The sequence below is a fragment of the Pantherophis guttatus genome, chromosome 1, assembly GCF_059756535.1.
Source record: "Pantherophis guttatus breed Tessera chromosome 1, ASM5975653v1, whole genome shotgun sequence".
NCBI classification, from domain to species: Eukaryota; Metazoa; Chordata; class Lepidosauria; order Squamata; family Colubridae; genus Pantherophis; species Pantherophis guttatus.
Window position 1 is genome coordinate 212174282 of NC_142063.1, and position 226648 is coordinate 212400929.

At 39.3% G+C, this 226648-nt stretch overlaps 2 protein-coding genes, 1 long non-coding RNA gene and 1 pseudogene across 19 annotated transcripts; 1 reads left to right on the forward strand and 3 right to left on the reverse strand.

Moving 5' to 3' along the window:
• Positions 1-9221: 9221 nt before the first annotated feature.
• On the reverse strand, positions 9222-115125 carry LPIN1 (lipin 1). Of its 13 annotated transcripts, none has more exons than XM_034432117.3 (22): positions 114983-115125; positions 72537-72593; positions 45026-45226; positions 43792-43887; positions 42737-43068; positions 41164-41268; positions 40232-40339; positions 35125-35254; positions 32573-32888; positions 31526-31619; positions 30527-30717; positions 25677-25770; positions 25402-25471; positions 21812-21904; positions 20431-20486; positions 19667-19787; positions 17939-18087; positions 15058-15144; positions 13604-13756; positions 12316-12430; positions 10657-10760; positions 9222-9510 (listed from the first exon to the last, which is right to left on the reverse strand). In XM_034432117.3, the coding sequence occupies exons 1-22, from the start codon at positions 115040-115042 to the stop codon at positions 9342-9344; spliced, it is 2901 nt and encodes a 966-aa protein (XP_034288008.2). In that variant the 5' UTR covers positions 115043-115125; the 3' UTR covers positions 9222-9341. The 13 variants fall into 13 exon arrangements, with proteins under 13 accessions (XP_034288008.2, XP_034288010.1, XP_034288009.1 ...); XM_034432119.2 differs by lacking the exons at positions 72537-72593; positions 114983-115125 and adding exons at positions 22066-22125; positions 55894-56017; XM_034432118.3 differs by lacking the exons at positions 72537-72593; positions 114983-115125 and adding exons at positions 22066-22125; positions 54069-55991.
• On the forward strand, positions 56040-66029 carry LOC117674237 (uncharacterized). The gene is made up of 3 exons (XR_009621853.1): positions 56040-56103; positions 62853-62942; positions 65859-66029. It is a non-coding gene; the product is annotated as an uncharacterized LOC117674237 (long non-coding RNA).
• On the reverse strand, positions 72047-72159 carry LOC117674520 (U2 spliceosomal RNA; annotated as a pseudogene).
• A 1036-nt stretch (positions 115126-116161) lies between the features above and the next one.
• Positions 116162-214778, reverse strand: GREB1 (growth regulating estrogen receptor binding 1). Of its 5 annotated transcripts, none has more exons than XM_034432114.3 (33): positions 214694-214778; positions 178270-178471; positions 173520-173651; positions 169979-170155; positions 158440-158622; positions 157758-157901; positions 152079-152192; positions 148986-149108; positions 148310-148450; positions 147983-148168; positions 146038-146388; positions 143521-143649; positions 142549-142674; positions 142178-142375; positions 141916-142096; positions 140723-140915; positions 138962-139098; positions 137763-138102; positions 136846-136961; positions 135271-135473; positions 133523-133612; positions 131134-131687; positions 130166-130268; positions 129553-129711; positions 128677-128819; positions 127749-127910; positions 126071-126275; positions 125000-125174; positions 124692-124910; positions 123708-123843; positions 121534-121734; positions 119858-119996; positions 116162-118348 (listed from the first exon to the last, which is right to left on the reverse strand). In XM_034432114.3, the coding sequence occupies exons 2-33, from the start codon at positions 178424-178426 to the stop codon at positions 118185-118187; spliced, it is 5781 nt and encodes a 1926-aa protein (XP_034288005.2). In that variant the 5' UTR covers positions 178427-178471; positions 214694-214778; the 3' UTR covers positions 116162-118184. The 5 variants fall into 5 exon arrangements, with proteins under 5 accessions (XP_034288005.2, XP_034288003.2, XP_087738500.1 ...); XM_034432112.3 differs by having other exon boundaries at positions 142540-142674; XM_087882374.1 differs by having other exon boundaries at positions 173520-173648; positions 214694-214777.
• Positions 214779-226648: the final 11870 nt, after the last annotated feature.

A 226648-nucleotide genomic window follows, 5' to 3' on the forward strand; every position in this document is an offset into this window, starting at 1 on the left:
TTAGAAATGATTCAGAATAAGGGTTCTGGATGCTTGTGTAGGTGCTAGTTTTATACCTCTCCACTAGTTAATAAAAAACAGCTTAAGAGCTTTCAGGTTCTGTGTAAGTGAGAAATGCTGGTACTTCAAGGAGTCTGCAGATTAAGGGCAGTGTGACTCTTAAAGAGGGGCTTTTATTTTTCATTTTTTTCAAGAGGCAACTGGACTTTCTGACACCAGAAAGTCCAGTTGCCTCTTGAAAAAAGTGTCAGGGTTCTAAGTAACACCCCCAACGAAAGAAAACTCCGAGGCCTGAAATTCATCAAAGCTACATTTTATTAGAGATGTCATATTGGCACATCTGGGAAAACCAGAATCTGAAAGTTTCCAGGTTTTCCCCACCCAAAGAAAAGTTCAAGTTCCTGCCCAATACCCACATGTCCAATCAAAGACCATCCCAACTGGAGATGCCCCCCAGTTCCAGCCTTCCAGGTGCAGGGCAAGTTGGCCTTGACTTCTTGAGAAAAGAATGTTATTATGACTATGTATCACCCATACTCCACACAATCCCTCCTCCCAGTTTCACACAGTAGTCAATGTGGCAGGTCTGAAGGCCTAATACAAAAGATGGTTTCCAGGCCTGACAAAAAGCACTTTTGGGACAACCATGACCTGGATGACTGAGAATCTCCACAGACATCTAAAAACAATGGGGTTTCTCTCTGGAATGATGGTAGGCTGTGGTCTCCTTAAAACATGAGCCTAGGAAAAAGCAACTTCTTTAAGGTGTAGCTAAGAGATGGAAAGTATACACCTAGACCTCAATTCTCCTATTATCTTTTGAATAGGGATTGTTGCCCAGACTTACTCAATAGCAGAGAGGTCTTTATCCATATTCCTCTGAGACAGGTCTGGAATAGCCAGTCTTACAAATGTTCTTACATAAAATATTTTCTTCCTCAGTTGAAGACTCTGTTCCATGATATAGAAATGCTTTCACAGATTGGGAAGTAACCAGTGGTGAAATTCAATTTTTTTTTACTACCCGTTCTGAGGGCGTGGCTTGGTGGGTGTGGTGTGGTTTGGTGGGCGTGGCAGGGGAAGGATGCTGCAAAATCCCCATTTCCTTCCCACTCCAGGGGAAGGATATTGCAAAATCTCTATTCCCATCCCACTCTGGGGCCAGCCACAGGTGGTATTTGCCGGTTCTCTGAACTATTCAAAATTTCCGCTACCAGTTCTCCAGAACCTGTCAGAACCTGCTGGATTTCACCCCTGGAAGTAACTGCAGTGTTGAAGGAACATGCCAATTCCAGGGTTATTTTTTTTAAAATCCTGATATGGCAAAATGTTGTTTATTCTGTCTTCTTTAACAATTTTAGCTCTTTGTATATTTTTTCTAGTTTTGTACACCCAGAATCCATTGAAATTGGGCGAACCAAGAAGACTTCCACTAACATTGACAGAGCAAGTCACCATTATTAAAAAAAATAAAAGCAAATCTCCCCTCCCTTCTAGCACTGATGAAGTTACTTAGTTGGGTGATGAAACATCTGCAAGAAAACAACCAAGCTCAGAGAGCACCAAGGACCCCACAGCTCAACCTGGAGCTACAAATATTCTATCTCTTGGTAGCATCAACTTAGTATTGTGAACTATCAGCTTTAGCGAACTTCCCATTTGCTGCCTGGAACCCAAATCCTCAAGCTAGATCTCTTTACTTGCATCTATTCATATTAACAAGGAATTGTGACTTTCTATAGTTTAACACACTGAAAAAGAACAGGTCTTACATTCCCCCATAGGTATGGACACCCAACAGCTAATGGTATCTCCCACTCCGCATTGCTTTGCCTGCCACATACTTGTTGCTTTGAGCCAGTGTTGTAACACAAGAAGTCTGTCTTTGCACTGCTAACACCTGGTGTTGTTGCAAAGAAGCCAGGTGGTTTTAATTCCAGGCTCATGTGATTGATGATCCCCTCTTTTGTCTCGTATAGTAACCATCTCTCACACTTTGGATGCAGATGTTGTTGTAGTTGTTTAAAACGCCCCTTTTTATTCTTCCTACTTGGTTAGAGAAACCAATACAGCAGTCCTGAAGGATTGAGGCATTGAAAATACTTTCCTCTCGCCTAGATACAATTGGGATGAACGAAGCACGATATCTGTTTTTAGAAATGACAGGCTTTGGGATTTCTAAAACCTTGGGAGCCAAGTCACAGGAACAGCTGGCAAATGTTCCATGGAGCAAATATCATGGCCAAACAAGTAATGAAGCCTGGCTGATTCAAATCTCTTTTCAGATTTTTACTTACTTGGCAACGGAAAATCTTGGATTAGGATGACGTAAAGTTCATCAGCAGTCAAATTAAGTCATCCTATTGGCTAGAGCTTATTTGACTCGATGGCTATTCTATTTTACACTTTGTTTTTTTTTTCCTGGCAAGTTAACTGTGCATAGGTAATGAAGAGCACCCAGTTTTCCTGAGCTACTATGAAGCCTATCCGTCTGCATTGTTTTGAAAAAATATGAAGCTTGACAATGCAGATGATTACGGTACATCTTTTGTAATATATTTTTTCAAAGCACATTGAAAACAAGCATTTCCCAATCTGGTCTGGGAATTCTGGAAGCTGTAATCATAGTAGTATCCTATTATGATTTATGTTGATTGCTTTAGTATCCTATGACTATCACTGAGTATTGTATCTATGATTTATGACGATTGTATTTTATGATTATGATTATCACTTGTTGCTTGTATGTACACTGAGAGCTTTTGCCCGAGACAAATTCCTTGTGTGTGTCCAATTACACTTGCCCAATAAAGAATTCTATAATCGGGGACACAAAAGACGTTGGGAAGGTCACTAATGATGATCATGTGAACCCAGGATGCTGAACCATTATAAATACATGTTGGTTGTCAAGCCCCTAAATTGGATCATGTGAGTACAGAGGTGGCAAAGGTTGATTGACACAGCATTTTGATTTTGTTTTCTTTACCTAAAAGATAAGCTTTACTGTAGAAGAATAGAGGTTGTTGATATAACAAGGAGGAAGTTACTTTTTCTTTCCCATTTTATTTTCTTTCCTTTTTCACTCCTCTTTCCTTTTCCTGTTTTCTTTAGCTTGTATTGACTTTTATCCTTAGCAAGGTTTTTCAGAAGTGATTTGCTGTTGGCTCCTTCCTAGGGCTAAGAGAAAGCGACTAGATGAAGGTCACCCAGCTGGTTTCACATCTAAGGCAAAACTAGAGCTCACGGTTTCCTAGTTTCCAGCCTCGATGCCTTATCGACAACATTAAATTGGCTCTCAGAATTGGAATATAGAGCTAACCCAATCCGATACTATCTCAGCTTTCAAAGTTCTTTTTAAAAGCCTGGAAAGGGAAACTGTTATAATCCATTTACTTTCTTTTTTGATCACCAAAGAAAATAATACTCCCCTTTTGAAGGTTCTGGCAGACAAAAGGCAAAAGACAGGCTGCATTTAGAAAATACGACTTAACTGAAAAGTCTTGCTTGCAAGCCTTGATCATAGCCAGAGGAAATGGATTTCCTGAATTAATAAATAGGCTCTTGTCAACAACATGGAGCTGACTTTTAAAACACCTTGACCTCAGTTCTTGGAGAACTTCAGACAGCTCCTGCCTCTCCTATTCCTCCATCCTTCTCCGTTATGCCCAGGCAAAAGCTGTCAGTGAATTAAGAGGAATTCCCCTCCCTGCTTTTATTGTTGTTGCTGTTGCCTGTGTTAATTTAACCGATCAATTGTTCTGCTAAAAGCTGCTTGGATAAAGGGGCACCGAGGATGTAGTCAAAGCATCCCATTAATATTGTACATGTTTCTGGAATAGAAAAAGCCAAAGAGCGGGGGAACGGGGGAAGGTTGATATAAAGGAGAAGCACCAAAAAAATCAAAGTTTCAGCATTCCTCTAACAGAGAAGTGAACCAATGGTACAGTGGGATCAACCCCCAAAAGGAGTTGTTTCATGCCCATCTTGCTGGACCCCTCTACATTAGGTGGGCAATAAAATCAACACTGTGTTCCTTCTTCTGATATTTATTTCCAATTTTTTCTTTCTCAATGCTCAAAATAGGAAACTTAAGCTGGGGACCCAGCTAGAGCTACGAGGCAACCCTAAAGGCGGTTACTGAGGATTATCCGTGGTCAAATGTTGTGATTGAACGCAAATAGACTTTCACTCTGTGCTTTAACTTTCCTCCCAACCTCCAGAAACTTTCTTAAGAGCTTAGCTTTGGCTGAAATTTGTTCAGTGTGCATCTTTTGAAATCATGCGCCACACATGGCATTTTCCAATGGATTGAATTTATTACAATATATTTATTTGCATTTTGTTGACCATCAAAACGAAGTTATCTTATAGAGGCACAGCACTACTGCATATATATGTACAGAGAAAATACTTTCCCCAAATATATCCGTTAATAATTCTCCCACTTGCCCTCAAATTCCCATCACCATTATTTGAATTTCAACATATGGAACTAAGTAGCCATAAAATGTATCAAAATAAACAGGGATCCACCTTGCATATTCTACTTTAAGATACGGGAGACAATATAAACAGAGCATATATTGGCTTTCTATTTAGAAAAGGGTATCTTTTCTGTAACAGAAAACCATTAATACACCAGTAATAAAGAGGGTCTTTTTTTTTCTTTCACAGAAAGAATTAATTCATCCATTCTATGTTTATTGTGCAAATTCAACCATGCCATTTAAATGTATGCAGAACTACCTGGCCAAATTAAAAACTATTTAAAAACCGTATCTGCAACTAATTGTAAGTTTTAACAATAAAGCTTGAAAATGCTTTATAAAATATTCCTCCCCAACCAATGCCATAAATATCAGCTGCAATCCTCCCAGGAACTACATTCAACACTACAATAGCATTTGTAATAAAGCTTAGGCAAGTTTTTTAAAGAATTAATTTGATGCCAGGCACATTAAAATCAGCAAACAAGAACAAAACAAATCTGCCAAGGTTTCTCAAGTGGATTCACATTTTCTTATGGAAATCCAGAGTTTGCCTCAAGTATTAATGCAGTAGAGTTACATGTGGGGTGATCATGACAGACCCACCCAAGAATTCTCAGTTTAGCTTTGGTAACACAGTCCAATTCCTGAAAAATATTTACTGTTGGTTTATGAACAATTCCTTAAAATGAAGCCCGTTTATAAGGCAGCATTTTCATCCTTTAAAAACTACAATAAGAAAACAATCTGCACGTACCAAGTAGTGAATCCCACTGATTCTTAGCTATCTTCTTGTAATTTAAGTAAATGGGAATGAAACCTGTTTAGTAGGACTGGGCAGAGTTTTAGATTCAATACCCCCAAATGTGTTCAGAGCAAAACAGGAGGCAGAACATCTGTCCGCGACTGTAAAGCAGCGGCACCAAAACAAGATTTGAAGCGTTATACAACACTACTGCTTAACCTTAGCTGGATCGTGCACGTTTTGTTCTGAGAAATCAAATACAAATTCAAAATGGCAATACACATGTCCTGGCTGCAATGTGCATAAGAAAGAAGAACAAGCAAGGGAAGCATTCTGCAATAAAAGATACATGCCCCAAAAGTGATAATATCGAAACAGGTTTTTCCATGCTGTTAGACTTTTGGGTTATCAAATGTTGCTAAATCCATAATCGTGTTCTTGGACCTGAGAAGTAGATTACATGTTGTTCAACTAGTAATTTAAAGACCTTAAAATGATGCTGGCTTTGGATCAGTACCTGTATTTCTTTATGTACCCGTGATATTGCCCATATATAGGAATCAATGTACATTCAGAAATAATTGGGGGGACACTTTACTAATCCCAGCAAGGTATGGTGTCCAATTGTACTACGTAAAACATATAGGATTGACGAAGACAAGGAAAATGACAAAATCCCGTTCAAGGGAATTAAATGGAATGTGTGATCTAGCCCAGGGGTCCCCAATCCCCAATCTCCAATTCATAGACCTGCTCTGGTCCACGGCATGCCAGTAACCGGGCCGCACGAACAAGTAAAGCCCCATCCGCAGGATGCAGGAAGCACATGAATCCACGCCCCCTCCAGTTCACGGAAAAACCTCTCTCCACGGAACCGGTCCCTGGTGCCCAAAAGGTTGGGGGCCACTGGTCTAGTCCTATGCATCTAACTCCATCTGCAGATAAGAATTGCCACTGCAAATTACTTCCATTTGATTTACTGGATCTTCATCATAAATTTAGATTGGAGACATAATATTTAGTCCTATTTGTTGTTGTTGTTGTTGTTGTTTTGCAATTGCAAGCAACAGGCATTAGAGATGTTTTATCTCCTTACAGATATCAATACCCTAATTCAGGGGTCCCCAACACCCCCAGTCCATGGACCAGCATCGGGTCACAGCATGCCAGAAACCGGGCAAAGCCCCATTCACAGGATGTGGGCAGCATGCGAAACCACACCCCTTCCGGTCCGCAGAAATATCTCTCTCCACACAACCGGTCCCTGATGGCCAAAAGTTGGGGGGCCACTGCCCTAATTCATCTATTGGAATACAAAAGAGCATCCTTGTATGCCTGTTGAAGCAAAACAACATGTAGAAATTTGGCTGTGCACACATAATTCCCCTTTAATTTTAATCGCTTGGGCTTTAGAGACAGGAGGGGTTTTTTTCCAAAAAGCTGAACCACAGAGTTTGAAGGAGAGAAATGGATTCAAATCTCAACCCCATTTCTCCTTCCCTATCAAGCAAAGTGACTTTTGGGCTTGAGCAGTTTTGGTTTTACATGCTCCATTGGCCTTTGTATTTATTTTGAATTATTTTACATATGCTGCTTTGGACTGCCGAGAACAGTAATCAGAGGAAGCAGTGATACTGCTTCAGAAAGGGTTGTGTATTCACAAAAAAGTTAACAGCATAGAAGGAATTAAATGGGAACCTAAAATCAATTTCTAGCTCTGGAATGGGCCCTGGCTATAGTCACCAACAATCCTGATTTGAATCGATCTTCATTCCAAAGATTGTAAATTGAGAACAGAATCTACAACCTACAATTTAATCATGTGGGCTGTTTTACAGGATTAAAATTGCAAATTTTAGACACAATTAATGTACGATGAAATCCAACTGTACTGATGTAGCTTATTTCTGAGTAGGTGTATCATTTGCAGATAAAGCTAATGGGATAATTATTTGGCAGAATGTGCACTATTAAGACGCAGTGTGAAATTAATTCATTAAATGTAAAGAGTGACAAGCTATGATACTGAATGTAATTGTCACTCTCAGTGGAAAAAGTCCCACTGATTTAATGGCAAACAAAATTCCTTACTTAAAATTGACCTGCAGCTTTAGATCCTAAATCCAGTTAAAGGCAAAGGTTACTAACACAGCAATCCATTATATTTTTCTAGAAGTTAGCCCAATGACTTCATTGGGACTTCAAAGTAATTATTTATGGGAAAAAACATCTAAGTCAAGTAAGTGAAAGTAATTTAACTTTATTATAATTAACTTTAGCTGGATTTAGCCACAGTATTTGGGAGTTGCTAGAATGCAATTATGAAAACGCAAATAGAAAGAATTCTAAGTTCCCTTTTAAAAGAAGCAGAATGTATATAATGGCAAGTGAGGTATATCTAAAATTCATGTAAGAAGGATTTCAAACAATTTCTTCTAAGGGATATTATTTACTCAGAGATCAGCAAGAGAAAAATACTGGAGTTAAATTTCAACACAGTGAGAAATATATTTTAATATAAGTTCTAACCATCTCAAACAGCATTAATTTTGCCCAGTCTCTAACTTTAAAAAAGACTTACAGGCCTCAGGCCTGTTGTCTTTATATAAACGGATTACCTAGCAACCTTCCAATAAATATTAAAAGGAAATAGTTTAATAAAAGCAAGGATTTTCTTTTTTAAAAAGATTATTTGATATATAGTATAAACAATGGAAATCTGCATTTTAAAGAAGGCCAGCAACTTGTAAAAAGCAGCTTCTCTCAAAAACAATCTAAAATATTCATTATGATATTGAATCTCAAGACACTCAAACGTAACAAAAAAAAAGGAAGATAATGATTTCTCCTAATTGTATCAAGAAAAAAAATGAAATGTAAAGGAAAAACTCTCGATAAAGGCTGTCTATAATGTAGGACACCCCAAATTATATTAATCTCAAAATTGTGTGATAAAAGAAAAAGAGAAATACCAAAAGAGAACTCTTCAGAGGATTTAAAATCATCCAACTCCTTCACACCTCACATCTAATTCACGTAGTGCAAATAAAATATGCTGAACCAGCAACGAAGCAATTCAAGAAAGTTCACTAAAAATATTTCCAGACATGTTTCCCTTGCAATTGGAAGCAGAAACTTTTACATATTATCATGTTAGATGGGAAGAGCACACTTCTACTTAAATGGCATCGCTCTTCATGGAAAAGAAACCAGGAAAGGCAGAGGACTCCGCTGCCAAGTATCCTTCTAAGACACACTATTTGAAAAGCATATATGTCATAGTAGTAAACTCTTAGCTATGATCATATAAATATTGCACTGTGGGACCTCTGGCGGGCCCAAACCTTCCAGCAAAAATAAGATGAAGCACAGTGTACAGTAATCGTAGCAGGCTCAAGGTTTCGTTTGGTAAAATATGGCCTAAACTTAGTAGAGCCGACTAGTCGCCTGCAAATGATAATCAAAATATGCATTCAATTCCTTTTTAAAAAAAAAAAGATTTTCATCATAACAATGAAATTGAAAGAACGATTTGGCAATATTGACAGAATTGGAGGTTAGAATCATACCCCTATCAATACAAACTAGTACAGTGCTAGTGATCACAGCAATGCTGTGTTAAGCTTATCGATCGACTGAATTTTGTTCACTTGATCTCAACGTATTTTGTTGATGACTGGGTTTTTTTTGGGAGGGGGAGTATAGAAAATGTACGTGTTACACCTCGGAGGCTTAGAGTTGTTTCCTCTTCCTCTACCTGAGAAGTAGGGGATGGAAGTAGTGCTTCAAGAGGCAAGCACATCCCTGTGCTTTCAAAGCTCACATGGAAACACTGAAGACCATAGAGGACTTTGAGATAACCACTACCACGGCACCCGGAATTGTCCCTTTCAAAAGAATACATGGCATTGGGTACCACTTAAGCATTATGCTGGTGAAGAGCTGGATGGACAACCTTCAGAAATGCTTTTAAAGAACAAAGGTAATTTCTGAACTGGGTTTTTTTTTTTAAAACCACTGCATCCCAAATTTTGTTTGAGGCGCAAAATCCAGTTGAACAACTGAAGCACAGAAGAGCTGAGATGTTGAGATGCCGCCAAGATGTTTCAAAAGAGTTGTGGCAAACTAGAATGAATATCTGGATTTTCAAAAGGTGGCAGTGGCTCCCTCCAGTATGTGAACTGACTATAGGTGTCAGAACAGGGGAAATCTGAAGAATGCCGTCTTTTCAGCAAGGGAAATACATGATCCACCACTTCGCAAAGTCTCACATACCTGTGAGGGAAGAGAGAATGGGTGGGGGGGGGGAGAGAGAAACATCTGAGATATTATCTGAATGATTTTATTTATTTATTTAATTTCTATGCTGCCCTTCTCACCAATAAGGCAACTTTGGACAGTTTATAAAACAGTAAAAAGGTAAAAACCAAAACATTATTCACTATATTACTCATGTTGGGAATTGCATGAACACAACTCAGGCAAAATAATTAAAAAAAACATAACATCCCTTCAGCCTTTTAACTTATTTCTGAATGTTAGGCGTAGAACTGTGATTTTCTAAAGCACTGCTAGGAAGAGTAGAGTTGGGATGCTGCTTGAAGATTTGTAAACCGCAGTTAGTCAGTCTTACAGCAAAAGACTTGTAAGAAAATAAGTCACAATGGATTTACAAAACCCACTGAAGTAAAAACAGCTACAAAAGCATCTCCTGCAGCTTTTAGAAATGAACAGGTGAACCTGTGAGGTGTTTTTAAAAGTAAGGCTTTCAATGGCCAAACGGAAATTATCCTGAACTTCAGATTTCGAAGATTGGAAACAGCAGGATAGAGATCCAGGTGAAAACAACAAGATCTCATTTTTCCTAATCAAATTTATTAACCCCTAGAAAACTCCATTTGTAGCAAAGTGTTACATTTCCCTCTATAATCACTTCCAAATATTTTTCCCACCTGAATTTCAACTTCAGAAAACCTATCAAACATAACCACTTAGTAGACAAACAGACAGTTTATGAGACAGCCGAAAACAAAAGTTTGGAAAGGAGGAAAGTTGTTAATGGATTGTACCTACAATGGGACTTGGTCATTCTTTCTTAGAAATGATTACTTGATTATTCTGTTGTATGCCCAAATACCCGCCCCTTATTGAAATCTTAAGAGGACATTTTTAAATTACTGCAAATGCATTTTCAAACCAAAAGTGTAGGTCCTTTAACAAGGAGATTGTTTAAATAAAGAAAACGCTGAATCCTACTCTTTGATGTTAATCTCTACACAACCAAAATAAATGTTTAGGAATACACATCATATCACAGATTTTTTTATTTCCAGTCAATTCACTTAATTCCTGTTATAACTTTCAGCATCAAGGACTTAAGGAGAAAAATCAGAACTACATAAGCAGCAGAAAGATACTCACGATGAAATGTTGGTCTTAGCATGTTCTTGAATTAGTTCTCCTTTTGGATTAACGGTGAATATTCTGTTTAGTGAAACTCCAACTTGCTTGTATGAGTATACATCCTGGATAAAATAACAAAAATATATGACTCACATTAAAATAACCCACAAATAGTTTTAGGTGTATATATTGGAGGCACTTCATACATTTTAAGTTATAAAACATATATTCCAAGAACTGATTCCTTAAACTTGAACTTCTGAGACAGTAGTTTTCACAGTAATAACACAGAAATGATTTGCCACCGTTGTTTTCCAACATTTTAAAAAAAAATCCTGGTCATTATCACCATTTTAAAAAAGGCAGTAGAGTTTCACAAACATTCTGTCAACCCGGGAGGCCATCTTTTTCTTTGGATCGTCAGGGCTGCCACACTTGGTGCTGTGGGTAATTGGGAGGGGGGATAGCATGGAGCGGTAAAGATATATAGTCATAACAACATTCTTTTCTCTGAGAGTTAAGGACATTCTCCCCTGCACCTGGAGTAGCATGACTTGGAGGCATCTCCCGTTAATGGTGAATTGATTGGACCATGTGATGGAAATGTGGGTGCAGGGGAAGGGACTTTGACTTTCTTTTGGGTGAGGAAAATCCGGAAGCTTTCAGATTCGGGTTTTCCCAGATGTGCCAATATGACATCTCTAATAAAATGGAACTCTGAGGAACTTCGAGCCTCGAGGTTCGTTGTGGGTTTTACTTGGAACCTTGACACATTCAGTGAATGCTTGATCTGGCTGCCTAGGGAATGGAAGCAATATAGAAGAGTGTATCTGAGCACAGATAAGATGCCTTTGCTAAGGATTATCTTGAGAAGATAAGAGCAGTGTATGCATTTCTCTGCTGTTATTTTATCTACTGATTTCCCATCTGCAGATTTAAGATGATTCAATTATACCTAGGCAGGGAGGAACCAGTGGGGACCAGTGGAATACCTACAAGGTCATTGAGGGCTATTCTCATTATCTGTTGGGTCTGATCCACTTTGAGCTGGAGGTCAGCCATGTAAGTCCTTTGCAGGTGATTGAGGCACAGTCTAGTTACATTATCTGGGAAGGGTTTGAACCTGTTAGTCCTGAGATAAGGGGCAGGGGTTTTTTGAGGGGGGTGGTGTAAATATGACCACCTGTGTTTCAGATCTATGTCCATTCTGGTTGGACAAGGTCTCCCAGGAGGTGGTATGGTTGGATCTATGTAATGGTGAATTCATCCTTGAGAGAGGGGATGGTTCTATTGACTCTGGAGGAGATGGATTGATCCTTCCTCAAAAAAACATTGCAGGAGCCAGCAACACTGGAAGACTGCAGTTTCAACGGGCATTCCTGGGGGAAACAGGTTTCCTGGACTCCTTTTAGTCTTGTTTCAAACCAATATCTAGCACTGGTATCTCTTAGCAGCTTTTGATACCACCAATGATGGCATCCTTCTGAATCAGATCAGGGGTCTGGGGTGGTCAAGAACAGATCCAAATGACCCAAGCCAGCATGGCCAACTGGAGCTGTGGGAGTTGTAGTTTAGCAGAATCTGGAGAATACTTTTCTAAACTGAAAAATGAATGCTGCAGTGCCAATGCTTCTATGGAAGAAATCTCTGGGAATTATCATCACAATTGGTACTTACAGCAGGCCTGTTGCCAAAGGCAGCATAAAAAGGTTCTGTGTTAGGATGAAATAAGTTTTTTATGTCTGTTAAACATTGAACTTTAAATTTCTCTGGCTTCTTCTCTATCACTTCCCTGAAATAGAAGAAGAAAAGAAAATTAGGTAAAAATAAATAAAATAAAGTGAACTATTAGATGACAATGCTTTATGTGTAAATGATACACAGTATATTTCTTTCAGCTATGTGAACAGTTTCAATTGATGAAGACTTCTAATAATCTCTCAAGGTTTTCAGAAATTTTTATGGTCCATAGGGCTGTTTAAACTTAAACACAAAAACGCATTCTATGTACATGAAAAAGGCCAATTGCATTGCTATGAACCTACTGATTTTGGCAATGTGAGAGCTGTGGTTCATTTGGATAAACTTTCAGTCTTCAAGAAAAATGTATAATTTACTGATGAATCTATTGGCCTTATAATTATTTTATGATTATCTGATTTCCTTCTTCCTCAATGGACAACAACATCAAATCAGAAAGGGAAAGTTTTCCAATCTGCTATATTTTAGAAATATAAAGATCAAACATTTTTCTTTTAGCTCATTTTTATTCAATACAAACAAGAAGCAAGTGGATTAAGAATATATTTAGTGGGGAAAATTCTCTGCTTTTATATATTTCCCATTAAAACGCAATTTTGTGCATAAGGTGAATTCTGATTACAGGTCCCAAACCCATACATGTATATTTCTGCCAGAAATAGCTTAAATCTCACTGCTTTTTCATTGGGATCTCATAATTACCTTTTACTAGAGTTGACTCATAAATACTGAATGCAACAACATGCATTACTGGACAACAATATATTTTGCTACTACATTTTGTGGAGTCACTACACAAGTATATGATTCCTTTCAACAGTATGTAACTGTTGACATCTTAATCTTATTATGTAATAGGTCTAATCGAGGGCTGTAAAACTCCCAGCCCATGGGCCAGATGCGTCACGTGCTGGCCACACCCACACTCGGGTTAGTGAAGGGGGAAAAAGTCCGGAAATGTCACATGATGCCGCCCTGACGAAGTGAGTTGACACCCCTGTCATGGTTTTCCATCATTTCAGGGATGGAAAAAAATTACACCCTGTTCACAGCAGTTTTTCTCAGCCGTAGCCCTTTTAAGAGGTGTGAGTTTCAACTATCAGAATTCCTCAACTGGAATTCTGGGAGTTGATATCCACACCTCTTAAAAGGCCAGGATTGAGATACACTGATCTAAGGTTACAAGAACCAAGAGCTGTGATACCTGTGAAAAGCTGAGAACAAACTGCTGGGACTCAATAGCACAGGTCCTTGCGGTAACACCGTTCCCCGCTCGTTCACCCAATGCAAGTAACCTCGAGTCATATCTGCCATCCCAATAGCACGGGCTGAACAGTACAGGAACTTGTATCCATTTCTGTGGTTTTAAAGAGAAAAAAAAAACAGACCGTCATCATCACACATTTATTGAAATTGTTTTTGCAGCCTACAGGGATTATTACTGTTATGTATGCAACAATATAAAATCACAGCTGCCAGTTCTTTAGCTGGTGTTGGCCTTCATACACATTAAGTTCTTCCCAAGAACCTTGGATAGATATAGATATATACTGATAGTCCTTGTCTTGCAACTATTCATTTAGCAATCATTCAAACATGTAGGAAAAAAGCAGAAGGGAGGTGGGCTGGAAGGTGAGATTAAACGTGTCATCATTTGGAGTCATTGAATTTCCACAAGAGAGCCAACTCCAGCCCCCTCCCCCCCATGAATTCCATTGACTCTTATCTAATGCCACTTAAGCTTTGGCCAATAGTTGACTAGATTCTTATGTTAGACCTAGCAATAATGAATTCTTCTGTGCTTTGAACTCAATTAATGCTCTTGGATATTTATGCTTGACATTACAACACTGATTCGTCCTCGCATTTATGATCGCCACAGTCACATGATCAAAATTTGGGCACATGACAACCACTATGCATTTACAATGGTTGCAATCTCCTAGGATCATGTAACCATCTGTAACCATCTGTAACCTTCCCAGCCAGATTCCAACAAGGAAAATCAATGGGGGAAACCAGATTTGCTTAACCACATGTGATTCATTTAACAACTGCAGTAATTCGCTGAAAAAACCCCTATGCAAAAAGGTCATTAAAATGAGTGTGACTCATTTAACAACCCCTTCATTTAGCAATGGAAATTCAGGTTACAATTATGGTTGTAAATTGAGGACTACCTGTAGACACCAAAAGGTATACATGTCCAAATACACATACAGAAGAAAATTTAGCACAGTTCACGTCCATGAGTTCTGCATATGCATTAAAGGAGAAAAAAATGGGCTCTTAGGCAAATTGGGTGGGCCACTGAAACATATTTCTTTTTATGCTAACTTAATAACTTCAAGACTTGTTGACATCAACTCCCAGAATTTCCTAGTCAGCATGGCTGGCTGAAGAATTCTGGGAATTGAAGTCCACAAGTCTTAAAGTTGCCAAGTCTGGAGACCCTCTATGCTACACAATGACTTCTGGAAGCTGCCTATCTGTCCTATCTGAAGGATGGGTACTCAATTCTCAATGTTTGAAATATTTCTAGCTCAAGAATTGGCATTTATTTTTATATGCCAACTCATATGCAATGGAAACTGACATATGCAGTGGAAACTGACAAAGGAAGAAGAGGTGATTTTGCAGAATAATTAATATACTTACTGGCTCACTTTGTGATACAATTTAGCAATGCCTTGATGTGTCCAGTCCTTGCCAAGGGTAGGCAAAATATGACCTAAAGTATCTGATCTGAAAAAACAGAAGATATTTGAAACCAAGATGAAATATACAATAACAAGCTGTATTTGTGGAATACAGAGAACATGTTTGGCAGTTAACATTAATATATTTGTTGGTCAGCATAATTACTTAAATGACCTCTAGCAATGCAGGAATATATATTTAGAAATATCATTTATTTGTTTTCCTTTCCAAAGAATTATTTTCACTTTACAATGGAGGTGTTGGAAATATTCTAATTTTGACCCTATTGACTTGGTAATAGTATTATTTCCAAAATCCTTTCATGACTAAATTATATATTAGGAGCAGCAGTTATTTTCAGCCACTTTATCTTACATTCTTTCACTTCAAAATTTCAATAGATGTTTATACATTTTAGCAATTACATGTTACTATTTGTACAATTATATTTCAAATTCAGCCCTACAATGTTCAGAACCATGGATTCTTTTGTCTAGTTTAAACTTTATAATAATTGTAAATAAATATATCCCTTTATCACTAGCTCTTCTGTTGATTTTATTTTACATTGCCTTTGACAGAATTCTAATAATCACAATAAGTTAGCCATTTGTGTTGGCTTACTATTACACATCCATCAAATGCTTCTTTTGTTCTAATAGCAACAAAGGTGTTTAGGGCACAATCTGGATTTGTATCTATTCCTTATTCTCAGTATGGCAAGTCTAACAGAATTTGATGCATTAGTAGGATTTAACATTAATATACAGAAGCTAAAGATAGCAATGAAAAATATGAAAATACAAGGTAAAGCAGAATTTATGAATAAAAGGCTTTAAAATTGAGAAGATAAAATATTTGTCATCATGTGACAAGTATGGATTATGTATTTGTTGTTGTTAGTTGCGAAGTCGTGTCTGACCCATCGTGACCCCATGGACAACATTCCTCCAGGCCTTCCTGTCCTCTACCATCCTCTGGAGTCCATTTAAGCTCACGCCTATTGCTTCAGTGATTCCATCCAGCCACCTCGTTCTCTGTCGTCCCCTTCTTCTTTTGCCCTCAATCTTTCCCAGAATTAGGCTCTTCTCCAGTGAGTCCTTCCTTCTCATTAGGTGGCCAAAGTATTTGAGTTTCATCTTCAGGATCTGCCCTTCTAAAGAACAGTCAGGGTTGATCTGCTCTAGGACTGACTGGTTTGATCGCCTTGCAGTCCAAGGGACTCACAGGAGTCTTCTCCAACACCATAGTTCAAAGGCCTCAATTCTTTGGCGCTCAGCCTTTCTTATGGTCCAACTTTCACAGCCATACATTGCAACTGGGAAAACCATAGCCTTGACTATACACACTTTTGTTGGCAGGGTGCTTTTTAGTAAGCCATCTAGATTTGCCATAGCTTTCCTCCCCAGGAGCAAGCATCTTTTAATTTTTTGGCTGCAGTTCCCATCTGTAGTGATCTTGGAGCCCAGGAAAATAAAATCTGTCACTACCTCCATTTCTTCCCCATCTATTTGCCAGGAATTGAGAGGGCCGGATTATATATTACTTCAAAATAACTGTGTTAAAACATAGAATGAAATTAGAAAGGATATGTTAATGTGAGGTGAACTAGAATTGTTATTGCTGGGAAGAATTTTTGTGATTAAGATGGATGTTTTGCCTAGCATGTTGTTTTTGTGTCAGGCAAAGCAAAACATCAGTTTTGACAACTGATACACCATTTAAACAATCCAGAAGGATATATTTAAATTTGTGTGACGGGGGGGAAAATACAAGTTAAATATAAGGTGTTGCAATGTACAAAAAAGAAGAAGAAACTATATTTTGCAACTTGTTGTTTGGTTTGGATGAAAGAGTGGGTGCTGCTGAGAAACAGAAGATTTTTGGAGTTACAATTACACAACCTGAGATTTGGGTGGCATGGATAATTGCAGTACGATAAAGTTAAGGTTAATGTAGATTTTAAAAATCATTGTTAGACACTTCCCACATATGTCATTCTAAATTTTGGCATGGGAGGGGGGGGGATTTCTTTTTGCATATTGTATAAACCTATCCACTGCCATTTAAAAACCATGATGTGTCAATTCAGCCAGTTGTGCTTAATTCAATGAGCCACATTTAAACAAACTATGGCTAAGCATGACAGGGAAAAAAAATCAGATCTTTGACTTCAGCAATAAAAGAATGCATAGGAATGATTAAAGAATACTTTAAAATGAATACTAAAAATAAACAGACCAAATGAAGAGGATGTAGAAGAACTGCAACCACTGATTTCCTGGGCTATGAAAGACCAAGAAACACCTACCTGCCCCTCCTGCAACATTTCACCCATACTGTGGTCAGGATAAGTATCTCCTGCAGCTGGCCACTGTCTGGCACATAAAAGAACAGGAAAAGACGTTCTCCTATCTCTTCAGCCAGATTGGCAGAAAGCCACTATTACTTTTTTGTGTCACTCTTGTATCACATAATAGAAGCAAATAGCTGGCATCCCCACTTTGTCTGATGTTTGACAATGGCCCAATGCTTTTGTATGCTGTAAGGCACAGACTGAGCCATCAATGTGTTGCTTGGAGTAGTTTGATCCTTAAGTGAAATGTATATACATGACACCACCACACTAAACAGAAAGGACACTTCAAAGGAAATATTTAATGTTTGTTTCTGTAGGGCTCGGGTTTGCTCTTTCACAAATCATGAACTAGCCAACCTTTTAATATTTGCTGTTCAGTTTAAAGTAAAAACATCACTATTGGTTTGTCTTATCAGAGAGAGCAGAACATAGTATTCCCTGAACAGAAATGTGCCATTCTGTGTCTGGCTAAAAACTCACCTTGTGATGGTGCCATCAATGTCAGAAATAATGACTTTGTCATCCCAGTTCCATAAATAAATGGTGCCTTCACAGCGACATGTTCCTTGATATTGTGTTGTGACACTAAAAGTGACATCATTGGGACCATTTTTAAGGTTGAGATTTTTCTGTCAAAAAAACAAAACAAAACAAGTCTACAATTCAGACTTACTTTGAAGGAAATATACGTGGAATTGTAGATCAAATGAAGCTGCAATTATACTTACAGCTTCCAAGCTAACAACTTATGGTGATAAACTTAATGTTAGGAAAATATTTCATTCTACACCAACTAATGAATTATTTTGATTATGCCTTAAAATAACCTACAAGGTGAAAGTCCACTAATGTACAAAGCCATGATAGATAAAATCCCTCAGGAAAACCTCATTAATGCTATAGGTAATTTTGGCATATGCAGACAGTAATCATGTTAAGCTTTTCCAAAATCATTTTATAGACACTTAAACACCAACTTTGGTTAAAGCAAAATGCTTCCTTCACCTGTATTCAATGCTGAGCTTACAGAATGAAATGCTGTGTTATCAAAGAAGCCTCCTTAGCCAAAAAGATGTGAAGACTCAAACTGGACTCCTTCTTTCTGAAAATTACGCCCCTGTCCACCACCAATCAAGAATCATTTCCTGTCAGTCAGTATTACAGTGCAAATACTCGGCTTCTCTTTCCTCCTTTTACAAAAATTATTCAGAGAGGCCTAAATTATTTATGATTATGATCATGATTTATCACTTGTTGCTTGCATGTATACTGAGAGTTAATGCACTGGCGACAAATTCCTTTTGTGTCCAATCACATTTGGCCAATAAAGAATTCTATTTTAAATTCCAGATTTTGCTTCACAAGGTGGCAAAAGATTCCACAAATGGTCCCTCAAAGGTTTGCTCAGGTGCCAAATTTTTGGCATAGTGACTACACAAAATCTTCCAATAACTTGGTAAAAGCAGAAGGGTCCATGGCTCAGTAACAGACCATGTTCTTGGCAAGATCAAAGTGGCATCTTTGAAACTGGCACCTCAGCCATTAGAAACCAGAATGCTTTCTTTCAAGAAAGGAAGCAGACTCTACACCATAGGAAAGATATGTCACCATAGTAAAGATATGTTGAAGCATATCTCAAAGAAAAAGAAAACAAATTCCCAGTACCCGGAGAAAAAAACCCTAAAAATGCTGTTCAAAAGGCAGCTGGAATTTGATTTTTTTCCTTGAAAACATTTCGCTTCTCATCCAAGAAACTTCCAGAACTGAAGAAGTTTCTTGAATGAGAAGCGAAAGGTTTTCAAAGAAAAAACCAAGAAAGTCCAGTTGCCTTTTGAACGCTATCTTTGGGACAACCATGACCTGGATGACTGAGAATCTCCATAGACAGAAAAAGAAATGTATGTATTCACGGTCCCATACATTTTACTGATTTTTCTCAACCTGTCAATTTGTTCCTTTTTACTCCATTCTTAATGGATATCATCTGACTGTTTTGTTCTGCTACAGTTCAGTTAACAGGTTTCCTTTCCCACTACCATGGACATAACTGGGCCAGCTGGACTACCAATCAATGACCTCTTCTTCTCTTGTAAGTAAGTGATGCCACAGGATATCCTTTACTACTCGATACTGGGAACTCTCTTATTATCACAGGTGGATTCTCCGTGATAATAATGGGGAGAAATCCTGATGACAGATGTTACTTACCAGCTGTTCTGAACTGAGTCGAAGGCTCTTTTTATAACCTATTCCAGACAACAGTGGAAGGTGGGTGGTTTCACTTTTAGTTCGGTGGTCTTCATCACTTGAAGAAGAATCATCTTTGATTCTGAAACATCAGACACAGAATGTTCATATTTCTTTTCTGTATCAACTCAATGGGGAGACAGATTTGTAAATATTATTCCTCAGCCACTATTGATTATTTTATTTATGACAACTGAACTCTCTTTGAGATGCTAGGTCAAAAAAGAATGACTGGCTCAAGATCACCCAGTGAGTTTCTTGCCTGCCTGATATGGACAGCAATCTCAGCAAACCCTAATCTGTTACTTCCCTCATTAAACTATACAGGCTGAAATCATACTGATATAATTCACAGTCATTTATCTTTTTCTCTGATTATTCATAATTTGATATTGGTTGAAGCTCCCAGAACTGTCATCTTTCTATAAAAGTAATAAAATAATAAAGTAGCAGCAGAGACAAATAGTCAATCGTCACAACTATGCTACCAGAACTAACAAAGGATTTTCATCTTGCAAAACTCCCAAATAAATTTGTCAGTGAAATAAGTTTGAAGCAATTTGGAAAGAGACACCATAACACTTAAACACCAACTAACATCTAACAGATTTGGATTCAAATCTTATTCAGTTATGAAACTCAGAAGGTGTTGTCTTACCATTTTGAATATATAAATAAGATAATTTTTAAAAATTAAAAAAAATCAGGATAGCAATGTCCAATACCTGTCTGCAATACTCTTCTCTTCTTTTCCACTGAGACCTTGTGCTGGCTTTGCTTCCTGTGGGTAAAATGTAAATGGGTGAGGAATAGTGTGTGAACATTTTGCACAGTCCATTGTCTTCCTATTTTGAAGAAAACCAAACTACAGCAAAAAATTAACACAGTTATGGCACTATTCTATTGCAAAATCCATTCTTACTGGCCTGTTTTATCCAGCTATGAGGGAAACATTTGTTTAGGTGATTCACATAAGGAGCTTTATTATGATTAATCATTTCTTCTTGGACCTACTTCTAACGTTTAATGGGGAATATTAATGATAAGTAAAAAGTAAAGGTAAGACTGAATGTAACTCGACTTATTGATGACTTCATGGATACATCCATGGGGTTTCCTTGGCAGCAATACAGAAGGGAATTGCAATTGCAGTATTCTGTGAAATCATTGCATACCATTAGCTAAATGGACCATTCTACAACTACTGTCTTTCTACTAGAGAATAATAAAAGGGCCTGGCCATCATAATCATAGGCCTTTCTTCAAAATCTCCCATAACCATTTTGGCAATCCCTGCAGGAGCTAAAATGCTTAATCAGATGGCTCATGGGCCAAACCAGCAAATGAGTTTTTAAATTATTCACGCCGACCTTGAATACTATTCAGGAAAATATTATTGATCAGCTTTGAGATGCTGAAGAAAGAACGTGAGATATTGTACCAAGAGTTACAATAATCAGCTTCCTGGAAATCTTTGTTGTGGCAGCTTATGTGTCTTAAGAATCTGCAAATACAGGTAGTCCTCCATTGAGCCCAAAATTTCTGTGGCTAAGTGAGACATTTGGTAAGTGAATTTTACCCCGTTTTACCACCTGTCTTGCCACAGTTGTCAAGTGAATCACTACAGTTGTTAAATTAGTAACACGATTGTTAAGTGCCTCTGGCTTCCCCGTTGACTTTGCTTGTCAGAATTTCACAAAAGGTGAATACGTGTCCCATGGGGACACTGCAACCATCATAAATATGAGTCGGTTGCCAAGTATTTGAATTTTAATCACATGATTGTGGGGATGCTGTAATGGTCGTAAATGTGAAAAACCATCGTAAGTCGCTTTTTCAGTGCCGTTGTAACTTTGAATAGTCACTAAAGGAACTGTTGTAAGTCGAGGACTACCTGTAATTCCCTTATGACCTAAATAGGATCCCAAACAAACAAACAAAACAATGCCAGTGTTTAGCATTCAGCAGTTCATTTTTTTAAATCTGGATTTTTAAGGAGAGTCAACAGGTCACAGGTTTCATGCAAGGGGCTTATGAAGTGTGTGTGTGTGTGTCTTGGTGTGTGTAGAAGCCTAGAAGAAAAATTCAGGGTAGTTCCAGATTTACCTCTTTGATAGTGTTATTCCTCCCTCTCCATGAAAACCACCATCTTCCACCTTTTTTGGGCATCTTATCCCTCATTATAGAATCCACAGTGGCCTGTGATAAATGGATGGTAACATAAATAATGGAACTAAAGAAAAAGTAATTGAATTCATGCAAACAAAAGGTTTTCTTAAGGAACAAAAACAAAAAAAAAAACCAAAAAACCTCAGAGACAATTTAAACTGAGGCAAAGCAAGTCAAAGGAAACATACTACCTTGTTAAAGCAAAACCTAATGGTATCCACAAGTGCACGGAAATAACTTAAACAAGAACACTTCAAAAATTCAACAAAGAAAAATAGGAAAGAAAAATGGAAACAAAAAGGGCATAATAAGTTTAGTGTAATGCACAAAAGGTGGGGAGAAAGAAACACTAATTTTGTTTAGTATAAATTATAAAAGACATTTTATTGGCAAGGAATTCAGCATGGCTGCCTTTCATAAAAATAATAAATAGCTGGATGGTTTTACTATCTTCTAATAATTATTAGAAAAGGGTTAAATGATAATAGTTGAATGAAACATTAATACGGCAACCCGATAGCTAAAACTGCTGAAGAGAAAGTTACGATCTTAACACAACATGTTTAACAGTGATTTTATATATACAGGTGATAGCTTATTCTAACCAAAACAAATATTTTCTCCTTAGATCAAGATAAAATTAACATCCAATATATTCAAATGCACAAGGATCAATCCTAAAATGCATTAAAACACTTTGGATAATTCACTGGATTTTAATTACCTCATGAAAGTTACAATCTACGCAGGTGAATGAGCCATCAAAAAAAAAAAAGGCAACAATTCATATCTCTCCTTTACCTCAATCAGCTCAGATTCACATTCTGTATGGAGGCCGCAGCCGTGGGGGAACCAGAAGCTGGACTGCAAATCCCATCATCTCTAAGGACTGGCTATAGCAGATGGGGCTTGAAGACCAGCAACTGGGTCTCGCTCTCAGGCTTACAGCAGGGATATGGAGATCCAGTCCTCTATGAGCAATGGGGTGGGGGAAATACTTACAGGTAGTCCTCGAGTTACAATGGCAACTGGGACCAGAATTATCGTCCCTAAGCGATGTGGGCATAAGGTATGTGAAGTGACCACATCTCTTAGCAACAACAATCCCGGTAGTCCCGGATGCCATAGTAACCTCAAGAAATGTGGGTCATTAAGCAGGAAGCAGCGGAAATCCCAGATGAGGATGTCTGCAAGTGCAGGGAGGCTGGGAGAAAGAGGATGGGATGCTATTCTAAGCACAGGAAGCTGGGCAAAGCAGTCCAGGTAGTCCTCGAGTTACAACAGTTCATTTAGTGACGGTTCAAAGTTACGAAGGCACTGAAAAATGTGGCTTATGATCATTTTTCACAGTTAAACCTTTGTAGCATCCCCACGATCATGTGATCAAAATTCAGATGCTTGGCAACTGGTTCATACTTACGACCGTTGCTGCGCCCCAAGGTCATGGAGATCCCCTCTGGCGACCTTCTCACATGCAAAGTCAATGGGGAAGCCAGGTTCACTTAACAACCACGTTACGAACTTGGCTTAACAACTTTGGCAACAACGGTTGTTAAAACGGGGCAAAGCTCCCTTGACAAACGTCTCGGCAGAACAACAGACATTTTGGCCTCAATTGTGGTCATAAGTCAAGGACTACTTGTATGCTGCAGGAGTGAAGGGAGGCAAGGGAAGCAGGGTACCGTGCCATGAAAGCGTAGGAAGGCTGGGGAAGACTTAACAGAGCCATCTGCAACCTTCCCTGTTGGCTTCCCATTGACTTTGTTTGTAAGAAGCTGGCAGGTAAGGTTGCAATGAGGACCATGTGACTACCAGACACTGCAAAATAGAAGCTGGTTGCCAAGTGGCCGAGTCGCAATCCCATGACACGGGGACTGTGTGATGGCTGGAACCTCTACAAACAGTTGTAAGTTTCCCTTGTTCAGCACCATCACAATTTCAAATGATTGCTGGACAAATAGTCAGTAAGCAAGGACTACCTGTATGGTATTCTTGGTCTGGAAGAGGACTAAGCATGAATTTCTGGTGAATTTGAATCCAGTAATGGAAATAGCATGAAACTGTTATAGCCGGTTTGACCTGTCAATGATCTTTGCTCTTTTCATGCCGTTTGATGTTGTAAGGAAAAAGTGAAAGCAGGTAGCAAATCCTGGCTTGAATTTATCTGTTGCAACTTTACTGACTGGGCAGATCAATCAATCAATACGCAGTGAGACAAAAGGATGCTGCTGAGTCCATTATTTCATCAAACATTAAACAAATTAAGGGTTATCTTGGGATAGATTTTTTTTTTATGTCACTGTCAGTCTACAGGGAGAGACCTCAATAGACCTCTAACTGGACATAAGTGTGTCTAATGAAATCAATTAGTTCAGAAGCGGGTAAGGTATTTTATATGCAAGAGCTAGGCCTAATGGAATGTGTAGATGACCTTGGGGGATGAAAGAAATAGACACTGCCTAGGAAACAATCAGACAAGAGGAGGAGGAGCAGCCCCCAAGAGTTTAATGATCAGAGAAAGGAATGTAGGAAGAATCTGTCTGTCCTCATTGATCGGATGGGTCAAAGTGGTGATCTGGGCTTTCAGACTTACAAGTTTCTATTAATATAACCTTATAATAAAGTAGATTTAAGTCATCTACTTGTGTTTCCTGTCAGGAAGGCTGACACTAAACTCAGGAAGGCTGACATACTAAACTCTTTTCCCCTGATAGCATATATCCAGACATGGGGATAACATACAACAAAAAATTATGCAGCTCCAAGCTTAATTTTATTCAGGTCAGGGATAGATAGGTAGGTAGATAGGTAGAGACATAGAAAGATAGGGATAGGGATAGGGATAGGGATAGGGATAGGGATAGGGATAGGGATAGGGATAGGGATAGGGATAGGGACAGGGACAGGGACAGGGACAGGGACAGGGACAGGGACAGGGACAGGGACAGGGACAGGGATAGGGACAGGGACAGGGACAGGGACAGGTCAATCCAGTTTGTCTTTCTCTTTTCAAACAAATGATTCTGAAGGCAAATCATCTAATCCATCAACAAACAATGGCTTTGAAAACAAAACTGCAAATTCATGCAAAAATCTAGAAAATCTACAAAGCGTCTATGAAGTTCATAGCCCAAAATTCATATAATTATTGAGCTACCTAAATACTTCTTATGTACTTTGAACTAGGCAAGCTGGAAGAAATGTCACACAGAGACATAATTTTACTTTCCAATATGACTGAACTAAGAAGGAAATGGCTAAATGTTATCTTGGAAACTGCTATATATATTCTGAACCTCTAACTCTGTCATCATTCTTAAACCAAGAATAAAAAGACTGCTAGAAAAAAGAAAGCAAAAAGGTTACATCGCCCCATAATGAGCCACAATTGTGTATTAGTCAGGGATAGAAGAAACCAGACGCCCAGGATGAGATGGGGTGGGAGGGGTAACACTACAACATACAGAGTCTGGCTAGACAAAGAGAGCAAGGACTTTTGCCCACAAAGCCGGCATGGTCAATCTCACCTTTGGCAAAGGTTTCTGGAATGCCTGCATTGCCAGCAGGAGTGGAGCTGCTGTTGTCCAGTTGTAGTATCTAAGAGAACAAAACAATATATTTCTTAGCCAGGTGCAGAACCTTTAATTTCTCACTTTTCAGTTCCATCTTGTTAATTTCAACCGATTGCTCAAGGCACTCTAGAACTTTTCGAATCTGTTCACGCTCAAGAATTCCTGTTTTGTGGGGTTATTTATTTTTTTTAACAAAATGCACACATTTCATTCTGCTAAGATGTACTCACTTGTTTCCAATCTTCACCACGAGGTTAGGGTCGTCGATAATAGCTGGGTTGTCCACAAACTGCTGATAAGAGACTTCTTGTTCTAAAAAGTTTTCTGTTTGGAAGGGGGAAAAAACCACGAATGAACCTCAAGTAACAGGTTAAAATAGTGCTTGGAATATATTGTAGCATTAGCTTCTTTAGGAAACCACGGAAGCATAAAAGCAGTTTCAGAGCCTGCAATCTCAGATAGTCAGCACAGCATAGTTTTAGGAGAAAAAGAATATAAAGGCTGTTACTTGAAGATTCCCATCAAAACCAAAGCAGAGAATATTGCTTGAAGCAGATTCTACCTGCCTTGCTTCTATTTGTAGGAATTCCAGCAGATAAACTCACACGTTCAGTGTTAAGAATAGTCTGTCCCGACTAGTCTTGAGAAAACCTCAGTCTGAATGTGGGGTTAGGCTGAATCACAGATCTGAATAAATTTGTGTACGGGCAATTATAAAACTGAAATAGGAATCTTTTTTGAAAAGAAAAATACATATATACAGGCTATATGGTCAGTCATATAGCTTTGGCGATAAAGACTCCTTGCAATGTGTAATTAATTTCCTAATCTGAAACCAACTCCTGGATGGTGGTTGCAACCCAACCTGCCTTCCCCCTAGGTTGTGCTTTTCTGGATTAATAAAAATAAATAAATAAAGTCATCTTGCACATACTAATCTGAATCAACATGAATGGTACCCTTTAAAATAGCACTGAAAACAACATTAACAGCATGACTTAAGATTAGGGGCAAGAACCAAGATAAACATCTTAAGAGTAGCACGTAAATTGCTAACTGATTAGTCACATGCTCCTGGTAATTGCATGGACAAATCACCTGTAACTCAACCTGCAATAAACAACAGCTTTTCTACAAACTGTTCTGCAATCTCTCCTTGAACCCGTTTAACCAACTTCCCATATTTTATTCAGCTGTGCCAAACATATACCCATTTTTTTTTTCTTATACCACAAGCTCAAACTCTGTGACCAGCTGACCAGCACTTCAGGAGAGCTGCCAGCCTTTATTTGATCTAAATTTGATTAATTAGTTCTCCTCCGGTTTATTTTTCTCTTAGTAATGATTTCTCAATCTATAATTTGCTGTTTCTCAACAGACAAGTTTCACAACTGATCTTATCATATGGAAGATCATTACTTTAGCTCAGGAGTCTTTACTTTAGCAAAGTTGGCTGAGGAATTCTGGGAGTTGGAAGTCCACAAGTCTTAAAGTTGCCAAGTTTGGAGACCCCTGCTTTGGCTGTTCTAATGGTTGCTGTCATTGAAATGTCTTATGCGTCACCATTTTCTCCAAGTCTGCCTTTCCATTCCTATTTTATTCTGTTCCTCCAAACTCAGCTCTTCTCATATACGATGGATTCTTCAGAAAAATAAAACATGTTTCCAGCAGATTTACCAAACTGCCGTAAGTCCGTTTTTGCTGTTGAGAAACCAAAAGGTAAACTTTCTTCTTGGATTCTCTTGCTCCTTTCCTCTTATTTGGCTTATTTCTCTTTTACAAAAATCTCATCAAGCATATCTCTTTCCACGTGTGGGTCTATTCTTCCCTGTAAGATCTTAAGTAAAAAAACTTCCATTTAAGAAATCACTGAAATTGTTTCGTCATTTAAACATGTGCTTGTATCCCCCTTTGATTTAGTTACGGTATTATACTGGTATGTTCCAGTATTATTTTGAGCCAAGTGAATATTGTTTCATATTTAAGTGCGCTTTAGCACTTATAATGCCACTTCTGCAATTTTAAACTGGTCACTGGCAATTTCATCTGCACTTACTTTCCTACTACCTGCCATGGATCACTTTTCCATGGAGTAGCTTCCTGAGTGTATTCTTTTTTTAAAAAAAATATTTCTGTCATTCTGAAATCTTAGCTATAAAAGCTATTAGTGTAGTCCTTCCATTTTCTTATAACTTCTTTTGCTTCTATTAGATTTCTTCTGTGCTTACTCTGACATTAGCCATATGTTTCCTGCTTTTTTTCCCTGAACTTCTTATTTTCTTTTTGATTTTTTTTTAGCTGTTGACAAGGGATTGGATTTTTCTCTTGTTTTTTCTTGCTTCGTGCCAAAAATGGTTACTATGTATCCTTCCAAGACTTTCATCCTTCACCTTTTCCTGTCTATTTAAATAGCTTGCTCTAAAAGCCATTTAGAACTTTTTTTCTTTTAAATTTTAGGAATATTTTTTGCAATTCCTTATATAGCTCTTTTAGTTCTCTTTCACATATTGAATTTGCTCTTTAAGTTGATTTTACATTCTAATTAACTGAATCAAATCTTGTTCTCTCCCATGGTCTAGATTTAATTTATGCAAACATGGCCCCAATAGTTTATGGTCTGTTTCACAATCTGCACACAGAAATTTCTGGCTTACCGCATTGTATTTCTCCTTCTTTATTTCCTATTATCTAGTTAACATGATTCTATTGTTTTGTATCTGATGATGTCCATGTGTAGAGGCTATTTTTATCCTCGAAGCAGATGCTGGAAATAGAGATTCTCTTCACTAAGTTTTGTAAAAGTATAATTTCAAATTCCCTCATTTCTCCATACTTTGCACTTCTCAGCCTATTAGTAGAACTAATATAAGAATGTTCTTATATTAGCTCCTCTTATAATTTGTCAAATACTCAAGCTGTCCACCACCGCATCTTTAGTAAGTATAAAACTTGTAAAACTTTAGTGTTCACAGGATCATAAAACTAATACCGTGTTTCCCCCAAAATAAGACCCTGTCTTATATTTGTTTGAACCCTGAAATAAGTGCTTGGCCTTATTTTCGGGGAGGTCTTATTATTTTGGGGCATGTGGAACAAGATGGGGCTCCTCTTGCTGTCTTACCTGATTTCCAGCTCTGAGTTTAAATATTTTCGGGGAGAGACTTATTTTAGCGCATGCGCTCAAAAGCCCGATTGGGCTTATTATTAGGGGATGTCTTATTTTGGGGGAAACAGGGTAGAGATGGTCTTACAACAATATAGACCCTGTTTCTCATTGCTTTCTTCCAGTTTGATTTTCAAGTTCTTACTCCCTGCTGTGCTAATTGAGTTTTTATTCAATTTGCATTGCCATAGGGCTCAACCATACATCCCTGGCTCAGTAGCAGAACCAGATCTTTAGGGCCTTATGGAAAGCTAGTAAGGTCAGGGCAAGATTAATCTCTGGGAGAATGATGTTCCTAATGGGGGGGCATCATGACAGAAAAGGCTCTCTTCCTGGATTGTGTTAGCTTCCTTCAAACTGACACAGCCCCACCTGTCCTCACCCCCACTGAGAATTACTGTTACCTTCACTGCTACCATCACCACCCTTTTGACCTATCTGGCAGGGAGACCATACTAAAAGGTCCTATCATCACTCTCGGCATCACTGGAGCTACTAAGACCCTTTGTCACACTTAGATAGTCTCATCAGTACATCTTCATGGTACAATTTAAAATTCAGAAGGGCAAGGCCACATTGACTGACAGCGTCTTGCCATCCTTGTAAAGTTTTTTCACAAATTTCAATTGGTGCTATTTGAAATAGATAATTTATCTTGGGTAACATCCATTTTAATAAGCAATTTATTAGAAGAAGATGTGGCCTGCCTGCTTCCTGCCTTCCTGTCCCCAGGTTGCTGGCAGCGGTGCCTCTTGCATAACCTTAGAGCAAGGCTGGGCTGGGATTTCCCAGACATTTGGCCCTTTGTGGGGAGGGGTAGCAGCTTCACACTGGCTTTTGGAGCTTCCCTGGAGTTTACAGACATAGATGGGGGAGATAGGAGGTGGGAGGAGCTGAAGCGCCCCTGCAGTTAGTCATAAGGGAAGGTGGACTGCCAAGCATCCACATTTTCATTATCTGATTCATTATCTGATTCATTATCTTTATTATTCTGATTTCAGGGATGCTGCAACACCCGTAACTTCAGGAATGGGTCGTAAGTAAATCCCTCCATTCAGCATTGACACAATTTTTAACAGTTGCTGAATTAACGGTCATAAGCCGTGGAATACTTGTAATGAAGAACACCATGTTATGTACAAATTCTTTAAAGGAAGGGTGTTTGTATACTTTCTGTCACACATGCCTTACCACGCAATATCCACAAGAGGTCACTATACACTTTTTCAAAGAGGGTAGGAGCATTCAAACCAGGCATTACAGTATTTTACAATAGGAGTAGTAGAGGTAGTGACAGATTTTATTTTCCTGGGCTCCAATATCACCTCAGAAGGGGACTGCAGCCAAGAAATTAAAAGACGCTTGCTCCCGGGGAGGAAAGCTATGGCAAATCTAGACAGCATATTAAAAAGCAGAGACATCACCCTGCCAACAAAAGTGTGTATAGTCAAGGCTATGGTTTTCCCAGTTGCAATGTATGGCTGTGAAAGTTGGACCGTAAGGAAGGCTGAGCGCCAAAGAATTGAGGCCTTTGAACTATGGTGCTGGAGAAGATTCCTGCGAGTCTCTTGGACTGCAAGGCGATTTAAACCAGTCAGTCCTAGAGGAGATCAACCCTGACTGCTCTTTAGAAGGGCAGATCCTGAAGATGAAACTCCAATACTTTGGCCACCTAATGAGAAGGAAGGACTCACTGGAGAAGAGCCTAATGCTGGGAAAGATTGAAGGCAAAAGAAGAAGGGGATGGCAGAGAATGAGGTGGCTGGATGGAGTCACTGAAGCAGTAGGCATGAGCTTAAATGGACTCCAGGGGATGGTAGAGGACAGGAAGGCCTGGAGGAACGTTGTCCATGGGTTCGCAATGGGTCGGACACGACTTCGCAACTAACAACAACAAAGTGGAGGTGTTGAGCGTACCTTTGGATATTTCTTTATTGTCGCTCAGTCCGCCACAAAGTGAAATGGCAATGGAGGGCAAGTCTCGGATTCCATCCGAAGTGCTCTCGACACCGCTGTCCACCCCTGAGCTTCCGACTGATTGAGGGGATTGATTGGCTGAGCGGGGACTGTTTTCACTCGTGTTCTTCGAGAGGGGAATATGATCACCGCTGAAAAGAGAAGAAGAATTTAATGATCTCCACTCCTTCCCAAAGCCAGAGGACTCATGAATTTCATCATCTGACTCTTCTAGCCTACTTCTCAGCCTTGGTAGGTTAAGCAATCGCTACAGGGAATCTCTCTAGTTGAATGATTTAAAAGCCTTCAAAGACTTATTAAAGTCTTCAAACAAAAGCGCTTCCAGGTTTTGGACAGGTAGAAGTAGAGTGATTTGGACAGGTAGACGGGGGAAATCACTCCCAATGCATGCTTCTAGTCTTACTCCGGTGCCTTAGACATATTTTTTTAACAGCCAATGTACAGTTCAAAGTTTCCCTGTGCTTCTTTTGGATGGGCACTAATTTTTATAATAAACAACAGCACTGGGAGTTTGATGTTTGATGTTTGTTCAAAAAAGATGCCCTTTTAGCACCAGAGCCGAAGAGGTACGATACCGTATTTCCCTGAAAATAAGACCCTGTCTTATATTTTTTTGAACCCTGAAATAAGCGCTTGGCCTTATTGCCATGCGCTCAAAAGCCCGATTGGGCTTATTATCAGGGGATGTCTTATTTGGGGGTAAACAGGGTAATGTTCCAGCAACATTATCCTTTCATTTTATTTCTTCAATTTGTCACTTTTTTAAAAAATGAATTTGTCTTAATAAGAGAAAAAACAAGTTTTGGCTTGGTAATTTCAGACACACTTCATCGAAGTACAGATTTCCTTCAAAAAGCAGAAAGGACAGAATTTTGTACATGAGGACACAAGAAAGCTATTTCCATAAATGGTAATAGTGTCAGTTTATAGCATGCATACTTTTTAGGAAAATAGAGTGCAGCAACCTCTGGCTCCATGTCAGTCAGATCATCTAAATATACACCATCAGCACCAAGATGTCGGCTCCGTTTATCTGCAAAATGCAAAATCTTATTATTGCACAGTGCTTTAAGCAGATACATTTTTCTCCTTTGAAGGAACAAAAATGCGTAAGAACTTCTTTTGATCCATTTAAAAGTACATAGGAAAATAAAATTTGTAGCACAGAATCACAGTGGTATAACAGACTCAGGTTGGAATAAGTTTTTGTGGGTGCAGAAATGGATAGGCAGATGAGATTAAGTAGCTGAAGTTGTATCTCAAGCATGGAATTTTGTGGCTGCTTTCTTATTTATGCTTTTCTCCATTACAGCAAACCTATGGTTCATAGTACAGTTTACAGGTGGTCCTCAACTTACAACAGTTCACCTAGTGACCATTCAAAGTTTCAATGGCACTGAAAAAAAGTGACTTATGACTGTTTTTCATACTTACGACCGCTGCAGTATCCTCCCAGTCATGTGATCCAAATTTGGATGCTTGGCAAACAGACTCATATTCATGACAATTGCAGTGTCCCAGGGTCATGCTACCCACTTTGGTAACCTCCTGACAAGCGAAGTCAACACGGTTCACTTAACAACCGTGTTACTAACTTAACATCTGTAGTGATTGACTTAACAGCTGCAGCACAAAAGGTTGCAAAATGGGGCGAAAGTCACTTAAACCAGTTAGCAACAAAAACCTGGGGCTCAATTGTGGTCGTAAATCGAGGACTACCTGTATCCTTTTTTTCCATTTGAAGGATTAGAAAACTGCACTATTAACTGAGCGCTCGTCTTTTGCTCTTGCTCCCCGTGTTTTAAGGAATCTGCTGCCCCCATTTGAAGAAGGGAAAACATGAAAAGCCTCTTTTGTTGACTCAGGAGGCGGATTGCTTTCTCTTTCCCCCCCTTAGCTCATTTCTTGGAAAGGCCAGTTAATTTCACTGGGAACAAGTTGTTGACAATAATGCTTGGTTGCAAAAGTTGCTATATATATATATACCCTTTCTTTTCGAGGGAGAATCTGTTTTGCCGGCTGGCTGCATCAAGCACGTTGTGGCTGGCTTTAATTCTTCACCGGCCGGAAGTGGAAGGGTTGCTGCCCCTAAAGTCTCTATATCCGTTTGGGATGTTTCAGGTGCCAGGAGGTCCGCTTCTTCCACAGCCAGCACAGTCTCCTCCTGTCCGAGGTCAGCCAGGGAAGAGAAGTGCTGAACCTCTTCCATATCAGTACTCTGGATGACTCGAAAGTGAGTGCTTCCAGAAGGATTCACAGTCACTGAGGTGCTGGATTCTTTTGGCTTGTGTGAGATGGCAGTCTAGAAAGAAGAAAGAAAAGGGCATCATTCAAAAAAGGTTCCCGAAAAAAAGAACAAAGAGTGACACAAAGCGTGAGAAACAAAAGCAACCTTGTTGCACTCATACATCGTAGGGCAAATCCCTCTTAACGGTTAGGATTATTTCATAAAGTGCACTGAAACAAATCTGGATTTGCCCGCAAGTATATTCTTCAAAGAGACAGAGGCAGCCTTGCTTTCTGGTGTGATGCTTTCAGACTTTTGTTGGCCACTATATCCTGGGGTCCCAGTCCAGGGATGAAATCCAGCAGGTTCTGGAGAACCGGTAGCAGAAACTTTGAGCAGTTCGGAGAACTGGCAAATACCACCTCTGGCTGGCCTCAGAGTGGGGTGGGAATGGAGATTTTGCAATATCCTTCCCCCAGGAGTGGGAAGGAATGGGAATTTTGCAGTATCCTTCCTCTGGAGTGGGGTGGGAATGGAGATTTTGCAGTAGCCTTCCCCTACCACGCCCACCAAGCCACACCCGCAGAACCAGTAGTAAAAAAAATTGGATTTCACCACTGGTACAGTCTCATGATGACATGATCTTGACAGAACTACATAACGTTAGTCTGGGCGGCAGCAGGATGGAAGGCCACTAGGGGATCACCTTTATACTGAATTCTATGAAGGAACAATACTGAGAAAACCCAGTTCTTATTGAGAAGATGACAGCATCATTGTCAGGATCCGAAACCCAACGTAACTTCAGCGCCTTCCTCTGGACTGTGTATGAAATAATTAAAAAGTAGAGTAAGGGATTATATTTCTTTATTACAGAGACCCAATCCTCTGCTTGTAATTCAATCCACATTTGTAACACCAGAAGTGTAGGAACAATTCTGGAAACCCAGGTTTTACAGTTATTTAGTCATAATCAGGAATCCTGGTCAAAGGAACGCTCCTAAATAAGTGTAGAATTGTTTAAAGTTAATTCAGTATCTCAAATTCTGCTCAGTATTGAGATGTTGGAAATCAGTCAAAAACCCACTGGTAAGTTAAAGGCCACAGACCAGGCAACAATTTTGCTTCCTTCCACATATTCAATTATTGTGTTTTCCAGAAAGTGAGAGGACAAATGACAATGATGCAAATACAGTACCATGCATTAGTTTTGCAAGCATATATTTGATTCCCACCTGTATCATCTCCCTAGGTGCTAAGAAAACAGAAGGAAGCATCACCATCAGCTTCTGAGCTACGCTTCATCCTTTTTGCATCAACCAGAAATTGTTCTTGGTTTTAACTCTAGTTTAACTGAACAAGCAAGTATCTAAACCATGATATGTATTTTAATCTGGCTGTGCACCGCCCTGAGTCCTTCGGGAGAAGGGCGGTATACAAATTTAAATATAATAATAATAATAATAATAATAATAATAATAATAATAATAATAATAATAATAATGATCAATACCGTATTTTTCAGAGTATAAGACGCACCTTTCCCCCCCCCCCCCCCGAAAAGGGGATGAAAATTTAGGTGCATCTTATACACCAAATGTAGCGCCGCCCACCTACTGGCCCCCACCCTTTGGCCTCTGCCTCCCAGCAGTTTACCTCCTTGCAGCAAGCAGCAAGAAGAAACAGTTCCTTTCAGCTTCAGCACAACCTAATTAGCACAAGTTGATTGGATCGGCCTCCCAACTCGCAGCTGTTTTCCTCTCAGCTGTTTTGGTGGGCCTCTGCTGCTTGCTGCAAGGAGGTAACTTGCTGGAGCAGATTTTTTTTTTCCTTGTGCTAATCAAGCTATGCTGAAAACGAAAACGAAAGTAAAGCAGGCTGTTTGCTGTTTGTTGCAACAAGGCAAAATTTCTGGGAGGCAGAGGCAGATTTCTTTTTCTTGTTTTCCTCACCAAAAAAGGTAGGTGCATCTTATAGCCCGGTGCATCTTATACTTTGAAAAATACAGTATTTGGTTGTTTGGACAAACCACAATTAAAGCTAACTACTGTATAAGGTGTCTAAAAGAGAAATAGATTCTTGCTCTCTCTACAAAGCCATGGCTAAACACCAGGTAGAAGACTGGGCTAAGAGTCCAATATTCCTAACATTACAGTAATGATAAACTATGGTTATCAGGTAATAGCTACATCTTCCCTCAGTATCTATTAGTCACTTCAGAGTTCTATATCCCATTCAGGCAGATGAGAAACCTCAAGTGTTCTATTAAAAAAAAATATGTAATGTCTGATTCTTGTTTCTTTTCACATACCTTTGTGGCTTGAGGTAGTTCACCCCAGTCCCAATGCATCTGAGGATTATTGTTCGCAACACTTCTTTCCAGAGGCTTACTGACTAATTCAGAATCACTTTTAGGAGTGAGAGGTCGCGAATCTGAAGGGCTGCAGGAAGAACAGGGAAGAATCAGGAAGAGCATGAGATCAAGCAGGCTGCTCAATTTTCTATTCTGAGTATGGACACTGTATGGACTTAAGGCTACTAAATCAATTTGGATATAAGCCTTGATCAAGAGACAACCCAAACTGCTGGCCAGAGGAGGAGATTAAGATGATGTTAAACTAAAGTGAGATTCAACATTCTGAAGCTAAACAAAGAGGTAATAATCCCGTTCTTCTGTTTGACAAAGAAAAGAGACTTCCAAATATTTCCTTTGGGAAGTCAACCGCACATATGACCGCACCATAGCCACTGAAACATGTATAAGTGAACAAACAGTAAACTCACTGTGCTTTTCCCTTTTTAACAGATGATTTGCCAAATGGTGTACACGACATGTTTTCAAGTAATCAGTGTTATACAAAGGTAAATTGTATTCGTTTCAACAGGATGCACCCTTTAAAGGAAGTTGCCAGAGATCACAGCAAAATAAAAGCTTTAGGACCTGCTCTACCCTCCAGAAAAAAACAGAAAGGTTTCTTCTCATTCTTTGTTTGACAGAACAAGGTCAACAAAAGATAATTCTGACTATTATTGTATATGCCCACGCAAAGGAAGACACATATGGGAAGTGCAATGTGCACAAACAATGACAGTGGCACCTGAAACAGGAAAAACAGCACACAGGTCGGCATATCTTGAATTTTATCCTCTTAAGCTCAGAACTGCACAGGACTTTGGATAACTGTGCAAAAGGTTTCAAGCTCAAAATGCCCATTTTAAATTCCAGACAGGTGATTCAAATTTAAAACACGCTGTCGGAATCTTACTGGAACATTCAGAACACCAAACAGCTTTATCTCAAGTTTGAAACAGGTTTCTGAGATCAAAAGAAACTTGTTTCAAGTTCAGAATACCACTGGTTTTGTTTAAAAAACACATTTCAACACCATACAATCGGTCTGAACCAGGGGTGAAATCTACTCACCTTCCCTACTGGTTCGGAAGTGCATGTGCCACGCGCACACACTTCACTCGAGCGCATGCACACGCATCATGTGCACGCACAGACCCTCTGTGCATGCGCAAACCCTTCTGCATATGCACAGATGGTAAAAAAACAGGTTAAAACCAGGAAGTAATGACAACCGGCCGGGTGGGCAGAGCCTCACACTGCCGTCGCTACCGGTTCTCCGAACCACCTGCCGCCATCTTTACCGGTTCAACCAAACCGGTCCGAACCAGTAGCATTTCACCCCTGGTCTGAACTTGAAATGGGGTGTTTTAAGCACAAACTGTTTTCAAAATCAAAACATGTTGTCCTCCCTGTTGAAATCCATGCAGAACCCTTCACTCAGTAGGGGTAGTTTTCCCCCTTAGGAATAAAATTGCTGACACAAAATGATCCGTTTGAATCACTAATGTGACTGGCACCATAGCAGAGGTCTTGCAGTACAAAGAGCAAGTTGAGTAAATAAATTACACGTTTAAAGTATATATAATTTTGGCACTGCTCAGTTATGGCACCATTAATCAATTATTGAGGAGGAAAGAAGACATTGGTGCCTACATTTAATTCTTAGAGTGTGCACACAAAGATAACATGGCACAACAGGAAGGAAGGAAGGAAGGAAGGAAGGAAGGAAGGAAGGAAGGAAGGAAGGAAGGAAGGAAGGAAGGAAGGAGGAAGGAAGGCAGGCAGGCAGGCAGGCAGGCTAGTAGAAATGTAGTCAAAATTATATCATCCATACATAAGAAACAAGGGCTTTACAAACATTGATCTCTATTTCCAAATAAAGTATGATGGTGATTCAATGGCACGGATAAGTTAAGGTGGGAGAAATCTGATATCCAGAGGTATATAATCGTCAACAAGAAAGAAAAACAGAAAAAATAACTTCATTAGCTAGATATCCTGGAAAATCACTATAAAATGACCCAGGGGGAAGAATGGAAACTGCTCATTGAAATCAATGGCATGACTAAAATAAAAAAAATCTTAATGTAACTGGGAGTAGGCTAAGCAATTATCCCATTATCCCAATTCAGAAAAAAACCATACAAAAACAAAAAATAAAATCTGGAAAGTGTAGACCCCTAACTGAAAGCATGCTGTAAATATTTATTTACAGGCTCCATTCATTTCTGTTGCAATAATAATCCCCAGGAAGAAAGCTATCCCTTTCACGCAGGCTACTTTAGAACAAATGCTGAAGGGCCCTTGATGCTCTCTGAGCTTGGTTGTTTTCTTGCAGACAATTCATTACCCAAACTAGGTAACATCATCAGTGCTAGATTTTTAAAAGCTGCTTTCAAAGAAATCAGAATTTGAACAGTGGCGAAATTTTAAAAAAAATATTACTGGTTCTGTGGGTGTGGCTTGGTGGGCGTGGCTTGGTGGGCATGGCAGGGGAAGGATACTGCAAAATCTCCATTCCCTCCCCACTCCTGGGGAAGGATATTGCAAAATCTCCATTCCCACCCCACTCCTGGGGAAGGATATTGCAAAGTCTCCATTCCCATCCCACTCTGGGACCAGCCAGAGGTGGTATCTGCAGGTTCTCCAAACTACTCAAAATTTCCGCTACCAGTTCTCCAGAACGTGTCAGAACCTGCTGGATTTCACCCCTGAATTTGAATTGCAAGCAAAAAAAATTTTTAAATGACTAGAATGTTTTCCTCCTTCTCTAGCTAGAGAAGGAGAAAAACAGACTTTTATTATAACTTAGGTTTTACTTTTACAAACACTAGATACAATCAGAAAATTACAGAAACTTTCCTGGTTGTGAAATGCACTGATCTTTCGGAATATAGAATTATATCATTAAAATAAGCATTTAAATTATAACAGCCTTGGTGAAAATATGGATTAAAGCACAGTCTTTTCGAATCTTCTTTATTTCTTTTTATATTTAAGGATGGATATAACTTGTTTCATAATGTGGAAAACATATGGATGAACAGCTTGTGCACATATATGAACCTGATGCAATAACAAAGGATAAAGAAACCTATTCAGTAAGCTGATGACTGGTTGCTCTCAAATGTCACTCCTGATAAGAAACTCAACAACTACAGAAATGGGAAGTGTAATTTTTTTCCTCATCAGACACAGGCAAAAAAAAAAAAAAAAAAGCACAAGCAAATGGTCTCCAAAGGAAGTTATGAATCTATAAAAGCACACCAGCCAGTAAGTGTTAAAGGAAACCCAAAGCCGCAAAACCTCCTTGTGACAGAGGCTGTCAGCCAGTCTACAGATTTCCCACGCCCTAAAAGGGATGTAAACCATTAACAAGGGGGCTGACAATCCCCCCCCCCGTGGATTTCTCTTGCTTCAGAACAATTTCGGTTTCTGATTGCTGATCACCACTTTATACCCTTTTTTTTTCATGCAAACCTATATAACTTACTTTTGGCTTCCTTAAAACGTATTTGGGACAGTAAGCTTCAGGAGATGGGAAAACATCCAACCAGGACCTGCAAGAGCAAGCTAAACTGTTCTTCGTTGAAAGTGATAGCTATAGCTATAGTTTGCATTTGAGGGAAGTCTCAGGGGGCTGTGGTACAGTCTTGTCTTGCACAACTGTGAATCACTTTTCAATTAACTTTCCTTTGAAATGGATTCTTATCCTAGAATTACATCACCTATTTCATTTGTCTTGGTTTTTTTTTTTTTTTATAAATAACTCAAGGCGGCAAAGATATTCAATATTCCTATTTTCCACACACACACACAAACAGACTTATGAGATGAGCTGGGAATGAGAATGGCCGGTTCAAAGTCACCCAGCTGTTTTGGAGGTTTAGAATAATCTATTACTAGATATATTCATAAACTTATAAACTGGATGCATACATTTTTTTAAGAACTGTTAAACTGTCAGAACCTGTTACTGTAAGAAAGATATTCTGAATTAGATTGGTTTTAATACAAATATAGGGAGTAGATCCAGGCATTTTCCTAGCGAAGAGCAATCTACTGTACTTCCTTATCAATAGTTCTTCTGGCATGAAAATCGTATGTGCAAAATTGGTTCTTTTCACTGAAGGAATAAAAAAGCCCTCAGAACCAGAAAAGTTCCATTTCTGCACCCAAATCCCTGTGTTGGCAAGTATGATTGGAGACATATACTATAATAAAATATAGTACGATTAGAAAAATACAATATCAAATTGGTTGTGCAACACTGAGGAAATCTTATGACTTGCTATTAAAAACTACCTTCTTCTCTGTTAGGACAGAGGGCTGGACTAGCAATCAGGAACCCGGAGTTTAAAAACCCAACTTTGGAAAGGCAGAAAAACCAAGAATGTAAGGCAGTAATCAATGAATTCTAAGGCCAGCAGGGTGAAAGGAAGGATATTAAAAAAAAATCTGAAGAAAGAAAAAGGAGTCATACGAGTGCCATGTAATCTATGTGATCTAGATCAGAGGTGGGTTTCAGCAGGTTCTGACCAGTTCTGGAGAACCGGTAGCAGACGTTTTGAGTAGTTTGGAGACTGGTAGTAAAAATTCTAACTGGCCCCGCCCTTATCTATTCTCTGCCGCCCAAGTCCCAGCTGATTGGGAGGAAATGGGGATTTTGCAGTATCCTTCCCCTGGAGTGGGGTGTGAATGGAGATTTTACAGTATTCTTCCCTTGCCATGCCCACCAAGCCATGCCACGCCCACCAAGCCACACCCACAGAACCGGAAGTACAAAAATTTGAAACCGACCACTGTGATAGTTGATAGAGAGAGAGAGAGAGAGAGAGACAGGCAGGCAGGCAGATAGACAGACACTGTTTGATGGGAGATTTATACTTTTGTACAATTAATATTATGACTTAAAAATCCCAGACAAAAACTTTATGAATGACTTCCCAGTTTCCTGCCATGAGTTAGTAAACAATATCAATTTGAAAAGATCCACCAATCTTGTATACCATTAACAGTATTAAAAGGTTAATCACCAATCCAAAAATGCAATTGGCTGTTCTACCTGTCTGCAGCAGGACAGTGAGAGGTCCGGTCAGGACAAGAACTAGATAAGTTTCCCTCTGCTGGAACATTGAGATGGGAGGACCTCCCTATGCAAGTTCTAGGTTTACTGGATAGTATAATATAGCAGGAGGGGAGAAAAAAAAGAGAAAGATTAGGCCACATTATCCTGCAATATGTTTCAAATCAACCCCTGTTGCTGAGGCTGTCATCTGCCTCTTGGAAAACAGCCAAATTGGATTAAACAAAAGGGTGTTTCTAAATGACAAGATCTAGAACTGCTCTAAGCAAGACACAGGAAGGCAGAATAGAGTTCAAGAAACCACTAAATCACTCTACACAAATGCTTAACAAGAAGCTGCAAACAGAATAGGCACCATTACACTTTGTGGCAACATAATCACCTCAAAACAAGCAGCACTCAATCCTAAGGAGACATAAAGGCTTTGCATATGTTTATACCAACAAAAAGAACATGATAACTAAAAATGGATACTTAAGGCCAACAGCTTTCTGAGTTTAAGCCTAACAAGGTAAGAGATCAAACCATTTCTTTTATATATGAAATGTATAGAAAATCTGTATTCTATTAGAAGGACAAAGCTTGAACTAATCCTTCTCAGCTCCCAACTTAAAAACTGTTCCAAACAATTCATCTTCCCACAGCTTTGAAGTGAAAGACATTTGCTTACACACATTCACATGTAACATATAGCTGAGCCTTGAATGCATGACTGAAACTGGAAGTGTTGAAATGGAGTTTAAATGGCCAAAATGGAGTTGAAACCAGAGAGAGATACTCATAGCATTAAGGCCAGAAGCATGAAAAGTCTTGTCCTTCCTTTAATTGCTGAATAAGTCTGAAAAGGAAGAATGCATGAAAAGGGTTCATCACGGAGATTATTTGATTTATCCTGGTAACATGCATTGTACCTCTGTCTGGGTGTCCATTCTCCATCTGAGTGGGGATGAGCAAGCACATTTATAGAAGAAACTGTCTCGATGTCTTCATCTCTGGACAAATCAGGGACAGATGTCCTGAACATAAACAATACACAGAAAAAGAAGGGATTTGTTTTAAATGCCCATATCTAGCACTGCATGCAATATTAGTGGTACAACAAAAACATATAAAAATTAACACATTTTAAACCCATGGATGCTATTGTTAAAGATTCTAGATACTTTTACAACACGTGCAAATTTTTAAAAAATTGGGATTCTATTTTCTGGCAAAAATATGTTTTCTAAATTTTTCATAACCACCTGAGTTAGGAATTTTTGGTAAAACCTATTATTACATTACAACATATCATATCATACCATTTATCATATCTGAAGTTCTTTCCAGATGGACTCTTTAAAATGTTCTAGTAATTGTTCATTACAAATTCAATGGAGCAAACAGATGGTGTTATTATCTTATTTGCTGGGGGTGGGTTTTCTTGTTTTCAGTTAATGAGGATACAATAATTTATTTTGAAAGAATACAGCAGTATAATGCTTCACAATTACAGATATACCACAACACAATCAGCTGGGGAGGGGTTTAAAGAATAGACATTTTGATCATACGTGCATGCAATTTTTTTTCTTTTTAAATAGACTTTTGAAATATTATAAATTCATCTGTGCCTTTGCCTTTCTTTTCTCGGCAGTGTAAAATAAATGCTTTACCTATTGACATCTGTGTGTGTGTGTGTGTGTGTGTGTGTGTGTGTGTGTGTGTGTGTGTGTAGAGAAAGAGAGAGATCAATTCTGAAGAAACATGTATCAAGCAACTATGTTCTGCCTATTTACATCTATATGCAAATATGTATTTTATATACATATAGTGATCCACTGTTCTCTAGGCACAATATTTTTACACATTCATCAGCTTTATCTGATCTCATGAATCTCTTTACTCAAGACCTTTTTGCAAATATTAGTTCCCTTCACTGTTACAAAACACAAATGTCAGAAAATAGAGCCACAGAAGATGAATGAGTGTTTTCACAGGACAGGAAAAATAATTCCCTTTATTTTTTTCATAATTGCTTTATTTTTTTTTCTTTTCTTGGTTCTATTTTATGAAATAAAGGACAGTAGTAAACAGAGGAAGGCTAGGAATCTGCACTAGTAAGGACAACTACAAGGCAGTCTATAGGCATAACATATCTATGAGGAAAGTTGATTTAATTACAAAAATCACAGCAATAAATTGTTTGGATGCTCTGCTGCAAATTCATGTACACCCCATTTTAAAAAAACAATACAACATAAATGACAGTTCGCATTTAAACATAACCTTTCACTTTTAAACTAAACTTCACAAGGTAACCGTAACACTGTAATCCTGTAACTTTAATCAAATTAAAAACTACCATGGATGAATATTCTATAGCTCTTGTAGTACAAAAAAAGCAGAAAAAACCCATCTATTTAAAACATTTAACTGTTAAACTATTGTTTGAGTTGGAATTAAAAAGTAACACTGAATAAATTAGACCCTCTGGATTAATACCTGGAAGTAGTATCTAGCAGCTCATTTTCTTCATCGGAACTCATTTCTATCGGGAACATGTTTTCTTCTTCAGTAGTATCGGCATTTTCGTCTCTTTTTGAAGTGTCTATTTTATGGGCAGATTTCCGTCTCCTCTTCCTCCTTTTCTTGACAGAACAAATTGCAGTAATGGATTCAGTGGCAGAAGGAGAAGTAGGGATTGGTAACTGTGAAGGACCAGCAGTGTCCATGCTCCTTAACCTATCCACAGAATTTCTCTTCAGCTGTATTTCCATGAGAGAAGATCCCTCGGACAAAATGGGGGATGTAGCCAAGTGGTACGGAATTGCCTCCTTAAAGAAAGGAAACACAAGCCTATTGATATCTGGTATCTGTCAACTCAAATGTAACAATAGTGAATCTGCATGCTCCAAATCTGTTCTACACCAATGAATCTTTCAAGGCCAGCAGAATATGTGTATGTGAATATAATATTTACACACCTAAATATTACAAATACACACATACGCACACGTATCCATCCTTTCCAAAGGCCGTCTTGACAGACTCTTCTGGAAAAAGCAAACTCAGTAAAATGTGCAAGTGAAGAAAACATCTCAAATTTAAGAGCTGTGGCTTGCCAGGAAGTGAGCCCTAATAATCCTTGATTATAAATGCTAACCACTTTGCAAACTAATGATTTAATGTATTCATTGTATGTATGCATACATTATATTCTATGCTAGTTTCTCTCTCCTCATAGCTTATCCGTACCTAGACAAAATGGTAAAAAGCCCTCATTTTCTTCCATAATGTCTAGCTAGTATTTGACATAGTTCTTTGAAATAATTTGAATTCACAAAATTCACAAAAAATTCACAACTAGCGGCTATTTTAGACATAAATCTAGTCCTACATGACAAATAAAATGTGATGAGGAAAAAAAGCTTAATATAGTAGACAATCCTACTACAACTGATTTCTTAAAACAAACGTCAATCCCTTGTTTTGTTATTGATTTCTATGTCCCCTTGCACACTATGACAAACAAAATACATATCGCGGGCTGGTCTCACCTCTTTGTCATCTGTTTCCTCTACAAAAAATGCTTCTCCATTGTCTCCTAATTTCATGTGCAAATCCACAGATTCTCCATTAATTTCTATGTCAACCTTGAGAGAAACAGAATAAAAAAAGATATAGATTAAAAAAAAAAACCTCAAGAAAATATGACATGTTCATTCCTTAAGTGAAAGAACTTTTTTCCCATTTTACAGCAACAGGGTCCGAGTGGTTAAAGTACTTCATATTACATCAGCAATTTCTATTAAGACTGATTATGCGTTTAAAAATGAAAAAAGCTGCCTCAAGTTCTGTAAAAGACTCATAGATAATAATGTTTGAATCCAGAACTTCCCAGATGTTATTAGTCATTCTACTACACCAAGTAACATTAGGAGTGAAGGCCATAATCTAGCAAAAATTAAGAACTATTTACTTACCCCAGGTGACATCTGATTTAAGGTCTTTTAAATCTCAATACAATTCCAATACAAGTTCTGGAGTATGTGGTTAAAACCACATTATATAAAGTTCATAAAAGAGCTTAAAGCAGTCATTAATCGAGGGATAGGCTGAGGTGAGTAACTAAATAAGCTTTCATTGCTAGATAGGTGATGAAAGCCCTTATGCGCAACAAATGATTCCTGAGTATACAATCAGTCTGACTCACAGCAGTTATAACTCACATAGTTTTGTCACTTACTGAAAATGTTGATGACTTTTTTTTTAAAGAAATACCCAGGCAGTGTCTCTTTATTTGGACTCATTGTCATTTGATTTTCTACAAGTGTTATAGGTGTAGGATCAACTGCATTTTTTAAAAAGATTAAATGGCTGTCAGACACGCACCTGAGCTCTCCTCCAGACTGCCATAGGCTGGGATGAGAAGTTGCTATTTATGGCTGCAGCTACCATTCCCTTTGGGAAGAATAGGAAAGTGGGAGCTTTTCAGGGAAATGGTAGAAAGTCTACTGAGAGTCCCAGTCATCCAGGTCATGGTTGTCCCAAAGGCACTTTTTTAAAAGGCAACTGGGTTTTGTTTTTTTTCCCTTGAAGATGGTTCAAAGTTTGCCTTTTCCAGAAGCAAAACATCTTCAAGGAACAAGTCCAGTTGCCTTTTAAAAAAGTGCCTTTGGGTAGAAAGAAAAGATTTCAACTTTTCCAATCCTTGTGCCCATATGTGGGCTGACATTCAACATCTTACCAATTTAACAAATGCAAATCAAGCTGAAGTTTTTTGTTCCTTACCACTTTTTCCTTAGAACGTAGAACTCCCATCTTTCCAAAGCGTACGTGAAAAGGTGAACATTGGAGGTTTCCATTAGGCTGGCGGATAACAATGATATCAATGCATCCAGATAATGTGGCCGGATTTAATCCTTTATAGAGCTCCTTCACTGTCACAAAGACTTGCCCTGCTAACTGTCCAACGTAATTCATGGTTTGTGCCTGGAGATGAAAAACCGAAGAAAATTATCATTAGGTGATTGCTGATTTGCATCCCTACAACAGCTGCAGAAAACACCTGCCAAGCCAGAGCAGAAGAGCAAATAATTCTTTGCATTTAAAAAAAATCAGTCTTCAGTAGAATTTACCACATTTCTTCAGGCCAGATTTAACCAAATAAAGGATATGACCTGGCCTTAAAGAAGAAAATGAGGGGGAAAGAAGAAGGATACTACAATAATAAAACTTAACCCCTCACTCTCTCACTTGAGAGTGGGATAATATATTTATCAATGCTGCTTTTGATTCCTTTATGGAGGAACAATGACACACAAATACAGTATAATGATCCCTTGGCCTTTCCTCTGACATAACAACTGAGATAATTGCTACAGTTTATAAAAGTGCTTGAAAGTCTTATCTTTAAATCAGTGTGGCAACTTTAAGATATATAGACTTCAATTCCCAGAATTCCCCAGCCTGCATGTACTGTACTGTAAGTAAATCTCCATGCTGAAAACAACTAACGGGACTGTCTCATCTGGCAAAGCAAAATTCCACCAAGAATATATTTTGCGGGACATGAAGGCTCAGATAGGATGGCTTGTGGTAGCCAAACTACGAAGCCATTTATGAAAGAATTCCAGTGACTGCAAGCTCTGTTTATACAACAGCCAATGTTCAGTTTCTTGTACTGCTTGCTTCTGCCTGCTCTACACACAAGTCTAAAAGCAATTATCTTTTTTGTTGGCAGAAGATGTACTTTGGTAGCGGCCTGTTCTTTTGCGTTTATGTACGACTGTGTGAAAACTAATTCTCACAACAACCAAAATCAGTGATGATGGGGATTACAGTAAAGGAGCAGAAAGAGTTGTGACTATCTTATAAAAAGGATTAGAAGAAGGAAGGGCAGGGGGGTAAATCAGGACCTATTGACTGATGCCTGAGTAATCTACAGTAGATCAGAAGCAGCATTAGTTGTTTAAACTGAATAATAATGGCAATAATTCAAAATTTGTCTGTTAACTTCCTCATCAGATTGTTAATCAAGAATGCCTGGGAGAAAACCAAGAGTAGATTTTGATTGAAATGATGTGTAAGTTTGGTTCTCCTGTGTTTCACAAATTCTTGGACTGAAAGCTGCTTTTTCTTCCATTTGTACCATATATCTGCATGTGAGTGGGGATACAGCTGCTGCAAACAAAAAACAAGTATAAACTGGATTCAAAAACTGCAGAGCATCGGCACAACGGGTAACAATAACAGAGGTCAACTGGAAAAAGCCCTCCTGGACAAGAAAGGAGATTTCTTTCATATCATTCAAAACAGACAGGGAGGGCCAGAGGGGAAAAAGACAAACAGTGGAAAGGCTATCTTCAGCCACAAAGCTATCTTTAGTTATTTCCACTTTTCCTCTTCGGCGTGACCTCTTCTGCCACCACCACCACCTCCAGCCAGGATGCAGCAGAAAACATCCTGCCAAGCCAGTGTCAAGCGTCTCACAGCCAGGCCTTCTACAATACTAAGAACCAGGAAATAGGCTGAAAGAACATAGAAGCCTTCTAAAATCTACTGAAGAGCTCCTATGTTTCTATCATAGACTTCTTGAGTACAAAAGTATCCTGAAGCAGCACTAAAAGTAGACTTCCAATTCCAAAATACTGTATGTTGCTACCTGAGGGGACTAACAAGATGGCACTTTCCCTTCCTCAGATTCAAGAACAAAAGTTGACTAGAATGATTAGGGAACCCTTTCCGATAACTCTTAAGATACCTTCATGTCCACCTAGTATAAGACACTACCTGAGAGTGGAGAAGGGAAAAGAAAGCTAATTATATGTAAGTAGCCCTTGTCTTATAACTACAATTGAGACCAGAATTTCTGTTGCTAAATAAAGTGGTTATCTGACAACCTTTTTGCCATGGTTGTTAAGCAAATCACTGCAGTTTTTAAGTGAATCATGTGCTCATTACATGAATCCTCCGTTGACTTTGTCGGAAGCCAGCTGGGAAGGTTGTAAAATGATCATCACATGACCCCGAGACAGTATCAATACTGGTTGCATGCCAACCAGATTTTGACCATGTGACTGTGGGGATGCTGCAATGATTGTAAGGCAAGGACCGACAATCGTAAATCATTTTTTTTCAGTGTCATTGTAATTTCGAAGAGTTGCCAAACAAATAGTTGTAAATTGAGGACTACCAATATCCCTCTCTCACTGGCAACAGATTAAACTAAAAGAGATTACAGCATTTTCAACATGACCAATCCCACATAACATATGATGCAAACACAAGAACTAGAAAGGAGGAGAGGATTGAGGTACTCTACAATAGATTAATTATCAAATGAGCAGCGTTAGACACTGAAATTATAAATAGATAAACATCTTGGAATATCATCTCCTGTACTCCACTTTTCATGGTATGGCTAGGATGTTCTAAGAAGTCCACCTTATGAAACTGGGCACAGATTTAGCCTCGTGGGAAGAAGCAAGAGTGGTCATCTGTGCCCGCCTTTGATTTCCTTTCTCAGTTTTCTTTCCACAAAATCAATACTGCTTGCATTATTGATTAGGAAGTGCTATACAAGCCTATGAAATGGCATTTTCCCATAGGCTTTTCTTTGCCAACGGATGATAAACCATAAAGCTATCAAGCAGAGAAAGATATGCAGAAGAGAGGAGAACATTTCATTTTGGTCACAACCTGGATAATTATTTTCAAAACAATGATTTAAAGATTTCTGAAAAGAATCCTCAACTGAATAATTCAATGTACAGAGTTGAAAACAGGTTATTGGAAAAGTTTTATTACTGAAATGCAACCCACATCTCTAGTGGGTATCGTTATTAAAACAAATCAAAAAGACCACAAGCATGACTTAGTCTTCAATATTTGAGTACAATACGAAAAGTGAGAGCCTTTTTAACTTGATACTATATTGAACTCCTCCAGTTCCTCTAATTTAATAAAATGAAAACCAGCTGAATACAATTTCAGTTTCATTTTCAGGATTCTCTTTTATGGCTTCCCACTTTCTCACATTTTAGAAGAAACATCACAGGGTAATCAGAAAAAGTTTACAAAACTTATCTACAAAGATAAGTTCCTGAATCTAACCACCGCCTTCAAACTAGCTTATATCTTTATTTAAAAACCTAACATAATCTAAATAATACAATGCACTAAAAGCTAAACAAACTAAACTTCTTAAACGAAATTGCACAACAGAGACTGAACGACATCAAAAGAAAAGGCCTTGCTGTCAAAAATTAAGATTGCAACCAAGCATTTGAGAAATCGATTTCCACAGTATACAACTAAATAAAATTTGCTACTCGTTTCAAAGAATTGCAGTGGGATAAAAAGTAAAGCTACTTTTGAAAAGTGCAAGAGGAAGTCAGGCAGATACTATATTGGAAAATGCACGGATCTACTTTGCAAAACTGCTAATTCTCATTTAGTAAAGAAATCAATAACTCTTTTCTAACTACTGTATTGTATTATTCACAGAAATGGCAGCAGATATAAGTCTCATACAGAAGCCTATTGTTTAATATCCAGCTTAGCAAATCATTTAACTAAAACAGCACAGATTTGAATTTACTGAAGATCTGCATGCACTTTACTACAGATGTATTTAGGTAGTCCTAGATTTATGACTGGTTGCTTAATGACTGTTTGTTTTAACACCTGTTTCAAATTACAATTGACATCTCCAGAGCTACCTAAACATGTTTTCAGAATTATGACAGCAGCATACTCCGGGAATCATGTGATCACATTTTGGGCACATGGCAACTGGCTCATTTTGCAGACCTTTGCAGCATCCTACAGTCATGGCCACAATTTGCTACAGTTTTTCCCAGTTTCCGGTGTTTACTTCTGGTTTCTGGCAAAAAGATATCCATTTGGAAAAATGGATTCACTTAATGACTGCTGTGTTTGCTTACCAGGCTCAAGGTTGACTCAGCCTTCCATCCTTCTGAGGTGGGTAAAATGAGGAGCCAGATTGTTAGGGGCAATATGCTGACTCTGTAAACCACTTAGAGAGGGCTGTAAAGCACTGTAAAGCGGTATATAAGTCTAAGTGCTATTGCTATTGCTAATAACCATCATAAGAACAATTGTAACTTTGAATCAGGTCACATAATGCCTCGACTTACAACCACAATGACTTACAATCCTAATTCCATACTCAGTTATGGGTGTACGTTGTAGGTCATTTCCCCCTCAAATTTTTTTCCCCCTATTTTTCATACGTTATGTGGCAGCAACCTGCAGTTTATAAAGGCCCAAAATCAATTCCTCTCTATGTTTGTTTATCTATTTATACAGATAATTGTTCTTTCTCATACCTAGTCTTGCAAACCATGTTTATAATTCTGGTTCTAAGACACTAATAGATACCATGTAATGGAAAGCAATGAGTGGGTATGAAAAAGTTCATGTATTCTTTCTTTCTTTCTTTTGCCTTTATCCTATAAATATATTTATTTAATATGATTTATATCTTACTTTTATTTTGCGCAATTCAAACCATCATGCATAATGCTGCCCCTTATTTTCCTCTCAACAACAACTGGGTACGTGAAGTAAATTGAAAGAGAGTAATAGACTCCAAATAGTCCGTGTCTAAAGGGTAACTAGAACTTGCAGCCTCCCAGTTTCTACTCTAGTATATTAACTGCCAAACTAGGTAGAAAAAAAAAGAAAAGAAAAATTAGGAGACACAAAAGTATTATCCCAAACTTTTTACTACTGAAAAGTAATCTAGATTCTTTCATTTTACAAGAGGGGGAGGGAGGAACCTTTAACCACATTTTTTTAAAATTTTAGAGAATGAACGGAGAAACTGCTTAATGGAGAAATGCTTCTTCCTTAAGGGAATAACAGCAATGTTTATTGACCTTCTCACCCACAATCACAAATTAGGATTATCAAATCAGCACTGAGCCTATTAGAATCAGAACCTTGATTCCAAAAAGTAATCCAGTTCAATAATCCAAAATAAAATAGTTTGGTGCAAACTATTAGATCCTCTGTTCAATCCTGTTTTCTCAAAATCAAATGAGAAAAACCCCATTTCTGCACACGTACAGAACCATAAAAATCATACGGATTAGAGATCAAATCAAATCAAATTGTTTTCAACTTGAATGCCCAAACTGAAGCTTCACATAGCTATAAAAACAACCCTGCCTCTTTCAGGTCCAAAAACTTAGCCTTAGTTATGCAAAAGTAAACCATTAATTTTCTCAAAGCCAAGGATGCAAGGCACATGCCTACCAAGAATTAGAAGAACAGATTGTCTTCAATTTACAACAGTTCGTTTAGTGACCATTCAAAATTACAATGGCACAGAAAAATGTGACTTATGGCTGTTTTTCAAAGTTACAACTTTTGCAGCATCCCCATGATCATGTGGTCAAGATTCAGATGCCTGGCAACTGGTTCATATTTATGACCATTGCTGTGTCCCAAGGTCATGTGATCCCCTTTTGCAAAGTCAATGGGGAAGCCAGATTCAATTAACAACTGGGTTAATAACTTATCAGCTACAATGTTTCACTTAACAACTGTGGCAAGAAAGGTCGTAAAATGGGGCAAAATTCACTTAACAAATATCTCACTTAACAAGAAATTTTGGGCTCAATTGTGGTCGTTAAGTCAAGGACTGCCTGTATTATTATAAGTAGAAAGGCCATTCATTTCGATCTTTTGTGGCGCAGGAAAGAGCCGAGGTGGCGCAGTGGTTAGAGTGCAGTACTGCAGGCTAGTTCAGCTGACTGCTAGCTGCAGTTCAGCAGTTCAAATCTCACCGACTCAAGGTTGACTCAGCCTTCCATCCTTCCGAGGTGGGTAAAATGAGGACCCAGATTGTTGGGGGCAATATGCTGTCTCTGTAAACCCCTTAGAGAGGGCTGTAAAAGCACTATGAAGCGGTATATAAGTCTAAATGCTATTGCTATTGTACCCTTGGGGGAGGGGGACCCAAATCTAATTCTTATATAGAATAAGTACTATTTGGGGTGTGGGGAACAAGAGCATGAGTTGTCTTCAGTCTAATTTCTAGCTTTGACCATCTAGGAATTCATCCCTTTTTATTGCTGAGTCAATATCCTTTTAACTACCATGACCACCAAGCTCTGGACAAGGAGATAAGCCTTGTCTTAAAAAAGCATAACTCGTGGAATAACCACCAAGAAGAAACTCTTCATGCCCTTGTCCTTTGCTCTGTCTTTTACCACATCCACTTTTCTAACATCTTTGATCAGTATAAATAAGCATGCATAAGTTTCTATATTCATTCATGGGAAGAAGGGCCATTTCACTATTATACAGCTTTAAAAGTTCAGCACCAAGGAAGTCAAGTTTTTCCAGCATGGTCTAAAGATAACACTCTGCAGAAAATTGGAGGATCCCCAGAGTTTATGGCATAGAATAGCTTTGAGTATAACTGAATATTTCAGCTACACCAATGTAGTGTTGCAAAAAGTCTTGATCACTTCTGTATTGACCCACTTTTTAAACTAACATAACTTACCAAACCAGAACAGCCTTGTTAAATACTTAATCTTTGTTTATGGAAGAAAAGCAAATGCTAATGTGTACAGGCATGCTTGGGACCGCTATCATTATAAATTCTCCTAACTGCTTCTAATGGGTTTGGGAAAATATTTTGTCCTGTTTAATTGCACAAAGAAGGCTTGAAAACCAAGGGTTCCAAAACCAGAAGAGTTGCAAATGCACTGAAAGTGGAAATTCAATACACAGTCCATAAACGTGTCTGCAGGAATGCTTTAAAAGTCCACCCAGTGAACTAGCTATGAGAATCTCCATTTAGAATATAAATTTTCCTTCTGGGTCTGAAAGCACTTTGCAAAAATGATGGCTAGGTTTCAGGCTTGACCTGAATCATTCCACTGATGCTGATGAAATCAAATGTAAACCATTACTGAATCATAGCTATTGAGAGAGTGAATTACTGCATCTCATCACATCTCATCTAGAATTATGTTGTTCACACAATCAGTCAGACTATATTTGACATTTTTATTCACTTATGAACTCCTTCGCAAGAACGTGGGATAGGGAGATGTAATTTTTATTATTAGTAGTAGTATTTTAGATACATACATGTTTGTAACTATCTCCAATCAGATGCCCTCCAATTACATATCTGGAGAATATAGTTCCTAAAATTCCCCATCCAGCAAGCCATTTTGAAGTCCAAAAACCGCTTAGGGGATTTGACTTGTGTTTGACTTCCCGCTTTGAGGAAAGACTTGTATGGCCCAACTGTACAGAATTTTAAAAGCTATGAATTCTAGCTTCAAAATGTGCTTTCATAATAAGTTTGTAATTGAATGCACACTTTTTTTAACCTTAAATTTAATTGAATTATTGGGCATCACAAAAGAAACATGATCTGTGTGAATGCCATATAGTTTTGAGTACAAAATTCTTTATACTTAAATCTAATAACTACATTTTTGGATTATGCTATATCCTGTATTTCATTCAAGGGCAACATATATAATACTTCCCCTTTAGTCCTTACAACAAAACTATTACAAAAGTTATAGACCAATATTCTCCAGTGTGCTTTGTGACTGAGCAGAGATATGAAACTCAGTAAAATCAAGCACACCACATGAGGGCTTTAAAATGCAAAAAACACACATAAATATCATAATGCAGAGGCTTCAATTCAAATAACATTGCATGACTTTTTCTACCACAGGCGTATGTATAATCAAGATGAATTCAGAGAAATGCATACTATGTTGATACAATTTCAATCATCCTGAGAGTTTACACTGATTTCCCTAAGCAAAGGGATTATTCCAATGAAAGAAAATACACCTTTTGAAAAACCATATACATTTTACAGGCAGAATTCTACTACATTTAATATTTGCCTGTTGAAATTTCTGGAACAGTTTTAGCTCACACCCATTCTATCTGGCTGTATACCAGAAATGAGAACAACAATACCTTAGGTAGAAGCTAAAATGGTTTTAATTGTGCTTTCTCTTCCATGCCAATAAAGCCTGGTTCCCCCACAGGAGAGTATTAGGCAATAGAAACATTATTTAAAATGTTAATTGATGTAAATATGTCATCGGGAGATACAGAACTCACTAACACCATTTGAGCTATTGACACAATCTACATATATCTAGCAGTATCAAAGGACCATTTCTCATCACACATTAGGCAACTGTGCAATCAAACAGAAAATACTACATGGACAGATGCAGAAGATCCAAGAAAAGTTCAACTCTCTCCAAAACATCTAAATAAAGCATCTAAAACGGCTATCATTTCTTGTAACCTTGAGAACCCAATAAAGTGCTTTCTTCTTATCTCAAAACATCTCTTACAGACAAAAATGAGTACATGTAACTCTACCACAGGCCCACAAACCTTTTCCTTTTGTTACCACCTAGGCCCAGCTATCACAACCTTTGCTGCCTATCTTCCCCACAATATGCTTCTAAAATCAACTAGAGAAATCCAGGAAAAAGACATGATTCTCCACCCTCAGCAGTGTCACCAGCTATCATTAAAACACAGCTTATCTTTGGATCCGTATGGTGGCAGCCAGGGACACTGAGGTTCAGTGTTCTTCTAGAAAGTATATGAAATGCTTATCCAGGTTAAAAACAAAAAAAGCCCTAACTTAGACCCAAAGCAAAGCTATACTCTTACCTTAAGATAAACACTGTAAGCATTTTAAGCTGAGAGGGAAAAATTCAGCAATCTCTGACTTCTTTGACATTCCATCTCTGCTATGACCTGCTGCCCAATCAGTCTTCCAGCTATTTCGTACCTTGCGTGATTTCTCTTCTCCACTGTAGAACACATCGGCAATTTCTCCCAGGGAAGCAAAAAGCAGCTGTCTCTCCCGCGGCTATCTTACTCCAGAGCAATGAATGACTGCAGAGCGGGCTATAGCAAAGGAGGCACAGTAGCTCAGGGCCAGCGCTGCGCTGTGTTCGCTTCTGTGTCTACAGAGGCTACTGCAGGGATGTCAATACATCCCACATCACTGCTTGGGACCCGCCCTGGAGGAGGGAGCTAAGCAAAAACAGACAGGAGGCCAAACGGGGGAATTAAGGGGAATGACTCAAACGGAGGTTACAAAGGGAGGTACAGGATTAATGGTGGGGCTCTCCTTTAGCTATTCCTGCCTCTCTGATTGCTCTGTTCTACAGATGTAGGTCAGAGCTGCGAATCACTAAAGATGGAATCACTAAAGATGGATCGAGGGAAGGTACAAACGTCATTGGCTGCTGAGACAAGGGGGTGCATTGCATGTCATCAGAGTCCTGTAAAACCTGGAAAGTGGTCCTCTTATTCAAAATTAAGAGGGGCCAAAATCTCAGAGGTAAATTAATAAGATGGGGATCCATTGATATGGTAAAGTTTATTTCAAGTAAAGCTCAATTCCAAGCAACTCAAGAATCAGTAGTAGCTAAAGTGCTGGGATAGAAACAAGGAGACTTTAATTCCAGTCTTCCCTTAGGGATGAATGGTGGCTGGATGCTTTTGGCAATGTCACTTTCACTCAGTCCAGCCCATCTCCCAGGATTGTTCTTATGGGGAAAATAAGAAGTGGGAGCGTTAGGTATGCATCACACTTGGAACTGACAAAAAAATAGAGGAGGGATAAACCATTAATAAAACAAATGTCAAGAATACATCCAATGACAGCCTCCCATTCAAGTATCAACCAGATCTAACCCCTCCTTAGCTTCCAGGCCCTGTGGTGTTATTTTCTGGAATACATAAATTGATTTTTCTGTATCTGGATGGAAATCTTCAAGGTAACTTGATGAAATATGCATCCAAATGATGAAAAAGAATGTCTCCATGAATAGAATTTTTGCCACTGGTTGAACTGAATTAAGTTACACAAAGTGGTACGATACACCATTGCGAATGATTCGAACAATCTGGTCTGTCTCAAATAGTCCCAAAATCAGCCCTGCACATTCAAACGCAATGGAGTAGAAATACCTGTTTCAGCATACACACACAAATTAGCCCCTTCTGTACAATTCATACATACAGTACAATGTACATAACAAGTGTGATCAGGACAAAAATGCTTCGGGTTTTCCAAGATGCCAGGCAATTTTGTGCCTGGGAAGAAAAGAACACTCATTATTTCCAAACTACTGGGTGGTAATCTTGAATACTAGGCTCAGATTTTATATACCTACAGACATGTCCGTGTAATATTTCAGAATTTCGTTCAATTAGAATGAAAATATAATCTTATTTGGTCCTTCTTCTTTTTTTTCTCCATACCTAGCAGCAGCAAAAGAGATTGTTCGTTTTAAATGCTGCTGGAAGAATACATTTCCCCAAAACAAGGCTTCCTGGGACAACATCCCATGTCTATTTAAAAAAAAAAATAATATCCTTTTTACCTCTCTTTCTTTGCACAACCCTTCTGAATACTGGAAACGGACCTGGCTAATCAATGGCGAAGCACAAATCCTGTTGCCTATATAAGCTGCACCCACCTAGGTCTGAGTTTATGCCAGTTTCGCTAAACCCGCACCCACCTAATTTTGCAGAGGACCCTCTGCAAAGGGCGAAGGGCTGCTAAAGAGGAATGGTAAGGCGAAAGGAAGGAGAGGAGCTACCTGATTTTAATTCGGCGGGTCCCGTTCGGCCGTCGGGATCCCCCCCTCGGCAGGGCCCTTTGCTTTTGAAGTTGCTCTGCGCTTGGCCGTTGCATTGTGACACGGCGCCAGGAGGAGGAGAACTGAGGTGATCCCTCCGGCCAATCAGAGAGCTCGCCTGGCCTCAGCCGAACACTCAGCTTGGCAGGAAAGAGGCGGGGTCGGCGAAACGTGAGTATTTGGGTGGCGCTTTTGGAATGTTGTTTGCCGGAGCCTTTCGGGCACGTGTCGTGTAAACATCATTATTCGGAGGCCGGCGTGAAAAAACATCGCTGGGATCGTCGGAGGCGCTGGCTTAATGAGCAGGCGCGGAACCCAGAGGATTTTATATATTTACATACATACATACATACATACATACATACATACATACATACATACATACATATATATATATATATATATATATATATATATATATATATATATATATATATATATGCACGCGTTAGAAAACGAGGTGATTTATTAGCCCTTCTAATTAAAATTATTAAAATTATTACATAATTAATTAAATTATTTGCGCTGCCCGGGAAAAAAAAGAAAAGAAAACCGCCATACCTTTAAAAAAATAGCAAATGAATTCCTCCATCCTGCCCGGGGGGCAGGCTTCTCTGCATTTTCAATTTAATAAAGGGTGAGAGTCTGGAGATCTGCCTTGTTGAACCCGATCTTTTATTCTCTTAGCCTCTCATAAAACGTGTCTACATACTCTGCAGTTTTGTATCCGGATTTTTCAAATCTGTTGAGTCGTTTTTGTAGAAGTGCACCAAATTTGGGCAGAAGAAATGTTGTGGATCTGCTTTTAAGAAGAGACTGGATGGTCACTTGTCTGAAATGGTATAGGATCTCCTGCTTGAATAGTGGGCTGGACTAGAAGACCTCCAAGGTCCCTTCCAGCTCTATTCTGATTGTAATTGATTGGTAATTTTAACAAGGCTTCTCTTCCCCACCCCCCAAGTGTTAAAAATCCTGCTATTGTTTGCTTGAGCAATCTCTCTCTTTAGTCTGATGTAAAAAAGGAAGCAAACCAAAGGCCCTTTTTCGGTTGTCTGGCATCAGATACTCCTAGAAAACTAACCTTGGTCGAAAAAGCAATTTTAGATAAACTGGTTTATCACCTCAGTGATAAAAACAAACGCGGAAGAATCGAACATCTCTAGGTCGAAAGCAAGATGGGAAAAAAAAGTTGCCCTTAATATATTAGACAACAACTGGATGGATTATAAGAGAAAGCAATTCTCTCTTATAAATTTATGTATTGCCTGTTTTCACAAAGTTTTTGCTTATGATATGTTCAGGTGTGTCTCAGAAAAGTTCTGTGTTTCACAACAGGAAAAAATAGCTGCCTTTTAGGACACTCCTATGTATATAATCCACTCTTGAAATTGTGTTCAATAATTGGCAGGAGGAACTCTAGGCCATGAACTCTAGGTCTCTGGCACAATCTCATTTGTTCTCTATGCCATCCGTCTGGCAAACTCGCCAGATTCGTTTCTCACCATGTACGTGTATAGATCCGAATTAGCCTGTGTTGTTTCTCTGTATCATATAACATATGTGGGGGTGTATGCATAATTTTGTATTTATTTATTTATTTTGTCATGTTTATGTAGTGTATATTAGAGGTGGAGACCTGATTAGTGTACATTCAAAGTGACAGTAAAGTTATTCTAAGTCTAAGTCATTCTCAGTCTGTGGGACACGCCCACACCAGAGCCTCTGTGCCCCAGTGCCTAAGGGAAGTTTCTTTCTCTGCACGTACAATCAATAATTACTGATTTTTCCTGCTGCAAAAGTCATGGCCTTTCAAGAGTGATTCACTAGTTTTATATGTCCTTACTACATGAGACCATTCTTGTCTATCTTGATAGGATCTCTAGAAGCTTCATAAGATAGCGAATGTCTGTCTCAGACCTTCTACAAGAATCTGATTCAAGTTCATAATGACTAATTCCCAGTGAGTAGTCATACTGGCCAAGCAGATGGAAACTGAAGTCCATCAAAACCTGCAGAACCACTATTTTTAGAGGCAACTGGACTTGCCTGTTTTTCTTTGAAGACGTTTCGCTTCTCATTCAAGAAGCTTCTTCAGCTCTGAAGCTTCTTGGATGAGAAGTGAAACGTCTTCAAAGAAAAACAGGCAAGTCCAGTTGCCTCCTGAAAAAGCACTTTTGGGACAACCATGACCTGGAGGATTGAGAATCTCCAAAGACGCTAATTTTGGCCTCCTCCACATTTGAGGTTTCATAAAATATTTCAGCCTTCACAGTAGAGATAGTAAGTTTTCACTTACTATCAACCACAATCCTTACACTTCCTGTATCATAATTCCAGCCTACAGTTTAAAAATTTGAATATCCTGAAAACATGATACTGAGACAACGTACTATGCCTGCTTATTCAGTTTAAGGTCTATACACGTACTTTAATTTAAGCATCACTCTGACCATCCAGAATTCATGTTTACTTAATTGCCAAAAATACCCATTAAGCCTTGAATACATTAATACACTTTAGTAAGCATAACTCCAATTTAAAATTTTACTTTTCAAGGTGAGTTAGGATTGGTAAATATACTTCTCGCCCCAAGTTACAGTTTAGCAGTTCTAGCTCTATAGATTTGGTGTAGCTCTGATCACATGTTTTGTATGGTTCCTGCTGTTAACTCAGGAAAGTGGTTTCTTAATCTGATTCTTCCTGTTATTGATGGATTGCAGCAGCAGAAGAAGAAACAAGTAAAAAGCAACAAAACCTATTGCTAGCATGTTATCCATTTAAAAAAAAATCAGGATCTTAAGTAACATCCTCCTATGGTTCTGGGAATATTCTCAAACATTAGACCCTTTAACAATTCAGGATTTATAGCATGCATGATAACATTTTGTACAGGCAGCCCTCGACTTACAAACATTCATTTAGTGACCATTTGAAGTTACAGCAGCACTGAAAAAAAAAGTGACTTATGATAGGTTTTCACACTTGCGACCATTGCAGCATCCCCATGGTCACGTAAGAAAAATTCAGGCACTTGGCAACTGGCATTATGATATCCTGAGGTCATGCGATCACCATTTATAACCTTCCCAGCCAGCTTCCCACAAGCAAAGTCAATGGGAGAAGCCAAATTCACTTAATGACTGCATAGTTCACTTAACAACTGCAATATTTGCTTAACAATTGTAACGAAAAAAAAATAGTGAAATAGGGCAAAACTCTCTTAACAATGGAAAATTTGGGCTCGGTTGTGGTCGTAAGTCAAGGACTACCTGTATCACCATTTTCACATAATAGGGTTTTAAAAAGCAAGCTTTTCAATACATTGATATACATGGTCAGCCTTAGCTAAACAGGATGCAAATGCACTTAGTTCTTCACCGTTTCGTAATTGGCCTATCCAGTTTCACTTGCAAATCATTTAAATCCAGAAAACAAATTCGGTCTCCCACATATTTCCCAAAGCTATCTTGATTTGCTTATTATAAAAATAAAAGAGGACGTATAAACATATTTAAATACAATAGTGCTCTCGCCTGATTCCTTAGGTGGGAATCTTACGAAATAGTAGGTATTCCTTAGTCCATATTTCGTTGAAGTATTAATTTCTTCCTGGAATTCCTACTGCAGACTGGTTAATTGGTTGGGCTTGTCTTTATTTAAAATCATGGCGTGTCTATGTGCAGGGTGGATTTGATTTAAATCTAGTTGATTTAAATCACAATTTAAATCATGATTTAAATCACTAGTAAAAAGGCTTGATTTAAATCAACTCGATTTAAATCATAATTTTTAAAGAGCAACTGTCATCTCTGCTACTCTTTGACCCACTGTTGACTCACCGATAGTCCCAGTGTTGCAGAATATACAGCTTCATGCTACATAACTAAGCTCCATTTCATGCTGAATAAACTAAATTATTTATGTATCTTAAATAGAAAACTATCTTACGATAAATTTTTACCCCCAAAGTTTTTTATTAAAATAAATTCAATAAAAATCAAAAAAATCAATTTAAATCAAAAAAATCTGATTTTTTTGATTTTTTTAAAAAAATCATTGATTTTTATCCACCTGTCTGTGTGTATTACTGACTCGCTGAGTTATCTACTGAAGTTTTTCCCATTTGTGGGATGATCCTGTTTTCTTTTCAGATAGTTAATGTTCTTCATAAGTTACATAAGTTTATTTTGTCAAGCATATATAAGATAACAGGTAAAAGTATAAACCTAATTTGAATACATGAAAAGAGTAAGTAAAAAGGAATATTAGGACAGGGACGGTAGGCACGCTGGTGCACTTATGCATGCCCCTTACAGACCTCTTAGGAATGGGGTGAGGTCAACAGTAGACAGTTTAAGGTTAAAGTTTTGGGGGTTTGGGGAAGAAACTACAGAGTCAGGTAATGGATTCCAGGCATTGACCACTCTGTTACTGAAGTCATATTTTCTGCAATCGAGTTTGGAACGGTTTACCTTGAGTTTGTATCTATTATTTGCTCGGGTATCGTTGTGGTTGAAGCTGAAGTAGTCATTGACAGGAAGTACATTCTTCCCTTGGTTCCCACATATTTCTCCTTAAATCGCAAGAACTGGATTTCCTTCCACCAGTCCTGACTTCCTATGTTTTGGGGAAAGGCTGTCATTCCCAGGTGGACTCTGATAATATCAAAAGTATTGAATTACAAGAGGACAAGAAAAGAAGAAAGAAAAAAACAACGGTTTGGTTGGATGGACTCCATTTTAACTCCTGCTCCAGTTAAAGGGTAGAGAAATTATCAAGTAAGAATAGCTAAAGGATTGAGAGTAAGAGATTGCATTTCGGTAGTTGGCTCTTTGCTTCCTCAAAAGGTGACAAATTCCCAGGGTAATGTTACAGGGTTTAGTTTCCTTCAAATGAGTCAGCACTGATGATTTACAGTAACCTTTTCATATGAGTTTTATTTATAGATGCAGAGGTCAGTGAAAAGAAGCAAACAACAGGCAGCAGAGTTGCTTTTCTCACCACAGACTTTTGAAAACCACCTGTGTCAGTCGTGTACAACCTAAGCCACAGCTCGGTTGGGGTTTTCACCCACACCTTGACAAATTAAAATGACCAAATTGGTCCAAACTATTCCACTCCTTCACCCTGATCAGTGGCTGTCACTGTCTGAAGACAGAATGTTCCGAAGTTATCAGGGATTCAGGCTGTCCTTTTGGCAAGCTTTTCCTCACTCGGTTGCTCCATTAGAGGCATTTTACCAGTTTGGTCAAGTGGCAAAAGCACCAGGCTAGAAACCAGGAGACTGCAAGTTCCAGTCCCATCTTAAGTATGAAAGCTGATTGGGTGACCCCGGACCAACCCTTCTCTCTTAGCCCACCCACCTCACGAGGCTGCTGTTTTTGGGGAAAATAGGAGGAGGAAGAAATATTAGATATGTTTGTATGTTGAGTTATTTATAAAAACAAGAAAGGCAAGATATAAAGAAATAAATAAATTAGGAATAGAATAGGAATAGGAATAGGGTAGAGTAGAGTAGAGTAGAGTAGAGTAGAGTAGAACAGAACAGAACAGAACAGAACAACAGAACAGAACAGAACAGAACAGAACAGAATAGAATAGAATAGAATAGAATAGAATAGAATAGAACAGAACAGAACAAGAATAAGAATGTCCTCGATTTACAACACTTCATTAGTGACCGTTTGAAGTTACAGCGGCACTCAAAAAAGTGACTTATGACCACTTTTAACACTTACAACCATTGCAGCATCCTGATGGTCACGTGTTCCAAATTCAGGTGCTTGGCATCTGACTCATGACGGTTGCAGTGTCGTGAGTCATAGGATCACCCTTTGCGCCCTTCTGACAAGCGAAGTCGATGGGGAAGCTGGATTCACTCAACAGTTGTGTTACTAATTTAATACCTGCAGTGATTCACTTAACAACCATGATAAGAAAGATTATATAAAATGGAGCAAAGCTCACAGAAAGTTTGGGCTCAATTGCGGTCATAAGTCGAGGACTACCTGTAGAATGGAACAGAACAACAGAACAGAACAGAACAGAACAGAACAGAACAGAACAGAACAGAACAGAACAGAATAGAATAGAATAGAATAGAATAGAATAATAGAGTTGGAAGGGACCTTGGAGGTCTTCTAGTCCAACCCCCTGCTCAAGCACGAGACCCTATATCATTTCAGACAAATGGTTGTCCAGTCTGTTTTTGAAAGCTGCTTTCAAATGGGCTGGGGATAATGGACAGGCAAACCTATTAGGGTGGTGATGAGGATGGACCACTTTCAGGGAAGGTGGCCTCAATCTTTAATATCACTGTTGCTTTCCAATCCTTTGGACTCTGTCCCAAAGGCTGGTAACCAGGGCTCCACAGAACTTGATTTCTAGCAGCTGCTGCGTACTGTCCACTCAGCCTTAACAAAGCTGCCCTTGTCCACGACTTAATAGGGAATAAGATGGCGGGCCTTGTTTGCATTACTGAAATTGGACTGGGCCTGGGGGGACTTTCCCTCTTTGAGGTTTCCCAAGCTAGTTTTCGAGTGTGGCATTAACATGATGGTCCAGGCAGGTGTTATTCAATAAATTCAAAGGGGAGATTCCAGAGGTACTGGATATGAGGCCTTGTTTCTGAATTTGAGCTGATGGAATCAGAACAAACTGTTATTTACTGTATTTTAAAAGTTTCCTGGCTGCATAGCAACCTCTCTACCTAAGCTGCTTGAATCTGTGCCAAGATTGGTAGTGGGGTTAATTCCCCAGCTTCTGGGGACTTCAATCAGCTATTCATGGGTCACTTTGGGTAGTGAGGTAGGTGGCATAAATAAAACTGAAAGGCATCTGGTGAGTTCATGATAACCATGATCCAAGTTATCTCTGGTCCAAACCATGGCCACACATTAGACTTTGTTTTTATCCAACAGCCAAGCCAATGTGATATAGAGTTGGAAGAGGAGTGGCATGGAGTTACCATCAATCCCTTATAAACGGATCACCCCTTGCTGGTTTTGGAGGTAGGACTTCTGCAACTGCTCCGGAATGCGGAGGCATGGGTAGATTTTGACATATCTCACTATACCCTTATAACGCTTTTGCTTCATAAAATAGAATAGAATTCTTTTATTAGCCAAGTGTGATTGGACACATAAGGAATTTGTCTCCGGTGCGTAAGCTTTCAGTGTACATTCAAGCACAAGTGATAAATCATCATAAAATGCAATCATAAATCATAAGATAAAACACTCAATGATAGCTATAGGATACTAAATAATTAACATAAATCATAATGGGATACTAAATAAAAGCAACATAAATCATGAGATACAAACAACGTTATAGTCATAAGAAGCTAGGAAATAGATAATAGGAAAGATGAAAAGGGTAATAGTAATACAGCCCTACTGGTTTGACATCTCGGGGCATAAGATAGTGTTGTGGTAATTAGTTGTTAAGCAGAGTGATAGTATGGGGGGGGGCACTGTCTTTGTGTCTGGTTGTTTGGTGTGCAGTGCCAAAATAGGCCAACTTGGAGCAATTAAAAGTTCCTGTTGTCACCTATAAAGCTCTGCTGGCAGGGGGGCACACTTCTAGTGGACTGATTTTTCTCCCATAGTTTTTGCTCACCCCATCAAATCTAGTAGAGTTGGCATGTCCTTCATCCTCTCTTATTAAACAGTGAGATCTTGTTGGACCAAGGAGTTGGGTCTTCTCTGTAGCAATGCCTTGGGGAACAGCATCCTCCCAGAGATCCACCCTGTTGACTCCAGGGTGGATGACTCCACCCTGTTAAGCTCTGAAGATTTAGCTGTTTTTCTTGGGCTCATAGATTAGCCTCTTGTTGTTGATGTGGTTTTATGATTGGTTTGTATTATCTATCTCGGGCATTATTAGTTATTGTTTGTTAATATTGAATTTTTAATGTCTGTAGGCTGCTCAAAGGATGGTGAGAAATGGGCAGCCTTATAAACCAAAAAAAGTAGCATTATACAAGCAATATGATTTACAACCATTTGTTTAATAATGGTTTAAAGTTATGATGGTGAGTGACTAATGACCTGTATTCGCACTTCCTACCCTCACACTCCTCCCACAGTAATCGTAATTGGGGCGCTTGGCTGGCTCACATTTATGACCAGTTGCAGAATTCTGACGTCACATTACCACAATTAGTGATCTTTTTTACCAATTTCTGACAAAAAAAAATGTAACAAAAATGCAATTGCGGGAGCTGGGTTTCACTACTGCTGTAAAAATTGTCATAAAATCAGATCCAATTCGACCTACAACCGCAGCAGCTTACAACAGAAATTCTGGTCTCAGTTGTGATCATAAATCAAGGACTACCTGTACAATGGCAACAGATTATAGGGTTTGTTAAAACCACTATTGCATTTAGGTGCATATGGTTTTAATGTCAGTGTATCAAATAAAAATGGTAGAAATAGAAATAAAAAAATAGAAAAGGTGGTCATACAACAGTGGTACTAGCTACATGAGTCATAGTTTACATCCTGATTCAGCATTGGTACATAATTCGCCTCCAACATTTCCTAAGATTGAAAATGCACACAATGCCTTCAGTCAAGTAAGAGCAAAAATCAGTAATGTTCCCATATGTTTAGGGACAATTTGTATGTGTGTGCCTTCAAGTCAGTTATTGACTCCTGACTAGTTCCTGCAGTTTTCTTGACAAAGTAGAATTAGGAGAGTATATTATTAGGTAGGCAAGTACTGGTCTCCAGCTATTCTGTTCTTCCTTTTTGTGTCAGGCCCTCATCAAGATTGACTCTGGGGTTTGGCAGGCATGCAATGAGTAACCCAAATATTCCCTTGTTCGGTTTATAGAAATATTTTACAGGTAGTTCTCGGTTAATGACAATTGGGATTGGAATTTCCATACCTAACCTACACAGCAGTAAAACACAATGATGTGCATCACTTAGCAACAGCTGATCTGAGACATCAGACTTCCATTGCTAAGCAAATCATCATGGGTTGTTAAGCAAGGATGTCACCTGATTTCCACTTGAGACCTCCTGCTGGCTTCCCCACTGACTTTGCTTGTAAGAAGCCAGCAAAGAAGGCTACAAATGGCGACCATGTGACTGTGGAGCACTGCAGTGGTTGGAATTTTGAGGACCAATCATACCACTCCTTCAACACTGTCACAAGTTCAGATGGTCACTCAATAAGTGATTGTTAAGCAAGGGCCACTGTATTTTATGAGTGATGAAGCAATGGAGATTCATTATAATCCCACTTTCCAATAAAAAAAATATATTGAGAGCTGCTCAATGTTCATGCTTAAAAAAACAAAACAAAACCAAGGCCCTATATCTGATTGCTTAATAAGTAAGGCTTGGTTTAATATATTATACTTTTTTTAATGACTTGGCCAAGCTATATCCATCAAAAGAGAGGTCCATAATGTTCATATGGTTAATAAAATGCTGCGATATACTCAGTGGTGGGTTTCAAAAAATTTTACTACCGGTTCTGTGGACGTGGCTTGGTGGGCGTGGTTTGGCTTGGTGGGTGTGGCTTGGCTTGGTGGGCATGCAGGGGAAGGATACTGTAAAATCTCCATTCCCACCCCACTCCGGGGGAAGGATACTGTAAAATCTCCATTTCCTCCCAATCAGCTGGGACTTGGGAGGGGGAGAATAAATGGGGGCGTGGCCAGTCAGAATTTTTACTACCAGTTCTCCGAACTAAAAATTTCCGCTACCAGTTCTCCAGAACTGGTCAGAACCAGCTGAAACCCACCTCTGGATATACTTCTAACTCTGGTTAAAACTGAAATATTACCATGAAATATTTTAACATTGGGAATTTATGGCAGTTCTGTCCAATAAGATTTTTCATCAGTCAAATCACATCATTCTATCATCTGCATATAGATTTGGATTTCGATTTGTTTGTTTTCTTAGGTAAAAGGCATACCACAACAGCAAAGAGAGGAAAGGAAATGAAGGATTTCCAGAATATCTGCCAAGCAAAACTTTTTCCATCCTTTTTAAAGCCTTGAAGTTGACTTTGAGCTTCTAATAAGCCTTCACCAAACATCAAAGTTATCACTTATAAACGAAACATGATCAGAAGCATCAGTGCAATATCTTTGCTCTAACCTTGTCAGGCTTCTGTTCTGCTATATTCAGCATACAATAATTAAAACAAATGTTTTAAATCTATCCATATACAGTCAGGTCCAGAAATATTGGGACATCGACACAATTCTAACATCTTTGGCTCTATACACCACCACAATGGAGTTGGAATGAAACAAACACAATGTGTGTTAACTGCAGACTGTCAGCTTTAATTTGAGGGTATGTACATCCAACTCAGGTGAACGGTGTAGGACTTACAGCAGTTTGTATATGTGCCTCCCACTTGTTAAGGGACCAAAAGTAATGGGACAATTGGCTTCTCAGCTGTTCCATGGCCAGGTGTGTGATATTCCCTCATTACCCCAATTACAATGTGCACATAAAAGGCCCAGAGTTCATTTCAAGTGTGCTATTTGCATTTGGAATCTGTTGCTGTCAACTCTCAAGATAAGATCCAAAGAGCTGTCACTATCAGTGAAGCAAGCCATCATTAGGCTGAAGAAACAAAACAAACCCATCAGAGAGATAGCAAGAACATTAGGCGTGGCCAAAACAACTGTTTGAAACATTCTCAAAAAGAAGGAATGCACCAGTGAGCTCAGCAACACCAAAAGACCCGGGAGACCACGGAAAACAAGTGTGGTGGATGACCGAAGAATTCTTTCCCTGGTGAAGAAAACACCCTTCACAACAGTTGGCCAGATCAAGAACACTCTCTAGGAGGTAGGTGTATGTGTGTCAAAGTCAACAATCAAGAGAAGACTTCACCAGAGTGAATACAGAGGGTTCACCACAAGATGTAAACCATTGGTGAGCCTCAAAAACAGGAAGGCCAGATTAGAGTTTGCCAAACAACATCTAACAAAGCCTTCACAGTTCTGGAACAAGATCCTATGGACAGATGAGACCAAGATCAACTTGTACCAGAGTGATGGGAAGAGAAGAATATGGAGAAGGAAAGGAATTACTCATGATCCTAAGCATACCACCTCATCAGTGAAGCATGGTGGTGGTAGTGTCATGGCGTGGGCATATATGGCTGCCAATGGAACTGGTTCTCTTGTATTTATTGATGATGTGGCTGCTGACAAAAGCAGCAGGATGAATTCTGAAGTGTTTCGGCAATATTATCTGCTCACATTCAGCCAAATGCTGCAGAACTCATTGGACGGCGCTTCACAGTGCAGATGGACAGTGACCCAAAGCATACTGCAAAAGCAACCAAAGAGTTTTTGAAGGGACAGAAGTGGAATGTTATGCAATGGCCAAGTCTATCACCTGACTTGAATCCCATTGAGCATGCATTTCATTTGCTGAAGACAAAACTGAAGGGAAAATTCCCCAAGAACAAGCAGGAACTGAAGACAGTTGCAGTAGAGGCCTGGCAGAGCATCACCAGGGATGAAACCCAGCGTCTGGTGATGTCCATGCGTTCCAGACTTCAGGCTGTGATTGACTGCAAAGGATTTGCAACCAAGTATTAAGAAGGGAAAGTTTGATTTATGATTATTATTCTGTCCCATTACTTTTGGTCCCTTAACAAGTGGGAGGCACATATGCAAACTGCTGTAAGTCCTACACCGTTCACCTGAGTTGGATGTACATACCCTCAAATTAAAGCTGACAGTCTGCAGTTAAAGCACATTGTGTTTGTTTCATTCCAACTCCATTGTGGTGGTGTATAGAGCCAAAGATGTTAGAATTGTGTCGATGTCCCAATATTTCTGGACCTGACTGTATACTACAGTACTAAAACTCTTCTTTCTGTAACTTTAACTGGGCAAAAAGTACATCACAGGGCAAAACTTTTTCAAACAAGGTACTTCAAATGGGTTAACTTAACAAATGTGCTCAAAATTCCAACTCCCATGGAATTGAAATTTGGCAAATTTTGTAAAACATTTTATGACATAAAATTATCATAAAGAGCATTTTTATGACATAATACAAAATATTTTAAAATATTTGCTGTGATCAATTCCTGATGTTTGATTGTGTTATATCTTCCTGAATTTTTAAGAACTATTCAAGTATATCAGAAGTGCTGCCATTGTTGAAAGTATTGAAGTATCTGGGAACGAAATTGTCTAGTAAATAAATAAAATCCAGAATAGGAGAAAATATTTTAAAGCCATTGAAATGTCTCAGAAACATTATTGAAAATTCATTTTCTTTTAATGTCCTCCATTTCAACCAATTATTACATTCCTGAATATAATAGTTGTTAATTCCTGAATATATCTCCTAGTGGTGCAGTTTATTCATAGGAATACCATTTAATTTACTTGGATACCCCAGTTTTACTTACTTAAAGATACATTTACTTATATATTTAACACCAATTCAAGAACAGTTGAAGTGTTTTTTGGAAAAGAGAGAGGTTGTCAGTTCCTATATTATAGTAGTTTGGAAGCAGGGCTTACTTAGTTTAGTAGGATTCACTTCCAAGGAAGTATGGATTGGATACTGGTGCTTATTCAGATCATTCATAACAACTTGGTTGTCACTTATCTTTTGTTATTTATGTTACTTGGGATACAGTGAAAATAAAATGTACGAAGATTTTGACACTCCCTATACTGTGTTTTCCCCAACCATACTTACCGCAAGAAAATCTATATATGTGCTCAAAACCACCCATCAATTATCTTTTGCATTCTTGTTGCAATGATAATAGCACAATCATATTTTCAAAGTATCTAAACCACAAAGATTAGAAACACAATTTCAAGCCTAGTACTTCTGAGAGTGCAAAGGATTTATTCCAGCTTTGTGATATAATCATATGTACATCAATCAATAATTCAGTTCAATTTATTGAGGTAAAAGACAAGTACAAATACTAAATAAAATTTAAGTCAAGAGTTAAAATATATCTGTAAAATAATCTAACTAGCTTTAATATGTGAAACCCAGGATGCAGTCTATGTTAAATTAAATTTTAATGTAAATGCTAAAATTATATTGTGTGATATATTTAAAATTACAACAAATAAAAGTTATCTATTAATATAATCGAAGTGGTAATAGCTAACATTTAAATGAATTATAGTTACAGGGGTCCTATGTACACATTTCCCTGAAAATATCCCATAAAATTCAGTGAGAATTCAGAATCCTAAATAAGAGAGAATGTTCAGAATTCATTAAGAGATCGATAGGATACAAACAAAAACTGGTTTAACATGCTTTTTGCTACTTCATAAGGCTGCACAAAATTATGTTCGTATAATTTGTTCTCTCCAGATATTTTACCTCTGCCTCAGAAATGTGTTTCTAGATCTATGGACTTCATTCGTGTTCTTCTTGTTCTCGGGCATCTCTTCGATATACTGTGTGCAAATGTAGTTGATTCAGGGAAGCTCTGCATTTCAGAGAGCACCCCACTTCCATGCAAGGTGTTTGTCAGTTGCATCATTTGTTTATACCTGTCTAGAGATCTTGCGCAAGACCACTAGGCCTGTGTAGGTAAAGAGCTTTGCAAATAAGAATTTGGGCTTTCTTTTTCACTTTCTATAGTGTTTTTTTCTATTCTTTTTTTCTTCAATTCAAAGTCTGTGTTGTTTGTATTCTATTCACAGCTTCCTTAATAAAGTTATATATATATATATATATTTAAAACTCTGTAGAATGTTACCTTAAGATTTTAAAAGCCTATCCTAAAGTGGTAAGCAGGCATTTCCAGTATACTGTACCCATAGTAACAAATTGGCAAGCAACAGATACCTTCGCTACCTCTCACTTCCAAAGAATTAAAGACTATCTACAAGGTTCTTCCTTTCTTCTACCATTTTATCATCACAGCAATCCTCAGGCATAGATTATACTGGCAGAAGATCAGTAGCCAAGGTCACTCAGTGAGCTTCATTCTGAGTGGGAGTTTTACATAAGTCTCTCTGATCCAAATCCAACCTTTTAAATAGCCTTGCAAGTTTAAGATCAATAGAAACTTCACACAACTCCACCCCAGCTTGCTACTACCCATTCACATTCTCAAGAGTAAACCCGTTTAGCAAAAGAATATACAAGTCCTACCCAGAAATCTGCGGAAATATCTGTATACATATTGGCTCCTTGGATGACCTCTTCATTCTGCCTCCATTACCTCCACATTCTCTAATCTAAGTATGGCCAAGCAAACATTTCAAGAGGTTGTCATGCGGGTGTCACATTGCCACACCCACTGCTCATCTGGGGGAAGAAAGAAAGCTTCCTTTAGCATTGTCCAGGATTACGCTGCATGAGCATCCTCACACAATATTACTAACTAGATTGCTAGCCCTCTGGATGTTTGATTATCCTGGTTTATCAAGAGCTGTTAGCAGATTTTAAACTACCAGCCTTTACTTCAGAAAAAGAAAAAGCCCGCAGAAAGGTGACTTCTGGCCTCCTGGTTTGGTTGCACATTAAAATGGCTACTTTGCATATTTTCAATTTGAGACACTGAAGACCTGCTACCACTTAAAGGACATGGCACTAAATTAGGATTAATTTCCTGTTTGAGTTCAAGAACTCAAAGCCATCAGCCACTTCTTCTATTGCAAGTTTTGTGCTAGTTGACATTATTCTTATCTTAATATTTAACATTCACCTGAATTGTTTAATGTCCATTTTTATTTTCACAATCTCTCATTTTTTCCCCACTTTAAGCACTTTCTATATATCTGAAACTTAGCATTTTGGTCTGTTTGACTCTTGAGTCTTCACTCCTGCCTTTCTTATAATGTATTCTCTGTGTAAATTAAACATAGAGACAAAATTCCTACTTGTTTCATTCCCCTTCTTATTCCAAACTGCTCTGTTTTTCCAAATTCAACCCTTATGTCTCATTCATTGTAAAGTTTCCTCAGAAAAATAAACACAATATGATATTAGAGTTCTGTCTTTTCAAATCCAATTCCGCATAAATGAATCCGGATTGCAGTTAGTCTCCTATTTTGACAGCCTGTTCTAATCTCTTACTATTTTAAGCAAGAGCATTCAATTTCAATTACTATTCAGTTACTGTTGCTATTAAAGGAATGGGCCTTTTGTTTGATTCTCCACTCCCCCAAATCCCTATTCAGAAAGAAGACTGCTAAATCCTGTGAGATTTCAGTAATGTTGGTGTGCGTGAGGGCATCTTTTAGAAGTCCAGCAAAGATTTGGCAGCCATAGGGTGAAATATTGGGTGAAGTCAATATTGAAGATGAAGAATTATTACTGGTACTAAACAATGATGGTCAAAAATTACCCATGAGATGCAGTGTGGTACTGCTATTAAGATACTAGGCCCACATTTAACTCCACTTTTAAGCATGGAGATTTACTGGGTGACTTTCGGGTAGTTATTTTGTCTTAGCTCAACCTACCTCAAGGGTTGCTGTTGTGGAGATAAAACAAGCCAGTTTTATTCCAACCCTTTTGAGTTTTTAAGAAAAAGCCAGAGTAAATCTAATCTAATTTTGCTTGCTGATAATTCTCTTTCACTACCTTGTAATATAAATCTTCACATATAAGTTAAAGCCTGATCCAGCAGATTCTTTCAAAATATTATTGTTGACTTCTAATCTTTTAAGACAGGCACAAATTTACTGACATATAAACTTTTTCCTTTCTGATGTACACATCAGTATTTCTCCACTTCAACAATGTTACAATGTGTGGACCTCAACATCAGCTATGGACTTATTGACATAAATCTTTATGGCTGTACTTCAGGATAAAGTGTGTAACGTAAGAACAGATGTTGCTACTACCTCTTCGAAAGCCTTCATTTCTGAGCCGTGACAAAACAATTGTGGTTGTGCTGATGAACTAATCAACCTGTACAGGAATCAAATCAGGTGATTCAGATTAATCATTTAGATAACTTTGACCTGTTGAAGGAGAAGGAGACTATGAGACTCATGGTTTTCTCAACGTGATTTTCAGATTTTGATCTCCCTTGTTTATGAATGTGACAGGATGACATTGCAGGACAAGTTGTGAGAAGTTTTGTGGAAATCAGGACACTCCAGGCATGATGAGTATGGTAAAATCCTTCCACCATGACTTTTTGAATATCTACATTTGAAGTCAGATATTAAACTGATAAGAACAGATACTACGCATAATCTTAGCTAAAAGGCCAAGAAACGAGAAGAGGCAATGCAGTGGCTCAACAGTTAAGATTCCAGGCTTGTCATATGGAAAGCTGGCAGCCCAGATTCAAGATCCGAGTGCCACGTGACTTGGTGAGCTCCTGTCCTCTCCCCAGCTCCTGCCAACCTAGCAGTTTGAAAACATGTAAATGCAAATAGATAAATAGGTACCATTTCATGGGAAGGTTAACAGTGTTCCATGATGTCATGCTGGAGACATGACCATGGAAATGTCTTCAGACAGTGCTGGCTTTGAAGCAATGGCTTTGAAATGGAGATGAACCTCACCTCCTATAGTCGGCAACAATTAGCGGACTAAAATCCACAGGGACTTTTTTTCTTTTTTTACGTTTGAAGTAAATACAAATATACTTACATTGACATTACGAGTCCAGACATCTCTGATCCAGCCAGGATCTTTCATCAATGGAATCTACAATTCAAGATAAATATTTAATTAACACCATGTTGAAAGTCGGTGTCCCCCCCCGACAAATGAAGATTTTTGAGGAATATTAAAAAGACAGAATATTATATTTCCCTATATAAGAAATGGAGAAACATTGTTTTAAAGGCAGAAAGCAGCCCCCACTTTCCTTAATAGCCCATAGCAGATGTCAGCATTTAAGAGATAAAGAGCTTATTGAAAGATAAGTATCTAGATAGCTCTGTTCATAGGCAAAATAAACACTGCAGGCAGAAATCCATTCAAGACAGGATATTTTGAAATTCCCTGCAGCAAAGTCTGAACAAAGGCAGAATGGTAGGATTAGAAGCAAGCCCATTCACTCAAGATCCAAAACAGGACAAAAGCCATTAAGACACAATAGGAACTGCTCAATACCATTTCAGAACACAAACCCCTTCATTGCACCATCCCAGAGCAGTTCAAACTTCACCTGGGAGCTCAGATAAACAATAAACCAGAGGTAAACCAGATTAGCTCAGACAAGCACCTAAGATTTGCATTTCCTCTTTTTGCCTATAGAGCCAGCTATGACCCCTACATAACCCCCACATGACCCCATAGGAATCTGACAACAGCCAATAGAATACAAGTTCTTGCACAGGAATAGGAAGCTCAAATACAAAGCCCAGAAAACGTATAAAAAAAACTCCACTCTCAACTCCATTTTGTCAGATGCCCAGAACCACAACCCATGTGGTTCTGCTTCATCAATAAACCATCTTTCCAATCAGCCTCCATGTTTCCAGTGTCTTTCCCCCGGCTTGGAACTGAACTAGATGGATATTTCTTCCCACAACCATAGTGACATAGTAATTATTTAAAAGGGACAGCACTCTTATCTGTGGTAGTGTGAAGTTTTACATCTCTACCACAGCTACATGTGCACCTCTTCATTGGTTTCCTTGTGAAAATCTATTGAAGTAGATTTCCTGTCATACCTTTCAGTTCGTCCCTACCTAGTGGCGATAAAGACGGCAAAGTGTAATTACTTTTCCGCCTCTATTGCGTCATCAGGGAATCGTCCGGCAGCCCTGTTCAGGGTAACCCGCTCCCTGCTCCATCTGGGAGCGCGGGAGGATCCCTTGGAAGGCAGGGCGGAGGATTTCGGACAATACCTGTATGACAAAATCGCTCAGATCCGGGGGGACTTGGACTCTGACTGGGTAGATCAGGGCAGGGTGACGAGGAATAGTCTTGAGAATGTTATCTGGGAGGAGTTTGACGCTGTGACTCCCGATGATGTGGACAGGATTTTGGGGAGACTTAGTGCGGCCACATGTTTACTGGACCCGTGTCCCTCCTGGTTGGTACTGGCCTCCCGGGAGGTTACACGAGGCTGGCTCCAGGGTGTTATCAACGCTTCATTGAGTGAGGGTCACTTCCCCGCGGCCTTGAAAGAGGCGGTGGTGAGGCCTCTCCTCAAGAAGCCGTCCCTGGATCCGGCAATATTGGCTAACTATTGTCCTGTCTCCAACCTTCGCTTTCTGGCGAAGGTTGTTGAGAGTGTGGTCGCGCGACAGTTTCCGCAATTCCTGGAGGAAACATCCTATCTGGATCCGTTCCAGTCTGGTTTCAGGCCTGGGCACAGCACGGAAACGGCATTGGTCGCGTTGGTTGATGATCTCTGGAGGGCTCGGGACAGGGGTTGCTCCTCTGTTCTGGTCCTGTTAGACCTCTCAGCGGCTTTTGATACCATCGACCATGGTATCATGCTGCACCGGTTGGAAGAGTTGGGGATGGGGGGCACCGTGTTACGGTGGTTCTCCTCCTTTCTCTCCGACCGGTCGCAGTTCGTGTTGGCAGGGGGGCAGAGGTCGACCTCGAGGCCTCTTATATGTGGAGTGCCTCAGGGGTCGGTCCTCTCGCCCCTCCTGTTCAACATTTATGTGAAGCCGCTGGGCGAGATCATCCGTGGCTTTGGGGTAAGATACCATCAGTACGCTGATGATACTCAGCTGTACATCTCCACCCCAGGCCACCCCAATGATGCCCTTGAAGTGATGTCCCAGTGCCTGGAGGCTGTACGGATCTGGATGGGGAGGAACAGGCTCAAGCTCAACCCTTCCAAGACTGAGTGGCTGTGGTTCCCGGCATCCCGATATAGTCAGTTGACTCCATCACTGACTATTGGGGGCGAGTCTTTGGCCCCCACAGAGAGGGCTCGCAATCTGGGAGTCCTCCTGGATACGCAGCTGTCCTTGGAGGAACATCTGACGGCTGTAACCAGGGGGACCTTTTATCAGGTTCGCCTGATCCGCCAGTTGCGGCCCTTTCTTGATCGGGATTCCCTGTGCACAGTCACTCATGCCCTCGTGACCTCTCGCCTTGATTACTGTAACGCTCTTTACATGGGGCTCCCCTTGAAGGGCACCCGGAGGCTCCAACTGGTCCAGAACGCAGCAGCGCAGGTAGTGACGGGAGCAGCATGGCGCTCCTATGTAACACCGCTCCTGCGCGAGCTGCACTGGCTCCCAGTGGTCTTCCGGGTGCGCTTCAAGGTGTTGGTTATCACCTTTAAAGCGCTCCATGGCATAGGGCCTAGCTATCTCCGAGACCGCCTGCTGCCACCGACGACCTCCCATCGACCCGTGCGCTCCCACAGAGAGGGCCTCCTCGGGGTGCCATCAGCCAAACAATGCAGGCTGGTGACCCCCAGGGGGAGGGCCTTCTCTGTGGGGGCTCCCACCCTCTGGAATCAGTTGCCCCCTGAGATAAGGAGAATCCATGACCTCAGTGCCTTCCGCCGTGCCCTTAAAACCTTCCTTTTCCAACAAGCCGGGCTGGCCTAATTCTTTTTAAGTGTTTTTAATTGTTTTGTTTATTGTTTTAATTAATGGGGCCAAATTTATATATATTTTTTAACTGTATTTTAATATTTGTATTTGATGTTTTTATTTGGCTGTTCACCGCCCTGAGTCCTCAGGGAGAAGGGCGGTATACAAATTCAAAAATAAATAAATAAATAAATAAATATGAGACCATTGAGTTGGTTGCAATTTTTTTCCAGTGAATTATTTAATGGCTTTCTTCTATTTGGAACTCCAAAGTCACTTTCAACATTGATTTGAAGGATCTTGCTATTCAAAATATAGGGGGGCGGGCAGCAGAATTGTCTCCTTTCTCTACTTGGCCAATAGAGGTGTCCCACTGGATTAAAAAAAAAAGTAGTTTTGCTGATTTAAGATGGAGCACCCCTATTTTGGCAATCTTCCATGTCTCTTGCAATCTCCTGTGCTTTTGAGAGTGATTTCTGAGAATTGGCAAATCAGTTGGGAGATGGCACAGAGAGATGCTTTAGAAAGAAAAAAAGAAATGGAAGCAATGCAACATCTGAAGTTTATATACACATAATAATCCAGTACCATGACATATCTGCATAAGCATGGACCTGGGGTTTTATTTTTCCCTTGTGATAGTTCTATATTGACTGAGTCAGCACAGCTGACTATTTGTAACCTTCCAAGGTGGTTTTCTGCAGAGTTAATACTACAAATGTTTTTATATCACATGGATTGCCCTTCCATTTTACAGTGACCCCACCACCATCCCGTGTAGCCAATGAGCCCTCAATATATGATTTTTAGATTCATATATTTTTATTCTACATTCATGACATTTCTATCCATATGCTGGACATTGTTATCCATACTGTGTCAGCTACATCGTTTGCATAAAGAATAAAGTGTTGTCTTACATCTTGTATTAAATAGAGATTGAATTTGTCAGACCCAAGAACCAAGTTACTTCAAGACGTTTTTATTGTTGTTCACCTACAAACAGAATCTTGCCAAACTAAAGCACTTATCTACATAACTATTAAATATACTCAATAAACAACTAGGGGGTGTCGGCCTACACCAGGGGTGGGCAATTGTGGCTCTTTTACAGCCAAGCTGTCTCAGGAATTCTGGGAGTTGAAGTCCACAGGTTGTAAAATAGCCACAATTGTCCACCTCTGGCCTACACCATCTTCCTACATACCAAGGATTCTGAGCTATGTTGTGTCTTTGGTCCCTGAGAAAGAGCCCCTCCCTCCTGCAACTCTGGACTACACCCCATCATAACGTTTATGATAAAGTTCTGTTGATATCCAGAAGCTGAGTGTACATCATGTGTATGTTATTCTATACTATAAAATACAAGAAAGAAAATGAGCCCTTCTAAATTATCATAGAATAGAATGAATTCTGGTTAAAGGTGCCATTATCAATAACTTTTTGCAGAGGCTTCCAGGGCTGATTTATTTATTTATTATATGTTTATCCCACCTATATTATTTTATAAGTAACTCAGGGTAGGTAATCCTTTCTCCCCTTATTTTCCCCACAATAAGAACCCTGTGAGTTGAGCTGAGCTGAGAGAGTAACCAGTTCAAAGTCACTCAGCCAACTTTCATGTCTAAGGCAGAACTAGAACACACAATTTCCTAATTTCTAGGCCAGCACCTTAGCAATTACATATACAGTACATTTTAATATTGGTGTAACAGTTTCACAATCTTCGAAGCATTTGCTAATCTATATTTATAATTAAGAGCCTTAAGTAAGCACAATGTGAGATTACTTCCTTAATAGTGTACAGTACACTCAGGAAGTAATTTGATCTGAACATCCTTTAATTAACCATCCTACAGCAATACAAGGACAGTATGAGAGACTACTGGGAGCCATTCTGCAGGACTATCAAGGCTGTACTAAAATATACAAGCTAAAATACTGAATTAGTATCAACAATCTGTAGAGACAGAAGTATCAATGGGTCACCATAATAGGCCAGGGGCTTCCAGTCCTCCACTTACTATTATTTGTTTAGTGACAGTTTGAAGTTACAACAGCATTGGAAAAAGTGATTTATGACCAGTGGTGAAATGCAGCTGGTTCTATCCGGTTCAGGCGAACCGGTAGTGCCGGCAGCAGGAGGCTCCTCCCATCCACCCGGACATCATCATGTCCTGTTTTTGACACTCTGCGCATGCACAGAAGGTCCTGTGCATGCGCAGAGGTGTCGTGCTCCCATTTGCGAACCGGTAGCGAAGGTAAGTGGATTTCACTCCTGCTTATGACCAGGTTTTCCCACTTATGACTGTTGCAGTATTCCCATGGTCATGTGATCAAAATTCGGTTGCCTGGCAACTGGCATGTATTTATGACCATTACAGTGTCCTGGGGTCATGTTGTCGCCATTTGTAACCTTCCCAGCCAGCTTCTGACAAGCAAAACCAATGGGGTAAGCCAAATTCACTTAATGGCTGCATGATTTACTTAACAACTGCTGTGATTCACTTAACCGTGGTGGCAAAAAGGTCATAAAATGGGGCAAAACTCACTTAACAATGGCCTTGCTTAGCAGCGGACACTTTGGGCTCAATTGTGGTTGTAAGTCAAGGACTATCTGTAATTGATAAAATAGGTCATCTTCTGGCTAGCTGGGGACTTTTAAATATTCTGCAAAGATAGCCATTGCCTCCTTTCCAGGGGAAGACAAATGAGGGGAAAGGAAGTGAGAAGGTTCTCAGGGAGCCTTGGCTGGGAAATATATATTTGTCTAACTAGGCCTAGAAATTTAAGCCCAATACCTAGAAATCCTGAAGGGATTGAAACCAGTAAGATAAATTTGGCAGGGAAAGTATAGACCGATGTGTAAAGGATTTCTTATTTCTTCTGGGTGCTGCTTGTGTTCTCTGGCGTAGCATTAATCTGTACTCTTCCTTCCTCTGTCCTCCTTTATTTTGCTTGCTCAAATTAATGATAATTAGTTTTAATAGGCAGTTCTCAGCCTCATGTATCTTAAAACAGATGACATATATTTCTAAAACAAATCCTTGCTTGCCTTCTTAAAATAAAGATCCTTTCTTTTTGGGTTAATCCGAAAAGACCATTAATTGGTCTTTTCCTAGTATCATACATTCCAAAACCCTTTGGGTTTGGCTATTCTGATTAAAAGAAAAAAAAATGGGCCATTTATTTGAAAACTTATTCCTGAGGAAAGCAGATTTCCAGTTCTCTCTGTTCAAAATCAGATCATCAGGTACTGTAACTCCCTTTCAGATTGCAATACTTTCACTCGGGAATACTGCAGTGGTGAAATCCAATTTTTTTTATTACAGGTTCTATGGGCGTGGCTTGGTGGGCATGGTGTGGCTTGGTGGGCATGGCAGGGAAAGGATACTGGAAAATCCCCATTACCTCCCCACTCCTGGGGGAAGGATATTGCAAAATCTCCATTCCCACCCCACTCTGAGGCCAGCCAGAGTTGGTATTTGCCGGTTCTCCAAACTGCTCAAAATTTCCGCTACCGGTTCTCCAGAACCTGTCAGAACCTGATGAATTTCACCCCTGGAATACTGTACTTCTGAACTCAGTTGGGAGAGTGTAAGGATAGTGATTCAGGCATAGGTTTGACAAGCTTGTGTTTGTGACAGATACCTGCTGCACCTCTCCCATACTATTTATTTATTTATTTTATTAGTCATATTTCTATGCCGCCCACTCTCCGAGGACTCTGGGCGGCTTACACCAAAGACAATATACTAAATAGCATATTGCCCCCTAACAATCTGGGTCCTCATTTTACCCACCTCGGAAGGATGGAAGGCTGAGTCAACCTTGAGCCGGTGAGATTTGATCCGCTGATCTGCTGAACTAGCAGTCAGCTGAAGTAGCTGCAGTACTGCACCCTAACTACTGGATTGTTTGACAAATGAATCATTTTTCAGTCCTATTGATTTCATGCCCAGACATTAAACAGTCCCTTAAATTGAACTAGACTCCAGATATCCATTTTATTTTCATAACAATAAATCAAAATTGATTTATCATTGCCATACCAAGCAATGGTATTTTCTTCTTCCTCCCTCACTCTTTTTCTTCCCTTCCTTGTTTAGTATACAGCTCTGCATTATTATTATTTTGATGATTTCCCAAATAATAATCACATCCAACACTTCTTTTCAGAATCAGCTAAGGTCAAGTAAGAACAACCATTTAGCATCTGCTTGGCCGATGAGTATATATTATTTAAATAAAACCAGTGACATGAGAGGCAGTTTGGTATAGTGATTAAGACACCAGGCAAGAGTCCAGGAGATTGTGAGTTCTAGTAGGCATAAAAAAAAAAACCAGCTGGGTGACTTTGGACCAGTCACTCTCTCTCAGCCCAACCCTTACTGGGTTGTTGTTGTTGTTGTGGGGATATTACGAGGAGGAAGGAATATTGATATGTTTGCCACCTTGAGTTGTATATAAAAAAGGCAGGATAAAAATCTAAAGAAAAAGTAACTGACCTAAGTCAAATTGTTACCTTAAAGTTAGCAGAGATGTCTGCATTATGATTTTACAGGGCAAACTCTGCCTCCCTTGTACATGTCCATAGACAACTCTGAATGTGATACAGCCCATCTAGACTGAAAGGTGTAACATATATTCAAATCAGCACTAATGCCCCAATGGGTTGACATTCACTTTTTCTTCCAATATTTTCTTACAACTTAGTACCAAATTTATATACCCTGTTTCTCCCAAAATAAGACATCCCCTGATAAAAAACCCAATCGGACTTTTGAGCACATGGCTATAAGGCCAAGCACTCATTTCAGGGCTCAAAAAAATATAAGACAGGGCCTTATTATCGGGGAAACATGGTGCTACTTGATTCATTGATTCTTTGCTTATGTGCCTTCAAGTCAGTATTGATGCTTAGCAAGATAGACCTTCTCCAGGATGATCTGCCCACAATCTGTCCTTTCAGGCTCCCAAAAGCCCACCAATCAATTGACTCCATCAATCTTGTTGCAGGTCTTTCTCTTCTTCTATTTTTTTCCATTTTTCCCAGCTTTATGGATCTCTCAAGGCAGCTAAGTCTTTGTTTAATGTGTACAAAATAAACATTTAACCTAGTCATTTGGGATTTTACTAAAGATTCTGGATTGATTTGTTTTATAATCCATTTGCTTGTGTTCTTGGCTATCCATGGTATTCTCAGGAATCTTCTGTAATACCAACTTCAAAATAAATTTAAATAACAGTGATTATAACAATAATAATAGCTTACATACTTTTTCTATCCAATTTCTTCACTATTGCTTTCAAGAGTTGGCCCATACCAATTTAAGGATTAATCCCAAAGCAGATTAAGAAAACGACATGAGACAACAATTTGTAAAGAGTAATGTAGTTTTGGTGTATATTCCTGAGCATTTTTTGCTCATCTCTCCCAACATTAGGAATTAAGCTCATTCAAAGCTGGGTTATAATTAAAAAAAACTTGTGGGGGGATGAGAAAATTATTTATTATCATAGAGCCCAAATCAGAAAGTAGGCAGAGATGGGCAGTGGCCAATCCGGACATTCCTCACCACCTCTCTCACTAATTGAAAAGTTTAAGCCAATAATAAACAATGAGGGTATACGGCATTAGCCAATTCTCTGTTTATACTTCCTGAACATGGAGCCTCATGTGCATTTCCTCTCCCTTCTTATCTACAGTTAGCCAAAATGACTATAGATGTTCTGCCCCAGCTACAGACCCCAAAGAACACAGCACACACAAAGTCTGTATAAACCTTAGTTTACTAAATTAAATCAGGTTTTTTTCAAACAAAGGCTGTTAATTAACTTTCTTAACAGCCTACAAGAATCCAAAGAATAAATAATCTTAATCTTACTATTGTTGGCAGAAAGCCCAGAAGCAATTTGCAGAGAACTAAGATCAAGGCACGAAGGAGAGTGAACGAACTTGTTCCCTGCAAATTGCTTCAGTCGGCGTTCCTCCTTAAGTAGGCTAAGGGAGTGGCCAATTAGCCCCAAGCCTTACTCTCGAGGAGACCTCCTCCTGAGGAACCACTCCTGCCTTTTGGCAGCTCTGCGCGCCCGTGCATCGAGAAGAGGCTCCTCCTCTTCGTCCTCTTCACTTAAGGGAGCTTCTGGAGGTTCTGAAGGCCCTGGCTGAATCCCCGCCTCTGGCACCACATCTTCTCCAGCCTCCTCATTGTCCAACTCGAATGCCAGCTGCACAGGCTGCTGGCTGAATCAGCCACCAGCCGCACAGGCCGCATACGGGCCACAACAATAGAGTGTCTGCAGTAAACAACAACAACACCTAAGTCCTTAATCTTCCTTGAACACAACTTTTGTGACATGCTCACTTATCCAAGACAGAGCTAGCCTTCCCCTAAAATGGCATCACTGTTGCTCATTACAACCTTTTAAGCAACAGTAATAGCATTTAGACTTATACACCCTTATATAGTGCTTTGCAGCCCTCTCTAAGCAGTTTACAGAGTCAGCCTATTGCCCCCAATAATCTGGGTCCTCATTTTACCGACCTCAGAAGAGTGGGAGGTTGAGTCAACCTTGAGCCTGGTGAGACTCAAACTGCAGAACTGCAGGCAACTGGCAGTCAGCAGAAGTAGCCTGCAGTACTGCATTCTAACCACTACATCACCATGGCTCTTTTAGCTTCTCATCAACAGTTATACTACTTTAGATATTATTATAAGAAAAAAAATCCAACACTAAACACACCAACCGCCACCACTACCACAAAGAATTAGCCCAGCAAAGCTGGTGGAGGGGAACTATATTAAAATCCCTTCTCCACAGAGGCGGCGTGGTGGCTCAATGATGCTGGAGACAATCTTTGCTCCGGCAGTTCAAGTCCTGGCACTGCATGGACGGATGAGCTCCTATCATTCGCCTTAGCTTCTACCCACCTAGCAGTTTGAAAGCATGTTATATGCAGGTAGATAAATAGGTACCACTTTGGTGGGAGGACAAACCAGTGCTTAGTGTCAGAATCCTGACACTAAGAGAATCCTACCGGTGTTGGACCTTCCTGGATGTCATGCTCTTTTGTGACGTGATTTTGGTGGAGGGAGAAAGCCCAGGATGATGCTGCAGGATACCGTTCATCTTTCTTTCTGTGCCGAACTAGCTCACCTCATGTGGTGCACCATGGATAGCACGCGAGCATGAACTGAATGGGCTAGCAGTGTTAGGTAGCCCAATAACTACTCTGTATTAGCTTTGTAGTCTCCTGGCTAATTTAACATAATCATACAATCAACAAATAAATCTTTTAAACAAAATCTATGTAAACATGGTGATTCTCTTCTTCCTTTATCTCTTAATCAGATGAAGATTTGTATTGTAAAAAGATTGCTTTAAATATACATATGCTGTATGTTACAGAGAGACGGGCGTGGCTCTCTTTAGCAAGAATGAATAATCATGGCGTATTCATTATATTTTTCTCTCCTTTTTTGGATAGCCTGTCATATTGCACTATCCATAAAATAAAAGACAGTGATATAAGAAACATAAGGCCCTGCTTTATGTACCTAATGGCCCAAAAATGTCTTTAGTCAAACTAGCCACTCACATTTTCTTCCAACCTCATTATGTTCACTTTATAAAGCATGTAACAATAAAAACTTCATAAAACAAACAAAGCAAATAAAATAACAGACAGGACAGTTCTTTAAAATAGCATAGAACATGGATTGGATTGAATTGATTGATTGACTGATTGATTGATTGATTGATCTAAAAGATTTATACGCCTGTCCATCTGGTAAAACACAACCCTGGGCAGCTCACAACAACTGTAAAATCACAAACAGTAAAAACAAAGAAACAAAAAAACATAAGGAAAACCAGGCATCTAACCCATCGTCTCCATCCATACCATTATTACTTAAACGTCTGCTTCAAGGACCCTTTGGGATCTCCTAAGACCCACTCAGGGGTCCACAAAATCAAAATTATATATCACCTCATGTTGAAAAATAATATACAATATTAAAATCCCATCAAACCATTGTGAGAAGCAGTAGGAGCAGCAAATGCATGATCTTTAATTTTAAATATGGTAAATATTGATAAATATACTCCATGCAAACAGAAGTTCTTTGATGCTATCCATAGGTTTTAAAAGTAGGAAGAGCTCTGAGAGAAAAAGTTTAAGAAACACTGACCCAAACAGTTCCAAGATTCAAACCTTACTGTCCCAGAGCCTGGAGGGGGGGGGAGACCTCCTTTATAGCTTTCGGGAAAGTGTTGTGGTCTGCCATCAGCCTGTGGAGCTGGCAGCAGAGTCAGACAGTGAGGAGGCTGGGGAGGACCATGGGCCAGGCCTGGAGTCTGGGGAAGGCTCGGACGAGGGCTCTGCATCAGAGGCAGAGAAAGGGCCATCTGGGAGGTACGTGCTACCTCCGGAGCCTCCAGAGTCAGACCTCAGCGAGGCAGAGGAACAGGGGGAGCCTGTTCGCAGTGTGCACATGTGCAGAGCTGCCAGAAGGCAAGAACAGCTAAAACAAAAGGGATGACTTGGGAGTAGGGCTGGGAGATGATTGGCCCCTCCCATAAGACTTAAAAGAGAAGCAAAGGCACTTGGGCCTTTGCAGGAAGCAATGTTTGTTCATTTGGTTCAGCTTAAAGCCTGAAGCTCTCTTTGATTCTGGACTCCGTGTGGCTTTGCCAATTAGGTCTTTGGCAGCATGTCAAGGGAGATAAAGGTAGGAGATTCTCCCGAAGAACTTCTCCCGAAGGACTCTTTATAACTAATTGCGACTCATCAGTGAATGAACAGAATTCACAGCTGTTGTAATAAAAGAGGGTTTTGGGACTACTCGTGTGTTTTAATGACTCAGGAAGCCTAGATCAGAACAGAAAGTTTAAAAGGGCAGGAACCTGCAGGACTCCAGGGAGAAATGATGATAGCTGCCATCAAAAACCCCAAAGGGACATGCTTCTTCTCAAATCTAGAATGCAATCACAGTACGAAATAAATGTATCTAGGTTATGGAAAGAGACTTATTTATTTATTTAGCGTATGGCAAATACATGGACTTATAGTGGTTCAAATGTTACTGTCCAGTCCGCCCAACCATTCAAGGACAGGGTGGTCTATGTTGAAAAAAATCAGACATTGGGCCGGTGTAAGCTCTTGATGGACATACAGACACAATGTGGTGGATATTTTGTCGAGGAGCACCACAGTCACACTGATGGGTAGAGACAAGACCCCACTTAAACAATGGTGTCCTGGCAGACACCATATTGGGTACGGATCCAGTTCAGAGGTGACCAATCCTGGCGAGGAAGGTCAAAACCTGGCACCTTTTGTGTAGGATCATCTATGATTGCCAGGGCGTTCAGCAGCCCATTTGGCTTTTCACTGTGAGTTGACCCTGTTGTTCCGCCAGGCCGGGCTATCAACATGATAGTTTTAAATTGGGGTATTTAAATTTCTGGGGTTTTAAATTTGAGCCAAATCTATTTAATTATTTTAAATCTTAATCGCTGTTTTGTCTTGTGTTTTTAAATAGGCTATACACCACCCTGAGTCCTTCGGGAGAAGGGCGGTATACAAATATAATAATAATAATAATAATAATAATAATAATAATAATAATAATAATAATAATAATAATAATAATAATAATAATTATTATTATTATTATTATTATTATTATTATTATTATTATTATTATTATTATTATTATGTCAAAGTTGTTGGACAGCTGTTCAGCGAGTGCCAGAGAGGGCTTCCTGGATTTAAGCCTGCCAACTGATAGATTGGAGAGAGATTTTGCACTACCTCATCCACCTCCTAAAAGCATCTGTCTGATAACTTCCAAATGTGACTTGGAATACTCAGAAAATAGCCCAATAGGTTAAGATGGAAAGAACAAATGTAAGCAAGAAAATAATTAAAGCAGGAAGTGGAAGCACTGTTACCATGCCACCCGGGTTTCAAAATGTGCCATTGGTAATAACTAAGTATTATTAGCTCCTTACAAAACACAAACATATATTTAACGTATAGCCACAACACAATTAGCATCATGATAATGACTTGCAAAATCTGTTCTCCTTTACTGTTTTAAATACAGGCAATCCTCATTCAGTGACATTCAAAGTCATGACAGCACTGAACCAGAGGACTGATGACCACTCCTTTTAGTTGCTGCTGTCACAGAATTGCAGCGATCCTCATTTGCAGCCCTCACTGCTGGCTTCCAACAAACAAATTCAATGGGAAAATTGTCAGGATGCCATAAATGGTGATCATATGACCACGGGATGCTGTGACCACACAGAATTCATCTAACAGATGCCTGTCAAACACAACTGCTGTCATAAGTCAGCATGGTGATGTGACATTACGTTTTATGATTGCATCACTTTGCAACAGAGTCGCCGGTCCCAATTGCCATCATTAAGCAAGGATTACCTTTGGTGCCATTTTCTTACATGAGGCTTTATTTGAAAGTATATGCATACTTCCAAATAAGTATGCAAAGGAATTATGCCCTAATCTGCATTGCTGTCTTCAGATTTAGGGCATATCCAAACTGTACTTGTCAGCTGATCCTGTCCTAAAATCATGATAGCTTAGATCTAAACTGTATTTAGAAAAATCTGTTTGGATTAAGATGGTTTGGCTACACCTTGAAAAGGAGCTGGCTACCATATCCACCCACTGGGCAATTCTCTTCTGCTGGACCTTCCCATCTTTCTACCCAATGGCTAATCACTTTCCTTTCTGTGTTGGTGGTATGCATAGATACCTGTCTATAAAGTACAATTGAGTCCAAAATTTATGTTGCTAAATAAGAGTTTTGCTCAGTGGTGAAATCCAATTTTTTTTACTACCGGTTCTGTGGGTGTGGCTTGGTGGGCATGGCAGGGGGAGGATACTGCAAAATCTCCATTCCCACCCCACTCTGGGGCCAGCCAGAAGTGGTATTTGCAGGTTCTCCAAACTGCTCAAAATTTCCTCTACCGGTTCTCCAGAACCTGTCAGAACCTGCTGGATTTCACCCCTGGTTTTGCCCCATTTTACAGCCTTTCTTGCTATAGTTGTTAAGTGAATCACTGCAGTTGTTAAGTTAGTAACACGGTCGTTAAGTGGATCTGGCTTCCCCATTGACTTCGCTTGTCAGAAAATCGCAAAAAGGTGATCGTATAACCCCAGGACACCGCAACCATCATAAATGGGAGTCAGTCACCAGATGTCTGAATTTTGATCACATGACCATGGGGATGCTGCAGCAGTCATAGGTGTGAAAAACGGCCATAAGTCACTTTTTTCAGTGCGGTTGTAACTTTGAACCGTCACTAAATGAACAGTTTGTAAACTGAGGATTACCTGTATGCAGTATGTAACTATTCAAAGTTATGTTTAAATACACAAATATAAAACATCAAAATGCCCATACCCAGAAGCACAATAACCAGATTAAAATAGAATTTTTTACATTTCCAAAGTATTTCTTCATGAAAATCTCTTGATGCCCAGACTGACATGTTGTTTTTGGTGAATCAGTAATTAAAATACCTGTTTTGCATTCAAAATAATTGCCATTCAAAAACAAGCAGAAAACTTTTTTTAAAAAAATTACTATTTTTTTCCCCTGGCCTCTCTATTTTTCAGTCACCTGAGTCTGCAGTCACTTTTACCTAGGGGTGAAATGCTGCCGGTTCGGACCAGATCGCCCAATCCGGTAGCGATGATGGCGGGTAGTTCGGGGAACTGGTAGCAAAAATCCCTGCCCACCCCCATGCCCAGCTGAGGTGCGCGATCATCAGAGGCTTTTTTTTTAACTTTTAAAAGCATTTTTTCTACAACCTCTTCGGCCGAAAAGAGGAAAAAATGCTTTTAAAAGGCTCTGACGATCCCAGCTGAGTTGCCTGATCGTCAGAGCCTTTTAAAAGCATTTTTTCCTCTTTTTGGCCGAAGAGGTTGTAGAAAAAATGCTTTTAAAAGTTTTTTTTTAAAAAGTTGACCACGCCCACCCAGTCACATTATCCCCCATCAAGCCACGCCCACAGAACCAGTAGTAATAAATTTTACATTTCACCACTGCCAATCACCTCAGGTGATTGGCAAATTAAATCACTGGGAAATGGTAAAAGAAATGCCTGGAGTTTAAAAAAAAAAAAAACCTAGGAGAAAATAAGAGTCAAGAAATGAAAAAGAGCAATTAACTTCTTTTGGTTTTGAGACCAGAGATGTTCTCTATGTGAAACAAGCATCCTAACCTCTGTGCCACAGAGATCATTTTATATGTATGTTATTTTAACTGGTCACCGCCCTGAGTCCTTCGGGAGAAGGGCGGTATAGAAATTGAATGAATGAATGAATCAATCAATCAATCAATCAATCAGAGAGGTAACAAAAGTCCTCTTAGAAGAAAGACATGGAAAATGAAGACTATTCTATCCTCTGCTTGGGTTAACCTGTAAAGATGGAAAATTCTGCCTGCCAAAGCAAGAAAAACAACATAAGAAGAAAACAATCCTTGCAGCAGGAAAATGGGCCTGAAGCTCCCTTCTGCAATGGGAGAGGAGTGTGAAAAGTGATGTTATCTGCTCCTGCCCTCAAATAATAGTTGGCTCCCTAACTAGAGATAGTTCTTTCGTCATCCAATATTCATTCACCAAAGCTAAATATGGCAATAGCTAACCCTAACTATCAACTGAATCTCTACAATATGTTTCAGCAAGAACATATTCATTTATTTATTTTATTTATAACATTTATATAAACAGCCATCATAACCAACTCTTGGCAGCTCCCAATCAAAAGTAAGAACAATAAAAAACGGTAATAAAACTGTAAAACTACGACACTGAACGAAAAAAAATACCTGGCTCCAGGTCTAGCTTATGTTGTGCATTCACTTAATCGTACCTTAGCACTTGGGGGAAATAAAACCAGATTTTCAAAGCTTTATGGAAAGGTCTGGGAGGATAGAAGGCTGCCTAACTTCATGGTGCAGGGTGTTCCAGGGGTGAAATCTACTTACCTTCCCTACCAGTTAGGAAGTGTGCGCATGAATGTGTCACATGCGATTTTGGACCCTCTGTGCATGTGCAAAGCCTTCTGTGCATGCGCAGAGGGTCAAAAACAGGTTACCTCCTGGTTAAAACCAGGAAGTAATGACGTCCGGGTGGGTGGGCAGAGCCTCGCGCTGCTGCCGCTACCGGTTCACCAAACCACCCGTCACCGCCGCTACCAGTTCACCCAAACCAGTGCGAACCGGTAGCATTTCATCCCTGGGGTGTTCCATAGGGTAGGGGCTGCCAAAAGGCATTTTTGCTCCCATTGGATGGCAGTTTTTAAGGGAAGGAATCAGGAGAATGCCCATCCTATCTGACCAATTAGGACAGGTAAATGTCCTGTAGATGCCTGCAGATAACCTGGCCCCGTGCCATACAGGGCTTTAATGGTGAATTGAATTGCACCCAGAAAAAAGCTGGAAGTCAACGCAATCATACAACAGGGGTGTTTCATGGGCAAATCTAGGGGCAGTGGTGGGTTTCAATTTTTTTTTACTGTGTTCTGTGGGTGTGGCTTGGTGGGCATGGCATGGCTTGGTGGGCGTGGCAGGGAAAGCAGGGGTGGGTTCTAAAACCTTTTACTACCGGTTCTGTAGGTGTGGCTTATTTTGTGGGCATGGCTTGATGGTCATGTGACAATTCTTTAGGATTTAGCAGAGGTACTGGTCTACCAGGTAACCAGAGTGCTTGCAGAGCTGTACCGGTCTACCCATTTATTTTTGCAGGCACTGGTCTACTCATGTATTTTTGCAGGCACCAGTCTACTCATGTATTTTTGCAGGCACTGGTCTACCCATTTATTTTTGCAGGCACTGGTCTACTCATGTATTTTTGCAGGCACCGGTCTATTCATGTATTTTTGCAGGCACCCATCTACCACCAAACTGCCTTTTACCACTGATCAGCTGTAAGGCGGCCCTTTGAAGCCCCGCGGCAAGAGTTTAAACAGTTTTTTTCCTTATAGCCCATCAACTGGGACTCAGGAGGCAGCAATAGATTGGGGATGGGGCCAAATAAAAGTTAAGAATAACGTGGTGGGGCTGGGGGAGCAGAACCAGTTCGGTGACATCATATCGTCACCGCTACCGGCTCAGCGGAACCGGGAGGAACCGGGAAGAACCCACCACTGAGGGGAAGGATACTGTAAAATCTCCATTCTGACCCCACTCCTGGGGGAAGGATACTGCAAAAATCCACATTTCCTCCCAATGAGCTAGGACTTGGGAGACAGAGAATAGATAGGGGCATGGCCAGTCAGAATTTTTACTACCGGTTCTCTGAACTACTCAAAATTTCCACTACCGGTTCTCCAGAACTGGTCAGAACCTGCTGAAACCCACCTCTGTCTAGGGGGCCTTTTTTTACTGTGTATGCTGCTGCATTCTAGACCAGTTGACGTTTTGGGGTGGTCTTCAAAGACAGCCCCATGTAGAGTGCATTGCAGTAATCCAAACGGGAAATGACCAAGGCATGAGTGACTGTGAGCAAGGCCTCCCGGTCCAGGAAAAGGCACAATTGGTGCACACTAGATGAAACTTCAAAGGGCCTCCTAGCTACCTGCTCCTCTAGTAGGAGCCATGAATTCGGGAGGGCCCAATACTGTGTTTCCATCACATCAGGTGGGGGGGGGTCTGCCCAGCCAGAGTCCAACTCTGACAGATGCTGAGAATATTCCCCATAGCGATCCTCCTTGTTTACCCAGCTCCATCTTACCCAAGAAGGACATGGTTACCTGAACCTGGGCTGCTGATCGACTATTTGGAGATGCAGTAAGGGTGGAGAAATAATTATACTTCTATTGTCACAATATATATTAGAGCCTAATATAGGCTCTTACCTGTGCTCAGTCAGCATCATTCTTTGCCTTATGTAAGAAGTACTAAAAGGCCTCATTCTTACGCAAGGAATATTAAAAAGCAAACATACAGTAGTACTCTATAATAGCAATAGCACTTAGACTTATATACCACTTCACAATGCTTGACAGCCCTCTCTAAGCGGTTTACAGAATCAGCATATTGCCCCCCAACAATCTAGGTCCTCATTTTACAGAACTCCGAAGGATGGAAGGATGAGTCAACCTTGAACCTGGTGAGATTTGAACTGCCAAATTGCAGGCAGCCGGTAATGAACAAAAGTAGCCGGCAGTACTGCATTCTAACCACTGCGCCACCGTGGCTCATAATTCTTCTTTTAAGGCAAGGATCTCCAACCTTTTTGATTCTGTGGACTGGCAGAAGCTTTGGTGGTCTTGGTGATGGGAAAGAAATGGTTTCCTTCCCTACCTAAATTCCATGCATGCGCAAATGAAGCTTGGCACATCCGCACGCCACTTTGGCAGCCTGGTACCCAACAGGCACCAGCCTGGGAGTTGAGGACCCCTGTTTTAAGGGTCTTCAAAGCAAAGTGTCATCTAGTGGTCTCCTTGTTTATGGGAAATCACAGCAATTCGGCAGCAAGGATCCAATTGCTGGGAACTACCATTTTCATTTTCCACAGTGTTCAGCATGGATGCTGCAGGAAACAAGTGATGAAAAGAGTGGCTTTGAATTCCAAAGCACTTTTTCCTCTGTGTCAACTCCATCTTGATTTAGCTCCAACCTATTCTTTTTTCAGTCCATCTCTTAACTATTTGGAGTCATTCTTGTCTCTAAAGGAGAGGTTGTTAAGTCTAGCTCTCAAGAATCCTGAAAACCACTAGATGAGACTAAAGAGATACAAAGAACCTCTTAAGATTTTTGCCTCCTTCTAGTGATTTTCCAGATTTTTACAGCTCAGATACCAATAATCCTGTCCTACAACATTTCTAGTTGTTCCTGGAGTCTATTTCTTAAAGAGGCCTTATCTTCAGAGAGGCAACCAAGATCATCAGGAGTGACAGTATTTAGAAGAAGTCTCAAGGAGGCCTCACAACTGCTTCTGCTGAGACTGTAGAGTCTTAGGTCTTGTTTAAAGACATTACATCCTGAAGCAGGGCCTGCATTCCTCACTTGCAGTACATATTTCTAAAGGCCACAATCAGGAACTGTGATTGCACACAACACCTTCTGTCTGAGGATGACAACAATACTGGTGTTTCACAATAAATGAGGCAATCGTGCAGATGTTTCAAATAACATAAGACATAAAGATATTGATTCTGGGAAAACAAAACCGTACACTCAGTCTCAAAAACAACTTTCTTCATGCAGTGATATAATCAGCCTGTGACAGGCTGGGCCCCTTGCCAAGAATTCGAGGGCAGAGTTGAATGCAAGCACTTTTTTACCCTGCAAAGTTAAAAATAACAGCCCAATAGTCTTTCTTTCAGAGATAGATCCACAGAGCCACATATGAACCTGGAATATTGAACGTTTTAATAGAGTAGTAGATCATTTTTATAAAGGAAATCAGAAGCTTCCTCACAGATGTTCAGTAGACTTATATAATCAAGAATCGAAGAGAATACAAAGGTTTATTTATGGGCAACATGGAATAATGGACTGAAATTATTAGGATAAACTGTGCCATCCACTCTAAAAAACTGATTTAAAAAAAAAAGTGAATAAATTTTGAAAAAATGGAGAAGGAGGAATAAGCATCTCTGAGAGAAAGATGGTATGTTCAAATAGAGTGTATGGCCATATTCATATTTGCCGACTGCTTCCTTCAGCTCCACCCACCAGGGATATGGATCCCTGGTGGGTGGATCCCTTTTAGGCAAATTATCCCTAAAAGAATGTGGCCATCGATAAAAGCTGTTCATTCTACCCTGAAATTGTCTATCCCTGTTCTATTTGGCCTTAACAAATAGAGTAGCCTGCAATGTTCTACTTCAGATATAATTTTATATTTATTTATGTTTCCCCCAAAATAAGACATTCCCTGATAATAAGCCCAATCGGGCTTTTTGAGCACATGGCAATAAGGCCAAGCGCTTATTTCAGGGTTCAAAAAAATATAAGACAGGGTCTTATTTTCAGGGAAACACGATAGTCCTCGACTGATGACCACAATGGAGCCCAAAATTTCTGTTGCTAAGCAAGACAGTTGCTAAATGAGTTTTGATAGCAAGCCACACTCATTACTAGCCCCCATGATGTTACCTAGTTTGGATAATGAAACTTCTGCAATAAAACAAGCAAGAGAGCACCAAGGACCCTGCAGTTCAAACTTGAGCTACAAATATTCTCCTTCATTGGTCAATGAATTTTGCCCCATTTGATGACCTTTCTTGCCATAGTTGTTAAGTGAATCATTGCAGTTGTTAAGTTAGTAACATGGTTGTCAAGTGAATCTGGCTTTCCCATTTTACTTTGCTTGTCAGAAGGTTGCAAAAGATGATCACATAACTCTAGGCCACTGCAACTGTTAGAAATCAGTCACTTGCCAACCGTCTGAATTTTGATCACGTGACCATCGGGATGTTACAACAGTCGTAAGTATGAAAAACAGTCATAAGTCATTTTTTTCAGTACCATTGTAACTTCGAATGGTCACTAAATGAATTGTAAGTCAAGGACTACCCATATATCAGATTTAGAAATCTTCCATCTCTGTCATAGAGAAACTTTGGATAGTCCTGCCATAGAAAGCTAGGTGATGGGAAATATGACTCACTCAGATTTCTATCTAAAGAAGAGTCAATAGACCTTCTCTATAAGAAGAAAAAAAGGGAATGTTTCAACTATAGGAAGAAACAGAAAGGAACTTTGGGTCCAATAGCATTTTGGAGGCAAACCTAATATGAGAAAAGTGGGCTTTTGCTGTCTTGTAGAAGTATATTTAAGCACCTTTATATGTCTGAACATCTTATAAAACAGTATTTTATAACACCAATGAGATTCTTGAGGGGAAAGAGAGGGAGGGAGGGAGACTAGAATAAATGTGATATTTTAGCTCGCTTCATCACAAGATAGAGAATGAATAAAATCTTCCACGCCCATTTGGAATAGCTTGCCCTTACATAAGGGTGCTGTAATAATAGAAGCTGCAGAATTAGCAACCTGGAATGTCCACATGCCAAATGAGATTAAGTTTAAAATTCATGAACAATGGACTCCAGGTAATAGACTTTTCCCTTAGCAACAGGAGTGATATCATTGCATAATAACGTTCTTTCAATGAAAGATTCACGATGCACTTGATTTAATTTAGAATGATGTAAGGACTGCATGGTGACATATGTCTACAGAGTAAACCACTTCATTTGTCATTGCCGATATAGTAAACTGTATTTAGCAAGCATTCGAAGTAAAATAGATCAACACCTAATCACTGCCCATACTATGGCCCTCCCAGTCCATTCACATTCTTTTTCACAAATTCACATTCACAAATTCTATTATCAGTCTGGGCCAGTTCATACCCATTTATTTACCTATATGGCTAGAAGTATTCAAGGCCACTGAATACCTGGGAAATGTCTATAAAAAGTTTCTGAATGGCTATAAAATTATAATTTTAATATGATGGAAAGATAAATTATTACATATATCAGAAAAAAATCATATTTGTTGAAGTTCTGATTCTTGACCAAAACTCACTGTGCGTATTCAGTTTATACATCTGACACAGTAAACAGACACAAACAGATTAGGTTGTCTGAAATAAGTAATGTACAGAATCATACTCAACTAAGACAAACTTTTTGGACAATTATTTTCTACAGTTGCTGTGACAGCTTGGGACCAGACACAGTTCTTTAGCATCCAGTCATCTATACACCCTGCTAGATTTGTTCTTTTTAGCTGACAAAGATCCTGAGCAGAGAAGAAATAACGTAAGTTTTCACAAATTTCCCATAGAAAAGGAGGAAGCTGTTACCTAGCCAACAAAAGAAGGAGGGGAGTGTGTTGGATTTAAAAGGATTTTTAAAAGGAGGAGGAGGAGGAGGGGATTTCATGGCCGATAGACCAATAGAAACTCTATGCAGAATTGGTTGTTGTCCATGATTTCCTGGAAATAGTCATAAGTGGGGAAGGGTTTGAAGATCCATTGTAGGAAAAAAAGACCACCTTAGGATAAATCTACCCAATGCATATGTCTTTTACAGAAAGCTTAAGAAGACAAGACAGGGATGAACATGTTCAATTAGTCTGCCAATAAAGTGACAATCTGGGAAAGAAAAGACCATTACAATTTGTAAAGAAAACAGGGGGAAGATATAGAGTCAGCAATGCTCATATTTAATCAATACTCTGAAACACAAACATAACCATCACCAGGTAATAGGCATTGCCAGAAATGAGGGACTTCATTTTACTAAAAAGTGCTTCACAAACATTGTGTAAAATAGTCTATTTTCTGCTGATTTTATCTTGAATTATGGATTTATTACCACTTCTGGGCAAGAAAGCAGAAGAAAGGAATTTGATTTGACTGGCTAGCCTGCTGTAATTAACCATTGACTAAAACTGAAACTGAAATTGAAACTTGCACTGATAGTTTTTCCCTTCTATTTAAAAAAATACATATCTCAAGAGGTAGGTTGGACTGTTCTATACCTTGGATCAAATCATGTGAACTCCTAAGTTATCAGGTTGGCAACTGCCCAAAAGGAAACCAGGCAGTTTGACAATTGTATTCTCATTTTGCTTTTTACTGTATTTTGTTTACTACGTGCATGCTGTACTTAAGGAAGATAAAAGGGAGCATATGTACTCCCTGAACCACATTGCCACCCATAATTTACATATTGCATTGGAATGCAAGTGAAGAAGACTGCAGTATGTGTTGTGATGTTGCAACATGTCACTTCCTCATTATGGTTTGAAATAGATGCATATGAGTACGTATATCTAACGAAAGCAAGTAAAACCAACAAAGCCAATGTGGCTTGGTGTTTTGTTTTTGTTTTTTAAGGAATAGAGTGAATGTTGTATAGAAGACTATTGAAGACTTCCTTTTACAGGGAGAGGAAGAGAATTAAATCCTAAAGCCTTTAGACCAGCATTTCTCAACCTTGGAAGCTTGAAGATGTGTGGTCTTCAACTCCCAGAATTTCCCAGTCAGCTATGCTGGCTGGGGAATTCTGGGAGTTAAAATCCAAACAACTTCAAATTGCCAAGGTTGAAAAACTCTGCTTTAAACTTAGACAAAAACAGAAAGTTCCTCCTCAATTTGAAGTTACAATACATCTGATTCAGTGGTGGGTTTCAAAATTTTTTACTACCGGTTCTACGGGTGTGGCTTGGTGGGCATGGCAGGGGAAGGATACTGTAAAATCTCCATTCCCTCCCCACTCCAGGGGAAGGTTACTGCAAAATCCCCATTTTCTCCAGATCAGCTGGGACTCAGGAGGCAGAGAATAGATGGGGGCGGGGCCAGTCAGACGTGGTATTTACCGGTTCTCTGAACTACTCAAAATTTCTGCTATCGGTTCTCCAGAATTGGTCAGAACCTGCTGAAACCCACTTCTGATCTGATTGAAGAAAAATATTTATTCCTTCTTGTTTTTGTCTTCAATTCCTGAAGCTTCACAAGCATACAAGCAAACACATGCATACGTGTATTGATCAGTGAAAGCTCTGAGAATCTTCTGCTTATTCTTGATCAAGAACTCCACAAAAGTAATGTGGATTATGAATTTATGGGAATGACTGCCTCCACCATTACATGCTTCTACACAGATGCATGCAGTATGCTGCACTGTACAGTTTTCCTTCTTTATATGCTACCCTTCTTTTGCTGCTTATTAATACCACAAATTTATATGAACCAATGTTTAGACTAAATCGGTTCTTACACCATGGATGAGTTTGCACTAAATAACATTTGTACCCAGGCACATACATACCGGGCAAATAAACCCAACAGCTGAACTCGCCGCAGGTTAGTTTTCATGTTTACAAGCTTTGGGAAATGGATTTAAGATGTGAAACTAGACATATAACAGCTCCAGGCATCAGAACAAATGCATATATCATGTCAATATCAGTGCTCTATTTGTCTTGTTCTAGGACAGGGGTGTCAAATTCAAGGTCCATGGGCTGAATCCAGCCTGCAGGATGCTTAGATCTGGCCCGTGGGGCTGCCCTGGAAACAGTGAAGGACCGGCCCTCAGTGCCTCTGCCAGCAAAAACAGAACTTGGGAGGGCCACAGACAGCCATCCCAGGCTTCATTTTTTGGCCGTGTTGGCCTCCTGCAGCCCTCTGTCAGCAGAAATGGAGCTTGGGGGGGTGCCTGTGCCCCCCCCGACTTCCGTTTTTGCTGACAGAGAGCTGCAGGAGGCCATCATGGCCGAAAACGAGGCCTTAGAACCCGTTTTTGCCGACAGAGCACTTGGGCCATCACAGGCGCACCCCACCACAAGTGATGTCATGCTGGCCATGACCACCCTGGCCCCCGGAGGTCAAACACAACCCTGTTGCGGCCCTCAATGAAATTGAGTTTGACACCCCTGTTCTAGGAACATACACAGTAAGGTGTTTCCGTCCATATATGTTTGGCAGTAGACCTGACACCAAGCAAATTAATAAGATCTTGCAGATTTAATGGCAGGGAAAAGTAGTTATCTGGGTCTGATTTCTTCTTCAAAGTCACTTTGAATGGCTTTGAAATTCTGTCCACCTAAGAATGTATAGTAGTGATGACAAAGATAATTATCGTTTACATTTTTAATTTGCCCAATCATCAAATTTCTCTGAATGACTTGCACTGTTATTTTAAAATTCAGTATATCTAGAACCATTTTCAAAGAACAATAATAAAACAAGTTGTGAAATGCAGCTAGTAAACAACATAGTATAAATTCATTTTTCCAATGTAGGATGGACACTGGGGAAAAAACCAAACAGAATTACAGCAGTGCCTGAGAGAAGAGGAATGTCCTTGCCTGAGGCCAAAAAAACATGAAAAGAGCTTAATGTCCCTAGAGAATGTGTTTGAGAACTGCCTTAGCAGGGATGTCACTGAAGGGACTGGGAATGGGCCATAAAAGAGTAGCAACTGCTAGAAATAGCCAGCCCAGACTCCAAACCATTCAACCCCAAGTAGGCACAAGTAGGTGAGGAAGTAAAGAAAGGAAAAATAAAGAGAAGCGGCACTCTGAGACTTCAGATTCAGAACTGAAACCGACGTATTCTATGGTATTTGAACTTTTGGAAAGGCTGTTTGTAGAATTCATTTCATGAGCGTAACTGCATAGTTGTTAGCACCACAGAGACAATAATCCATCCATGAAATTCTGAACATCTAAAATCATCCATAAGGCAAATGATTTACACACAACATAGATCTGACAGCAAAAAGTAAAAACATTGTAAAAGATGGCAGGTATGCTGAAGCAAGGGATCTCACTCTCCCAAGGCAAAGACCACAGTAGAAGTCTCTTCTAAACAACAGCAGAGGGAGGCCCATTTAAATCTTGAGAGGGTCTATGTTCCAGAAGTTAGGACTAGACTGATTTAATAAATATAGGGATATCTTTCAAAATAATCAGGTTATAATGATCTATACTTTTAGTAGATCCTACACAGCTTAAAATGTAATTGATATGTGGCAAAAATGTGACTAGCTATTTTAGGAGTGCACAACTGCCACCAGTTGGCATTCAGAAGCAGAATTTACTTTGGGAGGAGTTTTCAAGAAAAGAAAAGAATCCTTAAACACCTGCAAGTTTTAAGGTACACCTTTTGCTCCTTAAGCTCCGCTCAGTCATAAAAAACTACAAAAACCCCCATACATTGCCTCGACCCCCTCTGAAGAAGGTCTCAGAAGGGATACTGGGGAACACTTCTGGCTCCAAGCCATACATTTTGAAGCCCTGCTCTCAATAATTAAGTGTCAGTAAAGGTCATAAAAATGCAACTAGAAAAATAGGGACCACCTTTGGTGGGAAGGTAACAGCGTTCCGCGTGCCTTTGACATTTAGTCATGCCGGCCACATGATCATGGAGATGTCTTCTGAGAGCGCTGGCTCTTCAGCTTTGAAACAGAGATAAACACTGCCCCCTAGAGTCGGGAACAACTAGCACATATGTGCGAGGAGAACTTTACCTTTACCTTAAAGTTCATTATGGAAATTACTTCTCCAATAGCTTGTTCAGTCTGAAATTATCAATTTTGCTGTCCTTCCATATTTTTTGAGGTAACTTCATAACTTAAAACCTAGTTACAGCTCCAGGGTAAATAGGTAAAATGAAGTTCAGAGTTTTTCTGGCTAATATAGTTTAATATACTGTTTCTCCTTGCAGCTTCTGACTCTGCCGTCTCCTGTTCAGTAGTAGTTCGTTCCAAAATGATCACCTGACCATTTCTAGGGTCATCTTCTAAAGGAACAAAGTTCAAATTAATAATTCTTTTTTAACATGTGATTATCTGCTTTGAATTTGAAGTTCCTCTTACAGTTCTAAACCAGTTTGGTGGGCATTGTCTTGCAACATCTCTAGCAACCTTTGCTCCATAAATGACAAGTGAAGCCTGTTTTTTTACAGACTACCAATAGCTGTCTTTCCTGGTCCTTTTGAGGGTTGATGCCTCTTTCCATTGCATCCTTCCCAGGGCTGAGAGACTGGTTCAGGTTCACCCAGCTAGCTTTGTCTCACAATCTCCTGGTTTCTAACCTCGTGCCTTAACCATTAAATCCAACTGGCTCTCTTCTTTCTATATTGCTCATAGCAAAATCACATAAAAGAACCTGAACAAAATTATTCCTACTATGGCAAACCTACTGATTGCGCAGAGTTTTCAAGTAGGAGAGTGTTCCTTATGTGACCAACCTTCCATAATTTGAAATCTGAATACAGTTTTACAACCACCGTGAGAAACTAATCACCGCAGTTTAGATTTACTGTAGAGCTCCTTCCTGTCAGCCTTATGGGGTGAATGAAACAGACAGGAAACACAACTAGATGAGTGAAATCTTCTTTACTATAAGGCTACATTAACAGATTCTTGCAAATCTGAGAGCATAAACTTCCTTCCCACCACTTTTAGATGCTAGGCGCATTAGGCTGGGTCCTTTCTAAATTTCTTCCTGAGTATAAGGAAGTATACTTTATTATATAAATTAGTATACATTTAGTATATAAATTAGTATATTGTTCTCTTCGCCGATCATGTTAAACTATTTAACACTACCAACAATGCTGCTACCTTTCAAAAAGACCTTGACTTTGTGTCGGAATGGTCAAATAATTGGCAACTCCAAATCCCAACCAACAAATGCTCTGTCTTTCACATTGGCAAAAAGAATCAGAACACTAAATACAAGCTAAGTGGACATGACCTTGTAGATGACCCTCACTCTGTCAAGGACCTTGGAGTACTCATATCAAATGATCTAAGTGCCAAAAGCCCACTGTAGCAACATCGCCAAAAAGGCACTCAGGATTGTAAACCTAATCTTGCGTAGTTTCTTCTCCGGTAATATTACACTACTAACCAGAGCATACAAAACATTTGCTAGACCAATTCTCGAATACAGCTCATCTGTCTGGAACCCGCACTGCATATCGGACATTAATACAATTGAGTACGTCCAGAAATATTTCACAAGAAGAGTCCTCCACTCCTCTGCTCGTAACAAAATACCCTATGCCACCAGACTTGAAATTCTGGGTTTAGAAAATTTAGAACTACGCCGCCTTCGGTATGACCTAAGCATAGCTCACAAAATCATCTGCTACAATGTCCTACCTGTCAATGACTACTTCAGCTTCAACCACAACAATACACGAGCACACAATAGATACAAACTTAAAGTGAACTGCTCCAGACACAATTGCAGAAAATATGACTTCAGTAACAGAATTGTTAATGCCTGGAATGCACTACCAGACTATGTGGTCTTATCCCAAAACCCCCAAAACTTTAACCTAAAACTGTCTACTGTTGATCTCACCCCTCCCCCCATGACAGGAAATCAGAAGCTGTAAGGAGAAACAGCATATTAAAGCTATACTAGCCCAGAAAAATTCATTTTGCCTTTTTACTTTAATATATACATACATACAAATATAAAAACATAAAATATTTATCTATGTAAAATCTTTATAATTTAATTTATTTTTCCATTCTCCTTGGAAGCAGAAGTTACAGTGAATAGTGTGTGTGTATATATACTCTATTTTATTCTATCCAGCCCCATGATTCTATTCTATTCTATTCTATTCTATTCTATTCTATTCTATTCTATTCTACTCTACTCTACTCTACTCTACTCTACTCTACTCTACTCTACTCTACTCTACTCTACTCTACTCTACTCTACTCTACTCTACTCTACTCCATTCTATTCTCTGACCTGAAGAGGAAAAGAATTCTTGCTGCATCAATAGACTATGCTATCATAAGGTACACCTCAAACCATGCCACTTGATTAGAACAAATTCTGACCTCAATGACCTTGTTGCAATTTTATTTTCCTTTAACCCACCAGAAATGCTTACTCACAAATGAATACTACAAAGGAAATGTAGTAGAAAAAGTTTTGCAAATATTGCAAAATTGTATGTTGTCACGAGAAGTGGAAAGAAGAGACAATGTAATTACTCAGATTTGAAGCTAAGCAAGATATCAAGAATCAGGTGACATTTGTTGAGTCACTAGCAACAAAAACAATATCATTGCTGGCTTTATGTCTGATAGGAGAGGTGGCACTTGAGAACCATCACTGCGATAATCACCAGTTAGAAGATCCTAGATCAGTGATGGCTAACCTTTTTGCCATCGTGTGCCAAAAGTGGGGGAAGAGGGGGAGGTTTGCGCGTGTGCATGCCCACAGCCATAATTCAATACGCCTCACCCCCCCGCGCATACATGTGTGACCCCCCACCACGCTCCCCCTCCCCGCTTTTGGCACATGATGGCACAGTGGGCCCGGTAGGCCCATTTTTTGCCCTCCCCAGACTCCAGAGGCTTTCTTGGAGTCTGGGGAGGGCGAAAATGGCCTTCCCCACCCCCACAGAGGCCCTCTGGAGGCCAGGAATGGCCCATTCTCCGACTTCCAGTGGGCCCGGAAGGGCCGAAAATCAGGTGGCCAGCGCGCACATGCATGCTGGAGCTGAGCTAGGGCAACGCTCACATGCCCACAGATATGGCTCCGCGGGCCACTGTGGCACGCGGGCCATAGGTTTGCCATCACGGTCCTAGATGATGACTAGCATTTGCTAGTCTGTTCTTTATGAATTAAAGAACAGACTAATCTGTTGCCTGGGCAGATAGGAGTTGGAGTTGGAGCCTAACAACATTCAAATCGTACTTTCCTGTTGCACTTCCTTAGAGCTAGTTTGCTGCAGTGGTTAAGACACCAGGCTAGAAACTGGGAGACTGGGAGTTCTAGTCCTACCTTAGGAACGAAACAGCTAACAAAAACAAACCACTTCTGATAAACCTTGCCAAGAAAACTACAGAGACTTACCCAGGCAGTCACTAAGAGTCAAGACTGACTCAAAGGTACCCCACAAAAAAACTGGAAGAACAGGGATGAAAGAGGAGAATGGGGCTTAGCAGTGAGCCACCTTTCAGTAACTACCGGTACATTATTTTTCTCCCCACCTTCCCTTTGTACTCTAAAAATCTTCTTGGTAAGAATGCCAGTGTAATGCCCTCTGTGTGGGTGACGTTTTTCTCTCCTTCAAATCTCATTTCAGAATCTTCTAAATTCTGGGTCTTCAGCCTTCCTGAAACAAAATCACACGTTCATTTTTCCCATTCAAAAGGGACTGTTCTTTTCTCCTCTTCATATATTCCTCCTCTACAACAATAACATTCTTGCCATCCTTTTCCCCGGCAAGTTCAACCATAGACTGAAAGTAATAGGTGATAGAAAGGGTCTATTTAATAGGGTGGTGTTGAGGATAGTTGGATGAATGGGCCCCCATGCAGATTTCTCCTTCAGGAATATATTGCTTATGTTACTCTGTAAGTGACAAATACACCGTTTCCATAATCATTAGTAAGGTAAAGGTAAAGGTTCCCCTCGCACGTATGTGCTGGTTGTTCCTGACTCTAGGGGGCGGTGCTCATCTCCGTTTCAAAGCCAAAGAGCCAGCGCTGTCCGAAGACGTCTCTGTGGTCATGTGGCCAGCATGACTAAACGCCAAAGGCGCACAGAACGCTGTTACCTTCCCACCAAAGGTGGTCCCTATTTTTCTACTTGCATTTTTTACGTGCTTTCGAACTGCTAAGTTGGCAGAAGGTGGGACAAGTAATGGGAGCTCACCCCGTTACACGGCACTAGGGATTTGAACCGCTGAACTGCTGACCTTTCGATCGACAAACTCAGCATCTTAGCTACTGAGCCACCACATCCCTGTCTTTTTACAATGATTGTATTACAAGACTGTAATAATACAATAATTACAATTGTATTAATAAAGTGGTTTCAGCCTAAATTGTCCCTTTAGCATTCCCTTCACTACCCAGCTTTATATACGCTTGCCATTTGCTAAGAGACGTCCCTGAAATACCATGAGAGCTTAAAAAACCAAAACCAAAGTACTATTAGGCAAAATATTGTGGTCCACTTTGTCAATTCATTACATGGGTGGCATGAGGAAGCAACTAATTGTTCCTTAATTTATTTAATTTGCAAAGGGAGAAGTGTTTGCAGGCATTCTGCTTCAAGCCCTAAAATAATTTGGCTGCTCTTGATCACACCATGAGCACGGTCGGTTACTACAGTTCAAGCATCGAAATGTCTGGTATTACCTCTGATTTTATTTAATAGTTTTTTTTAAAAAAAAACTTTTTGTTTTTTAATTTGATTTATATGCCGCCCTTCTCTGGAGACTCAGGGTGGCTTACAATGCGTTAAGCAATAGCCTTCATACTTTTGTATATTTATACAAAGTCAGCTTATTGCTCCCACAAACTGGGTCCTCAATTTACCTACCTTAGAAAGGATGGAAGGCTGAGTCAACCTTGTGCCTGGTGAGATTCGAACTTACAGTAATTGCAGACAGCTGGTGTTAATCACAATGCTTTTAGTCTGCTGAGCTACCAGGCCCCTTTTCCTTTTCCTAATCTTGATGGTTGTAGTTCTGTTCTTGCTCAAGTCGAGTTTTTAAAAGTTTGTTTTTAACAATGCAGGAAAGAGAGGAGAAAACAAACTTGCCTACTTTCCAAGAATCTGTGAATAACAAGAGCATGGTTTTGAAACAGTGCTTGTTTTTCCTGCCATTTAAATAAGTAGATGTTTTTACGGAGGGCTGTTATTGGGTGTTGGCACTCTGCCCTTTCACGCCCAGTTCCTGGTGGAAACAAAAGCTCTCCACTTGATATCTTCCAGGCACATTTTGTATATCCTTTCCACGTATCTGCAGACTACAAGGATCGGCTTCTGAGAAGTGGGAGGTGGCCCACACCAACCAATCAAAACACACCACAGCTTTGCTAAGCTATTTGAAATAGAGCAGGGAAGCCTGCCTGTCCCTCTGCACTGTGTATTTTTTTTTTGCTCTGTCTGCTTACACGCCCACCTTGAGGCTGCCTTTTTCGAAAACACTTTGGAAGAAAGTTCACACACGCAAAGCTGCAAATGCAGAAAGGTGGATGTTTGGGGTTGAAATTCCACTGATCTCCGGGATGGGATAGGAGGGCTGAAGTAAACATGGCTGAGACGACATCCTACGTCATTCAATTTGCAGTGGTTCCATAGCAAATATTTTCGGGTTTTTTATCTGATGATCACTTTGTCCTGAAATTATTCCAACAATGCTTCATTTTTTGCTTACCTTTGATTTATAAGAACATTCACAGAACTGGTTTGCAAGGGGTCCCTTTCTCTATGTTGGTTCTGGGAGTCTTAATTGCTGAGTTGAAGAGTTTACTGAGAATCTTTGAGTTGGCAGAAGCTATTACTAGGACTAGGATAACATTGATTTGCTGATAGATCATTGCTGGTCTTTCTCCTTCCCTCTCTCTCTTTCCTCTGTTCTTTGCAATCACTTCCTAACAAATTCCCAGAAACAAAATCTAACAAATTCCTAGAAACATTTTGAAATGGCCCTTGCATGGCATTGGAGTAAGGCGAAAATACTATAACAGTCATACTGATGTGGGTAACTTAAGGATGTTTCACCCTGGAAGGGGAGATGAGATAAAAGCAATTTCCAGGGGACCCAACAGAAAAAAAGGTTGCCAGGCTATATTTGTGCAATAATTAGACGCAGATGGGAAAATACAGTGAGAGTAAATACTTGCGACTTAGATATGATCAATTTGATCAAAATTCAGACGCTTGGCAACTGGGTCCCCATTGCTCTGTCCCAAGATCATGTGATCCCTTTCTGCAACCTTTTGACAGGCAAAGTCAACGGGGAAACCAGATTCACTTAACAACCAGGTTACTAACTTATCAACTACAGTAACAAATGTGACAAGGAAGGTCGTAATATGGGGCAAAACTCACTTAGCAAATGTCTCACTTAACAATTGAAATTTTGAGCTCAACTGTGGTCATAAGTCGAGGACTACCTGTACAAGTATACTTGTAGTGTTTTGGTTTATCCTACCAAAGGTACTCCCCCACTCCAGATTTTGAATTGAAAAATAATACTAAAGCTACGGACGAACAAAACTGGTAGATTGAAAAAGCATCGGAATAGTTACAGGCGAACCTATAATATATTGATAATACAAAGTAAAATTAAAAGAAGTTCCTCTGAATCAAGTATAACTTTTAATAGCTTTCTGGACAAGTCTTTAATTGTCCTGTCAACAATAGCAATATTGTATATGGCTTGTGTTGCGTGGTGTCATATTGTATGGAGTTTGGTGTATGATATGTGGTATAGTATGGCCATTGCCTTCTTTCCAATTTAGATTGTAACTCCGGCATATCCTGATTATCTCCCAGTTAAATGATCTCCTTAAAAAAAGGAAACCTAGAAATAAATCATTTGTTCCTCTTTCATCTCTAGAAAACACTGCATTTGACTGCATTTGACAGAAACACAATAGCTTCCATAGATGATTTTATATTGGCCTGGGGGGAGGGGGGAGGGGAGAAAAGGAAAGGAGTTAGAAGGAATTGCTGTGGGGATGAGTTTACGGTTTAAGTCTCTATCTAGAACAGGCCTGTCAAACTCCCAGCCTGGCCACGTCCACGCCCAGTTTAGCGAAGGGGAAAAAAGTCCCAATACGTCGCATGATGCTGCCGTGCAGGGGTGAAATCCAGCAGGTTCTGACAGATTCTGGAGAACCAGTAGCGGACATTTTGAGTAGTTCGCAAAACTGCAAATACCACCTTTGGCTGGCCCCAGAGTGCGGTGGGAATGGAGATTTTGTAGTATCCTTCCCCTGGAGTGGGGTGGAAATGAAAAGCCTTGGTGGCGCAGCAGACTAAAGTGCTGTTAAGTAGCACCAGCTGCCTGCAATTACTGCAAGTTCAAATCTCACCAGGCTCAAGGTTAACTCAGCCTTCCATCCTTTCGAGGTAGGTAAAATGAGGACCCAGATTGTGGGGGCAATAAGCTGACTTTGTATAAAAAAAACACCGCTGGGGCGGGGGGAAGTCCTACTAAGCAGGTATATATAAAAGTATGAAGGCTATTGCTTAATGCATTGTAAGCCACCCTGAGTCTCCGGAGAAGGATGGCATATAAATCGAATCAATCAATCAATCAATCAATCAATCAATCAATGGAAATTTTGCAGTATCCTTCCCCTGGAGTGAGGTGGGAATGGAGATTTTGCATTATCCTTTCCCTGCCACATCTACCAAGCCATACCATGCCCACCAAGCCACCCCAACAGAACCGGTAGTAAAAAAAATTGGATTTCACTACTGCCGCCGTGACGACATGAGTTTTACACCCCTGATCTAGAAGATGCACTTTTACAAATGCTTCCCTTGTAATAAGAAATAAAAGGTTAAGTGAGATTCACTTTTGAGGATTTACACATACTGTGAGGAGAACTTCAATTGAAGCTTTTGTTTACTTGTGAGCACATACACAGAAGAAAGATGCATGTGTGGTGGCCTCTGCAGAGGAGACAAGAAGGGCAAATGATGTAAGCTGATTTATAAGACCCATGACAGGTTCCCGAAAACAGCTGCCTTTAACTGGGTCAGTCATGAGTTTATACTAGAGTCTCTTGGGTGAGTTTCAGATCAGTAGCCTTTGCAGAGTAGTCTATTATCTGAGCTGGAAAAATAAAATTGGTTTTTCCCCATGGTAAATATTGAGATCCAGATACAAACACAATTTTGGCAGGAATATGAACAATGTGGCACTTAGATAAACCATAGCCTTCACTTTTGCCCAATCAAACAACCAGAGTTTAAAATCAGCATAAAAAGCATCATAGTTTTAATGGTGCACAGGCAGTCTTAGAAACAAATGCCCAATGTATTATAGGGAACTGCATATCCCAAACACTGCTTAAGTGAGTGGGAAGGAGAGATGGACAGCACAGCTGTTGTTTGCATTGCCTTAGGTACTCTTTGTATCATCACAGCTTCTTTTCTTATAATATCATTTGCTTTGTGTAGATCTAATTAAACACAACTCGATAATATTTTTGCAAGACACACGTGCTGTTCCTATGGTAATCTTTCTTCTAGATTTTGTTTTGGTGCAAAACTATAAACAATACACATTAAATAGTAAGGATGTACTCTTGTGCACCCTTCCTTAGGAATAGAACCACTGAACCCGCTGCAATTTACTTCTGAGTAGAAACACAAAGATGCATTGAAAGTTACAGCCTTAAAAAGCCGAAATGGCAAGATTCTTTTGGTTTAAATATTGCATTCTGAAATTTAGATTTATCAATGTATCAATTTAGATTTATCGCTGACTGCCCCTTGTTTTTCCTTTCGACTTAATTGGGTTTAAGGTTTGGAACTGCGCTCTAAGATTATTCCCTTACAAAGAGTGACTCTGTAGGACAAATTGTTCCCTTCCCTCCCTTCTGACCTATTACCCCTTGAGCATGTGCCACTGGAACTGAATCAGAAACTTGATCTGGCATTGCTTCTGAGCCTCATGAACTACTGGTACAGCAAAATCTGCCTTCTATTATTAAGCAACCCTTTGCCTCCTTCCACACCTTAAATGCTATAATTGTTCTCAGTTCTAGTCATTCCGCCTTTTGATCCTCTGCACACTATTATGAACCTTAAACTAGGATCGGTCAGCCACCTAGTGACTAAGGAAATGTATGACAACCAGGCAGCAATTGTTTCAAATCTTGGCTCGACTCTCTCGTTGGTTTTAACCTGCATGCTCATGGAACTCAACACATTTCCATCCGTTGAAGGGGTCCCTAGCATGCTAAGGCTGAAGTCTATGGTTCTAGATATATACTGGGTCTTCATCAACCATAGAGCTGGGCTTTTTTTTCGGTGTCCTGTTAGGATTGGTGTTATTCAGAACTGAAGGCCTTGAAATATAAAGGTAGTCCTCATTTAGCAACTGCTTTGTTTAGTGGTATCTACGAGACCGCTTTCTGCCACCAGTAGCCTCTCACCGACCAGTACGCTCCCATAGAGAGGGGCTTCTCAGGGTGCCATCGGTCAAACAATGTCGACTGGCGGCCCCCAGGGGGAGAGCCTTCTCTGTGGGGACACCTGCCATCTGGAACGAGCTCCCCCCGGAGATACAGAGGATCCCGGATCAGCGCACTTTCCGCCGTGCCCTCAAAACATTTTTATTCCAGCAGGCTGGCCTGGCCTAACTTCCCTTTTAAATTGCTTTTTAAATTTGTCTTATAAATTGGGGTGGTTTAAATTTGTTTTGGGCCAAAGTATTTAATGTATTTTAAGTGGTTTTTTAACATTTGTACTATGTGTATTTTATCTTTTGGCTGTTTACTGCCCTGAGTCCTTCAGGAGTAGGACGGTATATAAATTAAATAAATAAATAAATAAATAAATAAATAAATAAATAAATAAATAAATAAATAAATAAATAAATAAATAAATAAATAAATAAATAAATAAATAGTGACCATTCACAGTTATAGCAGTTATAACATTGATGAGAAAGTAACTTTGCAACCAGTCCTCCCATTTACAACTTTCACAGATCTGTAAAGCAAAGCAAAGCTGAAGCAAAAGCATAAGCATAAACACAGTCACAGTTTCACTTGTCACCATTTCATTTAATGACTGAGTTGCTGGTCCCAAATATGGCTGCTAAATGAGGACTACCTGTACAAAGTGAGAATTATGCTCCCTAGTACCTATGCTTAAGGAGCTTGGATACAGCCTTTGGGTATTATAGTTAGTGAACATCAAGTCAGAGTCACCCACCTAACTTTCAGGCCTAAAGTGGGATTAGAATTCACTGTCTCCTGGTGATTGGCCAGAGTCACCCAGCTGGTTTTTATGCCTTAAATGGGACTAGAATTCACTGTCTCCTGGTGGTAGGCAAAAGTTCCCAGTGAAGCAGTTCCCAGGCCACAACTTGATCCAATAAGAGAAAGTCCCACTTCTCTGTGTCTTGTGGTGAGCTTCTCTTCAATTTCCCAGAATCCTCTGACATTATGCAAGTACTCCAATGAAGCTACCTAATTGGGTAATGGCATGTCTACAAGCAAATAACCAAGCATTTCCACACTGGGACATCCTATGAGAGACTTTCATCCTTTGCCAGCACAATTCAGAAGCAATATCCTTTGGGAAGAGAGGGAGGTCATGTCCATCCACAATAGTGGATTAAAAACTGATGATTCCCTGGCTCCTTTCTGGTATTAATGTCTATGTCTTCTGCTGTTGTGAACTTTATTAACCATACGAGAGTTATTTATTACAAATATTTATGTGATTACGCAAAAGGGAAATATAGTGTATGTCTCTTTGAGAGAATTGTGTTAAGTAACCTTGACTCAGCAAAGTATCAATTAAATTACTTGGCTGACTGTCAAGCACTGAGTGTTTTTGTTCAGTTGCACCTTCTTCATAATAAATCTTTCCTCTTTATAAGTTTTAAATGCTCTCAGATTAGACAATGAATGTCTAGTCACAAAACTACTAAAATGGCATTGTTTCGTGTCCACAATTCACAATTAAATGCAACAGAAGTATTCCAAGATGGCTGAGAAACCTTTGAAAGAGTTTGAGATAGATAGATAAATAGATAGATAGATAGATAGATAGATAGATAGATAGATAGATATAGATATAGATATAGATATAGATATAGATATAGATATAGATATAGATATAGATATAGATAGATACACACACTTTCTTTACTGCATGGCTGATAGTAGCTAAGGGAGTAAACCATTGATTGGAATATTGATCAGAAGGCAAAAAAATTGTCATGAAAAAATGTTTGCTGCCTATTGAGGTTGGCAGAAAGAAAGATGAATTTCAAACTGCTTTTTGAAGGGCTGTAGATGGTACTTTTACACTATGCAATAGATAAAATATTTATTAATAATTAATAAACTGCTTCTTTTTGTTTGTTTGATGACCTCTAGAACAGGATCTTAAGTGTTGCTGTGAAACTAGACCCCAACCCAAACAATTTTTTCTTAGACCTGCTAAATTGTGAAATGACACCTGTTTACCATTGTTCCATCCAGCAACTCAGAGATTTGTGTGCATGCATAGATATAGAAGGAATTAGAGGTTCGTTCACTTTGTCCAATATTGCGCTGCCTTTAAGGCAGTTGTGAAATCCAGCAGGTTCTGACAGGTTCTAGAGAACCGGTAGCAGAAATTTTGAGTAGTTCGGAGAACCAGCAAATACCACCTTTGGCTGGCCCCAGAGTGGGTTGGGAATGGAGATTTTGCAATATCCTTCCCCCAGGAGTGAGGAGGGAATGGGGATTTTGCAGTACTCCTTCCCCTGAAGTGGGGTGGGAATGGAGATATTGCAGTATCTTTCCCCTGCCATGCGCACCAAGCCACGCCTACCGAACCAGTAGTAAAAAAAACTTGGATTTCACCACTGCTTTAAGGATATTTGTCCTGTCTAACAGGGTTTCAATAGAGTAGAAGAAAATCTGCTTCCAAAAATTATTCCAGGGAATTTACTGATCCATATCAAGTTTGCAGAGTCCAGGCAGCCAAATCCACACTCCATCATGTGCCCTTGAATCACCTGATGAAGCCCAAGTCTGAAGGAATAATTTAATTCCGCTGTCACAGTAATTCAAGACCGGCAGACTTCTGAAAGATGTTACTTAAGCTTTCCACTGGAAGGATTTACTGTCCTTCCCAAGGAAAATATCTTTTCTTACTCGTATTTTTTTTTTTAAGAAAATGTTTTGCAAATTGCATTTTAGTGTACTAATACATTGTATATTGTCTATTAATAATTTTTATGTTTTGGAATTATTCTAAGGTTTGTTTTTCAAAAAGGTGTCAAAAGGAAAGGAAAGCTCAAAGCAATATCTAACAATGTGGCATTCCCATTCTTAAAAGTCACTGAAATAAAACATACAGCAACAGATGCTACTGTGATCACCCCTGTTGACGTTTGAGATAAAACACGAAGGGGAGACAGTAGATTAAATGCAGGCTTTCAGTGAAAAGCAAGTGAATGGGCTAAATATATTATGACACAGCTGTCAGTCTGAGATACCAAAGATAGCAAGTCACCGGTTATTGAGGTTATGATTATAACGTTCAATGTCATAACAGTATCATTGGAATTTTCCTTCTGTTTGCCATTCTGAGTCACATACACTAAAATGACACAGGCCATCTACAGTCATGATGGTCAGGGTTATCTATTCCATATGATTATTGAAAGTATCAATTTCCTGCCATAAATTAGGATTCACCTGACCCATCAACTCCATTTTGGCAAACCCCAGTATTATTTGCATTTCTGTCTTATATTTACCTTTATAGTGCCCAATCCAAAGAACATCTGAAGTGCTGTCCTTCGTGTGTGTGTGTGTGTGTGTGTGTGTGTGTGTGTGTGTGTGTGTGTTGCTCTCTGAGCTTGGTTGTTTGCATACATTTCCTTGCCTAACTAGATAACATCAAGGTTATTGAGTGTATGTGTATGGGTGAGTGGGTGGATGGGTGGGGAATGAATGTAACTTACTACAACACAAGTTCTGAAAAGGATATCACAACCCTGTATCAAAATACACCCGGGGTGGGCTTCAAAAATTTTAGCAAGGGGTTCTCTGCCCAGTTGCTGGATGGGCATGGCCATTGTGGGCGTGGCCTAGTTGGCCTCCTGCACTACAGCAAGGGGGTGTTTTTGTCCTCCCTGGGCTCTGGAGGCTTTGCTTGAACCTCCGGGAGAGTGAAAACGGCCTCTTCAGGCTCTGGAAACCAGAAACAGGCCCGTTTCCTGCCTTCTCGAACTTCTGGTAGGCCCGTTTTTCATCCTCCCCGAGCCTCCGTGCGCGCCCTGCACTTACCTGCATCCAAAACGGGCTGCATGTGGACTCCTGGGACGGGTGGGGTGGGGTGGGCGGGGCCAGCCAGGAATGGGATTTGAGGGTTCTCCAAACTGCACAGAATCTTAGCTAGAGGTTCTCCCGAACCCCTGCGAACCCTCAGCAGCCTACCTCTGAATACACCCCAGTAACAACCAAGGAATACAAATGAACAAAAGCCCTCAAAACCATGTTAAATAAATCAAAAGATGCAATAACCCCAAACCAACACACATAATGAGTAACACTAAGTTCCTCTTTAGTTTCCCAGAATGTTCTGACATTACACAAATCTCCTCATTGGAACTGTTTATACTTTCCTAGTTTGAGCCAATGAGGGAAAGCTCCACTTCTCTATTAATCATGGTGAGCTCCTCCTCAGCCTCCCAGAATCCTCTGGTGGTATGCGAAACAATTTCTAGCCACTAGCTTGATCCAATGAGATGGAGCGTAAGTTCTCAGCAGCCTGTGGTAAACTGCTCTTCAATCTCCCAGAATCCTCTGACACTATGCAAGCACACTCCTAAGGCTACCTAATTGGGTAATGAAAGGTCTGCCAGCTCAGAGAGCAACACCATATTTCAACCCTGTTTTTGTGGCCCATCAGCTGCCAGCAGAGCTAGGTGCAGAGTCAAGTGAGGAGTAGGTAGAGGGAGAGTCTGGCCCAGTTTCGGAGCCTTTCTGATAAGGAAACAGCATCAGAGGCAGAGGCAGAGGCAGAGCCGGGGCCTTCTGTCCTCCCCCAGATGGAGAGGCAGCTGTCTTCAGGGCCTGAGCTGAGTGAGGGGGAGGAACAGATGGGGCCCATCCCAGATGTGTGTATGCATAGAGAGGAGAGGAGAGCAAAGAAAAGCAGTAAGCCAGCTCACAGGGAGAGGCAGACAGATTTCTTGGATAAGAAGGCTGGGTCAGAACACCCTGAGCTTCAGATAAATGTAGACCTTGACTTACAACAGTTCACTTAGTGACCATTTGAAGTTACAACAGCACTGAAAAAAGGAACTTATGACCATTTGTCACACTTATGACCATTGCAGCATCCCCATAGTCACGTGATTTACATTCAGATGTTTGACCGCTGACTCACATTTATGACGCTTGCAGTGTTCCTGGGGCATGTGATCACCTTTTGCGAGCTTCTGGCAAGCAAAGTCAACGGATTTGCTTAACAACCGTGTTACTAACTTAGCAACTGCAGGGATTCACTTCACAAATGTGGTAAGAAAGGTCATAAAAAGGGGGGAAACTCACTTAACAACATACATTTTGGGTTCAATCGTGGTTGTAAATTGAGGACTACCTGTATTCTCTGTTGAAAGTTCTTTTTTGCTGTCAAATTGAGAGCTGGCCTTCCTGAAAGGAATGAAAATATGACACTGCAGCCTTGCTTGGGAAGTGCAGAGGATAATGCAGTCATCAGACTGATGGGGGGCCCTGAAAGGCCCCCCCCCCCGCTTGTCTTTTAATTAATTTTTAACATTGTTTTTAATCATCCTTGCTTCTATTTAAATTTTAACTTTTCTTTCCTGTTCTAATATTTTACTGTACACCACCCAGAATGCCTCTATGAGGTAGATGGGTGGTTCCAAAAATAAGAGAGGGAGGGAGGGAGGGAGGGAGAGAGAGAGAGAGAGAATAAGGTATTTCTTTCATTCATTCATATCTATCATATTCCTGTATCTTTACCTTTAAAGTTATTGTGTATTTAGTGTTTTCACCTATTGAACCACACAAAAGTAAAATGTTAATCTTATATCTTCACCATACCCTTATTGTTCTTCTTTAGGTATAACTTCCATTATTAAGACATTTAGCAAGACTAACTCCAACAGAAGACTCAAAACTATTTTTGTTCTGAATCACTTATTTACCACCTGAAAATGAGCATTACAGAACTTTGCCATCCTTTTATTCATATTCCACATACACTGAGAGTGTCAAATTCACGCTCTTTCCGCGGTGACCTGAAGACATGGCTTTTCCAACAAATTGCCTGATCTGCTAGGAGTCTTAGTTTTAACTCTTGGGGATTTTAATTGGATTATTTTAGTATTAATTTTATTGTTCCGTTGTTTTATCTTTGTGAGCCGCCCCGAGTCCTTCGGAAGAAGGGCGGCATATAAGTATGAATAAACTAAACTAAACTAAACATCACTATCTGCAGAAAAGTCTTCTTTGTCTATCATGGATTGTACTGCTCAGTCAGACCCATCAAGAAATTCTGAAAAAGCATTTCCTAATGAGAGAAATATCCCTACATGTATCTACCTCCCCTTTATAAAACTTAATAGAAGCAGAGAACTGAGACCCACTTGCAAAGTCTATTTCATTTATCAGAGGCTTAATCATCTGAGTTAAATGGAAAGCTGTGACTCAGACAGACAAAAGCACAGGAAGAATTAAGGTTCAGTGTGCTTTTTAACCATCCGAGAAATTTGTGATGGATCCAAAAATCAAATTTGCAAGTTCTTCTCATGCAAAAATCCAATCCTTGCTATACTGCCCTCTCCAACAATTGCATTTAGGAGTGAGGCTAGGCTTTTTAAGAGTTGCTATTATTAGACCACCGGGAGTCAGGAAACCTTGCTGATTGCAAGGTTTTGCAAATGTTTCAAATGTGGTCCCAACCTTCCTGCCTCTCCCCTAATATGAAAGTTTGCAGAAATGATACAGAATAAAGCTTGCAACATCCAATCTCCCTACTGCTGTTTTTCAAAAACAGTAGTAGTTCACATTTTTCAGAAAGCAAGATCCATCTCAGAGCAGTCTTTAAATTTTTTTGCTCTTTTAGGTATACAAAAATTGCAAAACTCAGAATGAAATTAAATTTTAGCTAGCCAAATATGCCCAAAAAGCAATGTTTCTCTATAGTCCAACAATGTTAAAATGGGGGAAATAGTTTTTCAAGAGACATTAGAATGTCCATTAGAATGGCACCCAATAACAATTTGAAAGAAAACAAAACAAAACAATATATACTATTTAAACTGCATGCAATATAAAAGATGCATCTTTCCTCCCTTCTCTGCCCTATTTCTATTCTTTTTGCCAAGCTGAAAACTAAAGGAACCAAAGAAACCTCTCTACCCATTTGCACCAATTCAACACAGCTTTGCAATTTGAATCAATATGACCAGGACTGTGCCCTGAGCCTGTAATCTGCAAAAGCCAAGGTGTCCTCTAATTCCGACATCTAATTTCTGCTCTAGATCAGGAGGCCTTACCCAAGACCAAGGCGACTCAGTATCTTCAGATGGCATCTTGAGATGATTCTTTTCCTCCATTGCCAGAGGGCTAATGCTGCCAAGGACGTTAACACTGATTTAAATTTCAACCTGAAACAAACACCCTGCCTTAAAGCAATGGGTCGTTGACAACAAAGATGCAGACAGAATAATTTCCCAGCGATTCAGTTTGCTTGCTAGTTTAGCCTGCTCATGTTTTTGGAACCTTAGCCTGGAAGAGAAACATGAGCTCTGTAATCTGGTACCCGCTGGCTTGGCAGCTGACTCCTCAAGTAGCCCTGTTAAATCATAAGCCTCCTGTAAAAAGGTGTTTACGTGTCTAGAGAAAAATAACTACCAACCTTTTGCATGGGGATGAACAATTCAGAGATTTATTCTTCCATTAAGAGTGAGGAAGGGGATGTAGGGCAAGATGGAAGTTGATAACTGTTAGTGTTGTTCAAAGAAAAAAACCTCACTGGGGTTCTGCTAGACTATGATAAAACTCCTAGTATTTAAAAATATGATTATTCATTCAAGATGAACCTTATAGACTAGAGGGCAGCAGAAGCCATTTGGAGGTCATGTGAATCTGGTTATGGAAGTTGGCAAAAATACCCTGTTTAGCACGGGATATCCAGATGTATTTCTTACAGCCCTGACCCACTAAAAATGACAGCAGCAAACCAACTTTCTTGTGTGACAAGTTGTTTCAGACACGATGCTATTAGCTATTTTATGGTTGCACAATTGTAGCTTACGGTCATCGATTTATTCTTTAACACTGTTCGAAGCTCTCATGATTTTGTTCCCCAAAGAAATAATTGGATTCTCCAAATGATCAAATATGGGAAATTGCATCTGGATTTTATTTTATTTCACTACAGGGGCGGGGGGAGAAAATCCACCATCTTCTTCTGAGCAAGTGTATCTTAAGTGTATCTTGAGGTCATGGTGAACTATCAGTGTGGGCTCTGATAAAAACAAACAAACACCAATGACCAGACTCCTTAATTTCAATAGTGCAGGCATAGATTTGTTTTTTGTTTTTTTTTAAATAGTGGAATTTAAAAGTGCTTAGCTCTGAATAGATCACAGCCCATATAGATGAAGTGCTTAACACTTTTTGCCACTGGAGAAATTGAATTACAAGCAGTGTCATGTCCCTTTACAAGAATGTTCCTGAAAATTAGACATTTTAATTTTAATTAAAATTAAAGAAATGAAGAACTGGTTGCCCATCAAGGAGTTAGAAAGGACAATCAATTTGTCCTTTTCCTGTGGTGATTTATTGCCAAGTCCTTTGACAGATGAAGTTTTCCAGCATTTAACCATCTGATGATTCCTTATCCCCATTCCAGTGCTGATAGCTGTAAATTCTGTTATAAGCAGAAAATGAATTGCACTGAAGCAGGCCTCTGGTCTGTGGTCGGAGTTCTCTTCTTCTGGTTTAGCCCTAGGAAAAAATGTCTTTTTTTTTCTGACATAATACAAAATGTCAGAGAACATTCCCTGTGGCCAACCGCTGATGTTTGTGCTGCACAGTTCAAAAATGGGCTACTTTCAAGGCAGATACATCTCTGAATATATCACTGAATTTTAAAAAACTTTTCCATTACATTAGAAGTTCTACTATGGTTGAAGGTTTTAGGGAATCTGGAAAGGAAATGTCTTTGAAACAATGACCCAACAGGTCATGGGTTGTCTAACATACTATTAAAACTCTGTTCGTCTGTGTATAATCTTTAGCTGGATGAAACAGTGTATTGTAGGCAACAGTTATTGAATGAAGGTACTTCAAAAAGGGCTAATTTACAAAATATATTCAAAATCCAGAACCCGTGACTCCTGTGGGCTTGAAATTTTATAAAACACTTTATACATAAAAGTTATCATAAAACATTAGTGACATAATACAAAATGTCATAGAACATGTCCTGTGGTCAACTCTCAATATTTGTGATAAACAGTTCAATATGGGCTACTTTCAAGGCGATACATCTCTGAATATCTCCCTCAATATTTCCCACTCTCTCTTTTCCAATGAGATTAGATCAGGGGCAAAATTCAAAATTTTTCCCTACCGGTTCTGTGGGCATGGCAGGAGAAGGATATTGCAAAATCCCCATTCCCTCCCCACTCCTGGGGGAAGGATATTGCAAAATCTCCATTCCCACCCCACTCTGGGGCCAGCCAGAGGTGGTATTTGCCGGTTCTCTGAACTACTCAAAATTTCCGCTACCGGTTCTCCAGAACCTGTCAGAATCTGCTGGATTTCACCCCTCGATTAGATATTAAAAGCTCTGTTATTGTTGAAGGCATTGAGGAAACTGGACAGGAACTATCTTCTTATCAGGGTCCTATAAATGCTTCCACTTTAAAAATTATCTAGAACAAACAATGGTTCTGAGATTAGGACGAGGGAAATCATTACAGTAGCATCTTCTAGAATCATCTGCCCAGTGTTGTGGCCTATCCAATGTAATGAGGACGGGCTTTGAATCACCCCAGCAATGGAAAGGGGTGATTGTGGAAGATGCTCAAAATTACTAGTAGGGTAAAGGCCTAAGTGTCCATTTTCATTAAAATGGAAATATAAGGCTCAATCCCTTGGACAGTTGTTTTCTGCAATTCCCACTAAGTCTGATACACACTGCCAAGCTCTTCATGAATGGGACAACTGTCCAGTTCCTTTTTGCCTCTAGTGCTCTACCCAAATCTTTTTCACAATAGCTGTTCACTTACCAGCTGCACTATATACTAAGAATGGAGCATTTTCTGCCTACTGACTTCTAATTCAAGAAAAGGTTAAGAAGGGAATCTACGTCTAAATGTTGAACCATACCACCCCAAATATTGCCTGACAAAATAATATCTATAATTTATACAACCAAAACAAAGACAAAGAGAGCCTATAAACAATTCAACTACAACAAGCAGTAATTCCACCCTGCTCCTAACACAAAAGGAACAGTTTAAACATCTTAAATTATAAAAGGTACTGACACAGTCTGAAATTATAAACACAAATGTGTCAAATAAAATAGAATTATAATACAGATATTTCAAATTTGCCTACATTTTTGTCTACATTATGTTTTTTTTAAAAAAAAGTTCAGCTGAACATTTAAGTTCCCCAACTATTTTCACAACTTATTTTTGGTTGAAAGAGACCTCCTTGAAGTTGTCAGATAATTTCTTATTAAATATGCCGTCCTGTCAAAAAAAAGAGGGGCTTGTCTTCTTTGGCATTGGCAGTTTGAAACTCATCTCTTAGCCGGAATTGCCACTCATCTTCCAGTTCCAGCCGGACAACAGTTTGGCGAAGGGAGTTTCTATCTTGGCAAATGACACATAAGGTGGCACCTGTGGAAATTATTATTATTAGCATTTGTATTACATATACATAACTAGTAGAAAAGAATATTGTAGCTCAGGGTTGAACGGTGGGGTCCTTAGTAATCTCTGACCTTAGTTGTTTTCTTGCAGACGTTTCATTACCCAACTAGGTAATATCATCAGTGCCAGAAGGAAGTGGGGTTTGTTCTCTTTTTATATACTAGAGGCTTGCCCAGTCAGTATTGGTGAGGATGTTTTTAATTATGGAACGAAATCAAGGAACCACTAAGAACACTCCCACGATCACAGATAGGGCCAGCCATAAACCACGTAAACAGAGAGCAAATCCCACTCCTTGTATCACTGATATTACCTAGCTGGGTAGTGAAACATTTTCAAGAAAACAACCCAAGTTCGGAGAGCACCAAGGACCCCTCAGATACATAACTCTCTGAACTAAAAACAAAAATCATACACAACAGCCGGCACCCAAATCCCAGCTCTCAATTGTGGAATAGCTTAAAAGACATTATTTGTCAAAAGGAGAAACACTGAAAGGACAACCGTTTTAACAATCAAGAACACCAAGCAATCTCTTAGAAATATGCTTGTCTCCTGCCTTCTTTCCCTCCCTGTGTCATAGGATACCTTTCATAGGTGGCAAAATAATTCATATCTCCTTCCACTTGCTGAATATAGTATTTAGAATAAGTGGGCATTAGAGCAGTCAATCAAACATGATGGTGCAGGGCACCTCCTGCAGTTTATATTCCAGGGAAGTGGGGAGATGTACGAAACTAAGGGGAGAGAGATTTGGGAGATGTAAGTGAAAAGAGAGATCTGAGGAAAAGTCATAGTCTTAGCTCTAAAATAACCTCTGCTTGTCAGGAAAAGGTCACATATTTGGCACCAAGGAAGCAGGGATTGACAATCATAGATATGTGGTAATAATAAAGGAATCTGGTTCCAACCAATTTTAAATTATTATTAAATATTTATTCGGCTTCTTATTGAAACAAAGAAAAGAGGAGAAAACCAAAACAATTTCCAATACAAGAAAGATTTTTTTGGGTGGTAGCAAACAATGGATCTTTTAAAGTTATCCATGGAGTAATAGGGTAAACCTTAGGGAGGGAGGGAGGGAGGGAGGGAGGGAAGGAGGGAAGGAAGGAAGGAAGGAAGGAAGGAAGGAAGGAAGGAAGGAAGGAAGGAAGGAAGGAAGGAAGGAAGGAAGGAAGGAAGGATCCATCAGAACAATTAGGGTATATGACATTATTCCTTATAAAACATTTAGCTTCCTTCTTGGCAATTAGATTCATCAAAATGCTATTTTAGAAGCAGATCAGGTTCCTTATTCCCAGGCAGCTAATCTGTTTCTGCACTGAATAGATGTTTTTTCCTGGAAGGTTCTTTTTTTTTTCCCCTGAGTAGTTTTTCAAGTAGGAAAGTTCAAGTATCAGAGACTCAGATGCTTTTGTCCTGCCTGCCTGCTTCAAAGATGTCAAGTCACTCTATGTGTCAGCAGCAACCTCTTACCTTTCAAAAAGTGGAATTTCTTCAAGAAGCTGGCTACAACAAAGGAATCACAGAGATACAGCAAGAGTCCACTGAATATCATCTCAGAGCAGCTGACATTCAGAGAATGAGGCCGGGAACTAACATAACAAACTGCAATCTGTTTGCAAGAGGAACAAAACGGCAAAAATGGTTTACTCTCCATCCAGAGACAATTCAGGTTAGTAGCATTATTGAACAGTTATGGCCACAGAAACATTGACATCAGATTCAGATTGTGCTGGGTATCATGGAATCCATTTATAGCAGATAAAATGAATAAATATATTTTTCCAGATGTACCAAATGTGTACCAAATGCTTGTTCTCAGCAGAGTTCTCTTACAGCTAGTACATATCTTTTTATTTTATAAATAATTTGGCATGCTACAGTTAGTGATAAGTTATTTTTTCTTACATTTATGTAGTCATTTCATCACTGAATGGCCTTTAAAGAGAGGTTATATAAATCGTCTCTCATTTAATAACACATTAACTAAACTGCAGATGCTGGCTCTCCTAGGAGCTTGGCCTCATCCCTAATCATGTGTAACTGAAACAATAGCATCTCCTTTTCCTTTTTGCCACTTCCTTTCTCTTATTTTATTGTTTCCTCTGCAGCAAACATTTGTCTCTGGCAAGGAATCTGTCCCAGTGCACCCATAGTTAAGTTACTCGATAACACTTGTAGAGACATTCAGTTGCTGTCTCATTCTGACAAAGCTGGAAAAATCCACCACAGCAGGTAGCTGCACTGGTACCGCCACTCAGCTATTCATCTTGGCATGGCACACTTGCTTTTTCTGAAAAAAAGGGGCAAAGCCCAACCATTTCAATCATGTCAGGAAAAACAATTGGTTCCTCTCCATTTCTGAGAGGTGAAGAAGTCCAAAACCCAGGAGCATTTGGACCAACCTTTTGGAATGGCCTCCTCTTGAAGATTTGTTTGTCTCCAATATTATCTATCTTCTGGAACATGTTGAAAACAGGACATTTGTAGAAGGTTTTGGGGGCCCATAGAATGTATTGAAGGAAGTGGGGAGGGAGAAATTGTATTTATAAGGTGTTCTTGTCTTGTTACAATATTTGCTTATCTTTGTGAGCTGCCAAGATACTTTTGTGACTATGGCAGAATATACATTTGATAAATAAATAAATTCAGAGAGTGATAGCCTCAGATAATAAGAAGTTTCTCTGGAACAGGTAATAAAAAAATGCTTTAAAAGTAAAAAAAAAAAATCCCCCCAAAAATGGCCTGAACCGGTAGCATTTCACCCCTGCCTCCAGGTACTGTTAAATAACAATCCTAGAAGCAGGATGAGCAATAATGAATGCTGGGAGTTGAGGTTCAGCTACATTTGAAGGGCATGTGCACATGTGGTGGTGATGATGATGATGATGTTTCCATTCAGTCATGTCTGATTCCTGGTGATTTTATGGGCCAGATCTCTCCACATCTTTCAATCTTGCACTACTTCTTTGAGTTTTTCTATGCTCTGGCAGGTGTCAGCTTTGATGGTATCCAGCCACTGTGTTCTTTGACAGCCTGGTTTCCTTTTACTTCTAACTCTTCCAAACATAATTGCTTTCTCCAGTACATGCATATATTTTATTTTTATATTTATATACAGTATTTTAATTAATACAGAAGTTGATTACCTGTGGTCCTAAATTAAGGTAACAATCCACAGATAGCACTGGCTGGTTATAATTCTTCAGTGAAAGAGGGAAGAAGCGATGGCTGTGATACTGGAGATATTTTTCAAGCAATAACTGAGCAGGAGCTGCCAAGAATGTATGCTTGCTGTCAGGGGCACATATATATTGAGCTGGACCAATACTCATTAAATTATCTGACACCTGAAAAGAAAACAATGACGGTGATAGTGATTTCTTTTTAAGCAGTGACTTTTTGGAATAAGGTTAAAAAATACATGTAGCTGAACAAAATCACATAACTGAGGGAGAAAAATTTTCAGATGTCTCACTTATTTGAAAGTATGTATTTAAACACGCACATAGATACAAATATGAAGACACACAAACACATATATTTCAGAAGCGTGTTGAGAGCTTAGATATCACTTTGACATATGGACATGATTGTGATTGGGCCTTTTGATCACTTGCTTCCAAAAGAAAAAAAAAATCTTTTTAACGATTTATTTATTTATTTATTGGCCACTTATCTCGCGAATGTGACTTACACATCCAGTTAGAACAATAAAAAATAATATTAACAAAGAAATAAAACCTACAATGGTCACCAAGGATAACCCAAACCAAAATAATAACGAAAACCTCTAAAGAGACCTTCAGTGTTTTACAAAAGCTCTGCAGGATTGGGGCCAACCTAATCTTGAAGATATGGTGTTCCAAAGCACGGGTACCCTTTAATTGATTTATCGGACTCCCCAGCTCAATCAATGTGGCTTTGGGTGCTGTGCACAAAAAAACAAATAACAAATTTAAAAAATCCTTGTAATATTAAAAAAATGTATCCAAAATATAAAATGATGGCCAAACAGGATAATTAGATAACCAAAAGGGACTGAATTTAACTGAATCCCCCCCCAAAAAGACAAGTCTTAACAGTTTTTCTAAAGACAAATAGAGTTGAAGTTTGGTGTAGATCTGGGAGCGGGGGAGGGGGGGAGATGAGATCAGAGCAGAGGGACAGCAACCAAAAAGACACATACTTCTAGGTTGCATGAGATGGCAAATTTCAAAAGAGGGAACCTAAGCATTGTGAGAGTGTGTGAGGTGGGCAGATGTTCTTGAAATAAGGCAGTTCTGCAAGTTCCCAGTCTTTTGCCGTGGAGGGCTTTAAAAGTGGTAATCAGCACCTTGAATCTCTCCTGGAAATCTATTGGGAGCAGAATTCAGTGCGCCCGCCTCCCCCAGTGCGTATGCGTATGCAACCCCTCCCATGTTCCCCCTGTTTTTAGCATGTGATGGCACAGAGGGCCCCGTAGGCCTGTTTTTCCCTCTCCCCAGGCTCCTAGAAAGCCTCTGGAGCCTGGGGAGAGTGAAAAACAGGCCTTCCAGGCCCATCAGAAGTTGGGAAGCGGGCCGTTTCCAGTCTCCAGAGGGCCTCTGGTGGGATGGGGAAGGCCGTTTTTGCCCTTCCCCCCCCCGCCCGGAGGCCCTCCAGAGGCCGGAAACAGTCCATTTCCCAACTTCCGGTGGGCCCAAAAGGCCCGAAAATCAGCTGGCCAGTGTGCTGGAGCTGAGCTAGGGCAACGTTCGTGTGCCCAGAGATATGGCTCCGCATGCTACCTGTGACACGTTTGCCATAGGTTCGCCATCACGGACCTATAACTACCCACACTGCTGCATTCAGAACCAAATTTCACATGGCTGTACAATAGAGCAGAGTTGTCAAACTCCCAGCCCACAGGCCAAATGCGTCATGCGCTGGCCATGCCCACGCCCGATTTAATGAAGGGGGGGAAATATGTCACGTGATGCCGCCATGGTGATGTGAGTTTGATACCCCACGATAGAGGGTTGCAATAGTCCCATTAGAAGGCAGCTAAACCATAAATGTCCATAGCCAAAGCCTCCCAAACCAGGAATAGGTGGAACTGGTAGACAAGCTGCAGTTGTGCAAAGGCTAGCCTAGCTACAGCTGCCACCTGCTCTTTGAGCAAGAGCTGACAGGAAACTCCCTTCACCAAACAGCTGTTCACCTGGATCATGTTGTAGATTTGGAGGCAAGACCTGATCCTAAAATTGGAACTCAGTTTAGATCACCCCATTTGCTTAACCTCAGAATCTAGTATCTATGTGTAACTTGGGAGTTAGTAGGTACTCTGTTCCTGAAGTCTCACCTTTGATTTGATATGAAAGGACCTTTGCCCTCCTACTGCTATTTGTTTCTTCATGACACTAAATCGATTGAATCGGCAGATTCTCAAGCCTGCACTGTGGACGCGTAGATTGAAATCCACATCATCACAAACAAATCTGTTGGGAAGAACAGAAGATTTGACTTTTAAAGAACAGTGTGGATTCCTGTAATTTTGATAGAAAGTCCTTATGAATACAATAGAAATACTGTACTGTATGGGCCAAGATTGGCACCGACGGTAACAGGACCTGTTTAAAAAGGCATGACATTGATATTTGTCCAAGGGAACTGATGGTCTGACATCATAGGGATAAGTCTAAAAAAATTTTTTTCATGATATTAAATGGTTCATAGTGTTTCTTACAGATCCGAACTACCATTTCATTGGAGCTATTTTTAGCAGGAAAATAATGTGCTAATTCCACGTTTTTCTTGACTTATTTTTATTTCTTTTTTAAAAATGCATATTTGCAGATACAAATATGTCCTTAGTACGTTGTAAGATTTGACCCTAAAATAAAGAAGAATCATAAAATGAAAAATATTCAACATCCTTTTGAATCAGTAAGCATAATGGAATGAGCTATCACAATATAACTTGGTTTCTTCCAAGCTGTTGTCCTCTGGATCAGGGGTGGGTTCTACTTACCTTTACTACCTTTACTACCAGTTTGCAACAGGAGCACGTGTGCGCATGCACAGAAGCTTCTGCGCACGCGCGGATCACCAAATATGACGTCAGGGCGGGTGGGTTAGGGTTAGGGTTTTACTACTGGTTCTCAAGAACCAGACAGAACCGGGGGCAACCCACCACTGCTCTGGATGTATTAAAGCTGCCCTTAAAGTTACCCAACCATTGGGTTCATCAGTTATGCTGGCTGCAAATGCTAGAAACTGTAATCTCAATAAATCTATACGGCACCTGGTTAGGAAGAGCTGGCTCCCTTAATCAGACTTGGCTCACCTGTTCTGGTTATACTGGACATTCTGGGTCAGGTCCACATTCAGCATGATGAAGTCATGCACATGGCAACATGAGAATGGCTCCTTGATATCTCCACTCCTAGTTTTACTGGACCATTTCCTCATGCTAACCAAGGCATAGTGGGTGACATTGGGAGTTGATTCAATGTGCTGAAGAATTTGCTTTAGGGAAATATTCTTTTCTCTCCAGGTATATTCACTGCAAGAGATCAGGAAATAATTTCAAATCAAATTAGGTTTTTTTAAAAATAAAAAAAGTTTTCATCACCACAGAAAATAGCCATTTACCTTTTTCTGTCACCAGAACAATCAATTTCAACAGCATTCCACATCACACAGGAATCATCAGAGATGACAATGAAAGGCCAAACATCTTGAGGCTTAATGCCAAGCTCTTCCTGCCGATTTCGTTCCAGCTCCAAATTATGGTAAGACAGTTCTTTTATTAGGAAGTGAGCAGCTCCTACAACCAAGCCAGAGAAGCAGAGTGAGCTGCCAATAAGGGAAAGTGGAAGTTTCATTTTAGCTCAATGCCTTTAGCTATACAATCAAAATTTTCTTGGGCTGCTCAAAATATTTAGATGGTTGTGAATTGTAACAGATACATCAATGAGATCTACTATACATGACTTCATTTGTACAATAACAAAATCAAAATAATCTTTTGTGTGTTGTGCATTGAATTGAAGTCATAAAATCATTCACAATCATAATTTTCAAATACATTTTTATAACATCTTTTTCATTCAGCCTGTTATAATATCATGGCCACCAAGCCTACAAATAAAAACTGTTTGGCTTCATTTGTTATTGGTCATTCTATACTGAATGGAATGGAAGACGCTTTACAGTAGATTGAAAGCAGCAAAATGGATGGACTCATTTACAATGGTAATGGCACCAGGCATCACTATAGGTGATGACCTAATAGGTAAGGTTGAAGATAGATCATCTTGGAGAAAATTATTCATGAAGTCATTAAGAGTCAACACTGACTTGATGGTACATAATCAGATTAAGGTTGATCCTCACCAATTAATCAACTGTTTATACAAGGAGCAGTTCAATCCTTTTGTAGGCAAGAACTGTATCTTATTGATTTATTGATGGCAGTGACCTAGGGCTGCAGTGGAGAATAAGCTGAAATTACATCACTGGAAAGAGTGAATTATTTGGCTGCTTTATACAAATCAGCAGCACAATCGTGGGATGTTTTTGGAGGCCATAAAAATGAGGCTTAAGCAAGATTACATATTCCCCAGAGTTGCCCTTCCTGCTTTAATTATTCTATCAGTGTTGCCAACTAAAGTTGGTAGCCTTGTTTTAGTCACACAAATAACTAATAAAATATGTACCTACCCACTCCTGCACTATTGAAAATACTTGGCAGAACAAGCATGATGTGATTGGGCCAATATTTTTTATATATTGCCATTTCATACTCTTTGACAACCAAAACATGCAAATGGTTGGCTCCATCCATTGCATGATAAAGATTAAAAAGTCCATGTTCATGGCGTCCTGTCGTAGGAGTAAAAGTAGGGCTCTTTATGTAGTCCTGGCTCTGTAAAAATTAGGAATTTGTATGATATAATACAATATAATCAAACATAATATTTACAAAAGCCTATAAATAGCACAGGAAGATGACTAGAAAGAAGAGGAGGAAAAGGAAAAAGTACCACTGCTATTCTACTCGAAGACAAAGAACCATGTGAAACTGTAAAGGAAGAAAGAGACAGGGCCCCATACTTCCACCAATCTCTATCAAGCTAAATGTCTACGATGTCTAAAGTTTACAGTGAAACCATTAGAAATGTTTTAGGTAAGGGAGAAAAAGCCTGGTTCAATTAATTATTCAGTTAAAAAGTGGTAATTGCAACTAATTCTCCTTTGTGAGAATGAGAACTGAAACAAAAGAAGATAATTAAAACTACCTACTGAATTGTATTTGCTACTAGTCACTATAAAACAAACATACAAGATATAAGACAAACATACAAGATATGGGGATGGGAACCCATAAGTGAACATACAAGCATCTTTGTTAATTCGGCATTAAAACAATGAATAACCACACAATTATCTTCACATTCATATCTTAGCCAATTAACTACAGACACAGATAGAAGCTGTCCCCTAGCTTTCTGGCAATAACAGTAAACTCTGCAAGTTGTTCTAAGAGCAACAATAATTTTAATTAATAATAATGTTTCCGAAAGACCTTTCCATTGCTGAATAGAATTGAGCTCCTTCTATAATTGGCCTGTATTTGACAAATGTGTGTGTATACATACTGTATACACACACAGAGAGACACATATATGAATATATATATACATACACACACATATACACATGCACACACATACATACATACACAAATATAGACAGACAGACAGACAGACAGACACACACACACACACACACACACACTGTTTTATAGTTCGACTATAAAAGTGTATAATGGTAAATTTAAGGGTGGGAAAGGACTCAGCGACAGAGCACATGCTTTTCAGGTTGAGGGCATAGGCTCTCCAGATACAGGAAAAGCAGAAAAAATCTGCCTAAAACCTTGGAGAGCCACAGGCAATCAACAGTACTGAGTTCAATAAACCAAGAGTGCATCTTGGTAAAACGTAGGTCAGCTGTGTGTTTCTATGTTTAACCTAAACAAAATCAGATCTGATTTCTCTGTCAAAGTATATAAATTCATTCTGTTTGATAAAAGAGAATTTGCTGTAAGAATTATTTGAAATGAAAAGTGAGCTTCAAAGACATTTTAATGGATGCAATGTAGGGTTCTTGCACTATTTAAGAGAAACCCAGAGTGTATGTCTTTCCAAACATGGTGAAAAATGTGGAAATGCCATTTTAAATCTCTGTTTAACTCTGTTTCCTTACTGGATAGCTTGGGGGCTATCTTCTGTAATATGGAAATCAATCAATCCATCTATACTATCACCTGGAAGCAGAGTCCAATGGTTGAAATCCTAATCCTCTAGAACAAGAGTTTTGCAAATTGCTCTTTATCTACCTGATCTGTGACAAGAGGCAATCTCATACTTTCCAGCTGCCTTCCTGGATGGCTAAAGACAAAATGGTGCTCCTTCGATTTAGGGATAATGAAGTGTAGCTGAATTTCTTCTCCAAGCATTGAATAGGAAAAGGCAAAAGCATGCAAGGTGGATTCATAAAGCTGTGAAAAGAAAAGGATACAAATGTAATGTATCACATTTGCTCTTTTTCACAGCTCTGACATTGATACACACTGTTCACTATTAAAACGGTGGCAAAAAAGCAAACCACATCTTAATACAGTAAACAGGTTGCATTAATTAATAGATTTTTATGTTCCAACCCCCACAATCTTTAATAGATACAGACAAGATACGCTTAATTAAAGTGGTGATATTTAAGATATAAAATGGAGTATCGACAAACTTCAGCTAGTGTCATAGTAGATACATTAAATCTGCTGCATTTTAAAATTTATGCAATGAGTTGAGCAATGAGCTCTTTAAAAAAAACTAGCTACCGGTATATATATATAGGGATTTATTTAGAAATACTTTCTGTTTCATGAGTCCAGTTGATGGCAGGACCAAGTTGGTAGATACAGTATTTTAAAAAGTTAGGGAGGGCTGAACTGAATTAGTAATTTAAGATGATACCAGCAGGAAATCTGATGTTTCACTCTAGACTTACATTGTAAAGTTGAAAAAAACTTCAATTTCCATATTACTGCTAAGTAATTTGGTTTAGTGAGGCTGACGCCTACATTTTTGGCAAAGTGGATATAATATTGTATCCTAAAAAAAGGACATGGACCAGCCTATTCAATATAATGTTGCATAGGACCATGCTTTGTCCTTTCCCAGTTTTTTAATCTGATAAATACTTCAATCATTTCTGCTGTCCTTGAAATGTAATGAATTTTCTATTACAGATTCTATAAATCTTACCTGATACCTGGGATTAAAACCCATATATTGATGACACTGTTCACAATGATGGTAAGTGTTGTAAGCAGCATATTTGGATAATCTCATCCGAGTTGTCTGACGGCGCATGTAGAGATCCTCTGGTTTTCTCTTTATTGATCTATCTGCACAAATGCATTTTGACTGTATCAGCTAAAAGACGTGTCCACATCTACCAAGTAGATGGGTAGATGAGTACATCTTTACATCATTACATGAGTACATCATTAGCCCCTGAAAAATATACTAGCTTACAACCAAAACAAGGATTTTCCTTATGGGAGTAGAGGGATTCTGTCAAAATATTGCCTTCTGTTAATGCTATTACTAAGCCCTTTTTAGAATATAGTTCTGAATAGTTATCCAACCTGGTATTTTTCAGGGGTGTTCAAAATATTATTTCAACATGTCCAAATACTGGATACATTTGCCAAGACTGAGCTAAAATAATGCAGTTTTATTTAGATGGGTGTCAGGTTCAGCTAATACTTGCTAGTTGCAAGTAATTATGGATGGTTTAGTAGTTCAGTAGTAACTATGAACAAAAATTTCAGGCTATTTTTCTTCTTTCTTGGTCCCAGTCTTTCACACACAGCATCTATTACAATGCTCAAAGTACAATTGAGTACAATGCTCAAAGTCAGATTGGGAAAGGAACTATCAAGAGATGAATTATGTCAATAAAGCTAACCATGATTTAATCCAGAATACAAATAACTGTATTTGTATATACCCAAATTTCTTCCCAAGACTGGAATCTAAAACAAGGTTCTGAGCAACAATTTCTCCTGCAATTCTTTATTCTATAAAAATTGTAACAAAATAAGTTGTTCAAATAAAGGAAACAGGTATTCTGACCGTCACTCTTTGTCTTCTGCACTGTTGAACAAATGAGACTTGCATCTTCATATTTTGGATCGTGGATTGTATAATCAAAAGGCATCTGTTTAAATGTTTCTAAATCAGGCCACAGGTCTCCTGGCTGATGATAATATTGTTCTGAATTTTCTTTCAGATCTGTGGTATTATCAACGAAAAGGAAATCCAAAAATATAAACACAGACAGGTGGTAAGCTAGATTTCAGAAGAAATTCATGCTATGCAACTAATGTACCTCTTTTTCACGTTTAATGAATGTGGGCATTTATGATGAATTATTCAATGTAGAAGGAAGAATGGGACCAACCCCCCTTTTTGCATGAACAACTCCAAGCAAAAGAATATTCCCACAGGTAATATTTTATTGAGCTATTTCCAACTCTACCATTTAATCAGAAAAGAAGGCAAAGGGAAACCAATAGTTATTAAAGATGGAAAAACAAAATATGGTAAATTTGAAAAACTTAGAAAAAATAAAAAGAGGGGTTTGTAAAATACTGAAAAAAAAGAACATAAGGCTTAAGAATATGAGAAAAAGAAAATCAAATAATATTAAATATTGTTTCCCAAAGAATAAATATGGGAGACATACCAACATTGATCTCCTCTTCATCATAAACATCCACTTCTGTCAGCCGAATCAACATTCGAGATAAAATGCTAAGAAACTGCAGATAAGCACCAGTCTTTCCTATCTGGAAACACATATATCAGAATAGTAAACAATGTTTGATTCAAATAGTGTATTTTATAATCCACCAATAAAAATGATGACTGCCACTTAATCTGAAGTGAATCTGAAACCTCTCTAATTGAGAGTTATAATTTGGAAACATGAGAAGAAGCATATACTTAGTTTCTGTTTTTCATAGCTCGCATATTACTGCACTCAGAATATTAACCTGCAAATATCTAAGGCAGGGTTGAAGGAGAATTATTTCAATTATTTACATGTCCAGGGGCTGAAGGAGAAAAATTATTTCAAAGGACTGCAGAGATTGGAGTGCATTTTAAGGCCATCTTGAGAGCCTTTGAGTTGAAGTTGGAGCTATATGTTAAATTTGTGACTAATGATGCTAATCATATTATAGGGTTATGACCACAATTGAGCCCAAAATTTTGCTCATAAGTCATCATATCACTGAACTCGATTTTATGACAATCATTAAGTAGGTCAGAGTGCTCATTACATGAATCACAGGATTGTAAGTCCGAATCCATCTTATCCAGTGGGTATGTTTTGCTGGAAAATGATGAAAACCATCTCAAAACACAGTCACATAACCATGAAATGCAGCAATTTGTCATCAGTGAGAGCCAGCAACTGAAATGCAATCACTTGACCATGGGGATGGTGCATAATTTTGAGGACAGATCATAAAGTAACTTTTTTGAAGTCATAATCATCATTCAGAAGGTCATTAAACAACCAGTACTGTACTAAGTCAAGAACTATTTGGTAGTTTTGTCCTACAAGGCAATTGTTTTCTTAAAATGAGAAGGTGATGGAAATGATCAATAGAAGATATTAGAAGTAATTACTTCGGTCCTGTTACATACCTGGGGTGGCCCATTCAGTAACAGTCTCCTCGGATGAAAAGTGTCCATCCTCCCTTCATTTCTATTGTTGTAGTCCATGTGGATTGGCTTGGGAATTGTCCACTGGCGATAATAGAGGGACTGCTCTGTGGAGGTCATCATTTTATTCATGAGAGGGCGAAAAGAGCTTGCCCACATTACTGAATGGTAAGGCAGGAGGGAGGAGGATTTGGGAAGACCTGTGCTGTCTGCAGAGGTCACAATATCATACATCAGTTTGGGAAGGTAAACGATGGGAGGTTGCTGGGATGTTTTGGTCATGGAACACTGAGAGCCCTGCAGAGGCAAGGAACTATGGGTGGGGAGAGAAGAAGCCAAGGAAGATGAGAAAGGAGAGGGTGACGACGAAGAGATGGAAGCCTGAGCAGCTTTCATGGTCTGTTTAGGCTCTTTCTCCACTTTGGGTCTTGGCTTTTCAGTGCTGTTCACACTCTCTTCATTACTGATGTTTAACATCTGCTGAGGTGACTTTTTTCCTACCTCCCCTGTAGATGCGTCACTGCAAAACGGCACGCCTGTGAATAAAATCTATAGTTTAGTAATGAAACAGTGATGGTTAGTGGCAGCTCCATACTCTCATATTACTCCCTTCCCCACACACATATAAGAACATCACCATAAATCATTCCTGGGGTACAATAAATTAGGTAGAAATAGACAAGCAAGGCCGAGACCTTGACATTGGCACTGTTAAATGGGGGTGGAATCGTGATGTCTTGGTGAGAGATGAGCTGGAATTTAAATGGATCATTTGATTGAAATATGTCTAAATTTCAGTTTATCATATTGCCAAAAGCATCCTAAAATCTTGACTGAATGTGCAGTGATGAATAACAGTTTTTCATGTAAGCAGAAAAAAGGAGTTGCCTCAGCACAAATTCAATATGCAAATCTAGTTCTACAATACACAAACTCTCACCATGAAATATATATACAGTAGAATCTCTGGTCACGAATGCTTCTGACCACGACCAAATCGGGTTCTGACCAAAAAATTCACATTTTTTTTTTCACAGCCAATTTCCCCTTCTGTGCCTTTTTTTTTTTTTTTTTTTGGTAAGTGCCAAATTTCCAAAATTAGGTTCGGGTCACGACCAAATTGGTTTGCGACCAAAGTTATAGAAAAATTATGGTCATGACCAGAGGTTCTACTATATACATAAAAGGGTCATGGTTTAGTTTAAACTCCTTCTGAAGTCCTTGAGGAACAAAGATTAAGAGTCACCTCCAGATCTTTCTTATAAGAAAGAGTATTTGTATATTAGGATAATTAATCTGTGTGCCATCACTTGTGAAATGTGATACAAATGTTTATTTTCCCCATGAGTGCATGGGCTGGGAAATTGAGGAAGTATTCTGACCGAATTTGTATTCCTTTCCACTTTCCAAATGATGAATAGGTGTTTGTCTCTGTGTTGTTCATTTTAATTCTACAAAAGGTGATTATACTTATTATGGCAATGAATACTACTGCAACACATTTAAAAATAAGTCAAAATTTAAATTCCTTCATGATATATAATTATCAGACAAGAATTCTATTTATATACTGTAGTAGATTGAAATGCTGCTATGTAATAAGATGTTAAAAATTTATATGGTTTATGGTAATTTAAGTTATTACATTTTCTCGCTTCTAACAGCATGTAATATTTTCTAACAATAACTGACTGGTAGTAGGTAAAGAAGGGAAGTCTGGGATAAAAAGATAATCTAATTCAGCATAAGATTTTTGCCTAGGTTCATGCTTAGATCTCCATGCCCAAATATCTTTCTACATTACAAATGATTAATTCCAACAAACTGAATTATAGAAACTCTTAACAGCACTGGTTGAAAGTATTTTCCTATCAGAAATTGTAAAACCATACCTAATTCTATAAAGATAGGTTTTAAAAGTTTACATGGACTTTTTGTTCTTTTTTTCCTAAGAACAACAGCAGCATGGATTAAACCATGGGCTAAAATGCTAGAGCAATGTTTGACAACCCAAGAACTTTTGAGATATGTAGACTTCATTTCCCAGAATTCTTCAGCTCCTCATTCCTCTCAATACTCTTCCAGTTCCCCACATCCTTCTTCCTAATGTTGCTGTCACTTGGCACCACTACATCTATCACCACTGCTGTCTGCTACCATGGTTGATTGGCTAGTACCTGTCTGAATCTGGAAGTCCCACAGGAAATTCCCCACAGTTGGCTGGGGAATTCTGGGATTTGAAGTCTACTCATCATAAAGTTGCTGAGGCTGAGGAACACTGCTATGGAAGACAAGGGAGATATAAAGGATAAATAAAATAACATTCCAACATTCAAAGAAAACAAAGAAACGCTGAACTGGGAAGTCTTACTTGATGCTTTTGAAGAGACAGAAGAATCGGCAGAATCACGAGAGCCAGATCTCTCCCTATTCACAGGGCTTCTTCTTTCGGAAGCTGAGCCTGCTCCATAATTGAAGGGAAATCTTATTTAATATTTTTATAGGCATCATATGATCTAACTTAAAATACAGAGGAGGTGAAGAAATAGACTCTTACATTGATATCAGTGTTCCTCTCAGCAATTCGTACAAAAATACATAATAAAATGATAGGTATTATATTTTTGTCGTTCTGATCAAGGGGATAAGCCATAAACCATTTATTTCCATATATACATATGTATGTATACACTTATATACATTTATACATATACTGTACATATACACAAACACAAAATTCATAGGATAAAGCAAATATTACCTGAGAAACTGTCTCACCCCAATGGGATTGGCTTGCCCCACCCATACCAGCAAAAGGGACATTGTGCATACTCCGTTAGTCGAGGAATTCTAGTTGGTGGGTTCCTGGAGAAAGGCCTTTTGTGCCATAGCTCCCACCCTCTGGAACATTGTGCCCCTTGAAATCTGCACACACACCCTTTTGTCCTTCCATAACAGCTTCAAAACCAATGGGCCAGAGGCCCCAGTGGGGGTGTTCTATATTGGAAGGGACTAGTGCAGGAGTGCTATTCAGCAGGTTGTGACAGGTTCTGGAGAACTGGTAGCGGAAATTTTGAGTAGTTTGGAGAACCGGCAAATACCTCCTCTGGCTGGCCCAAGAGTGGGGAGGAAATGGGGATTTTGCAGTATCCTTCCCCTGCCATGCCCACCAAGCCACACCACACCACGCCAACCAAGCCACGCCCACAGAACCGGTAGTGAAAAAATTTGAATTCCATCACTGGGCTAGTGGAAGAAGATCCAACACCTCCACCCCATAATATTCTGGTTTTTTACTTGTTTTTGCTTGTATTTTATTCCAATTTTATTTTAAATTGTTTTTATCAGATTTTAGTAGTAATTTGTGTCTGGAACTCTGCACTTTGATATGGCCCAAGGGCTAATCAATAAAGTAAACTGAGAAACGTGTTTTTTTTCCCCATTTATTTAATATTTCATCTTCTAATATTTGTACCTCTGGTTATATGTTTGCAAGCCTCCCAGAGTCACTTGTTAGTGAGATGTTGGCAGCATATAAATTTAATAAATAAATAATGAACCTCAACCCCTGTATTCCTGAATTGATTCCTTCCCCCAAAAAGGACCTGCTTGTCTTTCTCTTTGGGTTACCGACTTCTTCACACACTCCATCCCATGACACCATGAAGTTCTAATATGAAGCAGAACGGTTCCATTGCTTTAATTTGGAACAGTGCCCATCACAGATTGTAATGCTTCCTGACCAAAGAAAAGGGGGGAAGAGGAGAAGAAGGTATGTGCATTTAATATGTCATAAAGGGGAAATCTGGGTGAGGAGACCAGATTTGTGGCAAGGGGAGGTGTTGGAAACATGTATTTATTTAGGTCCCATTCTTCCTCCCAAATTCAGGAGTATATTCAACTATAAAAAATGTTTAAAAGAAAACAATGACCGAAATTTATCAATATTACACTGATTTGAAGGAACTTCTGCCCTTGTCTGCTCTTGATCCTACTCAAGATAGGATTAATCCTACAGGAAGCAGGATTACCAATTAAAATGGATTGTATTCAATACATTGGAAGGCCATGGGTGGGGAAAGCTGGTTTAATGCTGTGGTCCAAAGGATGTTCCTTTACCTTCTGTTACTATTTCTTCATCCTCATTATCAGTACTGCTCAGTTTTTCTGGGTCACTCTCCAAGACATCATTTGTGGTTCCTCCTTTCTCTACTGTACTTTCAGAATTGACAAAATAGGCTGCCAAGCCAAGCTCTTGTTCCAAAGCTGTTCTCACCAGGCATGAGGAGTTTATCAACCGTAGATCACAGTATCTCAAGGATCTTGGATAGGGAGATAGGAAACAAATGAACAAATTAAAGATGCCAGTAATATTAAGTAAAAAAAAATTCCATTCACCACCCTACTCCTACCCTTTCTATTTTTGGCCTACAACATACATTAATGGAGAATTGCATTTCAAATAACTGCATTTCAACTACTTTGTGGGTGTTGCAATTCTGGGACTTAAAGTCCACACATCTCAAAGTTGCTAAGGTTGTGAAAAGTTAGTTATGCATTGCTTTTCCTTGATATTTGGCATACAAGTGGGGCTTAATTTGTGCCAACATTCAGCCTGAGATATATTATCAAGACCGATCTCAAATGTGAAAGTTATCAAACCGGTAGGTATTCCTGACCCAATCTTTAGTGCAACTCTTTTGCTGGTAGATAATAATAGGAAATTCTCATATTTGTTTCTAGATAATATCAGGTTCCAGAAAGAAAGGTACTGTTCCCAACATATTTTTTCCTAATAGGGATGTGCAAATATTTGGCCCAAAACAGGAAAGATGGTTCAGATTCAGCATGAGGCTACTTGCTGCACCCGTTAGAGACTGCATAGAGCAAGCACACATACATCAGATCCAAAGCACCAACCTAGTTCAGATCCCTATTTTCTAGCTATTTAACGTTTGCCAAGGGTTGAGGTACATCCTTCCTTCCAATGATCCTTCAGAGGGCTCCTGGTGATTTTTGATGCCATCAAGTACGATATTTTGTTGAATTATTTGACTGAACAGAGGCACTGTGCTTCAGTCCTTCTGCTCAGGGGTGAAATCCAGCAGGTTCTGACAGGTTCTGGAGAACCGGTAGCAGAAATTTTGAGCAGTTTGGAGAACTGGCAAATACCACCTCTGGCTGGCCTCAGAGTGGGGTGGAAATGGAGATTTTGCAATATCCTTCCCCCACGAGTGGGGAGGGAATGGAGATTTTGCAGTATCCTTCCCCTGCCATGCCCACCAAGCCACGCCCACCAAGCCACACCATACCATGCCCACCAAGCCATGCCCACAGAACCGGTAGTAAAAAAATTTGGATTTCACCACTGCTTCTGCTCCTATGGGTACAGTGAGCTATTTTGTGCCAGTGAGCATGGTGAACACAACTGACAAAGCAAGTAAGGTTTTGGGTCTTGACTTCCCAAGAATTAAATATAAAACATTGCAATGGTTTAGTGACGTTCTAAAATTTATACCCAGCCCTTAGAATACAAGCACACAAATTGTTGAAAAGGGACTGTAAGATGCAGTAATTTTCATATTACTATTGCAAAAATGAGAAAAGATTGTAAATACAAGCTTCTAGGCTTTATTTTATGGTTGGGTTGTTTTTGGGGGTGGGGGGATGGTTGTTTTTAATAACACTCATTACCTTGGCAGGGATTCTCCTTGAGGATCCATTCCACTGAAAATCAAAATGCAAGGTAGACCCTCCAGTTCCAAATATGTCTGGGGTTTCCAATCAGCATCTTCAATTTTCTGCCAGTTCTGTCAGTCATATTTAAGGCAATTAATTAGAATATATCCAGCCAATCAAGGAGGGGGGGGAGTTAAGTGTTGGGCCAGTCACTCCCTCTCAGCCCAACCTATCTCATACTGTTATTGTTGTGGGGAAAATAGGAGGAGGAGGAGTTATATTTGCTGCCTTAAGTTGGGTATAAGTATAAAAATAAAAAAGGTGGGATATAAGTAAGTAAATAAGTAAATAAATAAATGTTAGCATACTTTACGCAGTGATTGTGTACATGCACACACGTACATCTATAACAAGGCCACAAACATACAGGTAGTCCTCCACTGAGCCCTAAATTTATGTTGCTAAGTGAGAAATTTGTCAAGTGAGTTTTGCCCAGGGGTGAAATGCTACCAGTTCAGGCTGGTTCTCCCGGACCGGTAGTAAAAAATGCTTTAAAAAAGTAAAAAAAAATAGGTTCCGATGATCAGGTGTGACAATCACCTGTGTTGCGCGATAGTTGGAAACTTTTTCTTCCTTTTTTAAAGCATTTTTTTACTACCAGTTCGGGCGAATAAGTAGTAAAAAAAATCTTTAAAAAGTAAAAAAAAAAAAAAGTTGGCCACACCCACCCAGTCACATGATACCGCCACCAAGCCACGCCCACCAAGCCACACCTACAGAACTGGTAGGGAAAATTTTTGGATTTCACCACTGGTTTTGCCCCATTTGACAGACCCAGATTGGATCCTGTAAATATTCTTTGTTCCTACAGACTGCATTAACCAGATGTCAGCCGCCCAGGCTACGGCAGCCGAGATTTCATCACAAAGTACCTTGAGTTGTTCCACAAAGTGCTTCCCTACATTGATTCCGGAGTTGGGATTCCCCAGGATGATTTCAAAACGGCCTTCCAAAGCAAGCCTTTCCCTCACGTGGTTGAGGCGTTCATAAGCCACCGTAGCCAACGGCATGCAAGGGATCCTTAAGACTACCATCAGCCCATGTCCACTGGGACACTGCTGGGAAGAGTTGATGAGGTTCTGTGTGATCTCTAAAGTTTCCACAGTGGTGTAATTTTTCATCTGAGATAAGCCGCAGACTGCCATCATGGCTGCGGAGTAGTGCTGGACAAGAACAAATGTCCTTATCACTGCACTATGCAGCCGAGGAAACCTGAAAGGACACAAAAAGCAAGATGATCTTATGAGGATACTTTAGATACCTAAATCCTGGGTTTGCCAATGCCTTCTTCCAAGATATTTTTCAATTCCCAGTCTAGAGAAACAAATGACTATACCAGTCACCCAGCTGGCTAAGAGAGAACTAGGTCTCCTCAGGTCCTTAATACTACAGCAAACTGGCTCTCTTAAGTCCAACAAAAAATACAGTAAAACATGTGAAACATGATTGATTAGTGTGTGTGTGTGTGTGAGAGAGAGAGAGAGAGAGAGGGAGAGGGAGAGAATAAGAATTGTCAATATATACAGATATTCAAAATTGCTCAGAATGGCCAGGAATAACAGGCATTTGAAATGGCATTCTGTGTTTACAGAATGCCATTTCAAATGTATATCAACACACACACACACACACACACACACACTACAAAACATATAATTCAGGGTTCATCTATGTTTTTAGCCAAATTATGGAAATCTTTCTTTACATAGATTTCTTTTTTAAAAAACACACACAAAATCTTCAGGTACCACTCCTTCCTCAAAAGTCAAATTACTTCTCCCACCATCTATGGATGTTGCTGAATTCTGTCAACTTCCGTGGGAAACAAAGATCTGACTCCAATGGAGGATGGAATTTTTCTGCAGTTATCATCATGATCCAGAGAGAAAATAACAGTTTTTGTGTATTTGAGGAGGGCTTCAGGTATATGGAAATATGTAAGTCTAAAAGAATATTATTCTTTAAAAAAAAAAAAAAAGCCAATAATAAAAACCCAATCTTCAGTTTGCAGGAACACTGCAGTTCCAAATTCTGCTCAATGCTAAACATTATTCAACTGCATTCACTCTACCTTTTCCCCAAAGCCATGACCATTGCTTCAAAAGAGCTGTCATAACGAAGCAGTGGAAGACTGTGTCCAGAAAGGGTGGACTCAATGAATTCATGCAATCCATAGTACTTCTTGTTTTCATGATATAAGTCCATGCCCTAGAATAAATGAGTTGGATTACAGTATTGAGTCATTTATGATCATTACTATCATAACTATTCAAGTATTCAGTTAATTGTTCAATAGCTTTAGAAACAAATGACCACATGAACACAAATGTATTTGTGCATGCAGAAACACAAGTGTCGCCCCTCCCCCCCCAGTTCAAATGGGGACACTTTGTTCTTCCTGTCAACAGATGGAGGTCATTAGGGCTGTACAGTCTCTTGAAAGAGGTTTTTTGAAAATCACAGGAAGGTGCATAGAGTAGCTCTTTTCAAAGTTAAAGCACCCACTTCTTTTTCTAAGCTCACCCAGCTGCTTCAAAATTGCCATCTCTGCATACATGGGTGGGATTCTACCGGTTCAGACCAGTTTGGGCGAACCAGTAGCTTCGACGATCAGCTGGAAGCGAACCGGTTCGCTCTGATGGTCAGCTGGGCCTGCCCACCCGCCCTCATGCTTTACTTGCTTTTATGTTTGCAGCTGATTAGCGCGGCAGAGGGATTGCCATGTTTCAGTTGTTTTAATTCCCTAGCACTAACGCAGAAGGTGATTTTTTTGTTGAACTGCGCATACACATGCAGCGAAGCGCGCAATCACCGAACACGTTGTTAAACCGGAAGGATCCCACCACTGTCTGCATATATACAGACTCTACAACAACTCTGCTTTCCACTTTTTCCATCTGGTGCAAAGTATATCTTCAGAAGACTTTGCACAATCTAGTATTCTTAGATAGCTTTCAAAAACTTTTTAAGTTTGACCTTCACTATTTACTTCTTTGGTAGGAAGAAAAGTCAAGAGAAAAAGAATCGAGATCAAAGGATCTCTCAAGTAAATGTGTACCGCTTCCATGTACCCTGAAACCATGTGGGGCTCATCTTCTTTAGGTTTTCCCAAAGTTGCAACTGAATTGTAAATGCTAACGTAATAAATGGAAAATTGCATTAGTATGTATTAGTAGTGCCGTATTACTGGTGTTCAATGAAATAAATTAATTGAATTTTATCAAATGCATAGACTATGTCTTTACCCCATCCATTTCACTTCTCCTGAAATAAAGGCACCAATAAACAACGGAATGGTAAGGTGTGGATTTTTGCCTGAAAATATGGTTGTTTGTTAGGTTTCTGCACAAGTATATGAAACAGAAATTGGCAAATCATGTTGTTACAAATAAAGAATGCCTCCTCAAGGTCTTAAAGCAGCCACAGCCTCTGGAAGGCTCAATGTGGTCCCTTCAAGAGCTTTCCCGAATGGTTTGCATATGGATATGTATGCATAGACAACCTTGTCACTGTGACTACTGGCAAACGGAAGCTTGCATACATGTGCAATGTGCAGTGACAACCTGGAAAATTTTTTGAAGCAGAACCTTTTGCCTCAACAGTTGGGGTTTGCTCACATCCACCCACTTTGAGCAGATTTATTCTAGCACAGCCGTATTGCGTACCCCGCATGCAAACAAGTAAGCAAAATCGGATAGGAGAATCTAAGAATGGATGAACCAAGAAGAAAATACGTTTTGTTAAACTGTCATGCGATCATTGTCATGTCATACATACTAAATGTAAAAAAAAAAAAAGAAGCTTATGTTGATCCTAAAAGTTATTTTCTTACATTGTTGTATAGCGAAGGCCAGTGAATTTCATTATAAGGACTAATGCGGGTGTATTGGGTCTGCAATGCATAAGGAAAGGAAGTCACATGAAGAGTGACGATGTTGGGAGCTTCCTTCACCTCTCTACAATTCAGCAGTCTGTCCACGAGTCCCACAGCTGGATCTGAGTGAGGGTACAGGTTATGAACTGCACTGTAAAAGAGAGAATGTGTGCAGTCAAGGGTTGACATTCTATGTGTTAAGTACAAAGTAAATATAAACACTGTATGAACAGGGAGTAAAATAGATGCATGTCCATCTGTTATTTACACATTTAAATATGATATATATGACATATTTATATATGAGATATATCTATTTATGAGATTGTAAATAGTGATCACATGATCCCAGGATGCTGCAACTGTTGAAAATACATACAGATTGCCAAGTGCCTGAATTTTGATCAAGTGACCATGGGAACGCTGTGATGGTTGTAAGTGCGAGGACCAGAGGTGAGTTTCATCAGGTTCATCAGAGAACCGGTAGCGGAAATTTTGAGTAGTTCAGAGAACCGGTAAATACCACCTCTGACTGGCCCCACCCCCATCTATTCTGTGCCTCCCAAGTCCCAGCTGATCAGGAGGAAATGGGGATTTTGCAGTAACCTTCCCCTGGAGTGGGGACGGAATGGAAATTTTGCCATATCCTTCCCCTGCCATGCCCACCAAGCCATTCCCAGCAAGCCATGCCATGCCACGCCCAGCAAGCCACACCCACAGAACTAGGAGTAAAAAAAATTGAAACCCATCACTGGCGAGGACTGATTGTAAGTCACTTTTTTCAGGGCCTTTGTAACTTTAAACGATCACCAAATGAATATGAGTTGAGGATTACCTGTAGTCGAATGCCAACTGCATCCAAAAAGCTATCAAATTGTACAAGAGATGATAGCTCTATTCTCTAGCAATTGATTCTTAAACCTGCTGCCTCTCTTAAGGCCATTATGCAGGTAGGAAGGCTTGGCTACCTCCTTATTTTTTAAAATATTATTTACCCATATGCTTCTACCCAGCTGCTTCTAGCTGAGCTAATACAAACAGTGCAGAAGGAGTGTTTATTGATATATTTAAGAAGCTTGCATAGCATAGCAGTTCTCTACTGCTCAGCCACAACAGCACTGTCGTTCACTAAGAAGTGCAAGTTTTCTTACCTTACAAGGTCCCGGTGAGCATGGTCATGGATGAGTACAAACAGAGTGTGCGGATTCTGCATAGAGTTCTGCAAAAAAGCTTTAAACTTTAACTGGGCATCGGCATCAAGCTTTACAACATATTGTTCCACCCGCTCTTTTGTCAGATGTTCCTTCTCCAAGCCAAGCTCCAATAAAACACCTAAAGAAAGATACTGGGTGTCAGCTAACTGAAATGAATTTGCGTTGCGGTTCTTTTCTATCTATTGACACCAATCAGCACCTGAATGCCAGAGGTGGAAGAGGGTTTGCTGATATGTCACTTCTGAAGGAGGCACACATATCAGGAAATCTATTTTCTCAAAGGAACCCAGGTCAAGGTTTTGGGTGCTGGAATCTGCAATGGAGCAAACATGAGAGAGCAATTTCTGGGCCACAGTGAGCTGGAAAGGGCGGATCTGATGCCTCTCAAGGTTATAACCTAGTGAGAAAAAAGCAGAAAGATGGTGAGAAAAAAAACGTAATTCTTTATTTACTTAGATTCCAAAAATTGTGAGGAGAACATTCAATGACAAGACTCTAGGGAAAAAGAGCAGAAAGGATACAAATATATGAAAAAGATATCTCTGTTTGTCACATACACACCACACATACTTGTACACACAGCTGCTCCTGTTACATCCAGGGTTGCCGGTTTATTTGCAGAAGCAGAAAGAGATGATGATATGTGGGTTCTATTTTCTTGATAATATTTATCCAACAAAACATCGAGGTCACCATCTAACAAAATAAAAATGATCTTACTCTTTTGTGTTAAAGCTATGAGGATCCGTAATAGAGCTTTGGGAATAGTAAAGTTGCATTAAAGCTGTGGGATATTCAGGAATATTCCAACTCTTGAGGAAGAAAGATGCTATAGTTTACAATTACAAAATGGTGCTTCTGGGTATAATATTTGAAATTCAGATACCAGTATTTATCTTAGGATGTTGTATGAAGAAAATCATTTTATTTTTAATTTTATGCTTTCAAATTGGTTCCAACAATTGTAGGAAGGGAGGGAGGGAGGGAGGGAGGGAGGGAAGGAAGGAAGGAAGGAAGGGAGGGAGGGAGGGAGGGAGGGAGGGAGGGAGGAATTTTAAAAGAAAATACACCCATTTAAGACAGACATTTCATCTGACAGACAACTTGGCATTTAATATAAAGGGCTATTTGGCATTTAATCTAATGCCCTGTAAATGGCAATTAAAAATAAAGTGCTTTCAGATTTTACTATCGAAATACTACTATTTACTGTCGAATATTATCTGACAGTAAGCAGAATATTAATGTGAACTGGGGGGGGGGGAACCTCCACCAAAGAACTGAAGATGAATCTGCATAGGCCATTTCCCACTGCTGGCCTTAAACTTGCAATTCTTGGCAAGTTTAAACTTGTATGTGCCACAATCCAGTGCTATACTTTGTCTTGGCCAGTGTCCCCTGCAACCAGCTAATGGGAAACGTGAAAAAATGCCAGCCAATTAGTGCCCCAGATCTACTTTTGTTCTTTCTTAACACACTTGCTTTTTACCATGAAAAAAAAAAACCCACCTCCAAACACACTGTAAAGGTCCTATGGCCTACCTGGGCAGAGAGAACTGAAAAATGCTCCAAGAACTTCTCCTTTCCCAGTAACTAGCTCATAGCTAACTTCTTTCTGATATTCTGCTGGAGTGAGCATGCTTTCAGAGAGTATTCTTGCTTGATATTTCCCTAAAAGATGAAGAGAAATCTCTGAATCACAATTCCATTAAATCAAAGTCAGGATTATTTTTCTCAGATCCAAGAGCGTGAAATATCCTTCTGCAATCAGAAAACCTCCAGATCAGTGGTGAAATCCAAATTTTTTTTACTACCGGTTCTGTGGGCGTGGCTTGGTGGGCATGGCATGGGAAGGATATTGCAAAATCCCCATTCCCACCCCACTCTGGGGACAGCCAGAAGTGGTTGCCGGTTCTCCGAACTGCTCAAAATTTCCGCTACCGGTTCTCCAGAACCTGTCAGAACCTGCTGGATTTCACACCTGCTCTAGATCTGAGAATAAGCTCCATATTATCATATGTAAGAATCAAAATTGTCATCAAAAGCAGTGGAGGGATACTAGTTTGGGGAATAAAAAAACTAATGAAATTTGAAAAAATGCAGATGATAGATAGATTGGATATGGTTGATATCGGAATGGAAACCAGAAATATGAAAGTTCCAAGAAAGAAAGGCAGATTATATTGCAGATAATAATCTAGCTCTTTTTCTCAATAACTTTTGACTCAGCAGTATTTATGCTAGTCAAGGCCCAAGAATATTCAAAGCAAAAAAGAATCTTTAGATCTGCAGTTTAATTTTGGAACAGTACATTTACAAAAATATTTTACTTCATGGTGTTACTCAGTTTGCTCCGTTCCTGAACCAATTTTTATGCTTCTAAAAATGAGCCTAGGATCTAATTTGTTTGGTGAATATTAAAAAAATGCCATTTATTTAGTCCTTAACAATTTATTGTTAAGTTTAAATCAAGGGTGAAATCCAGCAGGTTCTGACAGGTTCTGGAGAACCGGTCGCAGAAATTTTGAATAGTTCGGAGAACCAGCAAATACCACCTCTGGCTGGCCCCAGAGTGGGGTGGGAATGGAGATTTTGCAATATCCTTCCCCTGGAGTGGGGTGGGAATGAAGATTTTGCAGTATCCTTCCCCTGCCACGCCCATCAAGCCATGCCCACCAAGCCTCACCATGCCCACCACAGAACTGGTAGTAAAAAAAATTGGATTTCACCACTGGTTTAAATAACTTGCTTTTGCCCTAATTATATAATAATCACCTAACCATATAATTAAAAACCTCCACCCCAGAATATTCTGGTTTTAACTTATTTAATTTCTGTATTTAATATTTAATGTTTTAATGTTTGAACCTTTTCATGAGGTTTTAAGCCACCCAGAGTCGCTTGACGGTGAGATGGGTGGCATATTTATTTAATAAATAAATAAATGCAACTAGATGGAGCAATATTAGTATGCAGCATCTGGCAAGAATGATTCATTTACACATTTATTATATTTACAGTGTTCTTTGGAAAAATCATGTTTTTAAAAAATCTATAAAATACTAAAAATAATGTCATGAAAGCCAAACATATTCAAATCACCAAGCAGTAAATCATCTAAGCACCAATACCCTCTCATAAAAAGGGGTGGGGGGGATAAGCTAAGATAGGGGGAACTCTGATGCAAGCCCTGTCCATTTTCTGTGTATATTGTGACACTGCATATGCATCTAATGATAAGAGACACAGCTTGAACCACAACGCTGTACAACATCATTTGTGGAAAGTAGCAAGAGCCTCCAGATGCAGCTATAGGAGAACGTGGGGCAATTGTAAGAGATAAACAGGATATTCTTGCAGGATTGCGTTTATCTAAAATAGAAAAAAATTGATATTGTGTATAGATCGGCCTGTGTCTCCATAACCAATGTAATAAGGATGGAATCCCTCCACAACTACTGTTCAAAGGTCATAGCTATTTTTATCGAGACAGAGGACAAACACTGAAATTCAAGGCAAGAAGACAGAGTGCACTTGAAGCAGGTTGCTCTGCATAGCTTGATGGAAATGTAGCTGAAGTTCTCTGATTGGAGAAGTTATATGTAAAGTAAAAAAAAAGAAGGGATGATAAAGTAAAGGTAAAGGTTCCCCTCGCACATATGTGCCAGTCATTCCTGACTCTAGGAGGCGGTGCTCATCTCCGTTTCAAAGCCAAAAAGCCAGCGCTGTCCGGAGATGTCTCCGTGGTCATGTGGCCGGCATGACTAAACGCCAAAGGCGCACAGAACGCTGTTACCTTCCCAACGAAGGTGGTCCCTATTTTTCTACTTGCATTTTTTTACATCTTTTGAACTGCTCGGTTGGCAGAAGCTGGGATACGTAACGAGAGCTCACCCCGTTATGTGGCACTAGGGCTGCTGAACTGCTGACCTTTCAATCGACAAACTCAGCGTGTGTGCCTTATTCATTGCCAAGTAGGAAATAGGACAAAGTAAGCATTTCACTGGTCTCAGAAGGGAGAAAAAAACAACAACGCTTGCATGTTTCATACTTGCTCACCTGTAACCACAATGCAAGAGTCTATGGTTCTGTTTCTACAAGCACAGATGATCACCACATAATTGGTCTTTGCCAGCTTTCCTTCAAGGAGCATCTTGAACATTTCTGAAAGCCCTTCAGCCAACGAATAGCTGCACTCAATGATGTGGACGCTGTCGTTGCACGAGCTGGCTGCCAAGCCTGCTAGCCAGGGGAGCTGAGCTGATGTGACTGGGGCAATGGGGCCAGGAATGTGAGGAAAAGCTTGGGGAATGGCCTGCTGATACTGACGGATTTCAGAGAGGTACATCTCCCGCCATGAACGCATGAAGATCTGTTCCAAATCCTCAATCAAAGGTACCTGGTCTGAAGCTAGGGAAAAATCAGAAAAGCAAAAAATGATGATGAATAGAAGAGATTCATCTGCTATCCGAGTATAATACTCACTTCTTCTCCGGTTACATTAAACTCATTCCAAACAGCAGATTGTTGTAGTTTTTATATATGGTCAAAACACTGACAGTCTTAAAATTACATCCAAGAAAGACGAATTAAAGACACACACAAATATTGCAAAATAAAAAAGGAGAAACTGCTCATGCAAAAGGCTAGTGTCATAAAAAATAAATTTGTGTTCAATATAAATGCATTACTGCATTTTTAATTTGAACATTTACCATTGGAGAAAACACTTCTTGTTTATCTCCAGAAGTTATAGCAGCAGGTATTTCAAGTCTCACATTAGACACTATTGTTATAAAAAGATTATTTTAGTCTTACCATGAAATGATATTTATTATATAATACACAATAAATGAAGCACATTTGTGTGCAAATTTGTTCTCCACTGACATTTGAACTGTGTAAATGGTCCTTCAAACTGATTAAATAACTTTTTCCTATATTTTCCCAGACTGAAGAAACATATTGGACGAGAAGTTAAATGTTTTCAAAGGGAAAAAACCAAGAAAGTCCAGTTGCCTTTTGGAAAAAAAACACCTATGGGACAACAATGACCTGGATGATTGAGAATCTCCATGGTCACATTTTCCCAGAATGTTTTTTTCCTTAAGTAAGGAAACCCCACTAAATTTTTAAAATATGAGATTACAGTCCATAAATTACATCTTTTCACAACACTTTAAGGCAAAATATTATGCATGCAGAAGACAGGAAATCAAAGGAAATGATAAGGGTGTCAGCCCCGGACCACCAGACGGCCCAGGGCCACCATTTGGGCGAGGGAGGAGTGGACGCACGAGCATGGGCATCAACGGCCGTGCCGCTATGGCGTCTTGGCAAGGAGGAGCCACCGCCCGAGACACATGCCTACGGCCTGCATCATCTCACTCCTGCGTCCATGGGGCTGCCACATGGCTAGAGGGGCCCAGACTTACCTGGCTGATCGCTCCGGCATCCACAGGGCTGCTGCCTGCCCAGCAGGGCCTTGACTGTAACTAGCTACTTGCAAAACAGCTGATTTTCAGCTCGTGGAAACAGCTGATCGTCAGAGCATGGGAGGAAGCAGGAAACCAAGCGGGATGGGCCGGGATGGGTGGCTAGGGGCGTGGCCGGACTGTGGTGGCTGTATTAGCAGCAAGCAGTTGGTGGGAGAGGTGGGGTGGACACACAAGGGAGGTGGAGCACATATAAGGGGTGGGTGAACTAACCACGGTAGCACAAACTTTGATTCCTTTTGGATGGTCGCTTCGTGCCAGGTCCGCGTTTCCAGATAAAAAATCCAATATCAACTTGTGTTGCTGGCTTTTCATACACGGGACACCGGAATGTGACAAAGGGATTCAATCAGTGTACATGCACAGGGAGGCTGCTCATTATATGTGCACCCAACTCAAATAATTTTTTAAAAAAGGTTTCTATTCGAGTTTATGAAATCACCTTTTCAATAACAATTTGAACGGACAATTCTAAGATCTGAAATAGGATGTTGATTGAATAAACTCACCAAGCTGAACAAGGTAGTACACTGTTAACAAGAGCTGCATTTCCTCTGAAATTGGCTGTACAGTGGAGGCTCCATATTGTTCATAAGACCTAGACAGAGACTGTGCATTCTTATAACATGTATACAAAAGAGGGCTCACTATGACATCATTAAGGTTCCCACAAAGGTAAGGGAAGTTCCCATGCCCTGTTGAAGCAAAACATAACAAAGTGGATCCCAAGTGCACAATATAAAGAGGCATAAATGTGTTACAAGGTTGTTGTTGTTTTTAAAATAACCAGATATACTTGCATTAAAGATGTTGGTCTTTTCATATAATTGTTTTACCTTTAAATATGACTGGTTTTGCTTTATATATTTTAAGCAAATTTTCAGGAACCGAAACTGGCTCCCCAGAAGCCACTATTGGAGAAGATGCTGGTCCTACCAAAGTAGCATGAGGTAAACTGGAGAGCCCTCCTCCGCCATCTGAAAATCAGTTTAAATTTTGATTTTAAAAAAATAAGCAAAATAATAATAATAATAATAAACCAGCAAGGAGAGGAAAGATAAAGTATTTTAACTTTTCTAGAATTCATGCACTAGAATCGTTTGGGAAGATGCAGTTCCCACACATATTAAGGCCTTTGTCACTAGCTTTGATCCCAGTGATCTATTTTCTTCCTCCTTCCCTCCTGTCTCTACTACATTCCTCCTGTTCTTAAATATCAGTCAAGCAATTCCATATTGCTTCTATTAAGCCACGCTGGCGCAGTGGTTAGAGTGCAGTCCTGCAGGCTACTTCTGCTGACTGCCGGCTGCCTGCAATTTGGCAGTTCAAATCTCACCAGGCTCAAGGTTGACTAAGCCTTCCATCCTCCCAAGGTTGTAGTAGTAGAAACAGCCTATTATATTAGAAAGGGTTTGTAAAGAAGCTATACAGAACAATTTGCTAACTTTCAAACAGGCATCCAATAAAAATCTATGTGGTAGAATCTTAACCCTAAAATATATCTTTGATTACCATTTTTATTTCTAGTTGGGATTTGTGAGCTGGACTGCATATTCCAGGCTTCATTGGAGGAGGGAGACTCTGGTGACCATCCTTTGTGGCGTTTTTTGGGAGGTCCTGGGTTTGTTAAAGTGCCTAGATAACAATAAGAATACCAAAACTACTTCTTTGTTTCCTTGGTGAAAGCACATACCTGAAAATTTGCATGTCATACTTGCACTTGGCTCTTTTGCAACAAGCACAAGAGAATGTATTAAAAAAAAACAATCGTACATTAAAGACAAAATCAGTATCAATTCAACAGACTACTAAGCAATTTTAAACAGTTTAAATACTAGAAAGAAAAGATCATTTACAAACATATATTAGAACTAGATGTAAAAATTCTGCACAGTGACTGTATCGTACTATTTTTAATAGAAGGTTTTTTGTTATCAAAATGGTATGGAATTTATGTCGGTTCAGCAGTAAAGAAGAGCCATAATAAATAACTGAATAACAGAGGCTGTAATACTTCTTAAATATATCATGCTTCATACATAGGAGTCCATTTTTACCTCATTCTGAGTATAAGGTTGCTTCCAGTGAGGTTTAATTGTCCAAAGGTATTCCTGTAATGTTAATTGGAGTCCAAAAAACATCACTTTCAATCTCTAATCATCCTTTATTTTTCACTGTTTCTTCTATCTTTTCTCAATAGAAAAACAATGCCTTTGGACTGATAATAGGGGCAATATTGTTTCAGAACTATGTTACAACAGTGACAATGCCTTATTGAGCATCAGGTGGGCAGTCTAGCTTTTTCTCTTTTGATGTCTGCTTTGCAAGCACAAATCTCAAGGAAAGAGAGTTGAGAAGATTTTGTGTAACCATGCTTTTAAATGTTGCAAATAATTTCACCTTGGCTACTTGCCGTTTAAATTTACAGCCTTTCCAGAACTATTTTGTAAAATGCTCAAGCACATCCTGTTCAACCTGGAACTTCTGAAGTAATCACTTTTTGATATGGAAGTATCATTTTGGGTTGTCTCCTGCCTGGAACCCACAAGGGACACAGACAGTCAGGTCATGGCATCATGAGGCTGAAACTTTCAGCCCAAAGTTTGCAGTGGCAGCAGGTTTCCAAAACTTTTGACCACATCCATTCAAGGAACTTTCAGGCCACAAATAGGCTGCTGGGTGGATCATTTAATTTGCCAGTCTCTGATTTAAATGGGAAGAAAGCATGAGATTACACCTTCCATCACAAGCATAGGTTTTTCCCTGTTGTTTTGCTCCCTGCATTTCACAACTGTTCCTCAGGAGGGCAGCATACACTATTTATATTGTAATTCATCTGGTCATTTGCCTTTCTCTGGCAAACTCACAGAGAAAAGCCAGAAAAAGTTCACATATTTTAGAAGCAACAAGTTTCCATAAAATCTTTTGCTCAAGAGTAAATGCTCCGAGAGGAGTTTTCAAGTAAACCAAAGTTTTGTTTGCATCTACGGCTGAGCAGGCAAGGAAATGAAATAGAGCTTTCTGGTAAAAAAATGGCCCTGCAGTGTATTGCCCTAATCTGCCTAGAACTTTTTTTTTTAGTTGGATCTGTTGGATTTGGAAGACAGGAAATCCCAGGAGAGTAGGCTAGAATTAGAAGTGAACAGAGTCCCTCCCTCCCACCTCCAAAAAGAAAACAAAATCAAAGGCAGCGAGAACTGTTTTAATGTTGAGTAGCAAGTTTTTAGAAACTTCTGAGTTAGTTACATGAGATTAACTGCCAACATGAATATAAGATGAGCAGTTTTGATATTTGCGTTTAACATTTGAATATACGGACCTTACACTGTCTATTGTTTCTTTTTTTTTACAGTGTACATCGTTTTTTTCATTAATTCATTCATTTATTTGCAGGAGCTATATGGTTGCCTATCTCATACAATGACTCTAGGCAGCTCACAATAATACTTAAAACATACCATGTTTCCCTGAAAATAAGACCCTTTCTTATATTATTTTGAACCCCAAAGTAAGTGCTTGGCCTTATTTTCGGGAAGGTCTTATTATTTTGGGGCACGTGGAGCAAGATGGGGCTCCTCTTGCCATCTTACCTGATTTCCAGCTCTGTCTTCCTAACGCTAACCAGAAGAAATGGCGGCGACTGGCTGCGCATGCAGTTAAATATGTTCGGGGAGGGCTTATTTTCAGGGAGGGTTTATTTTCAGGGGGGGCTTATTTTAGCTCATGCGCTCAAAAGCCCGATTGGGCTTATTATCTGAGGAGGTCTTATTTTCGGGAAAACTAGGTAGTTAAAGCATTGGAATTCATCAATTCTCTTCAGCATTGGACCAAACTTTCTTGCAGCTCAATTCTCCGGCCTAGCCCAATGCTTGGGAAAAGAGCCACGTCTTCACAACCATAAAAAAAGCTAAAAGGTAGGAATTCCTCAGTGGGAAGACTATTTCAAAGGCCTAAGGCAGCCACCAAGAAGGTGCGCCTCCAAAGTCTCATCAGGTGGCAACATTTAAGGGAGGGGACCTGAAACACACCTACCCTATCTAAACTAGCAGGAAGGGCAGACATCTTCAAGGAGAGGCAGTCCTACAAATACTCATGTAAATAGACCTATGCATATGTGGAGGGAGAGACAAAGTACAGTAAGAAAAAGCTTTTGCTTTGATGCCAAAGGTCATGAAAGCAAGTGCGAAATAAACTTTTTGAAAGCCATAGTATCCAATAGATGAGCTATTTTTACCAGGAAGCTCCTAACTCACATCAATACTTGCCTCTCTTCAGGCAGACCCAGAGGAGAAGTTTTCCATACACTGGCAGGTTTATACTGCAAATACTTCAAGTCCCATGGCCTCAATTTACATAGGGCCTTAAAAGCAAGCTCCCGTTGAACTGTGCTTGAAAACAGATGGCTAGCAGAATCATTTTTATATACAGTACTTATATACTAAGTCCAATGATATTTGTCTCCTGGTGAAAAAAAAAAAAACCTGGTGAAGAAATAGCTTTTCCTCTTCTTCCAACAGCAAGGCTAAATTCCACTGTGTGAATGCACAGCGTCCACACTTGGACTGGAATACACAAGCATGTTATTGCACAAACAAAATAACATACCTAATGCTGATGGTTTTGTCACGGAAGGTAAATTGCTTTTAAGTGAGTGTTGATAGGAAGCGTCTTTCCCATTGTAGGCTGGATGGCAAGCAGCTGATGGGAGGTGGTCAGGAGCTGGGTCAATGTGAAGGAAAGAAAACAGTCAGCAGGGTGGTGCTTTTTCCTATATCAAGTCAGAATTGGAGAACTCACATGGCCAACTCGCCGTGGCCAATTTGCTGTGGTCAACTCACCACAAGATTCACTTAGCTCCTTTTATTTTTGTTGACCACATTTTCATCAAAATTATTTTATCTCTTGTATCAAAGGAAATCCTTCCTATAACTACCAGCTTTTGTAATGCTTTCATGAATAATAATATGCAAAGGTGCATTTGTACTAAATTCACTAAAGTTGTATATGTTAAACAGATATTCAGAATTCCAGATGATAAAATAGGGGTGTCTGAGTTGGCTGAGGGAACCACTATTATATGCCCATATAGCTAATGAACATGAGTACATAACTAAGACTTCAACATAATGTATGGCACTTTCACCTTCACGTTTTAGAGCTTTTAGAAATGTTCATTGCTCCTGCGAACTCAGAAAAGTAGCAGAAGATAAGATCTTCCTTATTAGCAATAACAATCTGCTAGTTAATAATAATATTTTATTAAACCTATATGCCAACTGACTCCCAACAACTCTAGGAGGCTCACAACAATCAAAGAAACTACAATAAAACTGATAAAAAAAATTTTTTAAATGGCCACAACCACAGATGGGGAGTTATTTTATTTTGTAAGAGTAAGCGTTAGTTAGTTTGGTTAATTTTAGCCATCTTTAATATCTAACTTCAGGGTTTTTTTTCATTATAATTACTTGCCACATTCCCTGTTAGGGTAAAAATATTATACAAATCACAGATGTGATAAACAGTAAGCCACAGAATTAAAAATGTGAAATAAGAGAAAGGGAAGAGAAATGTAGCTAAATCTATACTGCACCATTCACCGTACCTGACTATATTTCTATATTTCCCTAGCTTCAAAAAGTATTCTAGTTTACATCAGTTTGGTACATGATTCAAATATTGTCTCTTGTTCTTTAATTTTCTCATATCTCTCTTTTATGAGGGATGATTCAGTTATTTTTTCCAGATTTTCTTTTCTTCCCAGCCCTTTCATTCTTCCTCCATATTTATTTTCTTTTTCCATTCTATCACTAATGTATTTCTTCCATGTTAATGATTCACTTTTGAATTCAATCCAAGGTTCACTCCTTAGCCCTCATTTTTGTTTTAAAACGCATCTTAATAATCCATTCATGCTGCATTTAACTTATTTTTTATGTTTACTCAGATTCATACTCCTTCCAGCATTACACAATTTTATTTCACTGAAAATCATTAGGTTTCTCAGACAACGTATGCAGCATTTGCCTGCAAAGGTACATAAACATTCATGTACCCAGTCAATAAATTTTTAACAATGCCACTTTTTATTAGTAAATCCATTAAAAAACCAAGAGCACATCCTACATTCTTGTTCATTCTCTGTCCAATGTTAATCATTCACTAAGCAACCAATTTATTCTCACAGATGTTTCCACTTCTGTTATATGCTGTTTTTATTGCATTTAGTACAGAACATTAATTCCACAGTGATGCAGACTATTTTGTATTTTAATATCATACACTTTTTATAAATAAACAAGTGTACCATGCACTTTCTCACATTTGCAAATTTCTCAAAAAAATTTAATTTAATTTAATTTAATTAATTAAATTTATATGCCGCCCCTCTCCGAAGACTCAGGGCGGCTCACAATACATTTAAAAAATCATTATAAAAAGACGTTGAAAAATTAAAAAACATTAAAAACATTAAAAACTCATTCACACCATTCATGGCCAGATCTCGCCAGATCACAACAGCGAGATCAACGGCCCCAGGCCTGCCGGAAAAGCCAGGTCTTCACTGCGTTTCGGAAGGCCAATAGGGTGGGGATGGTCCGGACCTCAGGAGGTAACTGGTTCCAGAGAGCTGGGGCAGCCACAGAGAAGGCCCTCCCCCGCAGGCCCGCCAGCCAACATTGTTTAGCTGACGGGACCTGGAGGAGACCAACTCTGTGGGATCTTACCGGTCGCTGGGAGCTATGCGGCAGAAGGCGGTCTCGAAGATAACCTGGCCCTGAGCCATGTAGGGCTTTAAAGGTAATAACCAACACCTTGAATTGTGACCGGAGACCAATAGGGAGCCAGTGCAGCTCGCGGAGAATTGGTGTAATGTGGGTGTACCTAGGTGCACCCATGACAGCTCGCGCGGCTGCGTTCTGGATCAATTGTAGTCTCCGAACACTTTTCAAGGGTAGCCCCATGTAGAGCACATTGCAATAATCTAACCGTGAGGTGACAAGGGCATGAGTGACTGTGAGGAGAGCCTCCCGATCCAAGTAGGATCGCAATTGGTGCACCAGGCGAACCTGTGCAAAGGTCCCCCTAGCCACAGCAGTCAAATGTTGCTCTAATCTTAGCTGTGAATCTAGGAGGACACCCAAATTGCGAGCCCGTACTGAGGGGGACAATTTCTCTCCCCCCCAGAACCAAGGATGGACAATCGACATAGTCTTTAGGAGGCAATACCTATAGCCACTCGGTCTTGTCTAGGTTAAGTCTGAGCCTGTTGACTCCCATCCAGACCCTCACAGCCTCCAGACACCAACATATCACATCCACCGCATCACTGAATTGACGCGGGGTAGAGATATACAGCTGGGTATCATCTGCGTATTGCTGATATCTCACCCCGTGTCATCGGATGATCTCACCCAGCGGCTTCATGTAGATGTTAAATAGGAGGGGAGAGAGGACCGAGCCCTGAGGCACCCCAAAAACGAGGGGCCTAGGGGTCGACCTCTGTCCTCCTACCAACACCAACTGTGACCGACCAGAGAGATAGGAGGAGAACCACCGTAACACAGTGCCTCCCACTCCCAGCTCCCTTAGTCGTCCCAGAAGGATACCATGGCCAATGGTATCGAAAGCTGCTGAGAGGTCAAGTAGCACCAAGATGGAGGAATGACCCCCATTTCGGACTCGCCAGAGATCATCCATCAGCGTGACCAAAGCAGTTTCCATGCTGTAGCCAGGCCTGAAGCCAGATTGAAAAGGGTCTAGATAATCCGTTTCCTTTAATGACCGCAGGAGCTGAAATGCCACCACTTTCTCTACAACCTTTCCCACAAAGGGTAGGTTGGGTACTGGACAAAAGTTCTTCAATTCTGCTGGATCCAGGGAAGGCTTCTTGAGGAGGGGCCTTACAACCACTTCCTTTAATGATTGCGGGAAGGCCCCTTCCCTCAAGGACATGTTAACTAAAGCCTGGAGCCAGCCTCGTGTCACCTCCCTGCTGGCCAAAACCAGCCAGGAGGGGCACGGATCCAACAAAAAAGTGGAGGAACTCATCGCTCCTACAGCCTTGTCCACTTCCTCAGGAGTCACAGGCTCAAACTCATCCCACACAATGGGACTAAGACCTGCCCCCGTCATCTCAGTCGGAATTGCCCAATCAGAGTCCAGGTCCATCCGAATCTCAGCGACTTTATCTGACAGAAACTGCACAAACTCCTCAGTTCTACCCTGCAAGGGCTCCTCCACTTCCCCTACATTAAGGAGGGAGCGAATCACCCTAAATAGGGTGGCTGGGCACGAATCAATGGATGCAATAAGTGCAGAAAAATGCGAGCATTTTGCCGCCCGTATTGCCACTAAATAAGTCCTAATAAAGGCTCTTAAGAGTGTTCGGTCAGATTTGGAGTTACTGGTCCTCCAGCATCGCTCCAGACGTCTCTTCTGGCGCTTTATCTCCCGGAGCTCCTCGGTAAACCAGGGAGCTTTCCTGGATCCACTGTCATGGAGAGGTCGCAAAGGCACAATCCGGTCCAGTGCCCCAGATGCCGCCCTATTCCAGGCAGCCACCAGGGACTCAGCTGGACTGTGGACAAGGGAGTCAGGTATCTCCCCAAGCTCCTGAATACTACTAAACTACTAAATAGGAAAAGTGTTATTTTATTTAATCCACTCTCTAAACTTTAACACAATTGGTATAATGAAGTCTAAATATCATATTTTAGTGAATGAATTAAGTAAAAGCACAATCAAGGTTTGGCTTGCACTTCTATTCAATAATTTTGTGAGAGGGTCTCATTGAATTTTATGAGGCTTACTTCTGAATGAACAAAGATTATTTTAGTTCCCTAAGAAAGCACCTCCTCCTAGGGCAGGAGACTTTTCTGAGAACTGAATGAAGACTTAAAATGTTATTTTAAGAATTGAAGTAGCTATCTAGAAAAGGCCCCATCAACCAAAATGAATGCAGTGGAAAGTCTTATAGTGTTTGCACCATAATTATTCCCATTGTTAGGCAGTAACCAAGTGGCCTTTATCAACCAGTGCCATATAAATTTGATAACACCTTTTCTAACCTGGCAACCTGGAATTGTCGTTTCCAGAATTCTTAGCTGGCGGTCCTGCGATTGGCAATTCACCATGCAGATACAGAGAGACTTACTGTAGCATTGGTGGAAGCTTTTTTATTTTAATAAAATTTAAAAATTGATTTCTTTATTTCTCACCTTTATTATTTTTACAAATAATTCAAGGTGGCAAAAACACCCAAAACTCCTTCCCCCTCCTATTTCCCCCCCCCCCACAACAACTACCCTGTGAAGTGGGTTGGGCTGAGAGAGAACGACTGGCTCAAAATCACCCAACCGGCTTTTATGGCTATGAAATTATAGAGCTGATACTCAACCACCATTATCATTCTTCAAATCAAAGAATCCACTAGCCAAGATTTTGTCAAGGTGATCCGGATTTTAAAAATGAACAAAATTCTTTTCCATTTAGATATAATTAATCCCCATCTCTTCAATATAGGACCAGCCCTACAACGCCTTAGCTTAGCTTGGCTTTTACTTCCTGTCAGATGAAGCTGTGATGTGATTTAAAGTCTAAGTCACAGCATTTCCTTACTTATACGCATGTTAAAAGCCCTGGCTTTATAGCAGTTTCAAATATAGCATGCTTGACCTAGAAATAAGTTAACTCAACTCTCTAACTTTGTTCATATTGTAAGACCAAAGAGATCAACAACTGCTTTCCAACTGTCAAAGAATATGTGGAACTATATTTCACATTTCAAAGAAATCATTGCATATCAGGCTATTCTTGGCAGTAAGTACCATCTGAAGCAGAAATCTGAATTATGCATCCATGCTGCATCACAGGTGTTTGACCCTCTTAACACTTCTAGTTTGTGTTCAGATAACATGCTAAATTAGGTTAAGTTAAAGAACCATCAGCTGCATATGGCATAGCACACTAGCCTCAGTTAATCGTGTTTAGTTTTATTTATTCATTTCTGCCCTTGCCTAAAGTGCAAATCTAGCCAGTTTGATTATTTTACGATTTAATATGTTTTGCAAAGCTGCCAAAATGGATTACCGGTAACTCGGTGTCAGATTTATTCAATCAGCAGTGATAAATAATAGGCAAGGTGCATGTATTACCCCAAGTGATTTAGTTCCTACGAAATGCTAAAGCCGTGCTATTCTTTCAATCCATCCAAGTTGATTTGACATACCAAGCAAATGGAAAATCCAGATTGGAACATTTGAGAAAAAACTTAATACTTACTTGTTTGATGAATTACAGCTTGACCTACTGGATGTGCTGGTAGAAATGGTTCGTTCATAACAGTTGCTGAAGAAACTGTATTCTCTGGAGGCTGAAACAACGTATGGGAAGAAGAGTTGGAGGAGGATTGCCGGTTTCTGAATTCTAAAAAAATCCAAGATGTTTGTTATCCAATGAGAACAGCTCACGTTGTTTTTGCAAACCTTTTCTACAAAAATTGAATTTTACATGTCAACACAAGCAGACATGCCTACATTATTGCTTCAAAGAAGAAACTCATAAATTATTATTCATTTCTGAAAAATGTCATTTGAATCATTTATTTCATATAATTTGTCTTCATATCAATAAAATATTTTGCCCAATCTTGTCTCCTCTAGGAATGGGAGAAGACTGAATGGGAGAAGACCATCTTCTCATACATTGTGGTTCAGTCTTATATTGAAGGCATACTGGGAGTCTATAGGTGTTTATGACTTCCCAACTATCTATTAAGACCCTTTTAAAAAGGAGACTTTATAGTAGATAATTTATACTTTTTAGAAGTGTTTTATTGGGCTTTTAACAAAATGCCAATGAACTTTGGCATCTTAGATTTATTTCTAAGGAGTTCTGTGTCAGTAACTTCTAAACTTTCCAGAAATATTCCAGACCTTTTAAAAGGACCGCTACATTAGCTCACCTGCCCCCTTCCAGCAGATTGCAGAGCCTTTGGTAAGTGTGCCTTGTGCATTCCGGACCAGATAATACTTTAAGTGTTTCTGTTTCTTGGGCTGAGAGGTCAGCTTTAGATTGATATGATTAGAAAACTCAGTAAAGTAGCAGAATCCTTTCTTGCCACAGCCAACGCAGTTTCCAGAGAAACCTGATGAAATAAACAGAAACAAAGATGTAGTAAAATAAATCAAATCATCCATACAATGTGCTTCAGTCGGCTTGGTGTGGCTTTAACAAAAGGAACACATGAAGAGACATACACAGACACCAGATTTTTCAAAAATTTTTTTAAAAAACCTCTCTTTAATACCTATCTTATTTCTTTCATTTAGATTTTAATGAAAACTCAGGTGTTTCTCTCAGATGATTAGAATAAGGGAAAAAGGAAAGAAATTAGTATCACAGAAAAGCTACAAGTGTGATTACACTTTTTAGATGTTTATGACCTAGATAATTTGAGAATTATCTTTTATAAGACTTTGGCACACAGCCACAGCAATGCAGCCAGTGGTGGGTTTCAAAATTTTTTACTACGGTTCTGTGGGTGTGGCTTGGTGGGTGTGGCATGGCTTGGTGGGTGTGGCTTGGTGGGCGTGGCAGGGGAAGGATACTGTAAAATCTCCATTCCCTCCCCAATCCAGGGGAAGGTTACTGCTGGCTTGAGTTAATTTTAAATTGATTTTAAATTGGGTTATTTTAATTTACGGCCAATAATATTTAATTATTTTAAATTGTTTTTAAATTTTGTATGTATTGTTTTTTATTCTGGCTGTTCACCGCCCTGAGTCCTATTCTGGAGAAGGGCGGTATAGAAATTTTAATAATAATAATAATAATAATAAAATCCCCATTTCCTCCCTATCAGCTGGGACTTGGGAGGCAGAGAATAGATGGGGTGGGGGCAGTCAGAATTTTTACTACCAGTTCTCCGAACTACTCAAACTTTCTGCTACCGGTTCTCCAGAACTGGTCAGAACCTGCTGAAACCCACCTCTAAATACAGCTGCTCCACAACGCAGAAAAATAGCAATGTATCTTCTTCCATACTAAGAACAGACTCTAATGCCACCAGTTTACAAAAAATAAAAAATAACGTGCGTTGAGCATTAGACTTGCTATAAGACAAACTACTAAATAAAACAACTGAAGGAGTCTTTTAATCCTTGGATTTGAAATTAATTTATTTGAATTTTTTTTACACTCTAAGACATCCAATTGCAGCCAAAACCTAAAAATAATTTTCTTGCCTGCTATACTCTATATGCATCTACTAAACAGAGTTCAGGAGCAATTTAAAATAATTTCCATGATAAATAGATTCTATGCTTAACTACAGGTATTTTATCTGTTTACCACCTACAGTACAAGCTCAGAGATTTTGAAAGCAAGTTTGTACAAGAGGACCGATTATGAATAAAGCTGACTGGCTGGCGGTCAGGAAATGTCACAAAGAATCTAGTTTGTTTGCTTTTTTAATTAATGAGAACAAATGTAAAAGCCTATAAAATGTTCACCTAAAACAGGGATGGCTAACCTATGGCACCCGTGCCACCTGCAGGCATGCAAGCCGTTGCCTAGCTCAGGTCCACTGCGCATGCGCATCCCGCCGGCCAGCTGATTTTCGGGGCTGACTTGAAAGAGGCATGCTTGGGGAGTCCTACCTTTCAGCTCACTTTCTGCTGCCTGCACCTTCCCAGATCTCCGGAGATTCTCCCCCCAGCTGTTTTGGGAGGCAAAGGCTTTTTTTCCCTCCCCCCCCAGCCGTTTTGAGAGGCAAAGGCTTTTACCACCCACTCCCAGCTGTTTAAGAAGCTTTCTCCTCCGCCCATCTGTTTTCGGAGGCAAAGGCTCCCACCCTCCCAGCCGTTTTGGAAGCTTCCCCCCAGCTGTTTTGGGAGGCAAAGGCTTCCCCCCCCACTCCCAGCCATTTTGGAAGCTTCCCCCCCCCCCACTCCCAGCCGTTTTGGAAGCTTTCCCCCCCCCACTCCCAGCCTTTTAAGAAGCTTTCTCCTCCGCCCATCCGTTTTGGGATGCAAAGGCTTCCCCCCACACACACCTCCCAGCCGTTTTGGAAGCTTCCCCCCCAGCTGTTTTGGGAGACAAAGGCTTTTTTTCCCTCCCCCCCCAGCCATTTTGGGAGGCAAAGGCTTTCCCCCCCCCACTCCCAGCTGTTTTGGAAGCTTCCCCCCCCCACTCCCAACCTTTTAAGAAGCTTCCCCCCCCCAGCTGTTTTGGGAGGCAAAGACTTTTTTCCCTTCCCCCCCCCAGCAGTTTTGGAAGCTTTCCGTCCCAGCTGTTTTGGGAGGCAAAGGCTTTTTTTCCCTCCCCCCCATCCGTTTTGGGAGGCAAAGGCTTTCCCCCCTCCCCAGTACTGTTTTAGGATGTGAGGCCAAAAGGGGATGTGTGTACGCTCATGTAGGGATTGTGTGCGCATGCTGGGGGTCGTGCGCATGTGCAGAGGGGTGGGGGCATGCGGGGGGGCATTGCATTATGGGTGTGGGCACGTGTGTGCACGATAGCATGCACACGCATACTTTTGGCACCCGAAGGAAAAAAGGTTAGCCATCACTGACCTAAAAGAACCCTTAAAAGGCAGAACTAAGTGGAATTATGCTGTACATTTCCAAAATTCCTATAAGGGGACAATATTTTTTCCCCACAGTTGGATTGTTATTTTGCAAACTTGCATGCAGAATAAAAATACTTCTGAATTTTCCATATTTAGGAGAGGCTTTCTAAAATGATCATACGGTCAAATTGTTCTGGCATGACATTTTCAAGCAATTCAGTAAGTGAATGTGAATCGCAAGTCACGCCCAGTTATACAAGCAACTGGACCTAGCACAGGGCAGGGCAAATAGCCTCATCTTGTAAACAAATTAAATAAAAAGATTTTCCATGTGCATTGTAGTTAAATCAGAGGTCACTGAAGCCAAACCAACCAGAAGGTGCTCCAATTTATCTCTGTCATATGGCTGAGACCTCAAGATGGCTAGAAATCAATATTTGTAGTCCAATTGATAAAGGCCTTTCACCTCAAGGTCATCGGTTCAAAACCAGCCCATATCAACCCTGACCAAAGGTTGAGTAGTCTGTTAATTTTATTTGGCCAATTCTGGCAGACCACATCTGAGGTGCTATGATTCCTCTTAGTGCTGTGACCTTTCAAGGCAGGGCCAAAGACCCAAATAAGTGTTTTAGTTTTAGATGTACTCCACCTGTGCCCAGACTCCTTTATTATTTCACTACCCTGCTGAATTTTGCAACAAAATATTGGGTTCCTATGATACTGCCAGGCACTATAAGAGACTCTTCCTTTTGGTACTTATGCTCTTCTGAAATGAACAGGAAAACAATTGTCAGTCTTGCCATCATCACTCTCCTTCAAGCTTGCTGCCAGCTGCCATGGAAAAGGGAAGCGAGGGAGCAATGGGCATTTGGGAGGGGAAACGTGCAGATGGTGTGAGAGCTGAATTGTTGGGAACTGATGGGGAGGTTTGGACTCACGAGAGGCCAGCTTGGGTTGTTTAACATCTTCAAGGCCAACCGTCCTGGGAATGGCATGCACAAGGAGGCGTGGAGCACCTGGACCAGAGACATTCTCAAAACATCATCCTGGCTAATGATTGGACTCTGTCTGCCCGAGTACTAGGGAGTGGGCTCTGGGATAATTTTCAATTTGTCTTTTCCATGTGCATTTGCTTCAGACCTTGCCTGACTTTTGCTGCTTTCAGTTCATTCTTAGGAAAAGTACATTTTCTCTGAATCTATGGAGTCAAGGGTTTTCTTTCCTAGGAATTGATTGGAGGCAGCCCTGACAACAATAGAAGACATTAAAACTAGGATCTTATGTTCTAAAAACCAAATAGTTCAACACTGGAGAAGCAGTTGTACAACAGTGTGAAGGATTCTCTGCATATGTGAACAAACTTAAGTGTCGTTTGGAGAACTATTTCAAAATCTGGCTTTATCAGGGTTTTTTTAATGACTCTGCAACCTCTTGCTTCAGGGTGATGTTGGGGTAACTGATTGGAATTGAGTTTACTGGCAGGATTCCCTTCCCTACGCCTATGAGGAGTTCGCAGCAGACAACTACTCATTGAACCCAGAAAGAAGGAAATTCTTCTTAAGAATGGAGATTAACTGTCAAAATGAAGCTTTTTGGATTGGGGTGGGGGGGAATCTAACTGTGGAAGGAAAAAAAAAACAAAGGGAAAAAAACACAAGAGAAATTGGAAGACTTCCACAGGTCAAGAAAAACTCTTCTATTAATGGGGCATCATCACTGATGGTAGGCATAGGTGAGAAAACTATTAATATAAGCTTTATTCAGGCAGCTGTTTAAGACCATTATTTCCAGTCATGTTTCTTCTAATGCTTCAGCTGGTTTTTATAGCAAATTTCATATACTATTGTTTTGACATGTTATCTTGCTTCTTTTGTTGCTATTTTTATTATATTAAAAAGTTTTAAATGCCTATGTTTGAGTCCCAGCAGCAAAATGAATGAGTTAAGTAAACTGTAAGATGACACATAAAGAAAACAAGTGATGCTGACATCTTAAATGCTACAGGCAGAACTCCAAAACTTTATTTCTGTTAATTGTTCTGATTTTAAGAGGTGTGTACAAAGGCCATTTGACAGATTCCAATTTCATGTACTGCAGTGCTTTTCCTACTTCATTGCATTAATTCAGAGACAAAATAGTACAGGATGTGGTTTGCCTAACAAAAGAGCCGACTCCAGAATAGTTATTTGAACATACATACACAGAAAGAGAGAGATAGAGAGAGAGAAGTATGACCAGTGCAAGTCATAGAGGCAGTGAACTGGAACCAAAAGCAATCTTTTTAAACAAAAGCAATAAATGAACCTTATTTATGCCCTCCAGACACATCACTGCTTATCATGAATAGGTACCGGAAGACAAAAAAATTGCTCAAGAAATTACTTAATGCACAATCATTTTGCTTGTGAGCTCCTGGATGCCTCCAGGCACACCCACCATCAAAAGTGCAATCAATTAACAAATGCTCCAAAGATCTTTTTCGGCTAACCCAGTAGTTTCCTACTGCAAATATCATCCCTCAAAGCTTTCAACCAGAGAAAATAAGCAGAATGCCCTCAGGAAACATGCATGTTGATATTGAAAATAAGAGTCCGAAGGAGATAGAAAAATGTGACCCCCATCTCAACACCACTTAAAGTAATTTACTTATGAAACGTTTGAGCAAAATCACTTTTAAGTTGGCTCTAAAGCTGCCCTAGCCATGTCCTTAGGATTACGCAGAACTAAATTCTGTTCGGGGATGTGGGTACTGTTTTCAGCGAGTAAAAAAAAAAAAACCTTCACTGATGGAGCTGGAAAAGATTATGTGACAATTCTACACAAGTTCTATACAAATGACTGTTAAACAGAAGTGACCATTCAGTTCTATTACTAAAACAAGTCATTTTCCAAGTCTAGCTCCAGGGAGTGAAGCAAACAAAAAGACACCTTAGACCGGTGATAGCTAACCTTTTTGCCATTGCATGCCAAAAGCGGGGGAGCATGAAGGGGGTTGTGCACGTGCGTGCCCACACCCATAATTCAATGCACATACAACCCGCGCATCCGCGTGTGACCTCCCCCCAATGCTTCCCCCGCTTTTGGCATGTGATGGCAAGGGGGCATGGTAGCCCTGTTTTTCATCCTCCCCAGCTGCAGAGGCTTTCTTGGAGCCTGGGGAGGGTGAAAACAGCCTTCTCCACCCCGCCGGAGGCCCTCTGGAGGCTGGAAACGGCTCGTTTCCCAACTTCCAGTGGGCCTGGAAGGCCCGTTTTTCGGCCTCCCTAGGTTCCTAGAAAGCCTCTGGAGCCTGGGGAAAGCAAAAAACAGGCCATCCAGGCCCACAGGAGGTTGGGAAATGGGCCATTTCTGGCCTCCGGAGGGTCTCTGGGGGTGTGGGGAAGGCCGTTTTCAACCTTCCCCCCCTGAAGGCCCTCCGGAGGCCGGAAACAGCCCGTTTCCCGATTTCCGGTGTGCCTGAAAGGCCCGAAAATCAGCTGGCCAGAGCACGGATGCATGCTGGAGCTGAGCTAGGGCAACGTTCGCATGCCCAGATATGGCATGATATGGCTCCGTGTGCCACCTATGGCACGCATGCCATAAGTTTGCCATCATGGCATTAGACTTTTGTTGCTGGCATGAGATGAGGAGAAACTCTAAGATACTATTGCGGCGCCTGGTTTCTTGTCTTCTTCCTGACAAGGTGCACAAATAAATTTCTTGGTACATGTATTGACTTTTTATTTCTTGCACTGAATCTGTATAACCTGTCCACTTCTGTATTCATGTGATATTCCTCCTAATCTAATTTTTAAAGGTTTCAGCAACCTTCTCCTTATTGTCTTTGTCAGGTTGTTCTGTAGCTAATCTCAAGCAAAGTTGTTTCTCTTTTAAATCCAGCAATATCACATTGTCTAAATTTTTTTTTTTACTGTTGGTGTAATGTTTCTGTCACATCTAACCAATCCTCTTTCCTATGGAGATTTATATTATTTACTTAATTATTTCAAAAACACTTTAATTTCCAAATTCAATTGTCTCTCTAGTTAGTTTTAAACTTTCTTAATTTCCTAATTTCTTAGCCAGTCTTTTGGTTTTAATTATTTTTAAATCCTTGTATTTCTTTCTTTGATTTTACCTTTAAATTTTAATCCTGGTACAAGGATCACTCATCAACTGGTATAATTCTATTATTCAGAAGACCTCTATAGTTTTTGAAGTTGTGATATTTCAAATGTGCTTTAAAAATTTGGGAAACCTAGTATCCTTAAATAGGCTCTGCTCAGGCTGAGCATGATTTTTTTCCCCCATGGCTCCCAGCATTCTTACTCCCAAGTTGCTTGCACTTGCTTACTCCCAAGTCCTTCAGAGCCCATGTGGATAATCTGGCTTCTCATGTAGAGACTCCACTGTCCTCCTCTGACACCCTGTCACTAGTCTCTGCCTCAGACAGGTCTCCACTGTTCAGAAATGTATCCGTTCTCCATTCCACCCCTCCCTTCCGGAAGTCTAAGTCAGCCAACATTATATCTCAACCCCTGGCTCAGTATGAGATGCTGTGAAAGTGCTGTCTAAGTACCCAAAAATTGTCTGACACTGGGTAGGGAGGAACAAGCTAAAACTCAATCTTAGTAAGATAAAGAAACATAGTTTTAAAGGCCTACTAATGCTAGTCAGATTCTACTGGATTCTAGGTTTAGTACTGGAAGGGACTGTATTCCCCTGAACTAAATGGTTCTCAATTTAGGGGTCCTCTCGGATTCACAGCTCTTGGAGCTGTGGCCAAGAGAGCTTTTGCACAACTTCATCTTGTGTGGTATTTGCAACCCTGCTGGGAATGGGAAGTGCTACTGATGTTGATCATCCAATCAATCAATCAATCAATCAATCAATCAATCAATCAAAATAGAGCTGGAAAGGGACCTTGGAGGTCTTCTAGTCCAATCCCCTGCTCCAGGAGGAGATCCTATACCATTTCAGATAGGTGGCTGTACAGTCTCTTCTTTAAAACCTCCAGTGATGGAGCACCTTCAACTTCTGAAGGCAAGCTGTTCCACTGGGTAATTGTTCTCACTGTTAGGAAGTTAATTCCAGGTTGGTTGGTTTGTTTATTTGTTTGTTTATTTGTCAAACATCTTCAAGATGACAAGTATAGGTATGAACATAAACATAAACAAAGGAAGTAAATACAAAGTAAGACAGGGACGGTAGGCATGCTGGTGCGCTTATGCATGCCTCCTTTACAGACCTCTTAAAAAGGGAGTGAAGTCCACGGTAAACAGTTTGAAATTGAAATTGACACTGTGAGGGTTTGAGGCTGTAACAATGGAGTTGAGTAGAGCATTCCAGGCATTGACCTCTCTGTTGCTGAAATCGTATTTCCTGCAATCGAGCTTGAAGTGGTTTACCTTGAGTTTGTATCGATTGTTTGCCCATGTACTATTGGTTAAAACTGAAGAAGTCGTTGACAGACAAGACATTGTAGCAGACAATTTTGTGTACTATGCTTAAATCGAACCGCAAACTGCGCAATTCCAGATTGTCCAAGCCCAAAATTTTAAGCCTGGTGGCATAGGGAATTCTATTGTGAGTAGAGGAGTGGAGTACCCTTCTCGTGAAATACCTCTGAACCCGCTCAATCATGTTAATGTCCGAAATAAAGTGTGTGGGTTCCAGACGGAAGGGCTGTATTCAAGAACTGGTCTGGCAAAGGTTTTGTATGCTTTAGTTAGCAATACAATATAACAGGAGAAGAATCCTCCGGAGATACGGAGGATCCAAGACTTACGCACTTTCCGCCGTGCCCTAAAAACGTTTTTATTCCAACAGGCTGCTCTGGCCTAACTCTCCCTTTTAAATTGGGTTTTAAATGTTTTACATAAATTGGATGTTTTTAAATTTGTTTTTGAGCCCAAATTATTTAATCTATTTTTAATAGCTTTTAACTTTTGTATGTTATTTGTATTTTTATCTTGGCTGTTCACCACCCTGAGTCCTCTGGGAGTAGGGTGGTATATAAATATGATAAAATAAATAAATAAATAAATAAATAAATAAATAAATAAATAAATAAATAAATAAATAAATAAATAAATAAATAAAATTAGGTTAACAACTCTTAGTGCCCTTTTGGCAATGCTGTTACAGTGAGCTCTGGGGCTTAGATCGTTTGAGATGAGTACTCCTAAGTCCTTGACAGAGTGAGTGTCATCTATGAGATCATTTCCACCCAACTTGTATTTGATGTTCTGATTTTTATTGCCAATGTGTAGGACAGAACATTTATTACTAGAAATTGCTTCTCTCCTTGATTAGTTTCCATCCATTGTTTCTTGTCTTGCCTTCTGGTGCTTTGGAAAACACCAGAAACTAAGACTTTTTTTTTCGTTGGCTACCTCTCAACTGGACTACTCCAAAGCATTCAGAAGTTACAAGTGATCCAGAATGTGGCAGCTTGAATTGTTTTGGGTGCACCTCACAGCACCCATGTATCACGTCTACTCTGAGAGTTGCACTGGTTGCCAGTTGGTTTTGGGGTACCGTTCAAGGCTGACATCTTTAAAGTGCTACATGGTCAGACTTAAGCATCTGCAAAACCAATGTTTCCCAATAACAACTGTCCACCCAATAAAGGGGAGGAACTCTTTATATGTCTCCTCATTCAGAGACTGCCATCCTCATAGACCACAGAAGCAGTTACCAATCCCCTGCATGGAACAGTATTAACCCCAACATTTGCACAGTCCCCTGCCTCCTGGCTTTCAACAAATCAGTAAAAATTTGTTCCATCAAGCCATGGGGACCAATTTGCTACACCTATCAAGAAGGAACTGAGTAGGTCTTCCAGTTTTATGATATTATTTATTATAAGATATTTATTTTTAAACTGGATTTTGTAGTGTTTTAATTCCTGTTATGGATTGGAGAATTGAATGTGTCTCAGAGACATCTAATTGGAATGCCCCCCCCACCAAGTCTTGTAAGTAAATAAATAAACTTCTGCTTCAAATTCTTTAAATCATGGGCATTGACAGAGCTAGCAGGAAATGATGAAAAACATGGGACTGCTTCATCATGCAAGTAATACAACTTTCATCAGACATCAGATGCAGGGCAACACTAATAAAACATCACTGCGTAAGTGTTGTTGTTTTGGTTTGCTGCAGATGTCACAGATTCAAAAGCTTAGAAAGAGACTGAATTGAAGGGAACTCAAAATGGTCACTGGGTAAACAATGTAAAGAATATGTACATAATGTAAAGAAGAATGTTGATATGTATAATTACTGGAACACAGTGTTCAATTTAACATACTCAGAAATGTACGTACAAATGTAGCATTAGTTATTATTACCAAATGTTTCTTACTATCCTTTTCTCCTGTAGTTTAGCATGCAATTAACACATATACTACTTCCTCTGATTTAACAACCCTAGGAACTTTAAACTGTTAATAGCAGGAGCAATGAATGGGCTGAGTGGTTCAACACTACTCCCTGTATCTTTAAAATGACAACACATTGCTAATTTATAGCCCCTTTAATTCCTTTACTATTACAGCCCAATTGTATTGTAACCCATCAAAGACAGCAAGATCTTACAGCAAAACATATTATTGCTTGACAAAGTTATCTACTCTGCCCCTTCCCACAGAGCTGGCTATAAACTGAAATCTTAAATTTATTTGTATGGGTTCACGTGGTTTTCCTTTGATTTTTATTGGCAGGCCTCTGTAGATCTTTGTTGCCTAGTAATACAACTAACAGCCACTCAAACATCAAACACTTTTCCTGTCCAGTAAAAGGATGAAATATATACAGTATGGAAAATAGCTTTCTAAGAAAAGTTTCAAAATATACTTGAGAAGTAATTGTGTTTTCTTTGAAGTTATACACTAAATCTGAGCTGTAGCTGTTAAAAGTCTTATTAATGGATTTGTTTAGCACCAACCTAGTTTCTTTCAGAGCTTACTCTGGATTGACATCTTCTTCCACTCACAAAATTAATTTCACTAACATCTATCTGTACATCCCATCTTTATTTTGCATTCTTTTGAGACTGATTTATCCCATTTTTTCCCCCTGCCAGTCAGCAGTTCTGTAACTAAAACAAGCTAGAAGAGCAAACGAGACAGATTAGACCTAGGTCAGCCTTCTTTTTCCTGTCCAAGTCCAAGTCCAAGTCTAAGATCTACAACCACTGCCTCCTATCAGATTGACTAAACTTCCAAGGTCAGATACACAAATGGCAACTTGCAAGGTAGATTTATGTAACAAGGACAAGGTTTATGAATACATCTTAAAATGATCGTAAATAAGTTTGATTTGGAAATATTAATCTAAGGAGAAATTTCCTGACAATTAGAACAATTAATCAGTGGAACAACTTGCCTCAAGAAGTTGTGAATGCTTCAACACTGGAAGTTTTTAAGAAGAGATTGAACAACCATTTGTCTGAAAGGGTTTCCTGCCTAAGCAGGGGGTTGGGCTAGAAGACTTCCAAGGTCCCTTTTAACTCTGTTATTCTATTCTATTCTATTCTATTCTATTCTATTCTATTCTATTCTATTCTATTCTATTCTATTCTATTCTATTCTATTCTATTCTATTCCATTCCATTCCATTCCATTCCATTCCATTCCATTCCATTCCATTCTAGTTTACAGACCTCATATCTTAAAATAAAAGCATTCCAAGGCAAAAGAAAGGAAACTTTTAAAAACTTTAAAACTTTTTTAAACTTTAAAAAAAATGGCAGTGGAAATGTGCAAAAATAATCCACGCATCAGTAAGCCAAAATGACCTTACTATGTTTTTAAGTGTAGACTAGAGTCAAAACCTTTGTACTGGTATTCATGTTCATATTGTACTTTTTCGAGGAGAAGACAGCAAACTGCAGACGATGAGATTGTTCAGCTAATGTTGCTGAATGACAACAAATTACCAATCCCACTCACCTAGTAAAGCATTATGGCCATAGTCATCAGGCAAGAATCGCTTATCCACAGCACACACCAAAAGGTGATCAGGTAAGGTTGGTGACTTTGCACCAACCAGTAAAAATCCTGAAGGCACTTCAATTGGTTCATTCAAAATGGATGCTAGCCTGAGGTCTTTACCCGTCTGACAGAAACCTGGAGAGGAAGAGAAAGATTCTTCATCAAGCTTGTCAGAAAAACAAAGTTAAAGTTGGGGAGTATGAATAGCTCATCATCTATAAGACGCACCTAATTAGATTGATGTAAGATTCTACAATGAAAGATGCAGCAGCGTATATTAAGAAGACGCATGAACATAAAGGGGCAAAAGAAACCAGCAGTTTGGAAAACGTTTGCACAGAAAGTTTACCCAAAAAATGTAAACAGAAGAATAAGTAATAACAAAGAAAAGATAACAAATAGCTAGTTATGATGAAATCTGCTTTAAAGTGGGAAGATAAAAGGGAAGGGAAATTCAGCTTGGAATTTTTTCCCCTCATTTCATTATCAAGAGTTCTCTTACCATTTTTAAAACTGCACAAACAAAAAAGTAACATTTAAAAAAGAGGAAGAGAGGGGAAGACTCAGAATTTATATTTTAATCAACCTTTGCATTTCGTCCCCCACCCCACCCCCAACTGAGCAAGTTCACTTACTTGCTCAAAACTATTTATTTTTCTTTAACCTTCAGGCAAAACTCCTTAATTCAAATACTGATAATCAGGATGTATTGGCAAAGCCCTGATAAACTTTTTTTTTTAAAAACTGGCAGTGGAAATGTGTAAAAATAACCCAGTAATTCAAGGTATAGTTCAGGCACTGGTAAGCCAAAATGACCTAGCTATCATTTTAACCTTGGATTGGAGTCAAAACATTTTTAGTGGATAAGAGGGTATTTCTGTTCGTATGTTCATAAGAGTGTAGATTTGCTCTTCAAATATTGCATTGTCATTGTTTTATTATATCCCACGTGCAAAGAGTGCAATGTGCAATTTTCTGAGAAAATTATCCCCTACATGTTTTATATATTCTTTTCAGCAATTGGCAACATTAGCAAATAGGTGGGACAAATAGGTTCCAATTCACAGAATTTTGGTCCTCGACCTACGATCACAATTGAACCCAAAATTTCTGTTGCTAAGCAAGGCAGTTGTTAAATGAGTTTTAACTCATTTTACGACCTTTCTTGCCATTGTTGTTAAGTGAATCACTGCAGTTGTTAAGTTAGTAAAACGGTTGATAAACGAATCTGGCTTCCCCATTGACTTTGCTTGTCAGAAGGCTGCAAAAGAGGTCGCTGGGACACCACAGCCAACATAAATATAAACCAGTTGCCAAGTGTCCGAAATCTGATCACGTGACTACGGGGATGCTGCAATGGTCGTAAGTGTGGAAAACGGTCATAAATCACTTTTTTCAGTGCTGTCGTAACTTCGAATGGTCACTAAGTGAATGGTTGTAAGTCAAGCACTTACCTATTATTTGAAACACATTTATTTATTTATTTATTCATTTATTGGTTCGGTTTATATGCCACTCTACTACAGAGACTCAGGGTGTCTTACAATGTGTTAAGCAATAGCCTTCATACTTTTATATATACCTGTTTAGTAGGGCTTTCGGGGGCCCCCCAAGCGGTATTCTTTTTTATACAAAGTCAGCTTATTGCCCCCACAAACCAGGTCCTCATTTTACCTACCTCGAAAGGATGGAAGGCTGAGTCAACCTTGAGCCTGGTGAGATTTGAACTTGCAACAATTGCAGGCAGCTGGTGCTACCTAACAGCACTTTAGTCTGCTGCGCCACCAAGGCTCTTTTTACATAAGCATGATATTTTCTTTTTTGAAACAACTTTTTCATTTATTGGGCAGACGATACAAATTTGACAACAAACTTCTGTTCCTCAGTAAGGAATGATTGCTTGATTCTGTCATGGTCACATTCAGCATACATAAAAACCTTCAAAAGCTCTTTGTTTTATATAGTCTTATATGAAATTTAGGGCAAATTGCAGGAACACCACTAAGTCTTCCTGAGTATATAGCAATAGCATTTAAACTTATATACCGCTTCACAGTGCTTTACAGTCCTCTCTAGGCGCTTTACAGAGTCAGCCTGTTGCCCCCAATAACAATCTCAGTCCTCATTTTACCAACTTCGGAAGGATGGAAGGCTAAGTCATATACCACATTCAGACTCCGATGCCTTGCCAACTTTCTTAGTATAAAGCTATATATTACTGTCTTCTAGTGTCCTGGACAGCCTGGGCTTGTTAGAAGATGTACTATACAATAGACTGTGACAGAATGTGACAAATAGGATTATTTTTAATGCCTAAAGCTAATGCTGGCACCAGAAGAGCCAATATGTCATTTCCAAACAGAAAACAATGCTTTACATTAAAAAAAATGCAGTGTAGCAGCATATAATAAATCTCAAGAATTACCTATTTCAAATAATGTCCAGGTTTAAAAAAATAATGTAGTTGATCAATATAAAGAACTTCATATCAAACCATATTAGCACGCAGTCATTCACTAAACTTGATCTTAAAATCTATCATGGGAACTGGTTCAATTTTTAAACTTGGATATATGCTTTCTATGAACGATGCCATTTACCGATGATCTAGAATATATTCTGCCAATATACATTCTTCTTTTCTTACAGTTATACCTCAATATTTTTAATTTACAAATTAAATTAAAGAATTTTGATTGTAATCAATAATTTAACAAAACATTTTTATACCTGGCATAACAAATATGTGGGAGGAGATGGATTACAGGTATATATTAAACTTGATCTAAATTCTATTTTTCAAATCCCATGGTTTTTTAATATATACTGACATTTTCACATATTGTGTATAAATAAAAATATAAAATATGTGGACATAATATATAAAAGCTTTTGATTAAGGATAAGTTTTATTGAAGTGGAAAATTTCAGTCTGAGCTCCTTAATGACTGATCCACCATTTAAAAAGTACACACTCTGCTATGTGAAAACTGAGATAGTAATGAAAATATATTGTACTCCCTCACAATGGAAAAAAATTGGAATGTAGGAAAAAGGTCAGCTTATAATCAGTCTATTTTGCCATATATATTTTAAAATAATATGGTAATTGGTGTACAGAAAGCATATGGACCACTTAGGATGCTGCAATATACAATTTTACCAGCAGCATAATAAAACTTAAAACCAGGTCTTACATTTTATGGAAACAGTGAAAGGGACTCGTTCCTTATCAGTATTATGTATTTTTACATGTAAAATCAAGCTCTGTCTGGATTTTACAATTTGGTTCCATTTTATGCTAAAGAAATAAGTCCATGTTGCTGATATAAAATATATATATATCTTAACTGTCTATAACAGGAATCCCCAACCCTGAGTCTACGGCCTGGTGTCAGGCCGCAGCCCATTTGGAACTAAGCCCTGGAAGTGATGGTTGGGAAATGCTAGTCTATTGCATGCCTGTAAATTAACCATCCAAACAACATTAATGCCTTACCATCTGTAGTGCAACAACCTTCAGGTGGTGGTTTCAGCTGATAAGTAACAGGAGGGCTACTTGTTTCTGAACCTTCATCATCATCATCATCTTCCTCCTCCTCCTCTTCCTCATTATCTAACCTATTGCCTGCTAAAGAGATCACAAGCACTATCACTGGAACTCAGATAAATTGCACTTTAGGCTCAGCAAGCAAGATAACTTTATTAGTAACAGCTGTTCCATATTTACAGCCGTTGTTTATTTGTAAGAGAGAGATAGAGAGAGAGAGAGATAAGATAGATAGATAGGTAGATAGGTAGATAGATAGATGGATGGATGGATGGATGGATGGATGGATGGATGGATGGGCAGACGGACAGGACAAGGTAAGACAACTATGGAGATATAGATTAGATAGAGATAGAGATGATGGAGATAGAGATAGAGATGATGGAGATAGATAGAGATAGAGGTATGCATTTCTATTCGTTTCATGAGCAAACTCAACATTCCGAGGTCGGGAAAATGAGGACCCATATTGTTGGGGGCAATATGCTGACACTGTAAACCACTTAGTAAGGGCTGTAAAGCACTGTGAAGCGGTATACTGTATAAGCCTAAATGCTATTGCTATTTACTAGTCTGATGCCTTCCAAACATGCAGAATTATACATACATACATATAAATATATATATATGGTGTATATATATATATATATACACCAGCTGGAATCAATGAAAACTGCAGACCTATATATTTTGAGGGAACTTGATTATGGAAGATCAAACTGAATAGAATTTCAGATGTTATAGCACAGTGGGAACATTAATACAATGCACAAAATGCATACATGGGATCAGCGGTGAAATCCCCCCTGTTCTATCCGGCTCACCGAACCGGTAGCGCCAGTGGTGGGAGGCTCCGCCCACCCGCCAGGACATCATTACATCCCGGTTTTTTACCATCTGTACATGCACAGAAGGTTATGTGCATGCGCAGAAGAGGCGTGCGCACGCTCCCGCGTGCTTCCGTTCCCAAACTGGTAGCGAAAGTAAGTGGATTTCACCGCTGCATGGGATGGACATTTTGAAAGCAATCTGTACAAGTTTATAGGCAGGATCAATATGCAGCAATCATATCACCTGATTCATACATCACTCAAAACACCACAGAACCTCCATAGCTATATAGACTCCTGGGACAACTTCCAAATCCTGACAGCTGCTTCACACATGGAAGAAAGCTTCAGTGATTGAGTAACAAACATTCATGAGTGAACTCTCTCCAGGTAAAACCCAGAAAATAAATATCAATCATTATAAATTCAAATAAATTTTCTAATAATTGTATGAAATGTTCTTTAATTATGGATAAGCCACTGATGCAAAGAATTGTGTGGATACTTGAGCCGTAGAAAATAAAATCAATATATGGTAGTCAGTCCTCAGGTTAACAAGGGAAATCAATGAAACAAATGTATTTTTATTAATTCACCTACCTAGGTAAAGGTTGCACAACTGAAATGTCAAGATCCTTTTCCTAGTAATCCTACTGGGATTTATGAAGGCATATGAATAAGGGCTTCTGGGATTAATCTCAAGGTCCATATGGGTATTTATAGAGAAAAGCATCTTTCCAAGTCGTAGTTTCAAACACTAAGAGCTTTTACTATCAAAGCCAGCACTTTGAATTGGGCATATAAATAAACTGGAAGTCATGATAGTTATAAAATGATCAAATGGTAAAATCCCAGATAATATTTAGTATTTCTCCTATTGCATATTTAGCATGCTAAACCAGAATTAGGCACCTAAGAAAAATTGTATTTCAATCAATAGACAAAGAATTTCATTTACCCTACAGACCATGAAAGAAAATCGTGTTCCCTAATGATTTTATTGTCTGGACTTTTTCCAGATGTTTGATTTATCCAATAAGAACTTGACACCTCATTTGCTTGTCTGAGCTTGTAAAATAAGTAGGGTTAGGCCTAGTAAGTACTTGGATGGAAGACCCCAAGACATTGTTTGTTTTAATTCCTGGGAAACAGGCTAGACTGGGCTACCTAAACAACATCCAGAAGAATGCAGTGACAAACCACTTTCATACTGCTGCCAAGATTTTTTTTATTTTCTGTAGATTTTTAAAATTTTGATAGGAGCAGATTTGTGACTCCATGTATATTTTATATAATTTTAATTTTTGTTATATGTACCATGAGTATTTTTATGTATTTTTTAAGTGTTGAGTATTGTGTAAACTGCTCTGAGTCTGTTTTGATTCAATGATAAGAAAACTGAACAAATAAAATGAACGAACAAACGAATGAATGAATGAATATCATACACATATGAAAGGAGACAAGCCCATCATCTTGGAATAATCACAGAAATAGACTTTTCCCACTTGACATCACAATTTGCTTTATTTTATTGTTGGGGCAAAGTTCCATGATCACAGGTATTCTTTATCTTCTTTATCTTTATCTTTATTTGATTTATATATCGCCCTACTCCCGAAGGACTCAGGGCGGTGAACAGCCAAACGATAAAATACATAAATACAAAATTTAAAAACAGAATAAAACCAAATTAAACAATTTGGCCCAGACAGATTTAAAACACCCCAATCATTTAAAAACAGGTTAAAATTTTCATATTAAAAGAAAAAGGGAAAGGATTAGGCCAGGCCCGCCTGGTGGAATAAAAAGGTCTTGAGAGTGTGGCGGAAGGTACGCACTGAGTATTTTGTGTATTCCACACTGAGAATACACAAAACAAATAAGTGGATGCTAAAACAAGGGTACTACTTATTCTTTCAATAATTTGGAAGATCACAGGCACATGTCAAATGGGCATAAGGAAGTACTCCCTAAATTGGTAAAGGAAAACAGAAATGAATTGAAGGGAACATTTCCATAGTGATGATCAAAACTGTAGGATATTCTAAAGTCTATTAAGAAATGGGTGTATTCTGAAAAAAAAAAAATCAGTGAATTTGCTTGGGAAAGGGAACATTGTACCTTAAGTTTTTCACCTCCCAGGAAGCAATACAAGAAAATAACAAGACCCAAAATAATATATTAAAAATGCTGTCTATCACGATAAAATAAAATGATATATTTTCTGATACTTTAAGCTATTCTAATGTTTCTGAAGTTCACAGGTTGAACTTTAACCAGAACCCAATATTGCTGTTCAAAGTGAGGAATTATAAAAATGCTGTTTAAATGTAAGAATACTGTCAACTTTTAATCAATATTATTCATATTGCTGTTTGAAATACTGATTAGTGAGTTTGCTATTTATTTCATTGTATTAAATCCTGTTTGTTCCAATTATGCTCATTTTTACCATTGCACAGCTGGTATCCCAGTCACAAATGCAGTATTTCTTTCCAGTTCATTACACTAAATCAAATTTACAAATTTCAAAAAGCTGTGAGCTGATATACACTCAATAGAGCATAAGTCCCAGTTAAATTTGTGGGAGTTTTTTTTTTAAAGTAGTAGTTTTTAGGTAGTTGGAAAGGTCTAGGTCAGGGATGTCAAACTCAATTTAATTGAGGGCCACATCAGAGTTGTGATTGACCTTGGGAGGCCGAGGTGGGCATGGCCAGCTTGACATCACTCATGTCAGGGGCGCCTGTGATGGCCCGAGCACTCTGACAGTGAAAACGGGCTCCCGAGCTCAGTTTTCAGCTACGACAGCCTCCTGCAGCCCTCTGCCACCGAAAACGGAGCTTGGGGGGGGGCTGTGCTCAGCCTTCCCAGGCCCCATTATCAGCTGTGATGGCCTCCTGCAACCCTCTGCCTGCGCCCCCCTCAGCTCCTTTTTCACTGGCACAGGCACTGTGGGCTGGTCCTTCACTGTTTCCAGCAAAGCACCCAGCAGGCCAGATCCATCCCCCGGGCCTTGAGTTTGACACCCCTGGTCTAGATACAGGAATAGAATCCTTTCTCCCTGACATATTTCAAAGACTCTGAACAATAACATTTGCAGGCTTCATACAAACGAGGAGTTTAAATCTAATACTGCATCAGAAGCTCTTTCTATACAGTGAATTAATGAACAGTACTGATGAGACCAATTGAAATTGGCTAGGCTCCCATGTGTTCAGTAATCACAAAAACAAGAACCTTTGGAAATAGAGGTGAGGCTTTGCTTTTGCCTTACTGATGGGTCATGTAAACTTTTCCCTCTTTTATTTATTACATTTTTTCACCCTGGCTCTCACTAGTTGAGAGCAAAACTCATTCTAATCCCAGATCAGCAAAAGAATCAGAGACGTAAGAACACACTAATTATTTCTGGAAGAATGGTTCTTGATAAGTTTTTATCTCTGTATACTAATCTGTGTACAAGCAAAAGTGATATTTCATGAATAAATATTCACTAGGAGGCCCATTTTACACCTTTATCCATATCTAAATCTATTTTGGAGGATTGGGACACATTCCATAAAAGTGGAAGGATGAACAGAGAGAGGGAACATTCCATTCTGTGAGTGAAAATCAACTGACATACTGTTGGATGATGCCGAACCTTGAGAACTGGTGTTTTTTTTAAGTAGCCATAGCAAAAGAGCAGTTTGAGGTCCTTGGTGCTGTCTAAGCTTGGTTGCTTTCTTGCAGACATTTCATTATCCAACTAAGTAACATCATCAATCCTAGATGGTAATGAAATATCTGCAAGAAAACGACCACGCTCAGAGCACACCAAGGACCCAACCCCGATCTACAAATATTTCTAAAGGAGCACTTCTTACCTTCTAGAGATGAAAGCTGCCGCTCGGCTTCTAGGTATAACTGTGAAAAAATGGGCCTTGGGACTAAATTACTGGATCGGAGAGAAGCTTCAATAGAATTATGCAACACTTCTTCAAAACGTGTTGAGTTAAGTTGCCCCGCATAAGAATTTCCCATCTTCTTGAAGAATGAATCAGAAGGGGTGAATTATAATTATTCCACCTAAACAAGAAAAGATAGAGGGGACTCGATCAACATTTGCTTTAATAAAATTTGGAAACACAAGAAATTTCAAAGTTTAGTTTAGTTTAGTTTAGTTTATTTGATTTGTATACCGCCCTACTCCCGAAGGACTCAGGGCGGTGAACAGCCAAGCAATAAAATACATAAATACAAAAATTTAAAAAACCAGTTAAAATCAAATTAAATCATTTTGGCCCAGACAAATTAAAACACCCCAATAATTTAAGAACAGATTTAAAATTTATATATTAAAAGAGGGAGGAGATTAGGCCAAGCCTGCTTGATGGAATAAAAGAGTCTTCACAGCGCGGCGGAAGGTGCGCAGATCCGGGATCCTCCGTATCTCTGGGGGGAGCTCATTCCAGACAGTAGGTGCCCCCACAGAGAAGGCTTTCCCCCTAGGGGTCGCCAGCCGACATTGTTTGGCTGACGGCACCCGGAGGAGTCCCTCTCTATGAGAGCGTACTGGCCGGTGGGAGGCTATTGGTGGTAGTAGGCGGTCCCGTAGATAACCAGGTCCTAAGCCATGGAGCGCTTTAAAGGTGGTAACCAAAACCTTGAAGCGCACCCGGAAGACCACCGAGAGCCAGTGCAGCTCGCGCAGGAGAGGTGTCACATGGGAGCGCCATGACGCTCCCATTACCACCGCGCGGCCGCACTCTGCGCCAGTTGGAGCCTCCGGGTGCTCCTCAAGGGGAGCCCCATGTAGAGAGCATTACAATAGTCCAAGGAATTGTTTCTTCTAAGAAAAAAAGTGAATTGACCCAGTAAAAAATGATGCAAAGCTGACAGCATGAATTATACAGTTCCTCAATACATGCAAGGAACTTATGATAATAGGTTTCTGTAATTCATCAGAGAGGCATTCTTAATATTGACAAAAACAAACTGTTGATCTACCATTAGGCATTGAGGAAATCACTTCTTAAAGCAGTTTTTTTTTAAGCATTATATGATGTTGCTTACTATCTATCAAATTAAATGATTATGTCCATTATCTCCTGTACCTCGGTAATATACATTTAATTTTAAATACTGCCCTCCAAACACATTTCTAGGGTAATTCACATAAAGCAACAGTCATAACAAGACAATATATTAAAATATGAAATGAACAAAAGTATATATCTGAACGACTGTAAGGTTAAACAGAAAGCAAACAGGTAACTTTGGAAAGTTTTGTTTAAAATAAATTCTTCCTTGGCATCAGAAAGGTAACTCCATCAATATGAGACAAATTTCTATGAGGGACAATTTCTATAGCTAGTGTCATGAATAAGGCTGTCTCCCTGGTTATCACCTGCCTAGCCTTAGCTGATGGGGATATGTGACTGATACTTTTAAAATATCACCTTAGGCATTACATCTTCTACTTAAAGACAATATATCTTCCATGCTGAGGATTAGAATCATTCTTGCCCATCTGTACAACACAGACAGATTTTCAACGCACTTCACACCCTTTGCCACTGATCTTCAGAAGATCATCAGCTTAGAGCAGTGATGGCGAACCTATGACACTGATGTTTTGAGTGACACGCTAGCATTCACCAACACAACTATTCTCAAAAACACACCCTGTTCTGAGGTGATTTTTGGAGGCTGCAGAAGCCATGTGAGACTGGGGTCTGCTCTTGCATGGCCTCTGAAAACGAGTTTGTTTTACTCACATGTTATTTTTTGTAATTATTTGACATTTCTTTATATTATATATAGCACCATACAGGTTTTGGACTGTATTTTTTAAAAATAAATGAACATATAAGAGTTTATTGGCAATGGGAAGGAAGGAAGGAAGGAAGGAAGGAAGGAAGGAAGGAAGGAAGGAAGGAAGGAAGGAAGGAAGGAAGGAAGGGACAGAGGAACATCCCAGCAGAGTCAAGTTAGGCATTTTCTGAATTTTTGACACACTGAGCCCATCACTGGCTTAGAGGAACCACTGCAAAGTCAGTTTCCACTGTGGAAATCACAGCATCACCGTTCTCTTACCCTTTGGAGGGTTGCCCTTCCCTCCTGAAGTAAAGGCATTGTGGTACTTGGCCACCATCCCCCCCTATTTATTTTCCAGGTGTTGTGAAAGGCATCTTTGCCAAGCTGTGAATGGACAGCCTGTTTGTGACTTACTATTTTTTCTTGCAGTGACCAATAAGCACAATGAGAGAATAAAGAAAGGGCATGGCCACAGCTAGCTCATGCTTTGGCCAGTTGGACAAGCCCTAGCCACCTTCTGCACGTAAAGGTGAGGCACTTGCCAAGCTCCTCACAGCAGCACAACAACACTGTTTCTTGTTGAAGGGTGTATTCAAGTGGAAGAAGCCTCTGGAAAGACTTTTGAGGCAATCTGCTTAACACAGAGGTGTTGTTCATGTGGTCTCAAGTTCACAGGGTATCATCTATTTTAAATACTGAGCCTGGGTGGTTAAGGTCCTGGACTAGAACTAAGCAGACACAGGTTCAAGTCCAGCCACAACCTTGGAGGTTCACTTCACATCAGTCACTTTCATCCTAACCTATCTCACAGCAATGTTGTTATGGCAAGGAAGGGTTGGCATGCCACTCTGTATCCTAGAGGAAAAGCAAACTTATTTATTAGATTTATATCTCATCTTTAAAAATAAAACCCAAGGCAGCCTGGATAGTACTACTTCCTCCTTACATTTTTCCACAACAATCACCAGATGAGGTGGGTATGACTGAGAGAATGTGACTCACTCCTAGCTTTTAAGAGAGGATTAGAACTCATGGATCTAGAACCATGAGTTTCTAGCCTTGTACATCATCATCGCACCAAACACCAAGTAAGCAAGCAAATGTATTTCTGAAATTTATCTCTAAATTTCAGAAATATCTACCCTCCCTCAAGGCGTTTGGTAACCTTTTCCCAAACATGTTTGCCAATGAAACCCATTTACCACATTCACATTCAAGTTCATAACCCATAAATGAGATGTTGGAAGACAATCAGGCAACCAATGTGTGCAGAGCAGCCCTTAGATATGAAGAGCTCATTGGATTCATTTCACCTTTTACCATTTCCAAGCTTGAAGAAAGCCTAATAAAAATAAATTCCAGACACAGTAATTATCCAACATCGTCTGCATCTACTTCAGGCCCAGGAAGCAGCCGGCTGGAGCACAAACCGTGTTAATGACAACATCAAAGCACTTGCCTGCACTTCCACGATATAAAAATTTGGGACAACTCTTGTTTAACAGTCCAAGAGGCAGAAAGATATATGTTGGTGGCCATGAATGTGCCAGCTAGGTCATAAAATGGCACCCAGAAGTTTGGCAGGCTGATGGGCCTCATTTTCTTGCGCTATTGAACTCTGTATCAGATTTATGTCTTTTAGGAGCTCTCAGACACAAGCGGAGGTGGGGGAAGCTGTTTCAAATGTCTGTGAAATTCCAAACAATGATCAGAATCGACTATCTCTATTCAAAAAACTCCAGCCAGCCGGAAGTGGGGACAAGAGAAAGGCTGATCTCCCCATAGCAATGGATGAAAGGAATCCCAGCACTTTACTACTTGCTGCAGGACAAACATGGAGGAATTCTATAAACTTCGGCTAAGAAGAACACGAAGTATATTTCTAATACTTCACAATCATAAAAAGGTAGGGAGAAGAAAACCACACTAGAGTTGATCCCTGCTGAAGGTGGTGGCGATGCAGTGTTGAAGAACATACCAGGATTACAGGATGGCAATTTACAAATATGGTGATCGGTTTTTCCCAACTGTGATGATTTTTTTCAGATGATTTTGGCTACAACCCATTCACAGGAAATTACCAAGCTATTAGTCTATCATATTGGGAAAACACCAACTGTTGTCCTTTCTTTTTCTTTCATGCCCAAATTAGAATTTTGTGAGGTAGAGAGAAGCAGACTCCAGCAAATTTAGTTTATTGTGGCCCCATGTTTATGTTTATGGTCTGCAACGTGAAGAAACAGATGATAGAGAAGTGAGTCACCGTGGTGATGGTGGCTCTGCTTCTACTGAGGCATGGAAGTCAAATTCAAGTTCAGCCACCACAACTCTTAGCCAACTCAATTTGGTTTTTGAAGGGGAACTATGTGGACCCCAGCTTTGTACAGCCTCATAAAATTGCTATAGCCAGTGGCAGTGGGAAAGAAATCTGGATTAAACAAAAAAACACAGCACCCTGCTCATTTTTATTCAGGTTAGAAAAGGAAACATTTCATGTGGTGGTGAGCAACTTAATTTCTCGTTGCTTAATCCTCTGCAGTTTAAAATGTAATGGCTTCCCTGTGTAACCTGAACTAACCAAACTGGGAGTGAAAAAGCAAGCTTGCTCTTCTCAATTCCTCTAAGATAAGTGGGCTAAAAATCTTCATGTGATTAAAAACTTGTATAAAGGAAACAGCAGTTCCATTCCTATTCAATATAAAAACACCCAAAGTACACCTTAACATCAGATGAAAGAGAGAACTACTCTTACAGTTTGGGTTTCAAAAGTGCTATTTAGATCTCTTTTCTACTTTGCCCCAAATAAACACACATTCACCAAATATAAGCAAGGGCAGGCTTGAGCTCGTATCTCTAGCATCACATATGTGAACAAGAAAGATCACTGCAAGGACGTAGTTATCTGTATATACCAGGGCAGGGGTGAAATCCAAAATTTTTCCCTACCGGTTCTGTGGGCATGGCTTGGTGGGCGTGGCAGGGGAAGGATATTGCAAAATCTCCATTCCCACCCCACTCTAAGGCCAGCCAGAGTTGGTATTTTCCGGTTCTCCGAACTACTCAAAATTTCCGCTACCGGTTCTGTAGAACCTGTTAGAACCTGCTGGATTTCACCCCTGTATCAGGGGTCTCCAACCTTAGCGAATTTAAGCCTGGAGGACTTCAACTCCCAGAATTCCCCAGCCAGCAAAGCAAAGCTGGCTGGGGAATTCTGGGAGTTGAAGTCCTCCAGGTTTAAAGTTGCCACTGTTGGAGACCCCTGGTATATAGGACTGGAAGGTTTTATTTCCTGATGGATTGAAAAACCCCAAAATACACATGCCCATTTCACATTTCTAAACAGAGTGGGACCAGTGGACCAGTGGTGGGTTGCCCTTGCTTCGCTCGCATGCGCGCGCGATCCCGTTGCGAACCGGTGGTAAAGGTAAGTAGAACCCACCCCTGCAGTGGACATATGAATGTTAGTGGCATGGCTGGTGGGCCTGATCCTGAATGGATGATGGAGCCACAATGAAAAATGCTATAAGTAAATTCATTCCTTCTCTTTCAAATGTTTAAGCTAAATATTCTGTTCCTTATGCAGCCCAAACAACCACTAGTTGACAAACGGTGGAAACGGTTGCAGGCTTGGGGGCAAATCCACCATCTGGCAAAAAAAAAAACCAACCTGATTATTTTGGGAATATTGCCAAGGAAAAACCTCAAAACACATCAATGTTCATGCAGCTATAAAATGATGGCAACTCTATGTGAAGCTTCAGTAATGGACTGTAAACTACTAGGGTGGGGGGGGATTTTTTTTTTTTTTTTTTAATTTAGTGTTGAGAGAGTTACAGGGCCAACTCACCCCACTGGCTTCTATGCTGAAAGATTGACTAAAACCTGGCTTTCCCTGCTCCTAGTTTCAACACCCAAATCCCTGCAGCACGCTGGCTTTCAAAGAGATAGAGAGAAAATTTTCTTTTAGTTGAACTTGACTTCTGTACATGTCCATATTATTACTTTTGCATCAATACAGAAATGGTTTGACACCGCGTTCTTCTACAAGGAGTTTTTTCAACTTCCTTTCTAGCTTAAAGGACTGGCATTTCCTGACATCTGCCAGGAAAGATTTCCTGTTTCAGAAGGTCAACTATATTAACCAAGTCCATTTCCTCTTAGCTTTTTGAGATCAGCCAAGATTGGCTAGGTACTGACATCTAAGTGAGCTGTGCAACATTAGTTTGTTCAATTTCACACAATATTGCTTTAATATGCACACCAGGATAAACTGTGCAAACATCTACAATATTGAGGATTGAGATTTTTAAAAAAGAAGCTATAGATGATTAGGCTCAATTACTATAAAGGGAATATAGTGTACATCTGCAATAACATAAATTGTTTACTTGTAGCATTCTTATAGATACACTTGTACAAAATGCTGAAAGTATTAGATGCCATTTGAAATATAGTATGCATAAAATAAGCAAAGCAAGAGGCATCTTTGCTTATTTCATGCATACAATGTTAAGTATTAGGGACATTCTTACAATCCTATGCAAAAAAATGATTGAATCAGTATAACTCTTTTAAGGTTGAGATCTTGGACATTCTGGTCTGGGTGCAGACAGGTATAAGATATTGCTAAAAAACATTGATAATATTTGAACCAGATAAAACAGCCCTTTAGTAATAGGAATCAAACTTCTAATAGTCCGAAGTTCCAGAATAATATTCACATTAATCACTTTAATATATAAAACAGAATTACTATTAAATGAAACAGCCTCTATATTTAAGAAGCTGCCATTTCAAATGCTTATTTTCACCATAAATAAAACTAAGGGATCATCTACATTGGTTCATTATTGCTTATCTTTTATACATTTGCAGCCATTTGACATTAGGATGTTACAACAGCATTTTCAATGCCACTACACCAGGGTTATCAAACACAAGGCCCACAGGCCAGATCCAGCCTGCGATGTGCTCAGATCCAGCCTGCGATGTGCTCGGATCCGGCCCGCAATGTGGTCGGATCCAGCCTGTGGGGCTGTCCTGGAAAATGTAAGGGGTCAGCCCACGTGGCTTTGACCCGGAATACCCAGTGCGAAGAGCAAACATTGGGCCAGCGTGGCTTCAGCCCGGTCTACCCAATGCAAAGTGGAAACATGCCAGCAGTTTGGGGAGTGGCATCAAGATGGCCACGCCCACCCAGTCAGCCATGCCCAGTGAGTGGCATCAAGGTGCCATGCCCACCCAGTTGGTCATGCCTACCAGCCCCCCAAGGTCAACCACAGCCCTGATGCAGCCCTCAATGAAATTGAGTTTGACACCCCTGCACTATCTAATGAATAGCCTGTATAACACATATCTTGTACATAGGTAAGTACTCAAAATGCTTCATAGTATCAGTAAAATCTTTATTGTAGTATAGATGAGCGCTAATTCTCCCATGTTGCAAATGGGGTTTATAAAAGTTAAGGCTGAAGGCTGCTTGCCTATGGACACTTAACAAGTCTGTGGCTGATTTCTGTCAGGAACTTTCTAATTTATATTCTGTGGCTACATTCACTCATTGTGCTAATCCATAGTAATATTTATTCAGTTTGGAGCTAGAATATTATGTTTGCAAGGCATGTCTTTTGTACTTAACTTGTCAATTGTGTTTTATATGGTGATCTAAATCAAAGAAACTGGCACCCCAGTTCACTACCATTCACATCATGGCAAACATGCTTAGACAAAAATTGTTCAATTGTTAAATGTGTTTTAAGTTAATTATTTGATTCAGCAGTGCAACTGAAGCAGCAGGCAGGAATAAATGTATTAGGCATTAGGATACCTCTCAATGATTGTGGGAGAGATCAATAAATCATCTAGCGCTCCATAGCTCAGTTTTCTGCTCTATATGGAGATGAATCAGTAAACATCAACTGGACTAGCAGAGAGAAACAAAATACAAAGTGATGACAATAGTCTAATACACTGTTAACAATGAAAATTAGGTCTCCATTAAACAATCTAGAAATTAAAGACATTCCAGATTTGAGCATTATGAAACTCAGAAGAGCTACTATACTGGAGACACTTGCAGATTAAAAGACATTTTGACCAAATGAAATGTCACCAAATGTTGATTTTCAAAAGAAAATGTATGTGTTAGGCTGCGGGGAAGCTTCAGTAGGAGAAAAATCCTATTTGCTTTCCCTTGCAGAAAGGAAAAAAAACGGTCCAGAAACATTTTTTTCAACAGTATCCCATTCTAGCATTACATTTTCAGTAAGAAGCATTGCTGAACTAGGTTGAGCCATTAATTTTGTTGAGAAATGAGCACTGACATTCTAATATTAGCCTTTGTTCTTTATTTTATCCCTTCAGCCCTGGAGAACAATTTTCAAATCAATCGGCCATTAAGTAGAGAAACACCACTGTGGCCCACAGTGTAATATACGATGTGGCAATAAATACATTAGACAGAAGAATTACATCCTGTAAGGGTCTTGTCTTTCCACACCTACAGGAAACAATGTATTTTAATGCAGATTTATAGGTTTTTCTTACAGGATCTCATAAAAGTTGCAGGTGTAACTTCAATTACTATGGTTTGCTGTTCATGAGTCAACAGCATCTAGTTAATCCAGATTCACAAACTGGATTTTCCATCCTGGGATATTATTTTGACCTTGTCCATCTCCCTGTGGTTTTTTTTTATTAAATTAACAACTTCTGATTTAAATAAATTTATCCTCAAATTATATTTAAAAGTCTCAGCGCACTTTAAAGACTATGAAGTAGTTATGGAAATCCTAAGCAGGGTAGAAAATGATAGCCAATAAAGACAAAGAAGAAATAGCTGAAGTCATAAACTTTAAATCCATTTTAGAAACTGAAAAATGCTTTGGCTCTCTCAGATATATCCATTGTGTACTAACCAAAGGACTGCATTCCATCTGAATTTAAACCCAAAGTTGTTTTCATAAGCTGATCTTCTTAAGCTTCTTTTTTTCCTTCATTGCAAATAAAAGACAAATCCATCTCTATATTAATCAGTAGTCTTTCTAAACTGGTGACTTTCCAGATGTATCAGAGGACAATCCCCATCAGCACTGCTTTCTAAAATCATGGCAAAGAAACATCTGGAAAGGAAGGACTTAAGGAAGTTATAAAACATATATTTGTATACATGGGAGGAGAGATGGTCTTAACTCTTTCCATGACATTTACATCACTGTCTCCTCTATACTGACAAGATTTAGTATCCCTTTGAAAAGTGTCCAGCCTGCTTTTGAAAAAAACAGGGCAATTTAAAGTGTGTCACGTTCAAAGTTTGTCCATAGAATCTAATGCAACCTAAGTGTACTTAGCTTTAACAGATAACAATTTAGATTTGAGTTTAAATATAAGTCTTCTGGGCAGAACTTTTGAACCATTCTCCAACAGAAAACCCTGGTATTTTTCTAGCCCTGTATGACAAAAAGCTATCAAGATCATACAAGCAAGTTTTGATGATCTCTCACACAGCATTTCCAATTCTGTATGATGGTGCTTTTCTGCACTAACAGATACAATAGTACAGTGATTTTAACTCTGAGCTATCAGGTTTGTTTATGCAGACTTCAACACGCCTTCAAATATTGCTTTCCCACAGTCTATGTAAACTCTGGTGGGGTATGTTAGGTCCCTCTCAATCTGAATCTCTTAGACTGACTTTTTTTTTTAATGGAAGAATGCCAATGATCTGTCTTACGGGGATATTGCAAGAATGTATTTTATACCCAGGAATGCACTATAGTAATTATAATTGTACAAACCATTTTAGATTGAGCCCCATCAGAATTGTCTTCAATTTATAAACAAGGTTAAACAGGGTGGGATGAGACTTCAATCCTACATTTATTTATCCATGAGTAAGTTTTGCTTAACGCAAATCAGCTAAAACCAAGTAAGAGGCATTATAATTAAACAAATTTTACATAACACACTATGTGGTGTGGTGGTTTACTTTATGGTTTATTAAATAAAGCCACAATTAGCTGGGTTAACGTAAAATGCAAAGTAATAGACCAAATAAACTGTGTTATAGCATAACATATTACACTAACTAGAAAAAGATGGCTCCAAAAGAAAATTATCAATACAAGCTAGCCAGCCATATTCATAAAGTATACAATTACAACAAGCTATGACATAGTTTTAAATACTGAGATTTCAAATGCGGGCATTTTTAATTATCTTGTTGAGTTTCTATATTCTTGAGGCAAAGGAAACTGACTTACAATCAATATTTAGATTAGAACCACAATGCACTTATGGGAAGCAAAATTTAAATGCAGTCGCAGCAAACAGAATTGTTTAAATAAAAAACCCTGATCTAATAAAAAATATTAAAATATTGTTCTGTTATAAATAAAATGTAACATTCATAAGATGCTTCATTTGGTATATCATAGACTTTCTCACATTTGGGTGCTTTTTGGTCTTTTTTCTCCTTACATTTAACTAATCTTTCATACAGACAAAAATAATTCAAAATGAGAAACATGCTGATATTAACGTAATTTGTACTCGTAGGCTGTCTTTATTACTACTTATATTTTTAGCATAGAACAAGTGTGCTAAAGATCCAACTGGCACAACGTCTTCTACATAAAATGAATTTGACCTAGGTGCATTAGCTTGTCTGTTGAATTTTTCACACAAATACTCAAAGAGCCCATGGAAAATATAAAAATACCATTTTGAAATTACCTATCACAATTTCCCATGAACACACATTTTAAATGGGAATTGTAATTCTGTGGTTCCAAAGACCCAAGATTTCAATTTTGAGAAAGGATATATGTAAAGGGCCAGGAAAAGTAAATTTAATTCTTTAAGGAAGTCATATTATTAAATCCTGCTGTGCCCTGTAAGCAAAAAGACAAATTATGAACTGAAAAAATAAATTATCAGGACCACAGAGGTATAAACTGTGCAAATTTCTCCTGAAAGTAGAGTTTTAAATGTGGGGGAAAAAACATGTCTGCACACAAATTCAATATTATTTAATACAGACAACCTGCAGATAAAACCGTATGAAGACAAAGAGGGTGGGGGGAGGCTTTGAAAAGAATCTTCCTTAATTTTATTTCATCTGTTTTAAATGGATCTAAACCACTAAATCAGGACCCAGTTGTGGGGGCAATAAGCTGACTTTGTATAAATATACAAAAGGATGAAGGCTATTGCTGAGCACATTGTAAGCCGCCCTGAGTCTCCGGAGAAGGGCGGCATATAAATCAAATTTAAAAAAAAAATCACAGGATGAAAGAAAAGGATGAGGTGTGTGTGTGTGTTTTTTTTTTATAATGTAAAAACATTCCTTTTTGAGTACAATGGAGTGCCCTGTGACTTAAAATGTTGCGGGTTTTTCCTACTATATATAGCCAAGCAAGAAACTAAAGTTTCTGTGAGTAATTGTGAAATGAATACTGTTAATAACAGATCTTCGAAATAAATTGTTGGAGAATCAAATAATATGCTGCTTCTTGTGCCAGCAGAACAATGCCTGTGCATTTTGAACTATTGTAGTCCTATTAAAGTCAAGATTGGGAAAAATAGACCCCGATCCATTTGTAGGTCACTAGAAAATTTGCAGTACACTTCCTATAACCTGCTGATAGCTGAACGTCTTGCAAAGTACAAAAGGCTTGACAGACTTTTCCTTCCAAATATTTACTTTCTCAAACTGAGAGACCATGCTTAAGACCTCTAAATAATAAGATAACTATGTAATAATCAACATGCACACTCAAAAAAAAAAAATTGGACCTGCAGGCAGTTTAGTGAAGATTAATAATGATGAGCATAGCTTGATTTAGTCTACTTCTAGGCCTCGTAGCTTTGTTCTTTGCTGGATCTGAAAATACTACCCTGTTTCTCCCAAAATAAGACATCCCCTGATAATAAGCCCAATCGGGCTTTTGAGGGCATGGTAATAAGGCCAAACGCTTATTTCAGGGTTCAAAAAAATATAAGACAGAGTCTTATTTTTGGGGAAACACGGTAGTGGCACCTTAACGGGTTTGTCTTGCACAGAACAAAGATGTACTATACCTTATAGAGGCGAAGCTTCCGATTTACCGCTTGCAAGTCAATCCTGTGCTTGTATCATTACAAGCAAGCAAAGTCTTGCCAGTTAGCCTTTTGCAAAGGTGGCTAATCCCAGCTGCTGCTGCTGCTTTCCGTGCCAACATTAGCTTCACTGAGTTTGTCTTTCTTTGATTCAGAGCAGAGAAGGCTGTCAGCCTGACTGAGTAAGCCTCTGGAAACAGCAAGTGTTGGTCAGGTCACCCTGACACAAACATTCTTCTGTGACAGCACAACAGAGGAAGGATTCAGTTATCTCTGTTTGCAACGGAAACAAAATAAGGCCTGCGCCACAACTCCGTAATTTGGTTTCAGATAATTTTGGTGCAAGATGAGCTGGATAATAAAGAGCAATGTCCCCCCTTCCCACACCCACACTTCCTTACCTCAGCTTAATTCTTATTAACACTGAAGTGTTGCACTGGGTCATCTTGTTCCTAGTCAGGTGCTTACCAGTCTAAACCCACCGTTAATATCAACCACTCCCAGCTCCCTACAGCCTCTTGGATGGAAGAAGGAAGAAGGCTATGCTTTGCAACCTATGGATTTTGCTAAAGGTCTCCCTTAGCTGGAAGTGTGCCTGTTTTAAACAACTCAGAAGGAGACAGGGGAGGCAAACCAAACAGAATGGAACAAAGTGGAAGAGCCTGCTATTTGGTCCTTGAATGCCATGTTTGGGGCTGCCCACCAAAAAGCAAGCCTAGCCTTTTATGTTAATTAATTAAAAATTATCATAGAATTGGAAGGGGGCCTTTGAAATCAATTTCGTGTTTAGCACAGGAATCCATGTAAAGACTTTCCTGAGAAGAGCTGTTCATCCCCTCCACAGAAAGTGATCTCACCACTTCCTTTGTGTGATGTTCCTATATATTTGTTTTATCTGTCACGAAAAATTATACAGCAGCAGAGATTTTGGAGAGCTCTGGACGTTCTATGCAAAGACTGACTTCAGAGAATTCCTACTCATCCCTGTACAATTCAAGTTGAGATTTGGGGTCTGAAGAGGTCTTGAAATGCATCCATTGTAAGATTTAGAAATTTGAAGCATATGGTACTATAAAAATACTGAGGTAGCAGTTAGTGGATGGGTGCGGGGAGGGGGATTAAGAAAAAAACAACAAAAAGGGGGCTGCTTGAAAGCTTTTTCTTACACATTTTTTCCTCCTTTTTTATTTTTCTTAATCAGTATATTAAATCTCATCTTTTGAATTCTCACTTTCACCCTCGCTTTAGTGTAAAGTTTATGTCACAGCAATTACAGTATTAATACTATTTTCAATCTTTTCAAAATCATAGCAACACTTGGAAGCCAAAAGAAAAGCAAGCAGATTAGACTAGAACCTTTCTATCCATAACTGCTGAAAACGTACAGAACTGTTTTCCTCCCGTTTTGACTTGGAAATGCTTGAACTTGAACAGAAATCCCTACAAAAATTATTACAAACAAAAACCAAAGACCCTCCCTCAACTCTCACTAAGGCCTCAGTCTACAAATGGTCTTCCAATATTAAAGATGGCCTTTTCTCAAAGTTGTCCACTTCTGGCTTTCAGCAAAAAAAATGCCCATTATGAAGAATGGGTTTGCTTCATTGTTTGCTTAATGTCTGTCACAAAAAAAGAAATTATAAAAGCTAGTCAGTCACAGGATGACTCCCTTAACAATCAGCATGACTTAACAATTGTAATTCCAGGCTCAATTACAGCTGTAAATTGAGGATTACCTTTCTGGAATTCTGCTTGGTAGAAAAACAAGGCCAGTCAGCCCAACCTGTCAAGTTCAATGTCCTTCCCCTTCCAGACCCATTTAGAGTCTGTGGTTTGTATTAACAGGAAGAGCAAGAGGGGATCATAAGCATGGAAACATATACCACCAATCGTGTCCAGTCCAACCTCATGGGAACATTGAGTGAAACAGAAGTTCCATACTTGCCTATAGCCCTCTGTCAACCAACCATTTCAGTTAGGATTGCATCGTGGAGGAGTTAAAGTAACTTAAAGTATCTATTAAAGTTTACTGTAGAAACGTCTGGCCCTAATGGCAACTGCAAAATCATGGAAAAAGACACCTGGAAGACAATAATGTAGGCTATGGCATAGGTCTACAAAATATAAGTATTGTTTGTTTGTTAAATCCATTATTCAAACTCTCGGCAGAACATTTGAGTGCTAATTTTAAAAATGTATACAAGGTCAGTTCGACCTAGGAACAAAAAAAAATTGCAATTATGGTAGCTGATCAGAATGAATCATACTTAAACAAGCTTTCTCTTTTCCAATAGCATGCAATATTAATTAGGCAGATTATTTCACAAATGAAGTGGGCCTTTGCCAGGAAAACAGAGCATGTTTTCCTGAGAAAACATATTGGATGCATCAGGCCAAGGCCTGGATTAAATTCAAACTTCTGGTGGTTACAGGAACCCACCCAGTCTTGGTAACAGTGTGAAAATGGCTTGCTATTGCCTTCTTCCTGAATGATTTTACAATTTTCCCATTTAACTTCCAACCCTAGAGTTCCCTGGTGGTCTCCCATCCATGTTTGACCAGCCAGCCTTGCTTAACTTCTGACCCTTGATCAAGTTGGATGTTGAGTGAAACTGATGGAAGTGCTGAAGGTGAACCAATGCCCACACCATCACTATTAGGTGTCTAGTTTGGAAAATCTGGTGGAAAATGGAGGCCAAGAACAGAAATGGGACTTGTTCTCCCCATCCACACCTACATTCATTACAAAACAAATTACTTGAAAAAAAGATGTTCACTTTTAAACTGAACAAGGTTATATACCAAAGTGAAGACACTACTGTGACAGTTTAACGTCACATGTAAGAATAAGACTAGGTTGGTGCTCACCAAATTGTTGGACTTCAGTAATTTCTAGCTAGCAAAGCCAGTTCCTTTTGCTTTTTTCTACTCAAATCCTCTCCTTTCCTTTGGTTCAGGATCTGAAATACACTCCACAGTGCTTGCCTCAAATCCAAGGATTTTAAGACTGACAGGATTTTTCTGATATCTGGCCTTCTTTTTCCCCCCCAGGTGTAAATTGTGTCATAGTTAATCTCAAGATAGACCCAGATGGCTTTTGTTAATGAAAAAGATGACTCAAAATAGCACTAAATACAGGTAGTACTCAACGTATGACCTCAATTGAGCCCAAAATTTTTGTTGCTAAGTGAGACATTTGTTAAGTGGGTTTTGCCCCATTTTACGACCTTTCTTGTGACAGTTGTTAAGTGAATCACTGCAGTTGTCAAGTTAGTAATATGGTGTTAAATGAATCTGGCTTTCTCATTGACTTTGCTTGTCAGAAGGTCACAAAAAGGGATTCCATGACCCTGGGACACTGCAACCGTCATAAATATGAGTCAGTTGCCAAGCATCCAAATTTTTACCACATGACCATGGGGATGCTGCAGTGGTCATAAGTGTAAAAAGGGTCATAAATCACTTTTTCAGTGCTGTTGTAACTTCGAACTATCACTAAATGAATTGTTGTAAGTCGAGGTCTACCTGTTACGTAATTTGCAAAAAGTTCTGGATTCAGTCACAGATTTTTTAAAATTAAGAACTATCTGGAGAGATGGCTGCCAACAAAAAAAGTAAGATCAAAAATAGAAAACCCTCAAAACTACTTTGAGCCTATCAGTATTCCAACTTGCCTTAGTACAGTATAAGGTCATTCTTTCAATTGCATCAGAAGAAATGATCCTGAAAGCAATTTAGGTGCCTCTCTCTCTCTCTCTTTTTTTTTTCCCCTCCCTCTCTCTCCCTTTCTTTCTCCCTCCCTCCCTCCCTCTCCCTTTCCCTCTCTCTGTTTATTCCTCCCTTGAAAAAAAAATCCTTTATTTGCTTTTCTGTTCTTGCTTCTGTGTAACATGAACTCCTTCACACATGGTAAAGTTCAGCCTAATTGATTTGTCTGCAAGATACTATCTTGACGGGAAACAAGCCACAGAATATTGTGTTAACATTTTTCCTGTTTCTTTTTTCTTTTTGTTCATTTTTTTACAGATTGTGTATATGTCATAAGCTCATCCTTCACTTTGTGAACCTCACATACCAATAGTCCAAATAGAGATCTATTTAGAATTTTGCAAAAAATGGAGTTATTTGTGCTGTTCTAGTGAATAATAAGGCTAGAAGCCAAAAGGCATTATGCTCTGTTAGATTTTATCTCCATATTTTCCCCTTCAAACTGTCTGAGATATTTCGGCACCAGCAAAAAAAAAAATAAAAAAATCCCACAAGCAACTCAACTAAAGAGCAGAAGTATAACTAGAACTATGAACATACCAATAATAAAAGAATTAACTTGATCTGTTCTTCCAAAATAGAATTTAGCAGTGACCTCTTTTTGCTTCAAGACAAAGCCTTCTCTATTTTTTCTGAAAAGAAAGAAGGTTTTTAAAAAGTGCTGAATAAACACTGAAAAATTACCAGTGGAAAAACAGAATTATTTGGAAATTTGATGAAACAGACAGGGCAATTATGCAATTCCTCATCTGGAAACATTAATAGGATTGCAGAATGGGAAGTGAGGTTATTTTCAATTCTACTTCTAACAGTAAAGCACAGTGACAACACTTGTTGTTGCCAAGGGCATCTTTTATCTGTTAATCTTATTGTTTTAAAATTAACCATATATTTAAATATTTATAGGTGGGATACAAGTATTTCAGTACAATCTGATGTTTCCAATAAATCCAAATAAATCAATGTATACCTCAATGTACACCAGGAACAGCAAAGGTCTGAAGATTTTAAAACATACATAAAACAAAATTAAGTGAAACATAAACAAAATTACATATTCCAAAAGTAAGCACAATTGTCAAAAAATATAGAGAGATACTGAAATTCTCTGAAAACTGTTAAGTTCATGATGGAATGTTCCTATCATCAATTCGATATACAGGAGTAAGTTACCATGTGCAAATTTAAATATTTATAGTAGTATGAAAGTTAATTCTCAGGTTGATCAGACTTCTACTAGCAATTTCCAGAACAATTAACACATGCAGTCTGGCCCTCTTTCCCCCTCAAAAATAACACACACACACACACACACACACACACACACACATATATATATATTAACATATTAAAAGAAACAGAATATTCCCCATTTTATCCAAATATAAGCTTTGCATTTGATGTCGGGTGCTCCCTAAAACTCTTGTGCAATTAACCTACTTAATAAATAAAATTACTGTTCGAATCATTCTAGGATTAACTATGTCCAGTGGTGGGATTCAGCCAGTTCGCACCACTTCGGGAGAACCGGTTGTTAACTTTCTGAGCAGTTTGGCAAACTGGTGGTTGGAAGAAATCATTAGGGCAGAGAACCGGTTGTTAAATTACTTGAATCCCACCACTGACTATGTCCAGTTGTTGTTTTTCTTCCATTCAACCATATCTGATTCTTAGAATGTACTTGGATAAATCCCTGCAATTATTTTGGCAATGTTTTTCACAAGTGGTTTGCGATTGCCTCCTTCCTAGGGTTAAGAGATAGTGACTAGACCACTGGCTTTATGGCTTTATGTCTAAGGTGGGACTAGAAGTCACAGTCTCCTAGTTTCTAGCCTGATGCCTTCAACACTACACCAAACACTACACCACTCCATTTCCAGCATAAGTATGATGGAATGAAATGAGAGGTGGATTCCCAGGACAGATGGGTACATTTCAAAGGAGTAAGAGGCAACTCAGTCCAGATGTGTGAGAGAAAGAGGGAGAAAACAATTCCGTCCCCCCAAATAGTTTACAGAGTATATTTTAGACACAGATATCTATACATGTGAAACAATACAGAACTCAGCTTGGAAGAACTGTAATGTATCATTTTTTATTTGGGGCCTGACAATAAGTGGCTACAAGATAAATCTGACATGTATAAAATGTTCTGTATCCAATATTCCTTGTGCAACGGCAAAATCTGAGTGTCAACAAGATCATATGATTGTTCTTCCTATAAGAATTGGAGAATCACATGGTCTGATCTCCCTAGAGTTAAGATGATCTTAGCCATGTTTTTGGAATGAATAACAATGGAGCAAAATAGTTTGACTTGGGAAGAATTCAAAAACATTTGGGGAAAAACAAAGTTTTGAAAAAATGGATTTAAAAGAAGTGATAGATGAGGACAAGACTGACCCCAAGACCGTTTTGAATATGGATTTAAAAATGACAAACTACAAGAATAATATTGAAAAAATGTTGCATTGGATTTCCAAGAAACCAACTGTTAATAATTGCAACGAGTATACAAATAACAATGCAGAAAGTGATTTGGATAACTTTCTTATAGTGGATTTATAAGAGACGTTTTAAATTTGTGAAGGAGTTTCTGAGAAGAGGAAAAGGGAAAATCAAAAGAAATCAAGTTTTGGCACACTATTTAAAGATATTAAAGATCAAAATTCTTAAAAGTAAAGGGAAGGAATACAAAATTGGTTTATTTGATCAAGATTTATATGTATATGCATATGTATACGCATACGCATACGCGTATGCATGTGTGTATGCATCTGATAACTCAATGAATTTTCTTGATGAAGACTGAATGATGAGGCTTTAAAGATTTGTTTATAAAAAAGATATGGGAAGAAGAGATATCTTGTTGTAAAGTTATAAATTATTTTATTTAAAAAATGAAAGAAATACGGTTGATTTCTTTGATTAAGGTTAAAATGTGTGTTGTTATTTCTGATAACTTTTAATGGGCTTTGCTGAGTAGCAGAGAATGACAAGGCTTGAACATTTCTTTATAGATATGTATACATGAGATACGGGAAGAAAAAAATCTTTGTTGTGGTATCAGAAAACATGATAAGTTATTGAAAGTGTTATACGTATCTTAATGAAGGAGGAAATTGTTTCTTTATATATCTTTTTTCTTTGTTCTTGTGTTACATTTTCTTTGTTACATTTTTACTTCTCTAAAACATTCTCTTTCTTCTGCATTTTTTCTTTTTCCTAGTCTGTATTAGCTTTTTAATTCTTGTTTCTGTAGATCTTAATAAAAATTATTTAAAAGAAAATATTTTACAATTATGTGTATTTTAAACCAATTGAAATTTCTTCCAAATAAATGTAAGATAATAATATAGGTAACTTTAATCAAGGCATGCATCAATTTAGCAGCTACAAATCAATTAATCTATCCATCACGCAAGCTAACTTTGCAGGGTGAAAAACTGTGAACCCATATATGCATCTAGTTACTGAAATGCGACTACTCCATACTTTTCTGCACTCAAAAGTGTATTTGCATTCCTAAGGTCTTTGTGGAATTATGGCTTCTAGATAAGAAATAACAGAGAGATGTAGACTGCTGTTGCAGACATTTGCACCCAATGACTAATAAATTACACTCAAGGTTAAACTAGCACATTAGATAATCAATATATGTGCTTTTACTAAACGCATACTAGTTAATTGGAAAGTAGCCATCAGAGATAAGGAAAATAATGTTATTTCTCTCTGCCAGGACCCTATCAACATTCTTAAACCTTTGGCACCGTATCTGTTTTGTCTATTATAAGGTACATAAAACATTCTTTCTTCCTCCTCCTCTCCCTTTTTCTTGTTGATATTTTATAAAAAAATGCACAGGAAAGTTTCTGGAGAAACAATTTTTAAATAAAATGTTCACTGTAGTCTCAGCACTTATATGAACTGCTATTTGTCTGCTTGGTTATTCTGATGATTGCTCCCTTATTGTGACATGAAAATGAGATCATGGCTAGCCAAAGTCCATGGTATAATTATGCTTACAAAAAAACCATCTGGTTATTATGCCAAGACAATTTCATTGCTCCTGATACTGCTGCCAGCAAGCATTACATTCCTGAGAATTTTGCAGCAAGCTGAGATGAATGATATATATCATATCACAACACAAATTCCATTCACAACATACTTGCTTTAAGGTTCACACACTACAGACTTACAACAGTTTGCTTAGTTAATCGTTCAACGTTACAATGGCACTGAAAAAAGTGACTTAGGACCATTTTTCACAATTATGACCGTTGCAGCATCCGCACAGTCACGTGATTTACATTCAGATGTTTGACAACTGACTACATTTATGATGGTTGCAGTGTCCCGAGGTCATGTGATCCCCTTTTGCAACCTTCTGACAAGGAAACTCAATGGGGAAACCAGATTCACTTAACAACCGTGTTGCTAATTTAACAACTGCAGTGATTCACTTAACAAATGTGGCAAGAAAAATCAGAAAATGGGGCAAAATTTACTTAACAAATTTCTCACTTAGCAACATAAATTTTGGACTCAATTTTGGTCATAACTTATACAAGTGTGCACTGCAAAATAGCAATAGCACTTAGACTTATATACCGCTTCACAGTGCTTTGCAGCCCTCTCTAAGCGTTTTACAGAGTCAGCATATTGCCCCCAACAATCTGGGTCCTCATTTTACTGACCTCGGAAGAATGGAAGGCTGAGTCAACCTTGAGTGGTGCCTCCCTCTATCCTTGCTTCCCCGCAGACACCCATGTTACATTCGTGTAAAGTTTGCATCATTAAAAAAGGTAAAGGTTCCCCTCGCACATATATGCTAGTTGTTCCCGACTCTAGGGGGTGGTGCTCATCTCCGTTTCTAAGCCGAAGAGCCAGCGCTGTCCGAAGACGTCTCCGTGGTCATGTGGCTGGCATAATTAAACGCCAAAGGCGCATGAAACGCTGCTACCTTCCCATCAAAGGTGGTCCCTATTTTTCTACTTGCATTTTTTACGTTCTTTCGAACTGCTAGATTGGCAGAAGCTGGGACAAGTAATGGGAGCTCACCCCATTATGTGGCACTAGGGATTCGAACTGCTGAACTGCTGACCTTTTGATCAACAAGCTCAGCATCTTTAGCCACTGAGCCATCGCGTCCCTGTTTGCATCATTAACTACAACTTAAAAATACAGTGCCATTTCAGTCACAAGATTAAGAATATGCCTCTCATAAATTTGCTACATTGCTAAAAATTAGGAGTAGGAGTATGGCCCAGCAAGGCAGAAATAAAATGCATATACCATTCTTGTGGGCAAAATACTAAAACCTGGTTTCAAGACCATATTTACAATAGAATATTTTCCCCCTACAAAAGCAAGTTGTTTTTGACATCTGCAAATTGGTTTCCCCACTATTACCAAAAAATCACAGCTAGTTTCAACATACAGTATGTTGAATCTGATCTGTAATTCACAGTGCTATTGTCTTTTTGGTTTAAGTTTCATTTGTGTACTCCTCGTAAGCATTGGGACTGACAAGAAGCCACAGAAAAGCATTAGTAGCACAGTGGTATATTATGATTTTAATTACTAAGCAAATGTATAGCAAATGCCACAGATCCAGTGGTGGGAGCCAGTTTGCACCACTTCGGGAGAACCGGTTGTTAACTTTCTGAGCAGTTCATTAGGGCAGAGAACCGGTTGTTAAATTATTTGAATCCCACCACTGCACAAATTACATAATCTTTCATTAAAACTCTGTACTATTCCCATCGTATGTAAATCAGGAGTGAACAACCAGCAGCTCTCAGCCTTTATGCCACATGTTAGGCATTTAAATTCCATTGTTATGCTAAAAAAAATTAGAAAATTAAATAGCTGTAGCATCAAGCATGAGACTCTTGTTCAATTTCTTGTTGAGGTTCTTGCTTAGTCCCTACTATCACCTCCATTTGCACTTTTTCTATTTCCTTTTTAAATTTCTCTAAACATTATCTTGCTTTTTTGCGCCAAATTCAGCTGGAACCTCTGTTATTTAAGAGTAAAAATCAACCCTTCCAGTTCGTCCCCTTGATAAACTGAAAAACCCATCTCAGTGACATTCCTATCAATGCTTAATTTCCTTTCAACACTTTAATCCATCACCTTCAACAACTGAATGCATCCAAGATTGCTGCAAACAAAAACCTGAAGTTTCAACTCCTAGTAATCTCAGCTGTACTGAAATTACAAGGCTAGTGGGATTTTGAGGGTTTAATCTTCATTCTCTGACCAACCTGATGTAGCTAAGATCAATGGAGAGAGAAGGTTAAAGGAGTGTGGTTTGGCATTCCTGTTTCTCTTCTGCAGTTAAAATCTCAGCTGTTTTGAGACCAGCAGAAGAGGAAAGATTGATTTACCCAAAATATTCAGGCCCCTATCTGCGTGTAGCCACGGGGACAAGAAAGATGATCATCTTATACAGGTAGCTCTTGACTTATGACCACAATGGAGCCCAAAATTTCTGTTGTTAAATGAGACATATATTAAGTGAATTTTGCTCCATTTTATGATCTTTCTTGCCACGGTTGTTAAGTGAATAATTGCAGTTGTTAAGTTAGCAGCACAGTTGTTAAGTGATCCTGACTTCCCCATTGACTTTGTTTGTCTGAAGGTCGCAAAATCACATGATCCCAGGACACTGCAACCATCATAAATGGGAGTCAGTTGTCAAACATCCAAATGTAAATCGTGTGATCATAGGGATGCTACAACGGTCATAATTGTGAAAAATGGTCATAACTCCTTTTTTTCAGTGATGTTGTAACTTTGAACAGTCACTAAATAAACTGTTGTGAGCTGAGGACTTACTTGTATAGCAGAAGAACTGAGATATTCACCTAGCTCTTCTTCACCTTTTTTGAACTGCCCCACTTAAATGCACTGGTGGTCTTTTTCAAATGACCCGCCTTCATGGCATTGCCAATGTCACCCCCAGCCCAGAGATGAGGTTGCTTTAAGTCATTTTTAGCTGTTCCAAAGCAACTTTTCCAACTCAATGTTTGCTATGGAGATGATCTAGCATTCTTCATCACCAATGTGGTTGGTGATGCAATTAGGGGATGGAATCTGCTCCTGCAGCCTAACCAGGGGGCCAAACACTTCATTTCAAGCATTTACCTATACTCAACCAACCCCTAGTCCCCACCCCACATTAAGAAGTACAACAGACAGGTTTTTTTCTCCCATTGGCAGATGATGCTTGCTGTCTTCCTCCCATCCTACAATTGTTTTAGCTATGAATCATAGAAAAAGCAAAAATATAATTTCATTGTGAACCTGTAGGTAACAGCACGTAAATTTTAATGGTATCTTGTGATAAAACCTCTGCAACCCTATTGTATATAATTGTATAATTGTATATGTTTGCTTAGAAATAATTCCATTTATATTCTCTGGGTTAATACTTATCTAAATGTACATAAGATTAATCACTTTTTAAAAAGTTACAAAAGCAAATAAGGCATGCCTTTTTCATTGAAATTTACTATTTTTGTTGACATATGAATGTAATCCCTTAATCTAATCAAATTCATACAGTTAAATATGCCAGGCATCATTAACTTGCTTGGCAACTCTGATTGTTCAACACACTGTAAGGAATGAGCCATTTTTAAAATGTGTATCAATATGTCAATTGTATTTATTACTTCAGTAGTTATTTTCTCTAATAAATTACCTCTAAAATCTGAGGGCAGTCTTAGATTTTCTCAGAATATAGTAACGAGAAGATATTTTTTTTTCTACTTTTCTCTTTTGGAGGATGGGAAGATCTTAAATTCTTTTTCTTTCAGGTTAGTACATGTAAGGCATGATTGTTACCCTGTTTTCTCCAAAATAAGACATCCCCTGATAATAAGCCCAATTGGCCTTTTGAGCGCATGGAAATAAGGTCAAGCATTTATTTCGGGGTTCAAAAAAATATAAGACAGGGTCTTATTTTTGGGGAAACACGTTATAATAACATGTGAATGTAGTAAATCAGTAAGATGCAAAAGCTTCACAAGGAACTTTGGTAATCACTTCAATAAGATTTCCTAAATTCCAGGCTTGAATCCCAGATTTGTCATTCTTGCCCCATCTTTTTGTTGTCTGTTTTCAGAATTGCAATTTCTCTTACTGACACGTCGGCATTCTCAACCAGAGACCTCAAGACCTGGGCTTCTCTTAATGAAGGAACAGTTACATTGTCACTGAAGAGTAACTTGAAGAAAGCCTTCAAATTCCCCACAGCATTTATTTTAATGGAAACTTCTTGTGCCTGAGAAGCAAATTAGGGAAGAACAGTCTCTTGGATACAAGAAAGCAGTGTGAGGTAAGAACAAAATTGAGTTATGGAGAGACAACATGTACAGCACAGTGCGTTGCCTTGCACACTGAAGCTTAGCACTTCATCCTGTCCATTAGCAAGAGTACCGACTACAGAGTTTCAGATTTCAACAAAAAAAAGAAGAAAATGCCATTCTGAATGAGGGGAATCTCACAGAGCATGGGCTGAAAGAAAATCACAAGGATGAGCTTGAGCTGGCCATACTCCTGAGTTAGGAAAGTTAAAACAGACAAAAGAAAAAAATAAAAGGTAGAAGAGCCAGTTTGGTCTAGACTCTAGTGGTTAAGGCATCAGGCTATAAATCAGGAGAATATGAGTTCTAGTCCTGCCTTAGGCACAAAAACTAGCTGGGTGACCTTGGGCCAGTCACTTTCTCTCAGTCCAACCTACCTCACAGAGTTGTTGTTTTTGTGAAGAAAATAGGAAGAGAGAAGAGTATTGGGTATGTTCATCACTTTGAGTTATTTATAAAAATAATAAAGGCAGTATATAAGCAAATAACATAAAAATAAATGAAACGTTTTCTCTATCTCCTTGCTGATATCTTCTTGTGTCATCTGAGTTTTTGTAGTCTTTCCTACCTGTGGATAAAGACCCAATATGAAGGGAACAAATAATCTCCAGGAGTCAGATTGGGTAATTATCTATCATTCTGAAATCTTCCAAAACTGACAAAAGATTCTTTTCCCCCCACTGCAGAGTGTTTCCTAACTCAGATCAAGCTTTCCTCTGATTTTATAATGGCCCTCCCAGGATTGGACCTTGGGACTGAAGCCCAGCACCCCACAGGCCAGAGGTAAATAGACACCCAGGGATTGACAGATGGTGGGATCCAATTGGTTTAATATCAACACTTGGATCTGTGTAATGTTTTGTAAGAATAAACTGGGGGAAGAGAAGAGCCACAACCAAGACAGTGGTCAGATAAAAGAAATTTGAGTCTCAGAAAGAAAGGTACCGTATTTTTCAGAGTATAAGACGCACCTACCTTTTTTGATGAGGAAAAGAAGAAAAAGAAATCCCCCTCTGCCTCTGAACAATTTTGCCTCGTTGCAGCAAACAGCAAACAGCCTGCTTTAATTTCATTTTCATTTTCAGCATAGCTTGATTAGCACAAGGGGAAAAAAAACTCTGCTCCAGCAATTTACCTCTTTGCAGCAAGCAGCAGAGCCCTGCACAAAACAGCTGAGAGCAAATCAGCTGAGAGTCGGGAGGCCGATCCAATCAACTTGTGCTAATTAGGTTGTGCTGAAGCTGAAAGGAGCTGTTTTTTTCTTGCTATTTGCTTGCAAGGAGGTAACTGCTGCGAGGCAGAAGCCAAAGGGTGGGGGCACATTCGGTGTATAAGACGCACCTAAATTTTCACCCCCTTTTGGGGGGGAAAGGTGCGTCTTATACTCTGAAAAATACGGTAGTTTGTGAAAGCGCTTCAGACTTCACCCTCCTTAGTTCTATTTTGCACTAAGACTTGCAAAATATTCTTACTGAACCTTATAATAAATAAATAATATTTATTTATTATAAATTTATAATAAATAAATGTATAGCTTTTATACATTTTTCTATGGATATTCTCAGTCATCCAGGCCATGGTTGTCCCAAAGGTGCTTTTTCAAGAGGCAACTGGACTTTCTTGTTTTTCTTTAAAGACATTTCGCTTCTCATCCAAGAAGCTTCTTCAGCTCTGACTGGATGGTGGGGAATGGAATTTTTCATACGTTTGGTTTCCTAGTCTGTCTATCTCGAAGGGCTGGCAATAGGACACAGTATGATGTTGGCCTGACATTAGTGACCACAGTATCCTTTGTTTCTTCTCATTTCCAAACTATTTTTCTAGTCAGGTGGCAGGCAGTGAATATGCAGTCTTTTATTATTATTATATGCACAACAATGTAAAATCCCAACTCCCAGTTCGTTAGCTAATGTTGGCTTTCATGCACATCCAATGTGTATGAATAATAATGCTTCATAGACATTATTAATTAATTAAAATATATATTGGTTTTCCTACCCACCCTTTCCAACTAACTGAACAATGCTTATTCTCAGATAATTCACATCCATCTAGAAAGAGGCGCTCATAAACCCATTGGTATTTTAAAAATTTATCACTGTATCACTTATGGGAAGGGTTAGGTTGACCTTAAATAATAAGAATCTACCAAGGTAGCCAAGTGGATAGACTGCAAAAAATGTAAACCACACAAATCTGGGAAGAAGACAAGTGCTGATCTTCATAATGACAGTGTATGCTTGTTCCAGCCAATCTGCCAGGAAAATGCCACATACCGTACACAACAAACTTTAGAGTCCTAGCTTACAGGATGTGGATTGTCTGAATACACTGAATATCTATGTGGCTGGCCACTTTTTGTTTCACAATTATCTGCATAGCAGATAATGCAATTTAGGAGTAGCACGTTGTCAAATGTGGCTTTTAGAATAGAATTTGTTGGCCAAGTGTGATTGGACACACAAGGAATTTGTCTCCGGTGCATAAGCTCTCAGCGTGCATACAAACAGCAAAGTGATAGGTCATAGATCAACGACCATAAAAATACAGTTATCATAAATCATAACAAGATACAACACAGTGATAGCCATAGGATACTAAATAAAAGCATTCAACATAAATCATAACAAGATACAACACAGTGATAGTCATAAGGTGCTAAAGGAATAGATAATAGGAAAGATGAGAAAGAATGATTAAGCACAGAGAGGCCAACACTCAGTCCTGCACTGGCACCAGTGCTGAAAGTAACATCTGACTTCCATTCAGTCATGGCTGAAGAAGCTAGATTAAGACCATTCCGGATGTGTAATGAGAGAGATGGCAACTTGCCCCATGCCTCAAGTAGCAGAATATCATGGGACAATCATCCCTGTATCTAAAGCTACCAGTTTTGGATTGCAAAAACCAGGACAAGCACTAGGCAGCAGTAAAAAAAAGTTATACTTTTGTCAGTCTTCTTGGTGCCCTCTAATAGACCTCTGCGTTTTTGCAGTTCAGACAGGATTATCCTGCTGTGAAGCAGCACCTGCCCTGGGGGCTGGGGGGGTGGCACAGAGAGGAGGGGAGGAGGTCAGACTCCCACATTGCAGAACAAATCTTGTGCCTTGTATACATGACACATCACACAAAAAGGAGAAGGTTGTGCTTGGATATGCCCAGACTGCTGGCTGTCCATTCAAGTAGAAATGTTTAAAATTATCAGACTAAATCTGAAGAGGAATCCAACTCGATGACAATGATTCTTAGTCCACCAGCTACTTGCCATTTCAGGTGGAGTAGAAGAAAACTAGATTAAATAATTTGCAAATATAACCTTTCACATTGTTGCAATAGGATGCAGGTAGAATAGAATCATTATGGTGTAATGGTGAAGGTGTAGGCCTAGAAACTTGGAGATCGTGAGTTCTAGTCCTGTTTTAGGTATGAAAGTCAGTTGGGTGAATTTGGGTGAGACATTCTGTCTCAGCCCAATCCACCTCACAGGGTAGTTGTTGTTGTGGGGAAAATAGGAGGAAAGGGGAGTATTGTCTGTGTTTGCTGTCTTGAATTATTTGTAAGCATAGTCATAGAAGCCTAATAAATAAAATAAATAAATTATATTGTCTATTTGCACATAGAGACTCCCTTGATTTAATGGCTTCACAAGGACAGAGACTATTTTATTGGGGAGGAGAAATGTTATTATCTGCTTCCTTATAAAAATTAAGAGGACAGTGTCACACTCCCAAGAAACTTTCTCAGCTTTACCCAGGATTTTTTTTTTTCCTCCTGAAAAGAGACCAATTACATGGCAGGGGGCAAAGGATGAGGATGAGATAACAGCGTTCAGCTATTACTTTGATGTCCACAGGCACCATCCTCAGCAACTGACCAAGGAATACAAAAGAGGCTCTTGGGTTGCTGGGAATCCTGTCATTCTTCTCACCAGCTTTTGATATTCCAAAGCATCCTATACCCTGACCTCTGCTCTTAGACACAAAGATCTCATTTGAAGAACCATCAGCCATGTCAAAAATTCTTTCCAAATCTAGCTACCCAGCAAAGGATTTATTTACTTTTCTCACACTGCTACTCTTTTTTAAGATGCTATTTGGTTTCAAAATCTTTCTTTCTTTCTTTCTTTCTTTCTTTCTTTCTTTCTTTCTTTCTTTCTTTCTTTCTTTCTTTCTTTCTTCTTTCTTCCTTCCTTCATTCTTTCCTTCCTTCCCTTTCTCTCTCTCCCTTTCTTTTTTCTTTCTCTCTCTCTCCTTCCTTCCTTCCTATCTTCCTTTCTTTTTCTTTTCTTTCCATATGCAATCAACAACTGCATCTATTCCTTAGAGCTTTTAATCATATAGGACTTCCTTCTTTATACATTAATGACACATTATGCAATCAAACATTCTAGTATAAATACATTATGCAGCATGCACAAATTTCTGGCCCATCTTTCTACTGCATAAGCACCACCCAACCTGGATGTTGTACAATTTTCTTGTTTCAATTTGCATACCAATCATTTCCCACAGACAAGAATCAATTCTGAACTTTATTAAACTAGTAATCAATAACATTTATTTAAATAATTGCCAAAGTAGTAGCAGGAGAACAGGCAGGCTGGTTATGTGCCAATTCATAAGAAGAGCTGGGAAGGATTCAGGGAAGGATTTTAATGCTTTCCTGGCTATGACAACTGACAACTCCTAGTTGTAAAAGTTGCAGCTGCAAAAGAACAAAGGTTTCTTTGGAGGAAAACTGGGGAAGGAGGAATGTTCCCAGGGGTCTCATTTAATTTAGAGCAGCCCAAGAAACAAAAGGAAAGGAAGGTCAAATTAACCTTGACTTTGGGGATCAATGTGCTATAGAAATAGGAGGTACTCTTTTGATCTTTCTCCTTATTTGATGAGCTCAGATGAGTTGCTACTGTTCAACATCTATTTCATAAAGAGGTGGAAGAAAAAATGGGTTGATCTCATGTATGCCAAGCTTCTTCTGGAAGGAACAACTATAAATGGCCAGTCTTTTCAATATGTGTCAGCTGCAGAAACAACTGAGACCTCTAACAAAGATCATCCATGCTAGTAGTGGGATATTCAGTACATACCTACATACATAAATGACTATCACACTATGGTCTTTTAGGTAATACAATTCAAACCACAGAAAAGGAGTGGACTAAATGAATTGAATACAAAACATGGGAAATAAGAAATTGAACTAAAATCAAATTTTCGTTCAAAAACAGATTGGACAACCATTTAACCAGGACACTATATGGTGGGAGTTGAACTAGAAGATCTCCGAGGTCCCTTTGATTCTATGCTCTATGTTCTGACTTTCTACCAACAGCATTCATGGTACCTTTCCATAATTTTCTATCCTTGCAAAGTCATCTTTCCTTTTACCCCTCCTGTATGTTGCTTCATATGCCGCATGTAAGTTCTCATCTTTTTTGAGCATCTCTTTAACTCCATCCAGCTCCTCAAAACCAACAGTTTTTTCTCAATCTTCTGTTTCCTCTCAACACATTCATTCTGCCTTCATATATTGGTTTTGCGGTTTGGTTTTTGTTTATCTTCTCTATAATCACCATACAACCAGGGGTGAAATGCCACCGGTTCACTCCGGTTCGTGAGAACCAGTAGTGATAAAAACTACCGGTTTGCCCAAACCGGTAGTAAAAAAAAGCTACTGGTTTGGGTGAACCGGTAGTTAGCTACCAGTTCGGGTAAACCGGCAATTTAAAAAGCTACCAGTTTGGGTGAATCTGTAGTTAAAGCTACGGGTTCCTCCAAACTGGTATTTCCGACGACCAGCTGTGCTGCGGGGTTTAACTTTGCTAGAAAGCAGGAAATCCTGTTTCTAGCAAAGCTAAATCGCGCGGCACAGCTGATCCCCCCTCGCTGTTCTACTTACCTTCCCAAGCCTCCTTTTGGTGCACACTGCACATATGCATGCAGCGCATGTTTGGCACGTGGCGCACATACGCAGCCAGCAAACCAGTAGCAAATAGGTTTGGATTTCATCACTGCATACAACATAGTGTACAATTAGTCCTCGATTTATGACCACAATTGAGCCCAAAATGTCTGTTGCTAAGCCAGACAGTTGTTTAGCACGTTTGCCTCATTTTACAACTTTTCTTGCCCCAGTTGTTTAGTGAATCGCTACCGTTGTTTACAACACAGTTGTAAAGTGACTTTGGCTTCCCCATTGACTTTGCTTGTCAGAAGGTCAGAAGATTTTACCACCTAACCCCGGGACATTGCCAACGTCATAAATATGAACCAGTTGCCAAGCATCCGAATTTTGATCATGTGACTATAGGGCTAATGCCATGGTCGTTAAGTGTGAAAAATGGTTATAAGTCACTTTTTTCACTGCTGTTGTAACTTCGAACGATCACTAAATGAACTGTTGTAAGTTGAGGACTACCTGCATTTCTTTTGTACTGGTGAAAAAAAATTGGATTGAATCCTCATTTGTTCTCGACCCTGTCTCTTTTTGCTTCTTCACACAAACTCCATTTCCACTGCATTCAACTTATTTTTATGCGTCTCCTGATTTACCCAGTTCCTACTTCTATTTAACAAAGTGGGCAGACGCTCACTACAATTTCTTTGGACAAACATTCAGTCCTTAAAACAGACTACACACTATCTGCCACTTTTCTACTAGCAGTTTTTATTCAGTTTTTATTCATTTTAAAGGTGAGGAGGGAATGGAACGGATGTGCTCCCACTCCTTTTACCACAGAAAATCCATTAAGGAGGCAAAGAACAAATAGCTGCCCGCTGTCTCCTGATTCTAAAAAATATGGTTCCTTTATGTGGAACTATCCTGGGTTTGCTACTGAGTTCCTCATTTGCTTTCCCCCCTAACTTCAACTCTATAATTCTGGAGTTTTGTCTTTACATTTCTGTATCCATTTAAAAACACAGAGATGACCTCGTTATTTTTGACATGATAAAATCATGACAGTGTATCAGTCTCCTATAATGCAATGACAATTTCATCAAATTCACCGTGTGGTATGATTTGAAAATCATATCTGAAGATACCCAAAATTAGAGCTGGGTGAGAATAAACAGCTACCTCCCACTTCTGTGTCTCCCTTGACTCACTTTATAAACTTTATTTTTATACTTTAGAAAATAAACATCTGGAGTTACAAAAATGATGTTTAAAATTTCCAAAAACACATGAAGTAACAGTAAAAAAACATTTTGCCTGAGTTTCATTAGTCAGCAGATTTCTACCATTTAGCCATAAATTTAGGTTAAAATGCTGCTCCTGCTGTTTCTTCAAAATAATCTCATTTTATTAAAAAAAAAAACCCACTCAGCTGTAATCTTCCATTCTTCTATTAATCAGTTTTGACACCGTTGACCCAGCCAGTTAGAGCTTCCAATAAATAAAGTCTGATAAGGAAGTATCAACAGTTTCTTGGCGGGGTGGGGGGGAATTACAGCTGAGTACTTTTAAGTGCAGAGACCATGTTGTTATCCCTTAGCTGAGGCCCAGAGCATCATTTAATGCTGCCTTTTCTTGGGATGGCAGTGAGTAAGTGGCATTTCATGGCCACCTTGATCCGTCCTCTGTTAGGCTAAGCTAAAGGAAAAGGCAAGGCAGAGAAAGGAAAATAGATCCATGAGGTTTTAGGGGTGCGGTGGCCATTGAGGTTGCTTTCAGATCAGCTTCTTTGGAGGCATCTAATGAATCCATCAGAATTTGGAATCGTATTTCATTTGATTCAACCATACTTGACTTAAAGAGATGTGAATGCTCAGCTAGACTGGTTTGTTACTGATGATTTGTGACTTAGCATAACATTCATTTGTTCATGTTGGCTACCTACACTAACCACAGTTAAGATTTACATGTGAGCCCAGCCATTGCAAGGAGGCAGAGCATAGAAGCCAAGGGATAGAAAACAGAAGCTAACAATGTTTGAAGGAATACAGAATATAACCTATTGGTTTACAGCTCATAAATGTGGTCTGGAGAACAGGAGGCTCAGTTTATGAAACAAAAGTTCTCAAAGGGGTTAAAATAAAATCTCAATTCCTTTATTCCTAAGGAAAAGATCAAGGTCACGGCCTTGCAACATTTGTTGATTCATAGAGGCCAAGAACTATCATGTTCATTAACAGCTCCAAGAGCTGAAGTGCAGGTCTTTCTCATCCTTGAATCTGAACTCCTTTTCAGCAGAAAGAGTGAAGGTTGAACCCATTCAATGCATGTGCATTACTTGGGCTCATTCCAAACAGAAAGAGGACAAATTAGAAAATGATATTTATTTCTGTCACTAATGCACTACTAGACAATTAATCTCTTGAAGACAATTGTCCATTCTAGCTATACACATTTTACCTGCAAGAATGAAGGCTATATAACGGCACTAAATTGTTAGTTCCTTTCTCACAGCCTCACAGCTAGGATAATTCTTTGTCCCTTTGGTTTAGCTCCTCAGGCATTTTGAATCACTAGCACTGCTGCTTAGAAAGCATTTTAAAGTCTCACTTTTCAAAGGTGTAAATTCTTGAAAAGTGACCCCTTTAATCTACTGGAGCAAAAGCAACATAAAGAAGTTAAGGCGCCTTGAAGACAAAACATATCAGTAAAGCAATGACTTTGCTTCCAAATCTTTTGCCTACTACAATAACAGCGCTGTCTTTACAAGTTTACCAGTTTCTTTATCTGAAGTTGTTTTTTTTGGTTTCAAGAGGATCTTGCAAAATGCCAAGCATAGATGTAGTTCGAGACCACAATATATTTACTCACTATATACAATAATTTTACCTGTGATTAGAATTGTGATTTAGCATGTTTTGTTTTACAGTGATATGTGTTTTGATTGGAATTTCATATTATATTTGGATGCTTTTTATTTTACATTAGGAATTTGAAATTTCATAGAAGAGCTCAAACATTAAGACGCTCAAGACAGTAACTGAAAATTTACCAGTGAAAATAGATATAGATACCAGTATATATAGTTTGGATTCAAAAATCATGTTTTCTATATAATTTAAATTAATGAGACTGCAGAAGAGCTAACCACGGAACTAAAAGAAAGAAGACTAAGGACTAATAAAAAAGGAAGACCAAGGTTCACTATAAAGGTTACTGATAACCTTTCAAGCACCACTGAATTAAAGATTTTTCATGTTTTTAAAGATTTTTCATGTTTTTGTTCCCCTCCTTTCATTCAAAGGGGGTTATATTGGACAACATCCTGGTAAAAGTAATAAATAAATGTATTTATTTTTTTGACATCACAACCCAGATTAAGGGCACCATAATAAAACAATTATTGTTGACTTTAAATCCCATATAATGTTCCTTGCTTGTAGGGAGGATCCAGTTTAAGATGGGTTGCCAAGCGAATATCAGTTTAACTGTTTATCAGCTAACCTCCTGGAAAGCATATTTTAAGGCTGATAAGTCTTATTTACTAGTTATTCTGGACTCTGAACATTTCAAGAAGTTCTTAAATATGCATCCTTGTTTCATGCTTCCCGTTTAACAGAAGTAAAATGAAATTAGCTCTGGAGGACCCTTTCTATGGTGACATCTTTAAAGGTACATGTTTCCCTGTCAGTCATGTCTCACTCTAGGGCGCTGGGCTCATCTACATTTCTTGGCCAAGGGAGCCAGGATTGTCCGAAGATAATTTCTGTGGTCATTTGGCCAGCATGCCTACACACCAAAGGCACACTATTAATTTCCCACTGAAGTGGTACCTATTTTTTTTTTAATTTGATTTATATGCCACCCTTCTCCGGAGACTCAGGGTGGTTTACAATGCGTTAAGCAATAGCCTTCATACTTTTGTATATTTATACAAAGTCAGCTTATTGCCCCCACAAACTGGGTCCTCAATTTACCTACCTTAGAAAGGATGGAAGGCTGAGTCAACCTTGAGCCTGGGGAGATTCGAACTTGCAGTAATTGCAGGCAGCTGAATGTTAATAACAGGCTATTAGTCTGCTGCGCCACCAGGCTCTTTTAATCTACTTGCATTTGCATTTTTTATTATGAAGCAAGAGAGATGTATAGCTCTCTCTGAGTGCTTTTTGCCATCAGAGGAAGAGTTTTCCATCCCCCAGAGCTTTTAAGAACTGAAGTATGGCAAGCAAAATGGTGCTGCTATGTGTTTTTATAACTTCAGCAGTATTTATGATGATTTTGAATATATATTATTCTTATGTTTTCCCCTACTGGATAGGCCCCTATATTTAAAAAAAGCAAAGTTATATCACAAATTCTCACAATAATTGGTATTTCAGAATTGGTACTCTACTATGTAAACTAGGGAGGCAGAATCATTTACATACAGAGAAAAGACAGACTATCATCCCTGCTCCTGCCTCCAAAGAAGGTTCTCAGTAAATTCCAAACAGAATTGCACAAGAAAAAGAACACAGCAAGAACAAATTGTGCCCATCTTCTTTCAAAGTACTAGTTGCATAAAAGGCTGTTGTACAAGCCAGGCTTGTGGCAAGACTGCAGTTGAGATTAAAACAATTTTCAGGCCTAAATTCAAAGAGCATGACCAACAGAGTATCAGAGTCAGGCTGAAGTGACACGATTTTTTATTTCAGCTTGCAAATACCTCTCACTATAGCCACACTAACAACTAATGACTTAGCTTCTCCAGAGCCTTGCTATGAAGTTCATCTGGTATGTAGAAACATTACATAGGATTGATGTCACAAATGTAATAAATGATAAGAATACAACATGGAACTCTTATGAAGATTCTTGCACCAGAATTTAGGATTAGAGTATTATCTGCAATAATGAAATAGTTATCAAAGCTTTCTTGGGAATAACGTTAGCCTTACAATAAAGTAGCAGGCAAGGTTATTTTTAATAGAGGGAGATGGGTAGGTTATCTTAGTGTTCAAATTAATAATACAAAGAAAACCCAAATGCAGATTAACTGGCACTCCTTCCGTCATTTATTTTCACTCTATGTAAAATTACACACACACGCACACACTTCCATGGAAAAATAATTTGAAGCAGGAAAATAAAATGTCTTTGAGTTACCTATACTTACAAAATAAGCAAAATATGATAAAGTAGGACACATTAATGTTGAATAAGGAGGAAGCCAATATTTTATCTTGGTTTTATGACTTGTTCTTAAACAGAATGAATTCAAAACTCTCACTGGTTTCATAAAATGAGGCAATGACCTTAGCCCTGCCATAACTAATGTAAGAAAAAACTTGCAAGGAGAAGAAAAAAAAGCAAGTGAAAGGAAGCACTCCTATATTTCTTTAAGGATGCTCACACACGACTGGAAAAGATTCATAATGAAATAAAACCAATACACACTCTGACACAAATTATATGCATGCATTAAATAACAGCAGTTGCTTTAGATGTTTTTCTCCTGTAAAAAAAAAGAAAAAGACAAGGTCTCAGGACCTAAAAGGTCCACAAAGCTTCTGAAACCCTAAACGCTAAAAAAAAACCTTGCCTGCTGAACCACAACTGCCTTCTACCACTTGACTTGCCGAATTACCCCTGGAAATTTGAAAATGCCTCCCCTACCCAGTGGAAGTTTCCATCTTTTTCAAGGTTTGGTTTTGGAGTAAAAACTCTTCCGAGCAAAATAATACAAATTCTGCTCACAACTTTGTTGCAAAAGAAACAAAGACCATTGCATGATTCATTCTACTTGTAGACCCTTCTCCGCTCACTTTACCCAAATCCCTTAATGGATGCTCAAGCTTTCCATCAAGAAATGTTCGAATAGTGATAGCTGCCAAAGGTTGCTGGAAAAAACAACAACAAACGGGGTGGGGGGTGGGGGATGGGTCCCTAAGAGTTTACACTTCAGTATGACAAAGTTAAGGGGAGCCAGCCAACTCCCTTCCAACGAAGGTCAGCCCCACAGCCATGGGGCTAATTCGTTTTTCTTCTGGAAGTGCCAAATCATTGGGTGGTGATGATATTTTCTGCTGGGAACTTATTGGAGATGATAACATCTACTCCTTTTCTTTTTCTTTCACCCCCCACCCCCCCACTAATCTAGATTCTTTTCTTGCTGGTCCAGGATGGATGGTGCTCATGTCTCCGTTCAGAGGAGACGAACTCCAGTTCCCACTGTTTCCTGGATATTCTGATTTCTTTCACCTTTGTGGCTCTAGCTTCTCCTTCGCTTTCTTAGGATTTGCAAAGTGTGTGTGTGTGAGGGGGGGGGAATCGGAATTTTCCTAAGGGGGAAGAGGAAGGAGAGAAATCTTACCTCGGAGGGCTGCCTTTGTTGCCCGAAAGGATGACAATTAGTTAGGGAAGCATTCGCCTCCTTTTCCCTAAAAGCAGCGTGCTCTAAAGAAAAGGAGAAGGATGCTCACGCCTCCCACCTCTCCGACCCTCCTCCTCCTCCTCCTCCTCCTCCTGCTACTCCACAACTCCCTCCCACCCATCCTCTGAAAGAAAGCGCAGGCTGACCTTCTGCTCTAAGTCACTACCATTGATCTCCCGCTTTCAAACCCGCGCAACTTTGCAGGCTCTCGCGCTCTCCACGCTACAACGGCATCCCGAGAAACCCTGACACGCGGGGACGGGCCCGCTTGCTTGACCCGCTCGCCTGCCTCACGCAGCCGTTTGAACTGTTACCTCTGGACGTTTGTTTGTTTGTTTCCTCGCTTATCTCTCACAGCAAGACCCTCCTAGGAATTCCCCCCCCCTCCCTCGGGAGGGCAAAATGTCAGTCCGAGCCCTCTGGGTCATGGGATCAAATTTCCCACGAGGCCTCCGGTGCCCGCTCCTGTCGGTTTTGCAACCGGCAGCGGCCTTTTCGGTCCGCTTGGAGTGGATCTCAAAGCTCCACTTTCCGAACGATTTCCTGCCAGTGGATTTCAGGGCTGGCGGATCATGAGGCAAGATGAAGGCTAATCGATTGAAGAAGCGTTAATGGAGACGGGATGAAGACTTGGCTTGGGGGGGAAAAATCATGGATTCTGACCAAGCGTGGATAGGAGGAGACGTTTGGAGCGGGCTTGCCTTCCTCCTTTCGTGATTATAATTTTCGTTTGGGAATCATGTTAGATCTGATCCTTATTTTGAACCATCCAAGTGGCATTATTCACATTCAGCACTTTTGGTCAGCTTGGCTTTCTCAGGGGTTCTCCAGACTCTAGAAATAGGCAAGGATTGACATAGAAAGTGGCTCTTTTCACCTCCATGCTTCTTGCTGTGATACTGAGGCTCTGTGCCATCACAGCAGAAGAATCTTGTGTAGTAATGAGTGGGTAATAGAGCTTCCTGAATGGATCTGAAATCAACTTATTTACATATTCTGATTTCTCTGTGGCTTTCAAGCTGAGTCCCCCCCACCCCCCCAATCAACTTTCTGGAAAATGCTTTTTTGTTTTTCTAGCCGTGATTCTCAACCTAATGTCGTCACATGGGGTCTGCAAAAGCTTGAAGAAATGCTATGATTTAAATCTTGAGTTAAGTCTTGGAGGTCCGTGGCCATGATTCGTGGCCACAAAAGATATTTAAAGGGGATCCATAGTGAATAGAATAGAACAGAATAGAGTTCTTTATTGGCCAAGTGTGATTGGACACACAAGGAATTTGTCTTGGTGCATACGCTCTCGGAATACATAAAAAAAAGATACATTCGTCAAGAATCATAAGGTACAACACTTAATGATAGTCATAGGGAAACAGTCAATATAAGTCTTAAGGATACCAGCAACAAGGTTACAGTTATACAGTCATAAGTGGGAGGAGATGGGTGATGGGAACGATGAGAAGATTAATAGTAATGCAGACTTAGTAACTAGTTTGACAGTATTGAGGGAATTATTTGTTTAGCAGAATGATGGCGGGGGGGGGACTGTTCTTGTGTCTAGTTGTTCTGGTGAAAAGGTTGAGAACCACCATTTTCTTATGCCAGTTTTCCTAGAGCTAAGCAACAAGAATTATTTGTGAATAAAACATGGATATGAGTCCACTCTATAGTATTTTTTAATAAACACGCATATGAGTCCAAGAATGAAGTTATGGTGTATTTCCGGTGATAACTGCGGACAATATCAGCAATATTAATTTTTTTTTAATGCTGTATTGGCAAGTGTCAACACCCAACTGACCTTGGCAATGTTGGTAACTCAGTAGGGAGAGCCTTGTTTAGGACTGCCTGGAAATTCCAGGATGTCCGCCAGATTGGGAAAGGAGAAGAAACAATCTGGGAAAAGACAATAGCAAACATCTCTAACACTGCCAAGAGAAAGATTCAATCAACAGATGTCAAGCTTGATTTGAGGGCATCTTGACCTTCTTCGAAATAATTTGCCGTGCAACCCATATCTATAATCTTGCTTAGTCAGACAGTACTACAAAAAGTGAGAAGCAGAGGTTGTTTTTGATTGCAAATGAGTGTAATAACATGGCAGATGCCATAAAATCAAATGTCTCCAAGTTTGGACCTTTAGGAGCTTAAATACAAGTTCTCCAAAATATACTGGCTTGTCAACCCTACTGACGCAACTCTATTGTTGTCATGGAGGCTGAAAGTCCCAAGTCCCTATACAAAGCCTTCTGTGCCAATGTTAATGCCTGTAATTCTCCAATAACAATGCAGAGAGCATTTATGCCATTTCTAAGGAGGTAGAATCCCTAATGTGTCTGCTGAATTCTCACCTACTCAGAGGAATTCTTAATATATGAAGGCAACCTTCCCCAACTCTTGAATGAGAGCTGGTTTGTTTTTGGCTAATTTCTGATGTTCAGAAGGCAAATTGTGCTAACTGCAATCCAAGAAGGAAGGGCTCTTAAACATCCCATGTATCTTCAGAGCAGCTAAATAGATTGAAGAGTGAAAAAATAAAAACTATCTGTCAGGGTTCCAAATAACACCCCCCACCAAAGAAGACTCCAAGGCAGGCAATTCCTCAAAGTTCATTTTATTAGAGATGTCATATTGGCATATCTGGGAAAACTCAAATCTGAAAGCTCCCAGGTTTTCCCCACCCAAAGGAAAGTCAAAGTCCCTTCCCCTGCACCCATATGTTCATTGTCAGCACTTCAAGTTTCATTTACCTGTATGGTAAACAGGAAATCCTGGGTTGGTTCGAGGAGGCAGAGGAGGACCCCTGTGTGGAGGACGAGCTCAGGAACCTAATGCAGAAAGGGAGGACCCACCCCATTTCAGAGGGAAGTTTGATGGCGATCCAGACCAGCTAGCGCAATTCCTCGATACAGCTGAGATCTACATCGAGCGCTATGGAACCTCTACCCATTTCCCAGAGTCCTAGTAAGTGCCATTTCAGAAGGGTTGGAGGGAGAAGCAAGGAGGTGGTCAGCAGCCCTCTACAAGAACAGGGCCCCCCAACTGCAAGACGCAGATGGGTTCTTACAACTACTACAAGCCCGGTTTGAGGAGACCTCGAAACTTGACATTCATCACATGATCCAATCAATCCACCATCCCAACTGGAGATGCCTCCCAGTCACAAATCTCCAGGTGCAGGCTGAACATCCTTGACTCTCAGAGAAAAGAATGTTGTTATGGCTAAATACCTCTACCATACAACCCCCCTCCCAGTTTCTCACAGCACTAAGTGTGGCATCCCTGAAGATCCAAAAGAAAAGATGGCCTCCAGGGCTGACACTATCTCAATGCATTGATTGGCATATGAGCACAATTTAATATAGACATTGAATGCAATGTTTCCTTGATTATTTATTTATTATTTATTTATTTATTAGTTTGATTTATATGCCACCCTTCTCTGGAGACTCAGGGCAGCTTACAATGCTTTTAAGCAATAGCCTTCATACTTTTGTATATACCTACTTAGTAGGGCTTTTGGCCCCCCCTAAGCGGTGTTCTATTTTATACAAAGTCAGCTTATTACCCCCACAAACCGGGTCCTCATTTTACCTACCTCAGAAGGATGGAAGGCTGAGTCAACCTTGAGCCTGGTGAGAATTGAACTTGCAGTAATTGCAGGCAGCTGGCAGCTAAATACTACTTAAACAGTAGTTTAGTCCACTGCACCTCCAGGCTCTTATTTATTTAGTGTATGGTGTATCATACATGGATTAGCATATATTAACATTTCACCTAGATTAGTAAAACACAATAAAATATAAATGTTAAAAATATCTATGTTCAAATACCAATACCTAGGCATCTAACCATTGAAGCACAGCATCATTTATATATTTTAAAAATCATGTGTGTGTGTGTGTGTGTGTATACATACACACACAGGAAGCCCAAGTTCGAATCCGAGTAAGGGTATGGCTAGCTGATGAGAGCTAAATAGCTTGAAACAGATCTATACTAGTCTCCCTTTATTTCTTTATCAGCAAAATATAAATTTGGGATAAAATGGTTTGTTGTGAATGCGACTGCTTGAGGGCTCCTGGATTGGAGCTGAAAGGGGAAAGGGAGCAGAATGCCCCCTCCCACATGTTGGGATAGACCAGGTGTCTCGATAGAAAAACACTTAATCTTTCCCCTGGCTCAAGCTGATGAAGGGAGGAAAACTTGTGGCTCAGAGGTTAATTCAACTGCCTAACATGCAGGAAGCCCAAGTTCAAATCTGAGTAAAGGTATGGCTAGCTGATGATATATATATGCTGTCAGTTTACAGCGATCAAGATATGATTTGATGTGGGACCCTGCAGTCACATAGAGGGGAGGATACTATGCCCCATTTATACAGAGTCCCAGCAGACATCATGTGAGGTGCAAATCCTATTCAGGATTGTCCATTGCTAACGTGATAGTTCAAAGCCTGGTTTCCTTGGTTCTACTGTCTTATGCAGCCTGACAATCATTTACAATATCTGTAAGCATTTATTTTTAAGTAGCTTATCTGTACCCCTTTTAGTGGTATGATAGCAGAATACTTTAAAAGATTTGCAGTCCTTCATATTTTCAAATTTCTCCATAATTATGTACTCCAGTCTCTTGACATGTGATATCCTTCAGCTGCCTTGAACCTGTCCTACTGTGGAATTACGCTATGTAAATTGAATACATCAAGTGTAACAGCTAATTGGCTTAGCATTATTTCAGAATGGAGAACAAAAACATTAGTGTTGTATCAATATTAGTAATTCCATTTTAATATTCTTATATTATTGGGAAAGCACACAGAGGTCCCCCGCCCCCAATTTTTCATTTTTCCTCTAAACATTTCTACATAATACGGCATAGGAATTAATTCTCTAACAATGGCCGTTTGAAAAACTGTTATATCATGTCTAATGTCCATTTAAAATTCTGAGAAATCATGATGCTCTTGGGTACATTAGGTTCTATCCATTATTTAGAATAAGTCTGATATCAAATTTGCTTTTTAATGCTATTTGTTTATAGTTTTGCATTTCAAATATCCATCAAAGTTCCAGCTGTTACAGTGTCCCTGCAATCATGTGATTGCAATCTGGGCACTCGATTACCAGCTCACAATTACTACATTGCAACATCCCACAATGATATGATTGCCATTTGCAGCCTTCACCGCCAATGTTGGACAAGCAAAGTCAATGGGTAATCCCAGAGGAGATTGTAAATGGAGACTGCATCATGTTGTGCTTAACGGTGGCATGGGATTCACTTGACAATGGCAACCAAAAGGGCTGGAATTGCCATAGCTAAGTTACGTGACATTGCACTTTATGACTGTGTCACTTAGTAACAGAAATTCTGGTTCCAGTTACTGTTGGTAATCAAGGACTACCTGTAAATGCCATAGGAAAGACCAAAACAGTTGTGGAGGAGAAATAATTACAAGGGCTCTAAGAGTCTGAGACGAAAGCTTCTGGAGCCTTATTCAGATGAGAGCAGATGAGGAGACCAAAAGCAAAAAAATAAAAAAGTCTTCAGCACTTTGGATTTGAAAGCAAAGGTGCTTTGGAATACATGGACACAAGTAAATGCCTCACCTGAGTGCAACTCTTTAAACCAAGCCCATCAAATTGATCTGCTATTGCAAAGGGGAGCCAGATCCTCTCAGAAAAACATGCAGAGTGGGGTTTGGGGGGGGTTGCATTTTACTCCAAAGCACTGAACAGTCCTAAAAAAAGACACTTGGCCTTCTAGCATCTACTATCACTGTGATTTCTGTCAATCTGCTTCTTGTACCAATGCCTCTGACTATCTGGAATTCTCATATGCTATTTTGTGGCATAGCGCCTCTGCCTTCAGGCATCCCAATAGTCAGACTGTTTTTACTATTGTTGGAAAAGGTGAAATTATAAGAATATTGCTCAATGTGGCTTCCAACAATCCAGTAAGATACATCACTATTTTTCCTCACAGTGTGAAAGGAAAAGTTAAGGATGAAAAGTGCTCAATATATTACAATAGTGGGAAAAGTTTATTTAGAATGAATTTCTGATTCACATTTTGTAATTCCCAAGGCTAAATGATGCTTTCAAATGCCTGTAATTTTTTTCTTCTTCCAGTGATAAAATAGAGATTTCTGGATGTACCATTATTAGTATCTTAATAGTGAACAGATGTTTATTTTTACTTGCTCTTTATTTTAAATGAATGTCAACCTTACTTATTGATGGTGAACCATCAATCCTGAAGCCATTTGTGGGCTTTCTAAATCATACTCAATTCTCATAAATATGTCATGGCTGGTAATAAATTAGAAGGTAAATTGTGCATCATTCATTCATTCAAATATGCATTTGGAGAATATACAGTATTGTTCATTCATTTTCAATGCCTATAAATAACTATTTTATCCTATTCTGGATGCTCAAATTGAATGGAAAAAGGAAACCAGTAAAATGTTATTCTAATGAAACAAAACACTGCAAAAGACAAAGTCTATATAGTGAGCATCTTGCCAGGGAGAAGTAGTGGGGGTGGATAGTCTCTCCTAAATTTCTTCAGTCTTCTCCTACATTTTAATTTTTAAGTTGCTTAAAATTTGTCCTCAGTTACCCCAGAGCAGTGGTGGGTTGCCCCCGGTTCGCACCGGTTCTATAGAACCGGTAGTAAAACTGGCGGGAGGCTCCGCCCACTGACCCCGACATCATCAGAATGCTTCTGCGTATGCGCAGAAGCTTCTGCGCGAGTGAAGCAAGCACGTACGTGCGGCCCCGTTGTGAATCGGTAGTAAAGGTAAGTAGAACCTACCCCTGCCCCAGAGATAAACATACCACTAATTGGAGGGGCATTCCCCTCTAATTTTGAAGGTTTGCTGAAGTCCTGATGTAAAACAAATGATGGATAATCAGGAGGGGTTTTTTCCCCAAAACTTAGAAAACTGCATCAGACAATTGGGAAAAATGATGAGTTTCCAGCCCAAAATAACATCCTGCAAATGTCTGTAAACAGTCTAGCTGCAAATGCATCATTGTTATCCTGCACTGATGTGTAGTCAAAACAAAAGCCACATTTGTATAAATGTGAAGCCAGAACTACCAACAATCCTGATTTGTGAAGACCAATAAACGTAGTCAGATAGACTAATCATTTATAAGCCAATCATTTTGTTTGCCTGAGCAAATTGTTGTTAACAAGGATGGGCAAGCAGCTAATTGTGTTTACCTCTTTGTCATCTCTTTTTTATGATTTTGTTGAGACTGTTGCTGAAATACAGCAGCAAAACATCCGTATCAGTAATTGTGTTGAGACAGAGACATAGAGAGAGAGAGAGACTGTTTGACTGACTGACTTCTGGTCAAAAATAAAAATAACAGATATGTTACATTTTCCCCCGATTTAACACATCTAATTTCTTTTTTTTAAAATCAAGGTTTTTTTATTATTTTTTTAATTTATACATGCGAATGTATGAATGTGTGAATGGTGCAATGTTTGAGTATCATACATTTCAATACATATAAACATATTCCTTTTAAGAAACAAGAGAATATTAATACTGGAAGGCCATGACCTTCAATTGGGATGGCATGCGTTCCTCTGGGAAGGGAAAATCAAGATGCATACATATTTCCTGAGACATCTGGTGAGAAATGCTCTGATAAACATTTGGGACACTATAAGAAAAAAAATCATTATATGAAAGTTCCAGTTTGGATATGGACAATGGAGGCCATAATTTATCCCAATGTCCTGGACCTAAATAAAATTGTAAGATATTCGGAACTATTAGATGAACTTGGAAATTTAAAAACAGAACAGGATCTAAAAAACAAGGAGTAAAAATTGACTGGTGGCCATATCTGCAAATTAAGACAAAATATAAAAAAGACAGATAACAATATGGTATATACAGAGAACAATTGGAATTGGATAAGATATTATTAGGACCAGGGCAAAAAATGATTACAAAAATGTATAATTTCTTGGTAAAATTTAAAATGGAAGAAGAAACTGTGAAGGAAACGATAATTAGTTGGGCAAGAAATTTTGGATCAATGGGATAAATTATGGGAAAGAAACTACAGGCTAACAATGTCAGCTGCTTACAAGGAGAATCTTTACAAGATGTTTTACCGATGGCACGTGACACCAGCGAGATTGGCTAGGATGTTCCCAAACAGGTCCCCGGAATGTTGGAGGTGAGGCTATAACCAAGGGACGTTCTACCACATGTGGTGGACCTGCCCTAAGATTAGGAAATTTTGGTGGAAGATTAAAAAATGGCTAGAAGTGCTAACTGGGCGGAAGATAGAAAGAAAACCGGAACTATTCCTCCTGAGTATTTTGGAAGGGAAAATGGAAAAGAATTTACAATACATCATATTACACATACTAACTGCAAGTAGGATCGTCATAGCACAAAATTGGAAACAACTGGATATCCCCCCAGACCAAATCATAATTTTAAAAATATATGAATGCGCAGAAATGGACAGATTATCTATGGAAATTAAGGAAAGGGAAGACACTGAATATTACTTAATTTGGAATAGATGGTATTCCTGGCTGGAGAGTAAAGTTAAAAAGTAAGCAATATTAATGTTACAAAACCGAATTGTGAATAGAAGTTAGTACAATTTAGATAAGGATGTAAAGTAAGATAGTGATAGATAGAAGTAGAATTTGTGTATGGAAGTTAATTAGGATAGATGTAGAAAAGCTGTTATTAGTGTTTAAGCTTTGATGTGTTTGTTTTTGTCTGTTTGTTTTTGTTGTGTGTTATAGTTTTCTATTTTTTGCTCTTTTCTATTTTTTGTATTGTGTATTTTAATGTTTGAAAATTCAATAAATATTATTTTTTTAAAAAACATATTTCTTACATTCCATTTTTCTTATTTCATATTATCTACTCTTACCTTTTACACAAAATTTTAATTTCCATATAAATATTAACTAATATGCAATAACATCTAAACAGATGTGCTTTAGCATCCGTATTATCTTCCATTATAGTTTCAATAGTATAACCCTCAAGAAAAAAAATACGAAATTGTCCATCTGTTTTCTTTTCCCCTGTACACCAGGGGTGGGTTCTACTTACCTTTACTACCAGTTTGCAACAGGATCGTGCTCTTCACTTTGCTTCCTCTGCTTTTATTGTGACTCTGCTCCTGTTGTACTTTTATTTTGACACACCCAGTTTATTTCTCTTGCGTAGTTTATCTTATCATTCCGTTATTTGAAGAAAAGGTAGGTTTATAGTTCCAGCAACCTAATATGCCTTTTTAATATCATGCCTTTTATTTTGGGGATTCCATTTCACACTTAATTTTCTTTTTAAACAGATAGTTACTTCTTTAAATTTCCAATATGCTTTTTTTCACACAATAGTTGCACGCCGCTGTAGCAAATTGTTCTAAAAGGAATTCCCCTTAAATTTTTTGTGGGGTCCAACTTCAGCTATAAATCTTTTCTTACCCAGACGACACACCATTCAGCATTTCTCTACTCCTGCACAAACCTATGGTTCTGGCTGTTCCTCGGCTTCATGTCAGCCATTTTGTCTGCCGCTTCTCCTAGTCTTCGGATGAGGGGGTTTTCCAAGTCAGGGAGGGGAGATGAGGCTCCCCTCGATCTGCAAGGCGGTCCCCCTTTGCTTCACCACCTCTCCAAGGTGGCTATGGCTTATAGTGAAGCCCCCGACAGAGAGCTCGGAATGGACCTGCAGAGGTCGCATATCTCGCACCGAAGGCGCTGGAAGTTCAATTGGAAGCTCCACATCTAATTTCATCCATGGAATGCCACCCTGCTCCAAAACTGCCATGCTCAGATACCAGCTCATTTCAGTTAAAACTAACCAGATGAAATCCAATCTTTATTAGAGTCATAGATCAGCATAAAAACTCATCGGAAATGTACAAGGCCAAAAACTTAAATCTTATATCTGAATGGCTTGCTGCATCTCCTGTAACTGGATCTGAGAACGTCAACCCTTGAGGTATTAAAGAAGACAAAAGCTAGGATCTTGATTCAGTTGGTGTATTATTTTGATATGTTATTTTGATATTTCCTCAATGTGATTATAAAATGGATTTTTTAAAACAGCATTTGTAATAGTTCATTTTTTTCTGGATTGTTATGTTCTACAAGAGACTTAATAAAACACTCTCTCGTGTCCAGAATCCTTCTAAGGAACAATTCTGTCTACTTTTGGTATGAGAAAAATGTTTTTGTTGGGGTCAATATGATGCATTACAAATAGCATTTATATGGCTTATGCCACCCTTGAATTGAATAGGATTTCTAAGTCATTCAGGGAGGAAATGTTTAAATTAGTGCAGCAAGTCGGTTGGGACCTACTGGGGAATAGGATCTACTGAGCTCAGTGAAATACATATGTCAATTGACACGTTGAGATTGCAAGTGAACAGGTCTATGATTCCCCTATAAGGAACTGAGATGTTGTTAGGGAATGTAATCACTGCCCTCTAGTGGGAAATGAAAATTAAAATAATGCCATTCCTAACAATTATGAAATAGGTACAACCAGCAACTATTTACGACAAACTGTCAGGATGAAAATCAGATTTCATCCTGTTACCAATTATTTCAGAATAGATACATCATTCTTTTACTGCTAGCCTCAATTGAACATGGAAATGCAAGATTTCCGAATATTCTAAGAAAGTATAGTGTGTTACACATTCCAACAGTGCTTCCGGCCACTCACTGAGCATTCTGTCAACATGCCAGTAGCCCCTCTTCATAATGGAAGCAGCCTACCTGCATCCATTATGAAAAGCTGCTGTGCCAAGCTCAATTTTTTATTATTCTTTCCTTACGTACCTTTCAGTGATGGGTTGCTACCGGTTCTCCCCAGTTCTTGCAAACAAGTAGTGGAAATTTTGAGTAGTTCGAAGAACCGGTAAATACCACCTCTGCCTGGCCTCACCCCCAATCTATTCACTGCCTCCCGAGTCCCAGCTGATCGGGTAGAAGGAAAAAAAACTGTTTAAACTCTTGCTGTGGCGCTTCAAAGGGCCGCTCTACAACTGATCAGCGGTAAAAGGCAGTGTGGTGGTAGACCAGTGCGCTCCAAAAACAAATAGGTAGACCGGAACACTCCAAAAACAAATGGGTAGATCGGTACAGCTCTGCAAGCAGTTAAAAGCCTGGTAGAGCAGTACCTCTGCTAAATCCTATCAAACCACGCCCACAAAATAAGCCACGCCCACAGAACCGGTAGTAAAAAAAATTAGAACCCACCCCTGGTCCCTTTGGCTTCTCATTGTCAAGGCCAGCACTCTCTGCTTTAGCCACTTTAAGTTGAGCCTGTTTACTTTGCCACCATGAAACTTGTGCAATTTCTTATGAAAGTCATGAACATGAGACCATTGAATTGATAAATTGAACGGATACATTGAACAGGAATGGATGCCAGCATCGATTTTGTTTATTTTACTCTTCCGTTTTTTTTTTTTTCATAAGTAATGTATCTAATACTTCTTCCTCCTCATTTCCCCACAAACTTGTGAAGTGGGCTGGATTGAAATTGAGCAAATGGCTCAGACACCCAGCTGTTTTTTCAATACCCGTCTTAAAAGTTGTAAAAATGAATTTGCAGAAAAGATAGCCTGTCCAATTGGAGATTTTGAGCATTCAAGGGTATATCATTATACATTTTATTCTAACAGTTTCCCCTTTAATACTCTGCTGGTTGGTGTTGAACCAAAAGTCAAATCCAAGAAAAGAGAAGCAGTTGCAGGAAATGGATATGGAAGAGGAAGATGGATCCACGATTATAGCTTATTTATACTGCTACTTAAAAAGTTTTATATTTAATTTTTTTGTGGTGCAGGTTTTCTTTTGTGTCGTTTTTAACAA

What these genes read in the sequence shown, in the direction of transcription:
- LPIN1 (XM_034432117.3), bottom strand. Translation starts at nt 115,042, where the DNA reads ATGGAGGAAAAGAATCATCTCAAGATGCCATCTGAAGATACTGAGTCG. An exon ending in GCACTCTATTTTCCTAAAAA is followed by an intron (nt 30,718 to 31,525) that starts GTATGCATGCTA and finishes TTCTCTTTTCAG; the next exon opens with CGGTGATCATATTCCCCTCT. An exon ending in GAGAAGAGTATTGCAGACAG is followed by an intron (nt 19,788 to 20,430) that starts GTATTGGACATT and finishes CTGATGTTTCAG; the next exon opens with AATCAAAGATGATTCTTCTT.
- GREB1 (XM_034432112.3), bottom strand. Translation starts at nt 178,426, where the DNA reads ATGGGAAATTCTTATGCGGGGCAACTTAACTCAACACGTTTTGAAGAA. An exon ending in TGCCTCTTGTCACAGATCAG is followed by an intron (nt 126,276 to 127,748) that starts GTAGATAAAGAG and finishes TAATTTTTACAG; the next exon opens with AGCCAGGACTACATAAAGAG. An exon ending in TTTCAATAGTGCAGGAGTGG is followed by an intron (nt 125,175 to 126,070) that starts GTAGGTACATAT and finishes GCTTGGTTGTAG; the next exon opens with GAGCTGCTCACTTCCTAATA.